The sequence below is a fragment of the Oncorhynchus gorbuscha genome, linkage group LG18 (genome assembly GCF_021184085.1).
Source record: "Oncorhynchus gorbuscha isolate QuinsamMale2020 ecotype Even-year linkage group LG18, OgorEven_v1.0, whole genome shotgun sequence".
Classification (NCBI taxonomy): Eukaryota; Metazoa; Chordata; class Actinopteri; order Salmoniformes; family Salmonidae; genus Oncorhynchus; species Oncorhynchus gorbuscha.
The window spans coordinates 54,415,079-54,631,880 of NC_060190.1; the positions used below are offsets into that span (position 1 = coordinate 54,415,079).

The window sequence follows — 216,802 nt, forward strand, 5'->3', positions numbered from 1 at the left end:
ATTAGGGGAATAGGAACAGCAAAACATGACAGTACCTTTAATTCGAATTTTGTCAAGTCTCACTAGAATATATCGAGAGAACATCTTCAGAATATTAGGGATCAATGAAATAAAGCCATCTAAATATATTTAGGTTTAGGAAAGTATTTATGAATCATAAAAAACAAGTTTGGATAGCCTTTATGCACGAAAGAAAGAAAACGGTAGTTTGATTCATTCTTAAAATTGCCACACAGTGTACATATAATTATAATAGGGAGAATAGTGTACAATAATAGGCTATACCCTCATCTATTGCCTGCACTAACAATGGAACTGTAATGACAGGGCTAAGTATTGCAGCAAGAGTCAGGTTCAAATTGTTACAGCTTGGTCTGCTCTCTGCTCCATAACGATTTAATTAGCCTACATATCTTTTTTATATTATCAACTGTTACTAATGATGCCCAGCAACAACCACTAATGATCCTCAGCAACAACCACACGGATGCAATGCCGTTTACAGAGGAAGCAAATGAAGGTGAACAAAACAATGAGTGATAATGTCAGCTATACAAACGGAAGGGAACTAACAGTAAATTGGCAGTTGAACATTTTTGTTTATAGGCCCACTGACGGTCGATAATGCTTGTTGCTAATATTTAATATGATACAAATAGGAAACAGAGTGTCACGCCCTGACCGTAGAGAGCTTTTAATGTCTCTATTTTGGTTTGGTCAGGGTGTGATTTGGGTGGGCATTCTATGTCCTTTTTCTATGTTTTGTATTTCTTTGTTTTGGCCGGGTATGGTTCTCAATCAGGGACAGCTGTCTATTGTTGTCTCTGATTGGGAACCATACTTAGGTAGCATTTTCCCACATGGGTTTTGTGGGTAGTTATTTTCTGTTTAGTCTCTGTTACCTGACGGAACTGTTCGCTTTTCATCTTGTTATTTTTATTTGAGTGTTTCTTTGATGAATAAAATCATGAACACTTATCACGCTGTGCTTTGGTCCACTATTCCTTACGACGACGAGCGTTACAGAACTACCCACCACAAACGTACCAAGCAGCGTGGTAACAGGGAGCAGAGGGTTCAGGACTCCTGGACATGGGAGGAGATATTGGACGGACAGGGACCCTGGAGACAGGCTGGAGAATATCGCCACCTGCAAGAAGAACTGGAAGCAGCTAAAGCTGAGAGGCGGCGATATGAGGCAAGGCAGCGCAGCAGGCACAAGAGGCAGCCCCCAATTTTTTGAGAGGGGGGCACACGGGGAGATTGGCGGAGTCAGGCAAGAGACCTGAGCCAACTCCCCGTGCTTACAGGAAGCAGCGTGGTACTGGTCAGGCACCGTGTTATGCGGTGAAGCGCACGGTGTCTCCAGTGCACGCTCATAGCCCGTAGCGCTACATGCCAGCCCCCCGCAAGTGCCATGCGAGAGTGGGCATCCAGCCAGGGCGGATTGTGCCAGCTCAGCGCGTTTGGTCTCCGGTGCGTCGTTTTGGCCCAGGGTATCCTGCGCCGGCTCTGCGGACTGTGTCTCCGGAGAGCCGGGAGGGTTCATTTCGCCCTATGTCTGCGCTCTGCCCGGGTCGGGCGAAAGTGGGCATTGAGCTTAAGGGAGAGGTGCGAGTGGTAAGCACCAGATCTCCAGTGCTCCCCCACAGCCCGGTTCGACCTGTGCCTGCACTCTGGAGGGGCCCGGGCTAAAGTGGGCATTCAGCCTGGAGGAGTGGTGCCAAGGCTGCGCACCAGAGCTCCAGTGCTCCCCCACAGCCCAGTTCATCTGGTGCCTCCTCCACGCACCAGGCCTCCTCCTGGTGGGCCCTGTGGCAGCCCCACGCACCAGGCTGTCTCTGCGTCTCCTCCCTCCAGAGTCGCCCTCCAGTCCAGAGCCTCCAGCGACGCCCTCCAGTCCAGAGCCTCGAGTGTCGCCCTTCAGTCCAGAGGCGCCCTTCAGTCCAGAGCGTCCAGAGGTGCCCTTCGGTCCAGAGGCGCCCTTCGGTCCAGAGGCGCCCTTCGGTGCAGAGGCGCCCTTCGGTCCAGAGGCGCCCTTCAGTCCAGAGGCGCACTTCAGTCCAGAGGCGCCTTCGGTCCAGAGGCGCCCTCCGGTCCATAGGCACCCTTCAGGCCAGAGGCGCCCTTCGGTCCAAAGGCGCCCTTCAGTCCAGAGGCGCCCTTCGGTCAAGAGGCGCCCTTCAGTCCAGAGGCGCCCTTCAGTCCAGAGGCACTCTTCGGTTGGGTTAGAGCCCAGCCAAGCTACCAGAGGACAAACCTGACAGGAAATACTGACTATTCCCACACTATTTGACAACAAGATCAATATAGTGTTAATATATTTTAATTTACTTACTATGTCTTTCCATGTAAATAAAATAAATGGTGAGAGAAAAACAGATCATTTGAACCAATCTCACCTCTTTTTTCAAATCAAATCAAATCAAATCAAATTTTATTTGTCACATACACATGGTTAGCAGATGTTAATGCGAGTGTAGCGAAATGCTTGTGCTTCTAGTTCCGACAATGCAGTGATAACCAACAAGTAATCTAACTAACAATTCCAAAACTACTGTTTTATACACAGTGTAAGGGGATAAAGAATATGTACATAAGGATATATGAATGAGTGATGGTACAGAGCAGCATACAGTAGATGGTATCGAGTACAGTATATACATATGAGATGAGTATGTAGACAAAGTAAACAAAGTGGCATAGTTAAAGTGGCTAGTGATACATGTATTACATAAGGATGCAGTCGATGATGTAGAGTACAGTATATACGTATGCATATGAGATGAATAATGTAGGGTAAGTACATTATATAAGGTAGCATTGTTTAAAGTGGCTAGTGATATATTTACATAATTTCCCATAAATTCCCATTATTAGAGTGGCTGGAGTTGGGTCAGTGTCAATGACAGTGTGTTGGCAGCAGCCACTCAATGTTAGTGGTGGCTGTTTAACAGTCTGATGGCCTTGAGATAGAAGCTGTTTTTCAGTCTCTCGGTCCCAGCTTTGATGCACCTGTACTGACCTCGCCTTCTGGATAATAGCGGGGTGAACAGGCAGTGACTCGGGTGGTTGATGTCCTTGATGATCTTTATGGCCTTCCTGTAACATCGGGTGGTGTAGGTGTCCTGGAGGGCAGGTAGTTTGCCCCCGGTGATGCGTTGTGCAGACCTCACTACCCTCTGGAGAGCCTTACGGTTGAGGGCGGAGCAGTTGCCGTACCAGGCAGTGATACAGCCCGCCAGGATGCTCTCGATTGTGCATCTGTAGAAGTTTGTGAGTGCTTTTGGTGACAAGCCCGAATTTCTTCAGCCTCCTGAGGTTGAAGAGGCGCTACTGCGCCTTCTTCACGACGCTGTCAGTGTGAGTGGACCAATTCAGTTTGTCTGTGATGTGTATGCCGAGGAACTTAAAACTTGCTACCCTCTCCACTACTGTTCCATCGATGTGGATAGGGGTGTGTTCCCTCTGCTGTTTCCTGAAGTCCACAATCATCTCCTTAGTTTTGTTGACGTTGAGTGTGAGGTTATTTTCCTGACACCACACTCCGAGGGCCCTCACCTCCTCCCTGTAGGCCGTCTCGTCGTTGTTGGTAATCAAGCCTACCATTGTTGTGTCGTCCGCAAACTTGATGATTGAGTTGGAGGCGTGCGTGGCCACGCAGTCGTGGGTGAACAGGGAGTACAGGAGAGGGCTCAGAACGCACCCTTGTGGGGCCCCCGTGTTGAGGATCAGCGGGGAGGAGATGTTGTTGCCTACCCTCACTACCTGGGGGCGGCCCGTCAGGAAGTCCAGTACCCAGTTGCACAGGGCGGGGTCGAGACCCAGGGTCTCGAGCTTGATGACGAGCTTGGAGGGTACTATGGTGTTGAATGCCGAGCTGTAGTCGATGAACAGCATTCTCACATAGGTATTCCTCTTGTCCAGGTGGGTTAGGGCAGTGTGCAGTGTGGTTGAGATTGCATCGTCTGTGGACCTATTTGGGCGGTAAGCAAATTGGAGTGGGTCTAGGGTGTCAGATAGGGTGGAGGTGATATGGTCCTTGACTAGTCTCTCAAAGCACTTCATGATGACGGAAGTGAGTGCTACGGGGCGGTAGTCATTTAGCTCAGTTACCTTAGCTTTCTTGGGAACAGGAACAATAGTGGCCCTCTTGAAGCATGTGGGAACAGCAGACTGGTATAGGGATTGATTGAATATGTCCGTAAACACACCGGCCAGCTGGTCTGCGCATGCTCTGAGGGCGCGGCTGGGGATGCCGTCTGGGCCTGCAGCCTTGCGAGGGTTAACACGTTTAAATGTCTTACTCACCTCGGCTGCAGTGAAGGAGAGACCGCATGTTTTCGTTGCAGGCTGTGTCAGTGGCACTGTATTGTCCTCAAGGCGGGCAAAAAAGTTATTTAGTCTGCCTGGGAGCAAGACATCCTGGTCCGTGACTGGGCTGGGTTTCTTCTTGTAGTCCGTGATTGACTGTAGACCCTGCCACATGCCTCTTGTGTCTGAGCCGTTGAATTGAGATTCTACTTTGTCTCTGTACTGACGCTTAGCTTGTTTGATAGCCTTGCGGAGGGAATAGCTGCACTGTTTGTATTCGGTCATGTTGCCAGACACCTTGCCCTGATTAAAAGCAGTGGTTCGCGCTTTCAGTTTCACGCGAATGCTGCCATCAATCCACTGTTTCTGGTTAGGGAATGTTTTTATCGTTGCTATGGGAACGACATCTTCAACGCAAGTTCTAATGAACTCGCACACCGAATCAGCGTATTCGTCAATATTTTTATCTGACGCAATACGAAACATGTCCCAGTCCACGTGATGGAAGCAGTCTTGGAGTGTGGAGTCCGCTTGGTCGGACCAGCGTTGGACAGACCTCAGCATGGGAGCCTCTTGTTTTAGTTTCTGCCTGTAGGCAGGGATCAACAAAATGGAGTCGTGGTCAGCTTTTCCGAAAGGGGGGCGGGGCATGGCCTTATATGCGTCGCGGAAGTTAGAGTAACAATGATCCAAGGTTTTACCACCCCTGGTTGCGCAATCGATATGCTGATAAAATTTAGGGAGTCTTGTTTTCAGATTAGCTTTGTTAAAATCCCCAGCTACAATGAATGCAGCCTCCGGATAAATGGTTTCCAGTTTGCAAAGAGTTAAATAAAGTTCGTTCAGAGCTATCGATGTGTCTGCTTGGGGGGGGTATATACGGCTGTGATTATAATCGAAGAGAATTCTCTTGGAAGATAATGCGGTCTACATTTGATTGTGAGGAATTCTAAATCAGGTGAACAGAAGGATTTGAGTTCCTGTATGTTTCTTTCATCACACCATGTCTCGTTAGTCATGAGGCATACGCCCCCGCCACTCTTCTTACCAGAAAGATGTTTGTTTCTGTCGGCGCGATGCGTGGAGAAACCCGTTGGCTGCACCGCATCGGATAGCGTCTTCCCAGTAAGCCATGTTTCCGTGAAGCAGAGAACGTTGCAGTCTCTGATGTCCCTCTGGAATGCTACCCTTGCCCGGATTTCATCAACCTTGTTGTCAAGAGACTGGACATTGGCAAGAAGAATGCTGGGGAGTGGTGCGCGATGTGCCCTTGTCCAGAGTCTGACCAGAAGACCGCTACGTTTCCCTCTTTTTCGGAGTCGTTTTTTGGGTCGCTGCATGCGATCCATTCCGTTGTCCTGTTTGTAAGGCAGAACACAGGATCCGCGTCGCGGAAAACATATTCTTGGTCGTACTGATGGTGAGTTGACGCTGATCTTATATTCAGTAGTTCTTCTCGACTGTATGTAATGAAACCTAAGATGACCTGGGGTACTAATGTAAGAAATAACACGTAAAAAAAACACGTCCAGAGGCACCCTTCAGTCCAGAGGCGCCCTTCGGTCCAGAGGTGCCCTTCGGTCCAGAGGCGCCCTTCAGTCCAGAGGCGCCCTTCGGTCCAGAGGCGCCCTTCGGTCCAGAGGCGCCCTTCGGTCCAGAGGCGCCCTTCGGTCCAGAGGCACCCTTCAGGCCAGAGGCGCCCTTCGGTCCAAAGGCGCCCTTCAGTCCAGAGGCGCCCTTCGGTCTAGAGGCGCCCTTCAGTCCAGAGGCGCCCTTCGGTCCAGAGGCGCCCTTCGGTCCAGAGGCGCCCTTCAGTCCAGAGGCACCCTTCGGTCCGGAGCTTCCAGCGGCGTCCTCCAGTCTAGGGCTCTCTACAAGGGTCCCCAGTCCGGGGTCGGCGGCGAGGGTCCCCAGAGGTGGACCGGGGGCAACGTCCCTCACCAGAGCCGCCACCGCAGAGAAATGCCCACCCAGACCCTCCTCTATAGGTCCAGGTTTCGATTTTTGTTTTGTTATTTTTGTTTGAGTGTTTCTTTGATGAATAAAATCATGAACACTTATCACGCTGTGCTTTGGTTCACTATTCCATCCCTGCAAGTTAAAAAGCCATACCATTTGGAATCTGCTCAAAGGCACAGTATTTCATAAACTTTACTGTTGGAAAGTTGATATGTTGATATGCTCCTGTTTGCTGCCATATGACTAGTTTCACATTTGTCTCCAGCGATTATAAGGTAAAATAGATCTAAAACAAGTGTAATTTATATTTACAATTCCCTTAGCCAAACAGATTACTCATTTACCTAGATCTTATCAATAACTTCTTAAGGACGTGGTACCGAGGTGGGAACCACAATCAGCGGAAATGTTAAAGAGCGCCACCTATAGAGGTTGATAAACCTCAAACTTTCATTAAAATTGACATACAATATACTGAATTAAAGCTACACTCGTTGTGAATCTATCCACCAAGTCAGATTTGTAAAATGCTTTTCGGCAAAAGCATGAGAAGCTATTATCTGATACCATGCACCCTCAAAATACTGCAACATCACATAACACGACAGATTTTGCGTTAGCCGGCGCAAACCAAAAACGCTGAAATAAAATATAAAACACTTCGAAATACTTTTGTAATGCAACTTTAGGTATTAGTACACGTTAATAAGCGATAAAATTCATCAGGAGGCGATGTAAATTCTTTAGCTATCCGTGTCCGGAGGGAAGGAGTTCCCTTGAACCGGTTAGACCAAGAATCAATTGCGAATCAAATGACAAGACTCTAGACAACGTGTGGAAGCTGTAGGCACTGCAACCTCGGCCTACTTTAATTCGATTCACTTTGAACAATTCCTTGAAGTCGCGGATGGATATTTTTTTCCATTTTCATTGATCATATTTTCATGCACTTTTCGATGAAACGCACGTTCTGTTATAGTCACAGCCGTGATTTAACCAGTTTTAGAAACGTCTGAGTGTTTTCTATCCACACATACTAATCGTATGCATATACTATATTCCTGGCATGAATAGCAGGGCGCTGAAATGTTGCGCGATTTTTAACAAAAAGCTGTGAAAAGCTGCTTGAATTCTCTACTTCCTTAACAGGTTTTAACAGGTTGTAAATTACATTGCATGGAAAATAGTATTATTTCTATCGGAAAAAATTAAGTAGAGGCTTTTTCCACTTGGAATTGGTAGGTTCACAAGAGCTTATTCATGTCTTCCTTACGTGTAAAGGTGGTGGAATTGTTAGGGAATTAAGTCAAGGTCAGAATACGGCCCTTGCAGTGAAGCACAAACACATATACATATCACACACGCACGTACACGCACACACACATACACACACACACACAAATATACATAATCCCATTCTCCCCTGTTTAGAGTCCTGTAGTTGTGCCTTCCCATTGTTTTTGTTATTGTTATTGCTCCTGTGGTGTGTTCATTAGCTCGAGCCCCTGGTGATCATGCCATTCATGTGCACCCCGTCATGCCATGAGAGATGCTCCCCACTGGCCGGCTGCCTACAGCCACATGAATGACTGCTGTATATTTTTTACCTGATTCATAGAAAAATGATGTACCACAATATAATGCTGAACACGGAAGTTGGATCATATTTCAATTAAACCCTCACAGATGATGCTGATGTAAATCTGTTTGAGGTGTATAGTGACCTATACTGTATAAAGGTGTGACAGCAACCAGAGTAATCTCAAAATAGGGGGCATTGTGTGTGTACCCGACGTTGCGTTGCTTGTTTAGCGAGTATCACTTCCCCCTGATTCGACTCATACCTGGCTGGAATTCGGGACCTCGGCTTTGCTAACACACGTTACTGCCCTCCTTGACAACCTTCCAAAGGTTTGAGCCACCCAAAAACGTTCCATCTGCGACATTTCAAGCTAGCTGTGGAGTGAGTTTACGGTACGCTCTGAACTCTGTTACGTGCGTATGTTTGTCAGTGTGCATTTATGTGCATGCTTCTCTCTGCAGTCTACAGTGTTCTATAATTTCCTCATCTGAAGAAAATGTACTACCATGATGACTCATATTATTGTTTCTCTGAACAAGATTGGATGTGTTCCAATACATTATACTTTCTAATGTGCACTTGAAATCACATGCAGTTACATGAGGTTGAAATTCAAATGAAACCCACAGTTTGACTCTCAGCCCAACAGACAGCTCTGACCAACCATGTCAGCTAAATTTGACATTCTCCGTTTGATATCCAATGATTCAGAGGAATCAGAGGAATTATTATAATTTGCCAGGAAAAAAAACAAAACTGTAAAGAGTCTCTTTGATAACAGACCGTATTATGCCTACCTCTCCTCTCTAAGATATATGTGTTAGATCCTTGACAGATGCTTAGAGTTTGTTATCTAAGAGAGTCAGTCACAGGAATCACAGAGGTATGACACCTGGAAGGGGAGGAGAATACCTTTAGCCATCTCTAGCCTCGTTTACTGTATATCATTCACATTAAATGGGTTGCATTAATTAACAACACGTCTCCCTCCTGATAGCAATTACAGCATCGGCATGTCATCAAGGCCACAGTTATGCAAATCCTGTAATTCCCAGAGGCCCGGAAGCCATCTCCATGCTTGGGTGAATCTAGTAAAGAACCATCCATTCCTTGGTTTTTTTCTCTCTCTCTCTCTCTCTCTCTCTCTCTCTCTCTCTCTCTCTCTCTCTCTCTCTCTCTCTCTCTCTCTCTCTCTCTCTCTCTCTCTCTCTCTCTCTCTGCCCTCCAAATGGCTTACTGATGTCAGAACACATGTTATTTGGTTTTAGAATGTAAGACAGGCAACTGTGCTTTGTAGGGAGTTCATTAAAATGAGTTCTTATTAAATTTTTAGTTGTTTCTTCCATTGGGTCTGTAGACATCATACATCGGCTTTTACAATCTAGTTTGAAATTCTGAATGATGCCAGGGAGTGACACAATCTCAGCAATCAACAATGACATAAATCTTGAGAGAGAAAAAGAGAGAAAGCCCCACGGAGCACACAACAAGGCTAATGGTGCAGGACAGCAGCAGCAAACAGGACAGTAGTAGGACTGTAGTAGTAGGACTGTCACGGACTGTTTCTATGTTTCGGCCTAGTTTGATTCTCAATCAGAGACAACTAATGACACCTGCCTCTGATTGAGAACCATACTAGGCCGAAACATAGAAATATCCAAATCATAGAAAACAAACATAGACTGCCCACCCCAACTCACGCCCTGATCATACTAAATAATGACAAAACAAAGGAAATAAAGGTCAGAACGTGACAAGGACAGAAGCAGCAAGCAGGATAGCAGCAGCAAGCAAGGCAGCAGCAGCAAGCAGGGCAGTAGTAGGACAGCAGGAGCAAGCAGGACAGCAGCAGCAAGCAGGGCAGTAGCAGGACAGCAGCAGCAAGCAGGACAGCAGCAGCAAGCAGGGCAGTAGCAGGACAGCAGCAGCAAGCAGGACAGCAGCAAGCAGGGCAGTAGTAGGACAGCAGCAGCAAGCAGTACAGCAGCAGCAAACAGGGCAGTAGTAGGACAGCAGCAGCAAGCAGGGCAGTAGTAGGACAGCAGAAGCAAGCAGGACAGCAGCAAGCAGGGCAGTAGTAGGACAGCAGCAGCAAGCAGGACAGCAGCAGCAAACAGGGCAGTAGTAGGACAGCAGCAGCAAGCAGGACAGCAGCAGCAAGCAGGGCAGCAGCAGCAAGCAGGACAGTAGTAGGACAGCAGCAGCAAGCAGGACAGTAGCAGCAAGCAGGACAGCAGCAGCAAGCAGGGCAGCAGCAGCAAGCAGGACAGCAGCAGCAAGCAGGACAGAAGCAGCAAGCAGGGCAGTAGTAGGACAGCAACAACGAGCAGGACAGCAGCAGCAAGCAGGACAGTAGTAGGACAGCAGCAGCAAACAGGACAGTAGTAGGACAGCAGCAGCAAGCAGGACAGCAGCAGCAAGCAGGACAGAAGCAGCAGCAAACAGGACAGTAGTAGGACAGCAGCAGCAAGCAGGGCAGTAGTAGGACAGCAGCAGCAAGCAGGACAGCAGCAGCAAGCAGGACAGCAGCAGCAAGCAGCAAACAGGCCAGTAGTAGGACAGCAGCAGCAAGCAGGGCAGCAGCAGCAAGCAGGACAGCAGCAGCAAGCAGGACAGCAGCAGCAAGCAGGGCAGTAGTAGGACAGCAGCAGCAAGCAGGACAGCAGCAGCAAACAGGACAGTAGAAGGACAGCAGCAGCAAGCAGGACAGCAGCAGCAAGCAGGACAGCAGCAAGCAGGACAGCAGTAGGACAGCAGTAGGACAGCAGCAGCAAGCAGCAAACAGGCCAGTAGTAGGACAGCAGCAGCAAGCAGGGCAGCAGCAGCAAGCAGGACAGCAGCAGCAAGCAGGACAGCAGCAGCAAGCAGGACAGCAGTAGGACAGCAGCAGCAAGCAGGACAGCAGCAGCAAGCAGGACAGCAGCAGCAAGCAGGACAGCAGTAGGACAGCAGCAGCAAGCAGGACAGCAGCAAGCAGGGCAGTAGTAGGACAGCAGCAGCAAGCAGGGCAGTAGTAGGACAGCAGCAAGCAGGACAGCAGCAGCAAACAGGGCAGTAGTAGGACAGCAGCAGCAAGCAGGACAGCAGCAGCAAGCAGGGCAGTAGTAGGACAGCAGCAGCAAGCAGGACAGCAGCAGCAAGCAGGACAGCAGCAAGCAGGGCAGTAGTAGGACAGCAGAAGCAAGCAGGGCAGTAGTAGGACAGCAGCAGCAAGCAGGACAGAAGCAGCAGCAAACAGGACAGTAGTAGGACAGCAGCAGCAAGCAGGACAGCAGCAGCAAGCAGGGCATTAGTAGGACAGCAGCAGCAAGCAGGACAGCAGTAGGACAGCAGCAGCAAGCAGGACAGCAGCAAGCAGGGCAGTAGTAGGACAGCAGCACCAAGCAGGACAGTAGCAGCAAGCAGGGCAGCAGCAGCAAGCAGGACAGCAGCAGCAAGCAGGGCAGTAGTAGGACAGCAGCAGCAAGCAGGGCAGTAGTAGGACAGCAGAAGCAAGCAGGACAGCAGCAGCAAGCAGGGCAGTAGTAGGACAGCAGCAGCAAGCAGGACAGCAGTAGGACAGCAGCAGCAAGCAGGACAGCAGCAGCAAGCAGGGCAGCAGCAGCAAGCAGGGCAGTAGTAGGACAGCAGCAGCAAGCAGGGCAGTAGTAGGACAGCAGCAGCAAGCAGGACAGCAGCAGCAAACAGGGCAGTAGTAGGACAGCAGCAGCAAGCAGGACAGCAGCAGCAAACAGGGCAGTAGTAGGACAGCAGCAGCAAACAGGACAGCAGTAGGACAGCAGCAGCAAGCAGGGCAGCAGCAGCAAGCAGGGCAGCAGCAGCAAGCAGGACAGCAGCAGCAAGCAGGGCAGAAGCAGCAAGCAGGACAGAAGCAGCAGCAAACAGGACAGTAGTAGGACAGCAGCAGCAAGCAGGGCAGTAGTAGGACAGCAGCAGCAAGCAGGACAGCAGCAGCAAGCAGCAAACAGGACAGTAGTAGGACAGCAGCAGCAAGCAGGACAGCAGCAGCAAGCAGGACAGCAGCAGCAAGCAGGACAGCAGTAGCAAGCAGGGCAGTAGTAGGACAGCAGCAGCAAGCAGGACAGCAGCAGCAAGCAGGGCAGTAGTAGGACAGCAGCAGCAAGCAGGACAGCAGCAGCAAACAGGACAGTAGTAGGACAGCAGCAGCAAGCAGGACAGCAGTAGGACAGCAGCAGCAAGCAGGAGAGCAGCAAGCAGGGCAGTAGTAGGACAGCAGCAGCAAGCAGGGCAGTAGTAGGACAGCAGCAGCAAGCAGGACAGAAGCAGCAGCAAACAGGACAGAAGCAGCAGCAAACAGGACAGAAGCAGCAACAAACAGGACAGTAGTAGGACAGCAGCAGCAGGACAGCAGGCAAGCAGGAGGAGGACAGCAGCAGCAAGCAGGGCAGCAGTAGGACAGCAGCAGCAAACAAGGCAGCAGAAGCAAACAGGGCAGCAGCAGGGCAGCAGTAGCACAGCAGCAGCAAACAGGGCAGGAGCAATCAGGGCAGCAGCAGGGCAGCAGTAGGACAGCAGCAGCAAGCAGGGCAGCAGTAGGACAGCAGAAGCAAGCAGGGCAGCAGTAGGACAGCAGCAGCAAGCAAGGCAGCAGCAGCAAACTGGGTAGCAGCAGGGCAGCAGTAGGACAGCAGCAGCAAACAGGGCAGGAGCAATCAGGGCAGCAGCAGGGCAGCAGTAGGACAACAGCAGCAAGCAGGGCAGCATCAGGGCAGCAGCAGGGCAGCAGCAGGTCAGCAGAAGCAAACAGGGCAGCAGCAGGGCAGCAGTAGGACAGCAGCAGCAAACAGGGCAGCAGCAGGGCAGGAGCAGCAAACAGGGCAGCAGCAGGGCAGCAGTAGGACAGCAGCAGCAAGCAGGGCAGCAGCAGCAAACAGGGCAGCAGCAGGGCAGCAGTAGGACAGCAGCAGCAAGCAGGGCAGGAGCAAGCAGGGCAGCAGCAGCAAACAGGGCAGCAGCAGGGCAGCAGTAAGACAGCAGCAGCAAACAGGGCAGGAGCAAGCAGGGCAGCAGCAGCAAACAGGGCAGCAGTAGGACAGTAGCAGCAAGCAGGGCAGCAGTAAGCAGGGCAGCAGCAGCAAACAGGGCAGCAGCAGGGCAGCAGTAGGACAGCAACAGCAAGCAGGGCAGCAGTAGGACAGTAGCAGCAAGCAGGGCAGCAGCAAGCAGGGCAGCAGTGGGTGGATGCTGAGGAGCTGAGTGAGGAATAAGGAGGACATGGGGGAGGAGAGAGCTCTATGGGGAACATAATAGAGGACCTTATTATGTGTTGAAAGCACAGCAGGGGATATTCTCATGCCCCCAGTGCTGGGATTTGAGTCCTGGGTTCGAAAGGGTAACCACAGACAAAGGGTGGGAAGGTGGCACTGAATTAATGTGACCATGATTCCCATTCAAGTGAAAACTGTCGAAAACATAGATAGATGTAAGGCCAGACACCATGGTATTAGAAACCAGGGCTGAGAAAGGTGGCATTCTCTCCTAAGATTATTTCTAACCCAGATATCTCCTGTACAGCACTGTGATGCAAGATGGGGAATGTATCAAGTATTTTTGATAGCATGGTTGTTGAGACATAAAGAATTCCATTTGCCTGTTGTTTATGAAGCATCCATTTCCCCTTGACAGTTGTGTCTCATACAAGTCACTGAATAATACTCTTTTTGAGTTACCCTGAAGGCTATTTGAATGTCTTAATTAGATGGCGCTCTGGCTAGGACCGTCATGAATGTCAATGAGCAGTATACCACATCCCCATTATCATTCCAAACATTGAGATGGTATATATGGTGGTATTGTTTTGCAGACCATTAAGTGAGAAGCACATTTGACATTTAAGAGGAGGGTAAGAGAGAGAAAAAAGCTACACAGAGAACAAGTGGTCCCTGAAGCATATTATTTTCCCTTCAATATTTTAAGGTCAGAACAATTTAGAGCCCTCTTTTCACACCCAGGCCAGGAAAGATAGAAATGTAAGATTGGTCACTCGTGGTTTAATGTGTGTGTGTGTGTGTGTGTGTGTGTGTGTGTGTGTGTGTGTGTGTGTGTGTGTGTGTGTGTGTGTGTGTGTGTGTGTGTGTGTGTGTGTGTGTGTGTGTGTGTGTGTGTGTGTGTGTGCGTGCGTGCGTGCGTGCGTGCGTGCTGCTGAATGCTTAGAGTGAACATGTGTTTGTGTGTGCATGCATGCTTGCTAATTTTGTGTGTGCTAATTATTTCATAGTACTGTATTAGCATCATATTGTAATGAATTGTACTAATTAGCATGAGAGCACAAAAGTGATCTAAATAGTATCTGTAATTTTGTCAAAGTAATATACCTATTAGGAAGGCAAATTACTAACATCTGCTGGCCCACTTTCATGGTGCTAATAACTTCATTTCAATGAATGGGTCTGGATGTTTGGAGATATTATGATATCATGTTTCTGTGCATATACAAATATCTGCACAGAATACAGATACTTATTTAACTAGGCAAGTCAGTTAAGAACAAATTCTTATTTTCAATTACAGCCTAGGAACAGTGGGTTAGCTGCTTGTTCAGGGGTAGAACAACAGATTTGTACCTTGCCAGCTCAGGAGTTTGAACTTGCAACCTTCTGGTTACTAGTCGAACACTCTAACCACTAGGCTACCCTGCCGCCCCAGAAAAGTTGGCTGAAGGTTTAGTAAGGTGTTTATTTTTAATATATTTTTTAAAAACTTTATTTAACTCGACAAGTCAGTTAAAGAACAAATTCTTATTTACAATAACAGCCTACCCAAGCCAAACCCTAACTCAGACAACGCTGGGCCAATTGGTCATCGCCCTATGGGACTCCCAATCACAGCCGGTTGTGATACAGCCTGGAATCGAACCAGGGTCTGTAGTGACATCTCTAGCACTGAGATGTGTCTCTTAAACAGCTGCGCCACTCAGGAGGTGGAGAGAGAGAGATTAAGCTGGTTACAGTCATAACATCATGCGGTATGGGTCTGCTGCAGGGAGGAAGGCATCCATAATTCACCAGGCCTGCAACAGAGAGGAGGTTTTCTGTCCCACAGGAGCCATATTGAGCTTGTAGTACAGGACAGCTCACCCAGCTTGCATATGCATTGCTGCTGCTCCTCTCTCTCTCTCTCTCTCTCTCTCTCTCTCTCTCTCTCTCTCTCTCTCTCTCTCTCTCTCTCTCTCTCTCTCTCTCTTTCTTTCTTTCTTTCTCTTGGCCTGTGGCAGACCCAAGGTGACCTGTCTGGGGGATATTATCCCTGAACCCAGCACCCAGCAACCACCAGGACAGGAACTAACTCAGTCACCATGACAACCAGGATTCACTCTGAGCCTCAGCTCAGTCATTATGTAGAAGGACATTCAGCATAGTGAACAGCACACCTATGGGCGAGAGGTTTTCAGGATGTTGCAGTGCAACGCACACAGATTAGAAAGGAAAACACACAGGGGTGGTATCAGCGACAATTTGACTCCAAAGACAATCTCATCTCTGGCGTACAGTGACAGTAATTACAAAGGATGTGTAATTATACAATTATCACTGCTCACATTTTCAGAGGGCTCAACGCACAAAATATGCCAGCTAGCTGAAGAAAAAGAGCATAAGCCAAGCTAAATGTGTGCTGCATGGTGCATCTCACACTGGCCCATTAATAAGAATGCTTACATAGATAAATAATCAGAGTTCTCCCAGTAATTGCAAATTTCCTGTCAATGAGCTATGTATACATTGGAGTGACTAACCACTGCGGATTGGTTTTCTACTTCTTTGGTTTGGAGCTCCTGCTGGGCTGCTTCCACCTGGTTGTGGATACAGGTTAGAAAGGCCTCAGGAGGTAGGAGGAATGGAGCTGCATGGTGATGGTGAAGTGATGGTGTAGGATGCTGGAAAAGGCTGATATGACCACAGTAGGTGGGAGAGGTAGGGATGTTGCATTTCAATGTGTGTATCTATGCAGCTATGCTCTTGCTAGGTAGTTTCTCTATTGTCTGACCTTGTCTGTCCAGTGGGGTCAATAGAACGCCTTCTGCCATGTGATAAATGATTAGAAAGAAAATATCAGCTTTGTTTGATGAATCCTTACAGACATGTCAAAAGTGTATTTCATGCATAGTGTAGCAGTTCAAGTGCACTGATGATGAACACACTCATGTCACTACTGGCTACCAGGTTGTCCGTGCATTTTGATCTGAACCAACAGTTTTGACTGTTGTGAGATATTTTTCGCGGGTAGCCTAGCGGATGAGAGCGTTGGGCCAGTAACGAAAGGTTGGTGGTTCAATTCCCCAAAATTTGACAATCTGTCATTGAGCAAGGCACTTAACCCTAATTTCTCTTCTAAGTTGCACTGGATAAGAGTGTCTTCTAAATTACTAAAATGTTAAATGTTGTACAAGACTAGGTAGAGGACTATGTCCACAATGAATTCTCTCCCACAAATACAAACATACTGTATATACAGCACAGTCACCTACCAACCAAACCATTGACCAAATTTCACCTGTTCTTGACTGAGGACAAATACCCCTTGTACCTCAACCCTTAGAAAGTACAATTACACACCCCACTCTCTCTTCATGGGCATGCCTGCAATCATGGGGTGCACCAGTCAGTGAGGCTCTTTGCCCAGGGGCGCCCACCACTAATATGCTAGCTGATTACACAAGGTCACCGATTAAACTAGGAACGTATTGATCCCCCGCTCAATGGAACATGCAGCCAGCCTCTCCTCTCCCAGTTCTTCCCTGCCCAGAGGATTTGAAATGCTCTCCTCCAGCCCTAGAGAGGACATCTTAGAAAAAAACAAACGTAATCTACAGCCATCGACAGTTACACACAGCAAACTCTCCTTGGGGGTGGGGGGGAGTGGAGAGAGTTGATGTAAATGATAAAGTAAATTATAAAGATTTTTTGTTAGAATTATCTCATTCCAACAGTATAATTCATCTTTCTTTCCTTCCTAAGGTCTTCCCAGGCAACAAAAAAAGCGATCAAAAACTTTTAGGAGACACGCTGGCTGGAGCTTTCTCACTCCTATGTGATTTCTCAGCCTGTTCATAAACGTGAACATTGTCAAAAATAACAAGAGTCTGTTGTAAACATAAATTATATTGATGTTGATGATGATTATAGAAGAATGCTTTGGCCCAGGCATCGTGCTGTTTAATATTAGTCCTTCACTGATAACATACTGCACAGTTGCATCATCACAGATATACCTAAGGGAAAAGTAACTACAAAGAAAGCACTGTGTCATGCCATGATCTGTTTCACCTGTCTTTGTGTTTGTCTCCACCCTCCTCCAGGTGTCGCCCATCTTCCCCATTATCCCCTGTGTATTTATACCTGTGTTCTCTGTTTGTCTGTTGCCAGTTTGTTTTGTTTGTAAAACCTACCAGTGTTTGTTTCCCTGCTCCTACCTGGTTTCCTGCTCCTGTTTTCTAGTCCTACCTGGTTTTGACTGTTCTGCATGCCCTGACCCTGAGACTACCTGTCGTTTTGTACCTTACCCCAGCTTTCTGAATTATTGACCCCTGCCTGCCCTTACCCTGAGACTGCCTGCCGTTCTGGACCCATTACACCCTTTCTGGATTACTGACCACTGCCTGCCTTGACCGGTCGTTTGCCTGCCCCTGTGGTTGTAATAGACTCTTGTTACTTCTACACTGTCTGCATCTGGGTCTTACCTCAAATGTGATACTGTCGAAGTTATCATCATCAAGTCAGCAAAACAAAATTCCCAGAACCTACCACAAAAGCAGGCATGATTGAACGCCTCCTAACAACCCACTCTGATATGTAAGCACAGCCTGACTCATAGAAAACATTGTTTGGAAGGGAACCTATTAATACTGTACCATGTTCCTGATGGGACATAATGTTCTGCGATAGTTCAGCAGGAGAGTACTAGCTACTGATGCCTGAGACTTGGAAAGAGAGCGTGACTCATGCTCAGATCATTGTGTTGGAGGTAAAGGCTATTATTCCACATAATCAGATAGGACTCATGAACATCAGTGTGGTGAATTAGGTCAGTGAGAGTGTTAACTTAATTACCCCAGTATGGAGTTGGAGGTATGGAGTGGAAAGACATTATTATTATCAGCCCCTTCGAATGTGGGGATGAAATACTGAATACTTTACATCAAGTAGCCACCCTTTGCCTTGACAGCTTTGCACACTTGGCATTCTCACAAGAGTGTGTGTAATAAAGTAGGTGAGATGCCCTCTCCTAATCAAAACTCAAATAATTTGTTTTAGAGGCCAGTGCACAAAGAATGCCTCACCTTACACTATATATACAAAGTATTTGGACACCCTTTCAAATTAGTGTATTTGGCTATTTCAGCCACACCGATTGCTGACACGTGTAAAAAAATTGAGCACGCAGCCATGCAATCTCCATAGACAAACATTGGTAGTAGATTGGCCTTACTAAAGAGCTCAATGACATTCAACGTGGCACCGTCACAGGATGCCACCTTTCCAACAAGTGAGTAGGTCAAATTTCTGCCCTGTTATAGCTGCCAAGGTCAACTTTAAGTGCTTTTATTGTGAAGGGGAAACGTCTAGGAGCAACAACGGCTCAGCCGCAAAGTTGTAGGCCATACAAGCTCACAGAACAGGACCGCTGAGTACAGAAGCGCGTAGCGCATAAAAATCGTCTGTCCTCGGTTTCAACATTCAGTACAGTTCCAAACTGCCTCCGGAAGCAACGTCAGCACAATAACTGTTCATCGGGAATCTGTGTATGGCGGATGCGAGGAGTATGCTACTTGCCCTAATGTCTAGTGCCAACTCTAAAGTTTGGTGGAGGAGGAATAATGGTCTGGGGCAGTTTTCATGGTTCGGTCTAGACCCCTTAGTTCCAGTGAAGGGAAATCTTAACACTACAGCACTACATTCTAGATGATTCTGTTCTTCCAACTTTGTGGCAACAGTTTGGGAAAGGCCCTTTCCTGTTTCAGTATGACAATGCCCCTGTGCACAAAGCGAGGTCCGTACAGAAATGGTTTGATCGATGTGGAAGAACTTGACTGGCCTGCACAGAGCCCTGATCTCAACCCCATTGAACACCATTGGGATGAATTGGAATTCCGACTGGGACCCAAACCTAATTGCCCAACATCAGTACCCGACCTCACTAATGCTTATGGGGCTGAATAGAAGCAATGTTCCAACATCTAGTGGAAAGCCTTCCTAGAAGAGTGGAGAATGTTATAGCAGCAAAGGGGTGACCAAATCCATATTAATGCCCATGATTTTGGAATGAGATGTTTGACGAGCCGTGTCCACATACTTTTGTTAATGTAGTGTACATCCTGTTTCAGAAGCCATGGTTCTAAATGGGATGACAATGCAGCTAATTCCTTGGCAGATGATGATGACATTTCTCTGCGTATTTCTCCACTGTAGCCAGGCAGGACATGAATAATGAGTCTACATGAATCAGGCAGCCTTGATCCACTTCTCCTGACAGACTGGCAGACTGTGTGTTCTGTCTCTACCCCTGAAATGCACATCAAGAGCATGGTACAGTAATACAATACATTGGGGTACTGTACATCACAATGCCAGTCAGACTCTCCAATAGTGGCTGAATGCAGTAGCAGAGTGCAGTAAATGTGTTCATTTCTACATTAACATGTTACCAAACCATCTGAAATCCCAATCAGGCTTACAGCCACTCACATTCTTATTGTGCTTCCAGCCATATCAGATCACTATATGAGCCTTTAAAGCAACTTATGGAACACTATTGAGTGCTAATTCACCTTTAGAGCCTCAGTAACATTGGTTCCAATACTTATTGGTACCAGTATTAATAATATTTACATATCTGGCATTACTCATCTCATATGTATATACTGTATTCTATACTATTCTACGGTATCTTAGTCACTTAATAATGTTTACATATCTTACATTACTCATCTCATATGTATATACTGTTTTCAATACTATTCTACTGTATCTTAGTCCGTTCCGCTCTGACATCGCTATGCATCGCTGTATATAGTCTTAATTCATTCCTACTTAGATTTGTGTGTATTGTGTATATGTTGTGTAATTTGTTAGATATTACTTGTTAGATATTACTGCACTGTCGGAGCTAGAAGTATAAGCATTTCGCTACACCTGAAATAACATCTGCTAATCACGTGTACGGGACCAATACAATTTGATTTGATTTGATTTAGTGGATGGAACACGCTTCCTTGGTATAAGGGAAATGTTTAGCAGTTCTGCTTCCCAAGCATGGAATGTACGCTGGATGTGAAATGTACCTTCAGTAACACTTAAGCGTTTCAAATGTAATGACTTCTTTCATGTTGTAAGCAATCAAAGTTTACCGATAGAAACATTTTTATATGGAAATGTAATGAGTTTTTCCCTTGAAACAACTTTCAATATGACATTAATTTATAATCACCATTTGTGTTCTGAATGTCAAGCTTTGATTTCTGAAATTGAATTTCCCATGACAAAAAACAATTCAATAACAAAAAGGGCAATAACAAAGGGAATAACAATCATATGAGGAAAATGTATTTGTTTTGAACAAGAAATGGGCCTTTCCATGTAATTTTGGAGAATAGCACTGGCTTCAGTCCTATGGGTTTCAATATCCCATCCATTAGACAGCTGTTGGGCATAATTTGGTTGAAGCCCCCATATAGGAGGTTAACCAAGATATTAGTTCTACGAGATACCCGCCATCTTTACCTAGACAAAATATATAGAATTAAATGGTTTGCATTTGGATCTAAGTTGTCTTAGTGTATCTGCAGCCAGGTCTCTCAAGTGCTGATGAGCCTGACGCGGCACGTCCGCCTCCCAGACTCTCTCTGCTGATGCAGACAGCAGTGTTGCTATTATTGCACAGCAACCACTTATTATGGCACAGCAGTCATCACAGTTCAGTGGCTTTGTTGTGCAGCAGATGGTAGAGTTTTTTGAAGGGTCAAAGATTATATTTGTGGGTGGAGGTCGACCTTTTTTTTACCATTCTCAGTCTTTGGTCTGGACAGAAGACTAAATACTCTGTGGTCTCTAGTTATTGTGGAAAAATAGCATCATCCAAACAAATCAATTGTATATTTATTTTAGAAAGCTGGATCAATTCGATTTGTTATTGTAGTTTTCAAAAGCAAAGAAAAAGGTTAGTTCCTGAGAAGAGCTGCAAATGTTTAATCTGTGTATATATTGATTTGACATGATCGTTTATGATCAGTGCCATATCTCAAGCCAAAATCCATTGCTGTGTGGGAGGACTGATTGGGCCAATAGCCTGATTCCTAGAGGGAGAAAGAGAGAGAGCAAAAGAGAAACAAAGAGAGAGAGAGTGGGAAGGTGGGCCAGAGAAAGAAAGAAATAGAATTTGCACAGCCAGCAGGCTCTGCTCTGGATGGATTTTAAGGCCACATCTTGCCTCACCAAGCTGGACCTCCATCAAATATACACTTTTACAGAGTTTTTAACGTCAGGAGGATCAGCCGAGAGGGCAGTCCTTCACCACTTCACTTTTAGATAAAAAAGTAAATTCTGAACAGAGTAAGTAGCTTTGTATGGCCTTCTAGACTCAGCTCCGGAATGAAAGGGATTTCAGAAAGCCGAGAGTGTGCTTTACAGTGGTCTGAAGTACTTAAGTAAAAAAATACTTTAAAGTAGTTTTTGGGCTGTGTGTACTTTACTTTACTATTTATATATATATTTTTTCCTATTTTTACTTTTACTCTACTACATTCTAAAATAAAATATGTACTTTTTACTCTCATACATTTTCCCTGACACCAAAAAGTACTAGTTACATTTCAAATGCAGGACAGAATTATGCTCAGATTCACACACATATCAATATAACATGTTGTACTCCCTACTGCCTCTGATCTGTCGGACTCACTATACATAATTACTGGGTTTGGAAATTATGAGTGTTGGAGTGTGCCCCTGTTTGTCCATAAATAAATAAAAACAAAAAAGTATGTGGTCTTGTTTGCTTAATATAAAGAATTTGATGTAGAGCATTTACTTTTACTTTGTACTTTTACTCAAGTATGAAAATGGACTACTTTTTCTACCACTCTACTTAAGTACATTTAAAACTAGATGCTTTTATACTTTTTTTCCAGAAGTACTTTACTGGATGACTTTTTATTTTACTTCAGTCATTTTCTATTGGTATCTTTACTTTTAAGTATGACAACTGCGTACTTTTTCCACCATTGGTGTTTTGCACATTGACTTGTGCAGTCATTTCCGAGCAAGTGGTGTGGGTGTAAGCACCCTTCCAGGCCTTTTCAGTGACAGAAGAGGAACCACACAGGGCAAGCAGCTGGCTGCTCTAAATAATTTGCTTTCCATTAAATTGCCAGTAAACCTTATACTAATTGATGCCATAGCATGAAGAAACCCACTGGGCACACACTGGTTGCATCAACGTTGTTTCCACATCATTTAATTGTAGCAACGTGGAATAGATGTTGAATTGACGTCATGTGCCCAGTGGGAAGGTTCCGTTGCTGGAGGATTTTATGTATACATTACAGTTGAGAAGACAGTCAACGGGGGATTTGCCTTTCCGCTTTTTGGGAGCTAATAACTTGAGTCATGTAATGGGCGGCCTTGGTCGTACCGGAGAGAGACCACAGCAAATGATTTAATAATAGGCTCAAAATTTTTCTTTTTTGCCAACTCCAAAGTGCTTTAATGGCCTTTAACCTTGCTTATATTTTGAAAGAAAAATTACAAAGGAACACAATGATGAGTCACTCAAAGGCCCTCATATTAGATGTAGGAATCTGTTCTACTTTTAGCAGTACATCTGTCCCAAAAGGCCTTTTCACACTGCATTGTTCTTAGCCCCAGGCTATCTTAGCCCCAGGCTATCATAGCCCCAGGCTAGGCTGACCCTGGGCTAAGGTGCAGCGTGATTACACCTAAAGACTTCCATTCATATAATGATATACATGTCCTTATTCAAGACACTGGAAAATGAATTAAAGGTCTTGAGTAATTTATAGAGCATTAATTAGCTCCAAGATGGCATAGCAGTTCAGACGTCTTTTGTCCTCATCTTGTTGTGTCCCGTATATATATATATATTTACAACTTTCTTCGCATACCTTTTTATATATATTTTTTATTTTCCATAAATCTTCAAAACACCCTCCTGCAACCCGCCTCACCAATTTATATATATAAAAAATAAAGTATTATTTACCTCAAATCTGTAATCCTCCATAGAAGCTAACCAGAAGCTAACCAGAAGCTAGCCAGAAGCTAATCCAGAAGCTAGCAAGAAGCTAGCCTGAAGCTAGCCTGAAGCTAATCAGAAGCTAGTTAGCTTCTTTACTGGCTAATCTTTAGTATTCAGCTAACCACGGTTTGTGGTCATCAGCTATCCTTTAGCTCGAAAATCTATCGCCTGTTTTGTACGGCGCGGCTCGAACCAGAACATACAGGACCTATTTTTTCTCTCTATGTCCCCGGATTTCAACCGCTAACTCTGGACATTTATACCTGGATCTTGCAGCTAACTAGCTGCTATCCGTGTGACAATCGGCTTTCGTCGATTCCGGAGCAAACATAAATTATTCCGGAGCTAGCCAGCTGAAGAGTTCCATCAGTCACTCCTGGGCTACAATCACCTATCCGGACCCGTTTTACTGCCAACGCGGAGCCCCACCGGGCTTTCACAACTGGACTACCGACGGTATCTACCCGAGGGAGTTATCCGGCTGGCTCCTCCGTCGCGACGTTACCTGAACGCCCATCTGCGGTCCGCTAACCGTTGGAATAGACCTATCGGACAAGTTATTTATTTTTTTACATTTAAAAAAAATATTTTTCTTGGACCTCTATAACTATATCTATTGTTGTTTTTTTTTTGCGAATTGGATTCATCCCCTCTACCACACGGAACCCCACTAATCCTACCTACGGAAACGCACGAGGTGGCTAATAACCGACCTCCATCCTATGCTAGCTAGCTGTCTAAATTGCCGTGACCCCAACCAACCTCACTACTCACTGGACCCTTTTGATCACTCGACTAAGCATGCCTATCCTTAAAGTCAATATGCCTTGTCCATTGCTGTTCTGGTTAGTGTTTATTGGCTTATTTCACTGTAGAGCCTCTAGTCCTGCTCACTATACCTTATCCAACCTATTAGTTCCACCACCCACACATGCGATGACATCTCCTGGTTTCAATTATGTTTCTAGAGACAATATCTCTCTCATCATCACTCAATACCTAGGTTTACCTCCACTGTATTCACATCCTACCATACCTTTGTCTGTACATTATATCTTGAAGCTATTTTATCGCCCCCAGAAACCTCCTTTTACTCTCTGTTCCAGATGTTCTGGTCGACCAATTCTTATTGCTTTTAGCCGTACCCTTATCCTACTCCTCCTCTGTTCCTCTGGCAATGTAGAGGTGAATCCAGGCCCTGCAGTGCCTAGCTCCATTCCTATTCTCCAGGCGCTCTCTTTTGATGACTTCTGTAAACGTAATAGCCTTGGTTTCATGCATGTTAACATTAGAAGCCTCCTCCCTAAGTTTGTTTTATTCACTGCTTTAGCACACTCTGCCAACCCGGATGTTCTTGCTGTGTCTGAATCCTGGCATAGGAAGACCACCAACAATTCTGAAATTTTCATCACAAACTACAACATTTTCAGACAAGATAGAACTGCCAAAGGGGGCGGTGTTGCAATCTACTGCAAAGATAGTCTGCAGAGTTCTGTCCTACTATCCAGGTCTGTACCCAAACTATTTGAACTTCTACTTTTAAAAATCCACCTCTCCAAAAACAAGTCTCTCACCGTTGCCACCTGCTATAGACCACCCTCTGCCCCCAGCTGTGCTCTGGACACCATATGTGAACGGATTGTCCCCCATCTATCTTCAGAGCTCGTGCTGCTAGGCGACCTAAACTGGAACATGCTTAACACCTCAGCCATCCTACAATCTAAGCTTGATGCCTCAATCTCACACAAATGATCAATAAACTTACCAGGTACCTTCCCAAAGCCTTAAACACGGGCATCCTCATAGATATCATCCTAACCAACTGGCCCTCTAAATACACCTCTGCTGTCTTCAACCAAGATCTCAGCGATCACTGCCTCATTGCCTGCATCCGTAATGGGTCAGCGGTGAAACGACCTCCACTCATCACTGTCAAACGCTCCCTGAAACACTTCAGCGAGCAGGCCTTTCTAATTGACCTGGCCGAGGTATCCTGGAAGGATATTGATCTCATCCCGTCAGTAGAGGATGCCTGTTTTTTTTATGACTTCCTAACCATCTTAAATAAGCATGCCCCATTCAAGAAATTTAGAACCAGGAACAGATATAGCCCTTGGTTCTACCCAGACCTGACTGCCCTTAACCAACACAAAAACATCCTATGGCGTTCTGCATTAGCATCGAACAGCCCCCGTGATATGCAGCTGTTCAGGGAAGCTAGAAACCATTATACACAGGCAGTTAGAAAAGCCAAGGCTAGCTTTTTCAAGCAGAAATTTGCTTCCTGCAACACTAACTCAAAAAATTTCTGGGACACTGTAAAGTCCATGGAGAATAAGAACACCTCCTCCCAGCTGCCCACTGCACTGAAGATAGGAAACACTGTCACCACTGATAAATCCACTATAATTGAGAATTTCAATAAGAATTTTTCTACGGCTGGCCATGCTTTCCACCTGGCTACTCCTACCTCGGTCAACAGCACTGCACCCCCCACAGCAACTCGCCCAAGCCTTCCCTGTTATGCAGGTGAGTGAGGACCCAAAAGCGACTTAACAGAAACTGAGTTTATTTAAGTCCAAACAGAAATAACATAATCCTCAATCCTTTACAGGAAATGTCCAAACGGGGATAACAGAAATCCTCTAGTTGTAGAGGGGAATTGCAGGATAAGCGGCAACAGACTGCAGGTCCCTTCGGGTAGGCGCGGGCCGTAGCTGACAGAGACACCTGCTCACACGCAGCATCTGATGAAGGCAAAACACGACAGGACGGAACAAGAACACAGCTAACAGCAAACAAGAATCCGACAAGGACAGAGGCAGAAACCGAGAGAGAAATAGAGACCTAATCAGAGGGCAAAATAGGGGACAGGTGTGAAAGAGTAAACGAGGTCGTTAGGAGAATGAGGAACAGCTGGGAGCAGGAACGGAACGATAGAGAGAGAGAGGGATAGAGAGAGGGAAAGAAACCTAATAAGACCAGCAGGGGGAAATGAATAGAAGAGAAAGCACAGGGACAAGACATGACAATATATGACAATACATGACATTCTCCATTTCTCCTTCTCCCAAATCCAGTCAGCTGATGTTCTGAAAGAGCTGCAAAATCTGGACCCCTACAAATCAACCGGGCTAGACAATCTGGACCCTTTCTTTCTAAAAGTATCTGCCAAAATTGTTGCCACCCCTATTACTAGCCTGTTCAACCTCTCTTTCGTGTCATCTGAGATTCCCAAAGATTGGAAAGCAGCTGTGGTCATCCCCCTCTTCAAATGGGGGGACACTCTTGACCCAAACCGCTACAGACCTATATCTATCCTACCCTGCCTTTCTAAGGTCTTCGAAAGAACAAGTCAACAAACAGATTACCGACCATTTCGAATCTCACCATACCTTCTCTGCTATGCAATCTGGTTTCAGAGCTGGTCATGGGCGCACCTCAGCCACGCTCAAGGTCCTAAACGATATCTTAACCCCCATCGATAACAAACATTACTGTGCAGCCATATTCATTGATCTGGCCAAGGCTTTCGATCTGTCAATCACCACATCCTCATCGGCAGACTCGACAGCCTTGGTTCCTCAAATGATTGCCTCGCCTGGTTCACCAACTACTTCTCTGATAGAGTTCAGTGTATCAAATCGGAGGGTCTGCTGTCCGGACCTCTGGCAGTCTCTATGGGGGTGCCACAGGGTTCAATTCTTGGACCGACTCTCTTCTCTGTATACATCAATGATGTCGCTCTTGCTGCTGGTGAGTCTCTGATCCACCTCTACGCAGACGACACCATTCTGTATACTTCTGGCCCTTCTTTGGACACTGTGTTAACAACCCTCCAGGCAAGCTTCAATGCCATACAACTCTCCTTCCGTGGTCTCCAATTGCTCTTAAATACAAGTAAAACTAAATGTATGTTCTTCAACCGATCGCTGCCTGCACCTGCCCGCCTGACCAACATCACTACTCTGGATGGCTCTGACTTAGAATACGTGGACAACTACAAATATCTAGGTGTCTGGTTAGACTGTAAACTCTCCTTCCAGACCCACATCAAACATCTCCAATCCAAAGTTAAATCTAGGATTGGCTTCCTATTTCGCAACAAATCATCCTTCACTCACGCTGCCAAACATACCCTTGTAAAACTCACCATCCTACCAATCCTCGACTTCGGCGATGTCATTTACAAAATAGCTTCCAATAACCTACTCAACAAATTGTATGCAGTCTATCACAGTGTAATCCGATTGGTCACCAAAGCCCCATATACTACCCACCATTGCGACGTGTACGCTCTCGTTGGCTGGCCCTCGCTTCATACTCGTCGCCAAACCCACTGGCTCCATGTCATCTACAAGACCCTGCTAGGTAAAGTCCCCCCCTATCTCAGCTCGCTGGTCACCATAGCATCACCCACCTGTAGCACGCGCTCCAGCAGGTATATCTCTCTGGTCACCCCCAAAACCAATTCTTTCTTTGGCCACCTCTCCTTCCAGTTCTCTGCTGCCAATGACTGGAACGAACTACAAAAATCTCTGAAACTGGAAACACTTATCTCCCTCACTAGCTTTAAGCACCAACTGTCAGAGCAGCTCACAGATTACTGCACCTGTACATAGCCCACCTATAATTTAGCCCAAACATCTACCTCTTTCCCTACTGTATTTATTTGATTTATTTCGCTCCTTTGTACCCCATTATTTTTATTTCTACTTTGCACATTCTTCCACTGCAAATCTACCATTCCAGTGTTTTACTTGCTATATCGTATTTACTTTGCCACCATGGCCTTTTTTTGCCTTTACTTCCCTTATCTCACCTCATTTGCTCACTTTGTATATAGACTTGTTTATACTGTATTATTGACTGTATGTTTGTTTTACTCCATGTGTAACTCTGTGTCGCTGTATGTGTCGAACTGCTTTGCTTTATCTTGGCCAGGTCGCAATTGTAAATGAGAACTTGTTCTCAACTTGCCTACCTAGTTAAATAAAGGTGAAATAAAAATAAATAAATAAATAAAAAATGTGGCTGTGGATATGGGACTTTTATATCTGCTTGTTTTTTTTATGTTCACCAGTAACATACTCCATTTCTCTATGAAAAGCAAAAATGACATATACATTTCATGAATATTTTCTAGAACAGTTTTTTAGTGTGCCTATCATATGAAACAATTCCAAGATTCACATCAAGATTCCTGTTTCTGTAACAATGGATCAGAACCCTTTTGGTACACTTTTATCTAGGATTTTACAGGGAGTAATATTTTGGGTGTATTTTATGGATGGATACTGTTATTCCCTTGTTGCAGGGCTTCATATACTGACATGGTCCATGGCTAAAACAATGACCCTGTTTGGGTTAAGTCGTAACGCAGCCAGGGAAGTACATCAGCACTGTTCTTATATGTGATTGACAGGGAGAGTGGGAGAGAGGAAGATGGATGAGCCTTTGAAGGAGATGGATGTAAAAGAACAGAAATGTATAAAACCAAGCATAGGATTGGAGAAGGGAGTACAAGTCTGCAACTGTAGATTACCCTGCACATGTCCTGTCCAGCAGTCTACACTAGTGGTTCTCAACTCCGGTCCTCAAGTACCCCAGAAAACACACATTTTTGCTGTAGCTCCGGATAAACATAGCTGATTCAGCTCATTGAGGGCCTGATGATTACTTGAATTTTAATCAGGTGTGCTTGTCCGAGGCTACAATACAAATGTGTACTGTTGAAAGTACTCTAGGAGGGGAGTTGGGAAATACAGTTGGGAGTCTACACATGATGAGACGTATTCCTCATCTACTGAATAGGGAATAGAAGTCAGATCAAAACAGTGCCAGTATCCCCATGGGCCAATGGTTGTCAGACTGCTGGCCAAGGCTGTTCAGGAAAGTATGGAAACAGTGCAGCCTTCTTTTAAATGGAAAATAAGAATGTTATCTGTCCCTTCCTACTGCTATTCTGTCAAGGAGAATAATGATTATCAGGAGGTAGCCTGTGTCCTCATAAACATAATAACTAATAAATTAATCAACATAGATGTTTTATTTTCAACAGTGAGAAAACATTAAAAGGCTTAAGCTTACAGACACATTAAATCTTCCACAGCAGTGAATGCTGGTCAATGAGATTGGACAAGAAAAACAGATATCGTTTTATAATAGAATATGATGGTCTTCATGATTCCATTGTTGTGATGGACTTGTTTAGCTGCCTGGGGTTACTATTTGGCGTATATCGAACATTAGGTATTGAGTGGTCTGTGGGGATTGGTCCTGTGACATTTTAGGAAAAAGAGTGCTCAGTGTAGCTGATCTGTGCTGATACGTCGAGAGCGGATTGGTCCAACATCACACTGCTCTGTTCTCAGGCTTTCTGAATGGGGAGAACGGACACAATTAAACATTGCAAGCTACCCTACCCAAACGCTTAAGACGTGAAGAAACATCGATGAACTGCTCGTATTTTAAAGGAATGCAAGCATCCTTCCTTCAACGAGTTCAAGTGTATTGTGGTTAGTCGCGCGCCAGCATCCAGGACCCGATTCAGCAATAGAGGCACGGGCTCCACCAAAAGGTAAGATACCGTAATTCTTTAGAGGAGAAGAGTCGGCACGTTGTATTTTCACCATATTATGGTTGTAGTATTTGTTTTCTTTCTCTGATTATCGAGTCCCGCAAAGCGCAAGGTTCGACCATTTTATTTGCCTTCTATAGTATGCTTAAATTAGGTTAGATCTGCCTAAACAACGGCAATAGTCAAGTCACTGATCATAACCTGCTCTGTTGATGTACATAGTAGCACGCTATATCTTGCTCACTTCTGGGTTGTAGTAACTAGAGAGCAGTCCAGTCTGATTTTTATTGAGCGCCTCTTCACCTGCAACAGGAGTGGTAAACTCCTTTATTTTTGATGTAGCAGCCTACACAGTTTCATACCTGGTTTCAAGTTGAATTAATGATTTCCCTCTTTGAGTCCTAATGAAACTGACAAGTTTATATATTTGTATGTAGGACTTTCACCAGGTAGATATAATAAGAATAAAATAAAGCCCACATATCAGGTGTCACACAGCTCCTTATTATGCAAATGTTATACAGTCCATGGTCTCTAGTTATATACCTATCACCTTACTATGATGACAACTACAGTAGAGAAATACATTTGATTTTATTTCCAAATATCCCTACAAGGCCCTATCCCGAACAAGGATAAAGACTCCATTCCCAGTTACATTCAACCCATTTCAAAACCCTTTGGGTTTAGGTCAGCGTTATCAAAGTGATTTCTTCTGCGCGTCCCTCTGTGTTCATGTCAGGATGAATGCACATTGGCAAAACATGACCACAGGAAATAAAGCTTTATTCTAACATACCCATAGGAGCTCACTTGATGGTGTAGAATCAGAGCTCTTTTTCGAGTACACCCATTCAGCATCATTCACACCCTCTTAAGCCTTAACCCCACCCATCTCTTTAAGTATTCACTGTGAGTGATTAAAGTAATGTAGTAAACAAGCAGTGAAAGTAGTAACCTACAGTAAATGACATCTCCAGGTAAAAATACACTATCTAGTCCATGCCCAATATCCTAACATGTTGTTCTTCACATTGTCTCTGGTAAACAAATTATATATAAAATCAAATCAAACTACATCCCAGTAACATCTAGCTAAGTGGATGTGTCTCTATTGTCTAGACCTGTTCACATGTTCATAAACCATGTGATGGCCGTAATCACCCCCTGACACACCTGGATAAATTTATGGTTCATGGAGCCTAATCATCTTGTCACGACTCCTACCGAAGGTAGCTCCCCTTCCTGTTCGGGTGGCGCTCGGCGGTCGTCGTCACCGGCCTACTAGCTGCCACTGATCCTTTTTTCCCCTTGTCTGTTTATTAGTTACACCTGTGTTTAGTTAGGTTAATTGGTTGGGTTTTATTATCCAGCCGGCCTGCCTGCTGGGTGTGCGGGATTATTTTCTGTGTACTATTGTGCACGCCTTTAAGTCACGGTTGTCCGTGTATGTGTGGTTTTTCTGGACTGTTTAGTTCCCCGTGTTTGGGGGCATTTGTTTGGGTGGTGTCGTTTTCACCGCTGTGGTGAATTAAAAAGTATTCGCTACCCTGAACTCTGTTTCCTGCGCCTGACTTCTTCCACCACTACACCCATGGCATTACACATCTGGCTAATGTAACAAGCCAGCAATCCATACAGTTTGTCATACACTTAGCTAGCTAGGCAACATGCATGAAATGATGCAGTATTAATCTGCAGGTAAAGCTAACCAACAGTAGGCTTCAACTAGCAATGCAAACGGATTTCTGACAAAATGATATACAATTTATAACGTTAGCTGGCGTTAGATACCAAGCAACTAACGCTAGCTAGCTAAGTTGCATGTTGGCTAGCTAACATAAGGCTTTAACTAGCAATGCAAATAACTTTATAACAACATGAGATACAAATCATATCTGTACATGAAGCTAACTTTAGACTCTTACTTGTCCAAATACATGGATGCTTCACAGCAGACTGGAATTCCTTTGATTAAGTAAAAAAGGTCCTATGTCATTTGCGTTTCGTCTGCTCAGCTCTCTTGGGACGTTATATCATGTCAATCCAGTTCACAATGACAATGATCAATATTCCAAGAATCATACATGTTTTGTTTGTCTCCATCATTTGTCTCCATCTACTCAAAAGAACAGACGACTCTTCTGTTTCACCACTCATGCTACCCTGTCTGCGTTGCACCAAATGACGAGCATCACAAACACTGTGAATCTTCCTCTTCAGTTGGTCAACTTTCACATTTACCACCACCCCAGTAATCACTCCTTTCAATGGCACACTTTTCTTGGAGCAAAACAATTCACATGTCTTGTTCCCATTTGTTTAACATTGAGCACCTGCTCCCTCTTACCAGGAGAAGCACACACAATTATCACAAGACCACTTCTGGTTACCTTCACCGATTCCACAGCACTCAACTCTGTTTTCACCCACCCTGAAACCACAAATGGCTTTTTTTCCTAAAAAGTCACTCCTACCATAAGAGACTCATCTTTATCCTGACCTCGGACTCCGAGAACTTCACCAAACCTTCCCCCTCCGATACATCGCCCTCACTCACTTCCATTTCTCCTCCTGTCTTCGATCCGGCGTACAGCTCACTCTGCTTACACTTTGTAAAATAATTCCTTAAAAACCTCTTAAATGTAATGGCAACATTTAGATTTCCCCCTAAATAGACATATCCAAAAGTAACTGCTATTCATGTGTAATTACATGATTCTGACATGTAAAAACTTGGTATATTTGGAAAGAAGACATCTACGAGATTATGAGGAAATGATCAGAAGATAGTTATGAGTTACATAGTTCAGAATACACAAGATCAAGCACACACAAATGATATATTTTTTGTTTTGAAAGTCATCTTTCATTGACAAGCTATAAGTGTCACGACTAGTCAAGGTGGGTGGAATCAGGCGCAGAGAGCAAATAATGAATAGAGGTTTATTCTCCGGTGAACAACAAACACGGACAACCCAAAATACAAACAGGGTGAAAAATATCCAAAACAGGAAATAACAGACAAACCGGAGAAATAAAACACAAAAACACCGACAGCCGAAACGACATGACAAAACAAACAGATAACCGAAAAAGGGATCGGTAGTGGCTAATAGGACGGTGACGACGACCGCCGAGCACAGCCCGAACGGGCAGGAGAGCCAACCTCGGCGGAAGTCGCGACAATAATTATTGATGACTAGAGCTGGAAACACACCAGATGGCTTCCACAACATGTGAACAATATCAGATAAAAAATGTGATTGATAGACCTAACAACTAGAAAAGGGAAGATGTTTTTGTAAGTGGTGTCAGGTGTGGATACAGGATGTTTCCAAGTGTCACTAAACCTCTCCAAAGTGGCATATGTCTGTAAATAAAAAAAAATAAAAAAATTGTATTAGTCACATCCGCCGAATACAACCTTACAGTGAAATGCTAACTTACGAGCCCCTAACGGACAGTGCAGTTTTAAAAAATACAGATAAGAATAAGCGATGAAAGTAACAAGTAATTAAAGAGCAGCAGTAAAAAAAAAAATATATATATACAGGTGGGTGCTGGTACAGAGTCAATGTGCAGGGGAACCGGTTAGTTGAGGTAGTATGTACATGTAGGTAGAGTTAATTAAAGTGACTATGCATAGATGACAACAGAGAGTGGCAGTGGTGTGGAGAGGGGACGGGGGGGGGGGGGTGTGGGAATGCGAATAGTCTGGATAGCAATTTGACTAGATGTTCAGGAGTCGTATGGCTTGGGGGTAGAAGCTGTTTAGAAGCCTCTTAGACCTAGACTTGGCACTCCGGTACCGCTTGGCGCGTGGGAGCAGGGAGAACAACCTATGAATAAGGTGGCTGGAGTCTATGACAATATTTTAGGGCCTTCCTCTGACACCGCCTGGTATAAAGGTCCTGGAGGGCAGGATGTACTGGGCCGTTCGCACTACCCACTGTAGTACCTTGCGGTCGGAGGCCGAGCAGTTGCCATACCAGGCAGTGATGCAACCAGTCAGGATGCTCTCGATGGTGCAGCTGTAGAACCTTTTGAGGATCTGAGGACCCATGCCAAATCTTTTCAGTCTTCTGAGGGGGAATAGGTTTTGTCGTGCCTGCTTCACGACTGTCATGGTGTGCTTGGACCATGTTAGTTTGTTGGTGATGTGGACACCAAGGAACTTGAAGCTCTCAACCTGCTCCACTGCAGCCCCGTCAATGAGAATGGGGGCATGCTCGGTCCTCTTTTTCCTGTAGTCCACAATCATCTCCTTGGTCTTGATCACGTTGAGGGAGAGGTTGTTGTCCTGGCACCACCCAGCCAGGTCTCTGACCTCCTCCCTATAGGCTGTCTCGATGTTGTCTGTGATCAGGCCTATCACTTTTGTGTCATCAGCAAATTTAATGATGGTGTTGGAGTCATGCCTGGCCGTGCAGTCATGAATGAACAGGGAGTACAGGAGGGGGCTGAGCACGCACCCCTGAGGGGCCCCTGTGTTGAGGATCAGCGTGGAGGAGGTGTTTTTACCTACCCTTACCACCTGGGCGCGGCCCGTCAGGAAGTCCAGGATCAAGTTGCGGAGGGAGGTGTTTAGTCCCAGGGTCCTTAACTTATTGATGAGCTTTAAGGGGCACTTTGGTCTTGAACGCTGAGCTGTAGTCAATGAATAGCATTCTCACATAGGTGTTCCTTTTGTCCTGGTGGGAAAGGGCAGTGTTGAGGGCAATAGAGATTGCATCATCTGTGGATCTGTTTGTGCGTTATGCAAATTGGAGTGGGTCTAGGGTTTCTGGAATTTTGGTGTTGATGTGAGCCATGACCAGCCTTTCAAAGCACTTCATGGCTACAGACATGAGTGGTACGGGTCGGTAGTCATTCAGGCAGGTTACCTTAGTGTTTTTGGGCACAGGCACTATGGTGGTCTGCTTGAAACATGTTGGTATTACAGACTCGGACAGGGAGAGGTTGAAAATGTCAGTGAAGACACTTGCTGTTTGGTCAGCGCATGCTCGCAGTACACATCCTGGTACTGTCCCTGCGGCCGTGTGAATATTGAATGTCATATCGGCTGCAGAGAGTGTAATCACAGTCTTCCTCTACAGTTGGTGCTCTCATGCCTGTTTCAGTGTTATTTGCCTCGAAGCAGGCATAGAAGTATTTTAGCTCATCTGGTAGACTCGTGTCACTGGGCAGCTCTCGGCTGTGCTTCCCTTTGTAGACTGTAATGGTTTGCAGGCCCAGCCACATCCGATGAGCGTCACAGCCAGTGTAGTACGACTCAATCTTAGTCCTGTATTGACGCTTTGCCTGTTTGATGGTTTGTCGGAGGGCATAACGGGATATCTTATAAGCTTCCGGGTTAGAGTCCCGCTCCTTGAAAGCGGCAGCTTTAGCATTTATCTCTGTGTGGATGCTGCCTGTAATCCTTGGCTTCTGGTTGGGGTTTGTACGTAGGGTCATTGTGGGGATGACGTCATTAATGCACTTATTGATGAAGCCAGTGACATATGTGGTGTACTCCTCAATGCCATTGGAGGAATCCCGGAACATATTTCAGTCTGTGCTAGCAAAACAGTCCTGTAGCTTAGCATCTGCTTCATCTGACCATTTTATTTATAGACTGAGTCACTGGTGCTTCCTGCTTTCATTGTTGCTTGTAAGCAGGAATCAGGAGGATAGAGTTGTGGTCAGATTTACCAAATGGAGGGCAAGGGAGAGCTTTGTATGCATCTCTGTGTGTGGAGTATGGGTGGTCCAGAGTTATTTTCCCTCTGTTTGCACAATTAACATGCTGATAGAAATTTGGTAAAACTGATTTAAGTTTCCCTGCATTAGACCATTCCAGTGCTATTACATATTTGCAATTCCTAAATGCTATTTGTTCAGTATAAAAACACAATTTTTATCATATCAACTTCACTCAAACATTGTGGTGGTGTTATGTGGTATCCAGGGTACATTCAAGTGTCCTTTCAACCTCTCCAAAGTGTCCAAATCAAATCCAATTTTATTGGGCGCATACACATATTTACCAGATTTTATTGCAGGTGTAGTGAAATTCTTGTATTCCTAGTGTAACGTTCGTTTTCGTCCTCCTCTGACGAGGAGTAAGAAATGTCAGACCAATGCTCAGCGTGGTAAGTGTTCATCCTTTTATTAAACTGAACACTAAATACAAAGTAACAAAAGAGAACAAACGAAACAGCTCTGTCAGGTGCAACACACACTAAACAGAAAATATTCACCCACAACTCAAAAGTGAGACCAGGCTAACTAAATATGGTTCTCAATCAGGGACAACGATAAACAGCTGCCTCTGATGGTGAGCCATACCAGGCCAAACACAGAAATCCCAAAACATAGAAAAAGGAACATAGACAACCCACCCAACTCACGCCCTGACCATACTAAAACAAAGACATAATAAAATAACTAAGGTCAGAACGTGTGACCTTAGTGCAGTAATATCTAACATTTCACAACTATACACACAAATCTAAAAGTAAAATAATGGAATTAAGAAATATGATAAATATTAGGACGCGCAATGTCGGAGTGGCATTCACTAAAATACAGTAGAATAGAATACAGTATCTATCAATTAATGAAATTTGAATTAACTTAATGAATGAATGAATGACATTTTATTTTCCTGTCAAATCGCCAATTGGCAACCCATCCCTTAAGGGATTAATTGACACATAAAGAAACAGTAAAATAATTCACTATGGTAATTAAACGATCATTATTCTTATATACATATTAAATGAGCAGAGCAGTATGTAAACATTGTTAATGTAACTAGTGTTCCATTATTAAAATGACCATTGATTATGTCTATATACAGTGCCTTGCGAAAGTATTCGGCCCCCTTGAACTTTGCGACCTTTTGCCACATTTCAGGCTTTAAACATAAATATATAAAACTGTATTTTTTTGTGAAGAATCAACAACAAATGGGACACAATCATGAAGTGGAACGACATTTATTGGATATTTCAAACTTTTTTAACAAATCAAAAACTGAAAAATTGGGTGTGCAAAATTATTCAGCCCCCTTAAGTTAATACTTTGTAGCGCCACCTTTTGCTGCGATTACAGCTGTAAGTCACTTGGGGTATGTCTCTATCAGTTTTCCACATCGAGAGACTGAATTTGTTTCCCATTCCTCCTTACAAAACAGCTCGAGCTCAGTGAGGTTGGATGGAGAGCATTTGTGAACAGCAGTTTTCAGTTCATTCCACAGATTCTCGATTGGATTCAGGTCTGGACTTTGACTTGGCCATTCTAACACCTGGATATGTTTATTTTTGAACCATTCCATTCTAGATTTTGCTTTATGTTTTGGATAGTTGTCTTGTTGGAAGACAAATCTCCGTGCCAGTCTCAGGTCTTTTGCAGACTCCATCAGGTTTTCTTCCAGAATGGTCCTGTATTTGGCCCCATCCATCTTCCCATCAATTTTAACCATCTTCCCTGTCCCTGCTGAAGAAAAGCAGGCCCAAACCATGATGCTGCCACCACCATGTTTGACAGTGGGGATAGTGTGTTCAGGGTGATGGGCTGTGTTGCTTTTACGACAAACATAATGTTTTGCATTGTTGCCAAAAAGTTCAATTTTGCTTTCATCTGACCAGAGCACCTTCTTCCACATGTTTGGTGTGTCTCCCAGGTGGCTTGTGGCAAACTTTATACAACACTTTTTATGGATATCTTTAAGAAATGGTTTCTTCTTGCCACTCTTCCATAAAGGCCAGATTTGTGCAATATACGACTGATTGTTGTCCTATGAACAGAGTCTCCCACCTCAGTTGTAGATCTCTGCAGTTCATCCAGAGTGATCATGGGCCTCTTGGCTGCATCTCTGATCAGTCTTCTCCTTGTATGAGCTGAAAGTTTAGAGGGGCGGCCAGGTCTTGGTAGATTTGCAGTGGTCTGATACTCCTTCCATTTCAATAGTATCGCTTGCACAGTGCTCCTTGGGATGTGTAAGGCTTGGGAAATATTTTTGTATCCAAATCCGGCGTTAAACTTCTTCACAACAGTATCTCGGACCTGCCTGGTGTGTTCCTTGTTCTTCATGATGCTCTCTGCGCTTTTAACGGACCTCTGAGACTATCACAGTGCAGGTGCATTTATACAGAGACTTGATTACACACAGGTGGATTGTATTTATCATCATTAGTCATTTAGGTCAACATTGGATCATTCAGAGATCCTCACTGAACTTCTGGTGCAGTTGTCGTACCAATCGGTGATCTGCAAAAGTTTGTGAGTGTCCTAGGGGCCAAGACAAATTTCTTCAGCCTCCTGAGGTTGAAGAGGCACTGTTGAGCCTTGTTCACCACACTGTCTGTATGGGTGGACCATTTCAGATCTTCAGTGATGTGTACGCCGAGGAACTTGAAGCTTTCCACCTTCTCCACTGCGGTCCCATCAATGTGGATAGGGGCGTGCTCCCTCTGCTTTTCCTGAAGTCCACGATCAGCTTCTTCATTTTGTTGACTCTGAGTTGACGTTGAGTTATTTTCCTGGCACCACTCCGCCAGGGCCCTCACCTCCTCCCTGTAGGCTATCGTCATTGTTGGTAATCAGACCTACTATGTTGTGTCATCTGCAAACTTGATGATTGAGTTGGAGGCGTGTGAGGCCATGCAGTCATGAGTGAACAGGGAGTTCAGGAGGGGGCTGAGTACGTACCCTTGTGGGGCCCCCGTGTTGAGGATCAGTGAAGTGGAGGTGTTGTTTCCTACCTTCATCAGCTGGGGGTGACCCATCAGGAAGTCCAGAACCCAGTTGCACAAGGCAGAGTTCAGACCCAGGGCCCCGAGTTTGATGAAGAGCTTGGAGGGTAATATGGTGTTGAAAGCTGAGCTGTAGTCAATGCACAGCATTCTTACATAGGTATTCTTCTTGTCCAGGTGGGATAGGGCAGTATGCAGTGCAATGGTAATTGCATCATCTGTGGATCTATTGGGGTGGTAAGCAAATTTAACTGGGTCTAGGGTGTCAGGTAAAGTAGAGGTGATATGGTCCTTAACTAGCCTCTTGATAGAGGAATTCTAAATTCCTTTATGTTTTAATTGCCAAAACCAATTTCACACTCGTTTCTAATTCATTAATGAGGTGTAAGTTCATTAATTATGCATGAAGTAGATCGAGACCAGTCTTAAAAGCCAGGTAAGAGCATTTAATTCCAGAGAGTACTCACTACATACACAGATTTCCACAGGTTATAAACTCAAAATGACATCATCAGTTTCCCACGATAGCCCCGTTGTTTTTGGTTTAGGTCCGGAGATGCTTTCTACTCCCCTCATAAACCAGACATTCCAATCTGTCTAAAAGATATACTTTTCTCCCACCAATGGAACATAACCCAAACATTCTTATCTTGTCTGAAAAGCTATATATTTTCCAACCCCTTAACCTTCCCAAGAGGCACAGACAATTAATTTGTTCTGCTTACATTTTCAGTAACAGCTCAACCAAGAACTCATACTTTTCATACCATAACATAATAGTATTAGTATAAATGGTTCTAATCAATAATGTATACATAATTAATAATTTCAACTATAATTTCCTCTATCACCTCTCAAAGCACTTCATGATGACAGATTTGAGTGCTACGGTGCGATAGTCATTTAGTTCAGTTACCTTTGCTTTCTTGGGTACAGGAACAATGGTGGACATTTTGAAGCAATAGAGAGAGATTGAATATGTCCATAAACACTCCAGCCAGCTGGTCTGCATATGATCTGAGAACGCGGCTAGGGATGATGCCTGGGTGTCTGCGACGTGGCTGGTTTTCCCACATACGTCTCATGTCTGAGCCATTGAATTGCGATTCCACTTTGTCTCTGTACTGACATTTTCCATTTTTGATTGCCTTTAAGAGGGAATAGAGGGAATAACTACACTGTTTGTATTCAACCATATTTCCAGTCACCTTGCCATGGTTAAATGTGGTTGTTTCAGTTTAGCACGAATGCTGCCATCTATCCACAGTTTCTAGTTTGGGCAGGTTTTAATAGTCACAGTGGGAACAACATCCCCTATACACTTCCTGATGAACTCAATGTTATTATCCAAGGTTACCTGGAACATATCCCAGTCTGTGTGATAAAAACAATCTTGAAGCATGGAATCCAATTGGTCAGACCAGTGTTGAATAGACCTTAGCACATGTACTTCCTGTTTGAGTTTCTGCCTGTAGGAAGAGAGTTCTTTATTCATGTCTGTGCGATGTACTGAGAACCCAGCTGGCTTTATGGACAGGGACAGTATATCCGGAGGAGCCATGATTCCATGAAACAGAGTATGTTACAGTCCTTGATGTCTTTCTGGAAGGGGATCTGTCAGGACCCGGTTACGAACCCGGGTCTTCGGAGTGAGAAACAGTCACTTAACCAACTGAGCCACGAATAGTCGCCAGAACCCAGAAGATGAGGCAGACACAGCAGTACTTGAGACGGTGTATTTAATGAAGTAAAAAGTGAAGTTCTTCAGGAAAACATGTAACTCCACAACCTACCAGAACAAAGGTAATCCTCCAAGACAAAAAAGGCAAATCCACAAGGTGGAAGGCACAGCACAAAAAGCCTCAAAAGATACTCAAAAATAAACAAACAAGAACAAAAAACAGAACTCCACAAGAGAGTCCACCGGGATCAACAAGAGCTCACAAAAAACAGAACTCCACAAGAGAGTCCCCCGGGATCAACAAGAGCTCACAGAGTACTAGGGCTGGGTGCTAACATACAAACACAGAGCAAAGAACTGAGTAAAACAAAGGGTTTAAATACAATCAGGGGAAATGAGGCACAGGTGCAAATAATAATGGGGATCAAGGGAAAACAAAAGGTCAAAAGGCACAATGGGGGCATCTAGTGACCAAAAACCGGAACAACCCTGGCCAAATCCTGACAGGGATCCTCGCCCTGAGCTCGTCCACTTTATGGTCCAGAGACTGAACATTAACGAGTAACATACTTTGAAGCGGTGGATGTTGTTTCCTCCTCCTGCGTCGGATTAGAAGTCCACTACGAATACCTCTTCTCCACCGGCTGCATCTTTGAGCAGCCTCATTTCCCTGGGGGGTGAGAAAAAAATATCCAATTCGGGAAAGTCATATTCCTGGTCGTAATGCCGCTCTGACATCCAGAAGTTATTTCCGGCTGTATGTAATAACACAAAAACATTCTGGACTAATTGTGTAATTTTTATTTAACCTTTATTTAACCAGGCAAGTCAGTTAAGAACATATTCTTATTTTCAATGACGGCCTGGGAACAGTGGGTTAACTGCCTGTTCAGGGGCAGAACGACAGATTTGTACCTTGTCAGCTCGGGGGTTTGAACTCGCAACCTTCCGGTTACTAGTCCAACGCTCTAACCACTAGGCTACGCTGCCGCCCAGAAATAACACACAAAAAATAAAATACTGTAAAGTTGCTTAGGAGCTAGAAGCAGAGCTGCCATGTCTGTTAGCAACATCTTTAGAACCACTGTTTTTGCACACTGGATGTGCCTAAAAATTAAGGTTCATATGTGTTAAATTTCTGCAACACCAACCTCTCTCAAGCATTGCGGTGGTGTCGTGAGACATACAGGGGATACCAACCTAGGGATTAATTTGATACCCCCCATGTAGCTATAGCTCAAACACAGACCAAATCAAAGCTTACCTTGTAAGATGTTTGCTGTTTGGTGAAAACGTTGTGTAAAGTAAACATTTTGACTCTCGGGGCTGGTGATCAATAACGGTAGGTCACAGGAAGTCAAATAAGATATCCTCATGATCTGTGGAGTCCCAGCTTTCGGTTTGTATCAATGCATTCCGTGTTTATTTTGTTTATGCTTCACAACGCTAACGGGAATGTAGTTAGCAGCCATCTTGAAATGAGGTCGTTGGCTCGACCTGCCCTTAGAAATTCGTATGCCCATATGGTAGAAAGTCATACCAACGATTTGAAGGCACCAATCAATAGCCAAGATACTCAGCTTTCCACAGACACTCTGCTTTTGCAGATAGATGCTACCATTCTCATACTAAACTGAACTGAATTAAAATATATATAATAGGGTCCCCAAAATGGGGATTTTACATTTTATTATTATTATTAACAAACCATCTCCCTTTTTCCTGCCATTTTTAACCGATTCAAGCTCATAATCTTCCTTCCTCCCTCCCTTCTATTCAACCTCCTCTGCCTCTCTTCCCCCCCCATTCCTCCTCCGTAGTATACGTCTCTTTGTGATAATACTGCACTTCTGCTGACATATACAGTATATTGTTCTTGCCCTCTCAAGGGACTAATTTTTATTACGGTTGTGTCACCCCAAAGGCGTCGTCCAACTGGGAACTGCGGCACCTCTTCACCCGCTTTTTCAAACGTCTCTCCTGTGAATTAGGAATGTCTGTCTTACGAGATCCAGCACATTTGACCACTCATATAGTGCATAATGGACAATTTTGAAAGTTAAAGACCTCCCCAAGTTTGTAATATTACCCAGAAAAGCACTAATCTGGAAGCATTTTAGATTTGAATCATTTAGCAGACACTCTCATCCAGAGCGACTTACATGAACAATTAGGGTTAAGTTCCTTGCTCAAGGGCACATCGATAGATTTTTCACCTAGTTGGATTGGGATTCGAACCAACGACATTTCAGTTACTGGCCGAACCCTCGTAACCACTAGACTACCTGCCACCCCTCCAAACTTAGGCGCATTAGTAATACCTGTCCTATCCAGTGGTTTCATCTACAGATTGCTTAAAACCTGGTGAGCAAGACTCTGACTCTTATCTGTTTGGTATATAATTGCCAGTTGGACTCAGTGCTGCCCGCTCTGGAGGAGCCGGGGCGAGCAGGCAGACTATTTTCTGTCTCTCTCAGCAGAAATAGTAAACAAATGAACAGTTGACACAGTATGGGTTTGATTGCTTGTGCAATGTATTTGTGTCTTCATCCTAATGAAGGTTGTTAACTATTAACGTTTAAAAAATAATGCACTCTCTAGAAATTAATGGAGTTAGTTATTTTATATTGAGAGAAAAATGTTTACTATAGCCCAGCCTTTACATCACCATAGCTTGCCCCTGTTGCTTATGACTGAGCTTGCATTGCCCCCTCCTCTCTGTGAGGAGAAACTGACAGCTTCTTGGATGCTATGGAGTGCAGGGTCCTAAAGCTATTTTCTGATTGTTTCCTTCTAGACTGACCTTATAAATGTAATGGGTCTCTACACTTCACAGGAATAAAACAGAAAAATACCATTATTTTGAGCTGTCAGTGTGGGAATCTACTGATGGGTGAATTTTGCCACTGGCCAATGCTTGTAGTCCACTTTTGGCCTAGTTAAGTTTTTGGTTTGTTTTTGAAAATTCCACTTGATGATGTAAGCATGATGCCTTGCCCTTGTGTAGTTCAGGGCCAGAGACTGTTGTCATTGGTGATGATGTCATCGTTGCTCTTTTTACCATAATAAGATGTTGTCATAAAGTTCTTTGGAAACCTACAACGCTCCCTCCCTCCAGCAGTTTTCTATGCAATTAAGTAAATTAAAGTCATCCAGATCTGCTGGCAAATATAAGGACACTTGGAGCCATCCGAGCGTCCCTCATTAGTATCAGCCAGAACTGTTCCTGAAATAAGTCTGCCAATGAAGCACATATATAAATTAAGATTTCATCTCCTTGAAGTATCCGGTTCATCTTTTGAAACACCCGAGCTGGCACTCATGCAGCCCTCTTTCTATATTCTGGAACATGTACTTCATCTTAGCCTGCACTTAAAAAAAGGGGTTCTAACTGGAACCAAAAAGGGTTCTTCAAAGGGTTCTCCTATGGGATAGACCCTTTTTTCTAAGAGTGTGTCTTTATTCTTCTATGTAAAATGAAATTACAGTGAAGTCATGATTAACCATAAAACATTGTGACCTACTCAACACTCTATGCAGACACAGAATCTAGGTTCCTTGCTGAGGGTGCACAAACAGTATATAACCACTCAAGACAAAAATACAAAACACCTCCAAGAAATACCCATAGGTAGGCTCCTGCTTAAGTGGGTCAATTAATGAAGTTTGTTCTAAATGTGCTACCTCCAGGAAAGTCTAATAGTTTGGGACAAGGACACATTTATTTGACTGGGCCTTGTGGCTATGAGGATATTTTAAGCAGAGGCGTCTGAGAACAGCGGCGTTACACAGTGCTTGCTGAAGGACCAAATTCAGTAAGCAAACGGCATCTCTCCTTGCAGGGTGTCAGAGTTTTCCTTGTCAGAGTTTTCCTCCAGCCGTGCGACATCTTTGTGCCTCAGACTCAGATTCCTAACAGTCACGATATTGATTTTTAAAAAACCTGGGGAACACTCCCAGTCCCAATGTCCTTTAAAAGCGGTTTGTTTCATATAAATCTATTTTCTCAAATTTTCTGGATATGACATAGTCACCATTCCAGTTTGATTTGTCATGGAAAATATGACCAAATTAGTATTTTTCGAGTTTCTTTAGTGACTTTAGGGCAAGCCTGCAAATGTAATTACATAGGTACCTACTGTAATAGAGTTACACCCAAGTGAATGACTGGGATGTTACTAAAAGAGTGTTTCTTATCCCTGGGGTGTCGATCAAATTAATGCTGTAATCAGTGAAGGACTAAAAATAATGTTTTGGAGTAAGAACGGAATGACTCATTTCTGGAGCTACAGTACCAAAAGAGCTGTCACCATAACAAAATATGTTGATTGCCTTATCTTTTGACAATTCCAAAAAGGGTTGATTGTAAGATAGAGGGGCATAGCTATATAAAAATGTTTTTGATGGTTGGAGTGCCAGTAGGGCTAGCATCATCAGCCTATAGCAGTAGCCATTGCACGGATTGAGGGAGACAATGTCATGCAGGTGAAAGAGGACCCAAAAGCGACTTAACAGAAACAGAGTTTATTTAAGTCCAAACAGGGAATAACAGAAATCCTCTAGTCTGTAGAGGGGAATAACTGGAGAAGCGGCCACAGACTGCAGGTCGCTTCGGGTAGGCGCAGGCCGTAGTTGACAGAGACACCTGCTCACACGCAGCATCTGATGAAGGCAAAAACACGACAGGACAGGGCGAAACACAATCACAGCACGGTGAATACTAAACAAGGAACCGACGGGACAGGAACGGAACACAAAGGAATAAATAGGGACTCTAATCAGGGGAAAGGATCGGGAACAGGTGTGGGAAGACTAAATGATGATTAGGGGAATAGGAACAGCTGGGAGCAGGAACGGAACGATAGAGAGAAGAGAGAGCGAGAGAGTGAGAGAGGGAGGGGAGAGAGAGGGGATAGAAGGAGGGAAAGAACCAAATAAGACCAGCAGAGGGAAACGAATAGAATGGGGAGCACAGGGACAAGACATGATAATAAATGACAAACATGACAGTACCCCCCACTCACCGAGCGCCTCCTGGCGCACTCGAGGAGGAATCCTGGCGGCAACGGAGGAAATCATCGATGAGTGAACGGTCCAGCACGTCCCGAGACGGAACCCAACTCCTCTCCTCAGGACCGTAACCCTCCCAATCCACTAAGTATTGGTGACCCCGTCCCCGAGAACGCATGTCCATGATCTTATGTACCTTGTAAATAGGTGCGCTCTCGACAAGGACGGGAGGGGGGAGGGAAGACGAACGGGGGTGCGAAGAAAGGGCTTAACACAGGAGACATGGAAGACAGGATGGACGCGACGAAGATGTCGCGGAAGAAGCAGTCGCACAGCGACAGGATTGACGACCTGGGAGACACGGAACGGACCAATGAACCGCGGAGTCAACTTACGAGAAGCTGTCGTAAGAGGAAGGTTGCGAGTGGAAAGCCACACTCTCTGGCCGCAACAATACCTTGGACTCTTAATCCTGCGTTTATTGGCGGCTCTCACAGTCTTCCCCGCAGACAAAGGCAGACCGGTAGTGAAGCCTAAGGCGATGTGAGACCATGGTCGAGAAGGAATGGGAGCGGTCTGAGACGACCGGCAGGAGGAGAGTTACCCGACTTAGTCTGCGCGCAGTCCGAACAAGCAGCCACGAAACGGCGCGTGTCACGCTCCTGAGTCGGCCACCAAAAGCGCTGGCGAATAGACGCAAGAGTGCCTCGAACACCGGGATGACCAGCTAACTTGGCAGAGTGAGCCCACTGAAGAACAGCCAGACGAGTGGAAACAGGAACGAAAAGGAGGTTACTAGGACAAGCGCGCGGCGACGCAGTGTGCGTGAGTGCTTGCTTAACCTGTCTTTCAATTCCCCAGACTGTTAACCCGACAACACGCCCATAAGGAAGAATCCCCTCGGGATCAGTAGAAGCCACAGAAGAACTAAACAGACGGGATAAGGCATCAGGCTTGGTGTTCTTGCTACCTGGACGGTAAGAAATCACAAACTCGAAACGAGCGAAAAACAACGCCCAACGAGCTTGACGGGCATTAAGTCGTTTGGCAGAACGGATGTACTCAAGGTTCTTATGGTCTGTCCAAACGACAAAAGGAACGGTCGCCCCCTCCAACCACTGTCGCCATTCGCCTAGGGCTAAGCGGATGGCGAGCAGTTCACGGTTACCCACATCATAGTTGCGCTCAGATGGCGACAGGCGATGAGAAAAATAAGCGCAAGGATGAACCTTATCGTCAGACTGGAAGCGCTGGGATAGAATGGCTCCCACGCCTACCTCTGAAGCGTCAACCTCGACAATGAATTGTCTAGTGACGTCAGGAGTAACGAGGATAGGAGCGGACGTAAAACGTTCTTTTAGAAGATCAAAAGCTCCCTGGGCGGAACCGGACCACTTAAAACACGTCTTGACAGAAGTAAGAGCTGTGAGAGGAGCAGCAACTTGACCGAAATTACGAATGAAACGCCGATAGAAATTAGCGAAACCTAAAAAGCGCTGCAACTCGACACGTGACCTTGGAACGGGCCAATCACTGACAGCTTGGACCTTAGCGGAATCCATCTGAATGCCTTCAGCGGAAATAACGGAACCGAGAAAAGTAACGGAGGAGACATGAAAAGAGCACTTCTCAGCCTTTACGTAGAGACAATTCTCTAAAAGGCGCTGTAGAACACGTCGAACGTGCTGAACATGAATCTCGAGTGACGGAGAAAAAATCAGGATATCGTCAAGATAGACAAAAACAAAGATGTTCAGCATGTCTCTCAGAACATCATTAACTAATGCCTGAAAAACAGCTGGCGCATTGGCGAGACCGAACGGCAGAACCCGGTACTCAAAATGCCCTAACGGAGTGTTAAACGCCGTTTTCCACTCGTCCCCCTCTCTGATGCGCACGAGATGGTAAGCGTTACGAAGGTCCAACTTAGTAAAGCACCTGGCTCCCTGCAGAATCTCGAAGGCTGATGACATAAGGGAAGCGGATAACGATTCTTAACCGTTATGTCATTCAGCCCTCGATAATCCACGCAGGGGCGCAGAGTACCGTCCTTCTTCTTAACAAAAAGAACCCCGCCCCGGCCGGAGAAGAAGAAGGCACTATGGTACCGGCGTCAAGAGACACAGACAAATAATCCTCGAGAGCCTTACGTTCGGGAGCCGACAGAGAGTATAGTCTACCTCGAGGAGGAGTGGTCCCCGGAAGGAGATCAATACTACAATCATACGACCGGTGAGGAGGAAGGGAGTTGGCTCGGGACCGACTGAAGACCGTGCGCAGATCATGATATTCCTCCGGCACTCCTGTCAAATCGCCAGGTTCCTCCTGAGAAGTAGGGACAGAAGAAACGGGAGGGATGGCAGACATTAAACACTTCACATGACAAGAAACGTTCCAGGATAGGATAGAATTACTAGACCAATTAATAGAAGGATTATGACATACTAGCCAGGGATGACCCAAAACAACAGGTGTAAACGGTGAACGGAAAATCAAAAAAGAAATAGTCTCACTGTGGTTACCAGATACTGTGAGAGTTAAAGGTAGTGTCTCAAATTTGATACTGGGAAGATGACTACCATCTAAGGCAAACATGGGCGTAGGCTTGTCTAACGGTCTGAAAGGAATGTTATGTTTCCGAACCCATGCTTCGTCCATGAAACAACCCTCAGCCCCAGAGTCAATCAAGGCACTGCATGTAGCACCCGAACCGGTCCAGCGTAGATGGACCGACATAGTAGTACAAGATCTAGATGAAGAGACCTGAGTAGTAGCGCTCACCAGTAGCCCTCCGCTTACTGGTGGGCTCTGGCCTCTTACTGGACATGAATTAACAAAATGTCCAGCAACTCCGCAATAGAGGCACAGGCGGTTGGTGATCCTCCGTTCCCTCTCCTTAGTCGAGATGCGAATCCCTCCCAGCTGCATGGGCTCAGTCTCAAAGCCAGAGGAGGGAGATGGTTGCGATGCGGAGCAGGGAAACACCGTTGATGCGAGCTCTCTTCCACGAGCCCGGTGACGAAGATCTACCCGTCGTTCTATGCGGATGGCGAGAGCAATCAAAGAGTCCACATCTGAAGGAACCTCCCGGGAGAGAATCTCATCCTTAACCACTGCGTGGAGTCCCTCCAGAAAACGAGCGAGCAGCGCCGGCTCGTTCCACTCACTAGAGGCAGCAAGAGTGCGAAACTCAATAGAATAATCCGTTATGGACCGTTCACCTTGGCATAAGGAAGCCAGGGCCCTAGAAGCCTCCCTACCAAAAACTGAACGGTCAAAAACCCGAATCATCTCCTCTTTAAAGTTCTGGAACTTGTTAGAGCAATCAGCCCTTGCCTCCCAGATAGCTGTGCCCCATTCTCGAGCCCGGCCAGTAAGGAGTGAAATGACGTAAGCAACCCGAGCTCTCTCTCTAGAGTATGTGTTGGGTTGGAGAGAGAACACAATCTCACACTGCGTGAGAAAGGAGCGGCACTCAGTGGGCTGCCCGGAGTAGCAAGGTGGGTTATTAACCCTAGGTTCTGGAGGCTCGGCAGGCCAGGAAGTAACAGGTGGCACGAGACGTAGACTCTGGAACTGTCCAGAGAGGTCGGAAACCTGAGCGGCCAGGTTCTCCACGGCATGGCGAGCAGCAGACAATTCCTGCTCGTGTCTGCCGAGCATGGCTCCTTGGATCTTGACGGCAGTGTAACGAGCGTCTGAAGTCGCTGGGTCCATTCCTTGGTCGGTTCCTTCTGTCATGCAGGTGAAAGAGGACCCAAAAGCGACTTAACAGAAACAGAGTTTATTTAAGTCCAAACAGGGAATAACAGAAATCCTCTAGTCTGTAGAGGGAATAACTGGAGAAGCGGCCACAGACTGCAGGTCGCCGGGTAGGCGCAGGCCGTAGTTGACAGAGACACCTGCTCACACGCAGCATCTGATGAAGGCAAAAAACACGACAGGACAGGGCGAAACACAATCACAGCACGGTGAATACTAAACAAGGAACCGACGGGACAGGAACGGAACACAAAGGAATAAATAGGGACTCTAATCAGGGGAAAGGATCGGGAACAGGTGTGGGAAGACTAAATGATGATTAGGGGAATAGGAACAGCTGGGAGCAGGAACGGAACGATAGAGAGAAGAGAGAGCGAGAGAGTGAGAGAGGGAGGGGGAGAGAGAGGGATAGAAGGAGGGAAAGAACCAAATAAGACCAGCAGAGGGAAACGAATAGAATGGGGAGCACAGGGACAAGACATGATAATAAATGACAAACATGACAGACAATGCCATCCTGTCTGACGTTCAGACTCTGCTTGCAGATGTAAGCGAAGAAATCTGTACTGCCCTGCCCACTTCACTGTTGCTCCAAGCCTTATGAAAACAAAACGAAAATTAACAAAAAAAAAGCTAAATAAAGGAAACCAGTGGCTTCTAACCAGCGGTTAATGACCTTTCCATTGATTCCTTTAGAGCACATATGTCAGAGTCAAGGCCCGCGGGCCACATCCGGCCCGCGAGAAGGTTTTTTACGGCCCCTGGGATGATCTTGATTTGTTATTAGAACCGGCCCGCAGACCGCAGCAAGCCGGCAGCCCGCAGATCTTTTACACGCACCAATACTACATTTCCCACAATGCAACGGTGACGCACCGAGCAGTAGGCTGCTTCATTTCAATATTTATTGGCACAGCAGTTGTCAGCATCACAGTAAAATTAACTTTCAGATACCCATCAAAAATGGCAAAACGGAAGGTGGACACTGAGAACCGGGGGTTTCAAACAAGGTGGGAGTCGGAGTATTTGTTCACGGAGGTAGCTGGAAAACCTGTGTGTCTTCTGTGTGGAGAAAGTGTGGCGGTACTGAAAGAGTATAATCTGAGACGACATTATGAAACGAAACACGCGGACAAAAACAAGAATATGGACATGGAACAAAGGCTACAAAAGGCAGAGGAATTCAAACGAGGCCTCAAATCTCGACAGGCTCTGTTCAAAAAAGCCAAATCACAAGGCCAGGCTGCTGTCAAGGCCAGTTTTATTTTGGCAGAAGAGATCGCTAAATCAGCCCGGCCATTTACGGAGGGGGATTTCATCAAAAACTGCATGATTAAAGTTTGTGACGAAGTTTGCCCAGAAAAAGGCAACTCTTTTTAAATGTGAGTCTGAGCAGAAACACCATTGCCGAGAGAGTAGACCAGTTGTCCATCAATCTAAAAGAGCAGCGTGTGAAAAAGGGAAAAGATTTCATTGCATATTCCTTGGCTGTGGATGAGAGCACCGACATTTCTGACATTGCCCAGTTGTCAATTTTCATCCGCGGAGTGGACTCCAGCCTAAGCGTGACAGAGGAGTTTTTGGCTTTACGTCCTATGCATGGCACAACTACGGGGCATGATTTGTATGAAGAGGTGTCAAGATGTGTAAATGAGATGGAGCTGCCTTGGGAAAAACTCGTGGGTTTGACAACCGACGGAGCACCTGCGATGTGTGGACACAGGAGCGGACTGGTGGGGAAGATACGGGAAAAGATGCAAGAGGAAAACGCGACAGGTGAGCTGACAGCTTATCATTGTATCATACACCAGGAAGCGTTGTGCGGTAAAGCCTTGAAAATGGAGCATGTAATGAGCATCATCACGCGCACAGTTAACTTTATCAGAGCCAAAGGTTTGAATCACCGCCAGTTCAAGGCATTTCTGACGGAGTTAGAAACGGAGCATGGTGATTTGCCTTATCACACAGAGGTGCGATGGCTAAGCCAGGGAAAGGTGCTTCAAAGATGTTTCGAGCTTCGTGAGGAGATTTGTCTGTTCTTGGACAGCAAAGGGAAAGACACAACACAACTCCGAGACGAAATGTTTCTGTGTGAAATGGCTTTTCTGTGTGACATTACGAGTCATCTGAATGCAATGAACTTGCAGCTGCAGGGTCGGGATCGTGTCATCTCTGATATGTACAGTACAGTGAAGGCATTTAAAACCAAACTGACTCTGTGGGAGACGCAGATGCGGAAAGAAAATTTGAGCCACTTTCCCAGCTGCCAGACCATGAAAGAGAAGCTCTCTACCAGTGCGTTCCCGAGCGCACAGTTGGCTGATAAAATAGGTATGCTTGCCGCTGACTTTCGACGCCGATTTGCTGACTTTGAAGCACAAAAAAGCAGGTTGGAACTGCTCGGCAACCCATTTGCTGTTGACGTGGAAAGCTCACCACCAAACCTCCAAATGGAGTTGATTGACCTCCAATGCAATGATGCACTGAGGGCAAAATATGCGGCAGTGGGTGCTGCGGAGTTCGCCCGTTTCCTCCCCGACACAATGCCCCAGCTGCGCATCCAGGCTGCTCAAACGTGTCTATGTTTGGCAGCACATACCTGTGTGAACAACTGTTTTCTTTGATGAACTTGAACAAAACATCACACAGAAGTCGACTTACTGCTGAACACCTCCACTCAATTCTGAGGATTTCCTCAGCTCAGAGCCTTACCCCGAACATTGATGAACTTGTGGAAAAGATGGGACACCACCAAGTATCACCCTCAACCTCAAACAAGTGAACATTACTGTGCAATCACATATTTAGAGTTTTTACTCAGTTCAAGTTTAAAAGTTAAAGTTTAATATTTGTTTTCACTGCATGTTACTTCTCCTTAAACAAAGTGTTGTTTTTGATTAATAGATTTTTGCACTTTATTTTATTGTATTTCAATCCAATTATATTTTAAAAATATTTCAGTTGAGTGGATGATAGAAAATTGCTATTATTGTTTTTTTCTTTGAAGTAGATTTAGCCCACTTTTGCTAAAATAGAAAATATAGGCTACTGATGGTGCCTTGAATACCGGTTTCTTTCATTTAATGTTCATGTTATGGGGATTTTTATATAAAGGAAATTTGTCTTTTGTGTCTGTTGAAAATTAAAGATTACTGACAGAGCCATAAGAAAATATTGCTTTATTTATCTGATCATATTGGAATATATTTGTTAGGTTTTCAGTAGGTTCAATTAGGTTCACTAGACTATATGCGTCATTTAAAAAATTTTCAATGAACATTCGAACAGTCCGGCCCTCGGCTTGTAGCTAAATTTTTTATTTGGCCCTCCGTCCATTTGACTTTGACACCCCTGCTTTAGAGTGTCTCCTGTTGGTGCTGAGGGGGGATCGATGGCTTTTTTACACAGTGGGAAATCCATTGTATCCCTGCACTCCATTGACACACGAATGTAGCATATAGGTTTAATTCTATGGCAAATTGTCTTGTCCACCGTGATGGACTCATCCATCTGTCCTCAGCAACAGTGCTGCAGGGACCAGTGTCATTGGCCACAGGTAAATGACTGACAGCTCACACTCTTGATTGTGCCTTTTTTAAGAGGAAGGTGGCTTCATGTGTGGTGCAACTAATGACTTTGTCACGCCTTGGTCATTGTAATTTGTGTTTTTCGTTATATATTTTGGTCAGGCCAGGGTGTGACATGGGTTTATGTGTTGGGTTCATATTGGGGTTTTATTAGCATTGGGATTGTGTATGATTAGGGGTGTGTCTAGTTAGGCATGGCTGCCTGAGGCGATTCTCAATTAGAGTCAGGTGCTTATCGTTGTCTCTGATTGGGAACCGTATTTAGGTAGCCTGAGTTTGCTTTGTATTTTGTGCGTGTTTGTTCCTGTCTCTGTGTTGTATTCACCAGATAGGCTGTAATTAGTTTCTCGTTTCGTTTGTTGTTTTCGTATTTCAGTTATTTCATGTACCGTCATATCATTCATTAAAGGCATGAGTAACCAACACGCTGCATTTCGGTCCGACTCTCTTAATTCAACAGACGAACGCCGTTACAGAAACACCCACCACCTCTCACGGACCGAGCAGTGTGTAACTGGCAACGATGTTATGGACAGCAGAAGCATGGAGTATACGACGTGGGAAGAACTCGACAGGTGGGCGGCCGACCCAGAGAGAATGGCTGAGTCAAGAGTCAGACCTGAGCCTACTCTCCCTGTTAATTGTGAGGAGCAGCAATATAAGGACTTCTGGTCTTGGGAGAAGATATTAGACGGAAAAGGACCCTGGGCGCAGCCGGGAGAATATCGCCGTCCCAAGGAAGAAATAGATGCGGCTAAAGCGGAGAGGCACTGGTATGAGGAGGCAGCACGGCGACGCGGTTGGAAGCCGGAAAAGCAGCCCCCAAAAAAATATTGGGGGGGGGGCTAGAAGGGAGAATAGTTATGCCAGGTAGGAGACCTGCGCAAACTCCCTGTGCTCACCGTTGGGCTAGAGAGACCGGGCAGGCACCGTGTTATGCTATGGAGCGCACAGTGTTTCCAGTGCCGGTGCAGAGCCAGGTGCGGCACATACCAGCCCTTGCTATTGGCCGGGCTAGAGTGGGCATCGAGCCAGGTAAGCTTGGGCAGGCTCGATGCTCAAGAGCTCCAGTGCGCCTGCACGGTCCGGTCTATCCAGAGCCACCTCCACACACCAGTCCTCTGGTAGCAGCTCCCTGCACCAGGCTTCCTGTGCGTGTCCTCGATCCAGTACCACCAGTTCCAGCACCACGCACCAGGCCTCCAGTGCACCAGGCCTCCAGTGCGCCTCGCCTGTTCAGCGCAGCCAGCGCTTTTCTCCTCTCCTGCGCTGTCGGAGTCTCCCGCCTGTTCAGCGCAGCCAGCGCTTTTCTCCTCTCCTGCGCTGTCGGAGTCTCCCGCCTGTTTAGCGCAGCCAGAGCCTTTCTCCTCTCCTGCGCTGCCGGAGTCTCCCGTCTGCCCAGCGCCGCCAGTGCTCCCAGTCTGCCCAGTGCTCCCAGTCTGCCCAGCGCCGCCAGTCTGCCCAGCGTCGCCAGTCAGCCAGGATCCGCCAGAAGTGCCAGTCTGCCAAGATCCGCCAGAAGTGCCAGTCAGCCATGATCTTCTAGATCGGCCAGACAACCTGAATCTTCCAGTTCCGCCAGCCAGCCAGGATTTACCGGAGCCTACTACCTGCCTGAGCTTCATCTCAGTACTGGGCTTCCTCTCAGTACTGGGCTTCCTCTCAGTACTAGGCTTCCTCTCAGTACTGGGCTTCCTCTCAGTACTGGGCTTCCTCTCAGTACTGGGCTTCCCCTCAGTACCGGGCTTCCCCTCAGTCCTGGGCTTCCCCTCAGTCCCGGGCTGCCCCTCTGTCCCGAGCTGCCCCTCTGTCCCGAGCTGCCCCTCTGTCCCGAGCTGCCCCTCTGTCATGAGCTGCTCCTCAGTTATGTGGGGATCTGGGTGAGGACTATTAGGCCATGGTCGGCGGAGAAGGTGGATTATCCCAGGACGCGAAGGGGAGGAAATAGGACATTAATGGAGTGGGGTCCACGTCCCGAGCCAGAACCGCCACCATGGACAGACGCCCAACCGGACCCTCCCTATGCTCTTGAGGTGCGTCCGGGAGTCCGCACCTTAGGGGGGTTCTGTCACGCCTTGGTCATTGTAATTTGTGTTTTTCGTTATATATTTTGGTCAGGCCAGGGTGTGACATGAGTTTATGTGTTGGGTTCGTATTGGGGTTTTATTAGCATTGGGATTGTGTATGATTAGGGGTGTGTCTAGTTAGGCTTGGCTGCCTGAGGCGATTCTCAATTAGAGTCAGGTGCTTATCGTTGTCTCTGATTGGGAGCAGTATTTAGGTAGCCTGAGTTCGCTTTGTATTTCGTGGGTGATTGTTCCTGTCTCTGTGTTGTATTCACCAGATAGGCTGTAATTAGTTTCTCGTTTCGTTTGTTGTTTTCATATTTCAGTTATTTCATGTACCGTCATATCATTCATTAAAGGCATGAGTAACCAACACGCTGCATTTCGGTCCGACTCTCTTCATTCAACAGACGAACGCCGTTACAGACTTTGATATAATGGTAAGTTATAGTACTGTTTTATGTGTTCATGTATATTTTTTAAATGGTTTTGGGGTTATCGTCAGATGTTATGAAAATCAATAAAACAGAATTTTCTCAGCCTTGCACGGGTGCAAAGTTGACCTGAGAGAATTTGTCAATTTGGCCCTAGATTGAACCTCTCAGCGGTTGCACTTTTGCATGCTTCAAATATAGCATTTTATTCTTTTGCAGTGTATTATTACTACAGCATTACTGCCTTCTCTGCAAAAAAGGCCTACAATAACACTAGCATACAACTGATTCAGATGCTTAATGTACTCCATGTAAAAGGTAGTCCATCATTTTAATTATGTTCTCAGTGTAACCCACACAGTGGCAGTGATATTTATTGACTGTGTATTGATATTGAAGTTGTATCTGTCATTTTTTGTTGTTGACGTCAATTTTTTTATTTTTTATTTATTTCACCTTTATTTAACCAGGTAGGCTAGTTGAGAACAAGTTCTCATTTGCAACTGCGACCTGGCCAAAATAAAGCATAGCAGTGTGAACAGACAACACAGAGTTACACATGGAGTAAACAATTAACAAGTCAATAACACAGTAGAAAAAAATGGGCAGTCTATATACAATGTGTGCAAAAGGCATGAGGAGGTAGGCGAATAATACAATTTTGCAGATTAACACGAGTGATAAATGATCAGATGGTCATGTACAGGTAGAGATATTGGTGTGCAAAAGAGCAGAAAAGTAAATAAATAAAAAAACAGTATAAAAACAGTATGGGAATGAGGTAGGTGAAAATGGGTGGGCTATTTACCAATAGACTATGTACAGCTGCAGCGATCGGTTAGCTTTCTCTCACTCCCAAGCTTGGTAAAGATCCATTTAAAATGGAGTCAATAATACAACTACATGTTGTTCAATATGCAGAGGATGCGGAAAACATTTATGAGAACATAAATATTCAACAGTATACGAGCTGATTTATTCAAATTTTTTATGTAAAATGAGTTCCTATAGCTTCATCAGCATCTTTTCCTCATGACGCATTATTTGCCCCCTCGATTATGGGATGTATGCACCAATGAATCTCTGTCTGTCTGAGTTGTTTCCTGATGGATTTTTACATTTACATACACTGCATGTATAAGTAAGAAAAGTCCATTTGTGATTCCCTGTTAATCTGTGGATATTTTTTATCTTAGGTTAAATAAATCTTGTACGTTTTGCTTTTTGTTTTCTATGCAGACATTGAAATTGAAAAGCAATCATGATATAAAAAAAAAAAGAGTGATGAAAACTCAGGACCTGACTGACTGTCTACCAGTATATTAACATGAATACTTTAAAAAATAATCTGTCAGTTGTTAGTAATGTTGTTGAAAGTTTAAATAGTTTTATATCCCTTCTGAATTTTACTCACTATTCACCCATTATGTTTAACACCCCAGTTGAACACTCCAACACTAATATCTCTGTAACGGTTTTCTAGGTGTGGTGAAGGAGAGTCGGACCAAAACGCAGCGTGTAGATTGCGATCCATGTTTAATCAAACAAACATAAACACGAAATAACACAAACACTACAAAACAATAAACGTAACGAAAACCGAAACAGCCTATACTTGTCAACTAACACAGCGACAGGAACAAAGACGCTAAGGACAATCACCCACGACAAACTCAAAGAATATGGCTGCCTAAATATGGTTCCCAATCACAGACAACAATAAACACCTGCCTCTGATTGAGAACCACTCCAGACAGCCATAGACTTTGCTAGATCACCCCACTAGCTACAATCCCAATATATACACACCCACATACAAAAACCCATGCCACACCCTGGCCTGACCCAATACATAAAGATAAATACAAAATACTTTGACCAGGGCGTGACAGAACCCCCCCTCTAAGGTGCGGACTCCCGAACGCACCTCAAAACAATAGGGAGGGTCCGGGTGGGCGTCTGTCCATGGTGGCGGCTCCGGCGCGGGACGTGGACCCCACTCAGTCAATGTCTTAGTCCCCTCTCCTCGCGTCCCTGGATAGTCCACCCTCACCGCCGACCATGGCCTAGTAGTCCTCACCCAGAACCCCACTGGACTGAGGAGCAGATCGGGACTGAGGCAGCTCGGGACTGAGGGAAAGCTTGGGAGTGAGAGAAAGCTCGGGAGTGAGAGAAAGCTCGGGAGTGAGAGAAAGCTCGGGAGTGAGAGAAAGCTCGGGAGTGAGAGGAAGCTCAGGCAGGTAGATAGATCTACCAGATCCTGGCTGGCTGGTGGTTTCAGCAGATCCTGGCTGACTGGCAGATCCTGGCTGACTGGCAGATCCTGGCCGACTGGCAGTTCTGGCAGATCCCGGCTGACTGGCGGATTTGGAAGAGTCTGGTTGACTGGCGGATCCTGGCAGACTGAAAGATCTGGCTGCTACATGCTGACTGGCCGCTCTGACTGCTCCATGCTGACTGGCGGCTCTGGCTGCTCCCTGTAGGCTGACAGCTCTGGCGGCTTCTTACAGGACTAGCAGCTCTGGCGGCTCTGTGCAAACTGACAGCTGCTTACAAACTGGCAGCTCCTTGCAGACTGGCAGCTCCTTGCAGACTGACAGATCCTTGCAGACTGACAGATCCTTGCAGACTGACAGCTCCTTGCAGACTGGCAGCTCCTTGCAGACTGGCAGCTCTGGCTGCTTCATGCAGACTGACAGCTCTGCCTGCTTCATGCAGACTGACAGCTCTGGCTGCTCCATGCAGACTTGCAGCTCCTTGCAGACTGGCAGCTCCTTGCAGACTGGCAGCTCCTTGCAGACTGACAGCTCTGACAGCTCCTTGCAGACTGACAGCTCTGGCTGCTCCATGTAGACTGGCAGCTCTGGCTGCTCCATGCAGGCTGACAGCTCTGGCTGCTCCATGCAGGCTGACAGCTCTGGCTGCTCCATGCAGACTGACAGCTCTGACTGCTCCATGCAGGCTGGCAGCTCTGGCTGCTCCATGCAGGCTGGCAGCACCTTGCAGACTGGCAGCTCCTTGCAGACTGACAGCTCTGGCTGCTCCATGCAGACTGACAGCTCTGGCTGCTCCATGTAGACTGGCAGCTCTGGTTGCTCCATGCAGGCTGGCAGCTCCGGCTGCTCCATGCAGGCTGACAGCTCTGGCTGCGCTGAACAGACAGGAGACTTCAGCAGCGCTGTAGAGGAAGAAGGCTCTAGCTGCGCTGAACAGGCGGGAGACTCCGGTAGCGCAGGAGAGGAGAAAGGCTCTGGCTGCGCTGAACAGACAGGAGACTCCGGCAGCGCTGGAGAGGAGGAAGGCTCTGATAGCGCTAGACAGGCGGGAGACTCCGACAGCGCTGGAGAGGCGAGGCGCACTGTAGGCCTGATGTGTGGTGCTGGCACTGGTGGAACTGAACCAAGGACACGCACAGGAAGCCTGGTGCGGGGAGCTGCTACCGGGGGGCTGGGGTGTGGAGGTGGCACAGGATGGGCTAGACCATGAAGGCGTACTGGAGATCTTGAGAGCAGTGCTGGCACAGGACGTGCATGGCTAGGGATGTGCACAGGAGGCCTGGTGCGTGAGGCTGGCACCAACTTCACCAGCCGACTAACACGCACCTTAGGACGATTATGAAGCGCTAACTCAGGTGCCATCAAATCCCCGACACGTTCCGTCGGGCGAATTCCATGCAAAAAGCACCAACACAGCAACTCCCTCATTTCTCTCTCCTCCAATTTCCCCATGAACTCCTTCACAGTCTCTGCTTCGCTCACCTCCAACACCGGCTCTGGTTCTGGTCTCCTCCTTGGCTCCGGTCTCCTCCTTGGCTCCCCACGATAAACAGGGAGAGCTGGCTCAGGTCTGACTCCTGACCCTGCCACACTCTCCCTGAGCCCCCTCCCAAGACATTTTTGGGGCTGACTCTCAGGCTTCCATCCGCGTCGCCGTGCTGCCTCCTCATACCAGCACCTCTCCGCTTTCATCGCCTCCAGTTCTTCCTTGGGGCGGCGATATTATCCAGGCTGAACCCAGGGTCCTTTACCGTCCAGTTCGTCCTCCCATGTCCATCTCTCCTGTGGCTCCTGCCTGTTGACACGCTGCTTGGTCCGTTGGTGGTGGGTGATTCTGTAACGGTTTTCTAGGTGTGGTGAAGGAGAGTCGGACCAAAACGCAGCGTGTAGATTGCGATCCATGTTTAATCAAACAAACGTAAACACGAAATAACACAAACACTACAAAACAATAAACGTAACGAAAACCGAAACAGCCTATACTTGTCAACTAACACAGCGACAGGAACAAAGACACTAAGGACAATCACCCACGACAAACTCAAAGAATATGGCTGCCTAAATATGGTTCCCAATCAGAGACAACGATAAACATCTGCCTCTGATTGAGAACCACTCCAGACAGCCATAGACTTTGCTAGATCACCCCACTAGCTACAATCCCAATATATACACACCCACATACAAAACCTCATGCCACACCCTGGCCTTTTGTATAAAGATAAATACAAAATACTTTGACCAGGGCGTGACAATCTCCAGTTGGTCAGTGTAGCTATATTGACTATATTTGTTCTAGATTGGGTATCCAACAGCAGCATCTAGAGTGTCAAAGGGTCGGAAACTTTCTGGGAAATGTACGGATGTTTTCTGGTAATCTTCCATGGGAGGTTAAGTCGTGGAATTTGTGGAAATTTGCTTAAATTCATCAAAAACGTTAGCTTATAACAGTGAGCCTTTTTTTTGTGGGATACACATAAGGCAATTTTAGGTCTCTCTTTCTTTGGTTAAACTATCCCCAATTCAATGGAATTGCAACCCTCTGCATGCACAGTGCATTCTTCCATCACATGTCCAGCTGATTCTCAAGATCTTGCACTCTAATGAGATGCTATTGAGCCCACACTACTACACTGTCTGAGCCAAGGACTACATGCTTTCTGGTAAGTTTTGATTACGATACTGGGTGGGATGAATATATTTTATATGACATACATGATTTTGTGATAACGAGTAAATAGTAGCCTACAGCAAAATGTGTTTAAATCATTTACATTACATTTACATTTAAGTCATTTAGCAGACGCTCTTATCCAGAGCGACTTACAAATTGGTGCATTCACCTTATGACATCCAGTGGGACAGTCACTTAACAATAGTGCATCTAAAACTTAGGGGGGGGGTGGGGTGAGAGGGATTACTTATCCTATCCTAGGTATTCCTTAGAGGTGGGGTTTCAGGTGTCTCCGGAAGGTGGTGATTGACTCCGCTGTCCTGGCGTCGTGAGGGAGTTTGTTCTACCATTGGGGGGCCAGGGCAGCGAACAGTTTTGACTGGGCTGAGCGGGAGCTGTACTTCCTCAGTGGTAGGGAGGCGAGCAGGCCAGAGGTGGATGAACGCAGTGCCCTTGTTTGGGTGTAGGGCCTGATCAGAGCCTGGAGGTACTGAGGTGCCGTTCCCCTCACAGCTCCGTAGGCAAGCACCATGGTCTTGTAGCGGATGCGAGCTTCAACTGGAAGCCAGTGGAGAGAACGGAGGAGCGGGGTGACGTGAGAGAACTTGGGAAGGTTGAACACCAGACGGGCTGCGGCGTTCTGGATGAGTTGAAGGGTTTAATGGCACAGGCAGGGAGCCCAGCCAACAGCGAGTTGCAGTAATCCAGACGGGAGATGACAAGTGCCTGGATTAGGACCTGCGCCGCTTCCTGTGTGAGGCAGGGTCGTACTCTGCGGATGTTGTAGAGCATGAACCTACAGGAACGGGCCACCGCCTTGATGTTGGTTGAGAACGACAGGGTGTTGTCCAGGATCACGCCAAGGTTCTTGGCGCTCTGGGAGGAGGACACAATGGAGTTGTCAACCGTGATGGCGAGATCATGGAACGGGCAGTCCTTCCCCGGGAGGAAGAGCAGCTCCGTCTTGCCGAGGTTCAGCTTGAGGTGGTGATCCGTCATCCACACTGATATGTCTGCCAGACATGCAGAGATGCGATTCGCTACCTGGTCATCAGAAGGGGGAAAGGAGAAGATTAATTGTGTGTCGTCTGCATAGCAATGATAAGAGAGACCATGTGAGGTTATGACAGAGCCAAGTGACTTGGTGTATAGCGAGAATAGGAGAGGGCCAAGAACAGAGCCCTGGGGGACACCAGTGGTGAGAGCGCGTGGTGAGGAGACAGATTCTCGCCACGCCACCTGGTAGGAGCGACCTGTCAGGTAGGACGCAATCCAAGCGTGGGCCGCGCCGGAGATGCCCAACTCGGAGAGGGTGGAGAGGAGGATCTGATGGTTCACAGTATCGAAGGCAGCCGATAGATCTAGAAGGATGAGAGCAGAGGAGAGAGAGTTAGCTTTAGCAGTGCGGAGCGCCTCCGTGATACAGAGGAGAGCAGTCTCAGTTGAATGACTAGTCTTGAAACCTGATTTCTGCTAGTTAGTTTTTGCTACCATGTGGGTTTTACCTTGCTTGAGCCTGCTAACTGAGGAGTGTAAATTCCCCTGTTCCATACATGTTATTTAAAACATTTAACTTACAAAGGACTTGTTTAATCTAACAGTTTAACGATTTATCTATACATGGAATTGTATTTGTTTTTTAAAACTAATATTTACAGGAAAATGCCACAGGCACTATCTGATGTGTGGAGACATTTCACTGCAGCTAATGTAGAAGGAAAAGCTGTGTACATTTGCAAATAATGTGCCAAATCGTGTGTGAAGAATGCAACAAACATGCAGAATCATCTGGCCAAGTGCATAAAGTTCTGTCAGCGCTCACAACAAACAACCTCTGACAAAAGTCTCTCTACTCCTATTCGAGGTGAAAATGATGCATTAGACACCTTATCGATAGCAACAGCTCATGGTCCTCCTGGAATAAGAAGTTTTTTGGTCTCATTTGAGGAACGTAGTCAGAGAAATGCTAATGAATGTCTTGTTCGAGATGTGTATGCAACTGGTTCACCTCTGATGCTAACAGGCAACGTGTATTGAAGAGATTTCTGAGTGTTTTTCGCCCAGCATACACGCCTCCAACCAGACATTCTTTATCTACTAATTTGCTGGATGCAGAGTTCAACAGAGTTCAAGTGAAGGTCAAGCAAATCATCTCTGATGTGTGGTTGAATGTTCGTGGATAAGGAATAATTAACTACATCATCTCCACCTCTTAACCAGTATTCTGCAAGAGCACCGACACAAGGGACCACATTGCAGATGAGCTGAAAACTTTTGCCTGAAACTTTTGAAACCTATAGCAGTAGCCATTGCACGGATTGAGGGAGACAATGACATCCTGTCTGACGTTCAGACTCTGCTTGCAGATGTAAGAGAAGAAATCTGTACTGCCCTGCCCACTTCACTGTTGCTCCAAGCCTTATGAAAACAAAACGGAAATTAACAAAAAAAGCTAAATAAAGGAAACCAGTGGCTTCTAACCAGCGGTTAATGACCTTTCTATTGATTCCTTTAGAGTGTCTCCTGTTGGTGCTGAGGGGGGATCGATGGCTTTTTTACACAGTGGGAAATCCATTGTATCCCTGCACTCCATTGACACAGAAATGTAGCATATAGGTTTAATTCTATGGCAAATTGTCTTGTCCACCGTGATGGACTCATCCATCTGTCCTCAGCAACAGTGCTGCAGGGACCAGTGTCATTGGCCACAGGTAAATGACTGACAGCTCACACTCTTGATTGTGCCTTTTTTAAGAGGAAGGTGGCTTCATGTGTGGTGCAACTAATGACTTTGATACAATGGTAAGTTATAGTACTGTTTTATGTGTTCATGTATATTTTTTTAATGGTTTTGGGGTTATCGTCAGATGTTATGAAAATCAATAAAACATAATTTTCTCAGCCTTGCATGGGTGCAAAGTTGACCTGAGAGAATTTGTCAATTTGGCCCTAGATTGAACCTCTCAGCGGTTGCACTTTTGCATGCTTCAAATATAGCACTTTATTCTTTTGCAGTGTATTATTACTACAGCATTACTGCCTTCTCTGCAAAAAAGGCCTACAATAACACTAGCATACAACTGATTCAGATGCTTAATGTACTCCATGTAAAAGGTAGTCCATTTGAATTATGTTCTCAGTGTAACCCACACAGTGGCAGTGATATTTATTGACTGTGTATTGATATTGAAGTTGTATCTGTCATTTTTTGTTGTTGACGTCAATAAAGATCCATTTAAAATGGAGTCAATAATACAACTACATGTTGTTCAATATGCAGAGGATGTGGAAAACATTTATGAGAACATAAATATTCAACAGTATACGACCTGATTTATTCTCATTTTGCCTGTAAAATGAGTCCCTATTGTCACTGCAATGGTATGTGGAAATGCAAGCTTAATTCGTTCAAATAGATCTGAGGATTCCATAATTGGTTCTCAAATTATTGTTGCTCTCTAGAGATTTCATATTCAGAGATCATATATTGTAGCAAATATGGAGACGCATTTATGAAGGCCACTGTATTTTCTTTCTTTTTTTATAATACTGATTTGGTGCGGTAAATATGTCAAAATAAAATTGTATTTGTCATATGCTTTGTAAACAACAGGTGTAGACTAACAGTGAAATGCTTACTCACGGGCACTTCCCCAACAATGTAAAGAGAAAGAAAATAGAGTAATAATAGAAAAGAAAAACATGTAATAATAAGTAATAATAAATACACATTGAGTAACGATAACTTGGCAATATACACAGGGTACCAGTGCCGAGTCGATGTGCAGATGTACGAGGTAATTGAAGTAGATATGTACATATAACTAGGAATAAATGTACACATAATAACCAGTAGCAGCAGCTTATGTGATCAGTCAAAAAAGTTAGTGCAAAAAGGGTCTATGCAGATAGTCCGGGTAGCTATTTGGTTAACTATTTAGCAGTGTTATAGCTTGGGGCAAGAAAGGTGTTCAGTACCCTCTTGGTTCCAGACTTACCATGCAGTAGCATAGAGAACAGTCTATGACCTGGGTGGCTGGAGTCATTGAACATTTTTAGGGCCTTCCTCTGACATTGCCTGCTATAGAGGTCCTGGATGGCAGGGAGCCTGGCCCCAGTGATGTACTGGGCTGTACACACTACCTTCTGTAGCGATGTGCAGTCGGGATGCCAAGCAGCTGCCATACCAAGCGGTGATGCAGCCAGTCAATATGCTCTCAATGGTGCTGCTGTAGAACTTTTTCAGGATCTGAGGGCCCATGCCAAATCTTTTCAGCCTCTTGAGGGGGGAATAGGTGTTGTCATGCCCTCTTCATGACTGTGTTGGTGTGTATGAACCATGATAGATCCTTAGTGATCTAGACACAGAGGAACATAAAGCTCTTGACCTGCTCCTGTACAGTCCCCGTTGATGTGGATGGGGAGTGCTCGGGCCTCTTGTTTCCTGTAGTCCACGTGGCAGATGTGTTGTGGCTTACCCTCACCACCTGGGGGCATCCCATCTCAGTTCCTGAGGTAGGTGTAGGTGTTCAGTCCCAGGCTCCTTAGCTTAGTGATTAGCTTGAAAGGCGCTATGGTGTTAAATGCTGAGCTTTAGTCAATGAACATCATTCTCACATAAGTGTTGTGTGGGGATACCTAGTCAGTTGCATGCCTCTGAATCAGAGAGGTGTGGGTGGTTTCCTTAAACTACATCCACGGGAGCAGTTGTTGTTGGGGGTCTTGCTCAAGAGCAGAACGGCAGATTATGCACTTGCTGACTCGGGGGTTCGGACCAACGACCTTTCGATTACTGGTCCAATGCTCTTAACCGCTAGGCCTCTTGCCGCCCCTGCCATCCCTGTTCCTCTTGTCCAGGTGGGAAAGGGCAGTGTGTAGTGCAATAGCGATTGCGTCATCTGTGGATCTATTGCGGTATACGAATTGGAGTGGGCCCAGGGTGTCTGGGATGGTGATGTTGGTGTGAGCCATGGCCAGCCTTTCAAAGCAATTCATTGCTACATATGTGAGTGCTACGGGCCGATAATAATTTAGAAATGTTACCATGGCATTCTTGGGAACGGGGGCTATAGTGATCTGCTTGAAACATGTAGGTATTACAGACTGGAGAGCGTGATCACACAGTTGTTCAGAACAGCTGGTGCTCTCATGAATGGTTCAGTATTGCTTGCCTCAAAGCAGAGCATAGAAAGCATTTAATTTGTCTGGTAGGCACATGTCACTGGGCAGCTCGCAGCCCGAGTTTCCCTTTGTAATCCACGATAGTTTGCAAGCCGTGCCACATCCACATTGTTCATATTTTCTGTCTGTTTGTCTGTCTGTTATTGTCTAACTCTGTAGCAGCATAATTTCAGGCTTACATTTTGCTTTGTGAGCAAAACTTTTTGTGGAAGCTACTAAGCTGCGTGTAATTTATGAAGTGAAACAGTTAATGCCAAAATATTCAGATCTGGTAAACATTTGGTGACATTTGGTGGATTCATTTTAAGAAGACTCTTTGCCACATGACAATAGAAATGGAAACAGTGTGATTTTATAGACACAAAGTAAGAATAGCCTCTATGATGAAAGGGATCGGAATCCATCTGTTACTGTGCTCTCACCATCATCATTATCATTATTTACATCATTCAAATTCACAGAGTCATTTTGTTTATAAGCCCGCTAGGCTACTCATTTGTTGTCATTAAATCTTTTGAATAATAGAAAGGAAATACCTTGGGTGTTCGCGAAAAGGACACAGTAGCCTAGACTCAGTGTCCAATCCCACACACAGAAACATATAAAAACATGAACTCGTTACCTTGATGCTTTATTTGTTAAATCTTCTAGACCATGCTCTAAATCAACCAGTCAATAGCTAATAATCAACATAAATAAAGGGGTATTGTATTGGACCCAACGTGGATCACAACTGTCTTCACCGTACACTGTTTTCCCGGACCGTCTGTATTTTAATCATGTGCTATAGGTCTATCACGACAGCTGTTTGTCACTTGACTGTCATTCAGAAAAATATTTCCTGGATCAGCTGATGTTGTTCGACAATATCACTTGGCCTAGCTAAACAGCTGGATACGAAATGCACACCCAACAAATAGGTATATTAGCCTACACATAGCCTTTTGGTTAGAAGCATTCGATTTTGCAATCGTAATTATTGGAGTTGTGTGACCATTAAAAACTGTTCACGGCGTAATATAAAATATCATTATGAACATTTGATAAAGCGGTGCTGCTGTTAATAGTGGACCATCTCATAGACTCAGCAATACTTTCATCCTGCTGATGGCAATAAGGTGATTGGTTGATGGGTTAAGCTTGTAAAGAATCACACCTAGCCTACTGGTCAATCAGCTCACAGTCATCTGGACACTTTCCTATGTGCAGTCCAGGTCAGTCATTTTTCTCTCTCCTCTCCATTTTACTAGGCAAGTTAGATAAGAACAACATTTTTTTCATTTGACGGCCTAGGAACAGTGGGTTCAGGGGTAGAACGAAAGATTTGTACCTTGTCAACTCGGGGATTCAAACTTGCAACTTTTCGGTTACTAGTCCAACGCGCCAACCACTAGGCTGCCCCTCATAGCTGTCACGGAGCCCTCCGGAACTTTCATCACGCACACCTGTCCCCAATTCCCACTGATTTGTACTTGTGTAAGTGTGGCCTTTGGTTTCCGTTATCTGTCGATTATTGTTACTATGTATGTTGATACGTGTGAGTACCTGTGCTGTGTGTTTTGGGCTTTCATGCCCTTGTGGATTGCACAGATGATTACGGTTCTCGTCCCATGTGTTAATCATTGTGTGCGTGTGTATTTATTCGAGGTACCCCTCGCTCTTTTGTTTGGGTTTCAACCCCGTGTTTTGTGTACGTGTTTGTTTGGTCTTCGTCCCGGTGCCTTTACACGGCACGCCATAATTCTGGCTGAATAAAAAACCCTATTACGCATTCCTGCGCCTGTCTTATGAATCTCTTCATGCCAACGTGAAAATATCGAGAAAATGCAGCTGGTAGCCTATTTATACAGACTTTACATAGGCTATTGGTGATTCTGTATATGTACACGTTTTTTTATTTATGATTTAATGTATAGGTTTATGGATAACATTTTTCAAGTTATTTGCATAACCCTGTTTTATTTATTTTGTCTAAAAGGAAGGCAACGAATGCAGTACATTTTTATGTATTTATTTTGTACAATATTCTCCCCATATGAACAAATGTATATTCAATATTCTGCCCATATGATCGAATTGATATACAATATTCTGCCCATATGAACGCATTGATATACAATATTATGCCCATATGGACGTATTGATATACAATATTCTGCCCATATGAACAAATGTATATACTATATTCTGCCCATATGAATGCATTTATATACAATATTCTGCTCATATGAATACATTCATATACAATGTTCAATATTCAATATTACAATATATTTTTTTACGGCATTAGTAAACCAATAGGCTATATACAAGCCTTCAAGCAGGTTTAAAGAAGGTTCCCCATGGCGCCAACAACGCACACGCGTTGTTCCCTAGACCATGGCGAGCATGCGGGCGCGCGAAAGGACGAAAGAGTCACTGACGAAGGAGTTCGCTTTTGCTGCAGCCTTTGCTGTAAAAAATAAACTCGTTGGGGCGGTGATTCTGATTCTGCTTCTGTTATGGTGGCGAGAGGAAAAGCAAGACATACTGACTGTCGCACTCTGCCTTCAAGAGAAGCGGAAACTACGTTCAGCATTCCAGGGAGCAGCTTGTTATATGCCTTATCACACAATGGCTCTGATTATTGCCAGAATGAGACAGCAGCTCCAGACCAAATTCTCCATTCCTCCTCTCTGTGTATCTGATTTGTTTGCATGTGTACTGCATGCCTGCCAGTTGTTCTATAGCTTCTCGGAGACAAACCTTCTGCCACAGATTTGCTCTTTGATTGCTTTACCATTACATTGAATAGAAACATGAAATACATTGTCCTTTAGGTAACAGCACACACTGTGGCAGAGACAGAGTAGGTTATCAAAATAATCCTGAAAATGTTATTACATTTCTGTCTTGTGCTCTCCACCATTATAAAACACTTTGTCAAAGTGTCCCCCTGATGTTAGTGTGAGTTTGATTAATTCACTGTGTTTACTGTTTACTGTGTGTCCAGAATATGAAATTGGCTACTGTAGATGTTGTTGGAACATAAGACCAACTTGTTTGCCAACGGACAGTAACCCCAGAACGGTCTGGGGAAGGCGTTGACAAGAGGAGACTCAGCAGATATGAATTTATGAGAATAATTGTTCGGAGGAGTTGGGGGGTCAGTGAGGTCATCGGTGGAACATGGAGAGCAATGATTCATCAGTTTAATAGCTTAAGCCTGGAGCCACTAGGAAGCAAAGCTAACCTGCTGTGAGTGGATTCGACACAAGGCTCAGTCTGGACCTGACGATGACACACCCAAGGCCACTGCTTTTTTTCTTCTCCTATCTCTCCTCATTCTAGTTGTGTTCTATGAGGCAGTGGCATCTGAATGAAGTAATATTTCAGCAGCCTCTGTTGCTGTGCAGCATTCTCCAAATGTTCCGAGAAGAATACACAAAACCGCTTGAAAGTAGATATTTTATGATCGGTGTCGGTTCTGATTGGTTCTTAACACAGTGCGCATCCAACCTGGAAGCCAGCTGCACCAATGTGTCGGTGGAGACACCATGCACCTGGCGACCTTGGTTGGTGTGCACTGCGCTCGGCCCGCCACAGGAGTCACTGGTGTGCGATGAGGCAAGGATATCCCTACCGGCCAAGCCCTCCCTAACCCGGACGACGCTAGGCCAATTGTGCGTCGCCCCACAAGCCTCCTGGTTGCGGCTGGTTGCGACAGGGCCTGGGCGCAAACCCAGGGTCTCTGGTGGCACAGCTAGCGCTGTGATGCAGTGCCCTAGACCACTGCGCCACCCAGGAGGCCCCCACCTTGTTTTTTTATGAACAAATAACACCTTTACCAAAGAGCACCCTCTATCTACAAATATCTACTATTTTGTGTCCTAGCAGGGACTCCCTTTAGTATAGTATGGATGTGTGTGCTCAATAGATAGCAAGGATGGTGAACACTTGACTCCGATTTCAGTATTTTAAATCACATCCAACTATCCACATTTAATGTATACTGATTGCATGCTAGGGTGTGTAAGATGGGGAATGACAGATTTGTTTGATGATAATTACCTCCCATTTATGTTCTATACAGTGTCCCTGAGTGATACATTTTTCTCCCCATTCAAATGTGCATAGAAAATCTGAAAGGGAGGTACAGTATGTGGTGCTGAGGGTGAATTTAAATTATAACATGACAAACAGTAGGAGCATGGTGCTTTTTGCTGGGGAGGAGGAAGCCACCACGCACAACTGTACATGGTTCAACATGTTCGCTCTACCATGTAGGGCTCAATACAGTAGTCTAGTGAATACAGTCGTCTAGTGGTCTGTCCTGTTAAGTGTGTATGATTGGAAGTCCTGTACTATGGCTTTGCTTCACTAATCTGAAGATGGATCAACCAATGCCATATCATTTGAGGGTGAAATTGGACCGCTTTGCTCTATTGACCCACCCCTTTTGCGCAATAACTAGAACCACTCAGTGGCAGGTTGTCCTGGTGTACAGTACTTTCTTTTGATGTCATGATCTTCAACATGTACCAGTGACTAGGGTTTAACAAGTTAAGTCCTCTGTGATGGATCAGGAGATTTAGTCATCTGGATAGACTAGCCTTGAGTTTACCTCTTGGAGAAAGGGTATTGGAAGACAGATGGTAACTCTGAAAGGTCAGGAAGGAAGGATGAGCCCAGTATAAGAGTCATTATCTGCCCCAGGTCCCAGTGGGCATCTTGGCAGTGCCACCTCCACCATTACTTAGACAGTATACATGGGTACCTTGGCTGGCACTGCCACCTCTTTCATTATCTAGACCACAGATTGATTTATCACCAACACCCTATCACTAATCACTTAAAGGCCAGGAAGACTTAGAGAGCTAATGGTTGGTTTCTTGGGGTGCTTCCCTGCAACATGATCTTTTCCAATTCAACATCACTGTTTTGTATAAGTGTGAGCACTTATAGCAAATTGAGGGCCCAGCAAGGCACCACTCTGTGCTTTCTGTAGTCTACTAGTCTTATGGACAGAAGAGTGATTATTGGACAGTCAAATCAGTCAATCAGCAAAGTAAGTTGAAGATCTCAGTGGTGTAAATGTAATTTCCTCTAAATGTCACAGTTGTTTATCCGTGGCCTATTGTTTGGAGTGGAATAAGGTTGTGGATACTGCAGAGTGCCGTCAAGACCATAGACATCATATCATTGTATCTGTCCCATTATGGCGTCTGTGAGAGCACGGGCAGTGCCATTGAGGACTTCTCCATTTTAAAGTAGTATATTCAGTCTACTAAATGGCAAACAAACTGAAAGGGTGCATACTGCCACCAGGAGTGTGTTCTTTGAACAAGCATAAAGACAAGGTTGGCAATTTACTGCCATCTGCAGTTATGGAACGTTTGTATAAGTATCATTTATTGGTTTATTCCTCCTGGTGACCTTGGTGGAATTATGTGATCCTTCCTTAACCCACAGGAAGTCCCACCCAGTTGAATATTTCAAAATGGTGAATGTCCTAAATGTCACTGCCTGTGCTAAAACAGGATTTTGGGAACTAGAGTTCTCTACCTATCTCTATGGACTAGACACTCCTGTGAAGCTTGCCTTCAGCATGATGACGTCGGGAGGAAGAGGAAAGGTTAGGTGGAGCTCTCTGCAATAAGTCACTCTTGTGACGAACAGATGATGACCTGTTTGTCTGCATTCCACGCCATCAAATGTCAAACACATCCCCTGTTTCTCTTTCATACTGCTTGCTACTGTGACATTGGTCATTACGTAACGGTCTGAACACTCCGGTGTTTGAAATGCACTTTTATCCTGACACACTCCCAGTACGCACACACACACACACACACACACACACACACACACACACACACACACACACACACACACACACACACACACACACACACACACACACACACACACACACACACACACACACACACACACACACACACACACACACACACACACACACACACACACACACACACAGAGAGAGTGAAGATCCTGCTACACTGGCACATTGGGAGGCATGCACACAGCACATGCAGAGCACATGTTGAAGTGAAATGTCAAGGAGATAATCTAAATTGTTTTGCAGCTCCCCAGGGAGCAAGGAGTGCAGGATACAATTACCTTAATGATGGGTTAGTGCTGTCTGCACTGCAGGCTCACTACAACACTACGCACAGAATGCAAGCTCATTCCAACACTACTCACAGAGGGCAGGCTCACTTCTCAACCATGTACTGTACGTACTTACACACAGACACACCCCTATGTTTGACCACAGTAGTAGGCCTCTTCGTGCTCTTTACGACTAGAAAAGTTTTGTTTTCTCTCTGTTTTGACTCAATCTATTTTTACATGGTAAAGACTCCAGGCAGGCTACTGAGTTTCTTGTATTGTTGTTTCTTGTCTTTACCATGTACATTACTTGTTTTGACTTCAGGCCAGACTGTAGTTTCATGTTGACCCATATGAGTTCTTGTGTTGGATTTTTTCATTCAATTCAATTCAATTCAAGGGCTTTATTGGCATGGGAAACATGTGTTAACATTGCCAAAGCAAGTGAGGTAGACAACATACAAAGTGAATTCTCTTGTGAATTCATTCTCTTGTCAGTGTTATTCATCCGAAGGTCTACAAGTTTACACAAATATAGTAATTTGGAACTTCTAAAAATCAGGGAGAAATCGTATGGAATTACTGACTAACAATGTGGGCAGTCACCGTCTACATGTGGGAATACAGCCGGACATGGAAGGCGAGCCTGCATACTGTCGAGGTTCAGGAGACGGCCCTACTGGCCCCCTCTCGCTGGCTTGTTAATATCAAACATCCAATCACTTAGGAATAAAATGTTTGACTCCTGCATTTGATCTGAACTAAGAGAAATTAAGGGGAATGCCTTACTGAGACATGGCTGGACCAATCTGTTCCGGACTGCCGTATCCCCCCGGATTTTACCATCCACCGAGGCGACAGGTCAATCCAGTTGTCTCTAAAATCAGAAGGTGGTGGTATCTGCTTCATGATTAATCAGCGATAGTGTACCAACTACACAAAATACTACATCAATTATGCTTCCCCTAACAATAATTTGTAAGCCATTATATCTCCCAAGGGAATTTGCTTCAATTGTGCTAACTGGTGTTTACATCCCACCACAAGCTAATGCCAGCAATGTCATCGGCGAACTAGCACATCACATTTCCACAGTGGAAAGATCTCACCCCGACCCCACAACAATCGTACTGGGAGATTTTAACCACTCCAATTTGTCCCACGAGTTACCTAACTATGAACAACTGGTGATATGCCCCACAAGAGAAGATACAATTCTGGATCACAGCTATAGTTAAATCTCATCTGCTTACCGTGCATTCCCTAGAGCTCCGCTGGGAAAATCTGACCACGCGATAATAATTATCTGTATGTTTTACACTGAAGAAAAATATTAACGCAACGTGTAAAGTGTTGGTCCTATGTTTCATTAGCTGAAATAAAAGATCTCATGAGATCTCTCAATAAAAAAAGCTCATTCCCATCAAATTTTGTGCACAAATTTGTTTACTCCCTGTCATTGAGCATTTGCAAAAATAATTGATCCACCTGACAGGTGTGGCATATCAATAAGCTGATTAAACAGTATGACCACTACACAGGTGCACCTTGTGCTGGGGACAATAAAAGGCCACCTCACAATTTGCAGTTTTGTCACACATCACCATGCCACAGATGTTCCAAGTTTTGTGGGAGCCTGCAACTGGCACACTGACTGCAGGAATGTCCACCAGAGCTGTTGCCAGAGAACTGAATGTTAATTTCTCTACCATAAGTTGCTTCCAATGTCTATGCGAAGGAGATGTGTGGTGCTGCATGAGGAAAATAGTGGTCACACCAGAGACTGACTGGTTTTCTGATCCACACCCCTACATTTGTTATGTTATCTGTGACTAACAGATGCATATCTGTATTCCCAGTCATGTGAAATCCATAGATTAGGGCCTAATGAATTTATTTCAAGTAACTGATTTCCTGACTGTAACCCAGTAAAATCTTTGGAAATGTTGCATGTTGCGTTTATATTTTTGTCCAGTATATGTTTTTGCCTGCACTATCATTATATTCATTGGCACCCTGTGGTGTTTCTTGCTGAATATTTAAATTTTGTTCCATTCTTTACTAGCTACTGCAATGTACTCCCAACATATCCATGTTTGTGTCTTCCCTGGCATTTCTCGCTTTGTTTCTGCCTCTCTTTTTCCAAATGTCTCCAATGCCTGCAGCTCACAGGGGCATCTGCCCTTGCTATTCTCAATTCCATCTGTCTGCTTTTGTATTTTACTTTGTATTTGTGTCAGTCCTTGGGGAGATTCTGCCGAAGCGTATCATTAGAGATTCATTACAAAGCATTATTAGATTCATGTCTCAACTGAACAGGTTGAATTATTCAAATATGGGAATACTCATCCATTGGAGATTGAGTACACAATTATGTATGCTACCATTCTGAAGAATCTAGATAGTTCTACCAATTCACTTTTAACTGTTTCATATTTACTAATTGAGTATAAAAATGGTTTCTGAGCAGCCAAAACCAGTTTATTGGAATAATGTTTACCGCACATGTAATGTCAAGTCCTATCATGTATTTTACCACAGTTAGGATAACACTATAAAATTGCCCATGCTCTCAGCATGTATCAGTTAATCTGTTCACATCATTTCACACTCATCCCAGTCTCTGTGGAGTTTGTTGGATGTGAGATAACAGTAATGTTCTCCTCCTCTTCTCAGCTTGAAGAGATTTCTCTGTAGCCTGCAGATGTAGGATCACAGCTCTCATCATCACATGGATGTGTGTGGGTTCTGTTGTCCAAGGAGTTTTGTGTAGGTGAGGTTTTATAATCAACATTATTTTTGTGGAATGTGTCATGGTATTATACAAAGAGATGTGAGGCTGCCTTGAAGTTTGAGCATCTTTCCCAGCTTGTCTTTGTTCTCTGCTTTTTCGGAACTTCAGCTAGAATGAGGGTCAGTTTGCTGTGGCCTTTCTATTGGCACACAACTACAACCTCCATGCTTTTGATCGTGTGAATAATTCTGTCCGACTCTCCCAATCCCTGTTTTCTTTACCACAGTATAAGGGTATTCATTCTTATCTCTGTATCCTTTGGCAGTGTATTATATGAGGTTGTTGATGTATAGATTTCCAAAAGGAAAAGTCATTGTCAGCCTCTGTAAACCCTGTATTTCACTGCCATTTCTCTTGCCTCTGGCTTAGAAAGAAATCCAATACTGCCATGTAATTTACCATCCCGAGGAAGTGGGCTAGTTATGTGCTGCTGAAACTGTGTGGAGAGGTGCAGATACATTGGCAGACCAATTCTTAATATGAACACGTCCTCTCAAACTACACCATGGAAAATGATGTCTGATCATGATGGAAGATAAGCAGAGAAAGTTAGTCTGCTTAAACCTCTTTTATGGCTAGCTGAACCCCTCGACAACATTCTTCTGAAAAGGCAGCGCGCGAAATTTAAAAATATATTTTTTGAAATATTTAACTTTCATACATTCACAAGTGCAATACACCAAATTAAATATTAACTTCTTGTTAATCTACCCATCATGTCCGATTTCAAAAAGGCTTTACAGCGAAAGCACAACATATGATTATGTTAGGTCAGAGCCTAGTCACAAAAACACATACATCCATTTTCCAGCAAAAGAGAGGAGTCACAAAAAGCAGAAATATAGGTAAAATGAATCACTAACTTTTGATGATCTTCTTCAGATGGCACTCATAGGACTTCATGTTACACAATAAATGTATGTTTTGTTCGATAAAGTGCATATTTATATCCAAAAATCTCAGTTTACATTGGCACGTTATTGTTCAGTAATGTTGTGCCTCGAAAACATCCAGTGATTTTGCAGAGAGCCACATCAATTTACAGAAATAGTCATCATAAGCTTTAATATAAGATACAAGTGTTATGCACATAATTAGAGATATACATCTCCTTAATGCAACCGCGGTGTCAGATTTCAAAAAACATTTAACAAAAGAGCAAACCATGTAATAATCTGAGTACAGTGCTCAGATAACAAAACAAGCCATACAGATATCCGCCATGTTGGAGTCAACAGAAGTCAGAAATAGCATTATAAATATTCACTTACCTTTGATGATCTTCATCAGAATGCACTTCCAGGAATCCCAGTTCCACAATAAATGTTGGATTTGTTCGATAAGGTCCATCATTTATGTCCAAATATCTCCTTTTGTTAGTGCGTTCAGTTCACAAATCCAAACTCACCAAGCGCAGGCAAGTCCAGGCAAAAGTTCAGAAGAAAAGTCATATTACCGTTCGTAGAAACATGTCAAACGAAGTATAGAATCAATTTTTAGGATGTTTTTATCATAAATCTTCAATAATGTTCCAACTGGAGAATTCCTTTGTCTGTAGAATTGCAATGGAACGCAAGCTAACTCTCACGTGAATGCGTAATCAGCTCATGCCACTCTGGCAGACCTCATTCAGCTCCCATTCTCCCCTCCTTCACAGTAGAAGCATCAAACAAGGTTCTAAAGACTGTTGACATCTAGTGGAAGCCTTAGGAAATGCAATTTGATTCCATAGACACTGTATATTGGATAGGCAATGAGTTGAAAAACTACAAACCTCAGATTTCCCACTTCCTGGTTGGATTTTTCTCAAGTTTTCGCCTACCATATGAGTTCTGTTATACTCACAGACATCTTCAGAGTGTTTTCTATTCAAATCTACTAATAATATGCATACCTGAGTAGCAGGTAGTTTACTCTGGGCACGCTTTTCATCCAAACATGAAAATGTTGCCCCCTATCCCAAACAGGTTTTAAATGTAAAGTCCCCATATTTGGGGACCTTATTAGATGTTTTAATGTTTTAGTTCAGTCTGGTATGAGAATGGTATCCCCTATCTGTAAAAGCTGGGTGTCTGCGGAAACCTGAGTATCTTGGCTGTTGATTGGTGCCTGCAAATCTTTTTTGTGACTTACTACCATATATGAGCATACTAATAAATAAAGGCAGGCTGAGCCGATGACCTAATTTCAAGATGGCTGCTACCTACATTCCGGTTAGCGTCGTGAAGCATAAACAAATTAAACACAGAATATTTTGATACACACAGAAAGCTGGAACTCCAGAGATTATGAGGATATCTTATTTGTCTGCCTGTGACCTACTGTTATTGATCACCAGCTCCAAGAGTTAAAATGTTTATTTTACATTTTACATTTTCACCAAAAAGCAAAGTAAGCTTCAATTTGGTCATTTGAGCTATAGCTACATTCATTCACACCCTGATCGGTTTCACCTGTCTTTGTGATTGTCTCCACCACCCTTCAGGTGTCACCCATCTTCCCAATTATCCCCTGTGTATTTATACATATGTGTTTTCTGTTTGTCTGTTGCCAGTTCGTCTTGTTGTCAAGTCAACCAGTGTTTTGTCTCAGCTCCTGTTTTTCCCTAGTCTCTCTTTTTTTAGCCCTCCTGGCTTTGACCCTTGCTTGTCCTGTCTCTGAGCCCGCCTGCCTGAGCTGCCTGCCGTCTTGTACCTTTTCCCCACTGCTATGGATTATCGACCCCTGCCTGCCTTGACCTGTCGTTTGCCTGCCCTGCTGCTATAATAAACATTGTTACTTCGACACATTCTGCATCTGGGTCTTACCTTCAAACCTGCATCTGGGTCTTAGTTATTATCTGGTGATGTATGACTTAATAGCAACATCGAATGTCCACCGAGTGACTATTTCACGCTATGTAGGCATCCATTACACAGGAGATTGGCTACTATGGCACCTTGATAGTCTTGCAGCCAATTAGATAAGCTTTCCAGGGATATGCAGTTGACCTGAGTGGGACAAAACAAGGCCTAGAACCTTTTATAATACGAACTATTGCTGCCTGGCCAGGAAACGTCCCATGACCACACCTGACACCACTTACTAAAACTGCTGCCCATTTTGAGTTGTTAGGTCTATCAATACCATTTTTTTCTGATATAATTCACTTTGTTGAAGCCATCTGATGTGTTTCCAGCTCTGGGAATCAATAATTCACTTATATGTTGTCAATGAAAGATGACTTTCAAAATAAAAAAAATGTAAAAACGGTTGTTCTGTGTGTGCTTGATCTTGTGTATTCTGAACTATGTAACTCCTATCTCCTGATGTCACGATCGTCGTATGGAGTAGACCAAAGTGCAGCGTGGTTAGAATACATAATACTTTTAATAAAGATAGACAGCAAATAAAATATACAAAATAACAAAACGAATGTGACGCTAAGATACAAAAGTGCAAACACAGGCAACTAGACATAGACAATAACCCACAAAATACCCAAAGAAGATGGCTGCCTAAATATGGTTCCCAATCAGAGACAACGATAAATACCTGCCTCTAATTGAGAACCAATCTAGGCATCCATAGACCTACATAAACACCTAGATGGTAAACAAACCCCATAAATCTACAAAACCCCTAGACAGTGAACACCCTAGATGGGACAAAAACACACATACCACCCTCATCACACCCTGACCTAACCAAAATATATAAAGAAAACAAAGAATACTCAGATCAGGGCGTGACAGTACCCCTCCTACAAAGGTGCGGACTCTGGCCGCAGAAACCTAATCTAAAGGGGAGGGTCCGGGTGGGCCTCTTTCACCGCGGCGGCTCGGGTGCGGGACGTCGACCCCGCTCTATCTCAGTCTTGGCCCACGTAGGTGGCGCCTCAGGAGCGGGCCCCGGACAGAAGATCATCGTAGAGGGCGCCACTGGTCTGAGGAGCAGGACTGAGGGGCAGCTTCGGACTGAGGAGCAGCTCCGGACTAAGGGGCAGCTCCGGACTGAGGGGCAGCGCCGGACTTAGGGGCAGCTCCGGACTGAGGGGCAGCTCCGGACTGAGGGGCAGCTCCGGACTGAGGTGCAGCTCCGGACTGGCTGACGGCTCTGGCAGCTCCTGGCTGGCTGACGGCTCTGGCAGGTCCTGGCCGGCTGCCGGCTCTGGCGGCTCCTGGCCGGCTGACGGCTCTGGCAGGTCCTAGCCGGCTGACGGCTCTGGCGGCTCCTGGCCGGCTGACGGCTCTGGCGGCTCCTGGCCGACTGGCGGCTCCTGGCCGACTGGCGGCTCTGGCGGCTCCTGGCCGGCTGACGGCTCTGGCGGCTCCTGGCCGGCTGACGGCTCTGGTGGCTCCTGGCCGGCTGACGGCTCTGGTGGGTCCTGGCCGACTGACGGCTCTGTCAGCTCCTGGTTGACTGACGGCTCTGGCAGCTCCTGGTTGACTGACGGCTCTGGCAGCTCCTGGTTGACTGACGGCTCTGGCAGCTCCATCTCCACTCTGGTGCGTGGTGTTGGCACTGGTGGTACTGGATACAACGGACTGTGAAGACGCTGGATGGTGACTCTAGCACGGCACGTCTGCGCAGGATATCCTGGCCCAAGGAGACACACTGGCTGTCTGGAGAGCAGAGCTGGCACCATCCGCCCTGGCTGGATCCTCACCCTAGCCCAGCAGATGCGGGGAGCTGGGATGTAGCGCACCGGGCTAAGCACGCATACTGGGGACACCGTGCGCTCCACCGCATAACACGGTGCCTGACCAGTATGACGCCCGCCATGGTAAGCACGAGGAGTTGGCTCAGGTCTCCTACCTGACTTAGCCAAACTTCTCGTGTGCCTTCTCCCAAAAAATTATTGGGCTGCCTCTCGGCTTCCGTGCTAGCCTTGTACCCATATACCGTCACCGTTCTTCCTGTGCTCTCTCCACCTGCTTCCATGGCAGGGTCTTGTCCCCTGCCATTACCTCCTCCCAGGTCCAGGATGTTTTACCGTCCAGTATTTCATCCCGAGTCCTCGATTCCACAAAGCGTTGTTCCTCCTTATCACGCTGCTTGGTCCTTTTATGGTGGGTTATTCTGTCACGTTCGTCGTAAAGAGGAGACCAAAGCGCAGCGTGATTAGAATACATGTTATATATTTTAATAAAGACGGACACTAAACAAACTGCAAAACAACAAAACGAACGTGAAGCTATACTACAGTATAAATGTGCATACACAGACAGCTAGACATAGACATTAACCCACAAAATATCCAAAGAAGATGGCTGCCTAAATATGGTTTCCAATCAGAGACAACAATAAACAGCTGCATCTAATTGAGAACCAATCTAGGCAACCATAGACATATATAAACACCTAGATAATAACCAACCCCATAAACCTACAAAACCCCTAGACAGTACAAAAAACACATACATCACCCATGTCACACCCTGACCTAACCAAAACAATAAAGAAAACAAAGGGTGTGACAGTATTAATGCTGGATCATTACATTTTTTTCAATCCTGGATTTCTACAGATACAATTTTTTTGAATAATTTCTTTAACACAGGCAGTAAGCTTATAGGACGACTATTAGAACTAGTGAAGGCGGAATCTTTTGTCTTGAATTATGTATTCATTTTTTAATTGGAATTTTTCAGCTTTTGAAGATTACTGCTCCTTGACTCAAACAGGAGAACTGGGGTTAGACCCTTGCCAGTGAAAACATTACACTGTTACCAAAAAACACACAACTGTGTTCTTATTCAAGTACCTTCAATAAGCATCGCCTTTAAAGTCAATAAGCAGACTACCCTCTTCCCACTTATAAAACAAATACCAACAATTTACAACCTTTAAGATTAAATAGTCTCTGGAGTATCTCACGGGCGGCCTGATATTTGCCCTGGTTCTGGTGTGTCTCGGAGTTATATTTTCAGGAAGTGGGGCTGCTTCCATATCAGCAGCCTGTTGTTCACCACCTGCTTGGATGGCAGGTTCATTCCATGGTCCGCAGTCATCCTTATCCGTGTATGTTTATTGGTCGTTCGTGAGGATCCTGAGTTGTTCAGTCACTGCACAAATGTCTTTTCTGTTTCTGCTGTACTTTGTACCATACCAAGTACCTCATACGACTGGTCACTGAGTTCATAAGTGCATATTCCCAGTGTCAATTGCTGGCTGAGTTGTTGGGGTGGAAAATAACCCTTACTGTTAGTGAATGATGTTGGGCATGTCACAGGCATGTGTGTCAGTGGTGTTTTGCTGTCAGCCCTTTTGCTTGTTTTCTTGGAATTACATTTTGTACCACTTGGGGTTAGAGTTTTTTTCAGGGTGGGTAGGATCATGCGTGTGCGTCTGGACATGATTTTCACAATTTTTCAGCTCTGATTCTGCTTTTCCATTTCTTTGGCTGTGATACGGTGATGACATGTTTAAGATCGCACTCAGCAGCACATTTTTGAAAGTCCATTCCAGGAGGGGAGGCCATTATCAGAAACAACAGTGTGGCAACGCTATGTCTGCTGAACTGCTTTTTGCAGCATTCAATGATGGTGTCTGATGTGGTGTCATTCAGCTAGTGAGCTCCCAGTAGTCTGAGTAATAATCGACCAAGATAAGGTAGTTGCTATTGTTGACTGTGAGTAAGTCCATCCGGAACTTGGACCATGGGATGGGAGGGGAGGGATTTAGTGGGGGATGAGTGTCTGCTTTTGTTGTCTCTTCTGGATGGAGTTACAGGTGGCATATTTGCTGATAAAGATCTTTACATCCTCTGTAATCCTTGGCCAGAAAACAGCATCACATGCCTTTCTGAGACAGGCCTGAGTTGCCAGAGTATATTTTGTGTAGAAAGTCTCAGCGTGTAACATGTCCAGGATGAAGAACCTGTAAATATCAGTTCATTTTCTGTGGTGAGCTCCTCTTCGTACATCCATAAATCTTTCAGTGCGTGACTCACAGCCTGTTTGGTTCCAGGCCAGCCGTTGTTGATTTGTGCGTACAGAGCCTGAAACAGTGCGTCCTGGGAACATTGTGCTTTGATTGACTCCATTGTCTTAGTTGAGATGTTGTCATCACTGCTGTGATCCATCTGTTCCAGGTCAGTTGTGGCTAGACACATAGCGTAGACCGTGGCTGGTGTTTGCATTTGTCTGTGCTCTGTGGTTGATTGAGCTGTTCTGGACAGGAAGTCAGCTACATGTAGTTCTTTGCCTTGTTTGTATTACACATGGAGTTGGTATCTTTGTAGCCTTATCAACATTCTCTGCAGTCGCTTGGGCGCTGTGAGTAGGGATTTCTTGAAGATCATCTTAAGCTGTTTGTGGTAGCAGTGTATTGTGATTAACTCTGCCATGCAGATACTGGTCTAACTTGTCACATGAAAAAACAATGGAGAGACATTCTTTCTCAATCTGTGAATATTTTTGCTCTGTCTGAGTCAATGTTCTGGAGGCAAATGCAACAGGTTGTCCCTTCTGTAGCAGGGCTGTGCCCAAATCTGTCTCTCTGGCATCACACTGCAGTGTGACTTCTTCATTCAAGTCGTAGTATTTGAGCACTGGGTGTTGTGTGACTAACTGATTGATAGTCTCAACTGCTGCGTCATGCTGTGGTAGCCATGTCCAGTCAATGTCCTTGTCAGTCAGTCTGTTGACATCTCTGGCTCTCTGCAGGAGAGCTGTAAGTTTTCTGTCATGATCTACCATCACCTTTTCGTGTGTGTCACCACATCCATAGAATAGAATGTCATCTGCGATCACACTCACTCCTTTTAGTCCCTGTAGTGCTTCTCACTTTCTGCGCTGGTATACTTCAGCTGCTGGCTTGATTCCAAATGGCATTCTCGGCCATCTATACCTGCCTACGGAAAGATGTTAGATAGCTGCTCACGTAATCAAGTTTGACTTGCCAATATCCATCTTTGGCATCGAGTACTGAGAATATCTTTGCGTTGGATATCTCTGGTAGAATCACTTCTATTGTGGGCATCTGGAAGTGCGATCTCAGTAAGGCTTTGTTGAGTACACTGGAGTCCATGCATATTCTTAGCTTATCAGGTTTTTCAATGACAACCATGTTGCTGATCCCCGGTGTAGGCTTGTGATAATGTCTGCATTGTCCATTGAATGTATGGCCTTGGTGATGCTTTCCTTCAGTGAAATAGGTATCTGTCTTGGTAGCTGCTGCACAGGCCGGGCTGCATTGTCTACTTCAAGGTGTAGTTCTCCAGGAAGGCAGCCGAGCCCATCGAATACGTCCTTCTACTTGGAGATGATCTCCTCAGTTGTCATGATGACCTCAGTGGATGTGGTGCTTGGGGTGTCAACGTAATGTAACACATGGCTGCATTTCTCATGTAGTAGGCTGAGTCTTTCACATTTGTCAGCTGACAGCAAAGAAAGCTGGGATGTCTCCATGACCTGAAATTTGATATGAAACATTTTTCCATCATGATCTGCTTTGAGATTGCATTCTCCTGTTGGCTTTATCAGTGTGCCGTCATATAGCTTGAGTGGAGCTTTGCTGGGTAGGAGAACTGGATTGCTGTCTTACATGACTTGCTGTAGGTCCCCATAGCTTATGACATTCACTGTTAATCCTGTGTCTAGCTGACATTTAATTGTATGGCTGGGGTCATATACATTTACATTTAAGTCATTTAGCAGACGCTCTAATCCAGAGCGATTTACAAATTGGTGCATTCACCTTATGACATCCAGTGGAACAGCCACTTTACAATAGTGCATCTAAATCTTTTAAGGGGGGTGAGAAGGATTACTTTATCCTATCCTAGGTATTCCTTAAAGAGGTGGGGTTTCAGGTGTCTCCGGAAGGTGGTGACTGACTCCGCTGTCCTGGCGTCGTGAGGGAGTTTGTTCCACCATTGGGGGCCAGAGCAGCGAACAGTTTTGACTGGGCTGAGCGGGAACTGTACTTCCTCAGTGGTAGGGAGGCGAGCAGGCCAGAGGTGGATGAACGTAGTGCCCTTGTTTGGGTGTAGGGCCTGATTAGAGCCTGGAGGTACTGAGGTGCCGTTCCCCTCACAGCTCCGTAGGCAAGCACCATGGTCTTGTAGCGGATGCGAGCTTCAACTGGAAGCCAGTGGAGAGAGCGGAGGAGCGGGGTGACGTGAGAGAACTTGGGAAGGTTGAACACCAGACGGGCTGCGGCGTTCTGGATGAGTTGTAGGGGTTTAATGGCACAGGCAGGGAGCCCAGCCAACAGCGAGTTGCAGTAATCCAGACGGGAGATGACAAGTGCCTGGATTAGGACCTGCGCCGCTTCCTGTGTGAGGCAGGGTCGTACTCTGTGGATGTTGTAGAGCATGAACCTACAGGAACGGGCCACCGCCTTGATGTTAGTTGAGAACGACAGGGTGTTGTCCAGGATCACGCCAAGGTTCTTAGCGCTCTGGGAGGAGGACACAATGGAGTTGTCAACCGTGATGGCGAGATCATGGAACGGGCAGTCCTTCCCCGGGAGGAAGAGCAGCTCCGTCTTGCCGAGGTTCAGCTTGAGGTGGTGATCCGTCATCCACACTGATATGTCTGCCAGACATGCAGAGATGTGATTCGCCACCTGGTCATCAGAAGGGGGAAAGGAGAAGATTAATTGTGTGTCGTCTGCCTAGCAATGATAGGAGATACCATGTGAGGTTATGACAGAGCCAAGTGACTTGGTGTATAGCGAGAATAGGAGAGGGCCTAGAACAGAGCCCTGGGGGACACCAGTGGTGAGAGCGCGTGGTGAGGAGACAGATTCTCGCCACGCCACCTGGTAGGAGCGACCTGTCAGGTAGGACGCAATCCAAGCGTGGGCCGCGCCGGAGATGCCCAACTCGGAGAGGGTGGAGAGGAGGATCTGATGGTTCACAGTATCGAAGGCAGCCGATAGGTCTAGAAGGACCATTTATTTGCTTTACTTTCCACAGAATTAACCTTTGAGATGTACCACATCTGTTGTTTGGTCATCTGACTCATTCTCTTCCTCTACTAGATTGAGTTGAGGTTTGTGTTGTGCTTGTTTATAAACTTTGGCAAAGTGGTTTCATTTCCCACATGCATTACAGGTGACACCGTATGCTGGGCATTTGGCTTTGGCATGTACTGAACCGTAGTAATGACTGGGTACTTCGTTTAGCATTCTATGTTTGTTATTATTCCCTGTAAACGCTCTGTTTACGACCATATTGTCGTTTTGATTCTGAACGTTGCTCATCGGGAGGTAATGTACAGTCTCTGGTTCACCTCCATCAATTTTCCTGATATGCCTTTGTGCTTGTTCACTTGAACGACACATGTCAACAGCTTAGTTCAGTGAGGTTCGGTTCTCTGAGCAAGCACGCTCGCGCAGCTATATCTTTAGTGCCTATGACAAGCCTGTCACGGACTAGTTCCTCTCGTAATGCGCCATATGCACGTGTCTGCTAGCTTTCTCAGATTTGCAATGTACTGCTCTGTGGTTCACACTGACTTTGTTGACAAGCATTAAATATATACCTCTCCTAGATCACGTTCCTGGAAGGCTCAAAGTGTTTCTGTAGCGCCTCTATAATTTTTACCGGGTCAGTTCTCTCTGTCCTCTCTGCTTCTGGCGTATACAAATGCCGGATGACATTCCTTTCCCACCACAGTTAGCAGAGCTGCAATGCAAACTTTTGCTTCCTTTTTGTCCGGAACCTATTTGGTTCTGACTTCTGACACCATGTTTTGAGTGCTATTAGTTCTATACAAGACCAAGGTCATGTTAATTAGAAATTCTTTGCTTAAGCATCACTTGGTAACATGCATACAGCTCCATTCAGTGCATAGTAAGTAATGTGTAACTTAGCTCGCTGGTACAATATAGTATCACACTCAGATACACATAACAGCACCACCATCTATTGGCTTGGTGATATCAGGTAACAAATTAGTGGAATAGCCTTTAACTCGTTCCAAACTTTTGGGCACAGGCCACACATCAAGAACCTACACTGCATGGCCAATAGTATGTGGACACCCCTTAAAATTAGTGGATTCGTCTATTTCAGCCACACCTGTTGCTAACAGGTGTTTACAAATCGACCACACAGCCTTGCAATCTCCATAGACAAACATTGGCAGTAGAATGGCCCATACTGAATAAAAAATATGACAAATTGGGGTGGATATGTGGTTGGCTGTAGCTCTAAGCAGTTTGCCATCAAGATGATCTGTTTCTGGTAACTTATCATCGGAAAGAGACAACAGCATCCTTTCAACCTCTTCTTTTTCTACTTGTTAAAATTCTAACTTGCAATGCCTCTCATTCATGATTCAGCCTTTTATAAGTGTATATGACAGAGAGCCATCAGTTGGACTCATGGCATTTCTCAACTTGTCCACTTAGCACGTCAAAATATTGATTTAAGTAATTTGCAATGTCACGTGGTTTCATAATAAAAATACCCTCTGATTTAACAAAAGAGGCATCCTACCCATTATGACATTCAAAGTTCTCCACATTTTTCCCCCATCACCCTTGACTTAATCGATTTTGTGATCGTCCTTGGTTTCCCCCTCCAGCTCCTCATTGCTTAGGAGTAAATGAGTGCAGCTAGCCCAGACCTCCATTCTGATAAGAGACAAACTAATTACCTACATTATTTCCCACTAATTACATGTAGGCTGACAGGTTACAGGATGACTGATGATGGTGGTCTATTCATAATAATAATGGTCTGAGTACATTGTTTATTACTTGTTCAACACGTGACTGTCTGTTTTAAATACATAATAATAAGATTCAATAAACTCATCCCTGCAGAAAATATACTGAGGGTACAAAACATTGGGAACACCTTCCTAATATTGAGTTGCACCCCCCTTTGCCCTCGGAACAGCCTCAATTCATCGGGGCATGGACTACAAGGTGTTGAAAGCATTCCACAGGGATGCTGGCCCATCTTGACTCCAATGCTTCCCACAGTTGTGTCAAGTTGGCTGAATGTCCTTTGCGCGGTGGACCATTCTTGATACACATGGAAACTGTTGAGGGTGAAAAACCTAGCAGCATTGCAGTTCTTACCATACCCTGTTCAAAGGTACTTAAATCTTTTGTCTTGCCCATTCACCCTCGGAAAGGCACACACACACAATGTCCATCCATCCATGAGAAACAGATGTACTATCTCGATTAAGGAAGCTAAATCAAGCTACATTAAGTGCTATCTCTGACTGATGATCCTTCTACATGTTGGAAAACAGTAAATGCACTGAAGTGTACAATTTCCTCTTCTTCCCTGCACAAGAAGGTTCTGTCGGGCTCTGGCATCATAACTGAGAAGAATGGGATAAGTGATGCTTTTAGTCATCATTTTATCTCGGCAGGCTTTTTATTCAAGTGAAACTGTGGTTTACTTGACCCTGGTCAGTCAATCGACTGCTCTACCATGTGACAGCCTCTAGCTGACTCGACGGTTAACCTGTCAACTTCTATTGAATCTATGTTTTAATTTCAACAATTTACTATATGTGATGTGCTAGATGCCTTGCTTAAGATTTATGTTTAAAAAAATCACCGGGGCTGATATGCTGGATCCAGCTCTCTGGCCCCCTGATTTGCTGAAACATTGACCCATATTTTTACCTGACGATTATATTTGGTACTATCCCCAAGGTAAGGAAGGCAGCCCATGTACTCCTACTTCAGAAAGGTGGTTACCTAAATAATTATCGCCCTATTTCTACATTTCTTGCCTAGCTCAAATATTTGAATCCTTGATTAATTCTCAGCTAAGATCTTATCTTTGAAAGGTATTCTAAATCAGTCGGGTGTTAGATCAGGTCATAGCATAATCGCTGCTGCATCCCTATTTATGAATCATGTGGTTAACTTTATGGATAAAAGGCAACATTGTGCTGCACTCTTCATTGACCTGTCAAAGGCTTTTGACCAATTTAGTCTTTCCTCAATTGGAATAGAACAGGCTGCATGTAACTGGTTAAACTGGTAAAAATGATTTGACAGATAGAACTAAATGTGTGTCTACTGATGGTGTTAAATTCAATTTCCTGGATATTTTGAAAAGTGTCCCGCCGGGGTTGATTCTGGGTCCTGTACTTTTTACTGTTGACGTTAACAATATCGACTGTATTTTTTTTATCTGCACTTGTATGCCGATGATGATGTTGTATATGATATTGCTCCCACAGTTGACCAGGCTCTATCTGAACTACAACCTGCTTTCATTGTATTACAGAAAAATGTTGACCTGAAATGAGTATTGAATGCAGTTAAAATTATGTATATGTTGTCTCTAGAGTGCATAAAAATAACTCTGATGATTTTAAGCATATGTCATTTGGATTGTGTCCATATTGACTGTGTCCCTGCTTACACATATCTTGGCATCTGGATCGATGAAGAGTTGTCCTTTAAAAAGCATATTGATGAGTTAAGAAGCTGAGAAAAAAATGGCTTATTCTATGGAAATAAACAGGTCCTGCCTCTCGCTAAATAGTAGAAAGCAGATTATTCAGTCGACATTCCTACCGGTCCTAGACTATGGCGACATCATCTATATGAATGCAGCTGCCAATTCATTTAAGCCGTTGGATGCACCGCACTTTATTACAGGCAACAATTTTAGTACTCATCACTGCCTTCATCACTGCCTTCATCACTGCCTTCATCACTGCCTTCTCTACCAGAAAGTTGGTTGGCCCTCTTTGATGTTACGTAGGTTGATACACTGCATCCTGTAGCACTAATTCCAAAAAGTTGTGGGACACTGTAAAGTCCACGGAGAATAAGAGCACCTCCTCCTAGCTGCCCACTGCACCGAGGCTAGGAAACATTGTCACTACCGATAAATCTACGATAATCGATCATTTCAATAAGCATTTTTCTATGGCTGACCATGCTTTCCACCTGGCTACCCCTACCCTGGCCAACAGCTCTGCACCCCTGCAGCAAAGCTACCCAAGCCCCACCCGCTTCTCCTTCACTCAAATCCAGACAGCTGATGTTCTGAAAGAGTTGCAAATCTCTTTCTCTTTCTAAAACTATCCGCCGAAATTGTTGTAACCCCTATTACTAGCCTGTTCAACCTCTCTTTCGTATCGTCTGAGATCCCCAAAGATTGGAAAGCTGCCGCGGTCATCCCCCTCTTCAAAGGGGGAGACACTCTAGACCCAAACTTTTATAGACCTATATCCATCCTGCACTGCCCTTCTAAAATCTTCGAAAGCCAAGTTAACAAACAGATCACCGACCATTTTGAATCCCACCGTACCTTCTCCGCTATGCAATCTGGTTTCCGAGCTGGTCATGGGTGCACCTCAGCCACGCTCAAGGTCCTAAACGATATCATAACCGTCATCGATAAAAGACAGTACTGTGCAGCCGTCTTCATCGACCTGGCCAAGGCTTTCAACTCTGTCAATCACTCATCAATCAATCATCATTCTTATCGGCAGACTCAATAGCCTTGGTTTCTCAAATGACTGCCTCGCCTGGTTCACCAACTACTTCTCATATAGAGTTCAGTGTGTCAAATTGGAGGGCCTGTTGTCCGGACCTCTGCCAGTCTCTATGGGGGTGCCATAGGGTTAAATTCTTGGGCCGACTCTTTTTTTTCTTTTTTTGCTCAGCTTCCTATTTCGCAACAAAGCCTCCTTCACTCATGCTGCCAAACATCCCCTTGTAAAATGGACTATCCTACCAATCCTTCACCTCGGCGATGTCATTTACCAAATAGCCTCCAACACTCTACTCAGTAATCTGGATGTAGTCTATCACAGTGCCATCCATTCCGTCACCAAAGCCCCATATACCACCTATCACTGCGACCTGTATGCTCTCGTTTGCTGGCCCTCGCTACATATTCGTCGCCATATTCATTGCTATGGTGACCAGTGAGCTGGTCACCATAGCAACACCTACCCCTCGCACGCGCTCCAGCAGGTATATTTCACTGGTCATCCCAAAGCCAACACTTCCTTTGGCCGCCTTTCCTTCCAGTTCTCTGTTGCCAATGACCGGAACAAATCCCTCTCTAACTTTAAGCATCAGCTGTCACGCCCTGACCTTAGAGAGCTGTTTTATTTCTCTATTTGGTTTGGTCAGTGTGTGATTTGGGGTGGGCATTCTATGTTGTTTTTTTCTATGTTTTGGCCGGGTATGGTTCTCAATTAGGGACAGCTGTCTATCATTGTCTCTGATTGGGAATCATACTTAGGCAGCCTTTTTTCCTTTTGGTAGTTGTGGGCAATTGTCTTTGTTTGTGCATGTATAGCCTTACGGAGCTCCAAAGGACCAAGCAGCATGGAGAAAGGGACTCATGGACATGGGAGGAGATCCTGGACGGTAAAGGACCCTGGAGGCAGGCTGGAGAATATCACCGTCCAAAGGGGGAGATAAAGGCAGCGAAGGAGGAAGGGCGACGATATGAGGAGGCACGTCATTGACGGAAGCCCGAGAAGCCACTCCCCAAATATTTTTCTTGGGGGGGGAGGTTGGCGGAGCTAACGCTATTGTTTTGTTAGCAACATTTGTAAATAAAGAAAAACGTATGCTCACCACGCTGCACCTTGGTACATTCCATAAAACGATCATGACAGCAGCCTACAGATCACTATACCTGTACGCAGCCAATCTGTAAATAGCACACCCAACTACCTCATCCCCATATTGTTATCTTTTTGCTCTTTTGCACCACAGTATCTCCACTTGCACATCATCATCTGCACATCTATCACTCCAGTGTTAATGCTAAATTGTAATTATTTCGCCTCCATGGCCTGTGGCCTATTTATTCCCTTACCTCCCTAATCTTCTACATTTGCACACACTGTACATATATTTTCTATTGTGTTATTGACTGTACTTTTGTGTATGTGTAACTCTGTGTTGTTTTTGTCGCACTGCTTTGCTTTATCTTGGCCAGGTCGCAGTTGTAAATGAGAACTTGTTCTCGACTGCCCCACCTGGTTAAATAAAGGTGAAATAAAAATAAATAAACAAACATCGCCTTATTTTAATTTATAAAGCCCTTGCACAAAAAGTCCCACTATACCTAACATCTTTACTAAACTAGACATATGAGTTACCATGACCGGTCTCAGGGATGGCTAACTCTGGAAATTCCTTTTGTCTCTGAGTTAGATAAATCCGCTTTTACTTTTCTTGCACCTTGTTTGTGGAACAATCTTCAAAATGATCAAGGCTTAGGAGAAGACCGAGATGCAGACAGTTCGAAGTAACAAACGTTTACAAAAACAGGGGGCAGGCAAGTGACAGGTCAAGGGCAGGCAGAGGTCAGTAATCCATAGCAGAGTCCGAAAGGTACAGAACGGCAGGCAGCCAGAGTTCAGTAATCCAGGTAAGTGTCACAAGGTACAGAACTGCAGGCAGACTCAGGGCAGGCAGAATGGTCAAAATCAGGGACTAGAGGCAAAACAAGAGTACCCACTGGTAGGCTAGGCAAGACAAACTGGAAACAGACAAACAGAGAACACATGTATATAATTGATGACCTCATTACTGATGAACTTGTTTGTTTTTTATGACCATGTTTTTCTTTCTTGCATTTTGTATTTTTATTTGTGTATTTTCTGTAATTTATGTAATTTAGGGCTCAACTGTAAAAGAGACATTGGTATCATTATGACTTCCTGATAATATAAAGGTTTTAAAAAATGCCTCAATTTAGATTTGACTAGTCTCAACTGTGTCTGCATTATCGAAGTACAGCTCAATTTACAGACTGCATACAGTATCTATAATTCTTTCTCACAGGTGTGAAACAGAACTCAGGAGCCCCTGATACTGTATGGATGGGAATCACATTTTTTTAAGAATTAGAATATTCAGAGGCTCCAGAGATTGAAAGGCATACTAGTTTTCATGGGTTGGCTTGTACATCACTCCAGAGCCTATGCAGATACACACAGTGTAGCCTATATAATGTACATATAGTTTTGTTTTCATGCTACAGTATATTCATTATGTACAGATTTTCATGCACAGTGTGTTTTTTACTATTTATGTTGCCTTCCATATCAAGTATCCGGGCCCAACGTGAGAATTGTCATTGTGGCTTTGCTCTGGCATTAACCTGTGATGTTAACTGCCCATGTGCATTCCCATTAACACACACAATGAAACCACCTGCTAATTTGCCTAGCACTTTAGGAATAATTGATTTTCGTGATGCAAACAGCTGACAGTTCAATTCAGTTTACTTGTGTAGAAACATTAAAAGCACTATGCTGTTTAGTGTGTAGTCAACCAATTATTTTAGGCAAGATAAAATTATTCCGACACTGATGATGCTGATAGTGGAATACACCAAATCCTGAAATGGGCCCATCACAGTAAGGTGTTTATTAAGATGTTTACGTTTTCTTTGTGATTTAAAAGTTTGTCAGCTTTGTCTGTTGGCCAGGAACAGGCACACTTGCTGCTCTATTTCCTGCTCTTGATGTGAGCGGCAGAAGCAGCAGTGAGGACGGCTCAAGGTTATGTCCTGTGGCGTTTGAAATGGGGCTGGCCAGTCTGGTGGCTCCATGGGCTCAGATTATTGCCCCAGCATGGAGGCAGCAGCAGGAGGAGTATGCATGGCTTTAGTCCCTGCTGTCTGTCACGCATCTCAGTACTGAATCCATTTGGAGAGGGATGGATAGTTGTGTTTTGATGTGAGTGTTTCATCTGCCCAGAGGCAGCAGGAGCTTTGCCTGTGTGATGTTCTATAGTACTATAAGGCCTCCTGTATTTTCAACTGCAATGAGTACACTGACCTGCCATGCCTGTCTTCTCAGGAGTTTCAGAGAATGGGCTATACTCAGAACTCCAACCAGGCTGTATGATTGTTCTATTTATAGGAGCAATAGGTCTTCTGTTTCCCTGCCCAGCTAAAAACGCTAGGGAAGAGATAGCATTTTTACAATGTTACCCGTAATGTTTGAGCGTCGAGTTTTCCTTTAGTTAGGGGAATGAACATTCTATCTATGTTAGCAAAAAACGTTTTTTGTATATTTTGGTTTTAAAGTTAGAACATTCTCTTACGGTTGCCACGATCTCACAATATAAAATATGTTCTGGACACGTTTCATGGGACATTACATTACACATCACGCCCTGTTACAGTTGCCAAGCCCGCCAAGGCCGTAATTGGTGAACCCTTGATCCATTTACAGCTTTTTTTTGTCTGTTTGCAAGGTCAGGAACACACACACAATCTGCTTTTAATTATTATTATTATTTTTTGAATTTTACCCCCTTTTCGTGGTATCCAATTGTTAGTAGGTACTATCTTGTCTCATCGCTACATCTCCCATACGGGTTCTGGAGAGACGAAGGTCGAAAGCCATGCATCCTCCGAAACACACCCAACCAAGCCGCACTGCTTCTTAACACAGTGCGCATCCAACCCGGAAGTCAGCCGCACCAATGTGTCGGAGGAAACACCGTGCACCTAGCGACCAGGTCAGCGTGCACTGAGCCCGGCCCGCCACAGGAGTCACTAGTGTGCGATGAGACAAGGATATCACTACCGGCCAAGCCCTCCCTAACCCGGACCATGCTAGGCCAATTGTGCGTCACCCCACTGACCTCTCGGTCGCGCCCTTCAGCGTCACCCCACTGACCTCTCGGTCGCGCCCTTCAGCGTCACCCCACTGACCTCTCGGTCGCGCCCTTCAGCGTCACCCCACTGACCTCTCGGTCGCGCCCTTCAGCATCACCCCACTGACCTCTCGGTCGCGCCCTTCAGCGTCACCCCACTGACCTCTCGGTCGCGCCCTTCAGCGTCACCCCACTGACCTCTCGGTCACGTACTTCAGCGTCACCGGAAGTTGTTCCGCTAGCGGGACGCCTTATTGAAAATTACAACTTTAACATGACCCTGCAGTTTACCTATAACATGGGCTGATGGTGAAGTAGACATACTTGGTATTCATATCACAACATATATAAATAAGCTCACCACAATGAATTTGATCAGAAAACTTGTAAAAATAGACCAGATCCTGCAACCATGGAGAGGTAAATACCTGTGTATTTTTGGGAGAGAAAAAAAGAAAAACAATTGCCCTGATTAACTCCTTAGTCATATCTCAGTTTACTCACTTACTTATGGCGTGGCCTACTCCTGATATGAGCAAAATATTTAGCTTTATCTAGGACGCTAAACCAGACAAAATAAAACATGCTTATGTATATTATGAATATGAATTGAGTGGGATTAGATAAAATATAAAAGCACTAAGCCTCTCTCTAAAATCTTCACTTATTCAAAAGTTTAATTTGAACCCTAAATGGTTCTCAAGTAGATTACTAAGAAAAGCATTGTTTGCCTTTATCCTCTTTGCCTTTGTGCAGATTGCCATGTCTCATTTTCAATAAATTTAAGTATCTCTCTTTTTCAAACAAGTATTGCAGAGCTGGCTACAATTTCAATTCCATCCCCCTGAAAAGATAGAACAAATATTATGGCTGAACTCAAATGTGCTGGTTGATGAAATACCTGTATTTATAGGAAAGATTTTTGAAAAAGGTATTTTGTTCTCAGAGTTATGTTATGAGTTATGTCCTTCATGGTGTTATCAGAATTGTACGAGAAGGTCTGCTCATTCCAAGACTATAACCAATTGATTACAGCATTACCCCAAAAATGTAGGAGGCAGGAGGTCAGCGGGAACTGGTCTGTCTGCCCAGTATAAAGGATCAAAACTGGCGGAGAAATAAAAATAGCATAAATAGGAAAGTATACCCGTTTCATTTGAGGACCAGGATGTTGACAACTGTGCCATACAGATTGCAAAATAGTTGGGAAGAGGTTTTTGATGTACAGATTCCATGGAACAGGTGTATGAGTTGATATATAAAACAACGCAAGATTCAAGATTTGTGCTTTTCAACTAAAATTATTATATAGAATTCTTGCCACCAACAAAATGTTGAATATTTGGGGCATAAAATCATTGAAGCTCTGCAGATTTTTTTGTGAGGATACAGAATCAATAGACCATTTATTTTGGTATTGCCCTCAGGTAACCTGTTTCTGGTCTCAGGTTCAGGAATGGCTGAAAATGCATAGCGTTGATCTAAAATTGACCCTACAATTGACTCTAAAAATCTTTGTCCTCATGTACAGTTGTAAACCGTAGTCTGACTTTTTTATGCCGGTTTTGGAGCAGAGGCTTCTTCCTTGCTGAGCGGCCTTTCAGGTTATGTCGATATAGGACTCGTTTTACTGTGGATATAGATACTTTTGTACCTGTTTCCTCCAACATCTTCACAAGGTTCTTTGCTGTTGTTCTGGGATTGATTTGCACTTTTCGCACCGAAGTACATTCATCTCTAAGATACAGAGCTTGTCTCATTCCTGAGCGGTATGTCAGCTGCGTGGTCTCATGGTGTTTATACATGCGTACTATTATTTGTACAGATGAACGTGGTACCATCAGGCATTTGGAAATTGCTCCCAAGGATGAACCAGACTTGTGAAGGTCTAAAAAAAAAAATCTGAGGTCTTGGCTGATTTCTTTTGATTTTCCCATGATGTCAAGCAAAGAGGCACTGCGTTTGAAGGTAGGCCTTGAAATACATCCACAGGTACACCTCCAATTGACTCAAATGATGTCAATTAGCCTATCAGAAGCTTCTAAAGCCATGACATCATTTTCTGGAATTTTCCAAGCTGTTTAAAGGCACAGTCAACTTAGTGTATGTAAACTTCTGACCCACTGGAATTGTAATTAGTTAGAAGTGAAATAATCTGCCTGTAAACAATTGTTGGAAAAATGACGTGTGTCATGCACAAAGTAGATGTCCTAACCAAATTGCCAAAACTATAGTTTGTTAACAAGATATTTTTGTAGTGGTTGAAAGACGAGTTTTAATGACTCCAACCCAAGTGTATGTAAACTTCCAACTTCAACTGTATACAGTTGGCATTGCTGATATGATGTTAGTTGCCCTTGATGTCCTTTGTTTTAAATGTATTATTATTTTTGTTAAAAAAATGTTGCATTGTTGTTTAATGTTTTCTTCTGTCTTTTTCTTTTTCTCTTTAGTTCATTCTCTTGGTTGTTGCATTGGGGGGGGTTCTTGGGGGAATGGAATGAACTGTATTCTTTTATTTATTTATTTTCTTGGGGGGACTGTGGGAGGAGTCTCGAATTGTTGAGGGACAGCTATTGGGGAACTGTGGGGGGGGGGGGGGGGGGGGGGGGGATCTTGGAGTGTTCGGGTTCACGTTTTTTGGCCTGGTGGGAGATCTGTCAACGTGCCCTTGAGCAGGACATTGACCCTGAATGCTTCTGTGTGTCACTCTGAATGGGAGTCTGTTGGATGACTGGTATGATGTAGTTGTTGAGCGGCTTCACTGCAAGTATATTGTATGTTTCAGATATAAAAAAAAAACACAAAAAAACATACAGTGCAGATAAATTATTCTAATGAATTATTTTACACTATCTTATCACAGCACTGGCAAACCATGGTTGACCAACTCCCTGACCATGTATATGGCTCTGGGTATAACCAACCTAGGACCAAGATTCCAAATCATGGACCTAATAGCAACTAGCCGGATTTCCATCAGAAAATATCGCTACAGAATATGGTTTGTTAAATCAATCATACAAGACAACACTAATAATGCCGTTTCTAAAGCAACATATTAAAATTCCATTCCAATTCCTCTTTAAGGCATGTAAAAATCAGTTTTAGACAGTGGACTTATGAATTGATTCAATATGATTATTCACCATTATGTAGCTCTTTTCTACCATACTAAAGGTCTAGGGAATATTATTTCCAATGCTACGGTTTAGTTTGTTGTATCCAGCTGGTTGTAATACCAGCACTGCTGTGTGATTTAAAAAACAACAACATTTACTACAGCTTTAATGGGTCTTAGAAAAGTGTTCAAGTCTCAAGTCACTACTTTACACTGCATTAAAACATCAAGCTCCATTCAAAAAACACTTTGCTTTTTAGTTTTCATTAGACCGTGGTAGAAATACCGCTCAATTATCAAGGGGCCAAATCACTGTGTGGATGAGTTGGATTTCTACAAGCTTAGATGCCATGAAGTCAAATACAAACTCGTATTTTACCCTCAGCATCTCCCAGCGCCTCAGGTCATCCATCATTCCCAACACACCCATGGTGATTGGGTTTGGTTTGGTGTGGACTGGGGGAGAGGCAGTTTTCCATCCCTGAGCAGAATACTATTATGATTAAATGGGATGTTGCTGTTCACCCACACCTCTGTCACTCTGCTTTAGTCGCCCCCTCATTCTCCAAAACTATTTATAGCTTTCACAGACACTGTTCTCCAACCCATTCCCTAATGGATTATACAGTACTTCAGTGCCTTGCAAAAGTATTCATCCCCTTTGGCGTTTTTCCTATTTTGTTGAATTACAACCTGTAATTTAAATGGATTTGTATTTTGATTTCATGTAATGGACATACACAAAATAGTCTAAATTGGTGAGGTGAAATGAAAAAAAAAATACTTATTTAAAAAAATTATAAAAAAATTAAAACCGGAAAGGTTTTGCTTGCATATGTATTCACACCCTTTGCTATGAAGCCCCTAAATAAGTTCTGGTGCAAACAATTGCCTTCAGAAGTAACATAATTAGTTAAATAAAGTCCACCTGTGTGCAATCTAAGTGTCACATGATCTCTCACATGATCTCAGCATATATACACCTGTTCTGAAAGCCCCCAGAGTCTGCAACACCAAGCAAGCGGCACCATGAATACCAAGGAGCTCTCCAAACAGGTCAGGGGCAAAGTTGTGGAGAAGTGTAGATCAGGATTGGGTTATGGAAAAATATCAGAAACTTTGAACATTCCACAGAGCACCATTAAACCCATTATTAACAATGGTAAGAATATGGCACCACAACAAACCTGCCAAGAGAGGGCCGCCCACCAAAACTCACTGACCAGGCAAGGAGACCTTTAATCAGAGAGGCAACAAAGAGACCAAAGATAACCCTGAAGGAGCAGCAAACCTCCATAGCGTTGATTGGAGTATCTGTCTATAGCACCACTTTAAGCTGTGCACTCCGGAAGAGTAAGCCAGAACAAAAGCCATTGCTTAAAGAACAAAAGCCATTGCTGAAAGAAAAAAATAAGCAAACACATTTGGTGTTCGCAAAAAGTTATGTGGGAGACTCTCCAAACATATGGAAGAAGGTTCTCTGGTCAGATGAGACAAAAATTGAGCTTTTTGGCCATCAAGGAAAACGCTATGTCTGGCGCAAACCCAACACCTCACATCACCCAGAGAACACCATTCCCACAGTGAAGCATGGTGGTGGCAGCATCATGCTGTGGAGATGTTTTTCATCGGCAGGGACTGGGAAACTGGTCAGGATTGAAGGAATGATGGATGACACTAAATACAGGGAAATTCTTGAGGGAAACCTGTTTCAGTCTTCCGGAGATTTGAGACTAAGACAGAGGTTCACCTTCCAGCAGGACAATGACCCTAAGCATACTGCTAAAGCAACACTTGAGTGGTTTAAAGGGAAACATTTAAATGTGTATGAATTGCCTAGTCAAAGCCCAGACCTCAATCCAATTGAGAATCTGTGGTATGGCTTTTGCTGTACACCAGTGGAACCCTTCCAACTTGAAGGAGCTGGAGCAGTTTTGCCTTAAAGGATGGGCAAAAATCCAAGTGGCTACATGTGCCAAGCTTATAGATGTCACGCCCTGACCTTAGAGAGACTTTTTATGTCTCTATTTGGTTTGGTCAGGGTGTGATTTCGGGTGGGCATTCTATGTTTTGGCTGGGTATGGTTCTCAAACAGGGACAGCTGTCTATCGTTGTCTCTGATTGGGACCCATACTTAGGTAGCCCTTTTCCCTCCTTTCGTGGTGGGTAGTTAGCTTTGTTTGTGGCATTTTGTCCTGTAAGCTTCACGGTTGTTTTCTCGTTTGTTGTTTTGTTGGCGTCATTTTTAAAATAAAAGGAAAATGTACGCTCACCACGCTGCCCCTTGGTCCACTTCTTTCAATGGCCGTGACAATAGAGACATACCCCAAGAGACTTGCAGCTGTTATGCAAGCTCAAGTTTTTCAATTTTTTTTGTCTTATTTCTTGTTTGTTTCAAAATAAAACATATTTTGCATCTTCAAAGTGATAGGCATGTTGTGTAAATCAAATGATACAAACCCCCCAAAAATACATTTTAAATCCAGGTTGTCAGTCAACAAAATAGGAAAAATGCCAAGGGGTGAATACTTTTGCAAGCCACTGTATGTACTGTACCGTATAGTGAAAGGAAAACTGCTGTCAGAGTAATGGAGTGTGTGGGATTATTTTTTGGAAATAAGCACAAAGAAAAATGTTTATGAAGTCAGCTTTCTGGGCCCGAAATGGAATTGTGCTGTATTACATTTCGTATGGATGGTGCATGTTTTTCTGACATTTTATGCCAACTCGTCTTTGCATTTTCAAATGAGTTTGATGATCTCTCTCTCTCATCGCCAGGACTCACTTGTTGAATATTCAGAGAATGTGGTCTGAAACGCAGTGGTTCATGATACTATCAGGGATGTTTGTACATACCGTACTGTATACTGAAAAGAAGACTGCAGTCAGAGTAATGGAGGGGCGGCAGGTAGCCTAGTGGTTAGAGCGTTGGGCCATTAACTGAAAGGTTGTTAGATCAAATCCCCGAGCTGTCAAGGTACAAATCTGTCGTTCTTCCCCTGAACAAGGCAGTTAACTCACTGTTCTTATACTGTCATTGTAAATAAGAATTTGTTCTTAACTGACTTGCGTAGTTAAATAAATGTTGCATGTTTTCAGGCTTAATGCAGTCATTGCCCATGTTTTATGGATGTGTGAAGTGTGTTAGTGGTTATCTGGCTGTGATCTCCCTCAGGGGGGGGGGGGATACAGGGATCACACTGCACACAGGGGCCATTCCTTTACAGTACTGTCCATACCCTCAGCAATACAGCTGGCATTGAAAAGCATCATGATCTGGAAAATACTCATAGATATTTCCTCCCACTAATGTGTGCTTATTTGAAATTGTTTGTGTTTGTGAATTAAAGAGTGTATGTGTACTGTATGTTTCCTTTACTCTACTCTGGCCCCTTTCCAAGCTCGTGCTGCTGTCCATGGTGCTGAAACACTCGAGCCGAAGAAACCATAGAGCCCATTGCTGAGTAAACCCCAGAGTGGCTTGTTGCCGGGAAACCGCACCTGGCATTCTTCCAAAAGCTCCCAGTGAGATCAGTCCTTTTGAAGCAGTAGTATTTTCAACCTCTCCTTTTCCATGTGGTCTGATTGCCATTATTGCTAGTATCCAGGGATTCAGTTGGGATTTTGTGGAAGTTCTGTTTTTGATTGCTTTTTCATTATGATTTTCAAAATGTATATGATGCTGTTACATTAGCTATGACCAACTCAAGGTTGTAAAAATATATTTTATTTATTAATGGTGGTGAGAGCTAGTAGGCAGGCCTGTGTTATTTTAATAAAGTAGTGTGATGAGACATCCCCACTCTGTCTGTCCCTCTCTGTGTCTGTCCCTCTCCTCTGGATAAATCAAAGTAGGTCTCAAATCTGTGTCCCTCCCAGTATGTGTCTGCAGAGTCATTAACCCATGCCTTTGGTCTGTGGGTGCTCTCCTTCTAGTTGAGCTGATAGATAGTTCAGCTTTGGTCTTTTCTATCCCTCCTTCTCCACCTCTCTTTTGTTTCTCCTAGAGGCCTCTGCCTCTCAGTATTCCCCTCTGAAAATGTGTTGCATGTGGTGTAGATGTGTTGTCCTGTAGTGTGTACAGTATGTGGGTTGGTCCAGTTGAGACACACAGGCAGGCAGGGATTTTCTCCATGTCTCTCAGTAGTGTTGCCATACTTCCAGTTCCACAGGATTTGTGTCTTCATATATCTCTTTATCTCCTCTCCTCTGCCTCCCACCTCACAGTTGTAAATCTGATCAATGTAGGTGTGGAGAATAAAGGTGAATGGATCCTTATTTCCAACCACATTTTCCAGGCATGAATTGTGCCTATGCAACAATAATTAGGTGGGCACTTACATTTGTCCTATTTCACACATGTACAAGTGTGTGAATTGGAAATTCGTTTTTTTTGCATATCCCACTCCCCCTGAAACACGCTTGGAGAGTGTGGCCACGGCTAGCCATTAACGGTGACCCTGTAGCAATTAGGGTTAAGTACCTGTAGCAATTAGGATTAAGTACCTTGCTCAGGGGCACATTGACAGATTGTTCACCTATTCGGTTTAGGGATTCAAACTAGCGACCTTTCGGGTTACTGGCCCAACGCTCTTAACCGCTAGGCTACCTGCCGCTGATGTGATATTCAACTCTCTCATACACTGAGCCTGAACCACTTCCTCATCCTTTTTTTCTCCTCACACGGCAAAGTCAAGAATGTCCTTCTCTATCCAGCAGTAACCTCATTTTTTAAATCCCTCTACCATCTAATTACATACAGTACCAACCCTTTTATCTCTCTCTCTCTTTTCATCTCCCTCTCCCCTCTCTCACTTTCTCTTTCGCTCATTCTTTCTTTCGCTCTCTCGCTCCACCTCTCTCTTTGTTCACACCAACCCAATGATTTATGTTGTAATATGCATACATACTTTTCTCTAGCAGTCCCAGAGAAGACATTTGTGGAATTCACGACATTCAGTGGACTAGGCGAGGCTGGACAATAATAGCCTTATTAAAAAAGCAGTCTGTTTGATGACTGGGTTATAAAATGTCTGTATATTTATCTGTGTTTTGCAATTTGAGGCAGGCAGAATCTCATTTGTTTCATTAATTTATGGAACACTGGCTTTCGCTGCATCCTTCCATAATTATAATACTCCTCTAATGAGTGTACAGGTCCTGGCTGGAATAAAATATATATTATTTGAATATCATTTTAATCTCTGGCTTGGTCAGATAATGAATGGGAAAAGTTTTCTGGAGAGGTCTTTCCTCTCCTTGTTATTCTAATTCCCTTCTGTTGATATATTCTGGGTGTATAGGGGCCTCTGAAACTGTAGCATCTGCAAATCCTCCTAAAGAAATTGATTGCGGTCTTGGAATTTCTCGAAAGATCCTTTTGCTCATACTCAAACAAAGAACTGTAGTTTGCAAATGACGCATCACACCATGCATGAAATTCAAACTTATCTGGCTCACACAGCTTTGCAAATAGCCCCTGATACGATCCACTCCATTGCACAACTGAAATGGAAAGTAGTTCCTCTTCTGATCAGGGGGGTGCTCTAAGAGGACTGCATTAGTCCGCTACTCCTTGACTGTTATTACTTTTCAATTCATTGTGATTTAGTAGTAGTATTAAACTTAATATCACACCCTGGACCATAGAGAGTCTTTTTATTCTCTATTTTGGTTAGGTTGGGGTGTGACTAGGGTGGGTGATCTAGTGCATTTATTTCTATGTTGGCCTGGTATGGTTCCCAATCAGAGGCAGCTGTTTATCGTTGTCTCTGATTGGGGATCATATTTAGGCAGTCAATTTCCCCACTGGTTTTTGTGGGATCTTGTTTTTGTGTTGATGCCTGTGAGCGCTACAGAACGTCACATTTCGTTGCTCTTTATTGTTTTTGTGACTTTCAATTAATAAACATGTGGAATTCTACGTACGCTGCGTCCGAGTATGATTACCACGACGATCGTGACACTTAAAGTAAAGGACTATAATAGTACAGGGTACACATTGTATGAATTCTGATTTAGACCAAATTGAAAAAAAGTGCAATATACCATACAATACACATGGTTGGTTAACAGTATTTTTGACCCAAACCAAATTTATTCATCCCTTTGTCTTCCAAGGAAAGGTGCTCTCACACTCCTGCTATCTCCCTGTCTGTGTCTCTATGTCTCTTCCTCTTCCAATTTTTCCTCATTTAATTGGTGCTGAAGGCTTCTGACTGATTTATCAGGTGGGATGGGATGGTGTGCGGCACAAGGTATACTGGGCCACAAAACAACAGTGTGGAACTGTGATATGACAATCAGTGGTGGAGAGGGTGGAGAACACAAAGTTGACATGACATTCATGTAATGGGTTGTTAGCCCTGCGGACCTCTATTAGACGAGGCATACTTTTTAATTTGAAGAAATAGTGCTGAGATATAAATTCTTAGTGATTGTCTATACAGTAATATTTATATGTAATGTTATGGTTCTGTAAGTAAAACAAACAAACATGAGCTGGCACACACCCAGAAAAAGGATTTTGCGTGGAGGTGCTGACTAACAGCGAATAAACTATAAAAATAGAGTCGCACATAACCTGGTTCAAGTAGGGTGACATCACCCTGAAGAAGGTACGATGATGCTGAAGGGTTGGTGATTTACCCAATAAATTACTGGGAGTTTATATATGGCGTGTGTGACTCTTTATTTTTTTTAATAGTTTATGGTTCTGTAAGTCACCTCTGTCAGATGGTAGAGAAACATGTTATTGTATAGGCCTACCAACCCTTACAAAAAAACAGTGAAAAAACAGAGTGGCGTCTCAGGGTGTACTCAACCCCATCTCTGAGGGCAGTCGCTCATTACTGTGCTGCACTTGTTGCCGTCTGAGACCGTCTCAAAGTTGCGTCTGACCCACTTTAATAGGAGCACAAGCAGCACCGTGGCATTTTGAGACTGGTGGACAGACTAATTATGTTAACGTACCCGTCCCTTTTCACCTGCCCCACACACATTACTCTGGGTAATTGTTTTTGGAGAGGGGCATTGGTCATCTCTGGAGGAGAAAAGCAATAGTCAAAAGAACTCTTCAAAGTGCATTACCTTGTAACATTGACGAGGAGTTAGGAGACTGCAGTGCAGATCCAGAGGATCCTGCTTTCATTCTGTTGGAGAAATTACATTTCAGTTGCTATGGCTATCACACACAGCGCCCAGACAGCACACTGTAGTTGGTTAGCTGGAACAAAGTGCAGGCTTGTCCTTAAGATTTCACCTGGTTTGACTCAGTATACAGTATCGCTCATTGCTTGTTCAAGACTAGACATGAAACATACTCCCCCAGAGGAACATCATGGGATCTTTATCATTCATCTTGAAAATATGATCCATAAACCATTACGCTGGATAATCAGTTGCCAAATGAAAGAGGTTCTAACATGGCTAACTTTAATCCCACAGAGAGCCTGGGTTTTCTTCCTTTATGACCTCAGCCCACTTTATATAGAGATTACTGAAGTATGAAAGTGGAGTCCACATCCCATTCTTCTGTGGCCTAACAGATGCGAAGGCACATCCTACAGACATATCTGCTGTGGAGGTTGTCTGACCAATCTCCACTCAATGGCGAGAGCAAACAAGGGTCAGGCAGGCGAGCGGATGGGAGTGGAGGGGAGCAGACAGGTGCGGGCAGAACAGTCCTATGCTGTGCGTGTTTGTGATTTGATTAAGAGCCAACATCTGGCCACAGTCCATTCTGGCCTAATTTAATAAGAGGAGGTTCAATGGGCACCAGGGCACCCCAACACCACAGCTGATGGAAGGGGAACAGAGTAGGAGAGATTGCTCTGTACTCCTGGACAGGACACTCCTGGAAAAGACGCTCTGACCACAGGACAGCAGGAAAGCTAGAGGGGAATCTACTTATATAGAGGGCAGAGCAGAGGAAGGGAGAAGAGGAAGGGTGAGCCATCCCTTTATCCTTGGTTGACCTTAGGACCCACCCTTGTCAGCAGATACTCCACCTGCACCACACCCGTAGCCAGCTTTCTATACAATCCACATTTCTATGTGAGATGCAATGCTATTTGTTTGGGTTTGACCTCCTTAACCGTTTAGTTTGCTGGGTTATTTTTATGTAGACTTGTCTAACTTGACTGTTGGGTAGGAAAAATTAACGGGATTCCAATTTCCAGTAGGGGTGAGCTGATTACCACCAGTTCAGTGCAAGTCATTTTCTTCCACTATTCGACCTGTCAGAGCCTTGAATCTGGCTGCTGCTACTAATGAATACACATGTTTTCCCTTGTACAATATTAAGACTACTTGAGTAAAGGGCATATTCTATTGAACATATTGCATATTCTATTCTAGTGATAATATGACTGAGGTTTTAAGATGAAACAAGAATTTGCCTCTTTTTAGGATGAGGATGGGAATTGAGGACATGTGAGTGCATAGAAATGAATTTAGTCTAAGTGAGGGAGAGAGGGGGCACCTGCTCGTTACCAGGGCAACGGAATGGTTGGACGCACCTTTCTCTTAGTCTGAGGGAGATATGACTTACTGAGGGAGCGGAGGAGAAAAGTGAGGGTGATAGGAAGAAAGGAGAGAGGGAGGTGGCAGGCAGTGATGCTTATTGACAGAAATGTAGTCTTGTAAAACACAGCCTCTGTCAGCCTCGAGAGTTTAAAGAGTATAACAGAGAGGAGGTAAGGAGGGAGGGAGGGAGAGCGAGGGAAGGAGGGAGGGGAGAGGTATGAGTGCTCCCATTGCTCACTTGCTGTGAACTCCACTGATGTGGACATTCTCCCCAGAAAGCATCAGCAGCCCAAGCAAGTAGGATGTCACAGAGAAAGAGGAGCTTCACTTTCGGAGCATATGGAGGGTAAGGATGAAAGCCATTCGGACAACAGATAACATTTACTCATGTGTGTTGCTCGGCAGGCTAGAAATGTCCTTGGTGGGGGATAGTAATGGGGAGGGGTTATAGATAGCAAAACCTGGTATGGAATTAACTCCATCACTGAAGAATTAGGCCTGAGATCTAATGAGATGACCTGGGGTATAATGCTTTAGATGTTGAGCAGACTAGCAGTTGGGAGAAAGATACCAAGGTCAGACAACAGTGTCTGCTCTGAACTACAGCTCGTTAACATCTATGATTATCTCTGAAAGTTACTGAAGTGATTTCATAATGAGCTCAATGAAACAGGAGTTGAGTTGGAGATAGAAATAGAGGGGCAATGATGAAATATTCTCCAACACACATTTACCACTGTGATCATTACCTCTTAAATTACAATAGTAATGTGTGTTGGAGAGTAATGTCTTTCATTTATGACCAACCAGTGAGTTTGATTGTTTTTATTCTCAGCATCGGAAAGTTTGGCATAGTGGGTGTGTGTATGTTTATTTGTTTGCCTGCGAGACAGAGGTTCGCCATAGGTTTTAGGTTTTATTCAGGGTACTATTAGATGCTGCTGGGAATTTGTTGCATTGATGAGGACAAGAGTTCAAGGGATGTTGTTAAACCAGTCTATATGGGGCCTCCCGAGTGGCGCTGCGGTCTAAGCCATTGCATCGCATTCAAGACAAGACTAACTACCAATTGGGGAGAAGGGGTAAAAAAGTACCCCAAAAATATATAAAAATTAATAAATAATAGTCTCTATATAGTGTACGGTCTCTGTGTAAAAGACACATTGACAGATCTGTTGCAATGAATTGTGTTTTTGTGGTCGGTGGGTGGCATATGAAGAGTTTAGCTAGATGTGGCTTACATCAATGCATTATAATGGTATGAATGTTGGTTAGTGAGATTTTACTGTAAATTACACACTTTAGCACAGAAATGATGTGCATTCAAGGATGTATGATGTTGTGTAGACGAGCTGCATCGAAACCCCTTGGCACTGGAATAACTCTTAACTTCCATCATTATGTTGCCCTGGCCCTGGGCACTGACAGCTACATGCAGGAAAACATTTCACTCATGAGACTCAGAGTACAAACTAAGCCTTTGGCTGACCCTTATGCCCTGTGTGAATAGTACAGTACAGTGGGTGTGGAGTTCCATGGACACAGTTTGATTCAAAGTTTAACACAATCGCCCACCCTCCAGCCAAGCATCAACCGATTGTTCAGGCTCTAAATGCTGTGGTTGGCACTGAAGTGAATTCCATGGATAGAGTGAGATTCTTAGATATTTTTGTGCGTCAGGTTTACGCAGCTATAGAAGTGGGGGAGGAACCACCATTCACATGCATGTGTACACACACACAGAGACACGCACACACACACATACAGCTCTGAGTAGTGGAGCACATTAGATAGTCCCACTGACCGCCATCTGCACTCTGAGAAATGGAGCTTGTCCCCGTGTTAATGGAGATTTTATTCCTCGAATGTGTTTTTTTGTCCCATCTTTATAACCGCAATGCATCTTTCCATACACAGCCTCCCAGAGCATGTACATCAAACTGTGCCAAGAGGTACTCAGGACATTGGGGGAGAATAATACATAGGGCGAGAACACTAATACATAGAGCCTTTGTCTATATGAAGAAATAAAACACAACAACACTGTTCAGATCAGTCACGTGGTTCAAAATACTATACTGCACCCTATAGAAGGTGTGGGCCTCAGGGAAGAATAAGGAATACTGTATAGAAGGCATGGTGAAAAGCCATGCTGACATTACTGTACAGTGCATTCGGAAAGTATTCGGACCCCTTGAGTTTTGTCACATGGATGACGCTGGAGAGACGAAGCAGGTACGGGGAGTAAAACATTTAATAATAACGGACATGGCACCAGACAGGAACAGCATCAGCAAAAGTAATACTGACAAAAAACTATTAATTCAGCAGTGGGGAACAGAGCAGGGAACTGACAAATATAGGAGGGAAATAAAAAGGAGATAAGTCCAGGTGAGTCCAATAATGTTGATGCGTGTGACGAGGGAAGGCAGGTGTGCGTGATGGATGGCAGGAGTGCGTGATGCAGTGTAAACTGGCGCCCTCAAGTGCCAGGGGGAGGGAAGAGCGGGAGCAGACGTGACAAGTTTATCCCAATGTTCTCTGCAGATCCTCTCAGATCTACTATTTTCAGGGGTCTCCAGAGATGTTCGATCGGGCTCTGGCTGGGCTACTCAAGACATTCAAACTTGTCCCGAAGCCACTCCTGCGTTGTCTTGGCTGTGTGCTTAGGGTCGTTGTCCTGTTGGAAGGTGAACCTTCACCCCAGTCTGAAGTCCTGAGCGCCCTGGAGCAGGTTTTCATCAAGGATCTCTCTGTACATTTCTCCATTAATCTTTCCCTCGATCGTGACTAATCTCCCAGTCCCTGTCGCTGAAAAACAACTGCAGAGCATGATGCTGCCACCGCCATGCTTCACCGTTGGGATGGTGCCAGGTTTCTTCCAGACATGTCGCTTGGTATTCAGGCCAAATAGTACAATCTTGGTTTCATCAGACCAGAGAATCTTGTTTCTCATGGTCTGAGAGTCCTTTAGGTGCCTTTTGGTAAACACAAGCGGGCTGTCATGTGCTTTTTACTGAGGAGGGGCTTCGTCTGGCCATAAAGGCCTGATTGGTGGAGGGCTGCAGATTGATGAGGGAAAAAATCAATTTAATCCATTTTAGAATAAGGCTGTAACGTAACAAAATGTGGGAAAAGTCAAGGGGTCTGAATACTTTCCGAATGCACTGTACACTGTACATACTTGAGTGTTCAGGCTGGACATGGTTTTCTATTAGTTTTCTTTGACTGTATGCATTTATTTGTTCATTTTTCAAAAGGAACATTAGCTTTTAGTATCAAGAGAAATTCTTGAGAGGAAGAAGGCCCTGAAAATGTAACAAAGGACATTTCAACCTTCAGTTTAGCCATGAGCTAGAACAACCCTGGAGTAGTACATCCCTGGAAGGAAGGGAGGCAGGTAGGGAGGGAGGTAGGTAGGAAGAGAGGGAGGGAGATGGGGTAGTACAACCCTGGGACATAAGGGAGCTACGGAGATAGGTAGGGAGGGAGTAGTACAACCCTAGGAGGGAAGGAGTTGGGGCGTCTCATTATCTTTTGATTTTTCTTTTCCTCTCCCTATCCCAACATAAAGAGGGTAAAGGTGACATTGTCCTTTTTGTATGCATAGCTGACTATCATATATTAAATGACAGAAATGCTCCTATCTTTGTGTTACTGTACCTAAAAAAATTTTTCCTTCTACTTTTTATTTGCATATAAGCAATTTATAAATATTGTACATTCTAAGAGGAAACCCCCCCAAAAAGTGTGTGTTATTGTAACATTGTACAATATAGTATGTTGTGTTTATATTTTTCCGTGTATATAGCAGTCAGACATGAGAGTGCATATTGACACGCACGCACACACACACACACACGCACGCACGTACGCACGCGCGCACGCACGCACGCACGCACGCACGCACGCACACACACACACACACACACACACACACACACACACACACACACACACATAGCCTATAGGTCCACACCGAAAGATAAAGGCATCATGCAAGACAGTATGATTCCCTTGACAAACCCCTAGATTCAGTAGGCTTTAGATATAACTTCCTAATTATGTTACTGACATTTATTTGATAAGATAAAAATTCATGTTTTATATTATTATGGTTGGTTTGATACCATGATCTGTATTATTATTATTATTATTATTATTATTATTATTATTGTTATGCTGGCTGCCTGGTTGTGACATTGTTTTTGTGCAGGAGTGTTTTCCACTGTGTACCGTTAACACCAAAACAGAGATTTCCCCTCAGTCAGCAGAAAGAGGAGCAGAGAGCGACTCCTGAGTGACAGCCTGATATTTGTTATTGCTAACAGTCGTTTCCTGTTGGCCGTTTCCTGTTGTCTTACAACAGCTTTCAAGTTGTGCAGAATGTCATACTGTAACAATGAGGTGGGACTACTTGTTTGTATAAACACAACTATAAATACATCTTGCGAGAGAGTTTAACAGTTGGTTCTGGTTTTTGGATTGTTAAGCAAAATGTTGCATTTTTCACGTTACCTATCTTATAAAACAGGTAGTCGGTCTATAGGTAGTTCCTCATCTCCTTAGCTGTAGTTCCTCATACTGTATCATCAGCCATGTAGAGACAAAGAAGAGGTCCTGAGGGAACCTATCACTCTTCTCTACAGACCACAGGAGGCTGCTGAGGGGAGGACGGCTCATAATAATGGCTGGAATGGAATGGTATCAACCACATAGAAACCATGTTGTTGATGTATTTGATACCATTCCATTTATTCCGTTCCAGCCGTTACTATGAGCCCATCCTCCCCAATTAATGTGCAAAAAAACTCCTGTTCCAGACTGAACCTTCAGCTCTACTGAGCCATCCAGTGGCACAGCCATTCCACTGCAAGATGCACCCATACATCTAAAGCATGTTTCACCACTCCTCCTGCCTGCCCCGTCCTAAAACCCTTAAGAAGGCCAGAAGCCAAAATGTGTTGGTTCTACTTTTAACAATAAAGACGCCTGAATATCCTGTCGACTTCAGTTTGCTCCTCAATTCATGCTCCTTGGTTGGAGTAGTAACGTCAGTGATCCCTTTGCACTGTCCTGTCCTCAGGACAGGGATTCATCTAATCTCTGCTGCTAATATCCCCTAGAACTCAAACAAGGCATGAATGGATCACTTTAAATTGTAGAAAATGCCCTCAGAATAGATTAGATAAGGGAGATAATATTAAACCATGCTGGGCTTAAAGTATGCTTTTAGGATGCACGTTGGGTCACTGGCTTGGCATTGGAAAATCTGAACTGCTTCAGGGGCCGTCGCTTGTCTCATTCATCAACCTGATAGGGCCTGTATGAAAAGAGAGGGAGAAAGGTAGGGTAGATGAATGTCATCCATCCAATGTCACCTAGTCAGCATTGATGAGGTCTGCAGCAGTATGCAAGTTATGCCCAGCAGATTGTATGACTTCGGTACAAAAGCATATTCAATCTGCTGTGCCATCCTATATTAACCTAGAATACCTGTTGTGTTCTAAAGACTAATCTCCCGTTGATGGGGTGTGTGAAGGCTACATGTACCTTTTATTTCATCTCTCTCTCTCTCTCTGATACTTTCTGATGGATGGCTTTTGTTTGAGTTTGATTTCCTATGAATGACAGACATTTGTTTGATTGGCTTAGGATTCAGGGGGGCAGGGATAAGTGGTGATTAGCAGTTGATTGATTGACCGTATTAAGCATTTATTCAGCATTTACTCCACGACGGCTCCTGTGATTGATCCAGGCAGAGCGTTTGCCTGGTTTGATTTGTATGCAGCATGGTAAATGTAGTCAGAATTTGAACCACTATCTCTCTCTGTGCAAACACCAAAAACAATTCCATGGAAAATGGCCAAGAGAATAAAATGGGCTGTTTCTCTATCTATCTCATCCATAGAGATCCTATTAAATTACTAGAGGGGCTATGCCATATACCCTTTAAGTTTCAGAATGGGTTGGTGACAGCCATTGTGGCCAGGGAGAAATCCAAACTAGTCTAATTGGAATGAATGGCCGAGACAAAATCCTGATTTTACATATGCAGGAAAATAAAAAGCATGTGATATATCAGAAATTGTGTAATATAATTATTGTCAACCTAAAATATTGTCGTATCATTATAAATACAGTTTATACACATTTTCTGTATGATTAGCCTCTAAAATACATGTAAACAGACCAGAAATGTAAAAAAACATATTGGAAGCTATGCATGCATGTCTCAATGTTTTATTGGAAAGATGTGAGTGCTATTATATGATACAATATCAGTACTAGTTGCATTTAAATCTTGTCTAAGTCCCATCATCAATTGATTTCAGCCAGTGAATGGCTGTGGATTGACTGCATTTTCTGTTGGCATATTGGCATTTAATTTGAATAATTCCTCTAAAACTGGCTGGCTAGCTAGCTAACAAACATGCAGTGCAGATAAATTCTTCAAACTCATTGATTTACACAATATCTTATCACAGCACAGGAAAACCATGGTTGATCCACCACCTGACCAAAATGGCTGACCTTTATCCCATCATAAGAAGGTTCATGTCCATTATAGTATTCTATTTTCTAATTCTATGATTCTCGTCATCCTATCCGCTGTGGCTTTTCTCATATCTTGGGCACGACAATGGTTTCTGACTGTCTGACTTGCACCTCAGCCAGACTGCCTACTCACCTAGGAGATGGTGCCAGCCTCAACCTGAGAGTGTGCCCATCGGCTGGTAGTCAGGCAGAGGGAGATGAAATTATTGACCCATTAATCTGGTGCCATGGGTTCATGGAGGTTGATGCTGTTTTAAATACAGACTACGATTAAATTCTCGTTCTAAATGATGATTTGTACAGGCATGTGAATGTCGTAGATATTATTTTCAGCCAAATTAGTCCTCAGCCAAAATCCCTGATGCTTTCACCTTTTTAGATGAAACTCTGTTTACATTTGAGTCATTTAGCAGATGCTCTTATCCAGAGTGTAGTAGTGAGTGCATACATCTTCATACTGGTCCCACATGGGAATGGAACCCACAACCCTGGCATTGCAAGCGCCACACTCTACCAACTGAGTCAGTCATTTGGTTATGGCATTGTTCTAGACTCTTCTTTAGTCTGGTATGACTTGACACTCAGTGGAACCCATTGATTAAACCAGACCAGTGAAGATGGTGGGAGACAAGAAGTCTGATCTGATATCTCTCTTTGTTCTTTCTCTTTCTAGTGTCGACAAGACCTTCTCCAGGACCAAAAGTCTATGGTGAGTTTACCCCCCCCCCCCACCCACATATGTCTATGCTCAATGTGCCATACTGCTGTTGTAGCCACAATTGGGATTCCTTCAGTAAACTGCTACATCAGGCAGTAACATATATGGCACTGAGGAAGCCTAATGTCATGGCTGTGGATCAGGCCATCTGGTAACATAATTAATATTGAGGAGGGCAATGTAATATTCCATCCTTGGCAACATGAGAGAAAGATGTGTTCCCTGTAAATACAGGCAAGGTAACAGATGGAGAGGGTGCTAGAGAAATGGAGCGTTTGGAAAGAAGGCCTGCACTTATCAGACATCTTTCCTTTTTCCAGGGTGGCGTAGGGCGGGCAAGGAGCTGTGTGTGTGTCTCACACATGTCCTTTTTATAGGTACAAACAGACACACTCACAACCCAGTCTGATTACAGATAAATTCTTCTTTTACCACTGCCACAGGGTGAAACATGAGTGATTTAACATAGTACTAGAGAGTAGTAAGAGATTGGGAGTGCTTATTGTCTCACCGGACCCTAATGTATCTAGGCCACTCTACCACTGTCTGTACAGTTTTTGGCCAAGCAGTGTTTAAGCATGAAATAGATTACCTTTGACACAGCACATTATAATCTGAAATGTAATATCTCTGTGTAAAGCAATCTTATAAGAGCTTTGGAAAGGGCTTATAATACGCTGAAAAGAGAGAGGGAGAGGGGTGAAGATGGGGGGATGTGACCAGGGTCAATAGAGGTGCAGGATGAAAGACCATCAGAGGGTAACATTGGGTCCGTATTGCTGCTGAATTTAATTAAGAGGGGATGTGTGGGGGTTCATTCTGCACTGTGTTCCAAACATGTCTGTAGCGCATGCTAATATAGCGGGACACCAAAGGAAGGGAATGGCTTCTAGCCTCTGAACAGTGCCGCTCTGAACAGTGCCGCTCTGAACAGTCCTGCTCTGAACAGTCCTGCTCTGAACAGTCCTGCTCTGAACAGTGCTGCTCTGAACAGTGCCGCTCTGAACAGTCCTGCTCTGAACAGTCCTGCTCTGAACAGTCCTGCTCTGAACAGTGCTGCTCTGAACAGTGCCGCTCTGAACAGTCCTGCTCTGAACAGTCCTGCTCTGAACAGTGCCGCTCTGAACAGTCCTGCTCTGAACAGTCCTGCTCTGAACAGTCCTGCTCTGAACAGTGCCGCTCTGAACAGTCCTGCTCTGAACAGTCCTGCTCTGAACAGTCCTGCTGTCATGTTTGTCATTTATTGTCATGTCTTGTCCCTGTGCTCCCCATGCTATTCGTTTCCCTCTGCTGGTCTTGTTTGGTTCTATCCCTCTCTCTCCCCCTCCCTCTCTCACTCTCTCGCTCTCTCTTCTCTCTGTCGTTCCGTTCCTGCTCCCAGCTGTTCCTATTCCCCTAATCATCATTTAGTCTTCCCACACCTGTTCCCGATCCTTTCCCCTGATTAGAGTCCCTATTTATTCCTTTGTGATCCGTTCCTGTTCCGTCGGTTCCTTGTATTGTATTCACCATGCTGTGATTGCGTTTCGCCCTGTCCTGTCGTGTTTTTGCCGTGATTGTGTATCACCCTGTCCTGTCGTGTTTTGTGCCTTCATCAGACGCTGCGTGTGAGCAGGTGTCTCAGTCGACTACGGCCTGCGCCTACCCGAAGCGACCTGCAGTCTGTGGCCGCTTCTCCAGTTGTTTTCCCCTCTACAAATCTAGAGGATTTCTGTTATTCCGTTTTGGACTTTAATAAACTCTGTTTCTGTTAAGTCGCGTTTGGGTCCTCTTTCACCTGCATGACAGTAGGAACCGACCAAGGAATGGACCCAGCGACTTCAGACGATCGTTACACTGCCGTCGAGATCCAAGGAGCCATGCTCGGCAGACACGAGCAGGAATTGTCTGCTGCTCGCCAGGCCGTGGAAAACCTGGCTGCTCAGGTTTCCGACCTCTCTGGACAGTTCCAGAGTCTACGTCTCGTGCCACCTGTTACTTCCTGGCCTGCCGAGCCTCCAGAACCTAGGGTTAATAACCCACCTTGCTACTCCGGGCAGCCCACTGAGTGCCGCTCCTTTCTCACGCAGTGTGAGATTGTGTTCTCTCTCCAACCCAACACATACTCTAGAGAGAGAGCTCGGGTTGCTTACGTCATTTCACTCCTTACTGGCCGGGCTCGAGAATGGGGCACAGCTATCTGGGAGGCAAGGGCTGTTTGCTCTAACGATTTCCAGAACTTTAAAGAGGAGATGATTCGGGTTTTTGACCGTTCAGTTTTTGGTGGGGAGGCTTCTAGGGCCCTGGCTTCCTTATGCCAAGGTGAACGGTCCATAACGGATTATTCCATTGAGTTTCGCACTCTTGCTGCCTCTAGTGAGTGGAACGAGCCGGCGCTGCTCGCTCGTTTTCTGGAGGGACTCCACGCTGTGGTTAAGGATGAGATTCTCTCCCGGGAGGTTCCTTCAGATGTGGACTCTTTGATTGCTCTCGCCATCCGCATAGAACGACGGGTAGATCTTCGTCACCGGGCTCGTGGAAGAGAGCTCGCATCAACGGTGTTTCCCTGCTCCGCATCGCAACCATCTCCCCCTCTGGCTTTGAGACTGAGCCCATGCAGCTGGGAGGGATTCGCATCTCGAATAAGGAGAGGGAACGGAGGATCACCAACCGCCTGTGCCTCTATTGTGGAGTTGCTGGACATTTTGTTAATTCATGTCCAGTAAAAGCCAGAGCTCATCTGTAAGCGGAGGGCTACAGGTGAGCGCAACTACTCAAGTCTCTCCATCAAAGTCCTGTACTACTTTGTCGGTCCACCTACGCTGGACCGGTTCGGGTGCTACATGTAGTGCCTTGATAGACTCTGGGGCTGAGGGTTGTTTCATGGACGAAGCATGGGTTCGGAAACATGACATTCCTTTCAGAGAGTTAGATAAGCCTACGCCCATGTTCGCCTTAGATGGTAGTCATCTTCCCAGTATCAGATTTGAGACACTACCTTTAACCCTCACAGTATCTGGTAACCACAGTGAGACTATTTCTTTTTTGATTTTCCGTTCACCGTTTACACCTGTTGTTTTGGGTCATCCCTGGCTAGTATGTCATAATCCTTCTATTAATTGGTCTAGTAATTCTATCCTATCCTGGAACGTTTCTTGTCATGTGAAGTGTTTAATGTCTGCCATCCCTCCCGTTTCTTCTGTCCCTACTTCTCAGGAGGAACCTGGCGATTTGACAGGAGTGCCGGAGGAATATCATGATCTGCGCACGGTCTTCAGTCGGTCCCGAGCCAACTCCCTTCCTCCTCACCGGTCGTATGATTGTAGTATTGATCTCCTTCCGGGGACCACTCCTCCTCGAGGTAGACTATACTCTCTGTCGGCTCCCGAACGTAAGGCTCTCGAGGATTATTTGTCTGTGTCTCTTGACGCCGGTACCATAGTGCCTTCTTCCTCTCCGGCCGGGGCGGGGTTCTTTTTTGTTAAGAAGAAGGACGGTACTCTGCGCCCCTGCGTGGATTATCGAGGGCTGAATGACATAACGGTTAAGAATCGTTATCCGCTTCCCCTTATGTCATCAGCCTTCGAGATTCTGCAGGGAGCCAGGTGCTTTACTAAGTTGGACCTTCGTAACGCTTACCATCTCGTGCGCATCAGAGAGGGGGACGAGTGGAAAACGGCGTTTAATACTCCGTTAGGGCATTTTGAGTACCGGGTTCTGCCGTTCGGTCTCGCCAATGCGCCAGCTGTTTTTCAGGCATTAGTTAATGATGTTCTGAGAGACATGCTGAACATTTTTGTTTTTGTCTATCTTGACGATATCCTGATTTTTTCTCCGTCACTCGAGATTCATGTTCAGCACGTTCGACGTGTTCTACAGCGCCTTTTAGAGAATTGTCTCTACGTAAAGGCTGAGAAGTGCTCTTTTCATGTCTCCTCCGTTACTTTTCTCGGTTCCGTTATTTCCGCTGAAGGCATTCAGATGGATTCCGCTAAGGTCCAAGCTGTCAGTGATTGGCCCGTTCCAAGGTCACGTGTCGAGTTGCAGCGCTTTTTAGGTTTCGCTAATTTCTATCGGCGTTTCATTCGTAATTTCGGTCAAGTTGCTGCCCCTCTCACAGCTCTTACTTCTGTCAAGACGTGTTTTAAGTGGTCCGGTTCCGCCCAGGGAGCTTTTGATCTTCTAAAAGAACGTTTTACGTCCGCTCCTATCCTCGTTACTCCTGACGTCACTAGACAATTCATTGTCGAGGTTGACGCTTCAGAGGTAGGCGTGGGAGCCATTCTATCCCAGCGCTTCCAGTCTGACGATAAGGTTCATCCTTGCGCTTATTTTTCTCATCGCCTGTCGCCATCTGAGCGCAACTATGATGTGGGTAACCGTGAACTGCTCGCCATCCGCTTAGCCCTAGGCGAATGGCGACAGTGGTTGGAGGGGGCGACCGTTCCTTTTGTCGTTTGGACAGACCATAAGAACCTTGAGTACATCCGTTCTGCCAAACGACTTAATGCCCGTCAAGCTCGTTGGGCGTTGTTTTTCGCTCGTTTCGAGTTTGTGATTTCTTACCGTCCGGGTAGCAAGAACACCAAGCCTGATGCCTTATCCCGTCTGTTTAGTTCTTCTGTGGCTTCTACTGATCCCGAGGGGATTCTTCCTTATGGGCGTGTTGTCGGGTTAACAGTCTGGGGAATTGAAAGACAGGTTAAGCAAGCACTCACGCACACTGCGTCGCCGCGCGCTTGTCCTAGTAACCTCCTTTTCGTTCCTGTTTCCACTCGTCTGGCTGTTCTTCAGTGGGCTCACTCTGCCAAGTTAGCGGGTCATCCCGGTGTTCGAGGCACTCTTGCGTCTATTCGCCAGCGCTTTTGGTGGCCGACTCAGGAGCGTGACACGCGCCGTTTCGTGGCTGCTTGTTCGGACTGCGCGCAGACTAAGTCGGGTAACTCTCCTCCTGCCGGTCGTCTCAGACCGCTCCCCATTCCTTCTCGACCATGGTCTCACATTGCCTTAGACTTCATTACCGGTCTGCCTTTGTCTGCGGGGAAGACTGTGATTCTGACGGTTGTCGATAGGTTCTCTAAGGCGGCACATTTCATTCCCCTCGCTAAACTTCCTTCCGCTAAGGAGACGGCACAAATCATTATTGAGAATGTATTCAGAATTCATGGCCTCCCGTTAGACGCCGTTTCAGACAGAGGTCCGCAATTCACGTCACAGTTTTGGAGGGAGTTCTGTCGTTTGATTGGTGCGTCCGTCAGTCTCTCTTCCGGGTTTCATCCCCAGTCTAACGGTCAAGCAGAGAGGGCCAATCAGACGATTGGTCGCATACTACGCAGCCTTTCTTTCAGAAACCCTGCGTCTTGGGCAGAACAGCTCCCCTGGGCAGAATACGCTCACAATTCGCTTCCTTCGTCTGCTACCGGGTTATCTCCGTTTCAGAGTAGTCTGGGTTACCAGCCTCCTCTGTTCTCATCCCAGCTTGCCGAGTCCAGCGTTCCCTCCGCTCAAGCGTTTGTCCAACGTTGTGAGCGCACCTGGAGGAGGGTGAGGTCTGCACTTTGCCGTTACAGGGCACAGACGGTGAGAGCCGCCAATAAACGCAGGATTAAGAGTCCAAGGTATTGTTGCGGCCAGAGAGTGTGGCTTTCCACTCGCAACCTTCCTCTTACGACAGCTTCTCGTAAGTTGACTCCGCGGTTCATTGGTCCGTTCCGTGTCTCCCAGGTCGTCAATCCTGTCGCTGTGCGACTGCTTCTTCCGCGACATCTTCGTCGCGTCCATCCTGTCTTCCATGTCTCCTGTGTTAAGCCCTTTCTTCGCACCCCCGTTCGTCTTCCCTCCCCCCTCCCGTCCTTGTCGAGCGCACCTATTTACAAGGTACATAAAATTATGGACATGCGTTCTCGGGGACGGGGTCACCAATACCTAGTGGATTGGGAGGGTTACGGTCCTGAGGAGAGGAGTTGGGTTCCGTCTCGGGACGTGCTGGACCGTTCGCTCATCGATGATTTCCTCCGTTGCCGCCAGGATTCCTCCTCGAGTGCGCCAGGAGGCGCTCGGTGAGTGGGGGGTACTGTCATGTTTGTCATTTATTGTCATGTCTTGTCCCTGTGCTCCCCATGCTATTCGTTTCCCTCTGCTGGTCTTGTTTGGTTCTATCCCTCTCTCTCCCCTCCCTCTCTCACTCTCTCGCTCTCTCTTCTCTCTGTCGTTCCGTTCCTGCTCCCAGCTGTTCCTATTCCCCTAATCATCATTTAGTCTTCCCACACCTGTTCCCGATCCTTTCCCCTGATTAGAGTCCCTATTTATTCCTTTGTGATCCGTTCCTGTTCCGTCGGTTCCTTGTATTGTATTCACCATGCTGTGATTGCGTTTCGCCCTGTCCTGTCGTGTTTTTGCCGTGATTGTGTATCACCCTGTCCTGTCGTGTTTTGTGCCTTCATCAGACGCTGCGTGTGAGCAGGTGTCTCAGTCGACTACGGCCTGCGCCTACCCGAAGCGACCTGCAGTCTGTGGCCGCTTCTCCAGTTGTTTTCCCCTCTACAAATCTAGAGGATTTCTGTTATTCCGTTTTGGACTTTAATAAACTCTGTTTCTGTTAAGTCGCGTTTGGGTCCTCTTTCACCTGCATGACACCTGCTCTGAACAGTGCTGCTCTGAACAGTCCTGCTCTGAACAGTGCTGCTCTGAACAGTGCTGCTCTGAACAGTGCTGCTCTGAACAGTGCTGCTCTGAACAGTGCTGCTCTGAACAGTCCTGCTCTGAACAGTGCTGCTCTGAACAGTGCTGCTCTGAACAGTGCTGCTCTGAACAGTCCTGCTCTGAACAGTGCTGCTCTGAACAGTGCTGCTCTGAACAGTCCTGCTCTGAACAGTGCTGCTCTGAACAGTGCTGCTCTGAACAGTCCTGCTCTGAACAGTGCTGCTCTGAACAGTGCTCTCGCTGCACTCACTCATTATGTTTGATTATATCAGCCTCTACCTGCAGGCAGATAATAAACCCATAGTCATGAAAAGCCCTTTTTGGGTTTGTATGTGAGAAAGTTGTATTTTTGAGAAATAAGACAAACTGTCATGTTTGTCATTTATTATCATGTCTTGTCCCTGTGCTCCCCATTCTATTTGTTTCCCTCTGCTGGTCTTATTAGGTTCTTTCCCTCTTTCTATCCCTCTCTCTCCCCCTCCCTCTCTCACTCTCTCGCTCTCTCTTCTCTCTATCGTTCCGTTCCTGCTCCCAGCTGTTCCTATTCCCCTAATCATCATTTAGTCTTCCCACACCTGTTCCCGATCCTTTCCCCTGATTGGAGTCCCTATTTATTCCTTTGTGTTCCGTTCCTGTCCTGTCGGTTCCTTGTTTAGAATTCACCGTGCTGTGATTGTGTATCGCCCTGTCCTGTCGTGTTTTTGCTGTGATTGTGTATCGCCCTGTCCTGTCGTGTTTTTTGCCTTCATCAGATGCTGCGTGTGAGCAGGTGTCTCTGTCAACTACGGCCTGCGCCTACCCGAAGCGACCTGCAGTCTGTGGCCGCTTCTCCTGTTATTCCCCTCTACAGACTAGAGGATTTCTGTTATTCCCTGTTTGGACTTGAATAAACTCTGTTTCTGTTAAGTCGCTTTTGGGTCCTCTTTCACCTGCATGACAGAAGGAACCGACCAAGGAATGGACCCAGCGACTTCAGACGCTTGTTACACTGCCGTCGAGATCCAAGGAGCCATGCTCGGCAGACACGAGCAGGAATTGTCTGCTGCTCGCCATGCCGTGGAGAACCTGGCCGCTCAGGTTTCCGACCTCTCTGGACAGTTCCAGAGTCTACGTCTCGTGCCACCTGTTACTTCCTGGCCTGCCGAGCCTCCAGAACCTAGGGTTAATAACCCACCTTGCTACTGCGGGCAGCCCACTGAGTGCCGCTCCTTTCTCACGCAGTGTGAGATTGTGTTCTCTCTCCAACCCAACACATACTCTAGAGAGAGAGCTCGGGTTGCTTACGTCATTTCACTCCTTACTGGCCGGGCTCGAGAATGGGGCACAGCTATCTGGGAGGCAAGGGCTGATTGCTCTAACAAGTTCCAGAACTTTAAAGAGGAGATGATTCGGGTTTTTGACCGTTCAGTTTTTGGTGGGGAGGCTTCTAGGGCCCTGGCTTCCTTATGCCAAGGTGAACGGTCCATAACGGATTATTCTATTGAGTTTCGCACTCTTGCTGCCTCTAGTGAGTGGAACGAGCCGGCGCTGCTCGCTCGTTTTCTGGAGGGACTCCACGCAGTGGTTAAGGATGAGATTCTCTCCCGGGAGGTTCCTTCAGATGTGGACTCTTTGATTGCTCTCGCCATCCGCATAGAACGACGGGTAGATCTTCGTCACCGGGCTCGTGGAAGAGAGCTCGCATCAACGGTGTTTCCCTGCTCCGCATCGCAACCATCTCCCTCCTCTGGCTTTGAGACTGAGCCCATGCAGCTGGGAGGGATTCGCATCTCGACTAAGGAGAGGGAACGGAGGATCACCAACCGCCTGTGCCTCTATTGCGGAGTTGCTGGACATTTTGTTAATTCATGTCCAGTAAAAGCCAGAGCTCATCTGTAAGCGGAGGGCTACAGGTGAGCGCAACTACTCAAGTCTCTCCATCAAAATCCTGTACTACTTTGTCGGTCCATCTACGCTGGACCGGTTCGGGTGCTACATGTAGTGCCTTGATAGACTCTGGGGCTGAGGGTTGTTTCATGGACGAAGCATGGGTTCGGAAACATGACATTCCTTTCAGAGAGTTAGAGAAGCCTACGCCCATGTTCGCCTTAGATGGTAGTCATCTTCCCAGTATCAGATTTGAGACACTACCTTTAACCCTCACAGTATCTGGTAACCACAGTGAGACTATTTCTTTTTTGATTTTCCGTTCACCGTTTACACCTGTTGTTTTGGGTCATCCCTGGCTAGTATGTCATAATCCTTCTATTAATTGGTCTAGTAATTCTATCCTATCCTGGAACGTTTCTTGTCATGTGAAGTGTTTAATGTCTGCCATCCCTCCCGTTTCTTCTGTCCCTACTTCTCAGGAGGAACCTGGCGATTTGACAGGAGTGCCGGAGGAATATCATGATCTGCGCACGGTCTTCAGTCGGTCCCGAGCCAACTCCCTTCCTCCTCACCGGTCGTATGATTGTAGTATTGATCTCCTTCCGGGGACCACTCCTCCTCGAGGTAGACTATACTCTCTGTCGGCTCCCGAACGTAAGGCTCTCGAGGATTATTTGTCTGTGTCTCTTGACGCCGGTACCATAGTGCCTTCTTCCTCTCCGGCCGGGGCGGGGTTCTTTTTCGTTAAGAAGAAGGACGGTACTCTGCGCCCCTGCGTGATTATCGAGGCTGAATGACATAACGGTTAAGAATCGTTATCCGCTTCCCCTTATGTCATCAGCCTTCGAGATTCTGCAGGGAGCCAGGTGCTTTACTAAGTTGGACCTTCGTAACGCTTACCATCTCGTGCGCATCAGAGAGGGGGACGAGTGGAAAACGGCGTTTAACACTCCGTTAGGGCATTTTGAGTACCGGGTTCTGCCGTTCGGTCTCGCCAATGCGCCAGCTGTTTTTCAGGCATTAGTTAATGATGTTCTGAGAGACATGCTGAACATCTTTGTTTTTGTCTATCTTGACGATATCCTGATTTTTTCTCCGTCACTCGAGATTCATGTTCAGCACGTTCGACGTGTTCTACAGCGCCTTTTAGAGAATTGTCTCTACGTAAAGGCTGAGAAGTGCTCTTTTCATGTCTCCTCCGTTACTTTTCTCGGTTCCGTTATTTCCGCTGAAGGCATTCAGATGGATTCCGCTAAGGTCCAAGCTGTCAGTGATTGGCCCGTTCCAAGGTCACGTGTCGAGTTGCAGCGCTTTTTAGGTTTCGCTAATTTCTATCGGCGTTTCATTCGTAATTTCGGTCAAGTTGCTGCCCCTCTCACAGCTCTTACTTCTGTCAAGACGTGTTTTAAGTGGTCCGGTTCCGCCCAGGGAGCTTTTGATCTTCTAAAAGAACGTTTTACGTCCGCTCCTATCCTCGTTACTCCTGACGTCACTAGACAATTCATTGTCGAGGTTGACGCTTCAGAGGTAGGCGTGGGAGCCATTCTATCCCAGCGCTTCCAGTCTGACGATAAGGTTCATCCTTGCGCTTATTTTTCTCATCGCCTGTCGCCATCTGAGCGCAACTATGATGTGGGTAACCGTGAACTGCTCGCCATCCGCTTAGCCCTAGGCGAATGGCGACAGTGGTTGGAGGGGGCGACCGTTCCTTTTGTCGTTTGGACAGACCATAAGAACCTTGAGTACATCCGTTCTGCCAAACGACTTAATGCCCGTCAAGCTCGTTGGGCGTTGTTTTTCGCTCGTTTCGAGTTTGTGATTTCTTACCGTCCGGGTAGCAAGAACACCAAGCCTGATGCCTTATCCCGTCTGTTTAGTTCTTCTGTGGCTTCTACTGATCCCGAGGGGATTCTTCCTTATGGGCGTGTTGTCGGGTTAACAGTCTGGGGAATTGAAAGACAGGTTAAGCAAGCACTCACGCACACTGCGTCGCCGCGCGCTTGTCCTAGTAACCTCCTTTTCGTTCCTGTTTCCACTCGTCTGGCTGTTCTTCAGTGGGCTCACTCTGCCAAGTTAGCTGGTCATCCCGGTGTTCGAGGCACTCTTGCGTCTATTCGCCAGCGCTTTTGGTGGCCGACTCAGGAGCGTGACACGCGCCGTTTCGTGGCTGCTTGTTCGGACTGCGCGCAGACTAAGTCGGGTAACTCTCCTCCTGCCGGTCGTCTCAGACCGCTCCCCATTCCTTCTCGACCATGGTCTCACATCGCCTTAGACTTCATTACCGGTCTGCCTTTGTCTGCGGGGAAGACTGTGATTCTTACGGTTGTCGATAGGTTCTCTAAGGCGGCACATTTCATTCCCCTCGCTAAACTTCCTTCCGCTAAGGAGACGGCACAAATCATTATTGAGAATGTATTCAGAATTCATGGCCTTCCGTTAGACGCCGTTTCAGACAGAGGCCCGCAATTCACGTCACAGTTTTGGAGGGAGTTCTGTCGTTTGATTGGTGCGTCCGTCAGTCTCTCTTCCGGGTTTCATCCCCAGTCTAACGGTCAAGCAGAGAGGGCCAATCAGACGATTGGTCGCATACTACGCAGCCTTTCTTTCAGAAACCCTGCGTCTTGGGCAGAACAGCTCCCTGGGCAGAATACGCTCACAATTCGCTTCCTTCGTCTGCTACCGGGTTATCTCCGTTTCAGAGTAGTCTGGGTTACCAGCCTCCTCTGTTCTCATCCCAGCTTGCCGAGTCCAGCGTTCCCTCCGCTCAAGCGTTTGTCCAACGTTGTGAGCGCACCTGGAGGAGGGTGAGGTCTGCACTTTGCCGTTACAGGGCACAGACGGTGAGAGCCGCCAATAAACGCAGGATTAAGAGTCCAAGGTATTGTTGCGGCCAGAGAGTGTGGCTTTCCACTCGCAACCTTCCTCTTACGACAGCTTCTCGTAAGTTGACTCCGCGGTTCATTGGTCCGTTCCGTGTCTCCCAGGTCGTCAATCCTGTCGCTGTGCGACTGCTTCTTCCGCGACATCTTCGTCGCGTCCATCCTGTCTTCCATGTCTCCTGTGTTAAGCCCTTTCTTCGCACCCCGTTCGTCTTCCCTCCCCCTCCCGTCCTTGTCGAGAGCGCACCTATTTACAAGGTACATAAGATCATGGACATGCGTTCTCGGGGACGGGGTCACCAATACTTAGTGGATTGGGAGGGTTACGGTCCTGAGGAGAGGAGTTGGGTTCCGTCTCGGGACGTGCTGGACCGTTCACTCATCGATGATTTCCTCCGTTGCCGCCAGGATTCCTCCTCGAGTGCGCCAGGAGGCGCTCGGTGAGTGGGGGGTACTGTCATGTTTGTCATTTATTATCATGTCTTGTCCCTGTGCTCCCCATTCTATTCGTTTCCCTCTGCTGGTCTTATTAGGTTCTTTCCCTCTTTCTATCCCTCTCTCTCCCCTCCCTCTCTCACTCTCTCGCTCTCTCTTCTCTCTATCGTTCCGTTCCTGCTCCCAGCTGTTCCTATTCCCTAATCATCATTTAGTCTTCCCACACCTGTTCCCGATCCTTTCCCCTGATTGGAGTCCCTATTTATTCCTTTGTGTTCCGTTCCTGTCCTGTCGGTTCCTTGTTTAGAATTCACCGTGCTGTGATTGTGTATCGCCCTGTCCTGTCGTGTTTTTGCTGTGATTGTGTATCGCCCTGTCCTGTCGTGTTTTTTGCCTTCATCAGATGCTGCGTGTGAGCAGGTGTCTCTGTCAACTACGGCCTGCGCCTACCCGAAGCGACCTGCAGTCTGTGGCCGCTTCTCCTGTTATTCCCCTCTACAGACTAGAGGATTTCTGTTATTCCCTGTTTGGACTTGAATAAACTCTGTTTCTGTTAAGTCGCTTTTGGGTCCTCTTTCACCTGCATGACACAAACATTCTTCTGTATTTATTAAATGCATTCATCACTGCTATAAATCATTTAGGAAGGCTGGCCATGTATGACTTACTAAGAAGTCATAGGAAGGATGTCCCAGACTGACTCCATCTCCATTATAAAGGACTGAAAGTTGTCACTGAATAAGAATAGCAGCTTGATACTCAGATTTACCAGAGCAGGTTTAAAACAGACACAGTATGCTTTCTCTCAGCAGCCGGCAGTGTGTGTGTGTGTGTGTGTGTGTGTGTGTGTGTGTGTGTGTGTGTGTGTGTGTGTGTGTGTGTGTGTGTGTGTGTGTGTGTGTGTGTGTGTGTGTGTGTGTGTGTGTGTGTGTGTGTGTGTGTGTGTGTGTGTGTGTGTGTGTGTGTGTGTGTGTGTGTGTGTGTGTGTGTGTGTGTGTGTGCTGTTTTTCCTCTTATGGTTAGCAGTGATAATGGTAACTTGACACACACTACATAGTAAACTCCGTCCATGTAGGTTGTGTTGTTTTTAATCCCTCAGCGTATGTCTGCCAAGTGCCCTCTATTGGTTAATGATCAATCATGAACATAATGTTCTTCTTGCAGTGAAATAGTTGTACATCTTCTTCACTGCCATGCTGAATATATAACCATACAGACTCTTCTGAATTACATTTTTTTGTGTTAGTCATTTTTTTCTTGCTTTTGGAAATAACAATTCCCCAAGTACATAACTCAAATATAAACCATGGTAAAGTACCCCGTTTGTGTGTGTATAACAATTTGATTGTGTGAGGGTTAGAGAGTGTTCATGAGGTGGTGTGGGCATGTGTGTGTGAGTATGCATGTATGCGTGTGTGTGTGTGCGAGTCAGTGAACCCCATGGGTATCTCCTCTGACTGCTGCCGACACCCTGTTCCCGTTCAGGCCCCAGAGCGCTGTGTCATGAAGTCATAAAGTGATGGTGAGTGATGAGGAGGGGGAGCTGAAGTAGGACCTCATTACCAGGATGTCTTACTCCTGAGCATGGCTGCCATCCGCCCAAATGCAAGAATGCAGGCAGCAGGTCTTGAGGGGAAAGCGGAACCCAGCCCCAGAGAGAACAATTGTGGATCTGGGCACCAGTGTCAGTGTGTCTTACCTTTCAAACTGGTCCTTGTAGTCCTCTTGGCATCTCTAATGACACAGAAAGAAGGTAAGGGTGGAACTCACGTATTCAATTGCTATTGGGAGTGCTTAAGATCCTGATTACTTGAGTGTTTCGGATTATACATCGGAATGGGGTCTGGTTATTTTGGGGGTACTGTAAATCACTGAGCATGTACTCTTAGGCCTCATGAGGACAGTCGAGAAAGCTGAGTATTCACTGAGCCTTCAGTTTGAGTGGTGACCCAGACAGAGTGGTGTCTAGGCTAGTTAGATAAACCCCATTTGATTGTATGACCTCCATTACCACGAGGTGACTCTGGTGGAGGTTGTAGAAAATACAGACCTCTAACGCAACAATGAACAAAATTTGTTGAGCAGAAGTCTTTACACTTCTTGTCTAAGCACCTGTTATGTTTAATGCATGCTAGACAGCAGGCAGCTGGAGGGGGAGGCACACACACACACATCCGCCCCTTTTGATAATCGCACCAATCGTGCCCTGTTCAACTGGTGTGCCAATCCCATCCCCACAATACCGGACAGCTGCAGGTTTTAAATAAAATATGACCAACTTGATATCCCCAATGGGCCCTGTTATAGTTATATAGGTTACTGTAGATACCATAGGGAGAAACTCCCCAATCACCAGCACCCACATTACTAGTCAAGGATCATTTGTCTCCACCAGAACACTTACCTTTAAATCATCATCTACGTGCATCATCATAATTTAGGAAGATTATGTGTTGAAGACTGACATAGGGAGGGAGCGGTCTATCACGAATAATAATTTCATATTCAAACATTTAAATTGAACAACAATTCCATGTGAATCCGATAACTCCGATAACTCCACTGTAGAGTTTGTCATCTTCATTGATGAGAATGTCTCAGATGACAACCGAACTGACATCATATTCATTAAGTACCACCGCATATATTCAATTTGTCGGATTACCAGAATATAGTTAATTTCCCCCCACCTTCTGATGTTCCCAGAATCTCTATGTTAACCAAGGGTTTTGCAAATGTAACATCAGTCGGGTAGAGAGAGGAAAAAGGGGCGAAGAGGTATTTATGACTGTCATAAACCTACCCCCAGGCCAATGTCATGACAGTAGGCTGCCTCAGTGACGATACAAGGAAAATGTCATGGATCTTGTCTGGTATTGTCAAGGATCTGGCGTCGATAGAGAGGGCATACGAGCCTCTAGCCCCTAAGCAACTTTGCAGTATTTAGTTTTTTTAATGTAATATTTCTTATATTATTAGGCCAGAAATGTTTTTGTGTTATTACATACAGCCGGGAAGAACTTTGGATATCAGAGGGGGGGTAACCCATCAGCATTACCAGCATTACAACCAGTAATACAACTTTCCTTTGTTCATACCACCCAGGACAATTGAACTGATTCCAGAAGCTGACCCAAAACATCGTCGGCGGAGAAGAGGTGCTCACAATGGACTTCTTGTCCCACTCGGGAGGCGCGCACAACACCCACCACATCCGAGTATATTACTCGCTAATGTTCCGTCTCTGGATAATAAAGTTGAAGAGCTGAGGGCGAGAATTTCCTTCCTGAGAGACATCAGGGATTGTAACATACTCTGTTTCACGGAAACATGGCTCCCTCGGGATATACTGTCTGAGTCCATACAGCCAGTTGGTTTCTCAGTTCATCGCGCAGACATATCTCTCCGAGAAGAAGAAGCAAGGGAGTGTATGTTTCATGATTAACTACTCATGGTGTTATTGTGATAACATACAGGAACTCAAGTCATTTTTGTTCACCCGACCTAGAATACCTCACAATCAAATGCCGACCCTATTACCTCCCAAGATATTTATCTTCGGTTATAGTCACAGCCATGTATATTCCCCCTCAAGCCGATACCACGATGGCCCCAAACTGGAAACCACATATCCTGAGGCGGCATTTATTGTAGTTGGGGATTTTAACAAAGCAAATTTGAGGAAAATGCTACCGAAGTCCTATCAACATATTGACTGCAGTACTCGTGCTGCTACAGTAAAACACTCGACCACTGCTACTCCAACTTGTGGGATGCCTACAAGGCCCTCCCCCGCCCTCCCTTCGGCAAATCTGATCACAACTCCATTTTGCTCCTCCCTTCCTATAGGCAGAAACTCAAACAGGAAGTACCTATGCTAAGGACTATTCAACGCTGGTCTGACCAATCGGAATCCACACTTCAATATTGTTTTGAACACTCGGACTGGGATAAACTCTGAGAATAACATTGACGAATATACTGATACGGTGAATAAGTTTATCAGGAAGTGTATAGTAGATGTTGTACCCACTGTGACTATTAAAACCTACCCTAACCAGAAACTGTGGGTATTTGGCAGGGTTCACGCAAAACTGAAAGCGCAAACCATCACATTTAACCAAGGTGACTGACCTGATTCCAAGGACCCTGGACTCTCTTTCTCCATAGCCGACGTACTCAGAGCATACGCAGACCAGCTGGCTGGTATATTTACGGACATTTTCAATCTCTCCCTATCCCAGTCTGCAGTCCCCACACGCTTCAAGGTGGCCACAATTGTTCCTGTACACAAGAAAGCAAAGGTAACTGAGCTAAATGACTATCGCCCTGTAGCACTCACTTCTGTCATCATGAAGTGCTTTGAGAGGCTAGTCAAAGATCATATCACCTGTACCTTACCTAACAACCTAGACCCACTTCAATTTGCTTTCCGCCAAATAGATCTATAGACGATGCAATCGCCATCTCACTGCACACTGCCCTATCCCATCTGGACAAGAGGAATATACCTATGTAAAATGTTGTTCATTGACTATAGCTCAGCATTCAATACCGTAGTACCCTCCAAGCTCATCATTAAGCTCAAGGCCCTGGGTCTGAACCCCGCCCTGTGCAACTGGGTCCTGGACTTCCTGACGGGCCGCCTCCAGGTGGTGAAGGTAGGAAACAACACCTCCACTTCACTAATCCTTAACACTGGGGCCCCACAAGGGTGCATGCTCAGCCCCCTCCTGTACTCGCTGTTCACCCATGACTGCGTAGCCACACACACCTCCAACTCCATCAAGTTTGCAGATGACACAACAGTAGTAGGCTTGATTACCAACAATGACGAGACAGCCTCCAAGGAGGAGATGAGGGCTCTGGGAGTGTTGTACCAAGAAAATGACCTCTCACTCAGCATCAACAAAAATTAGATGATCATGGACTTCAGGAAACAGCAGAGGGAGCACCCCCCTATCCACATTGATGAGACCGCAGTGGAGAAGGTGGAATGCTTCAAGTTCCTCGGCGTACACATCACTGACAAGCTGAAATGGTCCACCCTCAGGAGGCTGAAGAAATTTGGCTTGGCACCTAAAACCCTCACAAACTTTTACAGATGCACAATTGAGAGCATCTTGTCGGGCTGGATGACCGCCTTGTATGGCAACTCCACCGCCTGCAAACGCAGGGCTCTCCAGAGGGTGGTGCGGTCTGCCCAACACATCACCTGGGGCAAACTACCTGGCTTCCAGGACACCTACAGCACCTGATGTCACAGGAAGGCCAAAAAGATCATCAAGGACAATGCTGCATCAAATGTACATGATCTTAGGGGCATTGGCAAACACAATGTAATTCAATTAATTTATGTACCCCTAATTGCACCAAATACATCTGTTTATCCTACAGCTGTTGTAAGCAGTAATCATGAGCCTGTAAACCAGAGTTACACTGTTAGCACTGAGGCGGTGTGCAATAGTAGGAAGACCACGTTATGCAGCTCACCCTGCCCTATCAGCTCCAATGTAATTAACATGAGTAAGTCTACCTCTGATAAGCTTCCCAGTGAAGCATTAAAAACAATCAAGAAACCCAGACAAGTGCAAAAAAATAGCCCATATTAATAAATGTAGCCTAATAACAAGGTCCATGAAGTCAATAACTTGCTTGTAACAGATGACATTCATATTCTGACTATCTCTGAAACTCACTGGGCACCGGACTGGGCACCGGCGCAGAGGAAGAACCACATTCATGTAAAGATAATACAGTGGTAGCAATACATGGTTAAAACATCTACCGAAAAGACAGAAATGCCAATGGAGGCGTTTTTGCAGTCTATATTCAGAACCACATTCCTGTAAAGCTTAGAGATGATCTAATGTTAAATACTGTTGAAGTAATATGGCTACAGGTTCATCTGCCTCACCTAAAGCCCATTCTTGTGGGAAGCTGCTATAGACCACCAAGTGCTAACAGTCAGTATCTGGATAACATGTGTGAAATGCTTGCTATGTCACATTTGTCGTATACATAAAAAGCCGACCAAGGCACAGCGTGAGTTGAGTTCCACATATGTATTGAAGTGACCCTTCAAACAAAGAAAAAATAATAAATAAACGTGCAGTTCGTAGCGCATATAGCACTAATCCATAACAAAACAATATCCCACCACGCAGGTGGGAAAGGGCTACACCAAGTATGATCCCCAATTCGAGGCAACGATCATCAGCTGCCTCCAATTGGGAACTATACTCACACCAACATAGCAATTAAAGACTAGAACACCCCCTAGAACCCCGAGGGCTCTCTATGGTCAGGGTGTGACATGGTCAGGGTGTGACATGCTAATGTATGTGATATCAACAGGGAAGTATATTTTCTGGGTGATTTAAATATTGACTGGCTTTCATCAAGCTGCCCACTCAGGCAAAAACTTCAAACTGTAACCAGTGCCTGCAACCTGGATCAGGTTGTCAGTCAACCTACCAGGGTAGTTACAAATTGATCACATTTTTACTCACGCTGCAGATATTTGCTTTAAAGCACTATCCAAATACATAGGATGTAGTGATCACAATATAATAGCAATATCTAGGAAAACCAAAGTTCCAAAGGCTGGGCCTAATATAGTGTATAAGAGGTCATACAATAAGTTGTAGTGATTCATATGTTGATGATGTAAATAATATTACATTTACATTACATTTAAGTCATTTAGCAGACACTCTTATCCAGAGCGACTTACAAATTGGTGCATTCACCTTATGAAAATATTTGCTGGTCTGTGGTGTGTAATGCAGAGCAACCAGACGCTGCACTTGACACATTTATGAAACTTATTCCAGTTACTAATAAGCATGCATCCATTAAGAAAATGACTGTAAAAACTGTTAAAACCCCTTGAATTGATGAGGAATAAAAACGAATATGATTGAGAGGGATGAGGCAAAAGTATGGCAATTAAGTCTGGCAGCACAACTGATAATACACACTATGAAACAAAAATGTATTATATAAGAATGATAGTAAAAAAACTTTGGGGCACCTTAATTTACATTTTTAGAAAAAAAGCCAAATTGGCTCCTTCATTTATTGAATCAGAGGGCTCATTCATCACAAAGCCCACTGATATTGCAAACTACTTTAGTGACTTTTTTATTGGCAAGATAAGCAAACTTAGGGATGCCATGCCAGTAACAAACGCTGTCACTACACATCCAAGTATATCGGACCAAATTATGAAAGACAAGAATTGTACATTTGAATTCCGTGAAGTCAGTGTGGAAGAGGTGAAAAAATTATTGTTGTCTATCAACAATGACAAGCCACCAGGGTCTGACAATCTAGATGGAAACTTACTGAGGATAATAGCAGACAATATTGCCACTCCATTTTGCCACATCTTCAATTTAAGCCTACTAGAGTGTAATGTCCGGGGTGTAGTGGAGGAAGGAGTCAGACGCAGGAGACAGAGAGTTCAGAGTAGGCACGTCTTTAATACACCGACCAAGTGAAAAAGCAGATGCCACTCAACACAAATACCCAAAACCACAGGGGAACTAAACTGTACCCAAAAAACAGCTCACGTACACAAAACAGCCGTGACATACATGCGGGCACGACAAGTACACATAGAACAATCCCGCACAAAGAGCAGGCGGGCCGGTTGGCTAATAAAGCCCAACTAATAACCAAAAAATAACCAAACAGGTGTAACCAATAAACAGACAAGGAGGGGGAGGAAAGAATCAGTGGCAGCTAGTAGGCCGGTGACGACGACCGCCGAGCGCCACCCGAACGGGAAGGGGAGCCACCTTCGGTAGGAGTCGTGACATAGAGAGCGTGTGCCCTCAGGTCTGGAGGGAAGCTAAATTAATTCTGCTACATATGAATAGTAAAGCTAACCTAAACTTCTGGGAAAAAATGTGTTTGATCAGATACAATGCTATTTTACAGTAAACAAATTGACAACAGAATTTCAGCATGCTTACAGGGAAGGACACTCAACAAGCACAGCACTTACACAAATGACTGATTGGCTGAGAGAAATTGATGATCAAATGATTGTGGGGGCTGTCTTGTTAGAATTCAGTGCAGCTTTTGACATTACATTTACATTTAAGTCATTTAGCAGACGCTCTTATCCAGAGCGACTTACAAATTGGTGCATTCACCTTATGACATCCACATTATTGATCATAGTCTGCTGCTGGAAAAACGTATATGTTATGGCTTTACAGCTCTTGCTATAATGTGGATAAAGAGTTACTTGTCTAACAGAACACACAGGGTGTTCTTTAATGGAAGCTTATCAAATATAATCCAGTTAGAATCAGGAATTCCCCAGGGTAGCTGTTTAGGCCCCTTGATTTTTTAAATTTTTACTATCGACATGCCACTGACTTTGAGTAAAGACAGAGTTTTTATGTATGCGTATGACTCAACACTATAAACGCCAGCTACTACAGCGACTGAAATGACTGCAACACTCAACAAAGAGCTGCAGTTAGTTTTAGAGTGGGTGGCAATGAATACGTTAGCCCTAAATACTTCTAAAACTTAAAGTGTTGTATTTGGAACAAAACACTCACTGAACCCTAAACGAAATCTTGTAATAAATAATGTGGAAATTGAGCAAGTTAAGATGACTAAACTGCTTGGAGTAACACTAGATTGTAAACTGTCATGGTCAAATAAAATAAAATAAAATGTTATTAGTCAGATACACATGGCTAGCAGATGTTAATGCGAGTGTAGCGAAATGCTTGTGCTTCTAGCAAGTTATGTAACAATTTCACAACAACAACCTTATACACACAACTGTAAAGGAATTTTATTTTTATTTGATTTGATTTAACCAGGCAAGTTAGTTTAGAACAAATTCTTATTTTCAATGACGGCCTTGGAACAGTGGGTTAACTGCCTGTTCAGGGGCAGAACGACAGATTTGTACCTTGTCAGCTCAGGGGTTTGAACTCGCAACCTTCTGGTTACTAGTCCAATGCTCTAACTATTAGGCTACCCTGAATAATAATATGTACATATAAATATATGGATGAGCGATGGCCGTGCGGCACAGGCAAGATGCAATAGATCGCATAGAGTATAGTTGTCATGTTTTGTCATTTATTATCTTGTCTTGTCCCTGTGCTTCCCATTCTATTCGTTTCCCTCTGCTGGTCTTATTAGGTTCTTTCCCTCTTTCTATCCCTCTCTCTCCCCCTCCCTCTCTCACTCTCTCGCTCTCTCTTCTCTCTATCGTTCCGTTCCTGCTCCCAGCTGTTCCTATTCCCCTAATCAATCATTTAGTCTTCCCACACCTGTTCCCGATCCTTTCCCCTGATTAGAGTCCCTATTTCTTCCTTTGTGTTCCGTTCCTGTCCTGTCGGTTCCTTGTCTAGAATTCACCGTGCTGTGTTTGTGTATCGCCCTGTCGTGTCGTGTTTTCCTCAGATGCTGCGTGGTGAGCAGGTGTCTGAGTCTGTCTGGTTCAAGTGCCTTCCCGAGGCAACCTGCTGTTCACCTGCTGTTCAAGATCGAGTCTCCAGTTTGTCCTCGTCATTTCGAGTGAAAGTTGTGTTTTTTGTTTGTATTTACTTTACTGGATTAAAGACTCTGTTTTCGCCAAGTCGCTTTTGGGGGTCCTCTTTCACCTGCATGACAGAAGGAACCGACCAAGGAATGGACCCAGCGACTTCAGACGCTCGTTACACTGCCGTCAAGATCCAAGGGGAGCCATGCTCGGCAGACACGAGCAGGAATTGTCTGCTGCTCGCCATGCCGTGGAGAACCTGGCCGCTCAGGTTTCCGACCTCTCTGGACAGTTCCAGAGTCTACGTCTCGTGCCACCTGTTACTTCCTGGCCTGCCGAGCCTCCAGAACCTAGGGTTAATAACCCACCTTGCTACTCCGGGCAGCCCACTGAGTGCCGCTCCTTTCTCACGCAGTGTGAGATTGTGTTCTCTCTCCAACCCAACACATACTCTAGAGAGAGAGCTCGGGTTGCTGAATGGGGACGTCATTTCACTCCTTACTGGCCGGGCTCGAGAATGGGGCACAGCTATCTGGGAGGCAAGGGCTGATTGCTCTAACAAGTTCCAGAACTTTAAAGAGGAGATGATTCGGGTTTTTGACCGTTCAGTTTTTGGTAGGGAGGCTTCTAGGGCCCTGGCTTCCTTATGCCAAGGTGAACGGTCCATAACGGATTATTCTATTGATTATTTTCCCTCTTTCTATCCCTCTCTCTCCCCTCCCTCTCACTCTCTCGCTATTGAGTTTCGCACTCTTGCTGCCTCTAGTGAGTGGAACGAGCCGGCGCTGCTCGCTCGTTTTCTGGAGGGACTCCACGCAGTGGTTAAGGATGAGATTCTCTCCCGGGAGGTTCCTTCAGATGTGGACTTTATTCTGATTGCTCTCGCCATCCGCATAGAACGACGGGTAGATCTTCGCACCGGGCTCGTGGAAGAGAGCTCGCATCAACGGTGTTTCCCTGCTCCGCATCGCAACCATCTCCTCTCCTCTGGCTCAGAGTCTGAGCCCATGCAGCTGGGAGGGATTCGCATCTCGACTAAGGAGAGGGAACGGAGGATCACCAACCGCCTGTGCCTCTATTGTGGAGTTGCTGGACATTTTGTTAATTCATGTCCAGTAAAAAGAGCTCATCTGTAAGCGGAGGGCTACAGGTGAGCGCAACTACTCAAGTCTCTCCATCAAGATCCTGTACTACTTTGTCGGTCCATCTACGCTGGACCGGTTCGGGTGCTACATGTAGTGCCTTGATAGACTCTGGGGCTGAGGGTTGTTTCATGGACGAAGCATGGGTTCGGAAACATGACATTCCTTTCAGAGAGTTAGAGAAGCCTACGCCCATGTTCGCCTTAGATGGTAGTCATCTTCCCAGTATCAGATTTGAGACACTACCTTTAACCCTCACAGTATCTGGTAACCACAGTGAGACTATTTCTTTTTTGATTTTTCGTTCACCGTTTACACCTGTTGTTTTGGGTCATCCCTGGCTAGTATGTCATAATCCTTCTATTAATTGGTCTAGTAATTCTATCCTATCCTGGAACGTTTCTTGTCATGTGAAGTGTTTAATGTCTGCCATCCCTCCCGTTTCTTCTGTCCCTACTTCTCAGGAGGAACCTGGCGATTTGACAGGAGTGCCGGAGGAATATCATGATCTGCGCACGGTCTTCAGTCGGTCCCGAGCCAACTCCCTTCCTCCTCACCGGTCGTATGATTGTAGTATTGATCTCCTTCCGGGGACCACTCCTTCTCGGGGTAGACTATACTCTCTGTCGGCTCCCGAACGTAAGGCTCTCGAGGATTATTTGTCTGTGTCTCTTGACGCCGGTACCATAGTGCCTTCTTCCTCTCCCGGCCGGGGCGGGGTTCTTTTTTGTTAAGAAGAAGGACGGTACTCTGCGCCCTGCGTGGATTATCGAGGGCTGAATGACATAACGGTTAAGAATCGTTATCCGCTTCCCCTTATGTCATCAGCCTTCGAGATTCTGCAGGGAGCCAGGTGCTTTACTAAGTTGGACCTTCGTAACGCTTACCATCTCGTGCGCATCAGAGAGGGGGACGAGTGGAAAACGGCGTTTAACACCCGTTAGGGCATTTTGAGTACCGGGTTCTGCCGTTTGGTCTCGCCAATGCGCCAGCTGTTTTTCAGGCATTAGTTAATGATGTTCTGAGAGACATGCTGAACATCTTTGTTTTTGTCTATCTTGACGATATCCTGATTTTTTCTCCGTCACTCGAGATTCATGTTCAGCACGTTCGACGTGTTCTACAGCGCCTTTTAGAGAATTGTCTCTACGTAAAGGCTGAGAAGTGCTCTTTTCATGTCTCCTCCGTTACTTTTCTCGGTTCCGTTATTTCCGCTGAAGGCATTCAGATGGATTCCGCTAAGGTCCAAGCTGTCAGTGATTGGCCCGTTCCAAGGTCACGTGTCGAGTTGCAGCGCTTTTTAGGTTTCGCTAATTTCTATCGGCGTTTCATTCGTAATTTCGGTCAAGTTGCTGCCCTCTCACAGCTCTTACTTCTGTCAAGACGTGTTTTAAGTGGTCCGGTTCCGCCCAGGGAGCTTTTGATCTTCTAAAAGAACGTTTTACGTCCGCTCCTATCCTCGTTACTCCTGACGTCACTAGACAATTCATTGTCGAGGTTGACGCTTCAGAGGTAGGCGTGGGAGCCATTCTATCCCAGCGCTTCCAGTCTGACGATAAGGTTCATCCTTGCGCTTATTTTTCTCATCGCCTGTCGCCATCTGAGCGCAACTATGATGTGGGTAACCGTGAACTGCTCGCCATCCGCTTAGCCCTAGGCGAATGGCGACAGTGGTTGGAGGGGGCGACTGTTCCTTTTGTCGCTTGGACAGACCATAAGAACCTTGAGTACATCCGTTCTGCCAAACGACTTAATGCCCGTCAAGCTCGTTGGGCGTTGTTTTTCGCTCGTTTCGAGTTTGTGATTTCTTACCGTCCGGGTAGCAAGAACACCAAGCCTGATGCCTTATCCCGTCTGTTTAGTTCTTCTGTGGCTTCTACTGATCCCGAGGGGATTCTTCCTTATGGGCGTGTTGTCGGGTTAACAGTCTGGGGAATTGAAAGACAGGTTAAGCAAGCACTCACGCACACTGCGCCGCCGCGCGCTTGTCCTAGTAACCTCCTTTTCGTTCCTGTTTCCACTCGTCTGGCTGTTCTTCAGTGGGCTCACTCTGCCAAGTTAGCTGGTCATCCCGGTGTTCGAGGCACTCTTGCGTCTATTCGCCAGCGCTTTTGGTGGCCGACTCAGGAGCGTGACACGCGCCGTTTCGTGGCTGCTTGTTCGGACTGCGCGCAGACTAAGTCGGGTAACTCTCCTCCTGCCGGTCGTCTCAGACCGCTCCCCATTCCTTCTCGACCATGGTCTCACATCGCCCTAGACTTCATTACCGGTCTGCCTTTGTCTGCGGGGAAGACTGTGATTCTTACGGTTGTCGATAGGTTCTCTAAGGCGGCACATTTCATTCCCCTCGCTAAACTTCCTTCCGCTAAGGAGACGGCACAAATCATTATTGAGAATGTATTCAGAATTCATGGCCTTCCGTTAGACGCCGTTTCAGACAGAGGCCCGCAATTCACGTCACAGTTTTGGAGGGAGTTCTGTCGTTTGATTGGTGCGTCCGTCAGTCTCTCTTCCGGGTTTCATCCCCAGTCTAACGGTCAAGCAGAGAGGGCCAATCAGACGATTGGTCGCATACTACGCAGCCTTTCTTTCAGAAACCCTGCGTCTTGGGCAGAACAGCTCCCCTGGGCAGAATACGCTCACAATTCGCTTCCTTCGTCTGCTACCGGGTTATCTCCGTTTCAGAGTAGTCTGGGTTACCAGCCTCCTCTGTTCTCATCCCAGCTTGCCGAGTCCAGCGTTCCCTCCGCTCAAGCGTTTGTCCAACGTTGTGAGCGCACCTGGAGGAGGGTGAGGTCTGCACTTTGCCGTTACAGGGCACAGACTGTGAGAGCCGCCAATAAACGCAGGATTAAGAGTCCAAGGTATTGTTGCGGCCAGAGAGTGTGGCTTTCCACTCGCAACCTTCCTCTTACGACAGCTTCTCGTAAGTTGACTCCGCGGTTCATTGGTCCGTTCCGTGTCTCCCAGGTCGTCAATCCTGTCGCTGTGCGACTGCTTCTTCCGCGACATCTTCGTCGCGTCCATCCTGTCTTCCATGTCTCCTGTGTTAAGCCCTTTCTTCGCACCCCGTTCGTCTTCCCTCCCCCTCCCGTCCTTGTCGAGAGCGCACCTATTTACAAGGTACATAAGATCATGGACATGCGTTCGGGGACGGGGTCACCAATACTTAGTGGATTGGGAGGGTTACGGTCCTGAGGAGAGGAGTTGGGTTCCGTCTCGGGACGTGCTGGACCGTTCACTCATTGATGATTTCCTCCGTTGCCGCCAGGATTCCTCCTCGAGTGCGCCAGGAGGCGCTCGGTGAGTGGGGGGTACTGTCATGTTTTGTCATTTATTATCTTGTCTTGTCCCTGTGCTTCCCATTCTATTCGTTTCCCTCTGCTGGTCTTATTAGGTTCTTTCCCTCTTTCTATCCCTCTCTCTCCCCCTCCCTCTCTCACTCTCTCGCTCTCTCTTCTCTCTATCGTTCCGTTCCTGCTCCCAGCTGTTCCTATTCCCCTAATCAATCATTTAGTCTTCCCACACCTGTTCCCGATCCTTTCCCCTGATTAGAGTCCCTATTTCTTCCTTTGTGTTCCGTTCCTGTCCTGTCGGTTCCTTGTCTAGAATTCACCGTGCTGTGTTTGTGTATTGCCCTGTCGTGTCGTGTTTTCCTCAGATGCTGCGTGGTGAGCAGGTGTCTGAGTCTGTCTGGTTCAAGTGCCTTCCCGAGGCAACCTGCTGTTCACCTGCTGTTCAATATCGAGTCTCCAGTTTGTCCTCGTCATTTCGAGTGAAAGTTGTGTTTTTTGTTTGTATTTACTTTACTGGATTAAAGACTCTGTTTTCGCCAAGTCGCTTTTGGGTCCTCTTTCACCTGCATGACAATAGTATATACATATTAGATGAGTAATGTAGGGTATGTAAACATTATTTAAAGTGGTATTGTTTAAAGTGACTGGCTAGTGATACATTTATTACATCCAATTTTTAATTATTAAAGTGGCTAGAGATTTGAGTCAGTATGTTGGCAGCAGCCACTCAATGTTAGTGATGGCTGTCTAACAGTCTGATGGCATTGAGGTAGAAGCTGTTTTCAGTCTCTCGGTCCCAGCTTTGATGCACCTGTACTGACCTCGCCTTCTGGATGATAGCGGGGTGAACAGGCAGACTTGAAATCACTTGCCACTTTAATAAATTAAACACTAGTCACTTTAATAATGTGTACATATTTTGCATTACTCATCTCATATGTATATACTGTATTCTATTCTACTGTATCTTAGTCTAAGCCTCTTTGACATTGCTCGTCCATATATTTCTATAGTCTTAATCCCATTCCTTTACTTAGATCTGTGTGTATTGTTGTGAAATGGTCAGATATTACTGCACTAGAAACACAAGCATTTCGTTACACCCACAATAACATCTGCTAAACGTGTATCTGATCACAGTGCTTTGGGGATTGTGTGGCTAGATGCATCAGCATAACAATACCTGAGTGGTTCAGATACATCTCTAACATTTGTTTTGAACACAATTTCTATATTTAACTCTGCTGCTTTCAACTGGTGGTATTGTCATGGCTAGCCTTGAGTATGGCTAGCTTTGCTTTTTGCTGCTTTTGGAGTTGAATGCACTTCAGTCAGCCACTGATGTCCACCTGGAGCACATGCTGAGATCACTGGCCATCCTCTTAATGACTGTAATCACCTAATTAGTCACCTTGTCAGCAGAGCAAAAGCCACAGCTGTGCTGGGCTCCCATCGGACCATGACCAGAGCAGAGCAGTACAGTACACTGAAGCACAGGGACAAAGGTTGACCTGGGTTGGGCCGGAGCTCATTACGGAGCAGAGGAGCTTACCTCCATCCCCAGTGGTCAGGGTGACTGGCGCTGACACTGGGAATGAACTACGAGGCTGCTGCCTGCCTGTATTCCATCATCAGGTTGGGCTTCAGGGGACTGGGGACAGGGGCCATGGCCTTGCCTGTCTGTCTGCCGGGCTGTCGTGTTGTCTCACACCACACAGTTTCCAGCACAGGACTAACAAAATCAATGGAGTTAGAGTTCCAAACACAATTGAATTATGAGAAGCAGAGGTGGTAAGCAGGGTTGACAGGGTTCTCATTTGATGTGTGTCCAGCCACGTGTAGTCCTCCTAGTCCCAGCAGACTCAGAGGGAACGATGAATCCCACAGCCCCAGGACAGACCAGACAGGAGTTACTTACTAATAAAAAAGTGATAAAGTTACTCCTTCAGTCACACTCAGTGAGGAGGCCATTGCCCCTCTCCTTACCTCTCTCTGTCACACACACACTCAATATAGTATCTGTGCCTCCTCCCACATAGGGATTGCTAGTCTCTCAGCACGGAGTGAAGTATCTGCAGTATGACAGTGTGTAAATGTGAAATTTAGCCTAGCTGGCTCCACAGATGACTGCAGGGGCTGAAAAGACAGTGAGAGAGGGAGTGAATGGGGAGGGAGAGAGAGAGAGAGAGAGAGAGAGAGAGAGAGAGAGAGAGAGAGAGGAGTGAGTGAATGAATGAATGAATGAATGGGGGAGAGAGAGAGAGAGAGAGAGAGGGAGTGAATGAATGAATGGGGAGGAAGTGAATGGGGGTGAGAGAGTGAGAGAGAGAGGGAGTGAATGAATGAATGGGGAGGAAGTGAATGGGGGTGAGAGAGTGAGAGAGAGAGGGAGTGAATGAATGAATGGGGAGGAAGTGAATGGGGGAGAGAGAGTGAGAGAGAGAGGGAGTGAATGAATGAATGGGGAGGAAGTGAATGGGGGAGAGAGAGTGAGAGAGAGGGAGTGAATGAATGAATGGGGAGGAAGTGAATGGGGGTGAGAGAGTGAGAGAGAGAGGGAGTGAATGAATGAATGGGGAGGAAGTGAATGGGGGTGAGAGAGTGAGAGAGAGAGGGAGTGAATGAATGAATGGGGAGGAAGTGAATGGGGGAGAGAGAGTGAGAGAGAGGGAGTGAATGAATGAATGGGGAGGAAGTGAATGGGGGAGAGAGAGTGAGAGAGATTATGGAGGATCCCTTTAATTAGCACAGGCCAAAGAGCATTCTTTTTCCAAGTATTTCTCAAATACATTGATCTTTGTCTGGGCTGACAATGAGAGTGATTTAGGATACTGACTCCCTATGACTTGGTTTGACTCCCTCATTCTCACTCTGTTTGGGAACAATGATACCCTGCTCATCCTATTGTCAGCTTTGCCAATTGGAGAGGCCCTTCATCAGACCCTTCCAGGCTGCCTGGATCTCGGTCTGGTTGCCCTCTCATGAGGGGAAAGGTTATCAGAGGTAAAATGATCTTCCCTGTGTGAGTTCCAATGTAGTTCATCTGGGAGATAGACAGGGGGAAACTACTGGCTGTGAAAAACTAAGACAAAATGGTTTTGTGTGTCTATTGAGACTGGTGTGGAACCACACCCAAACAATGTGCTTTAGGTGTCATGTTTTGTCATTTATTATCATGTCTTGTCCCTGTGCTTCCCATTCTATTCGTTTCCCTCTGCTGGTCTTATTAGGTTCTTTCCCTCTTTCTATCCCTCTCTCTCCCCCTCCCTCTCTCACTCTCTCGCTCTCTCTTCTCTCTATCGTTCCGTTCCTGCTCCCAGCTGTTCCTATTCCCCTAATCATCATTTAGTCTTCCCACACCTGTTCCCGATCCTTTTCCCTGATTAGAGTCCCTATTTCTCTCCTTGTTTCCCGTACCTGCCCTGTCGGATCCTCATATATAATTCACCGTGCTGTGTCTATGTTTTGCCCTGTCGTGTCGTGTTTCCCTCAGATGCTGCGTGGTGAGCAGGTGTCTGAGTCTGCTAGGTTCAAGTGCCTTCCCGAGGCAACCTGCAGTTCTCGATCAAGTCTCCAGTCTGTTCTTGTCTTTACGTGTAGTATTATGCTTTTTGTTTGGTAAAGTTTATTCTGGATTAAATACTCTGTTTTCGCCAAGTCGCTTTTGGGTCCTCATTCACCTGCATGACAGAAGGATCCGCCCGAGGAATGGACCCAGCGACTACAGACGCTCGTAACACTGCCGTCGAGATCCAAGGAGCCATGCTCGGCAGACACGAGCAGGAATTGTCTGCTGCTCGCCATGCCGTGGAGAGCCTGGCCGCTCAGGTTTCCGACCTCTCTGGACAGTTCCAGAGTCTTCGTCTCGTGCCACCTGTTACTTCCTGGCCTGCCGAGTCTCCAGAACCTAGGGTTAATAACCCACCTTGCTACTCCGGGCAGCCCACTGAGTGCCGCTCCTTTCTCACCCAGTGTGAGATTGTGTTCTCTCTCCAACCCAACACATACTCTAGAGAGAGAGCTCGGGTTGCTTACGTCATTTCACTCCTTACTGGCCGGGCCCGAGAGTGGGGCACAGCTATCTGGGAGGCAAGGGCTGATTGTTCTAACAATTACCAGAACTTTAAAGAGGAGATGATTCGGGTTTTTGACCGTTCAGTTTTTGGTGGGGAGGCTTCTAGGGTCCTGGCTTCCCTATGCCAAGGTGATCGATCCATAACGGATTACTCAATAGAGTTTCGTACTCTTGCTGCCTCTAGTGACTGGAACGAGCCGGCGCTGCTCGCTCGTTTTCTGGAGGGACTCCACACAGTGGTCAAAGATGAGATTCTCTCTCGGGAGGTTCCTTCCAGTGTGGACTCTTTGATTGCTCTCGCCATCCGCATAGAACGACGGGTAGATCTTCGTCACCAGGCTCGTGGAAGAGAGCTCGCATCAACGGTGTTTCCCTGCTCCGCATCGCAACCATCTCCCTCCTCTGGCTCTGAGACTGAGTCCATGCAGCTGGGAGGGATTCGCATCTCGACTAAGGAGAGGGAACGGAGGATCACCAACCGCCTGTGCCTCTATTGCGGATTTGATGGACATTTTGTTAATTCATGTCCAGTAAGAGGCCAGAGCCCATCAGTAAGCGGAGGGCTACTGGTGAGCGCTACTACTCAGGTCTCTTCATCTAGATCTTGTACTACTATGTCGGTCCATCTACGCTGGACCGGTTCGGGTGCTACATGCAGTGCCTTGATTGACTCTGGGGCTGAGGGTTGTTTCATGGACGAAGCATGGGTTCGGAAACATAACATTCCTTTCAGACCGTTAGACAAGCCTACGCCCATGTTTGCCTTAGATGGTAGTCATCTTCCCAGTATCAGATTTGAGACACTACCTTTAACTCTCACAGTATCTGGTAACCACAGTGAGACTATTTCTTTTTGATTTTTCGTTCACCTTTCACACCTGTTGTTTTGGGTCATCCCTGGCTAGTATGTCATAATCCTTCTATTAATTGGTCTTGTAATTCTATCCTATCCTGGAACGTATCTTGTCATGTGAAGTGCTTAATGTCTGCCATCCCTCCCATTTCTTCTGTCCCCACTTCTCAGGAGGAACCTGGCGATTTGACAGGAGTGCCGGAGGAATATCATGATCTGCGCACGGTCTTCAGTCGGTCCCGAGCCAACTCCCTTCCTCCTCACCGGTCGTATGATTGTAGTATTGATCTCCTTCCGGGGACCACTCCTCCTCGGGGTAGACTATACTCTCTGTCGGCTCCCGAACGTAAGGCTCTCGAGGATTATTTATCTGTGTCTCTTGACGCCGGTACCATAGTGCCTTCTTCCTCTCCGGCCGGGGCGGGGTTCTTTTTTGTTAAGAAGAAGGACGGTACTCTGCGCCCTGCGTGATTATCGAGGGCTGAATGACATAACGGTTAAGAATCGTTATCCGCTTCCCCTTATGTCATCAGCCTTCGAGATTCTGCAGGGAGCCAGGTGCTTTACTAAGTTGGACCTTCGTAACGCTTACCATCTCGTGCGCATCAGAGAGGGGGACGAGTGGAAAACGGCGTTTAACACTCCGTTAGGGCATTTTGAGTACCGGGTTCTGCCGTTTGGTCTCGCCAATGCGCCAGCTGTTTTTCAGGCATTAGTTAATGATGTTCTGAGAGACATGCTGAACATCTTTGTTTTTGTCTATCTTGACGATATCCTGATTTTTTCACCGTCACTCGAGATTCATGTTCAGCACGTTCGACGTGTTCTACAGCGCCTTTTAGAGAATTGTCTCTACGTAAAGGCTGAGAAGTGCTCTTTTCATGTCTCCTCCGTTACTTTTCTCGGTTCCGTTATTTCCGCTGAAGGCATTCAGATGGATTCCGCTAAGGTCCAAGCTGTCAGTGATTGGCCCGTTCCAAGGTCACGTGTCGAGTTGCAGCGCTTTTTAGGTTTCGCTAATTTCTATCGGCGTTTCATTCGTAATTTCGGTCAAGTTGCTGCCCCTCTCACAGCTCTTACTTCTGTCAAGACGTGTTTTAAGTGGTCCGGTTCCGCCCAGGGAGCTTTTGATCTTCTAAAAGAACGTTTTACGTCCGCTCCTATCCTCGTTACTCCTGACGTCACTAGACAATTCATTGTCGAGGTTGACGCTTCAGAGGTAGGCGTGGGAGCCATTCTATCCCAGCGCTTCCAGTCTGACGATAAGGTTCATCCTTGCGCTTATTTTTCTCATCGCCTGTCGCCATCTGAGCGCAACTATGATGTGGGTAACCGTGAACTGCTCGCCATCCGCTTAGCCCTAGGCGAATGGCGACAGTGGTTGGAGGGGGCGACCGTTCCTTTTGTCGTTTGGACAGACCATAAGAACCTTGAGTACATCCGTTCTGCCAAACGACTTAATGCCCGTCAAGCTCGTTGGGCGTTGTTTTTCGCTCGTTTCGAGTTTGTGATTTCTTACCGTCCGGGTAGCAAGAACACCAAGCCTGATGCCTTATCCCGTCTGTTTAGTTCTTCTGTGGCTTCTACTGATCCCGAGGGGATTCTTCCTTATGGGCGTGTTGTCGGGTTGACAGTCTGGGGAATTGAAAGACAGGTTAAGCAAGCACTCACGCACACTGCGTCGCCGCGCGCTTGTCCTAGTAACCTCCTTTTCGTTCCTGTTTCCACTCGTCTGGCTGTTCTTCAGTGGGCTCACTCTGCCAAGTTAGCTGGTCATCCCGGTGTTCGAGGCACTCTTGCGTCTATTCGCCAGCGATTTTGGTGGCCGACTCAGGAGCGTGACACGCGCCGTTTCGTGGCTGCTTGTTCGGACTGCGCGCAGACTAAGTCGGGTAACTCTCCTCCTGCCGGTCGTCTCAGACCGCTCCCCATTCCTTCTCGACCATGGTCTCACATCGCCCTAGACTTCATTACCGGTCTGCCTTTGTCTGCGGGGAAGACTGTGATTCTTACGGTTGTCGATAGGTTCTCTAAGGCGGCACATTTCATTCCCCTCGCTAAACTTCCTTCCGCTAAGGAGACGGCACAAATCATTATCGAGAATGTGTTCAGAATTCATGGCCTCCCGTTAGACGCCGTTTCAGACAGAGGCCCGCAATTCACGTCACAGTTTTGGAGGGAGTTCTGTCGTTTGATTGGTGCGTCCGTCAGTCTCTCTTCCGGGTTTCATCCCCAGTCTAACGGTCAAGCAGAGAGGGCCAATCAGACGATTGGTCGCATACTCCGCAGCCTTTCTTTCAGAAACCCTGCGTCTTGGGCAGAACAGCTCCCCTGGGCAGAATACGCTCACAACTCGCTTCCTTCGTCTGCTACCGGGTTATCTCCGTTTCAGAGTAGTCTGGGTTACCAGCCTCCTCTATTCTCTTCCCAGCTTGCCGAGTCCAGCGTTCCCTCCGCTCAAGCGTTTGTCCAACGTTGTGAGCGCACCTGGAGGAGGGTGAGGTCTGCACTTTGCCGCTACAGGGCACAGACTGTGAGAGCCGCCAATAAACGCAGGATTAAGAGTCCTAGGTATTGTTGCGGCCAGAGAGTGTGGCTTTCCACTCGCAACCTTCCTCTTACGACAGCTTCTCGTAAGTTGACTCCGCGGTTCATTGGTCCGTTCCGTGTCTCCCAGGTCGTCAATCCTGTCGCTGTGCGACTGCTTCTTCCGCGACATCTTCGTCGCGTCCATCCTGTCTTCCATGTCTCCTGTGTTAAGCCTTTTCTTCGCACCCCGTTCGTCTTCCCTCCCCCCTCCCGTCCTTGTCGAGAGCGCACCTATTTACAAGGTACATAAGATCATGGACATGCGTTCTCGGGGACGGGGTCACCAATACTTAGTGGATTGGGAGGGTTACGGTCCTGAGGAGAGGAGTTGGGTTCCGTCTCGGGACGTGCTGGACCGTTCACTCATTGATGATTTCCTCCGTTGCCGCCAGGATTCCTCCTCGAGTGCGCCAGGAGGCGCTCGGTGAGTGGGGTGGTACTGTCATGTTTTGTCATTTATTATCATGTCTTGTCCCTGTGCTTCCCATTCTATTCGTTTCCCTCTGCTGGTCTTATTAGGTTCTTTCCCTCTTTCTATCCCTCTCTCTCCCCCTCCCTCTCTCACTCTCTCGCTCTCTCTTCTCTCTATCGTTCCGTTCCTGCTCCCAGCTGTTCCTATTCCCCTAATCATCATTTAGTCTTCCCACACCTGTTCCCGATCCTTTTCCCTGATTAGAGTCCCTATTTCTCTCCTTGTTTCCCGTACCTGCCCTGTCGGATCCTCATATATAATTCACCGTGCTGTGTCTATGTTTTGCCCTGTCGTGTCGTGTTTCCCTCAGATGCTGCGTGGTGAGCAGGTGTCTGAGTCTGCTAGGTTCAAGTGCCTTCCCGAGGCAACCTGCAGTTCTCGATCAAGTCTCCAGTCTGTTCTTGTCTTTACGTGTAGTATTATGCTTTTTGTTTTGTAAAGTTTATTCTGGATTAAATACTCTGTTTTCGCCAAGTCGCTTTTGGGTCCTCATTCACCTGCATGACATTAGGGAGCTCTGGGCAGGCCTGTAAGACTAAACTCTGAGCTGGGTGTGGACCACTAAACTCTGAGCTGGGTGTGGACCGGGAGGAAGACTAAGTCTTCCTCCCGTCAATGGCCTTTAGTTTCCTCACCAATGGGCATCCACCCTGGTCCTTTGTCTAGCTGAGCCTGCGTGGTCCAGGTAGGTCCAGGTGGAACCCTCTTCCAGTGTAGAGCTGCAGCAGGCAGCAGCCAGAGAACATGCCTCAGAGCAGGAGGACAGGAGCAGGTAGCATGGGCCTTGGAACCAGGAGAGGGAGTTTCTCTGACACAATCCTCCATAAGGTGCAGCATATCTGGTAAATACTCATAGGGGAGGTGGAAAGAGACTGAAGACTGGCTCAATGGGGAATGAGATAGACTTCTGGTTCTGGTAGACATCGTTTGAAGATTATGTTATTTACAGATGCATTTGACTGTGTTTTATTTTAATTGTCCTCTATGAAAGACAGAATCTCAGCAGAATCAATGGTTAATAACTGACAGGGTCTTCTGGCCTATTATGCTATTTTAATCCCCATATGTGAATCCATGATCTATGTTAGAGATTAGATTTTTTTTTGCTCTTTTCAGCTGTCCGCTACAGAGTCAAATGGAGCATGTGCTGGATGGGATAATTATTGTCAGAGGGATGAGGTAGATAATGGGGAAAGAGTGATTTGATATCTTGTATGGTAGATAATGTCCTTCTTAGCACTTCACATCATGAATCTCACTCATGTCCATACGCCCACTGCACTCTGCTCACTCATGTCCATGTGGTGTGTGTGTGTGTGTGTGTGTGTGTGTGTGTGTGTGTGTGTGTGTGTGTGTGTGTGTGTGTGTGTGTGTGTGTGTGTGTGTGTGTGTGTGTGTGTGTGTGTGTGTGTGTGTGTGTGTGTGTGTGTGTGTGTGTGTGTGTGTGTGTGTGTGTGTGTGTGTGTGTGTGTGTGTGTACATGTGAGAGAAGGAGAGAGAGGGAGAGGGAGGGGGAGAGAGAGTAATGAGGAAGGGAGGGGGAGAGAGGGGAGCTTTCCATAGCATCATCTGACAGGAGAGGCTGCGATCTAACAGCAGGTGTTAGAGCTCTAACACTGAATCAGACAGAGAAGTAGAGGGAGAGAAGGAAAGAGAGAAAGAGGGGAAGACATTTGGAGGTGAGCGATAGCAAAAGACCACTCTGAAGCAATTAAGTAAAATGAGAGGAGAGGTAGAAACTAAGATCCTGTGAGAGACGGAGACAGCGAGAGGGAGAGAACATAGTTGTATCCAGCACATTCCTGGCTAGGTTCTGCTGCATAGAGCAGTGCTGATCGTTCACTGATCTCTGCATCCCATGCTGGACCTGCCTCTGCACTCCACTCGCTCTGCTCACACTGGTGCCTAGAGTAAGTAACTCTGCTTTCATTGTGCATTAGCTGCTGCGGTTGATTAGATAGCCTGCTGTCTGTCTGTGTTCTGTCTGGCTGGACTGGCCGGTTAAGCTCCGGTAACTATCAGTGCGTGTGGGTAGAGGACAGGTGGGTTTGGGCAGTGGAATAGAAAGACGGGACCATTACGCTAGATGTTAGCTATAAGAATACAGGTGATTACTGAGTATGTTGGTGTAGTAGAGGGGTGTTTGTATACTTGATGTTGATCCAGGAATCTGATAGTGCTTGGATTCATGGTTTTATGTCTCTTGGCTATGTTTGCAATCCCAGGCCAAACTCTGGTGGATTATGACGTATTTAGGCATATTGAAATAATGGCATGGGGTGTCATTTTATTTCCATTGCAATTTCCTACCGTCATTACAGGCAACGCAAGCGCCTATGGCCATCCAGTAGGTTCACGACGAGCTAGGGTGTTCTGGGTGGGGTTGAGGACGGGCTCAAACCCTCAAACCGTGAGCTACGGCTCAGAGGATCGCAAGTTTAATCCCAGCACTAGGTACGTGTTTTGTCATCTTTATTTTCTGTTTTAACCCTTAACCCAAACCTTAACCAATGGATACCTAAACTTAATCGTCAAGGTTAACCCTATCCCAAACATTCATCTTAACCACTCAGAAATTATACCAAAATTTAACTGTCTAGGTTAGGTTTGGATTCACTGACAGCTGACATATGTCAGTTAACATACTGCAAAATATGCCATAATTAAAATGGCAACACACTCCATAATCTGCAGACTGCACCACAGACAGCCCCACAAGCCATAATTTACGGCCCCACTTGCCCTAATTAAAAGGGCCAGCCATGCCATATCTCTGTTGCTGCAGTTATGGCCAGATATGGTGTTTTCTTTGGAGATTTTGTTGTGCAGTCCTGATGAGATAACAGTCAGTGACGCATTAAATACTCAATGTCTTCATGAAGCTTTATTAGGGACTATGTCCCAAACCCCTGCATTGATACTATACCTCATTAAGTACATGTTGATATGATACTGTATAATATAAGCCCTCCTCAACAGACTTGGTTTGCTGCTGAAGTTAAACACTAGATCAAATTGGATTTTTACTGCATCTTGAACCATAGTATCGATCTGTTGATTGCACCAATAATTAGTGAATGTTTGCCCTCCACATTGCAACCTTTTCAATCTTCTGCAGGGGATGTGTTGATACATTTGGACTGGTATGGATTATACCAAACAGGGAACACCTTACTGAGGATATTGAGCTATTGTCTTGGTGCAAACATGCTCACTTACTCTCTCACTCTCTCACTCTCTCACTCTCTCACTCTCTCACTCTTTCTTTGCTGCTCAGGGACTAGAGAAATGCATTTGTCATTCCATTTTGTTGCAATATATGCAAACCAGTCCAGCTCATTTGTATTTCCAGGTATACTCCACACCCATCAGAGGAGTAGAGAGAGCTCATTTGTATTTCCAGGTATACTCCACACCCATCAGAGGAGTAGAGAGAACTCATTTGTATTTCCAGGTATACTCCACACCCATCAGAGGAGTAGAGAGAGCTCATTTGTATTTCCAGGTATACTCCACACCCATCAGAGGAGTAGAGAGAGCTCATTTGTATTTCCAGGTATACTCCACACCCATCAGAGGAGTAGAGAGAGCTCATTTGTATTTCCAGGTATACTCCACACCCATCAGAGGAGTAGAGAGAGCTCATTTGTATTTCCAGGTATACTCCACACCCATCAGAGGAGTAGAGAGAGCTCATTTGTATTTCCAGGTATACTCCACACCCATCAGAGGAGTAGAGAGAGCTCATTTGTATTTCCAGGTATACTCCACACCCATCAGAGGAGTAGAGAGAGCTCATTTGTATTTCCAGGTATACTCCACACCCATCAGAGGAGTAGAGAGAGCTCATTTGCATCAAGTTATCAGAGCCCATGACCCAGCAGTACTGTGTGGAGGAAGGCTTTTCAGGAGTTTCCACGGTGTGGGACACCCAATCACACACACACACACACACGCACGCACGCACGCATGCACGCACGCACGCACGCGCACACACACACACACACACACACACACACACACACACACACACACACACACACACACACACACACACACACACACACACACACACACACACACACACACACACACACACACACACACACGCACACACGCACACACGCACACACGCACACACACACACATTCTGCCTCCGTAATCCGATCCATTAATCAGGCTGTGTGTGTTCCTGGGGTGAGGTGACCAGTTGTCAGGCTGAACCCTCTGATCCCTCCCTGTGTAGTAGTGCCTGCTTTACCCAGCCGCTATCTAAACCAGCCTACTACCAGATGCCAATGTGTCGTACTGTTGTAGGATGGAATAAGCACTGCAGGGCCCTGCTTTGTAGTGGGGCAATATTATGATGTGCCATGCTTTGGTTATGAAAAGCATTTGAATTGAGCTCTCCGACATGATTGTGCAATGTTTTCATATAGAAGATATGAAATAATGCTGTTAAAGGAGTGTCTGCTCCAGGTCAACAGTGTGTTGTCAGTGATGTTCAGTGGTGTGCACTGACGGTTTCTGAAGGGTTAATGGGCAGGGAACCCGTCAGCTGAGTAGAGCTGCAATTTAAGCATAACAACACCACCTGGTAAATAGGCTTATTGAACCTACAAACCACCCCCTGTGCCATGTGATTGAAAAGTATGCATGTGTATGTGTGTGTGTGTGTGCGTGCGTACCTGTGTGTGCGTATGTGAGAGAGAGAGATTTACATATTCTCAGCAGCTCACCTTCCCTGCCAGCCAGGTTGTTGTGCCAAGCCTTACTCCTTAATAGAATGCCTCCTGCTTCAAGCCTCAGCGTGGTGCCCTCTGTTCAAGGTTCTGTGTGTAGAAGGCTCTTCCATTTATTTAATATGGGCCGTTAAAAGCCTGACTGCCAGTCGATCCAGCAGTTGACTGCTTTGTGAGATGTTGTGTGAAGTAACATGTTTTGACTCAATCATACAGCTCTGCCCAGGCTGCTAATAAGATCTTGTCACCAGAGAAAACATGATCAGACAGAGGGAGGGAGGGAGGGATCATGTCCCTTTTCACTCTGTGTTGTTCAAACCAAAGAACAACCCAGTAATTTCAAATTCTATTTCAATGGTTCAGACATTCCAGTTGCCTGACAGCCCTAGTTATAGCCTGTCCTCACCACTTCACAGGCTCAGGAGACAACACTCTAGGCCAGTCGAGCAAGACAGAAAGACAATGATGGGTTAATCCCAAGTATTTACTGGGGACAGACTGGAAAGACAGTCAGCTCAGTCACATCATCTACAGTGTGCTCCTCTCTTTAATGTGGTGAGGTCCCTTCTCGCACCTCCATGATTGCCAGAATTTACACTACCGTTTCTCTGATCTCTACCGGAGATGTTCAACTCAAAACCAACTACACATGATTTTTCCAATGTAATCGACCCTAACCCTAACAGTAACCCATAATGTCATAATATATGTCAATAACTCTAACTTTTTCTTTGTGATTCACAGCAAACAGGATGGAAGGATATCTCGTATCTCTGACACACTAGAGCCCTTGCTGTCACACTCCCATCCTCCATATCGCGCTCGCTCGTTATCAAAGGTAGGAGCGGGGTCCAAGCCCCAACTGCACCCTGTCAGCTCAACCTTGACCTCTCAACTATTTTCACAAGTCTCTCTCTTGCTGTCTTTTTCTTTCCTCTTTTCTATTCAGCCCCACTCCTCCCTGTGTTGTTCTATTGCCCTACTCTGTGTGCAGGTGAATGGCGTCACCAATCAGACAGGGGTGGCAGGTAGCCTAGCGGTTAGAGCGTTTGTTACTGGAAGGTTGCTAGTTCTAATCCCCCATCCAACAAGGTGAAAAGAAAATCTGTCGATGTACCCTTGAGCAAGGCAAAATCAAAGTAATTATCAAGGGCCTATGATCTACTACTTTTAGATAAAATAATATATAGGTTGTTCCAACAGCCAAGGACAAAGCTTTTGTTTTATAGATGCTAGTAGGTGCTAGTAGGTGCTAGTAGGAGCACTTACAAGATGCTAGTAGGTGCACTTACAAAACACCTTAAATAATTATATGATACTGGGGGCTGAGGAATATAGAGAATGCTCTCAATTTTACACATAAATAAATATTTTAGAAAATTGTTTTGATTCTTGGGTCCCAGCTCATCACAGGTACATAGGGTCTCCTAAAGAATATCTGTGTCTCAAAAACCCACATCTACCCCTTACATTATGGAACTTGGGGGAATTGGAGTGTTAGAGTGAGGCAAAGAGAGATTCAGTGGTCTAGACACTGGTGGTCCGTCCTCAACTTCTGTAAACCTGCTGTCACTCACTCAGATGACTGAATCACTCTCTGTGGTTTTGGCTCATGGGAATTCATTTATGCTGATCTACGAACCCAGGTGATGTGATTCGTTTGGACATGAGGAATATTCAATGATTAAATCTGCAGTAATGCACACATTTATAGGTGAATGTCCTTGTCAAGAAGCTGTCAATGATATAATGCATTATGCATTATCTTGTAATATATGAACAAATTCAGCAGACTATAAATCATGGAGTTCTTCATCAATGTAGCTGTATCAGGTAAATGCCTTTGGTCCAGACTGTATTGCTGTAGTATCTAGGCATATTTTCACTGCTGTGTGCTGTGGCTTAGTGCCTTAGTACCTCAGCCTGCAGATTTTTCTCTGGTGGTGGTGGTGGTCCTGGAGACACGGCTGCCCACTGCATCAGTCAATCCCTCTTATGGAAGGGTGTGTGGAGAGCAGAGCAGACCATACCAGAGCAGATGCTGTAGTGTAAATGTTGTGCTCTACCACTGCTGGCCAGAGGAAGGTCATGCAGGAGCCTGTCGCTGACGGCCACGATGAATGATGGATTTTCTCAGAGGACATAATTGGAGAGGAGTGGACGGTAGGTTGGCGTGGCCAAAACATTGGCAGGTCTCACCACAGGTAGAGGATGGGAGATTCAGGTATCTGGTATTGGAGTGGTGGGGCGAGATGAAAGCTGTGATGGGGGCTATGAGTTATAGTGGTGATGGAATAGACCAGGGAATCAGGTCCATCTTCCTCAGCCCAGTTTGTCAGGTCCCTTCCATTATACTATGGGTTTGAAATCTTCTGAAATAGTTTGGAATAGCTGAAAGTGTCAAGTCCTTTTATGCAACAGCCTTATAGTGATCGTAGTAATTGATTTGTGGTCAATAGGGTCAGTGTAAGTGCTGTCATAACGTTGCCCTGTTGGGTGAGATTTATGACCATCCCATAAATACCTTCCCCCCTTTTCTCTTTACTCTACAGAATGGACTCTTGGAAAGCCCTGTGTTACCTCAGTGAAAGTATGGCACCATCAAAATGTTGAGGAAAGAACAATATTTCCCTTTCTCAACCAGTTGAAAATGTCCGTTGGTACTTAAAGAATATGATGTCTGATCAGTTGTTGTCTGTCTTTATCTGATGATAGGATGACATAAATTGTATCTTGGAAAGTCTACACATTCTAGTTATCAGATTCACATGGAATTGTTGTGCAATTTAAATGTTTAAATGTGAAACTATTTGTGAAAAGATTAAATGTATTTTTAGCCTCCTAAATAAGAGAATTGTTTCATAGTAAAACGTAGGCCCACTCAGTGGCCATGCCCAAGTGAACAGACATTGGTTGAGAACTATGAAACATGCCCTTCTCCCCCCAGTACAAAAGCCCGTTGACGCAAGTCAAACCTTGTTACCGATGATGTGAGGACCGGTGTCCATACGTTTAAAAGGGCTCATTTCAACTACAACCGAACAAAATGAACATTTAGTTCCATAAATGTTAAGACTGCTGCCCTAAGCTTTAAAAGTGTGAATTTGAACATGGAGGTGACGATCACCACACTGGAATGGTGAATTTTGACTAGACCAGCCAGAGTACAGCGCGAGCTGATTAAGGCAACTTGGTATGATCTTTGAACGTGTATTCACTAAAGAAGAAGTGATACCTTCTAGACATTGAGTTATCAGCTGTAGCTGTAAACATACGTGGCCTAGAAAAGGACAGACAATCTCAGAAGAACGACAGGGTATTTTAACTTATCCGCTCTACAACACAAAGACCAGAAAGATTCTTCAAAGGACAATGGCGATCTCTGCTGGGTAAACCAGTCTTCCATCTTTGACCCATCTATCAAGGCACAGCTCAGAGTAAATATATATATCTTGCATTTTCCTCTTCCGAATGGGTGGTTATTAGAATGCGTAAGACTCTGTATTTACTGTAGCATAGCGTCTCAAGGTCCGATAGAGATTCAATCCCTTTGTCCCTCAGTCTTCCCGCTCTTTCATTCAAACCCAACCCCCTTCCTTTGTGTAACCAGCCGTCATATCGGGTTAGCCCGCTAGGGGCTTTTCATGACATGATTAGTAATTGATGTGTGATCTATCCTGTGCATATACATATATATGTAATTCTGTGTGATTATTTAGGTATTTGTAAATAAATAAGACAATTTGTGTATTGCTGATTTAACCTATTAGCTAGGGTTCGTGCAGATAACCAAGTACTTACGACAATCAGAATGAGACCGATCGAGGTGACGATTAATAATAGACTGCTTTTGATATAAAAGATCTTCAGATCTATAAGAGAGTGGATTCGGGAGATAACCGCTCTATATAAATGAATGCTTCCGTGGTGCCCCAGATTATTAATGGTATAATTGTTGCATGGTTTCATTCAATCACGTAATCAATTAATCGATTTCATAAAATAGCATGTCATATAATTTAATCATAGTCAGACACGACAGTGCTCGATAATTAATTGATATCAGATAAGCCTCAGCGACTGTCTCTCCCTCCAGCCTGGTATTGTACATATTTCTAAGCACCTCCAAGACATATGATACCTACTAATATTCTAGTTATTTTAGACAGAAACAAAAGTAGTGAGGTTGGTCGCAGAGGATGTTTAGGCGTATACTGCGACCATCTAGCAATCCAAAGGTTGTGCGTTTGAGTCATGTCGGGGACAACAGTAGAATTTTGATTTAACCCTTCCCATAACCCTGATTCTAACCTTAACCCAATTAATCTAGACCTTGGGCCGTGAGGCGCCTTCTCACTGAGCTCCACCAAGCTGTTTTATTTAGGGTCTGGAGAGTGTCATGCCACTGAAACAGACCAGATCTGGTAATTAATACATATAAAATATGCATAGCATTAGGCCCCCAGGCCAGGGAGGCAGCAAAAGTGATTCAGTGGGAGAGAGGCTCGTTATTGCATCTATTCTAGAGCACTAACCTGGAGTGTTTAAATTAAAGGACTCGTAAAAGGAAATTAAGGTAACGTGTACTTGGAGTCTCAATATGATGGTGGGGCTTGAGAAAGAGTGCTATGATCTGTTCACTATGCTGTCTGGTTATTACTTCTCTCTTATTAATTTGCCCAAATCCCTTCTCTCTGTGAATACATGGTTTCCATTTTAAGCTACATTGTGCAGTAGACAGACAGCGAGCTGAGATTTGAGTAGTTTCTACTTCATTTTAACATTACCTATGCAGGGTATTTCACTTCCCAACACATCTAGTGGAGAATCGTAACTTCATCTTAGGTCAAATTTTCACACTGTGCATGGATGTCAATGGGAAGCATGGCTTTGACCACATAGCTAGCATTACTCAGTCTACCCTTGTCATTGCGTTTGTGTGTAGGCTACTTTAAATGGTAATACAGATTTGTTGTCTCAGTGTGTTTCAATATCAAATGTTTGCTGTATGTCACCTTGTAGCCTTTGTTGTTTCACAACACCTCAAACATTTGTACACATCTTTGCAATATCAACAGGATTGACCTTCTTTAGAATATTGATGCTGAACAAAGGTTTGGTTATGTGTGTTCTCCTACAAAATCCAACTTAGTCTGCTGCCATTTTTGTAAATGTACACTTCACTCAAAGCTCTTCACACAACTGAAGGTCATTTACAGTAAAGCCTCCATTTTATTTAACAAAGGACATCAATATGTATTATAAGTTTAAAGTGGCATAAATACAGTGCCTTAAAGTATTCAGACCTCATATGTCAGCGATTACAGCATTGAGTCTTGGGTGTGTCGCTACACAATTGGCACACCTGTATTTGGGGAGTTTCTCACATTCTTCTCTGCAGATCCTCTCAAGCTGTCAGGCTGGATGGGAAGCTTTGTTGCACAGCTATTTTCATGTCTCTCCAGAGATGTCCGATCGGGTTCAAGTCCGGAATCTGGCTGCACCACTCAAGGACATTCATAGAATTTTCCAAAAGCCACTCCTGCATTGTCTTGGCTGTGTGCTTAGGGTTGTTGTCCTGTTGGAAGGTAAACTTTTGCCCCAGTCTGAGGTCCTGAGAGGTCTGGAGCAGGTTTTCATCAAAGATCTCTCTGTACTTTGCTCTGTTCATCTTTGCCTCAATCTTGACTAATCTCCCAGTCCCTCCCTCTGAAAAACATCCCCACAGCATGATGCTGCCACCATCATGCTTCACCGTAGGGATGGTGTCAGGTTTCCTTTATTTATTTATTTCATCTTTATTTAACCAGGTAGGCTAGTTGAAAACGAGTTCTCATTTACAACTGCGACCTGGCCAAGATAAAGCAAAGCAGTTCGACACGTACGACAACACTGACTTACACATGGAATAAACAAACATACAGTCAATAATATAGTAGAAAAAAATTTATATACATTGTGTGCAAATGAGGTTAGATAAGGTAGGTAAGGCAATAAATAGGCCATGGTGGCAAATTAATTACAATATAGCAATTAAACACGGGAGTGATTGACATGCAGAAGATGCATGTGCAAGTAGAGATACTGGGGTGCAAAGGCGCAAGATAAATAAATAAATAAATAAATACAGTATGGGGATGAGGTAGTTGGATGGGCTATTTACAGATGGGCTATGTTCAGGTGCAGTGATATGTGAGCTGCTCTGACAGCTGGTGCTTAAAGTTAGTGAGGGAGATATGAGTCTCCAGCTTCATTGATTTTTGCAGTTTGTTCCAGTCATTGGCAGCAGAGAACTGGAAGGAAAGGCGGCCAAACTGAGGAATTGACTTTGGGGGTGACCAGTGAAATATACCTTCTGAAGCGCATGCTACGGGTGAGTGCTGTTTTGGTGACCATTGAGCTGAGATAAGGCAGGGCTTTACCTAGCAGAGGCTTGTAGATGACCTGAAGCCAGTGGGTTTGGCGATAAGTATGAAGCAAGGGCCAGCCAACGAGAACATACATGTCGCATTGGTCGGTAGTATATGGGGCTTTGGTGACAAAACGGATGGCACTGTGATAGACTGCATCCAATTTGTTGAGTAGAGTGTCGGAGGCTATTTTGTAAATAACATCGCCAAAGTCAAGGATCGGTAGGATGGTCAGTTTTACAAGGGTATGTTTGGCAGCATGAGTGAAGGATGTTTTTTTGCAAAATAGGAAGCCAATTCTAGATTTCATTTTGGATTGGAGATGCTTAATGTGAGTCTGGAAGGAGAGTTTACAGTCTAACCAGTTGTAGTTGTCCACATATTTGTCCACATATTCTAAGTCAGATCCATCCAGAGTTGTGATGCTGGACAGGCGGGCAGGTGTGGGCAGCGATCAGTTGAAGAGCATGCATTTAGTTTCACTAGCATTTAAGAGCAGCTGGAGGCCACGGAATGAGAGTTGTATGGCATTGAAGCTCGTCTGGAGGTTGGTTAACACAGTGTCCAAAGAAGGGCCAGAAGTATACAGAATGGTGTCGTCTGCGTAGAGGAGGATCAGAGAATCACCAGCAGCAAGAGTGACATCATTGACGTATACAGAGAAGAGAGTCGGCCCGAGAATTGAACCCTGTTGCACCCCCATAGAGACTGCCAGAGGTCCGGACAACAGGCCCTCCGATTTGACACACTGAACTCTATCAGAGAAGTAGTTGGTGAACCAGGCGAGAAACCAGATTGCATAGCGGAGAAGGTACGGTGGGATCCAAAATGGTCAGTAATCTGTTTGTTAACTTGCAGACCATTATAAAATGAGTCCAATCTGTTTTCATTGAGAGGTTCCTGAAATGTGTTTCCCTGTGGTATGAAATAGGGCAGTATTGCTTGGACATGTGATATTGGGATAGTACCTCCGAGATGAGGAGTTCCACAGTGTACACTTTACATAATAATACAACTACTCTTCCCCTATCCTCCCTCTCACTCTTTCTCTTCCTCTTATTAAAACATGTCATCTAACATACTGCACAATGACTACCCTTCTTTCTGTTCTGAAAGTTGAAAAGATGAGATGATGAGACCCTGATCTCAGAACCTGGACCTGGCTTTGTCAGCAGACCCTCTCTGGGCTCCTGCAGCCTGCTGACTCCTCTCAGACCTGGCCCATGAAAACTTTCACAGGGTCAATTAAGGCCCCTGAAGAGATGTGCTGTGTCAATAAAGGAACAAGGAGGGTCTTCCTGTAACATCAAGGTCTTTACAGAGCAGTTTATACACGTTATTCAGACTTAAAGGTAGACTTACTTTACTTCTGCAGTGTAAAGGCTTTGAGCACAATATGCTTACCATATGAAAGGGTAAAAAAGAGAAGTCCACAAAGCGAGAGAGGAGGTGGAGAAACGCTCTTCCTTGAAAACAGACAGTGTGTGAGAAGAGGAAGGGAGGGATGAGGATCTTTACAGTCAGGCACATGCTCACACAGATATAGTACATACAGACCTATACAAACCCATGCATTCTAATGGATATGCAGACCTGTTAAGAGACCTGAGACGCAGCAGTTCTTGTCTTGTATTTAGGGGCAGTAGAATACAGAGTGTAAAGTGACAGTAGTAGTTAGATCTCTGACACTCCTCTAGTCAATATACACACAGAAACAAATATACCCATACTCTGTTTTTGGAGTCAGAGTTTTGGAGTTATGAGTGACTTCAGGATGACTAAGAGTACCCATGTGTTCCTCAGTCCTTCGGTTATTACATGGGGCCAGAGGAGAGGACACAGTGATGTAAGTATTCATTCTTACTGTTGTATATGAGTAAGAGATAATGTAGTGCAGATAACTGTGATCTTAGGTATCTTACAGTGTAGTGTTGTAAATCCACATCTGTTCACCATTACTCTGTTGCAGTCAGAACAGCTGTTCGTTACTTGAAGGCAGAGCTGTGTCTCTTACTGTTAGTCTTATCACCTATATTAATGTGTAATTTCTCATGTGGACAGAGATTGGTTTTGGTAGGACTCTGTTTCCAGTAGCCACAGTGACAGTGGAGAGTCTAGGAAAGGAGATCATTAGATCAGGGTCAGTCTTTACCGCTGTTTCCAGTCCCATCACTTTTACTCGTTACCATGGCAGTACCTCTCAATGGTACCTCTCAATTCGTCTCTGGCAGAGAGTTCAGTCACCCCACATGTGTAGGTTACTACTGCACTCACATTTTTGATAAAGGAGTTGGTGAGGTGAATATTTGTGTTTGGAAAACAGTAATATTTCTGTTTTTGGTTCTGATCCTCACTGACCGTGTTAGTTTGCACTCGTTTGCTTTCAAGGCAGCAGCAGGATCGGCCAGCGTATCATATGACACTGTTTGTTCACACGGTGAACCATGGGTTATTAAAACAAGCCAGTGTTGGTCAGTATGTGTGAATGTGCCCAAACAGTAGATTTCGGTGTACCCGTAGTAAATTCATGTTGTCATGTGGAAACATTAGCTTGACACCCCAGTCCACTTGTGTTACATGGTACAGAGAGTGCCTCACTGGGCTGTCATTGGCTATCTAACCCAATAGCACAATAGTCTTTAATTGGTAACTTCCCTAGTCCATGCGTTGTGATCAGGATGGAACTGCCCAGCATCAGGATAGCGTGCATTGTGGAGAACTGGCTGTGCCTGGCTGTGGGTATATCTTCTCTTACTTTATATGAGTGTCCCTTATCTTGAATAGAGTAGATCCTCAGGCCTCAGTAGAGTTCAACTGCTTGACAGCGGGTATCCTTTCTCTTCATGAGTTCTCATATTTTTACATTTGAGTCATTTAGCAGATGCTCTTATCCAGAGATATTAGTAGGGTTAAGTGCCTTGCTCAACGGCACAATGACATATTTTTCACCTAGTCAGCTCAGGGATTTGAACCAGCGATCTTTCAGTTACTGGCCCAATAGTCTCAACCGCTAGGCTGCCTGCCACTACCTTAACTGGGATAAAATTGATTATGCCGTTAATGGGAGCTGATAGTGAATGGAGTTTGTAATGAGGCTACAGCACTTGTGTTGATTTTTGGTTAAAGGAGTATGGAAGTTATGTATCTTTGGCTCACTTCCTGCAGGACTTGTACAGTAGACTACTATTGATTAGAAATCAACAGAGATGACAGATGGAGGGTACTATTAGAACCAGTTTGTAAACCCATGCATCTCATTTGTTTTCATTTTCAGACTAATATCTCCTCTCCCCATTCCGTGTTGATCTAATGGGCTAAGTGTGTTACAGTCATGCATGAATACATCCTGAGTGTACAGAGTTAGCTGCCTGCCTGAGACTGTGTGTTAAGGTGGTTAGTGGCTGTTTGCAACCTTAATATTCTCTCCCCGCCTTTAGAGGCACTGGGCTTCACCCTGCCTGCTCCTTCAGAGGAGAATATCATTGTTTCCAGGCAATTGTTTTCGTTAGGAGCGATTCAGTGAGTCGTAAATGGAGCCTCAGTGAGGGTGATGGTGTGCGCGGGGGGTGTGGCTGGCCTAGGAAAGAAGCACAACACATTGATGCCAAGGAGCATGCAGTCAGAGGCTGGTTGTAATGTAAAGAGGGCTTGGATCAACTACACTCCCAGCTCCACATCCACAAATGTGTTGGGATGAACACAATAAAAATCTCATGTGAAGAAGACTGTAGAGCCAGCATATTTCACCAACCAGTAAACCGCTCTCCTTCTTCGATCTGTCTCTCTCTCCCTCAGACATCAGACCTATTTGCAATGATCGAGAGGATGCAGGTACTGTAAGTTGTCTGAGATCTCTGCTGTATACTTTACTCACTGCTTTGTCTTCTTTGTAGTTTCAATTTGTTTTCTGTTTACTATTCTTGTGGGTACTTCTGGTTAAACATGTCCACACACACACACACACACACACACACACACACACACACACACACACACACACACACACACACACACACACACACACACACACACACACACACACACACACACACACACACACACACACACACACACACACACACACACACACACACACACACACACACACACACACACACACACATAATTAGAATCCATAGAGCAGCTTTAAGTGATACAGTCTACTGTGTGCTCACCCCTCCTCTCCATAGCCTTTCCTGTGTCGTCTGTTGCTGTCTCTCTTGTTGCCCTATTATGTTGCTGTCTCTTAGTATTCTATGTTGCTTTCTCTTGTCTACCCTCCTCTCTCATCCTGTCCCAGTTGTAAAAAGTGTGAAAGTAAATAATTGTTTTAATAGTAATTTCACAGGCTTTTTCACCTCACCTGCAAATTCTTTGTAAACCATGTTTAACTTTTCACTATCTGTATTTCACCTGTTATTATTCCTGTAAATAAATCAAACTAAATCAAATCTATAGAGCAACTTCAAGTGATACATTCTATGTGTGCTCAACCCACCTTGTTCTCTCTCCATCTGCCCTCTTCTGTCACCTTCTCTGCTTCTTGTCTGTTGGTGTCTGTGTCTTGTATGTTGCTGTCTCAGGTTCTTGTTTGTTACTGTCTCCTGTGTCTATCCTCTTCTGTTATGGCCTGTTCTGTTCTTCCGGTGTCTTTCTCCAACACCTATTCTTCTGTTGCTGTCTCTGTCTTGTCTGGTGTGTCTCTCTCCATCATATCCTACACTTCTGTTGCTGTCTCTGTGTCTTGTCTGGTGTGTCTCTCTCCATCATATCCTACACTTCTGTTGCTGTCTCTGTGTCTTGTCTGGTGTGTCTCTCTCCATCATATCCTACACTTCTGTTGCTGTCTCTGTGTCTTGTCTAGTGTGTCTCTCTCCTTCATATCCTACACTTCTGTTGCTGTCTCTGTGTCTTGTCTAGTGTGTCTCTCTCCTTCATATCCTACACTTCTGTTGCTGTCTCTGTGTCTTGTCTGGTGTGTCTCTCTCCATCATATCCTACACTTCTGTTGCTGTCTCTGTGTCTTGTCTGGTGTGTCTCTCTCCATCATATCCTACACTTCTGTTGCTGTCTCTGTGTCTTGTCTAGTGTGTCTCTCTCCTTCATATCCTATACTTCTGTTGCTGTCTCTGTCTTGTCTGGTGTGTCTCCTTAGTTTTGCAATTCAAAATATTCAAGGGGATACTGGTGTAGCTTAACTTGTTTTGTGCCTGTGTCCGAGTCACTTAAATTATCCTCTTTCCTACCATTTGCCCCTGGCTGCTACTGTTCTAAGTGCTCCACTGGCCTGTGGTTCTTATCTGTCTTCCTCCATGGCTCATCTGAAAGGTAGCAAGGTAAAGGTGCAACATGTCTTTAGTTAGTTTTTAAGGGTGACTACACTTCCTGATTTGGCCTTTTTTAGATTTGGTTAATTAAGAAATGCTAGCGGCCATGACTGAATTCACATGTTTGTTTCGTGGTGTGGTTTGATGTGTGTGTTCGCTGTTGGGAAGAGTTAGCCAAATAATTTAGCCAATTAGCTTGAGCCAGCTGATGTGCAACCTGAATTTGACTCAGGCTTAGGATAGCCTATCTCCGGGGCTAGATAGACACCGTCAATACATTTACACAATGTAAATTATACAATTTTCATGTTGCACACCTTTTAGCTTTCTTATTAAATGTTTCAATATTTGTATATGCATTTCAACAATTTATGGTTGGTTTGAGGGTTTAAGTCATAAAAATTTGGAGCTATTGGAATTGTAACATAATGTCCCATGTACATTTCGTAATTTACCAATGGTCCCTAACGAGCCCATCGGGATATCCGAAGTCAACTCAAATTTACAACAGGCATTACGATCGGGTCGCGTGCAGCTGCACTTCAAATGTATGATTACTTGTGTGCTGCCAGCTGTGGGCATGTGGGCAGGATTGAAACAAACCCAACCTTTATTTATGTTGTGATGCAATCACGATCACAAGTCTCACAAAACTCCGTTTTGGATGAGACTGACTTTTTGTAGTAAATATTGACAGTAGAATAAATGTTTCTGACTCATATTGGTGCCACATTGGCTGTTTTCTAAATGACAAGTTGGTTTTTAGGGGCAGCCGCTTTTTGAAAGTTACTGTATACTGTATACTGTATACACGACCAGGGCAACTAAACTGTAAAGAAAAATGTGTCCACAAACATATAAGGAGCTACATAGCCCCTAGGCTACATGAATATTAAGAGACATGAGCCCGAAAAATTGTCCTGTAGTCCTTTGTCAGTTTCTACCAGCTAATGTGAGATATTTAGATGACATAACATTTGTGGACACATAACTTAAGGGCCGATGTAGTTTCAATGTTTTGTTCACCTAGAATCACCAATAACCACAAAGCTGGCCATCTTTTCCCCTCTCTTAATGGCTGCCCTCCCCCTTCCCTTCTAAGTCCCAGTTCATTTATTTGTCATATACACATGATGTACAGTTGAAGTCGGAAATTTACATACACTTAGGTTGGAGTCATTAAAACAAATTTTTCAACCACTTTCTTGTTAACAAAATGTAGTTTTGGAAAGTCGGTTAGGACATCTACTTTATGCATGACACAAGTCATTTTCCCAACCATTGATTCCAGATGATTGCACTTGTAATTCACTGTATCACAATTCCAGTGGGTCAGAAGTTTACATACACTAAGTTGACTGTGCCTTTAAACAGCTTGGAAAATTCCAGAAAATTATGTCATGGCTTTAGAAGCTTCTGAAAGGCTAATTGACATAATTTGAGTCCTAATTTGAGTACCTGTGGATCTATTTCATTGCCTACCTTCAAACTCAATGCCTCTTTGCTTGACATCAGGGGAAAATCAAAAGAAATCAGCCAAGACCTCAGAAAAAACATGTATACCTCCACTAGTCTCGTTCATCCTTTCCAAACGCCTGAAGGTACCACATTCATCTGTAAAAACAATAGTACGCAAGTATAAACACCATGGGACCACGCAGCCGTCATACCGCTCAGGAAGGAGACGTACTTTGGTGCGAAAGTGCAAGACAATCCCAGAACAACAGCATGCTGGAGGAAACAGTTACAAAAGTATCTATATCCACAGTAAAACAAGTCCTATATCGACATAACCTGAAAGGCTGCTGAGCAAGAAAGAAGCCACTGCTTCAAAACCGCCATAAAAATGGACAATGACACCAAGCATATTTCCAAAGTTGTGGCAAAATGGCTTAAGGACAACAAAGTCAAGGTATTGGAATGGCCATCACAAAGCCTTGACCTCAATCCTATATAACATTTGTGGGCAGAACTGAAAAAGTGTGTGAGATCAAGGAGGCCTCCTCTGTTAGGAGGAATGGGCAAAATTCACCAAACATATTGTGGGAAGCTTGTGGAAGGCTACCCGAAACGTTTGACCCAAGTTAAACAATTTAAAGGCAATGCTACCAAATACTAATTGAGTGTATGTAAACTTCTGACCCACTGGGAATGTGATGAAAGAAATATAAGCTGAAATAAATAATTTATTAATAAATAACACAGTGCAATGAAATGCTGACCTGCAAGTTAACCTCTCGACAATGCAACAACATTAGAAAAAGTAAGTAGCTAAGTGAATAGAAATTGCAATAAAAATAAAAGCTCAATTAAATAATTTCACCTATTTAATAATTGGCCATTTTTCTTACAAATAGTTACATAACCTACAAATATATTGGAAATAACAGACATGAGCCAATCATGTTGAATGGAATAGATCATTAGACCTCTATAATTCAATTCATTTGGTCAATTCTACTTCCTCAACGTTGCTATTTTTAAACTGGGTTAAATATAATGTTGTAGTAAAGTTGTGAAATCTCTACCAATCACAGCAGCCACCGCGTTACTCCAGGGACTTCTTGCAGTGCCTGCTACTGCCTAGCGCATCTATATTGCATTGTTTATTTTTGTCATTAAAATGTCTGTATTTATTTATTTTTGTAATACCGCATAGTGAAAGTGATATGTGGTTATGGAACTCATATCAGACTGAAAATTAAAATAAAGGTTTCAGGCTGGATCGAAAACATCCAGGGATGAAGCCTCGGACTCCCATGCCTAATGACGAAGGTGTTAACTGTTCTGTTTCAGTGGGTTTACTCCCTCTGATTGACTCAATGATGTGTGGTGGTCTGGGCCTGGCTGTTGGTGACGCCTTCCCTGCTGTCCTCTGTCTCTCACACACTCACTCCTCTGCTTCAGTTACTAACCATATCTTTTGTCTTCCACTGACATTTGAATTCTCTCCCCCTTTGCTCCATCATCATGCTATGTTTAGTTGATATGTTGAAGCAATGTATTGTCCTTAATCTGAAATCTTCCTATTTTGGTTTAGAGATTGGTTTAGAGAAACATTGAAAACATTATGCTCTTGAATATTATTATTGTTTTGAAGTTAACTTGGAGTGAGAAGTCTATGTTATTTCTGTGCAGCTGTGTGTGTGTGTGTGTGTGTGTGTGTATGTGCTGTGTATATCACCCGGCCCATGGCATGCCTCTATTTCCCTCCACAGGGCAGCAGAATGGACGAGCAGAGATGCACCTTCCCTCCACCCCTCAAAGTGAGTCTAGTCCATCCTCACATTTCCCCACAGACTCCCTGTGGACAAAGGCTCCATTATGGCAGAGCCTTGAACCTCTCCTTGTCTCCCGTCAGACAGGCTTTCAGACACACACCGCTCAAATTAGAACCCCAACCTCATCAATCTTATCACACAGCCAGACTACTGCAGTGTTGGAATGCTGGATTGTGTAGCATATCCTCGGCGGGTCGGCAGTCTGTGTCCGTTTAAAGGGATGCTCGCCAAAGCTCTGAGTTGTCACAATTAGTGGACAATAAGGATGTGAATACATTGTTGTGTTTATTGTGGTGGTCACTCCAAAAATTGGGTCTCATTAGTTGGGATAGCCCACCCAATATCGTCAATGTGGTTTCAATCTATGATTTAATGTGGGTTCCTTTCATTCTAGTTATGTGCTTTGTAGATTGAGCATTTACATATTGGTTGATTGTGCTGTCAACGTAAAAGTCACATGCTGCAGTAATGAGGGGACTATGATGGTAAATGGAAAAATGTTGGGCATTATTATGACATGTGGTTTTCTTGCAGACAGAGGAGGACTATATCCCTTACCCCAGCGTTCACGAGGTACAAACAATCTAAAACTGACTCACATACAGAGCTGTGTATGATAAAAACCATTGGAAACTGAAATCTGTATCACATATAGAGCTCTTTGATACATCATAAACAGTCTGAATGAACCCAAAGTGTGGTTGCCCTTTATCTGCTATTGAATTGAATCCCATGTAATTGTGTTTATTTTCATTTAACTTTATTAACTTCATCATCTTGGTTGGAATCAGGTCCTGGGTCGTAGGAGCCCCTTCCCCCTAATCCTGCTGCCTCAGTTCGGGGGCTACTGGATCGAGGGGACCAATCACAAACCCAGTGCCACACCTGAGCCTGAGCAGAAGCCCTGTGCGTCCTCCCACATCAAGCTGGAGACCAACAGCATGGCCAAGATCTACAGGAAACAGTTCATGGGCAAGGTGAGCATAATCTGATAAGCACCATTCTGCTCCCTACTTTTTTTCTGGAGATTTCATTCCAGCTGAAATTGAAGTAGATTGAAATAGAATAGAATAGTATATTTCTTTGCTAGCTGAGAGTCCCTCAAAATGCTTACATCACAGGCTTACATCACAGGCTGAGGCTCAGTCCATTCATTCTCCTGGCAGGGGACTGTGTTTATAACAAATGAAAGTATGATCTGTATGTACCACTGTTGAGTTAGCTGGAGGAGCTTTTCTCTTTGAGCAGACGAGCTGAGGGGGACTAGGCTGAGGGGGACTAGGCTGAGGGGGACTGGGCTGAGGGGGACTAGGTTGAGGGGGACTGGGCTGAGGGGGACTAGGCTGAGGGGAACTAGGCCGAGGGGGACTGAGCTGAGAGGGGCTAGGCTGAGGGGGACTGGGCCAGTAAGAGGAATAATGAACATTGCCTGAAGTGTGGATTATTTGTTATCTGAGTGTACCTTCTGGTGATGTCTCTATAGGAACACTTTAATTACTACTCCATGGACATCGGCCTGGGCCACCTGGTCTTCTCCATGAAGTATGATGTCGTCGGGGAGCAGGAGCATCTCTGCTTGCTGCTAAGGTACCATTCATATTATCTTTATCTCTCCCCTGCCTCCTCTTTCTCTCTACACACCACAGGTGGCTGGTGGCACCTTCATTGGGGGAGGACAGGCTCATAATAATGCATGGAAAATAATAAATGGACTGGTTAAAAAAACAAAACATGTTGATACATTCCTTGCACACACTATTCCAGGGATAATTATGAGAAGTCCTCCATCACCAGCCTTCTGTGCTACACACTATTTGTCTCTTCTCTTATTTCATTTCTCTATTGCCCACTACCCTTCTCCCCAATTATCTTCTGTCTTCACCACTCTCTCTATCTCTCTCCCCACGTGCCCCCCTCTCTCTCTCTCTCTCTCTCTCTCTCTCTCTCTCTCTCTCTCTCTCTCTCTCTCTCTCTCTCTCTCTCTCTCTCTCTCTCTCTCTCTCTCTCTCTCTCTCTCTCTCTCTCTCTCTCTCATTATTCTCTCTCACTCTCCCTCTCTCTCTTCTTTCATTGTGGCCTCCTCTCAGGCTCTCTTCACACTGTTCCAGGACAATACAGCCATTAAAGGACTGCAGGCGCTTTTCAATAACACCTGACCCAGAGCAGAGGACATATGTCTGCTTCAGCCTCTAATAGTGTTTGTTAAGCAGCCGTGTCCACATTTCCATCCCCTACTACAGTATGTGTTCAGGGAGAGGTTCATTTAGCTCAGCATGGCAGCACTCTAGCCTTAAACAATGGCCAGGCCCGCCTGTGCACTGTGCTAACACAAACACACGCACCTCTACCCAACATGCTCGCTCACTGTGAAATGATCAATTCCACCACGTTATAACACTAATGATAGAGTAGTAACATTCCATAAAAGCTGTGAATGAATTTTACAACCCTAGAGAGTGCACTCCAGCTGTAATGGTTGTTTTGTTAGTTAGTGTGCTCAGTTTGAAGGGGGTGTATGCCAGAGAGTACCTAGGTATGTCGGTTCATGTGCCTGCTGTGCTGTCACTGAAAAGACAGCAGGTGTGAACAGGTTGTGTTGCTCATAGTTGACTTTGGCAAGGCTGGCTATGCAAATCACTATTGTGTCTCCACAGCATCCTTAGAAAGATTATCCACATTGGTTTTGCATCACATTTGCATCAACAGGGATGTCAACAAAACAGGAAGGATTTAAAAAAAAAATGGAACCAAAGTGTTGACATTAGAATCCTATCTCTAAAGAAAGAATGGTGAATATATATGTGACTGTTCCATCAATTTGTCTTTTAGGACCAAATTAAAAACTCACCATGATGTGATTCCTATCTCCTGCCTGACTGAGTTCCCCAACGTGGTCCAGATGGCCAAGGTAGGATGACGGACAGTCCAGAAGGAGATGTTAATGCTCCAGCCCGGTGGAGAATGGTTGGAAAGGGATTTACTGGATGTGAAGTTGAAATAAAGTTATTGTATAAAGTTGCAATGGCAGGAGGAAACGTTTAAAGTACTTTTTTATTTTGCAGCTGGTGTTTGAAGAGGTAAATGTGGACAGATTTTACCCAGTCCTCTACCCAAAGGTAGGCTCTGTATTCATCTTGAAATTATTTAGTTACCTGGTCAGCTCTGTACATTTACAATGGAGTAGCTAACTATAACTATTTTACAATACAATAATAGTATGGTCCAACAAGGAGCATTTATTGCTGTTTTAATGTTTTATTTCTCAACTACAGTGTGTTTATGTTCCCCCTCACCGCTTTACATTGCAAGTCCCCTTCACCTTGACTCTGCTGAATGTACAATTCTCATTTTTCCCAGGCTTCAAGGCTCATTGTCACCTTTGATGAGCATGTCATCAGCAACAATTTCAAGTTTGGAGTCATTTATCAGAAGTTTGGCCAGGTGAGTGGTATATAGCCTGTGGTGGTAAAATCATATAAAGTCATATACATTTATAACAGTTGGTTATTCCCATATTTTGAGTATTACTATGACTGTGCTACTTCCTGGTCATCATAAGACTCCAGTTTAGCCATTCTCAGGAGAGTTTAGGTGTGTGAGCTTCTCCCTCCTTCCCAAACTAAGAGGATTTGCTGTCCTTCCTCCAAAGGAGGCCCGACTGATATCCTGTTGAGCTCAGATGTAATACTTCTTCACAGCCTTGTATTTCTCCCTGCAGACCACTGAAGAGGAGCTATTTGGGAACAGCGACGAGAGTCCTGCTTTTGTGGAGTTCTTGGAGTTTCTGGGGGACAAGATTGAGCTCCATGACTTTAAAGGGTAAGCGTGGCCTTAGAATGGTATTGACATGGCAGATGAAAGACTGGTCATGTCTCTCGATTACAATTGACTTTGACATGACTCCCTGAATGAAGACACTTCAGAAGTCTAAAGCCTTGTTTATTATGGTAGATCTGCTCTGATTCTCTCGATTTAGAGCAATATAATATTCTGAGTGATACGGACATCATGATTGAGTGGAAGGGGATAGCTGCCCTTGGCATTCACTCTATGATGGATGAGACAGAGTGGTGTGGATGCACTGGCTGGTTGCACTGAGTCTGAGTCGACCTGTGCTACTGCTGTTGGTGATGTAACGGTCTGGTTCACGCTCTGGTTCTGCAGGTTCAGAGGAGGACTGGACGTCACCCACGGCCAGACAGGAACAGAGTCTGTCTACACTAACTTTCACAACAAGGAGATCATGTTCCACGTGTCCACCAAGCTGCCATATACAGAGGGAGACTCTCAGCAGGTAACTAGCTGTCAGGCCCTGTCCTTACTGTCATTATGTCTGTCAGTAGCTAGATTGGATGTATAGTATATCTACTTCCTTTCAATCAAGAAACATCACTGGGGAACAGGGGGCACTAGTGAGCACCACATGGAGTAGACGCTTCTCTGACTACCTCATCCTCACTTTTGCTTAAGATTAAAATATACACAATGCTATTACTTTTGCCTGACCAAACAGCTACAATGAGCAACTCCATGAGAAACGCGGCCAAAGGGAAACTAATGCATGGCTAACCCTGACTCAGAGCCCTCGCCGACTATTATATTAGGAGCTATCAAAAAAATGGAAGAGGACATGAACACTCAATTTAATCATCTCAACTCATCCTTGCAATCGGTGCAAGCCTCCCTGGCTGAACATACAACCCGCATTATTGATATGGAAGGAAGCGCAGGTGACCACAAGAAACACATTGCCACCCTCGAGGGACAATATGAAGAGCTACTAACAGCGAACAAAACTATGAAACTCAAGCTAATTGACCTTGAAGGACGTTCATGACGTTTGAATATCAAAATCACAGGCTTGGAAGAAAAAATTGAGAAAGGCAGACCAACACAGTTCGTGGCAGAATTTATACCGCATCGGTTTGCTCTCCGCTACACGGCCCCATGTCATGATTGCCAAAATACACAACGACCCCGAGAAGGAAAATATTTGGTGCCTGTCCCGCCAGCAATTCCCCCTGTCCTTCAACAGAGCTCGGGTTAGCATATACCCAGACTACACTGCTGAGGTAACCAGCGCCAGGACTTTCATGGAGCTAGGAAGAAACTCAGAGATGCGGGAATCAGACACGGCCTCCTCTTTCCTGCTCGGCTGATTCTTACACATGGTACGGTAGAGAAGGTGTTCAAAAAACCACAGGATGCAGAGTCTTTCGTTGACAGGATTACTACTATAGCCACCAACGTCTAGGACCCCATAGGGCCGTCCTGAGTAGTTGTTCACCGTGATCGGTAGGGCGGATTACCCCACTGTTTTCAGATATGACAGCGTTGTGATAGTCCTATACAGGCGGGTAAAACTGATTTCCCTGTTCCAGTAGGGACATATTGACGATATTGTTTTGCTCAATTCAGTTATTTTATAAGAGCAATTGTTATAGACCTCAGGGTAAGGGGTGCCAGTCGGACCACCTGAAGGAAGGCTAATTTAGTTTCGTTATACATTGTTTAGCAAGCCTACAGTTGAAGTCGGAAGTTTACATACACCTTAGCCAAATGCATTTAAACTCAGTTTTTCACAATTCCTTACATTTAATCATAGTAAAAATTCCATGTCTTAGTTCAGTTAGGATCACCACTTTATTTTAAGAATGTGAAATGTCAGAATAATAGTAGAGAGAATGATTGATTTATTTCATCACATTCCCAGTGGGTCAGAAGTTTACATACACTCAATTAGTATTTGGTAGCAACTTGTTTAATTTGGGTCAAATGTTTCTGGTAGCCTTCCACATGCTTCCTCAATAAGTTGGGTGAATTTTGGCCCATTCCTCCTGACAGCTGGTGTAACTGAGTCAGGTTTGTAGGCCTCCTTGCTCGCACACACTTTTTCAGTTCTGCCTACAAATTTTCTATGGGATTGAGGTCAGGGCTTTGTGATTGTCACTCCAATACCTTGACTTTGTTGTCCTTAAGCTGTTTTGCAACAACTTTGGTAGTATGCTTGGGGTCGTTGTCCATTTGGAAGACCCATTTGCGACCAAGCTTTAACTTCCTGGCTGATGTCTTGAGATATTGCTTCAATATATCCACATAATTGTCCTGTCTCATGCTGCCATCTATTTTGTGAAGTGTACCAGCCCCTCCTGCAACAAAGCACCCCCACGACATGATGCTGCCACCTCTGTGCTTCACTTTTGGGATGGTGTTCTTCAGCTTGCAAGCCTCCCCCTTTTTCCTCCAAACATAATGATGGTCATTATTGCCAAACAGTTCGGTTTCTGTTTCATCAGACTAGAGGACATTTCTCCAAAAAGTACGATCTTTGTCCCCATGTGCAGTTGCAAACCATAGCCTGGCTTTTATATATGGCGGTTTTGGAGCAGTGGCTTCTTCCTTGCTGGGCAGCATTTCAGGGGTGACAGGGTAGCCTAGTGGTTAGAGCATTGGACTAGTAACCGGAAGTTTGCAAGTTCAAATCCCCGAGCTGACAAGGTACAAATATGTTGTTCTACCCCTGAACAGGCAGTTAACACACTATTCCTAGGCTGTCATTGAAAATAAGAATTTGTTGTTAACTGACTTGACTAGTTAAATAAAGGAAAAATAAATATGTCAATATAGGACTAGTTTTACTGTGGATATAGATACTTTTGTAACTGTTTCATCCAGCATCTTCACAAGGTCCTTTGATGTTGTTCTGGGATTGATTTGCACTTTTCACACCAAAGTACGTTCATCTCTAGGAGACAGAACGTGTCTCCTTCCTGAGCGGTATGTCGGCTGCTTGGTCCCATGGTGTTTATACTTGCGTACTATTGTTTGTACAGATGAAAGTTGTACCTTCAGGCGTATGGAAAGGATGAACCAGACTAGTGGAGGTCTACAATTTTTTCCCTGAGGTCTTGCCTGATTTCTTTTGATTTTCCCATGAAGTCAAGCAAAGAGACACTGAGTTTGAAGGTAGACCTTGAAATAGATCCACAGGACACCTCCAATTGACTCAAATGATGTCAATTAGCCTTCCAGAAGCTTCTAAAGCCATGACATAATTTTCTGGAATTTTCCAAGCTGTTTAAAGGCACAGTCAACTTAGTGTATGTAAACTTCTGACCCCCTGGAATTGTGACACAGTGAATTACAAGTGCAATAATCTGTCTGGAAACAATTGTTGGAAAAATGACTTGTGTCATGCACAAAGTACATGTCCCAACCGACTTGCCAAAACTATAGTTTCTTAACAACAAATGTGTGGTGTGGTTGAAAAACGAGCTTTAATGACTCCAACCTAAGTGTATGTAAACTTCCGACTTCAACTGTATGTCTCCCTGTAGTGTCCAACAGTTCCACAGTGTTTATGGGGGAGGGAGGTGAAGAATGTTTTTTTGTGTTTTTCATTTGTCCTTTGCTCTTTGTGTTGCGCCAACCCTACTGCTACAATTCGAATGTATTTGAGGACCAAATAAATATTTCTTATGGCTACGGATAACTCTACTACTTCTCCATGATGTGGCGACATTAGCCTTCTTTCGTGGAATGTACGAGGTTTGAGAACAAATTTGAAAAGAGGAGGTTTTTTCCCATTTGAAATCATTATCTGGGGATCTTGTGTTTCTGCAAGAAACTCACTTAAAACATACAGAGTCATGGAGATGAAAATGTAGTTGGGTATTTATCAATCAACTTTTTCATCCAAGGCTAGAGGTGTAGCCATATTATTTCGATAAACTATCCAATTCAAAGACATTTCAACTATAAGTGACCCCTAGTATTATGGCCACATTCTATCACAACATATAACATTTTTAAATCTTTATGCACCGAAACCAGGGTTCTTTCGGAATGTCTTCAATCTCTTACCAGATTTATCAACCACACATTTCATTACAGGCGGAGATTTTAACTGCATTTTGGACCCTTATATGGATAGGCTTCCTGCTCGCCCTACCACTTAATTGGAACAATGAACCTCGTCGATATGTGGAGATTACAGCAGCCTACGGATAAGGATGATTCTTTCTTCTCACATGCGCATAAATCATACACAATAATTGACTAGTTTTGAACAAACTCTAAATTGACATCTAATGTCACCTCTACCAAGTAGAATGATATAATAATTTCCGATCACAGTCTCGTTTTATTACAAATGGATTTCAGCAGAACAAAGCCTCAATTCAGTTGGTGCTTTAATCTAACGTTACTCAATGATGAACAATTTCACCAACAAACAGCCAATTTAATTACGGACTATATGTCCCAGAATGATACTGCTGATGTATCCGACTCCACTTAAGGCTGTTATTCGTGGGCATATAATACCATATGAGGCTACCATGAACAAATGTAGGCAGAGAAGATTGTTAGAAATCGAGGACTAGCTCCCGGTGCTTGAGAGAGACTATATGGAAGCGCCCTTATCTTCCAAGTTGAATGACATCATAAAACTCAAATATGAATACAATACTATTCTCTCTAACCAAGTAAACACAATGCTATTAAAGATGAAACAAAAACACTTTGAGTTGGGTGACTAACCGGATAAACTACTGGCGTGCAGCTGAGAGGTATACAGGCCAATAGAACTATTCATATAATTAAATATAGTACAGGAGCTGTTACTACGGACCCAAAAGAAATTAATGCATGTTTCACAAAGTTTTATCAAGACCTCTACCCCTCAAAGACCACTGCAGATACCGCAAACATTTCACTTGGAGAACTCTCTGGGTACACTATAAGCTGTGATAAAAGCGAATCCATGCCTCTTAAAGGTGACTTAAACCCAGACTTCCTTAAAAATATACATTTTAAAATCACAGGGCACAAAATTAAATATTTAGGGGCTGTCATCCCCCAAGGACCCTTAAAATTGATTTATGAAATGAACTAACTCGACATGATAGAGAAGTTGAAGCGCACAACATTGAGATCTGGAGAGTGTTGCCTCTATCTATGATGGGCCGTGTTAATGCTATTAAAATGGTTACACTCCCCAGATTCCTTTCTCTTTCAGAATCTGCCTATATTTTTAAGTAAAGCTTTTTTCAAATCCTTGGATTCAATTATCTTGCATTTCCTCATCAGAGAACACCATATCTCTAAAAAACATATAATCAAGCCCAAATTATTAGGTGGCCTGAGCCTGCCAAATTTTAAGCATTATTACTGGGCAGCAAATGCTAGAGCACTGGTTTATTGGCAGGATGCATACCCTGTCATGGTAGATCCCTCCATCTCTTCATGGCTCGCTATTGAGCAAGATGTACACAACACCTCTCTTCCAGCACTTCTCTTTTCATCAACTAAATCCCCTACAGGTATTACTGGCAATAACGTTTTGCAAAAAAAAGTTGGTATCAAATAAGGAAAACATTTGGTCTCCCGGAGACCTCTGTCTGTACCCCTATTTGCCATGACCATGCTTTCCCCCCCTCACTAACTGACAACACGTTTTATTCTGGAAGAGAAAGGGCACTACTACTATTATAGACCTTTACATCAATCATCTTTTTGCTACATTCGCACAGTTGAGGGAAATGTACAATCTCCCCGCATCTAACTTGTTCTGATATCTTCAGATAAGAAACTGCGTTTGCTTAAATATACCACATTTGGAGGCAATTCCACCTGCCCACGAACTGTATATTTTCATGAACCTCGCCCCTGGCTCCAAGAGTTTGATCTCCAGATTTGAAGATCACTTTACAACACATTACTCTGTATCCACACAACATTTGAAGGAGACCTGGGAGGAAGACCTTGGTTTGGAAATTACTGACGACTGTTGGGCTGATTGCCTTTGAGATATTCACTTGTGCTCGATAAACTCCTGACACCAACTTGTTCAATATAAAGTGATTCACAGACTACACTATTCCTGTACCAAATTACACTCATTCTACCCCTTGGCCTCTCCGATATGCCCTAAGTGCAAATCTGCAGAGGGTACCCTGGGTCACCTCTTCTGGTCATGCACCAAACTGCACACATTCTGGCAGGATATTTTTTTCTCAGAAGTATACAGCTGCAACCTCATACCAGTCCCTGATACTGCTGTTTTAGGAAGGTCACAGCACCTAACGACTTCAACCCACTGGCAACAAAAAACTTTACAATATGGCATGGTTATTGTAAAAAGAAACATTTGGAATAAGGAGACTGTACCTGTTTTTAAAACGTGGTTAGCTGAAGTCACCAGCTTGCTGCAAGTAGAAAGGATTCGACATGATATCTCTGGCAGATCTAATACATTTGTTAAGATATGGCAGCCCTTTATCGCGTATCTTTCACATGATGATGGGAAACACAACATACAACCTGCAACCAGCCCTGATCCACTAATGCCGAGCATTGTCCTTATACTGTACAAATATCAATGAAGCAGGGTGCCAATTCCTTAAGAGTAATGTTGTGTTCTGTAGTTTTGGTATTTATTTATTTTCAGTTGAGGGGTGGGGGGTATTGTCATGTTTTGTCTTATATTGTCTTGTCATTTTGCTTTTCCTTCTGTTCGTTTTCCCCCTGCTGGTCTTTTTAGGTTCGTTCCCCTTTTTCTCTCTCCCTCTCTCTCTCTCTTCTCTCTATCGTTCCGTTCCTGCTCCCAGCTGTTCCTATTCCCCTAATCAATCATTTAGTCTTCCCACACCTGTTCCCTATCTTTTCCCCTGATTAGAGTCCCTATTTCTCCCCTTGTTTTCCGTTTCTGTCCTGTCGGATCCTTGTATATTGTTCACCGTGCTGTGTCTTTGTATCGCCCTGTCGTGTCGTGTTTCCCTCAGATGCTGCGTGGTGAGCAGGTGTTTGAGTCTGCTACGGTCAAGTGCCTTCCCGAGGCAACCTGCAGTTTATTATCGAGTCTCCAGTCAGTTCTCGTGATTACGAGTGGAATTGTTTTTTATGCTTTATTTACCGCTCCGATTTGTCTAGGAGTATTGCTATTTCCTTAAACTGGATTAAAGACTCTGTTTTCGCCAAGTCGCTTTTGGGTCCTCATTCACCTGCATAACAGGTATTCTCAATGTATTGTTTGCTGTCATTATCTCTGTTTGTAAAACTGAAAATTCATGAATAAAATATATATATATATATATTTTAAACATCACTGGTAATCAGTACCAGTTTGTAAAAAATCCACAAGTGTTAGCCACCATGAACAGACCTGTTATTATTTTCTCCTGTTGGTGTGCTCAGTGAACCTGTCTGCTTTGACATGAAGGGGATATTTGTCATGACGAGTTGCCACTTCCATGACATGAAGATAAACATGGGGCAACATGTAGTTTCTCATTTGTGGACACAGTTTGTTGGCTTGATGCTTTCTCCTGCTGCTTTCGATGAACTCAGCTACCTCACCTGCCCCCCTGAGAGAACCATCCCAATGAGACTCTTATTCTCAAGAGATGAATGAGCAGAAGATCTGAGCTATGTGGAGAGACAGACACACGTAAAGACACAGAAGATACCCTTGTAGGCTAAGACGATCAGAGATTCACTGTGACACCAACGACATAAAGGCAAAGATGAACAGACACAATGTGTTGAGAGGAAGAGGAAGGAAAACAACTAGCAGTCTAAAGCTGAGGCTGACCTTGTGTTGAGCCTGTGTTGAGTTCATTATAGAATGTCTGTGTTTCACCATGGTTATACATGGCAGCTTTTACTCACTCGCTGTCCATCTGCTCTCATGCATAGTGGATGTTCTGGTACCATCTGGCCCCTAACGCGTGTGTGTGTGTGTGTGTGTGTGTGTGTGTGTGTGTGTGTGTGTGTGTGTGTGTGTGTGTGTGTGTGTGTGTGTGTGTGTGTGTGTGTGTGTGTGTGTGTGTGTGTGTGTGTGTGTGTGTGTGTGTGTGTGTGTGTGTGTGTGTGTGTGTGTGTGTGTGTGTGTGTGTGTGTGTGTGTGTGTGTGTGTGTAAACATCAACAACAGGCCTCAGACTGCCCACTGACCATCCATGCAACACAAGGACCCTGCTCAACTTAATCATACTACTGTATAGAATGGCTTGTTTGAGCCTTACATCTGCCTTTGACCTTGTCAGGTGATCAGTCCTGAGTCTCTCACTTTAGTTTTTTAGGAGATTATTAAATAGATAAAGCCTCTATGACAATAACAACTCTTCCTTATTTCTTCAGTGCTTGAAAAAATGGTGGATTGTTTTCATGTGTAAAACACAGTGGCACAACTATAAAGCAATTCAGCAGCTAACAAGAGAGTAAATATCCACAAAGCCCTGAAAATAAATATTTGCCTTAATGTTTTATTCATACAATCAATATGCTCTGTGCTATTTTTTGACAGTACTTTGCCCTGCAGTAAATGTCATTCATCAACAGGTGTCATGTGGTCCTGCTGTGTAGAATAATTCCCCCATGTTGACAATGGTGTGCAGAATAACATGGAAACTGGTGACTGATCAGTGAGTCAACACATGTTAGGGAGCAAGAAGCTAAGCTGCAGAGGTCTATAATCACAGTACAGGGAAAAAGGTCCTGTCTTTTTCAGTCTCCAATCACTGAATGGGTTATAGGCCGCCCTATGCCTATCAATATGCTTCACATGACTGCCACTGTTTTATGAAACGTGCTTGTCAATAGATGTTTCATACTTACAATTAGTAATCACAAATTGTTTCTGTAGTAGACTATGCATTTAGTGAAGTATTTATCTATTTAATTAATCTACATAAGTGTTCTTGGCTGACTTAAATGTAGTGGTAAAGTTTATATCCATAATGGTGACAATGTTGTGTTTGCAGTTGCAGAGGAAGAGGCACATAGGCAACGACATCGTGGCCATCTTGTTTCAGGAGGAAAACACACCCTTTGTGCCAGACATGATAGCCTCCAACTTCCTGCATGCCTATGTGGTGGTGCAGGTGGAGAATGCCTGCTCAGACAATGTCACATACAAGGTACTGTTAGCCGAGGGATAGTTGGACTCCTCACAGTCTATAAACCTGTTCAATCGTCCTATTTCAATACATAGAGACTCGGCCCAAGGCAACCTGCATATTCCTTATTAGATATCAATCAGTAACTGACTGGAACTAACTGTCCTGCTTGTTCCTGCCTATTACCTGCCTCATAAATGTTTATAGAGGCTAGTCAGTGTTATGTGATTTTGTAACGGTCATCGTCGTCTGATGAGGAAAAACCGGACCACAGCGCTGCGTGGTAAGTGTTCATGATTTTATTGAACTGAACACTGAAGCAAAAATAACACAGTGCAAAACTAAATTGAAACAGTCCTGTCAGGTGCAGAACACTAAACAGAAAACAACTACCCACAAAACATAGGTGGGAAAAAGCTACCTAAGTATGGTTCCCAATCAGAGACAACGATAGTCAGCTGTCCCTGATTGAGAACCATACTCGGCCATAACAAAGAAATACAAAACATAGAAAAAAGAACATAGAATGCCTACCCACAATCACACCCTGACCAAACCAAAATAGAGACATAAAAAGCTCTCTAAGGTCAGGGCGTGACAGATTTAGTGGTGTCATATGGACTGTTGTCATTTGGGTACATTCTTCCTCTCTTCTATCCCTCCAGGTGTCGGTGACAGCGAGAGATGATGTGCCTTTCTTTGGACCCGCTCTACCGGACCCGGCCATCTTTAGAAAGGTGAGAAGTCATGAATCTAAATAATGGATAAACTAGGTGAGCCCATGAGAGGGACAACATATATTCATTCAGACTTTCCTCCTCCCTCCCTTTCTTCTCTAGGGGCATGAGTTCCATGAGTTCCTGTTCACTAAGCTGATCAATGCGGAATATGCCTGTTACAAGGCTGAGAAGTTTGCAAAACTGGAGGTGAGAGCAGGAGCGTGCCACGGCATGCTATGCAGTGTGGGGGCGGAGTCACGCTGCTCTCACTGCACCATTTACCGTACCGTCTGTCTGTGTTTGTGTGGATGTTGTATGTGAGGGGGGAATGACTGGATCATGGCCGTTCCTCATGTTCCTTTGTTGGTATCTCTGTAAAGGCACATGTTTGTGTCTCTGTGTGTGCGTTCATGTGTTGAACTGTATTGGACACTGAATGCCTGCAGAATTGTCTGCACGAGTGTAGAGGACACTTTATTGAGGACACTATCCTCTGACTGATGAGTGTGTGTTGTTGTCAGGAGCGCACACGGTCGGCCCTGTTGGAGACCCTGTATGAGGAGCTACACATCAACAGCCAGTCCATGATGGGCCTGGGAGGGGACGAGGACAAACTGGAGAATGGGGCCGGGGGGGGGGGAGGGGGCTTCTTTGAGTCCTTTAAGGTAACCCCCTACTATGCGAGGTGCAAGCTTAATCGGGGACTTGACCTGCATGAGAGAGGTTGAATATTGGAAAATAAATGCTTTCTTTATTTCCTGGAAGGGATTCTGGGTATTCATGCATGAAAAATAAGGCGCAGAAAAGGAAGTGTTTTTGCTCTCTGGAAGTGCGCTGATGCTGTTGAAGATTGGGTATTGCCATATCGTATCCCACTGTGTCACGTGACCAGAGGAGGATCAGAGAGTTGGGTGCGTCTCTGTCAATGTGCATCCAGCACTCTGACTCTAAGTCCTCCATCAATGACCATTAGGGTGGTGGAGCTTGGGCAGGGCAGTGAGCCATGGCAGTGGAGGAGCTGTGATTGTGTGTCTCTGACGAACACTGTAATGGCCTCTCATTAGGGAGCGGATGAGGCTGCCCGCATGGCTCCCCATTTGCCACTCTGCTCTCTTCCTCTCTGGCTCTGTCTTGTCTCTCTCTCTCTCTCTCTCTCTCTTTTCTTGCTCTCTTTTCTCCGTCTCTCTCTGTCCCTCCCACTTTCTTTCTGTCTGTGCCTCTCTCTTATTCTCTGTCTCACTCTCTCTCTCCCTGTGTCTTTTCCACTCTCTTTCTTTCTCTGCATCTCTCTTACTCTCTGTCAGTCTCTCTCCAGCCCTGCACATCATTCATGGATGAGTCTACTGAACACTTGAAAGACATTACAGGATTATTATGCACTCTCCTCTGAATAGCCACCCTCAGACTTCATTCAAACCTGCCTGTCAGTGTAAAGCACTGGAACTGTCTCCTCTCTTCCACTAAAAGACATGTTCTCTCTTTTGGACTCTTTCCCTCTCACTGATCTACACTGCTCTCAAGTGTTCACATACGGTCCTGCACAATCTCAATCACAGGTTATCATTAGAATTCAGGGTTAGTGTGGTTGAGGCGAGGTTTAGGGTCCATACACACTCACCGATCGTGTCTCCTCATCTCTCTCTGTACTCTGTAGCGGGTGATCCGCAGCAGAAGCCAGTCTATGGATGCCATGGGCCTCAGTAACAAGAAGCCACACACTGTCTCCACTAGTCTCAGTAGCAGCTTTACCGAGACCCCCAAAACCCCAGGGATAGTAAGTAACCCTTTTGGTATTACCAGAGGCCCACGTGGGCCTGTCTACTGACTCCCCTGTAGTAGACACGGACCCTCCTCTAACAACACCCAATACCAACTACTACATACACTATCCTCTCTCCACTGTGGGATAGTCATTGGCCTCCTGCACTTACCTGTGCTCAAATCCCTTGATTAAACACAGTGTTTCATATATGGTACCCTCATATCAGTCATCACCATAGTTTTGCCTTTTTCCATAACTTTTTCCATGGCATTATCAAATGAACCACTGTTTCTTTTACAGTAGTGTTTATTTTCATGTCATGAGAATGGGAAAGGGGATACCTAGTCAGTTGTACAACTGAATACATTCATCTGAAATGTGTCTTCCATGTCATACAAAGTCATGCTCCACCCTAAATCATATTCATTTCATATAGTTAAATCCAGTTGTTAGATGATCAGAGATGTTAGATGTAACTGGACTTGGTATGATGGTATAATCTGCTCACAGATCTGTTGAGGCTATAAGAAGGTGGTGGTGGTGTGCTTTTTGGAAAAGTTGATTTTATGTGAATGATCTCAAAGAACCTTTAACCCTTTGTGCCACTTCATAGACTTTGTGGACTTTTGCATCTCATAAGATTGTGAGGCTTGATTTGCTTTCTCTGGCAACCTGAGATTCATTTGCGAAGAGATGAGTTTAGCTGTCAGACTACCCAGAGTCCCTCCCTTGTTACCTTGGTGTCATGAGTGTTACCTTGCCCTCCCTTGTTACCTTGCTGTCATGTGTGTTAAATGGGCACTGCAGGAAGCCAGTCTGGCATGGAGCTGTACATGGCAGGCAGTTGTCGAGATAAGAAGTGTATGCATGCATCTTTTCCCACTTTGTGTCACTTTACAGGTTGCAAGTACTCTGGCATGCAATCCAAAGAAACAGCTGTGGATTCACTATTGGATTTACTAATGACTTTTTCCTACATTCCAAAAAGTAAATCTGCCCTTTGGATTGTGCCTGTCCCTCCTTTCCATCTCTCTACCTCTCATCTACCTATTTAAACAGGTCCACTTTGTGATTTGACAAACTCCTCCTTGTGTTTGTTCATTGTCATTACAAGGAAAGAAGAGTGAGACCAAGCTACACGGGCTATTTTGCCCATATGCTATATCTTATTCAATTTCCTTCCACACTCTGTTGTCTCTAACTTTAGTCCAGCTTTCAATGTGGATGGCTTTTCAATGTGAATGGCCTTTCAATATGAATGGTCTTTCAATGTGAATAGCCTTTCAATATGAATGGCCTTTCAATATGTGCTAAATATGTCTCCTGTCTTCTGTGTCTTATGGTGTACTGTGAGCTCACATTCTAAATATGTCTCCTGTCTTCTGTGTCTTATGGTGTACTGTGAGCTCACATTCTAAATATATCTCCTGTCTTCTGTGTCTTATCGTGTACTGTGAGCTCACATTCTAAATATGTCTCCTGTCTTCTGTATCTTATGGTGTACTGTGAGCTCACAATCTAAATATGTCTCTTGTCTTCTGTGTCTTATGGTGTACTGTGAGCTCACATTCTAAATATGTCTCCTGTCTTCTGTGTCTTATGGTGTACTGTGAGCTCACATTCTAAATATGTCTCCTGTCTTCTGTGTCTTATGGTGTACTGTGAGCTCACATTCTAAATATGTCTCCTGTCTTCTGTGTCTTATGGTGTACTGTGAGCTCACATTCTAAATATGTCTCCTGTCTTCTGTGTCTTATGGTGTACTGTGAGCTCATTCTAATTTGCTCCTTGCTGTTCAAATGGTACCTGCTGCATGAAATTGTTGTGGGGTATTATTGTATCTTCTACTCTCATCCTCTTTCTCTTTCTCTGCTTCCTCCTCCCCTGTGTGGTTCAGTCATTGCTTGTCCCAGGGAAAAGTCCCAGTAGATATCATGGACGTCGCGGCAGTGCCATAGGGATAGGAACAATAGAAGAGGTTCATGTATAAATCTCCCTTCTAATGTGCTATTTCTCTGCTCTTTTCTTCACTTGTGTAGTTCTATGTCTCTTTGCATGACTCAATTACTGTTGCTTTCTGCTAAAACCAATATTTTTATAGCCATTTATTAAGCAAGCCTTTTCTATATCTAAAGTGTGGGGTAAAACCACTGGGTTGTAAGAAAGCTAAAATTTAAGTAATAAGATTTTATGAAGAGTATCCGTCACAAAAGTGGAAAGGTCTGTGAAAATAATTACTGGTTTATTACCTTTGTATATCAATTCCTCTCTTTCACTCATACAACATGATGGAGTATCTCAAATAGTCTTTCACCAACAAGTCACTGTCACTTCATTTTAGTTCTCATGTGTTGTAGATAGCAAGTATCAAATACTGAAGGCATTTGAGTCATTGTGCTGCAGAATCTCAATGACATTCAACAAATGCCATTCAACAAATGCCTATTTGAATGGAGTTCACATTTTCACTGAATGTAAAACAAACCGAGTCGTGTATTATAGCCCTACAGTAGCCTCTGTCTTCTACTATATAAATCATGCTAGAGGAATATAGTATTGTGGCTGACTAACCTTGCCACTCCTCCCCAGTCTCTGATCATTCCCGGGAAGAGCCCCACCAGGAAGAAGTCTGGGCCCTTCAGTGCCAGACGGAGCAGCGCTATCGGGATTGAGAACATCCAGGAGGTGCAGGAGAGGAGGTGAGAGGAGGAATACATGGAGAAGAAAGAGGAACATGGGGTGTCAGAGAGAAAGCATAGAAAGAGATGGAGAAATGAAACATACCAGAAGTACGGTCCAATGCCCCAAGTCACTCTGAATGGTGGTCAACTGTGTCGCCATTGCGTTAATAACATGGCGACACATACTAATGTTAGCCAGCAGGTTAATGGTAGATTAAGGTTAGGGATAGGTTAAGGGTTAGGGATATGTTAAGGTTAGGGTTAGAGTATGGCTAGCTAACATGCTAAAGTACTTGCAAAATGCATTGTTGTGTTTAGCTAAAGTTGGTTATTAGCTAAGACACTAAAGTTGTCAACGACGCAATTCGAACACACAACCTTTGGGGTAAAGAGATGAGGCATTCAAAGATATGCCAGGTGACTGGAGAGACGTGTTGGTGTTTGACTCTTCCCATCGATAAACTGATATGCATTATAGCGGCAGTGGCGGTCAGTGTCGTTTATGAGCAAGGCTTATTTCTATTACAGCATGTTTAGGTGACTGTCATTCATATTCCATTCACCCAGTTCAATGTAACTGTCAAGATCGTCATCAAGGTAATTACCTGACCAAGGTGCAGCATGGTAAGCGTACATTCTTTTATTTTTAAATGTCGCCAACAAAACAATAAACAACAAAACGAACGTGAAGCTCTGTAAGGCTATACCTGCCACTAACAAAGAAAACAACCACCAATGAGAAAAGAGAAAAGGAAAAAAGGCTCCCTAATTATGATTCCTAATCAGAGACAACATTAGACAGCTGTCCCTGATTGAGAATCATACCCGGCGAAAAACAAAGAACCAGGAAGCCTAGACTTTCCCACCCCAGTCACACCCTGACCAAACAAACATAGAGAATATAATGATCTCTACGGTCAGGGGCGTGACAGTACCCTATCCCCCAAAGGTGTGGACTCCGGCCGTAAACCTGACACTATAGGGGAGGGTCCTGGTGGGCATCTATATTTGGTAGGCGGCTCCGACCCCGGACTGGGGACCCTCACCGCAGGCCCTGGACTGGGGACGGTCGCTGGAGGCTCCGGACCGGGGATCGTCTCTGGAGGCTCCGGACCGCAGATCAACGCTGGAGGCTTCGTGCCATGGATCCTCACTGGAGGCTTTGTGCCATGAATCCTCACTGCAGGCTCCGGGCCATGGATCATCAATGGAGGCTCTGTGCCATGGATCATCACTGGAGGCTCCGTGCCATGGATCATCACTGGAGGCTTTGTGCAATGGATCATCACTGGAGGCTTCGTGCCGTGGATCATCACTGGAGGCTTCGTGCCATGGATCACTGGAGGCTTCGTGCCATGGTTAATCACTGGAGGCTTCGAATGTGGAGCCGGAACAGGTCTCACCGGACTGGGGAGATGCACTGGAAGCCTGGTGCGTAGAGCAGGCACCGGATACACTGGGCCGTGGAGGCGCACTGGAGGTCTCAAGTGTAGAGCCGGCACAACCCGTCCTGGCTGGATGGTTACTTTCGCCCGGCAAATGTGGGGTGCTAGCACAGGACGCACTGGGCTGTGCAGACGAACTGGAGACACAGTGCGCAGAGCCGACGCAGGATATCCTGGGCCGAAGAGACATACTGGAGGCCAGGACCGCTCAGCCGGCACCAACCGTCCTGGCTGGATGCCCACTCTAGCCCGGCCAATGCGAGGAGCTGGAATATTACAGCACCGGGCTGTGAATGCGCACTGTAGACACCGTGCGCTTCACCGCATAACATGGTGCCTGACCAGTACAACCCTCCCTACCGTGAGCACGGGGAGGTAGCTCGGCCAACCTCACCGCGTGCCCCCCCCACACACGTTTTTTTGGAGTGGCCTTGGGGTATTCCTTGCCAGCCATGACCCTGTGTAATACTACGCCTCTTTACTAGCTGCCTCTGCCTTCCTCGCTGCTTCCACCTGTTTCCAAGCAGGCGATTATTTCCAGCCAGGATCTCCTCCCACACCCAAGATTCCTTTCCTTCCAGAATGTCTTCCATTGTCCACTCTGTCTGCTCCTCCTGGCCACGCTGCTTGGTCCGTTTGTAGTGGGTTGTTGACTTTCCCACCCGAGTCACACCCTAACCAAACAAACATAGAGAATAAAAGGATCTCTACGGTTAGGGCGTGACAGTAAAATCGATAGGTTTAGGCTACCACATGATACTCTAATTTTCCCGAAATCAATCATGAGTTTGCTACATGAATGAACGTTTAAAACACAGGTCGGAAGAACAAGTGAGATGACAGACAGTGACACATGGACAGACAGTGACACATTCAATACAGCCTTGCACACTCTTGTCTGCATCTAGCTTATCTAGGGTGTAATCATTAGTCCAACAGTTGCAAACAAGTTTTTCTATTAGAATTATTCAGGAATGTTTATCCCGTTTAAGTAAAGTTGTTCGACAGAATGAATACACCCCTGATCACACACAAACACAGTTCACTTTCCTAGCAGCCACATAGAAACAGCATGGTCCTTTTGATCAATGTCTAATTTCTTCTCGCAGCTACGCACTCTCCTCATCTCACATTTTCCCTTAGCTTGTGGACTTCAGTGCACAACACATCAGCTGTCTGATGTGTTGTCATAACCCAGTCAAATATCATAACCCAGTCAAATACTCACCACATTTTTTGACCTGCACTGCTAGCTAGCTGAAGCTTATGCTTTCAGTACTAGACTGATTCTCTTTGATTGGTTGGACAACATGTCACTTCATGGTGCAAGGGCTCTGATAGGTATTTTTATCCCCCGTTTAAAAGAAACGTTTTTCAACAGAATCGGCAGAATGAATTCACCCCTGATCACGCATAAACACAGTTCACTTTCATAGCAGCCTCGTTGTATTCCTTCTTGCCTCTATGCACTCTCCTCATCTCACCTTTTCATTCTATGTGTGGACTTCAATGAACAACACATCAGCTGTATGTGACCAGGCGGAAAAACCTTTCCAAGCCAAACCATTTCATAACCACTACCTACACACATACTACATCGTTGTCCCCATATTAGCTAAAGTAACATCCTAGTCAACATAGCTAATAGAACTAATGCATTAGTAAACCTGCTACAATCATGCAGTAACGTTAGTGTATAGTCAGTAAGCAGTTACACCATCAGGCCCCGGTGGCAATAAATGAATAAAACCTTGAATAAAACCTTGACAACCTTACCTTGACTTGGAAGAGTTCAAGTGTTGTGTTGGATAGTCATAGCCAGCTAGCTAGCATAGCATCCCTTTGTTTGAGCCGGGTGTTTGAGTAACTGAACTGGCCACAGGCATTTGCTAGAGAAGTAAGTGAAAGTGAAAAAAAAGTCTCTCTCTCTCTCTTGCTTCTCCTTCATTTTTGAAGAAATGCATTTGTTCAAAACGGTTAAACTATTGTCTTTCTCTCTCTTTGAGTCAACTACACACCACATTTTATGTACTGCAGTGCTAGCTAGCTGTAGCTTATGCTTTCAGTACTAGATTCCTTGTCTGATCCTTTGATTGGTTGGACAACATGTCAGTTCATGCTGCAAGAGCTCTGATAGGTTGGAGGATGTCCTAATTACTGTGTAAGTCTATGGAAGGGGGTGAGAACCAAGAGCCTCCTTCCTAGGTGTTCTATTGAAATCAATGTACCAAGAGGATGACGGAAGCTAGCTGTCGTATGGCTACACCATGGTACTACCTTACACAGTACTGTAAGCCTTCATTGCAAAACATTGTGGTTTAATCAATTATTTGGTGATATGAATATATGTAGTGTAGTTTAATCTAAAAAGCATAACATTTCAGTGTTTTATCATTTTTACTTTTATGAAATACATAGAAGAGGATGGTCCTCCACTTCCTCCTCTGAGGAGCCTCCACTGATTAGCAGTAAAGTCTATGAGCCCATCCTGATACCTCTCTATCCCCTCCTATCTCAGTCGGGAAGTGTCCCCCAGCACACAGAGGACTCCAGACAGTGGACACATCTCCCAGGACCCCAAATCAGAGAACTCATCTAATCAGAGCTCACCAGAGATGCCCACAACAAAGAACAGGTGAATAGACAGTACTTAATAGTGCTGTCAAGCCCATGCTGAAGAACGTGTGTGCGTGTGTGTGTGTGTGTGTGTGTGTGTGTGTGCGTGCGTGCGTGCGTGCGCGTGTGTGCGTGCGTGCTAGAGTCGTCAGAGTAACCCTGGTGTGTAGTTTGGCCATGTGTTGCAGGGCCCCTTCTATCCCTGAGGCCCAAGATCTGTCCCGCTCCTCGTCCAACGCCAGCAGCTTCGCCAGCGTGGTGGAGGAACACGATAACGAGGGCATCGAAGAGTATGACACAGGACTGGTAGGTGCCCCTCTTTTCGACCATCAATCCCTAGCATACAGCACACATCACATAGAGGTCATGTCAATATAATAATGACACACTCAAAAATGAACGAAAAGCTAAAGATCCTGACAATTTCTGTTGTGCTTTTGTTGGTTGCAGGAGAGCCTGTCCTTTTCTGGAACACCACACAAGAGAGACTCATTTGCGTACGTCTCCTGGGTAGAGGATAGTGTGAGCAGTACTAGTGCCACCAGCCAGGGCAGCTCTCCAGGTGAGTTGTTTCATGAATTCTTTTCAATACTGCCATAAGGTACCAAAAGTTGAGTTTGTTTGTCATGATGGCCCATTGTCTACCCCTTCCTGACAGCACTTGCACGGTCCCAGCAGCCTGAGGGGGGCAAAGGGGAAGAGCTCAAAAAGGCGGAGAGCCGAGACAAGACAGAGCGGTCACAGGATAAGTCATCATCGGTGAGATCGGTTTTACTAATTTAATAATCAGATCCTCTGTAACATCTCTGCTCGTTCACTGTACTAGCTGTGTACATTGGAAGACAGATTTCATTCCGCGTACATACAGGTATATATAACCATTTATAAATCTGCTTATAAATGTATAAATGCCCTAAACTTTTCCTCTTCATTGTTGTTCAGTAATTGTGGTATTTGTTAACATTGTCCTTCTCTTTCTGTGTCTGTGTCCAGAACTGTTAGCCTCTCCCCATTGATCAGTACATGGATGTCCATTAGCAGGTACCTGAAGTTGCTCAACCAGTAGATGTAGCTTACTGAGCATGTGTTACCCCTGTCTGTATTTGGATGTTTGTGTGTGACCTGTAGTAGTAAAGATGGTGTCTGACCCCAGTCCCTCCTCCTCCCACAGCATTCCCACAAGAGGCACCCCCTGCAGGAGATGAAGCAAGCGCACGTGTGTTCCACCACAGATGCAGAGGAGGAGCAGAGCTAGTCGCTGGGACAGACAGCTAGACCTGGTGTAAACTAGTCCAGTCTGAACAGCCAGGTCCATGGACATGCACTTACAGCCTTCCCTCATCCCAACTCTTTGTGGCTGACTCCCAGCATGCCTAGAGGGGTGAAGGAGAGGATCAGCCCGCAACCATTCCCAAAATGAGTGCCACTCAGACAGTATCGCTTCCGGCTGTTGTCTGTTGGCTCGCTTAGCCTGCTTATATTTCTGCTCCGTGAGCTCTGTGAAGCCTAAATCTGTTCATGTGGTAACTCATAGTATACTCTCCCTTGTCCTCTCTATGGCATTGTTTTTGTTTTGGTTTGAAGGTGGAGTGAGGGGAGGATATTAAGCATAAGACAGATTGGTGTTGCAGGAGATCCGTTGATCATGCATTAGGGGAAGTTTTCTGTTAGGCTAATGAGGAATGCATGAGGAGGATAAGAGGATGTTGTCATTGTTGGAAGAACTGACATTATTGCTCCCATCAACCTCACATCCCACCATTATGCTGTACATTTGTTATTCTTGGTGTCCCGGATCCTTTGCTGTCACACCAAGCCTTGTGTTTTATTAATGGTCAATTAAGAGTGTAATGGGGGATGTTGACTAGACATTTTTAGTAAATGTTTTTGATAGAAGGTACTTTTATCATCATGCTGCTGCTGGTTTTGATTCCATTATTCATTTTCCATTATTCATTTCCCCTGACAAACTGTACAATTTCAGTTCACAGTTTATGTTGAATGGACAATATTTTACTGACTCCATAATTATAGTCAACGTATTTCAGGCCATTTAAAGGGGTAATCTGCAGTTCAAACAATAACAGTCTTTACCCCGCCAATGTTTCGATAACCAGCTGAGTGATAGAGTTGGCGAAAAGTAACCACTCTCAAATTCCTAGACAGAGCTATGGATGCAAGGACTGACCATCCATGATTGCAAAATTATACTTTTAACCATGTTGAGGCTATATAGTGTTTGTTTACAGTTACCTTGTTTACTAACTAATGAGTAAAACACGCTTATGTTTGGGGTTTTGATGGGGTACGACAGTTGAACTAAGCGCATGAAGCATTTCTAAGTAATATTCTTCAAGAATCAATGGGTATATATAATTAATTGAAATGTTTAAAAAAAAGCTATGTAGCAATCATAGATTGCCCCTATAAACTGAGAAAAAAACATGAAGTATTGAATTACCGATAAGGTCTGGTGTCCAAACTAAATTACTCATCAGTCTTCATCACTGTCCCATACTGTAGATAGTACCACACAGTCAGACATTCCTCCAAGGTGACCTAACCAAAGCACACAGCCTCCAAAGCCAAGCTATTGTCCAGTGACTACTGTCTTCAGTTTATTTTTTAAAACCTCTAGTTTGATTTAAAGTATGTGTTTGGATGTGTATGCATGGTGAATGGTGTAAATCTGCTTGCAAAACCATGTCAACTGTACAGTACCACGCAGGAAATAGATTGTTTCTTCAAACCAGTCCAACTTCTCTAGAAAAGCAGACAGATAAAGAGTGATTATTTCTTCAAATCAGTTTCGATAGAGAAATATGGCGATACAAGTGTAATGTGGAAACCGGCACTACATTTTCAATTAATTGCTGATCATTTGAAAATCTGACTTGTGACAAGTCTTGAAGTGGCCTTTTTAATGATTGTGTTAAGTAAGCTGCTTTGTAGGAGGGTATCCCCCTTCATATATGGAATCTATCCCATGGTGGATATCGCCTACTGGAATCTATCACCAACTGGTTTGAATGTAAAACTAAACAGATATATTTATTCATTTGTAGACATCTGCTCTCAATGAATGGAACCTTTGTATCTTGTGTAATGTTTTACATTTCCTGATTAGAGACATTTTCCCTCATCTCAGATTTATATAATGAAAAGACCTGCTATGAAGGCATAGTTTCCATTACTTTTTATTTCAATTAAATGAACAAAAGCTAAAATGGAATTTAGTTGCACTTTGTCAGTTGTGGCATTAATGCATAAACCTTTTACACTCCTTTGGAAATCTTTCAGTTGAATCTAAAGGATCTCTGTAGGTAAGGAACACTACATCAAAATACAGGTAGTTTGACATGTATTTATTATTAAACACCATTCTGAAGATTATGATTCAACAAAAAACTATTACCGGTAATTGAAATGTGATTGGAAAGATGAGAAAGTAACCTTTCATCAGCTTAAGAGAGCCTTTGGAGTCAGTGTGTATTCCAGGCACTGAAACTCAAAATATATCAAACACAATTTTAATCTCAAAGCTTAAAATAAATGTATTAAAACTCACAAGTCTTCAGAAATGCTTGAATAGTTGGATCACACCCTCGGGTGGCTCCAGATTATACTTATTATTTATCTGTGGTCCTGTTCATCTGTACCTGTGTTTGTACATGTAAATGCAAGACACTTGGATTGAGCACCCAGCCAATCCAAACAGATTCAGCCTACAATGTGCTTAATTCAGATGATTGTATTTCTGTTCTCGTTGATAATCTCCTTAAGCCCTTGTTTAAGTTGGAAAGTCTTGTATATAAATATAGCTTTTCATCCTTTTGTAAAAAAAAGCAAATACATGTTTAATAAAGACAAAGGGGTAATACAGTACAAGGACTACTGTTGTTGTTTGAAGATGACTGCTGCTGGCGAATGTTGCTGCTGTTTACGTCAAGCCTTATTCCCTCTTTCTAACCACAACCATTCCTTGCCCCAAATCCCTCACATCTCCAGGTTCCACCACTTGAAAGAGAAGGGTTCCCTGCGAACGTTAGAGCCACAGTGAACCTCTCCCAGCAGTTTGTGGTAGGAGGCAAAGTCATCAATGTATGTGCAGCGGAGTCCCAGGCCCTCCATGAGGGAGGTCATCTCTGCCTCCAGGGCACAGCGGCCATCCACCTTGGGCCCAAATGGTTTAGGGATGCCCAGGTTCTTCCCCAACACAATCATGTTCACCTGGAGGTAGAGACATATGCCTCAATTAGGATTTGCTTCTTGCGCTACTTGGGTAGTAGATGATTTGAGCATACTTCCTAATCACATGTAGAAAATCATCACAAAATGTCTAAAATGATTTGGCAGCATTTTTGAGTTTTGCCATTATGTAATGTAAAATGTATAACAAATAAAATAGGAAGTACTTTTGGTTTGGAGGTGTTCTAGTGTAGAACTTGCGTCTGCTCACCATGTCTGGGTAATAGGCCACTGCCCTGTTCTCCTCCATCACATGGAAAAGGATGGGCAGATCAATGATATCATCGTCGTCTAAACCCAGCTCCCTCTTAAGGACATCCCTGTTCCAGTCTATACAGCTCTGTGGGACGGCAGCAGTCACAACATCTACATGGTTATTTCACCAAGCACTGCAATGCTCTGCTAGCCTCCCTGAGTAACTAGTTCATCTGGCGTTTAGTTTTCCTCACCTGGACATAGTTGTTTTCTGCTCTGAGTTTGTCATCACTCAATATCTCATCTACTGTAATCTCTTCTGCTCCAAGACCTGTTAGGATCGAGAAGGACGTGGGTGTTAATTAGTAACACACACACAGTATTATGTATTCCATTCACCCAGCTCAATATAACATTGATAGGTTAAGGCTACTTGATACTCAAACGTTCCCTATACCCAACGAGGTTGTTACAACTTTGCCTAGGAACGTAGATGCACAGGTAAAGAGAATTTTGTGAGTAATCAAGGTGACAGACATTGGCACATTCAATACTGCCTGTATCTAGCTGATCTAGGGTGTAATCATTAGTCCAACAGTTGCAAACAAGAGTTTATATTAGACAAATTCAGGCATGTTTATCCACATTTCATTCCGTTTCAGTAAAGCTTTTCAACAGAATGAAATACACCTCTGATCACATACAAATCAAATCAAATTTTGGGTTCCCGAGTGGAGCTGCGGTCTAAGGCACTGCATCTAAGTGCAAGAGGTATCACTGCAGTCCATGGCTCAAATCCAGGCTTCATCACATATGGCTGTGATTGGGAGTCCCATAGTGCGGTGCACAATTGGCCCAGCATTGTCAGGGTTTGGCTGGGGTAGGTTGTCTTTGAATGTAAGAATTTGTTCTTAACTGACTTGCCTAAATATTGTATTGATCACATACATTTGTTTAGCAGATGTTATTGCGGGTGTAGTGAAATACTTGTGCTTCTAGCTCCGACAGCGCAGTAATATCTAACAGTTTCATAACATATACCCAAAATACAGATAAATCTAAGTAAAGAATGGTTTAAGACAATATATACACCTCTGTTCGAATGTGTGGGGTCACTTAGAAATGTCCTTGTTTTTTAAGGAAAAGCATTTTTTTTGTCCATTAAAATAACATCAAATTGATCAGAAATATGGTGTAGACATTGTTGTAAATTACTATTGTACTTGGAAACGGCCGATTTCTTTATGGAATAGCTATATAGGCGTACAGAGGTCCATTATCAGCAACCATCACTCCTGTGTTCCAATGGCACGTTGTGTTAGCGAATCCAAGTTGATCATTTTAAAAGGCCAACTGATCATTAGAAAACCATTTTGCAATTATGTTAGCACAGCTGAAAACTGTTGTTCTGATTGAAGAAGCAATACAACTGGCCTTCTTCAGTCTAGTAGAGTATCTGGAGCCTATAATCAAACCCACAAATGCTGATGCCTTGTTCAGGGGCAGAATGACAGATTTTTACCTTGTCAGCTCAGGGATTCAATCTTGTAACCTTTCGGTTACTAGTCCAACGTTCTAACCACTAGGCTACCTGCCTCCCCTACAGTGGCATAGTATAGAGTACAGTATATACATATGAGATGGGTGATGCAATGTTTACAAACAACTAAAGTGACTAAGATACCATAGAATAATATAGAGTACAGTTCACACATGAGATGAGTAATGCAAGATAAGTAGACATTATTAAAGTGGCTAGTGTTTCATTTCCTTAGAGTGGCCAGTGATTCCTAATCTATGTCGTTAAGCATAGTTCACTTTCTATAGGCACAGTTCACTTTCCAGAGCAGCCACATACAAACAGCATGATCCCTTTAATTACTATAATTACTTCTCGCTCTCATTAATTTCATTTTTATAAAATTCACTGAGGATAGTCCTCCATTGTGGCGAAATCTGTACGGAGCCTTCACCGTGCACTGCCACTTTAAGAGTGCATGAGCAGTAAGGAAGGAGGAAATAAAGAGAGCTCATTCAACTCTTTGGGGAGGAGCTCTTGGGTGGCGCGACAGTTTGATTGTGTGGGCTGTGCTGCAGAAGTTGTTTTCAGCGTGTGTAGTTTATAAAGTATTTAACTCAATCATCGGTGTAATCGCTCTAGGTCGTGGTTGTTTTAATTTGGGACCTCGCCCGTTATGGATCACATGGATTAGTAGCAACATTTTTGCGAAGCTTTAACCATCGGACAGTCAGACTGCACACCGGCACACCTGAAGACCAGAGCTAAGATCTCTTGTTCTCTTTCTCTTTTTCTCTTCCCTCCATCGTTCCAGTGCTTTACCCTGCAACAGACTCTATTTTTTCAATGCACTTCCCATTGAAGTTCATAAGAGCTGGACTATTATTCCCTGCCAGAAGTATTTGGGTGGACATTTTAGTTAAAAGGGAGGTTGCTTGCAAGTTATGCATTGTTATATGAACTGTATTGAGGTGTACTAATGACATGTGGCCGAGAAGATTGTGGACATTTCTAAGGCCTTTGTTGTGTCTATGAACACCCCCCACATTCATACCCTCTGCACTCCTCCACTGGACGATAATACATATTGCAAATCCTCTGTTGATGACTGGGTTCTTTCTTGTATGAAGTTGCTGTTAAATTGCTCTGCCATTATTAGTATTATTATTATTATTATTGTATGAGGTATTCTTGTTGGGTTTACACCTGTGCTGTGATGTGGGTTTGGTAAACAGGCTACACTCTAGGCAGTCTCTTCTGCTGATGTGTGTAGGTCTGGTAGTGGTACTCTCTCTATTCTACTCTTTTCCTTTCGGCATGGTTAATACCTGCCTGGCGCCCGAACAAAATCATTCTTTACCCCTCTCTAATAAATACCGCTACAGAATTGGCACCCAAACAGGTACTTGAAGAGAAACACTCATGACACCATCCACACAAGGTTGAATCATGTCTTTTGTTGGAATCCCATACTGTGTCAATGTGGACACACCTGATGGTAATCATGTTCGGGATTCTTTCATTGTGGAAGGACTCTATGAACTAATGGAGTTGGATAGCACTGACCCTAATCCCCAGGTTTCTGGCTCACCTATAACATCTCCACCATTACCCTCCCCTCAGCCTCTTCCTGTTACCCTGTCCAGAGAGACTGGGAGAGGTGTCTCTGTGATCACTGGACAAATGGATCAATGGACACACACCAATCATAGTTTGACAATGCAGGAGAATGCCATTCGCAAACTCACTGAATGTGTGGAGGCTCATCAGACAGATGTGCAGAGGAGGTTGGATTACCTTCCCTGTCAAATGGAGGAAAACCAACAACAAATTGTTCAGAGACAGAAATATTTACAAGATTCTCTGAAGCAGGATATTCAAGGAAAACTGCACCGGTTCAAAACACAAATAGAAACTAACCATCATCAAGTCATAATCTATCTTGAGGAGGAACAAAAACAGAGAGCAGAAGAGTCAGCCTCTGTTGTGAAGGGAGTGTGTTCTTATCTGAAGGAAGTTATGGAGGACATGAAGAACTCTCTCACAGGGGAATTACGATGTTTGATTGAACAGACTCAAAAGGACACCGTTAATGAGATGGAAAAAGCACAGAAGGCCACAGATCTTCAACTGGAAGTGCTGCACCAGGAGGTAATGCAGCGCTTTTCCCTTCTGGACAAATCTTCTGCACCTCCCTCAGGTTTAACCTCTGCCACTGGCTTGGCCAGTAATGGAATAGGAACAGGTAGTACTACAAAACAAAACTCTGAAGATACTGTTAAACAACAGAACTGCCACTGTCATGCCTCCTCTAGAGCGCTCCCTCCCGATCAAACTACTTTTCCCCACTTTTGGCAGCCCAGAAGATGTTGATCCACTGTTTTTCTTATCTAAGTGTAATGATTTTCTTTCTGTCCGGCCCCTTACTGACTTGGAGGTTCTTGCTACCCTCTGCAGTGTTCTCCATGGTACAGCAAGAGACTGGTGGGAGATAGCCCGTGAACATCTGTCAACCTGGGAGGAGTTTCAAAAAATATTCCTCTTAGCCTTCCTCTCAGAGGACTATGGGGATGAACTGGCGGAAAGTGTTCGTAACAGAGTCCAGGGTGAAGCAGAGCCAATACGGGACTTTGCCTTCTCCTATCGAGTTCTATGTAGGAGATGGAAGGCTGACATTACTGAGCAGGAGATGGTCAAACTCCTTCTTAAGAACATGGTTCCCCGCCTTGCTATTCAACTTCGAGAACGTGTGCAGAACGTGGATGATCTGGTGCGTCTTGGGACTCAGTTAGAGAAGGACTGGAAGCACCACCTCCAAACTAAAAACCCTGTTCCCTCATCCCAGTATACCCATAACTCTCCTGGGGCTAAACCGTCTCCGATATTTGTACCCAATATCCAGGACAAAAGTCCAGTTATGTGTTGGAGGTGTAAAGTCCAACATCCTCCAGATTCTTGCCCACTCTATGTCCAGCATCAGGATTCAGGAAAAGGTCAGAAAGGACCGAAGACTGAAAGTCTAGACAGGCGTGGTGGCTTGCATACAATTGGGTCAGCCTTAATGCCCACCATGAAGCCTTTAGACAGCACAGCTAGCGGTCTTATTCCTATTCCGCAACAACTATTGGTTCCTCTGACTGTTAGGAACTGGAGAGGGAAGGCCATAATCGACACAGGGGCATCTTACACCCTGATGCAAGAGGCCCTGTGGCAGAACATGGCATTACCTCATGAGGAGCTATGAACATGGGAGGAGGGACCACTGTACTTTGCCAATGGAGAACCTACCACCCCCTTGGGCTGGATTAGTATAATAATAAAACTGCATGGTGAGACTATTAACCTTCCTGTGGCTATTCTTGCAGATTCAAGCCTTGCATTTGCTGTAGTCCTTGGCCTAGACTTTCTGTTCTTCAGTGGACTGACCATCTCGATGTCCGAACCCTCCTATCGGCTGCACTCTATTCTCAGCCTCATCCATTTCAACCTAGTAATGCACTGATTTCAGGCTTGAGCCTGCTACATTATGCAGAGTCCGGACAAGGTCAAGTCAGAGAAAATATAAAGAGACAAAGACAAAAACATGTTCCACCAGTGAAGTCTGAGAACCCAACTATTACCCTGATTACTGCCGTAACACCCCCCCCCCTTCTATCCGAGAGCAAAATCAAACCTGATGCGAATTTCTACATCAAACAAGCAGTGGAACAGGCATGTCTGTCGGATGATGAAAGGTGGCAGCTCTCCCAGATGTTGGACGTGAACAGTGAGGTCTGTACTCTTACACTCGGCCGTACAACCGTCTTCAAACACAAAATCTATACCCGGCATGAGGTCCCCATTAAGCAGCGTCCCTACAGGCTGTCCCCCGCCAAACTGGCAATTCTCAATGAACAGCTCAAAAGCACGTTGGAGAATGGAATTGTGAAACCTTCTTTTTCCGGATGGGCTTCTCCGGTTGTCCTGATTCCTAAGAAAGATGGTGGATATAGATTCTGTGTGGACTACAGGAAGCCGAATGCCATAACAGAAAGCGATGCCTACCCTCTACCAAACATAAATGACATACTGGCATCTCTGGCAGGAGCATCCATCTTTAGTAATCTGGATCTGAACAGTGGCTATTGGCAGGTGTCAATGGATCCTGCTAGTCAGGATAAGACTGCCTTTGTCAACCCTGCTGGTTTGTACTCCTTCAAAGTCATGTCTTTTGGTTTGAAGAATGCTCCAGCAACCTTCCAAAGGTTGATGGAGACTGTCCTGGGAGATCTGAGGGGTATAAATTGTCTTGTGCATCTGGATGACATCATAATCTACTCCTCCTCTGTCGCGGATCATCTGCATGACATGCAGTCAGTCTTCGACAGACTAAAGGCTGCAGGTTTGACCTTGAACTTGAAGTGTCGTTTCTGTCTGCCAGAACTCAAGTTCCTTGGTCATGTGGTTAATGCCGAAGGTATGCAGATCCAGCCAAAGTTGCAGCCGTGCAGGAATTCCCAATTCCCACATCCCTCAAGGCTGTTCAGCGGTGTCTGGGTATGGCTGGATGGTACCACAGGTTTGTGCCTGACTTTTCAAAAAGGTAGCCGAACCCCTCAACCACCTTAAGAAAGAGGTGAAATTCCAATGGACCCCTGCATGCCAAAGTGCATTTAAAGCACTCAAAAACAGTCTAATTACTCCTCCATTGCTTGAACATCCTAACCTGAATGCTCATTTCATTGTGTACACGGATGCAAGTCAAACAGGACTTGGAACAGTCTTGGCTCAACAAACAGGACTTGGAACAGAAGAAGTTCTTGCCTATGCAAGTCACACCCTTAATTCTGCCGAGAGGAATTATTAAATGACTGAAAGGGAGTGCCTCACTGTGGTCTGGGCTTTGGAGAAATGGAGCTACTACTTGGAGGCAAAGATCTTCACCGTTGTCACAGACCATGCTGCTCTGCAGTGGATTCTGGCATCAGGCAAGACCAACAGCCGTCTTATTCACTGGTCTATCAGACTGCAGAAGTTTGACTTCATCATTGAGTATCGCAAAGGAAAACTGAACGTTTTACCAGATGCCCTTTCTCGGATTACAGACACTGCCAATGTTTGTCCTCCCTTGTGCAGTACTTATACTACCGCTAAATGTCTGGATGATTCTTTTCCTCTGGATGATGAAAGTGTATGGAGAGCACAGCAGAAGGATGCTGCCATCATGGCGATCCACAAGATTGTGTCTGAAGAAGACTCCAAGAGTCGCTTCAATGATACGTATAGCATAATTCAGGATAAAGTGTATCGAAATACTCCAAGAGGAGATGGAATACACAGTACCCATTATCGCGTCTTCATTCTCTCTACATTGAGTGACCAGATAATCCAAGCTTATGCAAATCCCATGAGTGGCCATCTTGGAAACTTATCGAAGACTACAAGAGGTGGTTTACTGGCCAGGCATGTGGGTTGATACCCGGAAGTTTGTACAGCAGTGTGAAGTCTGCCAGAAATACAAACCCGACATTGGCAGACCTGCCGGGAAAATGCAGCAGACCGTGGTGAACCATCCAATTGAAATGTTGGGAATTGACCTCATGGGACCTTTTCCTCCCAGCCGGGGGACACAGAATGAATTTTTGTTGGTGGTAGTGGACTACTACACACACTGGGTGGAGTTGTTTCCCCTCCGCAAAGCCACTGCATCAGCCATTGCTCTAATTCTGAGAAGGGAGGTCTTTACCAGATTCGGGATTCCAGACCAAATCCTCTCTGACAGAGGTCCGCAGTTCATATCAGGAATCTACAAAGAGCTCTGTCCCTACTGGGGTGAGGACTTACCTGGTTTTGTGTAGCAGGAACATGAACCTGTCAAAGTCTGCATCCTCTGTTTCTACAGGCCTTGTTTTTTCATGGGGGGAGGAGTGTGGCGAAATTTGCACTGAGCCTTCACTGTGCACTGCCACTTTAAGAGCGCATGAGCAGTAAGGAAGGAGTAAATAAAGAGCGCTCATTCAGCTCTTTGGGGAGGAGCTCTTGGGTGGCGCGACAGTTTGATTGTGTGGGCTGTGCTGCAGAAGTTGTTTTCAGCGTGTGTAGTTTATAAAGTATTTAACTCAATCATCGGTGTAATCGCTCTAGGTCGTGGTTGTTTTCGTTTGGGACCTCGCCCGTTATGGATCACATGGATTAGTAGCAACATTGTTGCGAAGCTTTAACCATCGGACAGTCAGACAGCACACCGGCACACCTGAAGACCAGAGCTAAGATCTCTCTTGTTCTCTTTCTCTTTTTCTCTTCCCTCCATCGTTCCAGTGCTTTACCTGCAACAGACTATTTTTCCAATGCACTTCCCATTGAAGTTCATTAGAGCTGGACTATTATTCCCTGCCAGAAGTATTTGGGTGGACATTTTAGTTAAAAGGGAGGTTGCTTGCAAGTTATGCATTGTTATGTGAACTGTATTGAGGTGTACTAATGACATGTGGCCGAGAAGATTGTGGACATTTCTAAGGCCTTTGTTGTGTCTATGAACACCCCCCACATTCATACCCTTTGCACTCCTTCACTGGACGATAATACCTATTGCAAATCCTCTGTTGATGACTGGGTTCTTTCTTGTATGAAGTTGCTGTTAAATTGCGCTGCCATTATTAGTATTATTATTATTGTATGAGGTATTCTGGGTGGGGTTACCCTTGTGCTGTGATGTGGGTTTTATATTGTGTGTATTCTTTTTTTCTCTCCACTGGCTATCTGGTAAACAGGCTACACTCTAGGCAGTCTCTTCTGCTGATGTGTGTGGGTCTGGTAGTAGTACTCTCTCTATTCTACTCTTTTCCTTTCGGCATGGTTAATACCTGCCTGGCGCCCGAACAAAATCATTCTTTACCCCTCTCTAATAAATACCGCTACACCATCTTCTGAAGAGCCTCCACTGATACAGTTGTAACTATGGTGATACACACTGAAATTAGACCCTTAACTGAAATCCTACCGTCAAACATTTTGGCTTGTCCATGCCCGTCGTTCTGTAAGCCTCTGAATAGTTTGTAGCCTGCGTCGGGGCTAGCGAGCAGCAGTCGGAATCCCTACACAGAAACGGAGGACAAAGACAACATTGCCTGTGCGCTTCATTTGACTTCCTGACAGCTTTACATTATCACATAAACCACATGGCAGCCACAGCCTGCGTCATGTCTAAATACTTTGTGCAAATGGACAGCATTAACAATTCTTTGCTCGCCGTCATTTCTACTCTATATTAAAGAACACAGTGTATTTACTCACATGTTCTAATGGAGCGGGCAACTATACTTTCCTTGACAATATTGTTTTACCTTTTTGTCAGGAGCTGGGACAAAAGTCATGAATTCATCCACATGCCCAACCAGAAGCCAATCAGAGAACAGTGCAATGGGCTCCTGGACTTTCTGTGCCCAAAGGAAGTCTTGCACTACTTTGGTCATGTTGCGGCCCTTGGTTGCCCTGAAATGTTACACAGCCTTATCACCACTGCTCACAGCCATATCTTTGTTCTAAATATTCATGAATCATTAGCAAGATATTTAAAGAAGGAAGAAGCATCAACTTTATTTAATAAATCAATCAACTTTGGAATAAAGGCAAATATTGGTATCTAAAAACCAGACTCTTCCACTGAAGCAAGTTACACTCACGTGGGGAAAGCCACTCCAATTATGATCCTGCCCAGAGGGTAGATTTTTCCATTTACAATAACTGGAGGGCTAACTTCCAGGTTACCAAACGAGTCCAGGCTGCTCACTTCCACATCATATGCTGTCCTCGTCACATAGCCAAAGTCTGGGCCCTGAGGGCACCAGGCAGAGAGAGGTTGAGAAAGAGTTCCACCACATCCCTCACAGTATGGAAATAAGAACATTTTAACTGCAGGTGTGGTGAATGCCTTTTCTTACCAGTAGCACATCATAAGGGAAATCCTGTAGTTTTCCGTCTCGGGGGGAGTCCAGCACAACAGGGAAACGTTGGTGAGGAGAGTCAATGTAGCCAAACTCTATCTCATCCTGAGAGAGAACTTCTTTACATGTCTATTATATTTCTATATTTTTCATGCAGTTAGAAACAGACACTGGTCTATGTTCTGATTTCTTTTATTTAAAACCGAGAAACAAGACTGACAATGATTTACATTGATGTAAAAGGATGTGAAATAAATGGTGTTTAAACAAATTGGAATTGGAAAACGGTCAAATGAAAGACTAGGAGCTGAATCTCACTGCTTACCTGCATCCAGCGGTCTCCTCTGTTCATGTACTCATGACAAACCTTCAGCTTATACCCACTGTTCTCCACCAGCCTCCTCATTCCCTTTAGGAACTGGTAGTTATCAGATGTGCTGGGTAACCAAATGCACAGAAACAGTTGTCGGAATAAGTTTACAGACAGCGCCATCATTATTTCCATCAAGATCAATTTCCAACAACGGACATCAATCATCACCATCTCTCACCTGCAGACAAAGACCTCCACAGGGTTGAGTGTGTTTGGTGTCATGATCCAGGGAGCCACACGGAACACCACCCTGTCTGTAAAGATGGGCGTCTCAGGGAAGCCCTGGCAAAATAACGTAACAAAAACATGAATGATAGATTCCACGACAGAGGTACAGTATATACCCTTTGAAGTTTTAAACTAGGAACAGTGAAATAGTTTCAATGTACCGGAGAGCTGGGCTCCAGCAGGCTGAGGCTGATGCTGATGAGGCCCTCAAAGTCTTTGTCAGGGAATCTCAGGCCCTCAACGTAGAAATTCATCTCAGCGTTTCCCCCAAGGTACGGGACCTCCTTGGACAAATCCTCACTGCCCAGCACCAGTGGGTAGTCCTTCACAAAGCTCTTGTAGAACAGGTTTTCTGCAGCAGTAAATCATGTTTTATAATGAGGATCAAATGTATCTCCATTTATATGCATAAGCAGCATTAAAATCATATTGTATACACATTATACATGCATGGACAGCCACAAGAACACATAAAAGATCTGACTGGACAAAATGTCCTTGACTCACTCAGTGTTTGGTGCATGCCTGCTGTGGACCTGGTTCTGAAGACCCTGACACTCTCTGCATCCCCCTGGGAGATGTGCATGGTCAGCTTGTAGCCCTCTGGGAGCTTGGCAGGGCCACTGGTTCGCAGCACCATTGGGGACATGTCTTTCAGATCTGACATTTCACAAATACTGACATTATTGTACATCAAGTGTCAACCCATCAATGTCATAATCAATGTGACCTCATCTCAATGTGGCTCCCAGGATTTGGTAGGCCATCATTGTAGATAAATGTGTTCTTAACTGATTTGCCTAGCTATATAAAGGTTAAAAAACACATAGGTATGACAGTGTGTAATACAACTACTTATCCTAGAAGGATAGTGGTCGTGAAGGAACCATCAAACCACACCAGACACACCCCTAGCTCAGGCAGTTTGTGTTTAGCTAACACAAATACACACATCCCTACTGCTCCTCTCTGCTGACTACACACAAAACACAGACCTGCAGCCTTTAAAATGTTGATTTATTGCAATGCCTGCAGCACTGTCAGCCGGTCAGCTCAGTGGGCCAGGATGACTTGGCTGTTGTTATATACCTGAGACCCTGCTGACCTCAGCACGCTCACTGTCCCGCCTCTTCCCATAGGTGTGTTCTGAGTCACAGTTGACCAGTAGGATGGCACCATGGCCATTAGGCCCCCACATCCACGATCCCTGCAGAGAGATAAACACTGTCTTTCAAAAACAAGAACTAACACCGCCCTCCCGAATGAGCTTTTCCCAATGTGTTTCCATGAGGTTAGATTAGATTAGATTTACAGCTGAAAAACACAACCTTCAAAAAATGTTCCCACTTCCAGGAATATAGTATGAACAGTATTTTGATGTACCTATTAATATCAGTGGAAGGCTGTGCCCTGTGTTAGTTGACAGAATTAGCTAGAAGTGCCTTGGCAATCTTCCTTTGTGTTTTGGAAAACAGTATGAACACTAGTCTTCTGACATGCCTATTCATGTTAGAACGTCTCCTTATGTACCCTGCTGTGTTAAGAAACAAAGATAGTGACCTCTGAGCTGAAAGAGACCTGCCTGGACGGACCCAGCAGACATAACCCACCTTGTTGGGGTTGTTCCTCTCCACCTGGCCATCTCGATCCGCATCTACATCCAGAGAAATCTCTACAAGACAGAGAGGCCCTGGGTGTCACTGAAGCTCATGAGCTGCTTTGGGGTCTCAAGTGAAATATCAAAATGTACAAATGACATTCACAAAGGTATGCTTTGAAGGTGGGGGAGGGTGGTAGTTTATATGGGTGTGCTCTCCTGTCCTAAGTATAACACAACATACCAACAGCGGTGAGGTGAACGACAGCTTTCCCTAACACCTCCGTCTTCTCTCCATAATACATGACTGATAGCTGCACAACAAAGGACAACGTTTACAAAGTTAAACATCTAGAACACTGGTGATTAAGCAGTGGTTGTGTTTTGATAGTGTCTTCTATGATATATTCATGTCCAGATATGTACAGTACATAATTTCAGAGGAGAATCTAAACAACTGGCCCATTCTGGAACTGACTAAGTCTCCTTCAATTCCTTATCAATAGAACTGGCACTGTGATTAACCACATCACTTTCCACTGTTTGACATCTCTCTGGTATCAGGTTGAGTGCCACATTTGCATTATTCCAGTGTGGTTTGCACGCCGTTCTTAAGAGGCGTAGGAGCAGCAAATACTTGATTTGTTTTTCTTATTAACATAATTTACTGTAGCGTGTTCAGTCCCAAGTGGAAATATTAACCTCAGGATTCTATGAATAAGATCAGGGTACACTCTTATAAAAAAGGGTTCCAGGGTCGCCTTAGGAGAACCCTTTTGTTTCAAGGTAGACTCTTTTGGGTTCCATGTAGAACTCTGGGAAAGGGTTCTAAATGGAATCCAATAAGGTTCTACCTTGAACCAAAAATGGCTCTTCAAAGGGTTCCCCTTCGGGGACAGCCAAATAACCCCTTTAGGTTCTAGATAGCACCTTTTTTCTAAGAGTGTAGCTATCATGGCTGTGGGAGTGGCCTACTTTATTTACCTTGCTATCATTTCCCACTTCGCTGGCAGTGTCCATGGTGATAAGAAGCATTGTATTACCATTGAGAGTGGTGGGGAGGGTCCCACTCTCTGGTGGGGGTGGGGTGATCCTGTACTGCACTCTGGGACTGCATTGCACAGAGAAGTACTTGGAGCTAGGAGGGGCACTCCTTGGGGAACAATAAATACATGTGACAGTTACACATCACATCCTGATACTTTTCTTATACAAATCTATAGCAATAAGAGAGAACACAAGAGGACATACCTATACTGCAGTGGAGGACCAGCAGTGAGTGCAGTTCATTATCCCATATTTCCAGAAGCAAGAGGTGGCAGTGCTAGTTCTAAAGTTACATCGCTATAGTAATGGTAGAGGTATGATGTCTTCTACATGAGTAAAGTACCAAAGAGGGAGAAATACTGGACTGTCAACCTACACAAGAATACTGGCAAAAAGGATTGTACATATGTTTAAGTATCAACCAACATCCCGAGTTGTTACACTCAGTATGACACTTGTTTCTAAACATTAGGCTTAGCTGTAAAACCTAACACCTGGAGTCCAGACTGAGCCTGTCACACTGTATAATGATAGGAGACAGGCGCAGGAATACGTAATAGGGTTTTTTACGTCATGAAAACGACGGGGACGAAGCCCAAAACAAACACGTGTATATATAACACAGGGATTTAACCCAAACAAAAGAATGAGGTGCAAACCTCTAAATAATACACGGGACGAGACCCGTAATAACAACTGCACAAAAACACGTGGCATGAAAGCGGATACAGCAGAGCAAAGACGAACGGATATGGGACAATAATCAACCAGGACAATGGGGAACAGAGGGCACATATATAACATACTAATCAGGGGGAATCGGAACCAGGTGTGCGTAATGAGACAAGACAGTCCGGGGTTTGTGGTGATGAATCCAATTCAGTGACGCCTAGAAAGCCGGTGACGTAGACTTCTGGAGCTGGTGAACTGAATGAGCAGCAGTAGGGGGAATCCGTGACAGAGCCCAGGAGGTGGTTCACACCAAAGGAACATTAGGTTTGTGGGGGAGGGATAGTATTCGCCCGAACAACAGAGCCTAGGCTACTCTAAACAATAGCAAAAATAGGTGGAAGTTAACAAGAAGTGGAAGTTGTTACACACCAATGCTGTGAAACCATCCGTATCTGCTGTGCAATCATACCATGTGGAGAGTCTGATAAACTAACTGCAGTCGTAGTCAAGATAGTCCCACAATATGTTTAATTCTTCAGGTTGGCGATTTTGTGTTGGGCTTACCACTTTTTTGTATCATGTTAACTTGGAAATCATAGGCCATAATAACTGCTTATAACCCATTGAATTCAGTTGCAATGGAGTAATATGAATTGACAGCTTTTAATGATAAAAAGGAGAGTCTGTTGAGAACATGAGGTCTGACTCCTCCTCTGAATACAAATGCCATTCACAGTTATTTCAGCCCAATTTTGGGGCATGATCATCCAAATCCTTCTGCAGTTGGAATATCCAAGAAGTAAAATGACAACAAAATAGTCAGTGGATGTAATCCGTCTTTTAAAAACATTATCACTGCAGGAACTACAAGTGGAATAAGATTATAAAGCTATTAAATTATTAGAATCAATTCACTTAAAGAAATAAAGCAATTCAGTACTGTGCGCCTCCAAACCTGGGACAAACTATCCAGCTAGCGCATAATATTCTGAGAACCATATGTTCAAATCAAAATAAAATAAAATGTTATTGGTCACATGCACATGGTTAGCAGATGTTATCGCGAGTGTAGCGAAATACTTGTGCTTCTAGTTCCGACAGTGCAGTAATATCTAACACGTAATCTAACAATCAGCGAAGTGGAGATGTTGTTTCCTACCTTCACCGCCTGGGGGCGGCCCACCAGGAAGTCCAGGATTCAATTGCACAGGGCGAGGTTGAGACCTAGGGCCTCAAGTTTATTAATGAGCTTGGAGGTTATTATGGTGTTGAATGCTGAGCTGTAGTCAATGAATAGCATTCTTACATAGGTATTCCTCTTGTTCAGATGGGATAGGGCAGTGTGCAGTGTGATGGCAATTGCATTGTCTGTGGACCTATTGGGGCGGTATGCAAATTGAAGTTGGTCTAGGCTGGCAGGTAAGGTGGAGGTGATATGATCCTTGACTAGTCTCTCAAAGCACTTCATGATGACAAGTGAGTGCTATGGGGCGATAGTCATTTTGTTCAGTTACATTTAACTTCTTGGGTACAGGAACAATGGTGGCCATCTTGAAGCATGTGGGGAAAGCGGACTGGGATAGGGAGAGATGGAATATGTCAGTAAACATACCAGCCAGCTGGTCTGCGCATGCTCGGAGGACGCAGCTAGGGATGTCATCTGGGCCGGCAGTCTTGTGAAGGTGAACACGTTTAAACGTCTTACTCACGTCGGCCATGGAGAAGACGAGGGAGGGCCTGCAGTCCTTGGTAGGGGGCCACGTTGGTGGCACTGTATTATCCTCAAAGCAGGCAAAGAAGGTGTTTTAGTTTGTCTGGAAAAAAGACGTCGGTGTCCGTGACTTAGCTGGTATTCTATTTGTAGTCCAGGATTGCGTGTAGACCCTGTCACATAAGTCTCGTGTCTGAGCCATTGAAGACGCCTGTTAGATTGCCTTGTGGAGGGAATAACTACACTGTTTGTATTCGGCCATATTCACAGTCATCTTTCCATGGTTAAATGCTGTGGTTCGCTCTTTCAGTTTTGTGCGAATGCTGCTATCTACCCACAGTTTCTGGTTAGGGTAGGTTTTAATGGTCATAGTGGGTACAAGATCTCCAATGCACTTCCTTATAAACTCACTCACAGAATCAGCTTATAAATCAATATTATTCTCTGAGGCTTCCTGGGAACATTTCCCAGTCTGCATGATCAGAACAATCTTGAAGCGTGGATTCCGATTGGCCAAACCAGCATTGAATAGTTCTCGTCACGGGTACATCCTGTTTCTACCTATAGGATGGGAGGAGCTAAATGGAGTCGTGGTCAGATTTATTGAAGGGAGGGAGGGGGGGGGGGCTTGTATGCATTGCGGATACCACCTTCCCATAACATTTCCTACAGCTTTCCTTATGGTTCTATTTAAAGTAATGTTCTCAAATTGTTCAGAGGACATCAAGAAATAACATTTTTCTGTGGGACTTCCAGTACTTCAGCATAGGTTTTTCTGCATGTTTCCTCATTGTTCTATTTAAAGTAATCTTCTCAGAATATTAAGACAACTTTCCTAAAAAAACACCAGAAAACATTGACGTATAAAGAATGTTGTAAGAATTTGATTTAAAACATATACACTCAGCATCAACAAGACAATATATATCCTCTATATTGTTAAGTGTGTTCAGGTGTGTTGGCCATGCTCACTAATTGGCCACATCTGATCTTAATAAGTGCTCGTTTTCTTTGAAATTAGGGTCTGTTTGAATAGACTAAAATGAACAGCTTTGGAGCTATCTGTGCTCGTAGTTCAAAACAGTTAACCTAAATTAAGATAACATGTTTCAATAAAACTGCTATCATAACTTATTTAATACCTTCAATTAACCTAGAATTTCAGTTATCTTAATGTTAATAAAACCTTGCAGAAAAACATTTAGGGAACCATAGAAAAACATTATCTGAACCTCCATACAACCTAAAAATGTATGTTCGCAGAACAGGCAAACTTTGGGTAGGCTACTGAGCGATAATCCCCAAATAGTTTATATAGCAGTATATAACTGGTGAAACTATACATTGCCATACACTTTACCGTGTTTTAGGCTACAATGTAGCCAACAACAGTTTACTACCACCTGGAGACATCTATTGGTGCAGTAGGCTAGCACAGATACACACACTCACCTGTTTAGGTTCACTTTCAACACCGTGCCAACAACGTAAAGAGCCCTCAAAGTTTTCTCAATGTCGAGACGAAATGTCTGTTGATACGGTATTGGCATGTCGGTTGCTTTTCTCTTATTAAGGTGCTGAAGAAGATTAGGATGCCTGGTCATAGAAACTTGTTCCTGTGAAACATCCATGGTGATACAGTATATTGCAGAGGAGCAGATGAAATGAGATATGGCGGTGGAGGGTAGGCCCTATTGTTAAGGGGGTGTGTTCCTGCCAGTAATTTGAGGCAGAAGAGGCTGCAATTACCCAGCAAACCAAACATGTGCCAACTTGCATTGCAGTCAGCACTTGAATAGCAACAGGATAATGTAGGCATAGGCCTAAACTAAGCCTGCAGTATACATTTTGTTGTCACACTGTCATGTTGAAGGCCATATTTGAATCACATAAAAACAGTTGATGTCGGAAGTTTACATCCACCGTAATTAAATACATTTAAACTCAGGTTTTCACAATTCCTGACATTTAATCCTAGTAAACATTCCCTGTCTTAGCTCAGTTAGGATCTCCACTTTATTTTAAAAATGTGAAACGTCAGAATAATAGTGGAGAGAATTATTTATTTCAGATTTTACAGCTTTCATCACATTCCCAGTGGGTCAAAAGTTTACATACACTCAATTAGTATTTGGTATTAAATTGTTTAACTTGGGTCAAACTTGCTCGCACATGCTTTTTCAGTTCTGCCCACAAATGTGATGGCCACTCCAATAGATTGACTTTGTTGTCCCTAAGCAATTTTTCCACAACTTTGGAATGGTATGGTATGCTTGGAGTCATTGTCCATTTGGAAAACCCATCTGCGACCAAGCTTTAACTTCCTGACTGATGTCTTGAGATGTTGCTTCAATATATCCACATAATTTTCCTGCCTCATGAAGCCATCTATTTTGTGAAGTGCAACATGATGCTGCCACACCCGTGCTTCATGGTTGGGATGGTGTTCTTTGGCTTGCAAGCCTCCCCCTTTTTCCTCCAAACATAACGATGGTCATTATGGCCTAACAATTCTATTTTTGTTTCATCAGACCAGAGGACATTTCTCCAAAAAGTATGATCTTTATCCCCATGTGCAGTTGCAAACCGTAGTCTTTTGTACCTGTTTCCTCCAGCATCTTCACAAGGTCCTTTGCTGTTGTTCCGGGATTGATTTGCACTTTCGCACCAAAGTACGTTCATCTGTAGAAGACAGAACGCGTCTCCTTCCTGAGCGGTATGACGGCTGCGTGGTCCCATGGTGAAGGTACAACATTCATCTGTACAAACAATAGTATGCAAGAATATTGCATACTATTGTTTGTACAGATGAACCTGGTACCTTCAGGCGTTTGGAAATTGCTCCCAAGGATGAACCAGACTTGTGGAGGTCTACAATTGTTTTTCTGAGGTCTTGGCTGATTTATTTTGATATTCCCATGATGTCAAGCAAGGGGGCACTGAGTTTGAAGATAGGCATTGAATACATTCACAGGTACACCTCCAATTGACTCAAATGATGTCAATTAGCCTATCAGAAGCTTCTAAAGCCATGACATAATTTTCTGGAATTTTCCAAGCTGTATAAAGGCACAGTCAACTTAGTGTATATATACTTCTGTCCCACTGGAATTGTGATACAGTGAATTATGAGTGAAATATTCTGTCTGTAAACAATTGTTGGAAAAATTACTTGTGTCATGCACAAAGTAGATGTCCTAAGTGACTTGCCAAAACTATAGTTTCTTAACAACAAATGTGTGGTGTGGTTGAAAAACGAGCTTTAATGACTCCAACCTAAGTGTATGTAAACTTCCGACTTCAACTGTATATCCTACAAATCAATCTCTGCCCTAAAAGCTATGCGGTGGCTAGACATTAGGTACAGGCCTCTGTATAGAGCCTAGGATTCTGGACCTTCATGGCACCATTCATTGTTCATTCACCTGGACCATACGTACATACTCTAACAGGAAACCATGGATTACAGGCAACATCCCCACTGAGATAAGGATAGAGCAGATTATTATTAATCACGGAAGTTATGACTGCAAACACCCTGAAAAGGCTACTCTCCTTGATGTTATCCTCAAAAATAATCCTGTTAGGTATCAGTCTGGTGTTTTCTGTAATGACCTTAGTGATCACTGTTTTACAGCCGTAATGGCTGCTCAGTGAAACGACATGTCCTGAATTGTCATAGATGCTTGCAAACATTTATGAGCAAGCCTTCCTTTATAACCTGGTCTCTGTAAATTGGTATAGAATCAGCTTGATCCCCTCTGTCGAAGACGCTTGGGCCTTCTTTTTTGATAATTTAAGTGGTATTGTTAACAAACATGCCTCCATAAAGAAAATTAGAATTAAAAACAGGTTCAGCCCCTTGTTCGAGTTACTCCATCTCAAGAATTCCATTTGGCGAAGGGCTCGGCACATGCATACTCAGGCTGACTGGCTCTCGTTCAGGCAAATGAGAAATAAGTGCACTCATTCTATCCAGAAGGCCAAAGTTAGTTACTTTAAGGAGCAGATCTCTCTCTGTGGGTCTAACCCCAAGATGTTCTGGGAAATGGTTTAAGACCTGGAGAATAAAACCTCCTCCTCACAGCTGCCCATTTCCCTTAATCTAGATGATGTGGTTGTTACTGATAAAGAGCACATGGCAGAGCTCTTTAATCACCACTTCATTAAGTCAGCCATGCCTCATTGCCCATCCAACATTTCCTCATCTCCCACCCCTCCTAATGCCTCTAGCCCCAATGCTCCTGCCTCTTTTCCCCGTGCCCGCTACAAAGTTTCTCCATGCAGGTAGTCACTGAGTCTGAGGTGCTAAAGGAGCTCCTTCAATTGACCCCCAAAAAACATTAGGGATCCTTTCTTTTTTAAGGTTGCAGCCCCTATCATTGCCAAGCCTATCTCTGACCTTTTTACACAATACCCAATTATGACCTCCCTCTAGGGAGGGTCCCCATTGCTTGGCATGGTGCATCCTTTATTTAGAGGATCAAGCTGATCTTAACTGTTATAGGCCAATTTATATTTTGCCCTGTTTATCAAAAGTGTTGTCAATAATCTGCTTTCTTGATGTCTATAATATTCTCTGTGGTATGCAATCTGGTTTTGGCTCAGGTTATCGATGTGTCACTGCAACCTTAAAGGTCTTAAATGACGTCACCATTGCCCTTGATTCTAAGCAATGTTGTGCTGCTACTTTCACTAACTAGGCCAAAGTTTTTGATAAGGTAGACCATTCCATTCTTGTGGGCCGGCTGAGGAGTATTGGCGTCTCTGAGGGGTCTTTGACCTGGTTTGCTAACTACCTCTCTCAAAAAGTGCAGTGTATAAAGTCAGAACATCTGCTGTCTCAGCCACTGCCTGTCACCACGGGAGTACCCCATGGCTCGATCCTAGGCCCCAAGCTCTTCTCTATTTACATCAACAACATAGCTCAGGCAATAGGAAGCGCTCTCATCCATTTATATGCTGATGATACAGTCTTATAAACTGGACCCTCTCCGGATTTTGTGCAAAAACGCTCTACAACAAAGCTTTCTTAGTGTCCAACAAGATTTCTCTGCCCTTATAACCTTGTTCTGAACACCTCCAAACAAATGGCATGTGGTTTGGTAAGAAGAATGCCCCTCTCGCAACCGGTGTGATTACTACCTCTGAAGGTTTATAGCTTGAGGTAGTGACCTCATACAAGTACTTGGGAGTAAGGCTAAATGGTCCTTCTCTCAGCACATATCAAAGCTGCAGGCTAAGGTTAAATCTAGAATTGGTTTCCTCTATCGTAATCGTTCCTATTTCACCCCAGCTGCCAAACTCTGATTCAGATGACCAGCCGACCCATGCTATATTATGGAGACGTAATTTATAGATCGTCAGGTAAGGGTGCTCTTCAAGTGGCTAGATGTTCTTTACCATTCGGCCATCAGATTTGCCACCAATGCTCCTCATAGGACACATCACTGCGTTCTATACTTCTCTGTAAACTGGTCATCTCTGTATACCCATCGCAAGTTGATGCTTATTTATAAAAACCCTCGTAGGCCTCACTCCCCCCTACCTGAGATACCTACTGCAGCCCTCATCCTCCACATACAACATTCGTACCTCCAGTCAAATTCAGTTACAGGTCCGCAAAGTACACACATCCCTGGGTCACTCCTCTTTTCAGTTCACTGCAGCTAGCGACTGCAACAAGCTGCAAAAAACACTCAAACTGGACAGTTTTATCTCCACCTCTTCATTCAAGACTCAATCATTGACACTCTGACTGACAGTTGTGGCTGCTTTGTGTGATGTATTGTTGTCTCTTCTTAAGGGGCGGCAGGGTAGCCTAGTGGTTAGAGCGTTGGACTAGTAAGTGGAAGGTTGCAAGTTCAAACCCCCGAGCTGACAAGGTACAAATCTGTCGTTCTGCCCCTGAACAGGCAGTTAACCCACAGTTCCTAGGCCGTCATTGAAAATAAGAATTTGTTCTTAACTGACATGCCTAGTGAAATAAAGGTAAATAAAAATGTATCTGTGTCACACTAGCGGGACAACATCCAGTGAAACTGGAGGGTGTGCAATTCAAATAAATACTCATAACAATTATGGATTTTAAACATTTAGGTACATATAAGTGTCTTGTATCAGCTGAAAGATTAAATTCTTGTTAATCTAACTGCACTGTCCGATTTACAGTAGCTATTACAACGAAAAACATGCAATGCGATTGTTTGAGGGCAGTGCCCCACATCAACATATTTTTCCACCTGTACAGGTTTCATACATTCACATATAATGATTAAATATTCATTTACTTTTTGAAAATCTTCCTCTGATTTGTCATCCAAAGGGTCCCAGCTATAACATTTAGTGCCATTTTGTTAGATAAAATCATTCTTTAATATCCCAAAAAGTCAGTTTAGTTGGCACCATCAATTTGATTAATCCACTCGTTCAACTTGCAGAGAAAGGAATTTGAAAATCTACCCCTAAACTTTGTTTCAACAAGTCAAAATACGTTTCCATTGACTCCTCAGATGCCCTAAAATGTAACAAAACTTTTATATTTCTTTCGGAAAAAGTATGTTCAATAGGAAACCGATTTTAGCAGGTGCGTAATGTCTTCATGGCAAGCGCAAACACAAGACTGTCCCTCTACTAAAACTGTTATTTCTTATTCGTTTTTTAAGTTACAAGCCGGAAACCTTGAACACAGACTACTGACACCCGGTGGAAGCCATAGGAATTGCATCCAATTTTCAATATGATCTTTCTCTTGCTTTTCTAAGAGGATGGTTGTTTTTTCTTTGGATTTTCTCCTACCATATCTATTGTGTTATATTCTCCTACATTATTTTAACATTTCTACAAACGTCAAAGTTTTTTCTTTCCAATCGTACCAATTATATGTATATCCTGACTTCAGGGCCTGAGCTACAGGCAGTTTACTTTGGGCACATCATTCAGGCAGGAAGTGGAGAAAAAAGGGGCCTAGCCCTAAGAAGGACTTTGTGCTGTTGTCAGTGCCCAATAATGGTTGTACCATGTTGTATGTTGCTACCATGTTGTTGTCATGGGGTATTGCTATCATGCTGTGTTGTTGTCTTAGGTCTCTCTTTAACTAATACTCTCTCACAACTACTGTTGTGGTGTCACTCTTGTCGTGATGTGTGTTTTGTCCTATATTTGGTAAAGGCCTAAAGACTCATTGTTACCGTTGATGAGCATGTCATCAGCATCAATTTCAAGCTTGGAGTCATTTATCAGAAGTTTGGCCAGGTGAGTGGTATATAGCCTGTGGTGGTAAAATCATACATTTACATTACATTTAAGTCATTTAGCAGACGCTCTTATCCAGAGCGACTTACAAATTGGTGCATTCACCTTATGACATCCAGTGGGACAGTCACTTAACAATAGTGCATCTAAAACTTAGGGGGGGTGAGAGGGATTACTTATCCTATCCTAGGTATTCCTTAAAGAGGTGGGGTTTCAGGTGTCTCCGGAAGGTGGTGATTGATTCCGCTGTCCTGGCGTCGTGAGGGAGTTTGTTCCACCATTGGGGGGCCAGGGCAGCGAACAGTTTTGACTGGGCTGAGCGGGAGCTGTACTTCCTCAGTGGTAGGGAGGCGAGCAGGCCAGAGGTGGATGAACGCAGTGCCCTTGTTTGGGTGTAGGGCCTGATCAGAGCCTGGAGGTACTGAGGTGCCGTTCCCCTCACAGCTCCGTAGGCAAGCACCATGGTCTTGTAGCGGATGCGAGCTTCAACTGGAAGCCAGTGGAGAGAACGGAGGAGCGGGGTGACGTGAGAGAACTTGGGAAGGTTGAACACCAGACGGGCTGCGGCGTTCTGGATGAGTCATATACATTTATAACAGTTGGCTATTCCCATATTTGGAGTATTATTATGACTGTGCTACTTCCTGGTCATCATATGACTCCAGCTTAGCCATTCTCAGAGTTTAGCCAGTTTAGCCATTCTCAGTGTTTAGGAGTGTGAGCTTCTCCCTCCTTCCCTAACTAAGAGAATTTGCTTTGCTTCCTCCTGTGGAAATCGGTGGAGGCCCGATTGATTTCCTGTTGAGATTCGATGTAATACTTCCTCTCCACGGCTTTGTATTTCACCCTGCAGACCACTGAAGAGGTCGCTGTTCCCAAATAGCTTGAGAGTCCTGCTTTTGTGGAGTTCTTGGAGTTTCTGGGGAACAAGATTGAGCTCCATTACTTTAAAGGGTAAGCGTGGCCTTAGAATGGTATTGACATGGCAGATGAAAGACTGGTCATGTCTCTCGATTACAATTGACTTTGACATGACTCCCTGAATGAAGACACTTCAGAAGTCTAAAGCCTTGTTTATTATGGTAGATCTGCTCTGATTCTCTCGATTTAGAGCAATATAATATTCTGAGTGATACGGACATCATGATTGAGTGGAAGGGGATAACTGCCCTTGGCATTCACTCTATGATGGATGAGACAGAGTGGTGTGGATGTGCTGGCTGGTTGCACTGAGTCTGAGACGACCTGTGCTACTGCTGTTGGTGATGTAACGGTCTGGTTCACGCTCTGGTTCTACAGGATCAGAGGTGGACTGGACGTCACCCACGACCAGACAGGAACAGAGTCTGTCTACACTAACTTTCACAACAAGGAGATCATGTTCCACGTGTCCACCAAGCTGCCATACACAGAGGGAGACTCCCAGCAGGTGACTAGCTCAGTCAGGCTCTGTCCTGTCTGTCATTATGTCAGTCAGTAGCTAGATTGGATGTATAGTATATCTACTTCCTTTCAATCAAGAAACATCACTGTATAATCAGTACCGGTTTGTAAAATCTGAGGGGGAAAATCCCCAGGGGCTAGCCACCATGAACAAAACTGTTATTATTTTCACTGTTATTCTTTTCTCCTGTTGGTGTGCTCAGTGAACCTGTCTGCTTTGACCTAAAAGGGATATTTCTCATGACAAGTTGCAACAACATGTAGTTTCTCATTTGAGGACACAGTTTGGTGGCTTGATGCTTTCTCCTGCTGCTTTGAATGACCTCAGCTACCTCACCTGCCCCACTGGGGGAACCAATGAGACTCTTATTCTCGAGATGAATGAGCAGAAGATCTGAGCTACGTGGACAGACAGACACACGTAAAGACATAGGAGATACCCTTGTAGGCTAAGACGATCAGAGATTCACTGTGACACTAACGACATAAAGGCAAAGATGAATGGACACAATGTGTTGAGAGGAAGAGGAAGGAAAACAAACTTGCAGTCTAAAGCTGAGGCTGACCTGGCATTGAGCCTGTGTTGAGTTCATTATTGAATGTCAACAACAAGAGCGCCTACTGGCCCATGAGCCAGACCAACCATGCAACACAAGAACGCTGCTCAGCATATTTCTACCACTGTATAAAAGTTGCTTGTTTGAGCCTTACATATGCCTTGTCAGGTGATCAGTCCAGAGTCTCTCACTTAATTTTTTTATGAGATTATTAAATAGCTAAAGCCTCTATGACAATAACAACTCTTCCTTATTTCTTCAGAGCTTGAAACAAATGGTTTATTGTTATCATGTTTAAAACTCCAAAATACATGACTATATCAGGATAAGGTAAGACCCAGATGCAGACCGTGTCGAAGTCACAATGTTTATTACAACAACAGAGGCAAAGGTACAGGACGGCAGGCAGGTTTGGGGTCAGGTCAGGCAGAGGTCGGAAATCCAGATAGGGGCAAAGGTACAGGACGGCAGGCAGGGTCAGGAGCAGGCGGAGTGGTCAGGAGGGCGGGTTCAGGACAGGCAAGGGTCAAAAACCAGGAAGGCGAGAAAAAGAGAAGCTGGGAAAAGACAGGAGTTGACAGGACAAACGCTGGTAAGCTTGACAAACAAGACGAACTGGCAACAGACAAACAGAGAACACAGGTATAAATACACAGGGGATAATGGGGAAGATGGGCATCACCTGGAGGGGCGTGGAGACAATCACAAAGCCAGGTGAAACAGATCAGGGCGTGACAGACTATAAAACAATTCAGCATCTAATAAGAGAAGAAATATCCATGTCCTGAAAATAAATATTTGCCTTAATGTTTTATTCATACAATCAATG

General features: G+C 44.7%; 2 protein-coding genes across 12 annotated transcripts; one reads left to right on the top strand and one right to left on the bottom strand.

The window, feature by feature from the left end:
- The first annotated feature begins 29,453 nt into the window (after positions 1-29,453).
- LOC124002875 (rap1 GTPase-activating protein 1-like) lies at positions 29,454-191,092 on the top strand. 11 transcript variants are annotated; one of them, XM_046310663.1, is made up of 25 exons: positions 104,446-104,582; positions 111,468-111,503; positions 150,813-150,906; positions 160,274-160,309; positions 165,024-165,071; positions 165,621-165,659; positions 165,878-166,063; positions 166,570-166,673; positions 167,916-167,994; positions 168,149-168,202; positions 168,444-168,527; positions 168,805-168,905; positions 169,251-169,380; positions 177,850-178,005; positions 178,650-178,721; positions 178,824-178,910; positions 179,225-179,368; positions 180,358-180,477; positions 182,363-182,443; positions 183,055-183,164; positions 187,110-187,226; positions 187,378-187,513; positions 187,658-187,769; positions 187,866-187,966; positions 188,379-191,092. In XM_046310663.1, the coding sequence occupies exons 1-25, from the start codon at positions 104,539-104,541 to the stop codon at positions 188,460-188,462; spliced, it is 2,355 nt and encodes a 784-aa protein (XP_046166619.1). In that variant the 5' UTR covers positions 104,446-104,538; the 3' UTR covers positions 188,463-191,092. The 11 variants fall into 11 exon arrangements, with proteins under 11 accessions (XP_046166615.1, XP_046166619.1, XP_046166611.1 ...); XM_046310655.1 differs by lacking the exon at positions 182,363-182,443 and adding an exon at positions 188,201-188,248 and having other exon boundaries at positions 188,361-191,092; XM_046310654.1 differs by lacking the exon at positions 182,363-182,443 and adding an exon at positions 188,201-188,248.
- LOC124002876 (protein-arginine deiminase type-2-like) lies at positions 190,558-208,378 on the bottom strand. The gene is made up of 16 exons (XM_046310664.1): positions 208,172-208,378; positions 204,274-204,442; positions 203,534-203,603; positions 203,303-203,364; positions 202,782-202,899; positions 202,200-202,352; positions 201,854-202,044; positions 201,643-201,746; positions 201,417-201,528; positions 201,089-201,196; positions 200,831-200,982; positions 200,492-200,639; positions 200,149-200,242; positions 191,905-191,981; positions 191,667-191,795; positions 190,558-191,437 (listed from the first exon to the last, which is right to left on the bottom strand). The coding sequence occupies exons 1-16, from the start codon at positions 208,348-208,350 to the stop codon at positions 191,204-191,206; spliced, it is 2,100 nt and encodes a 699-aa protein (XP_046166620.1). The 5' UTR covers positions 208,351-208,378; the 3' UTR covers positions 190,558-191,203.
- Positions 208,379-216,802: the final 8,424 nt, after the last annotated feature.

What these genes read in the sequence shown, in the direction of transcription:
- LOC124002876 (XM_046310664.1), bottom strand. Translation starts at nt 208,350, where the DNA reads ATGGATGTTTCACAGGAACAAGTTTCTATGACCAGGCATCCTAATCTT. An exon ending in CGTTCACCTCACCGCTGTTG is followed by an intron (nt 203,365 to 203,533) that starts GTATGTTGTGTT and finishes TCTGTCTTGTAG; the next exon opens with AGATTTCTCTGGATGTAGAT. An exon ending in GTGGAGGTCTTTGTCTGCAG is followed by an intron (nt 201,529 to 201,642) that starts GTGAGAGATGGT and finishes TTGGTTACCCAG; the next exon opens with CACATCTGATAACTACCAGT.
- LOC124002875 (XM_046310663.1), top strand. Translation starts at nt 104,539, where the DNA reads ATGTCACAGAGAAAGAGGAGCTTCACTTTCGGAGCATATGGAGG. An exon ending in GCGCTCGCTCGTTATCAAAG is followed by an intron (nt 150,907 to 160,273) that starts GTAGGAGCGGGG and finishes TCTCTCCCTCAG; the next exon opens with ACATCAGACCTATTTGCAAT. An exon ending in AAGAGTATGACACAGGACTG is followed by an intron (nt 187,514 to 187,657) that starts GTAGGTGCCCCT and finishes TGTTGGTTGCAG; the next exon opens with GAGAGCCTGTCCTTTTCTGG.